Here is a 272122-nt window from a genome sequence, read left to right as displayed (position 1 = left end):
CCCTTTTCCCCATTCCCAGCCTTCACCTCCCACCACTTCTCCCTGGAAGGCCTGACCTGGGTCATGCTAGAAACAGCCTCAGGACTCCCTGCCTTCAAGGGGCAGTTCTGGAGGGCAAGCTGATCAAATGCGGCCCTGTGGGATGCTGTGGCCTTGAGTGTGTGTGCAGGAGGCTGGTGCTGGCTGAAGAGATGAGGGAATGGGATTTACTCCAGGCAGGGTAGGGGTCTGGGTGAGGGTTGGAGAGTAGGGAGGGACCTGTGGGGAGGGTTTATGAGTGATGAGGTAGGATTTGAGTTGTAGAAACTCAGGACTCCCTCCAAGATCAAGTAAATAGGTTTTAGAACACATAAGTTTATGCAGGAAGGAGCCTCTGAGGCTGGGGTGGAAGGATGCAGGGGAGTTAGGAGGCTGTCTGGTGGCGGGTGGAGGTCAGGATGAGAGCAGTGGCCCTGGGATGAAGGGCAGGGACAGTAGGAACACTGCAGATAGAAGCCCAGAGGCCTCCCCTCCCCCTTGTTCCCTTCTCTGTCCCCTGTCCCTGGAGGCAAGGACCTAGGCCTTTGGGGTCTGCTAGGCATTTTTCCTGAGCAGTGACTGCTGAAGGGGTCCATGGCAGACTTGGGGCAGTTTACTCCTCTGTCCGAGCCCAGCTTCTGGTTGGCTCTGGCAGACCCCACAGGACTGGAATTGCCCCCACCCATAGTGCTCCCTCCCACTTCAGTTTGCTCTGCACTCTCATAGCCAGCCCATTCCTGAGGATTCTCCCCATCCTTTTCTCCCCCAACACTCGGCATGCCCTGGGGGACCAAGGTCTCAGCAGGTACACGGGACCAGGAGTCTTTGGGAGTTTGGGGGACCCAGAAGAGCCCTGGGCAGCTGGGGCAGAGACCTGGGGCTGCTGCTACCATTTGTGGCGTTTGTGGTCCTGGGCAGACCCTCGCCTTTCCCGAGCCTCATTTCTCTCCTGTGTAAAAGGCAGGGCTGGACCTGGGCTTCTGTGGACCCTTTCCTGCACATCTTGTCTGTCCCAGTCTGTCTGTATTCCAGTGCACAGCCAAGCATCGGCAGCAGGATGGGGTTTTCACAGGCTCCTGCTCAGCAAGCTGGAGGCTGGTGGCAAAGCAAAGGATGGGAGTGAATTCCAGCCCCAAATGGTCTGAGCGGCGAGTGGACAAAGTGTGGGCTTAAGCCTTGGTCCCTCCTGGAGTGCTGCTGGTGGTCTCCACTGAGTTCTCTGTCCTCTCTGGGCCTCAGCAGCCTCCCTCTTTCCAGAGATGCTCTTGGTGCTCTGATGGGTACATGGCAGGGGATTTGAGTGATGGAACCCACTCCATTGTCTCTGTGGAGGCACCAGGAGAGGCTGGGCTGGGAGGGAAGCCGTGTGCATTAAGGCATGAAATGAGCCCGTGTAAATTCCATGTAAATGAGCTGGCAGGGAGGAGGCCAGCCAGGCACAAGCCTCCTGCCCTGTTTTCCCCAATGGACAAGCAGCACAGCAGGCCTCTGGCTGGCGGTGTGTGGGCAGGACGGTTAGGCTGGGCCCGGGTGGTAGGAGGATCTGCTCTAGCCATAACCACACGATATCCACAGTCCCAGCACTGGCTTCTTGAGGGCCAGGCCAGGGACAAGAGCCAGGCCAGGGGCAGGAGCCAGGCCCATCCTTCTCCCCTCTCTTGTGCATTCTCGTTGGGGAGGAGGAAGAGGGACGAGACTGAAAGCTCAGCTCTCCTGGGGAAGGCAGCAGGGAACTGCAGATTTCGTTCTGCCTCCCTCCCACTTTAGGAATGTAGAGTCATTACGGTTTATCCCCCATCCACATGTCCTGTCATCCTCTCTCCCCGAGGGAAGGCTGCTGTCCTCTTGTCTCTCTGCTACATCAAATCATACCCTTCCCATCTCTCCTCAGACTTCTACCTTCCTTTGCTGGAACCACTCTGCATTTGCTCCTGTGATTCCCTCCCCTGGAATGCCAGGAGGAGGATGCTCCCAGGCAAAGATTTCAGAATGACATAGAATTCTCCAGAGGAATCCTGGATCCCCCCTACACTAATGCCTCAGCCTGTTCACTCCTGATCTTTGGGAGGGTGCACCTGGAAGCAAGCTCTGGGGTCCCTGGGGGAGAAGGCACAGCCCCTGCCCTGGAGACACTTAAAGCCTGGTAGGGAAGGGCTGTGGGCTGGACAGTGACCATACGTGTGACGGTCCTAGGTGGGAGGTGGGAGCTCAGAGGAGGAACCTAACCCATTGAGCGGAGTGCTCAGGGAAGGCTTTGAGTAGGGCCTTAGAGTATGTGTAGAAGTTCCCCAGGAGGAGAGTGACTGAATGGAGAGGGAACAGCATTTACAAAGGCCTGGGAGTGTGAGAGGGCCTGGGGTGTTATGGGCTCACTGGAGTGAAGTGAGCTCTGTGAAGCCAGAAATCCTTGGCGGTTTTGTTCACAGCTGTATCTCTAGTACCTAGAACAGTGCCTGGCACATATTAGGTGCTCAAGACATTCTTATTGAATGAATGAATAAGATGAGAGAAGGGAGAGTATCTAGAGGTGAGACTGGATGACTCCAACAGTTCGCGATCCTGGGAACTAAAGCAAGATCTTTATCCTGCAGACACAAGGGAGCAATTGAAGGATTTTGAGCAGGGGTGGGGTAGATGATAATGATAATAATGGTGAGGATAATGGGAGCCTGAGATCTGTGTTTTCTTACACCCGATCTCTTACACCAAAGACCCACTCCTCACCATTTCCAGGTGTTTCTAGCTCCTTATATGGTCCAATTTTAGCCTTTTGCTTACTGGAAAAGAAAGTGCAGCCATCCTGGCTACAGTGCCAGACAGGAGGTCTGTAGGCGTGGGCCAGTGGAATGGGGCTGAAATGGCTAAATCTGGCTCAGAAAACACTTTTATGTCAATATTGGTTAACTCTGGGAGGAAGAGACCTTGGGAGAAAAACAAAAACAAAATCCACATTCTCAGGGTCACCAATGGCCATGAGTCAGCCCCCACCAAGGGAAGGAGCACAGAACCACACTCGGGAGGCGCTGGCCCTGTTAGTATGCTGGGGCGTTTCTGTAGGGTGGTGTTCACACCAGAACCGCTGCACTCGAACCAAGTCAAGGTCCCAGAACTCTGGCAGTTCTTTCAAAGTTGGGCAAAATAAATGAGCTCAGAAGGGCTTAGGTAGAGGTGAACACGTCCTTGGGGCTGAGCCTATATCATGGTGGGGAAACACATGGCTTGCAGCTTGATTCAGCTGTAGCCTATGCCTGGAGCAGGCATTGCTGATCAATTGTGGCATTCCTTTCCTGAGCTCAGATGAGTGATTTTCTTCAGAACTTGCATTCTCTGGGGGCTACTAGGCACTTGAAATAGGGCTCATCTGAATTGAGATGTGCTGTAAGTATAAAAGACACACTGAATTTTGAAAACATAATATGAAAAAAATGACCTTACATTTTTACATCGATTACATTTTGAAATGATAATATTAGAGGTTGGGCGTGGTGGCTCACACCTGTAATCCCAGAGCTTTGGGAGGCTGAGGCCAGTAGATCACCTGAGGTCAGGAGTTTGAGACCAGCCTGGCTAACACGGTGAAACCCTGTCTCTACTAAAAATACAAAAATTAGGTGGGCATGGTGGCGTGTACCTGTAATCCCAGTTATTTGGGAGGCTGAGGCAGGAGAATCGCTTGAACCTGGGAGGCAGAGGTTCCAGTGAGCTGAGATTGCTCCATTGTACTCCAGCCTGGGCAACAAGAATGAAACTCTGTCTCAAAAAAAAAAAAAAAAAAAGAAATGATAATATTTCAGATATGAGATATATTTGGCTAGATAACATACAAAAATTAATTCCACCTATTTCTTTAACTTTTTTTGTTGTTGTTGTTTTGTTTTTTAGATGGAGTATTTCTTTGTAGCACAGAATGAAGTGCAGTGGCAGGACCTTGGCTCACCACAACCTTCGCCTCCCAGGTTAAGCGATTCTCCTACCTCAGCATCCCGAGTAGCTGAGATTACAGGCGCCCGCCACCACGCCCGGCTAATGTTTGTATTTTCAGTAGAGACGGGGTTTCACCATGTTGGCCAGGCTGGTCTCGAACTCCTGACCTCAAATGATCTGCCCACTTCGGCCTCCCAAAATGCTGGGATTACAGGCGTGAGCCACCGCTCCTGGCCTTCTTTAACTTTTATCTAGTGTGGCTACTGGAACATTTTAAATTATGTGTGTGGCTCATATTGTATTTCTGTTGGACAACACTGTTACGGAATATCTGCTCTGCGGGGGCAGGGAATTTTGTCTTTTTTTGTTCACAGCTAAATTTCATAGCACCTAGAGTAGCACCTAGCCCACAGTAGGTGGTCAGTAAATTATTTGTGGAATGAATGAGTGGATCCTCACCAGCATTTCTCCTTAGGAGTCACCAGCAATTGATCAGATGGAACTTATTTGCTACCCCGAGCCTAGCGGATGCTACACCACAGTGCTAACAACCCCCGTTTGTGCTTTCTGACTTTAGAGCTTGTGTTGCTCTCCTGGGACTCTCCTGATACCCAGTGGGGCAGGTGAAAGTGGACTCTGGTGAATGCACTGCTCCGCTGAGGGTCTTCTGAAAGGGAACGTTTCCATTCCTTCTGATCAGGAAGCAGGGCAGTGTGCAAATGGTATGGAAATCACTTCTTGTGGGTGTTTGCCTATCTAGGGTGCTGGGGATACTTCCAGTCCACTTCCTGACCCCAGCCCTTGGTCCCTAGAGACAAAAGAGGAAGCTCTGGAGACTTTGAGCTCTGGGGGCAGATCGGGGGAACTGGGGCCCCCTTAGTCTTTCCCCAGTGAATGAGGGCTTGTAGCCCGGAGCATCCTCATCTCTCAATTCAGCAGGAGCCTAAAAATAGTCTGCAGTTTCAGCCTCCGCCACAGCCGCCCGCGCCAAGTGGGGCCCTGCGCCCGGCAGCTCCTCCACAATCCAGACTGTCTGCACAATCTGCCCCAGCCACCGACCCCCGTCTCCTCGGCGTCTGTCCCATCCTGGCCCCTGAGAACCCTGAGCTCAGCACTCCCTGCTGTCAGGCCTGCTGAGGGTCTGCCTCACACTCTGCCTTTCCTAACAGCCTGGGCCCTGACCCCTGGAATTCCAGACCCCATGTTTTGTCCACTCTCCATTCTGGAGGGGACGCTAGCCAGACACAAGTGGGGTGAAGGTGTTGCAGGTAATGAAACCAGCACATGCAAAGCATGGGGTGCGAGAGAGCACAACATGCCATGGAAAGGGTGAGCCAGAAGGGCTGGGTGCACAGGATGGAGTACGGGGGCCAGTCCCAAGCTGGAAGGCAGCACCGCAGGTCTGTTGGCTCCCACCCCACGCATGGATGCCCTGGAGTAGATGATGTCTTCGTCCAGCCCACGGTGGAGCAGGACTGCCCCTTGGATCTGGTAGCCTGCAGTAGCTCTGGTGCCACCCACACCTTGTGTAGAGCCCAGAAGGAACGCTTAGGTGCGAGAGCCTGTCTCCCTGTTTTGGGTCCTCCACATCTTGTGGGAAGCCCTGGTGCCTTCCGGCTCTGAGCTTCTGGGGTTCCTGCCTGCTTAGCAATACAGGAAGTCTCCTCAATGAGGTCCAGCAAGGGGAATTCCTCGAGGCAATCAGTACCTTGGTGGCAGAGCTGGAATGAAACCCTCCATATCCTGATGCCCACCTGGGACCCGTCCCTCCCATCAATGTCGGGCGACCACTGCTGAGGACACATCCTGGTCAGAACCTGAGATACGGGGCTTGGGGACCTGCCCTGCAGAAGGGTTTCCTGGTGGCAGGAGTGAGTGTGCAGGTGACACTGCTGGCCCATGACGGTTCCACATTCTGAGTGAGCAGGGTCCCAGCTGCAGGAAGTGGTGGCGGCAGAAGTCACAGTCACCTTCCTCTCCTGGGGGCCGGCTTTCGGGGAAGCCAGGGGAAATGCTGAGCTCATGGGCTGTTCTTCCCACAGCTGGTTTCCAAGGCCTTTTCTTGTCCCTGACATCTCTCCACAGCCTCACCACAACCCTCAGAGGCGGAGTGCCATCGTGGGCATTACTGTCCCATTAGGCAGAGCAGGTGCAAGGCCAGCCTCTTGCTCTGAGCTACCTGCCCCTTCAGAGCCTGGCCTAGAACCTGGACTCTTGCCTCTTCCCACCTCCACACAACACCCTCCCCCAAGGAAACAGGGGTGGGTGGAATCTAGAAGCTTCTCAGGTGAGGTGAAGGTGTTGGGAAGGCATTAGAACTTGAGGTTTTCTCACCTCCACCAGCCCCTCATTTCCCAGCAGATGTGAGACCTCCTTGGTGTGCATGTCAGCCCGTGATAGGTCAGTCTCAGGACGTTTCCCCCAGCATGGGGCCTGTCAGAGGTGCTCCCCCTCCCCAGCCACCACAAGAGCCCAGTCACTGGGAGCGCCCCTGCACCCTGGAAGGCATCCGAGGGATCCAAGCCCATTCCTCAGCTTGAGGAAACGGCAGCCCCTGCAGAGGGCCCTGACTGGCCCTGTGAGTGTGGAGGTGGGGGCGTCCTAGCCCTGATACATCCTTTCCTGAACTCCACCCCAATCATGGGTATAAACACAGGCAGAACATCAATGAAGTGAGAGGAGGGTTGTCTGCCTTGGCAGCCAGCACCAGGGAAGATGGAATTGTGGCTTGTCTACCTGTCTGGCCTTCTGTTGTTCTCTGTCTCAGTCTCATTCTGTTTCCCTGTTGGTCTCTGTTTCTATTCTCTCTCTCTCTGTCTCTCCTTGTTCCTATTTCTCCCTCTGGCTTGACCTTTTATGCTCACTTACACAAAACAAGCATGCATATATACAACAGGTGGGCACATGGGACCAGACGTATGACCTGCTCACCCGTACACACGTACAAACATGCACATCTGTGCACACATGCATCCACACAGAATCCTCCCTCCTCAGATCCTGTATGTGTATTCAGAGAAGGGGGTGGTGGTGAAGCTCTCTTTCCATGTGTCCACAGGCTCAGGGAGAACCCACAGTTAATTTCCAGGCTGTTTCTGCCTCCCTGTCACTGGCAACTGGGAGCTTGGAGGAATAGGCTGGGATCCCCACTGATATCTGGGACTCTGGTGGGGATCTCTGGGCCATCATAACCTGCCAGTGAAGAGCGTGAGAGGGGAGTGGGAGTCTCCGGAGGTGAGCAGAAGGGACGAGATAGGAAGATGAGATGTTGAGTTAGCAGTGCACTGGCCTGGAGGGCTCTCTGGCTCCTTCCCCTCCTGATGCTCTTCCTGGTGGTCCTGCTGAGATGCCCTATGACCCACCTGAGAGCTGGGGACCAGGGATGACTGGACCACAGGAGGCCCCAGAGGGAGGCGCCTGCAGGGAGGGAAGCCTCCTCAGTCATTTGCCCCACCCACAGAAAGCTGGAGGCTGGACGTCCCTAGGGTGGGTGGCCATGATGAGAGAGCCTTTATTCCTGTCCTTTCAGGACAATGGGCCAGATGAGGCCCCACCAGGTACTTGGGTTTCCTGGGTGGGTCGGGGCTTTCCTGGAATGCTCAACCTTCCTGGTGTCCCAGGGTTAAGGCAACTGCATGGGAAGAGGGCAGGCAGGAAGCCCTTACGGTCTGTAAGGACCTGTCCTGCCCTAGAGTCTGGGTTCAGGTGGTCATCAGAGCCTGCACGCCTCCACCACTCTGAGCATGTGGGCCTGCTCCCTGTTCAGAGCAACCCCCTTACTGAGCACCTGTGTGGTGCAGGCTGTGCTGGGAGGAGGCTTGTGAAGAGCAGGTGAGCTAGGACTGGGCACCAGAGAAGGAGGCGCCCCTTTCGCTGCTGGGGCAGGAGCTAGAGCCCCCACGGGCATGTTTTGGTGTGGGGACAGATTCAACAGGAGCCCAGGGGTCTTTCTGAAATGTGACACTTGCCTCCACCCTCCTTGCCAGAAAGGGACATTGCTCAGCCACCTGGCTCAGCTTCAATAAGCAAGTAGTAATAGCGGTGAACAAAAGCCAAATGCGTAAGTCACGCACCTGCCCGGAACTGTTCTGAAACTTTGTGTGAATTGTCTTGGTTAGTTTTCTCACCAGCCCTTTGAGGTTGATACTATTACTATTGTCTCCATTTCATAGTTCAAAGAACTGAGGCTGAGAAAGAGTAAGTAGTTTACCAAAATTTCACAACAAAAAGATGCATCTAATCTTTGTCCTCAAGAAACAGGGGTTCTACTTTTACTTTTTTTTTTTTTTTTTTTTTGAGACAGGATCTTGTTCTGTTGCCTAGGCTGGAGTGCGGTGGCACGATCTTGACTCACTGCAACCTCTGCCTCCCGAGTTCGAGTGATTCTCTTGCCTCAGCCTCTTAAGTAGCTGGGATTACACCACGCCTGGTTAATTTTTTTTTTTTTAAATTTTTAGTAGATACGGGGTTTCACCATGTTGACCAGGCTTGTCTCAAACTCCTGACCTCAAATCATCCACCTGTTTCAGCCTCCCAGAATGCTGGGATTACATGTGTGAGCCACTGTGCCCGGCCCAAGCTCCTGCTCTCTTTGCTGGGTTCGCGGTTAATACAAGTGATACACACAGCAGAGAGAAGCAGTCAGGTGGGCCACTCTGGCAAAATGGCAAAGATCAGGTCTGGGACAGAGTCTGCCCCACTGACCAGGGTTCCCTACACAGAGTCCATTAGCACCTGAGGCTTGGACCTCAGAGGAAGATGATGGGATCACTTGTTCCAAAACACCCTGAGGCTCTGAGACAGGGAGGTCACCTGTCAATCTGTCCTACTTGGGACCGAGGTGGGCTGAGAGGCCCTCTGCTTGGGCTGCAGGGCCCCTGCAGGGGTTGAGGATCAGCCTTCTCCTCTCATTGGTTCCTGCCAGAACCATCTTAGGGAGCAGCTGCTGTGGGGGCTGCTCTCCCACAGCAGGGAACCCACATCCTGCCCCATTACAGCAAAGTGAGCATCCGGTGGGGGAAGGACCCCCACGGGGGCCTGAAGCTGATGAAAGTTGAGTCAGGGTGACTCAGTGGAAGGCCTCTTCCCACTGCTGTCTCCAAGTGGAATACTGTGGTCAGACCAAAGGAAGAACTTCCCAACCTCTGGTCCCACATCTGGAATGCATGCCAAAAAGGGGTCTCTGAGAGGACATGGCAGTTTGGCAGTTCTCAGGCTCTGTCATGCTACATCCTGACCTCAGAAAGACCCTGGGAGGCAGATTGCAGATGGGGAAACTGAGGAAAGGGACAGGACCTGTACCAGAGCTGGGACTGTAGCTGGACTTTGAGTCTGCTCATCATGGGGGCACCTGCCCAAGGAGAGGGCAGCACCCCACTGCAATGCCCCCTAGGTTTCCCCAGAGCCCCTCTCCTCCCATCTGCTCCTCAGAGGCCTTGTCTCGAGGTAGGAGTGGAGTGAGGGGGTGGGGGTTTCCCTGAGCAAAGAATAGATCTCCTGTAGGATGCTGTTTTAAGAAACACACAAATAGACAAGCCACCCAGCCAGTCAGACAAGTTTGGCTTTCCAAACCTGTCCGTGGGGTGGCTGTTGTTGCCTTTTTATTTATTTATTTGTTTATTTATTTATTATTTATTTATTTATTGAGAAAAGGTTCATATAACACAAATTTTGCCATTTCAAAATGCACAATGCAGTGGTTTTGAGTATATTCATAATGCTCTATGACACCTACCTCTAGCTAACTCCGGAACATTCCATCACCCCCAAGAAACCTCGTGCCTGTTAGCAGTCACTTCCCCTTTCCTTGTCCCCCAACTAATGTACTTTCTGTCTCTATGCATTTGTCTCTTCTGGACATTTTTTAAAAAATTAAATTAAATAATTTATTCAGAGATGAGGTCGTGCTGTGTTTTCCAGGATGGATTCAAACTCCTGGGCTCAAGTAATCCTCCTGCCTGGGCCTCCCAAATAGTTGGGACTACAGGCGTGAGCCACTGCATCCAGCTTCTAGGCATTTCGTATAAATGGAATTGTACATGTCACCTTTTGTGTCTGACTTCTTTCACTTAGCATACTGTTTTCAGGGGTTATCATGTGGTAGCCTGAACCAGGACGCCCCATCTTCTCACTGCTGAATGAGAGCTCATTGTGTGGCTAGGCCATGTTGCTTATCTGTGCCTCAGTTGATGGACATGGACATTGTTCCCACTTTTCGGCTGTTATAATAATATCCAGAATAACGCTGTATGAATATTTGTGTACAAGTTTTTGTGTGATCAGATGTTTTCAACTCTTTGGAACATCTATTTACCTGGGAGTGGGACTGCAGAATCCCATGGTAACTCTGTGTTTAACGTTTTGGGCAACTGCCAAACTGCTTTCCACAGAGGTGATACCATTTTACATCCCCGCCATCAGAGTGTGAGGGCTCTAATCTTGCCACAGTCTCACCAACACTTGTTATTCTCTCTGCCTTTATTCTTTCAACACACACACACACACACACACACACACACACACACACACAGAGAGAGAGAGAGAGAGAGAGAGAGAGAGAGAGAGGCATTGAGACAAGGTCTTGCTCTGTCACCCAGGCTGGAATACAGTGGTGCAATTTTGGCTCACTGCAATCTCCGTCTCCTGGTCTCAAGCAATCCTCCCACATCAGCCTCCTGCGCAGCTGGGACCACAGGTGCATGCCACCACACCCAGATAATTTTGTGTATCTTTTGTGGAGATGGGGTTTCACCACATTACCCAGGCTGGTCTCGAACTCCTGAACTCAAGAGATCTGTCGGCCTTGGCCTCCCAAAATGCTGAGATTTCAGACATGAGTCACTGTGCCTGGCCTTCAACACATATTTTGTTGAGCCCCTGCTTGGTGTCAGGCCTGTGCTGGGGTAGGGGATGCAGGGGTCCAGGCTGCTCTTGCAGAGCCAAAGGGACATAGATGTGACCCAGTGGTGGCTGGTGCTGAGTGGAGGGAAGGAGGAGGTGAAGTGATGGGAGTGACCTGCATGGACAGGCAGGGCAGGCTTCAGGGAGGCAGCGTTTGTGCCCTGGGAAGGTCTTGGCTGTTACTGTCCAATCCCAGCCTCTGCCCCTTCCCAAGTCCCCAGGATGAGTGGTAGTCAAGGTGCTGGTTGCCTCAGTGTTATAATGTGAAAAGTCTCAGCCTGGCCTGAAACTCACCCATTAGAGCCCTCACCTGCAGATTCTATGCCCACAGCCCAGGCCAGATGAGAAAACTGTGGCTCAGAGAAGGGAATGACTTCCCAAAGGTAATCCCAAAAGGTAGTGGCAGAGGGAGACCAAATCCATGATCTACAGATGCCCAGCCTGGGGTCCTTTTAGCTCTGATGGGGTGAGGCCTGGGGCAGCATGAGGCTGGGAGCAGGGAAGGTCGGGGAGGGCAGGAGGCTGAGAGAGCCCAGGTGAGAGAGGGCCAAGCTTGAAAGGTTTTCCCAGGCTGGGGGAGAGGCCCTGGTCAGGATGTGTATGGGTAAGGGGTGAGATACAGAGGTCCCTGGGGCGGGCCCAGACCTGTTTCTCCTTTGCCCAGTTTCAGTTCTGTTTTGCTTGTCCCCTGAGACCCCAGCATTCAGAGTGGGTTGGGGTGGTGGTGGGGTGACTCTTAGCCCCCATCTTGATCCCCATGGTGGGGGATGAGGAGATGGGCTTAACTCCAGACACCACTTTCAGTCCCCCTTCCTACCCCCACCCAGGGTCCCCCAGTCTAAGGGCAGATGCGGGAGGCCTGGCTGGGTCCATCCTCACAAGGAGGGGTGAGCTGGGCAGAGCCTGGCTGGCCTCCCCTGCTGCCATACCTTGGAGCCCACAGCCTCCAGTGGGTAGTGACTGGCCCCAAATCTAGACATAGGTAATGTTTGCTTAGTGAGCTCATGTGCTATGGGACTAAGTTGAAATGCTCTGCCCCTTACTCATACACCCTTATTGACTCACAGGTCCCCAAAGTGAGTCACGCCCACATCAGGTATTGTGGGTGTATGAGACATACACCCACTGGAAACTGGGATGCAGTTTCCAGTCCCCCTGCCAGCATGCTTAGGGCACCAGGAAGGGCAGTGGGTGCTGATGGGCCCCAGATTTACCAAAGATGACTCCAGTTGGAGGCCTTGGACTGCTGTGGGCTTGTCAGGGGCCTTTGTGGCCCTGGGAGGAGGTGTCTGGGGCTGCTCCAATGTCTTTGGGGTCTCTCAGGTTGGGGTGGATCCTTTGGTAGTACTGGGCACTGGCAGAGACTCAAGCCGCAGGGAGGGGACTCGCTTTCCCTCTGGCTCCCTCAGGAGGCCTCAGCTGCAGTGCTGGGTGCTGGCTGTCCTCAAACCCATGTCCTCCAGCCCCCTGACGTCTTCTCATTTCCTCATCTCAGGTTTCAGCCCACTCAGGCTGACGTTGCCTTCTGATCTCGTTTTTCAGCACCCCCAGGCCCGTCTCCGTGGCTGCTGTGCAGAAACGCGAGTGGTTGGGGGAAGTCCACATGATGCTGGCCTTGAAGAGCCTCCTGCCAGCCAGGCCTCAGGAGGGCTCACTTCCCCATTGCGGAACTCCTGCGGGGACCCAGGGGCAATTTCTGGGTCTTTAGCACAGGGCCTCTGAGGGGCTGGCTTTTCCTAGGGGCTGCCCTGGTGCTGTGGCACCGTGGGGTGGGGGATTTCGGCAACGCCAGGGGCTCGACATGGCTGAAACTTCTTTGGACAGCTCAGCTACCCCAGGTAGAAGCCTCTGTCCCTCCCGGAGCCAGGCCTGTCCCAGCTGCGAAGTCAGACGTTGGGACGTGCTGTATGCCTTTGGGACGAGTAGCCCCGTGGGCTCAGAGCTCTGACAGTGAACCCAGATGGGGGTGCTGTGAGGGACCGGGCGGGTCTAAACAAACAAGGTGCTGTGTGAGTGCATAGGTGCAAACAGGCTGCTCCAAGGGACTCTTGAATTGTCTTTGTGGAAAAGTGGGAGTTAGCTGGAAAAGAAGGAGCTGCGTGGTCAGAGGCGTGGAGGCAGGCAGTGGAATAACCCATGTGGAGAACTGCAAGCATTTCCACATGACTGACTGGAGTGTGAGGGGGTGTAGGAGACCGGAGGGCAGGCGGTGGGCAGGGGGCTGGAGAAGGACCCTGAGGGCTCAGCCAAGGAGCAGGACTTTTCCTGAAGCAGCAGAGGCAGAGAGCCAGGCCCCTGCTGAGCCCTCTCACTTCTGTGCAGGGACGCCTCCCAGTGAAGTAGGCCTGGGCCTCAGAGGCACCCCGACCCTGGCTGCTGACTCAGCTCTGCCTCTGTGAGGGCCAGTGGGGGGCTGCCCACATGAGCCACGGAGCCATGGCATGGCCTGGGGCTGGCTCTCCTGGGCTGCCCTCCACCCAAGGTCTTGAGGTTCTGCCATTCCCTCTTCAAGGGGTCTGACCATCCAGCCCCAGGTGGGGACGGACCCTGTAGCCTACTCACTGGTGCCTGGGGTGCCACTGCCAGTCCTGCTCTGGCGCTGATGGGGAGGCAGAGGCAGCCGCCAGAGAGAAGAGCCCAGGTGGGGAGAATGTGGGCAAGAGGCCATGCTCCCTCCTGCAGCCTTCATGAAGGCTCAAAGTGTTCTGGAAGTGTTTGGGGGCTGGCCTCGCCTCCTCGGCTAACTCCAACGCCTCCCGGCTCGGCCCCCACATATCACGCTCAAGTGGATCAATCCTGACTGAGGCAGAAAGTAGAGCTGGCCCCTCATCATGGGCTCCAGCCCTACTGCTGAAGGAGGCAGCATGGCACAGAGGTGAGGGCGTGAATTCTGCATCACTCAGACTTGGGGCTAGATCCTGGGTCTGGTGGGGAGCACACTGGGCTGGCAAGGCCCGTCGTGCCTTACTAGCTACCTTTGACCCAGTAATCCCACTTCCAGGAGTCTGTCTTACAGAGATACCCGAACGAATATGACAGATGCACACACACCAAGCTGCATACTTGTGATGGCAGAAGATCAAAAACATTAATAGCCATCAGCTTGGGACTGATATATCCCAATTGTATGTCCCCATGATGGAATTCAAGACAGCTCTAAAAAGAATGTGAGACTGGGTGCGGTGGCTCACGCCTGTAATCCCAGCGCTTTGGAAGGCCGAGGTGGGCAGATTACTTGAGGTCAGGAGTTGAAGACCAGCCTGGCCAACATGGCAAAACCCTGTCTCTACTAAAAATACAAAAATTACCCAGGCGTGGTGGTGTGCACCAGGTACTCAGGAGGCTGAGGCACGAGAATTGCTTGAACCTGGGAGGTGGAGGTTGCAGTGAGCTGAGATCACACCACTGCACTCCAGCCTGGGCAACAAAGCGAGACCCTGTCTCGAAAAAAAAATCTGAAAGTTTTCTGTGTATGAAAGTGCAAAAAAGCTCTGGGATTTCTGTTAAGTAAGAAAGCAAGTAGAAGTCAGTGAAGAGTAGAGAAAACGCCCAATGCCCAGGCCGGGGCAGGAGGCAGCATGACGGGCTCAGGAGGCCCTGGGGAGTTTGGTGGGACTGGGAGCAAGAAGGGACAGACCAGGCAAGTGAGAAGGAGACCAGCTTGGGAGGGCCCCTGGGTGCAGAGAAGAAACTGAAAACTACCAGGAGCCAAGGGACAGTTTTCAGCAGATTCGGATCTCCTTTGTCTGGTAACAAGATCTGGCAAGTGTAAAGCAATAATCCACATTTATAATGTGCTTTGCATGCAGCATCTCATTTAAACCTCTCAGCACTCTAACCCCTATGAGAGAAGTGCTATTACCACAACATGTGGAACTGGAGCACAGGAAGGTTAAGGAACCAGTCCAAAGTCACACTGCTGGTAAACAGCAGAGCCAGAGAAAGGACCCTGAGCCCACGCCAGAATCACCTTGCTATCCTGCCTTTCACAGCGGTGTTGGACTGGAAGGGGATTGCTGGAGGCCGGGGACAGTCAGGGGCTGTTATGAGTTGGGGACCCAGACGAGAAACAGTGAGGGCCTGGGGAAGGCAGCGAGTTTGAGTTGGGGATTCAAGTGTAGATTGAAAAGCTCTGAAGGATGTGGGAACAAGACCTGGTGGTGAGTGGGGCCCCTAATCCATTCACTCATTCATGCAGCAAAAGTATAGAGTGCCTACTGGGTGCCAGGTACTGTCCTGGGAGCTGGGCTTACATCAGTCACCAAAACCAACAAATGCCCCTGCCCTCAAGGGGCTTTCCTTCTAGCTGATGGAAACAGACAATAGTAATAGACATAAGAAATATGTAATTAGGTAATCTGTTAGAACCGTGGAAAGCTAAAGTAAAGGTAAGGGGGATTGGCAGCCCGTGTCCAGGAGACATCTGAAGTTTTAAGTGAGGTGGTCAGGGAAAGCATCATCAAGAAGGTGACATTTGAACAAAGACTGAAAGAAGGTGAGGGGCGAGCTGTGCAGGTGTTTGGGGAAGGGCACTCCAGGCAGACGGAACAGCCAGGGCAAAGGCCCGGGGCTGGGGCGTGTCTGGCGCGTTCGAGGAACAGCAGCGGGGAGGCTGTCACCCCTGTCCATCAGTGCCTGTCTCTTCTTCTGGAAACAGGGAAGGGCTACACTTCTTCCATCTGGGGTTAGGCCCAGCTGTGTAATCTGCTTTGGCCAGTGAGATACGAGTGAAAGAGATGCGTGCCACTTCCGAGCTGAAGCATGCAGGAGTCAGTGAGTGATTCCACGTTCCCTTCACCCTGCCTGGAAGCAGGTGATGCTCCTGATGTCCCCGACATGGTCATGAGAGAGGACGATGCAGCGTAGCCCTCCCTGCTGACCCTCAGGACGTGAAGCCGGAATGAGAAATGCCCCTCTCTGTTTTAAGGCCCAGTGACTAGGGATGGTCACCACAGCACACCCCAGCCTGCCTCAACTGGTACCCCAGGGGAGGCCTCTGCAGTGCAGCCAGAGAGAGGAGGGTGCAGGGAGGAAGCAGGGGATGCAGGCAAGGAGGCCAGGGCACGCAGTAATTCCCCGGCTTTTCCTGAGAGCGACACAGGAGCCACTGGGAAGCGTCAACCGGAAAGGTGCGATCCAGTGACATATCTGAACAGGACGGCTCTGGCCACTGTGCTGGGAACACCTGGGGGCAGGAGTGAAAAGGTGGGAGCAGGGAGACCAATTAGGAAGCTCCTGCAATGATCCAGATGAGAAATGATGGGGGCCTGGCCCAGGGTGGGGGCGGCAGTCAGACTCTGGGTCTCCTTTGAGATTGGAGCAGCAGGGTTTGCCAGTGGATGGGAGAGGGAGAGGGTTTTGGGATGCCTCGAAGGCTTTTGGTCTGAGCATCAGGAAGGAGAAAGCTGCCAGCCGGGGGTGGGGAGAATGCGGTGGTGGGGGAAGTGGGTTGGGGTGCTGTGGGGAGCGGGAGCTGGAACGGCTGAGATGCTTGTTATACATCCAAGTGGAGTGTCATGTGGGCGGCTGAGGAGCGGCCTGGACGGGGGAGGGAGGACAGCCAGGCGTCTGTTTGGGTGTGGACAGTACAGACAGCATCTAACGGCTTGAGACTGGATGAAATCAGGAGGGGTGAAAGCTGGTGCCCCTTTCAGCATCTGGGCTGAGGACAAGGGAGAGAGAAGGGAGGGCATCTTGAGGGACATCCTGGAGGTGGTCTAGACCTCAATAGCCAGAGGGTGGGGGGCTTGAGGATGCAGGAGGAGGGGCAGGCTAGGGGTGGGAGAGGTCTGTCTCCCTGGGTGGAGGCGAGGGAGGGGAGAAAGGCCAAGGACAGACCCCTGGGTGGGGCTTCTTTGAGGGTGGCCCCAGGAGGAGGAAGTGGAACCTTGAAGGGGACAGTGATGGAGTGGGCAGGGAGGTGACAGGAAATCTGGGTGGGCGTTTCAGGAGCCAGGAGCGTGGGCACATGTTTTAAGAAGAGAAAGAAAAAAGGGTCTGTGCTTTGGAATGGTGTTGAGGAGTGGAGGCAGGGGTGGCAGTGAAGTGCCCCAGACATAACAGCAGAGAGGTGATCAGTGGCCTCGGTGGGATGTTGGGGCAGGGGTTAGATCCCAGGAATTAAGGGGATGGGGAGGAGGGGGTTAATGGAGGCAGTGGGTGGAGACCGTGCTTTCCAGAGCCGAGGGCAGAGGCTGGAGGTGTGGGGGTGCGGGGCTATTGAGAGAGGGGTCCTGTGGGATGGGAAAGACTCAAGCAGCTGGTTTGATGCCCAGAAGCAGCAGTAGGCAGTGGGGGAAGGCTGAGAAGCCAGGGAGGCCAGGCAGAATGTCGGCAGGTGCCCCATAGCCTCAGTGGCTCCTGAGTCCTGAGGAAGGAGGGGAGACAGGCTAGGGTGGTGATGGGAGGGGGAACACAGGCAGAGGCAAGGAGGGGCAGAGGCAGGAGTGGAGGGAGCGTCAGCCGCTTTGATAGATAACTGATGCGACCATGTGGTGAGAAACCCATAGAACACAGGGGAAGGCCTCCAGGTAGGGCAGGCCTGCAGGCACAGAGGTAGAAGCAGGAGTGTACGGGGGCAGGTGGGTGGCCTTGGCAAAGCCATGGAGGCAGGGAAGCCTGTGGGACTTTGGGGAGCAGGATGAGAGGGGCCCAGGAGAGAGGCTGGGGCCTGACCATGGAGACCAGCCTGCCAGGCATGGGCATCTGCGAGTCGCTCAGCAGCCTTTGGGTGCTACTGGAATCTTGGCCAAGCTCTGCCTGATGGAAGATGCCCACTGTCCCTGCGTCTACCTCCTGCTTGGGCTTGGGAGGGCCTCCAGGCATTCACATCCTCTCCAGGCCTGGCCTCGAGGTCCCAAGAGGGGACAGGTGTCCAGAGGCAGGGTTGGGCTGGATGAAAATTCAGGTGAGAGGACATGACTTTGGTAGCTTGCGCCTCCTGGGCACACCTGGAAGTCACCTACTGAATCATCAGAGCCACTTGCCTGGGGTGGAACTAAGGTTTCCTAAGAATCCACCCACTTCCTCTTTTCTAAAAGTCCCTTTCATCACTTCAGGGAAAAGGAACTCGTCTTCATTGACATCCCTGCATGCATGAGAGCAGGTCATGATTTACCTGGTGTGGTGCTCATGATGGCTTCATGGGGAGGGCGCTGTTGTTCTTCCCATCTGACAGGTGGGGAAGCTGAGGCCGTACAGGTACTGTGACCTACCCAAAGTCACATTGTGGAGTGAGTCTGTGGAGGTCACAGGCACGGTATGGAGCATGGGGGCCCTGGCCATGGTGTTATCCGTCTCCTGCAGGTGGCTGCCAAGAAGCCTCTATGACCTGGTAAATTCCTGATGTCTTCATCTATCTTGGGTACCGATTTGGTTTCGTTGAATGCTTGAGGTTCCTTTCACTCTCACGGACGTAAGACAGGGTTCTTCCATCTCCCGTCACAGGCACTTCATGCAGGGCCCCACGCTACCATCGTGGGCTTCCTCATTCTTGCTTTGAAGGTCATGACCTCCTGGAGGCCCAGGAAGGGACATGAACCCTAATCCCCCTGGCTGGACCATTGGCTCCCTGAAGGCAGGAACCAAGTCCCAAAGCTTCATTCCCCATTTCTTTTCAGAGCCGACTCAGTCCTGGTGCCTAGGGGTGGATGGTGGGGGTCATCCCAGGAGGCACAGGTCCTGTAAGAAAGGAAGTAGCACCTACTGAGCTTTTGTTTGTTTGTTTGTTTGTTTTTGTTTTTGAGGTAGAGTCTTACTCTGTCGCCCAGACTGGAGTGCAGCAGCGCGATCTCGGCTCACTGCAAACTCCACCTCCTGGGTTTAAGCTGTTCTCCTGCCTCAGCCTCCTGAGTAGCTGGGATTACAGGCGCACGCCACCACATCCAGCTAATTTTTTGTGTTTTTAGTAGAGACGGGGGTTTCGCCATGTTGGCCAGGCTGGTCTCGGACTCCTGACCTCAAGCAATCTGCCCACCTTGGCCTCCTAAAGTGCTGGGATTACAGGCGTGAGCCACCTTGCCTGGCGTTTGGATGAGCCAGGCTCTAGCACCATCTCCCCCACTCCTTTACAGGAACACTCTGAGGACGATGTTACTGTCAGCACCCCCATTTTACAGGTGAGGGAACGAAGGTGACATAGCTGGCTTCCAGCCCTCATCTCTGAGCCCAGAGCCTGTACGCTGTGCACTCGAGCAGGCAGAGAGTGCACAAGCAGAGAGCAGGCCTCTGTGGGTCACGATGGGGGAGCCACGTCAGCCCCGTCACGCATGGGCCCCCAGCACTGGCCGGCAGCCCCCCTCGGGGGCCAATCCCGAGTCCCCACTGGGACGTCCAGCAGCGAGTGCTCCATGGTGCCCTGGTGACGGGGTGGGGGGGCCTGTGAGGCAGGCCATGAGGCAAATGTCCCCACACAGCCTATCTCAGGCCACTCACAGAAAAGGAAAGAAAATATCTTGAGATCTTTTCTGGCCTTATCAGCCCCACACAGAGGCCCCACTGTGGTGTGGTAACAGGGTCTGTGAGTGTGTGTTCAGATAAGCGCCAGGCATTTCTGAGAACCTGCAAGGCACCATCCTGAGTTCCCCCTCTCTAGAACATTCTTCTTCCACATGCTGCACAACTGGTTCCCTTAGGTCCTCAGGGCATATTCTTAGAGAGGCCCTCCTTGACCAGCCTTCTCAACCCCTTGCCCTCCCCTCCTGCCTCCAGCTTCGTCTCCCTCCTGGACACTCCCCTGCTCTGGGAGCCTCCTGCGGGTTCCTGGCTGGTGTCTGTTTTCCCAGCATGAGGGAAGCTCCTGGAGGGCAAGAGGCACATCTGTCTGGGCCTCGGGTTCCTGGTGCTGCTCAGTAATGTCCATTGCCAGAGTGAGGCAGGGAAGGAGGTCTCAGCCCTAAGGTGTTCTTGGCATAAGGCCTGGCCTATGCGTGTATTTTATCTAATCCCTCTAACGACTTTACAAGGCAAAATTTATTATCTTCATTTCATAAATGAAGGAGCTCAGAATATAGAGCAGCTTGTGGGAGATCACAGAGAGTGTTAGTGGAAATTTGAACCAGGGGGGTCTGTGAGGCTCCAAAGAGGTGGGTGATGCCCCCTGAGCTGAAGGGGTGGGGCAGGAGACCCGTCCTAGCCTGGGCTCAGCCGCAGCCTCGCTCTGGGACTGTGGGCCGCAGCCTTCTCTTTGTATACCGGGGCTGGGGTCGCTCCCTGAGCTAAGATCCTGGCTCCAACGGAAGAAAGGTGATTTGCAGTGAGGGGGGTGAGGGGGCTTGGAGTCTCGGAGGAAGGGGTTGAAGCTGGGTAGGGAACGAGGGGCAGGATCCTCCTGAGGTGCCAGCATGGGAAACCGTGGGGGAAGGGCTTGGCCACAGGAATGAACTCAAAAAAGGGATCGAAGCACCCTGAGCTCCGAGCTAGATGCACAGGTGGGTGAGCCTTGGAGGCAAGAGGGACCTCCAGGGGGAGGGCACAGCAGCCCCATCCAGGCTGGGTGTCCCTGGGCCACATGCTCAGCCTCTCTGTGGCTTTCCCAGCTTCAAGCAGAAGCTCAACCCTGGGAGAAGTGCTCTCTGGGGTTCCCCTGCTCCTAGCCCCAAGGACCCAGCCTGCTAGGTCCCACCAGCCCTGAAGCTAGGTCCACAGGTGCATATGGGCTCCCTCGGCTGCTGGCTTCCTGCCCAGCCCTCCTTCGGCAGCGCTCACTGGCTGGAGAGCAGGGGTCTCCTGAGGGGTGGGTGGCTTGCCCTCTGATGCCACCCCTAACATTGCCTGGGCCCAGGGCAGGAGTAAAAATGGAGGCCCACATACTATATGTCTGGATATTTCAAAGTTATAAATCAAGCCAACAACCTCTAAATAGGATATGCTCTATCCTCCTACATTAGCAAATACACCTTCATAACACCCTGAGGACCAGGTTTGCACTTAGAATTCTTGGGCTCCTGGAATGCAGGACTGGAATGTGGCAGGCAGGGGCTGAGCCAACCCCAGCTCCCATCCCGGGCTCCCCCTTGGGCAGTGTGTGACCTTCCCAGGCCCATCCATATACGTAGCGGTGGCTGCCCCTTGGCCACTCCCGAGGCCTTGGGGTGTGCACACCCGCTGCAGGTCGGTTCTCAGGAAGGCAGGCCCAGCGGAAAGGTCCACGTGGGCTATGGAGTTAGATTTGGGGCCCTGTGGGCAGGGAATTCTGGGGTTCTGCATTTGGAGGGGGGATGTGGGGCTCGGGTGGACCCATTTCCTTGGCTCATGGACTTTATTTCCCTGTTGGAGGGGCAAGGCCAGTGGAAGGCTGCAGTGGAATCCTCTAGAATGCAGGTGCCAGGGCAGGGCTCCTTCTTGCTTGCATCTAAGGGTAATGCTGTCCCTGGGCAGTCCCAGAACCTGGCTATGGATAAAATGTCCCTACCCTGCTTACATCTCAGCATCTGAGGTACCCTGGAGCCACACTGGACTTGCCTACCTTGCCCCACCCACAGTCTATGGTGCTGGCATTCCCTCACCCTGGACGCTGGCACTCCTCTCTGGCACCAGCCCCTCCCTTCCTGCCCAGCATGCCCACTTTCCTCATGTGGCAGGGGAGGGGGGGCCTCCTGTTCCCCACCTCCCTGGGACCTTGGTCTCCGCTGGTCCATGTGCTCACTCTGCCTGGTCTGGCTCAGTGGACCTCTCGGTGCCGAGCCCTCCTGCCCTGACCGGGGGCCCTGCGGGCAGTGGGCAGCCCTCCCTCGCTTGTGTCTGGAAAGTGGGGCACCAACTCCACTTTAGCCAATGTTTCTCGCTCACTCAGCTGAAAAGCCACCACTTCCCCGAGGCTCCCAGCCCTCGCCCCACCGGTACTAGCAGCTCCTTCCCTGATGCTGTGTGACAGGCCCAATGTCAGGGCTCCCACACCTGGCCAGCTGCCCTGCTACTGGGTGCCTCCCCCACAACACCTGCCACAAGCCAATCAGGGCACTGCAGCCCCTGCTGTATGGGTGCTGTCTGCCTTTGGGCCCAGGATGGGCCCTTCTGGGCTCCCCTGTTCCTGTCCAGTCTCGCCTCCCACCCTGACGGGGATCGTGGCAAAAAAAGTGGGGGTGGCAAGCGGACCCTGCTGTCAGGGTTGAGAGGTGATTCAGAGGCCTTTTCTGTCACGAGTGAAGGGGGTTGGGCCCTGGGGGGAGGTGATGGGGATTTTTGGACTGAGCTGTGCCCCGAGGGCCTTGATCAGCTTTGCCCCCCGAGTATCTGATCAGGAGCATGCTGGCTGGAACACTCAGGGAGAGGCCGTCCTGTGCCTCCTCAGCCTACAGTCCACAGTGCTGGCCGCCACCTCAGGAACGACTCCTGCAGACGTGGCCCATTCCCATGTTTCTTTGTTCACAGCTGGCCTGGTTCTTGCTGTGTCAGCATCGGCACCATCCCCTGCCAGGCATGGCTGCAGTCCCACAACCAGCATGGCTTCCTAGGGAGGACAATGCCGGGTGGGAGGCTCCCGGCTGTGGGGACCAGGTCTGGGCCTAGGCAAGGAGAGTGCCCATCTCATCCTGCCAGATAATGGATAGAGGGAGAGGCACCCACTGCCCCCTATGCAGCTGTGGGTTTCCCTGGACAGGCTTGTGCCTGCCACCCTGGGGAGGCCCCTCCTTCTCCTCTCTCCTCATCAGGATGGCCTGGCCTGTCTCCCTCCTGCTACAACGCCCCTCCCTGCTGGCCCAGCAGGGTCCAGGAGCCTGAGCTATTGGGACATACCCAGCTTACAATGGACAATGAGCCCAGATCTTCCTCTGCAAGCCAGCCGGTGCCGGGAGGCGGGACAGGCCAGGTCGGTTACCTGAGGGAGATCCCTGAGCGCCTCCTCTGCTCTGCCCTTTGCACCTGCTGAGCCCATCTCAATGCCTTCCTCCCTCCTTGTTGCCCTTGAGCCTCCCCACAGCACCCTTCTCTGAGAAGCCTTCCTGACTGCAGAATTCCCCAGCGTGAGTCTGAGTGAAGGACCCATCCCTACAGGTCCCTGTCCTGGGAGTCAAGGCTCCTGGGAGCTGGCCCAGATATCCTTTTAGCCTTAGCCCAACCACCTCCTTGGCTCATGCTAGGCCCCTGGGCTCAGTAGAGACTTTCGCAAGAGGTGGGGGCTTGTGGTGGCCACAGCATGCTGGCCTATGGCTTGTGGCTCAGTTGCCCATCTGAGAAATAGGGGCGCTGTCGCTTCCTCTGCCAGCAATTGTCTCCATCCCTCCCCGCCTCTCCGGTTTCCTTTATGGAGCAGCTCAGCTGCTTCCCAGTTGGGAAGCACCCTGCTCCTCTGGGAAGGGCTCAGGAAGCAATTGAGGATCTGACCTCATGTTTGCGTCCATCCAGCCCTGTCGGGTGCTGCCAGATGTCTGAGGAGCTTCTGTGGGGGAGGGGGAAGGGGTAGGAGATGGGGCTGCAGGACTAGGGGCTGGATCTAACTCCAGCCCCTCTTGGGATGAGGCTGTTGTCGCTTTGGAGGGGGAACTGAGGTCCCAAGTTGAGGGGAGCTCAGGCTGCAAAGCTGGCTGCCCGTGCCTTCCTGCTCAGAGCTACCCCTGGCATGTGCTAAGGAATTTGCAGGGGAAAAAATACAACTGGATGCCAGGCCTTGAGGCCACCTGAGGCCCACAGGCTGTGAGAATGCAGGTTTGGGCTGGAGCTAGCACAGAAGCAAGGTCTGCCAGGGGCCAGGAAAGGCAAGAGGCTGACCTCAGCTTGGGGGATGGGGTGGGAGGGCCAAGAGGACGACAGGCGAGGGAGGCAGCCGCTGGTCTGAGTGCCCCGAGGAGCCTGCCCAGGTGGGAGGCTGCCAGCCAGGCCCTGGGAAGGGGACCTCTGGGGCACTGCACCCTCTCTGGGAGTACCACTGAGCAGGGCGGGCAGGAAGGCTGGGCTTATTGCGTTTCAGGACCAGTCACTTCCTCTTTCTGGACCACACCTTTCAGATGAGCTCACCACCTACTTCAGTGCCCAGCCCACCTTGATGTTGCAGGAGCAAATAAGGTGATGAAGACTCTGAAAAGCAGAAATGTGGTATTATTAGCAGACTTCATATTTGACTTGCTAATTCACTTCCTAAAAATAGCTACATTTATTATAGCATGGGGAGAACCCTATGCTAGAGTTGGCGCCCTGGATTCTTGGTGCGGCTCTGTGACAGCTATGCTGTGTGACCTTGGGCTGGGTCCTAACCATCTCTGGTCATCTGATTTCTAGATGGAGGCTGGATAGTCCCTGAGGGCCATAGGCCCTGAGATTGGAACAGCAGCTAGATGCAAAATCATCAAGGAGGATGTGGACTGGATGTGGGCTCTGGAGGACTGGCTTCCTCTGAGTCACGGGTCAGAGCAATTGGTGCCACTGAGGCTACCCCTGTAACCTGTTGGAGGGGTATTGAGTCTTGTGTCTTGCCTTGATCTTGAGGCCCCGGGGGCCGGTTGCCTGGTCCCCACCACAGAGCCCAACCATTAGGAGGCTCCAAGGACTGCAGATGAGAGGGTCACAGAGAGGAGCTACAGCCAGATGGGGTGGGGTGGGGGAAACCGTGGGACATCCAGCTGGTTGGGGAACCCACTCATTCACAGCACGTTTACTGAGGGCCTTCTATGTGCCTAGCACTGACTCTGCCACATGCTGCAGAGACAATGGAGGGTGAACTAGACCAGGCCCTGGTCCCTGCCCTCCTGGAGCTTCAGCTGTAGTACAGGAGGCAGGCACTCATCACTAACCACACAACTAAACTCTACAAAGGGCTCAGAGAGGGGTGCATGGTGCCAGGAGCACATGTAACGGGGAATTTGACTTAGGTGAGAGGTCAGAGAAAGCTCACTGGAGGAGGTGATATGGGTTGAAACCTGAAGGATGAGTAGGTACCTGCTAGGCAAAGCAGGGGTGGTAGGGGAATGCTAGGCAGAAGGAAGAGCAGAAACACTGGCCAGGTGGTGAGCAGGGGGTGCAGAGGGGCTAAGGGGAAGCCAGAGTGGCTTCAGTGGACACCGGGACACAGGAGTCCTGCCTTTACCATCAGCTTGGTGAAAAAGCCCCTGAAGAGGAGATTTTTGATCTAAAGCAGCTGCTATGTGGGCTTGACGGTGGTTGAACCAGAGTACGGGGGTTTAGATGGCCACGGGCCAGACTCAGACGTCAGCATGAGGCAACGGAAGGGATCAAGGTGGTTGTGTCTAGAGACGCTGATTCATAGAAACTCTGGCCTGGAAGTGCACATGTCTGAGGACACAGGTTACCTGGTGGGTGTTTCTTCCTCCTTCCCGCACTCTCCTGTCTGGTTTCAGCTCTTCTGTCAGCCCCGTGAGTCACCGGCTCCTCCAGGCGGTGTAGGCCCGGGACCTGCCAGGATGCTGTCCCCACCCCCTGAATGTGCCCCCATCTCCATTTTCCTTGCCCCTCTGTCCCTGGGTGCCTGCGGTGACTCCCCAAACCCCTGCCCACCCTGTCTGCTCTCTGTGTGGTGGAATCATCAGCTTGGGAGAACTGAAGAGTTAATTGTAGGACAACTGGCCCTGACAGGGGCTTTCCAGTAGACAGTGTGTGAACTTTGGTGTATGGTGGCATTGATGGGAAACCAAGGGGAGTGGTGCTGAAAGGGGCCCCTTGGTGACCATTTGTCCATGCTGCACAGGGCACAGTGGGCTTGGGGCTGAGGACCACCACGAAGCCTAGTAGCAGGGGATGGGAACCCCTAGCCCCCTGGTATTTTAAATCTTGGGAGAGGCAGGTGTGTGGGGCCTTTCTGACCTGGGGCCTCAAGATCCCCTGCCTACTAGATCTTGTATTGCCAGCTGCTGTGGGACTTTTGCCCCGAGAAGCTGGACTCCTGGGATTTTGAAGGGAGGACTTGGGGGCACTCATTATAGCAGGGGTTCCTGCTGGGACCAGATCCAGAAGTTTGGTTAGGAATACAAGCCCTTGCCATTGGGAAGGGTCCCAGGGCTGATGGGGGTGACACGGAGCCCCCTGCACCCTGGCCATCTCTCCTGGGGGCCAGAGTGGCTCATCTTCTTGACCCCTGCGGCCCTGCTCACTCCCCCATGCCCCTGGTCTTCTTTAGCCATCCTGGGGAAAATTCTCTCTTGTCCCACCTAAGGGGATCCTGAAACAGCAATAAGGACATCTAGCCCCTGTCTCCACACAGCACTGCAGTTGGCCACCCTTTCCCCACCTTCTCCTAGAGCATTATTTTGGGAAAGGGACACTCCCAGAATCGAGGGTGGATACTCAGTGTAGAGGCCTCTAGAAGTTTCTGCTTAGGTCTAGCCTCCTTTGCAGGACAACTTTCTGTGGAAGCCTGTGGCCTGGGAGACAGTCTCTTCTCCAGCCCCTTCCCCTCTCGAGAGAGCAGACTTTGGATGGAGCTGGGTGCGTTTCTAGAATGTTCTCTCAACTGGTGGAGGTGCAAGGAGAAAGGAAGGGCTTATTTCCTCCCTCGCTCAGGTTAGAAGGAGCTGGCATCAGAATGGGCCCGGGGAGTCCCATGCTCAGCTCTGTGTGCTGCTGTTCCCACCACAGAAACCCTGCCTCCCGCCTATGCCTTCTGTGTCCCCAGCCCTGGTTCTGCCCTGGGACCTTGGGATGGGCCGGAGGGCAGTGGCTGGGAGTCTGGGAGCTGTCACTCCTGGGGCAGTACCGCCCCCTGCTGGTCACCCAGAGAGGCCCAGAGGCTAGAAGTTTCATTCAGTGCCTGCTGGTCAGCCCAGTGCCAGCTGATTGGCCCCGTGGGGCTGGTTCCCGGGTTCTCCAGGAACAGCCTGGGTGCGCTCTGGCACAGATTCTGGCTTGGTCTCTGGCAGGCTGAGTGGTTTTAGACGAATTTCTCTTCCTGACTGGGTGGGCCTCAATTTCCTGATCTGTACAAAGAGTAGGGTGACTCAAGGAGGTTCCTCCCAGGTCTCAGATTTGGAGCCTGCTCCTAGCCTGCCTCTTCATTCCTGTTCCTGCTCTCCCTGCCCTCAAGGCCTCCCAGCCCCTTCTGGCCTCTCTCTCTACTTGGCAGGTCCCAGTGCCAGCAGCCCCCACCTGCCCTCCACTTCCCTGGGCCCCCCTCCCGCCGCCACAGGCTGCCTCCCCTCCCACTTGGCCCCTCACTCAGTGCTGGGCCTGGCTGGCTGAGGTGGGTGGAGGAGCACCCCCAATCCTCCTCCCACTCAGGTATGAACCGTTGTGACTGGGCTCCTAGCGATTAGGTAAGACATCATACATTATCCAGTTTGCCAACTGTAAAATGGGATAATAACACCCAACTCCCAGAGTTGTTATGAGGATTAAACAAAATAATGACACATTTGTGAAAGAGCTTTGTAGGTAGGTGAAGAGTCTGTGTCAGAGGAGGGGTCAAGAGTAACTTGGGCAGGCTGCCTGGATGGTCCCTGAGGCCAACAGCGGAAGGCTGGACGACCTAGACAAGCCCTCGCTGGACACCACCCACCCTCCTGGGGTTGGAAGTCAGGTCAGACCCCTGGGAGTCCAGTCCTGATCTCCTGTGGTGAGAGAGGCCTGGAGTCTGGCAAGAGAACTCTGCCGGGCATAGCTCCATGACTTACCAGTCCCAGCAGAGACATGGGGGCGGTGGGGGAGACAGAGACAGACCTCTCAGCACCCCTGGGACAGGAGGGGCTCTCAGTCTCTGCAGGAAAGAAAGCAAGACATTCCATAGGCACCATAGGCACTGAGACATTCCAAAGGCACAACATTGATCAGAGACTTAAGACTATCCTGAAGGCTCTCCACTCATCTCAGGAGAAATTTCCCAGGCCTTAGTTGAGCATTGAAGGTCTTAAGGACTTAAGGACCTGGCTCCTGTGCCCCTTTCTGCTTTGTTTTACCCCTCCCTTCCGTCCCCTATCGGCCACTCTGAATTCCTTGGCAACCAGACTATTCACAGGCAACTCTAGGAGAGAGGTACTATTAAGACAACGATGCACAGAGAGGTTGAGCAGCTTGCTTAAGGCCACACAGTCAGTGAGTGGAGGAGCAGGGGATGGAATGCACTGGAGCCCTGTCCCTAACCTCCACGCTATGCTGCTCTCAGGACACATGGGAGGGGGCAGGTTTAGGTGGGGAGAGCAGGGAGGGGCCTTTTCAGAATTTAGGGGACAGAGGATGGTGGCCTGATGGGCAGGGCTCAGGGTCTGGGAAGAGAGGGGTGGGGTTTGGAGACACTTGGAAGAAGGAGCAGGGGGAGCAGCAGTTTGACGCTTTGAAGACTGGATGAAAGGGGCCTGGGGTGAGGGGCAGGGGCAGAGGAAGCTGGTGGGGTTGGATTTGGGTGTGGCATGGGTGTGGGCCTGGGGGCCACCCAGATGGCCAAGTTGTGGGAGGTGGGATGCTGGGGCTCAGGAGTGGAGCCACTTGGGATTGCCAGCTCTGTGCCTAGGACTGAGTGTGGGCACCTGGCGGGAGGTGGTATGTACAGTGAGAAGTCCCAGGGAGCCTCCACATCAGGGCTGTCTCAGAAACTGGTGGGGCTAAGGAACCAGGCGAGGTTTAGGGGAGCCGGACACCTGCCCAGGAGAGGACCAGTAGGGGGGACAGTATCCATTGGCACACCTAGGGCAGAGGGAGCAGTAGCCCCAGAGACTTGAGATGGGACCTGTGGGTAGAAAAAAAAGAGGAGGTGGGGCGTGATGACTCACGCCTGTAATCTCAGCACTTTGGGAGGCCGAGGTGGGTGGATCATGAGGTCAGGAGTTCAAGACCAGCCTGGCCAACATGGTGAAACCTTGTCTCTACTAAAAATATAGGCTGGCTGTGGTGGCTCGCGCCTGTAATCCCAGCACTTTGGGAGGCCGAGGTGGGTGGATCATGAGGTCAGGAGTACAAGACCAGCCTGGCCAACATGGTGAAACCCCGTCTCTACTAAAAATATAGGCTGGGCGTGGTGGCTAGTGCCTGTAATCCCAGCACTTTGGGAGGCTGAGGTAGGTGGATCACTTGAAGTCAGGAGTTTGACACCAGCCTGGGCAACAGGGTGAAACCCCATCTCTACTAAAAAATACAAAATTTAGTTGGTCGTGGTGGTGGGCACCTCTAATCCCAGCTACTGGGGAGGTGAGGCAGGAGAATTGCTTGAACCTAGGAGGCGGAGGTTGCAGTGAACCAAGATTGTGCCACTGCACTCCAACCTGGGCAAAGAAGCGAGACTCCGTCTCAAAAAAAAAAAAAAAAAATTAGCCGGATGTGGTGGCGGGCACCTGTAATCCCAGCTACTTGGCAGGCTGAGGCAGAGAATTGCTTGAACCTGGGAGGCGGAGTTTACAGTGAGCCGAGATCGCACCACTGCACTCCAGCCTGGGCGACAGAGCAAGACTCCATCTCAAAAAAAAGAAAAAGAAAAAGAAAACGGAAAAAAATTGCACAGAGGAGGCTGGATGTGGTAGCTCATGCCTGTAATCCCAGAACTTTGGGAAGCTGAGGCGGGTGGATCACCTGAGGTCAGGAGTTCCAGACCAGCCTGGCCAACATGGCGAAACCCTGTCTCTACTAAAAACACAAAAATTAGCCAGGTGTGGTAGTGCGCGCCTGTAGTCCCAGCTACTCAGGAGGCTGAGGTGGGAGAAACTCTTGAACCCGGGAGCCAGAGGCTGCAGTTAGTCGAGATCGTGCCACTGCACTCCAGCCTGGGCAACAGAGTAAGACTCTGTTTCAAAAAAACAAAACAAAACAACAACAACAACAACAAAATCCCCAAACAACAACAAAAAAGAAATTACACAGAGGGAAGCTTATCTTGATGGAAGAAAAGCTTTCTCATTAATGGAGTACCCAAATGTCACAGAGGCTTGGGGTACTAACTCCCAGTCACAGGAGGCATCAGAGGCAGGGCTGGATGGCTGCTCTGCAGGGTGGGGGCTGTTGCTAAGGGATCTTCAGTGGTGGTGATGGACATGAGGCCAGGGAACCTGTATCTAGTGGAAGGACCATTGCTTTCTAAACTTAAACAGCCCCTTTCCTGGGGAACAAGCTCTAACTCATGCTGTGAAACCACGACCCGCCCCGGCATTCTAAGACTCACCTGCTGTGTAGATGGAGGCCTTCTGCATGACCAGAAAGAGTCCCTCTCCCCCTCCCCACGTCTCAAGCTCATCATCTTGAGGGACTTTCCCTGCCTCTCTTCATCCCACACCCACCCCAGGGCAGGCCTTTGAACCAAGGTTTCCTTCCTGGTCTGGCATGAAAGGAAGCCAGGAGGGAGACATCAGCAGCAGCCATGGGCACTCCCACTCCATTCCAGCTGGCCTGGGGGCTGCGGTTGACAGGCTGGCCCCAGGGAGGGGTTCCTGAGATGTTTCCTTACATGCATAACTGGAATTGCACAGCTTGGTAATTAGGAGAGGCAGCAAAGTGTTCTATAAATGACTGTAATTATGGCCAACATGGCGAAACCCGTCTCTACTAAAAAATACAAAAAAATTAGCCAGGCATGGCGGCAGGTCCCCCTGTAATCCCAGCTACTTAGGAGGCTGAGGCAGGAGAATCGCTTGAACCCAGGAGGTGGAGGTTGCAGTGAGCCAAGATCAAGTCACTGCACTCCAGCCTGGGCGATAAGAGTGAAACGCTGTCTCAAAAAAAAAAAAAAAAAAAAAAAAAAAAAGGCTGTAATTATAGTTACTTTCTGAAGCCAAACCAGGAATTTCCAGGATCACCTGGGGGAACTGGGTGAAGGGGAGAGGAGGAGGGAGGGGAAGATCTGGTTGTGAAGTGTCAGTTGTGGGCCAGACCTCCTCCATGAGCTATATACATGTTCACAAGGCCCCTCTGCAGACTTCTTGGGGGTCTAGATCACCAGTGGGCCTGGAACCCATCTGGTTCGGACCCCAATTTGACAGAGGCGAGAAGCCTAGAGAATGGAGTGGACTTGGTCCAAGTGACAGAGGCATCAACAGCAGAACCTGGGCTGGAACCCAGCCATCCCATCAGCCAGACTGAGACACACATTTTTAGTTTTTGGACCACGCCAAACACTTTGTTTTCTCCTGGTCTTTCCCCAGTGTCCTCTCTAGCCTGGCACTCTCTCCTTACCCTTTTCTGGGATATATTTACCTTCCCCTTTGTTCTCTATAATGCTGCCTCCTCCAAGAAGCCTTCCCTGAACCCCTGCACAGAGTGTCTCCTCTGGTTCTCCGTGGCCCCCATGCATCCCTCTGTCCCCCCACAGACCGGCCCACCCTGGGTAGACCTGTCTCCTTCAGAGAGCAGAGACCACACTCAATTCCCAGTGATGGGCCTGCAGCCAGCTGGTACCGGCTCATAGGTGCTGGTGGCCACATTTTCAGAATTTTGTGAACGAGTTGTTAAGCACAGTCATTGTCAGTACTTAAATTATATAACGTTAGAATTAAATGCATTTTGTTAAAAAAGGAAATACCCACTAGGAACTCATCATTTCCTAATTATTTTACTATATGTTACCATTATTCATGCTCGTAAGGTAATTTGTGTCTATTGCACCTGGTGGTGCACACACTTTGTGATGTTGTGAACCAGCTCCACGCTCAGTGACAAAATACTGCTGGCTTTATATCTGCCAGGGTAGGAATATTTGCACCACAGAAATAGGCAAAGACTACAAATCAGGGCCCCTCGCCCCAGTCCAGAGAGCTGGTTGTTAAACACTGTTCAATTCACCCCTGAATTTGCCTCTGACTTTCTGGCCGTGACAGCAGGCTTGGCAGATTTGGCAGGTGCTCAGTGAGGAAGGGCCACTGCGCAGGAGGAGAGAGGATGTAGGCTTAACCATGGGAGGAGGGACTGCCTGCTTCTGCCCCCAGTGCTGGCTCTGGCCTCTGCCCCATTTTCTGACCCCCACCCAGGGCTCTCACAGGGGTGTAGGTAAGCCCTGTGGCAGGGGCCTGCATCTTGGATTTGGGCGAAGCCTCTTTCCCAGGCCAGGACTGAGGGGCCCCAGAGAGTCAGGCAGGTGTAGGTGGCCTTGGCAGGGCTCACAGAGAGCTGGGCCTGGAGGGGTTCCTGGCTCTTCCTCTTCCAAATTGTACATGGCAGTGTGCCACCTTCCTGCACCCCTCCCAGCCTGGCCACAGCAGGTGGAGTGGGTGGCAAGGCCGTGGGACTGGGAGGCTTCAGAGAGGCATTTAGTGGGTTTCGGCATTTTGCAATGCACAGGTCAGATTTTGGGCTAAGGATGTTTGCAGAGATGTGTTGGGGTTAAAGGTCACAACACACCTATAAAAACTGGAAATGGTCAATTATTGTCAGTGTCAAGAAGAAAAATTGCCCCTTTGTTGCCCTTTCACTATAGCAGAGTGCTACTTCAAACAAACCAATACGCAAATGCCAGCCCACAGGTGTGTTCTGGGAGGGATCTATCTAAGAATGATCTGGCCCTAAGTATCAATAGTGCTGAGGCTGAGAAACCCTGCCCTGGAAAGATGTTCTCACACACACCCAATTTTAGGGGACCCTTCAGTCCCGAGTAAAGAACCCCTGGTCTCTGCAACCTTAGTTTACAGAAGAGAAACTAACCGAGAGCTGAGGTGGGGGTGGTAAAGAGTGTGCTCACGATCACCCAGCAAGTCCCCCTTGTGCACTCAGCAAGGTGCCTGCCCACAGTAGCGGCTCAGTAAATGTTAAATGGGGAAGAAAATCAGGAAAGGATTAGGCTCTGGCCTGAAACTCTTCTCAAGGTTGCCCTGGAAAGGATCCCACCAGCATCCCCTTGATCCTTGTTGGACTCCAGCTTCTTGGCAGCAGTTGCTGCTGCTGATTGGCATCTTCTTGACTGACATGAGGAGGCCCGATCCTGGCTGATGGTGGAGGCAGGCAAGGCTGCCTATAAGATAAGGAAGAGAGTGGGTCAAGGTCAATTTCACACATCTAAGCCAGAGAGGACACAGTGGTTACAAGGGTTCACCATGGTGGCAGACACCCAGGGTATTGGAGAGCTGGGCCACCCATGGTGATGGGTGGGCTAGGACAGGTTCCTGCAAGGTGTGTGGGGTTTATGTGCAGGTTGAGCTCAGATTTTCTGACCCTACCTGCCTGATGACCCAAGGTCCTTAATTAGCTAGATGCTCCTGTCTGGTGCCTGCTTCTGGAACTGGCCTTAAAGAGCCCACAAGGGTAATATCTGTGGGGGCCTCAGCTGCCACCTCTGCTCGCCATCCTTCCCTCCCTCTTCAATGGAAGCAAAATTGCATAGGTTTATGAATGTCAGATTTATAGCTCTACTTCAGGGTTCATATCCCAGATTTACTTCTTATTGGCTGTGTGAACTTAGGCAAGTTATTCAACTTGTTTTTTTCCTCAGCTGTAAAATGGGGTTAACACAATTGTGTCCACCTTGATAGGGTTAATGGCAGGATCAAATTAATTTTTTTTTGAGACCAAGTTTCGCTCTTGTTGCCCAAGCTGGAGTGTAGTGGTGCGATCTCGGCTCACTGCCACCCTCTTGGGTTCAAGCGATTCTCCTGCCTCAGTCTCTCAAGTAGCTGGGGTTACAGGCATGCACCACTATGGCCGGCTAATTTTGTATTTTTAGTAGAGTCAGGGTTTCACCATGTTGGCCAGGCTAGTCTTGAACTGCCGACCTCAGGTGGTCCACCCACCTCGGCCTCCCAAAGTGTTGGGATTACAGGCATGAGCCACCACGTCCGGCCCAAATTACTTAATTTTTTTTAACAGATCAGTCAGAGGGATGGCTGGCCTAGAGTAACCAGTCAACAAATATGAACTAATACCAGTACGGTTTTTATTGGGTTCCTCACACCCTCCACGGATGGTGAGAACTAACTTAAGGCTCCTTTTCTCCCGAGCATCTCCATCTTTCTGCTGCCCTCTAGTGGAGCCCGGCCGTATGTCCTGAGAGGGCACGAGATGAACTTGGTTGTGTCCGGAGAGGTAATTTCTTGCTTCAGATTTCAAAGAAAGTGTGCCATTTAAGGAAACCTGGTGATTGGTTCTCATACAGAGTCAAACAACTAGTTTCTCCCCCATCCTCCCAAGCGGAATGCACCTGTGATTGGCATTTGTGTGCTGGTTTGTTGGAAGCAGCACTCTACTACAGTGAAAGGGCAACAAGGGCAATTTTTCTTCTTGACATTGATGATAATTGGCCATTTTCACTTTTTACAGGTGCAGTAACCCCAACATATTTCTGTAAACTTCCTTACCTGAGCTTTTATAGCAACCAGGTGGGGCCACATGTTGTCCCAGCCTGGTCCCCTGCTCCCATGGACCTTGCGAGAGGCGAAAGGACAACCAACCACAGAGTGTGGGGGCTCTGTGCTGGGCACTGGGTGTGCAAAGCTGTATGTGATGTAACCGTGGACCCTGGAGAGAGGTTTCTTTAAGGGAAAGATGAGGATGGAGCGGGGCAGGGGGCAGGATAGGAAGGAGTCTGGATACCTACCTGGTTTGGCTGCTGGGAGGTCAGTGAGAGCGTGGGGAGGGGCAGGCCAGAGTACTGGATTGGAATGGTCCCCGGGCCCCCGGCTGGGGAAACTGAGTTCTGGGAGGGACAAAGCTGTGCCGCACACCTGGCTACCTGAGGGACCCTGGAGCTTGGTCTGTCGCAGCACGCCTGTGTCTGCGGGCAACACGGCCGATGGCCACTCCAGATGCTCGATCAATTCTGCAGCTTAGGCCAGTCTCAGAAGGCTCCGCAACACCTGCGCCAGGTCTCTGCGCCTTCCCCACGCGTTCCCGCTCCAGGTCCTGACGCCTCTCAGTCCTGGCCTTGGTCCCGCCCCCTCATGGCCAGCCAATCCGAGAACCCCAGCAACCCCCTCGTCCAATGCGGCGCCTCCAGGTCCGCGCCCGCCCCGCCCCCTCCACCACAGCCTCTGCAGGTGGATGCTTTCCGCTGCTCGGGTCTCCGGCGCCCGAAGCCAGCATCCCAGCTGCGGCCCCCCCCAGGAGGTGCTGGAGGGGACTGCGGCTCGGGCCCCGGAGCCAGTCGTAGGCTCCGGAGCTAAGCGTGTCCCCCGGCCTCGCTCCCAGGATCTCCCTTCTGGAAGCCGCACCTTCTTCTCGTGCGCCCTCCCCACGGGCAGGGGATACATCCCGGAAGCGGTGCAGGGGAAGGCGCTATGGACAGGGGCGCGGGCTCTGACTTCAGCCCTGTTCTGGCTCTCCTGGATCCTCCCCTCAGGCCCTCAGCCTCCTTATCTGACAAACGGGGATTTGCGGCTTTCGGGGTTGGCTCTGGGACCATTTAGCCTATAGTGCGAGTTCGGACGGAACGGACCATATAAATCAAATAAGTCCACTGTGGGCTATGGCTGGCTCTCCCACTCCTTTCCTGGCCCCCCGGTAGGGCCCAGACTCAGCCCAGGGCCCCCAGTCCCCTGCCTCGCGAGCCCACCTCCTTCCTGCACGCGGGCGGCTGGGTGTCCGAGCCCGGCGCTGTTGCTGTGGGCTTTGGCTCCACCTAGTGGCACGAGGTTTGATCTGAGAGGCGCCGGCTGAGGCTCTGGAGTGAAGGAAGCGGTATCTGAATGGCTGAGAGAGAGACTGGAGCAAGGACAAAGTGGCATTTCTCTGCCTCAGCTTCTGCCGCAGACCTGGCTGAGGGTGGCCTCAGTCCACTCCGCCCTCTGGTTCCGAGGGGAGGCTGGGGTACTGTGCACTTGCCTGTGCTACTGTGTTAGCTTTTTCATGTTCTCCTTGTGGGGTGCTGTCATTGTGCCACGTGAAAGCCTCTCATAGCCCGCTGGCCCCATGCACACCTGCCTGGAACACTGAGGCTATAGTCGTCGAATAAGTGTGGGCCACCGCTCTGTGGCCGACTATGTAAACCAGGCAGGTGGCCCTTCCTCTCCTGCCCCCACTACCTACTGTCCCCAGGAGGGAAGAGGTGCCCATGCCAACCTCCGTGGCTCACTGGTCTTGAATCTTAGTACCCTTAGCAGCCCCAGCCACTGGTTGCAGTAAGAAGCTTCTTGCTTACATGACATGGCATGGCATGGCTTCTGTGCCCTTGTCTGACTGGCCCCATCCTCTTCCTCCTCTGGAACTGGACTCTGTCTCCATGGTCCAGCCACGATGGGTGTTTTTCCTTATGTGCCTGTGTAAAGGGGTGCGAGGTGTGTCAGGGGGAGGACAGGGAAGAGCTGTTGGCCTGGTTACTTATGTACTGCCCGCTAGAGAAGCCCGCAGCGGGGGCCTCCCAAGGGCCCATGTGAATATTTCACAGCTGAAGAAAAAATGATTGGCTCTCAAATAAGAACACTGCAAAATTGAAATCAATAAATTCTTAATCAAGTGTCCAACTGTAACATTATATCAACCTCATTAATTGTTAAATTTAGTATTCATAAAAATTTCATTACATCTGAAAGAATGTGTGGGCTAGGTTTTTCTCATTTCACAAGAATTCCCAATTGTAATTTAAATCAGTTACTCCTAGCCAAATGGTTTCAAGAGCAAAATTATAAATATCCTTTCAAAAACTTTACAGCAAATTTTTAATATTTTAACATGTTTGCACTGAGGAAGTGAAGTGAAGCTGTAAAAATAAAAATGAAGCTGAACGCGGTGGCACGCGCCTGTATTCCCAGCTACTCAGGAGGCTGAGCCAGGAGAATTGCTTGAGCCCAGGAGTTCAAAGCCAGCCTGGGCAATGTATAGAGGGGGACAGGGAGCCACAGTGTGCACCCAGGCAGGGAGTGTGCACACCCCTTCAAGTTGGGGTGTGGGGGCTCCTCTGGACTTACAGGAGTGATGAGGACTTAGGGGAGCAGGGAGAGGCTGCCCTGGGTAGCTAAGATTAGGGCTCAGGTTCCAGTTCACCATGTGGAGTTAAGTTCTCATAGGAGGGCTGCAATGGGTGGGCCCCTAGGAACAGCCCTCAGAGATGCCCTTTGCAGAGGCCCCCAACCTGGCAACACTCCTTTGCTGGGGGCTCTGGGCCTTTGACTTCTGGGTCCTGTCTTCTCCCCTCCTTCACCCCAATTACTCCTGCCCCTAAAACTATGTCAACTCTGTCCCGTATTTCCCTTCATTTCACTCTTGTTGGACAGAAGGAATAGCCCAGGATCCATAAAAAGAAACAGTCCCCAAAGCAGGGACCCCTTTCCTCCAGGACACAGAACATTCAGTCTTCATAATCCCTGACTACATAAGCCCTGGCCTGGACAGGAACAATGTGTTTGATTCCTTCCTTGGGAATGTCTCTTTACCATATGGCCACATGACCCCTCCCAAGGCCAAACAAACAAACAAACAGGAAAAACCCCAAACAGCAAAAGGAATGTATTTAATAATAGTTTTAACAGCCACATCTGATACTTAAGCTGAGAAATGCCATAACCTTGAGTCCCATCTCTAGGGCTGATTTCTCTCCAAACATCTTAGGTCCTTGCCTCTCCCTCCTCCCTTTAAACTGTTAGAGTGGGGTGGCACCGAAACAGATGAAATGCCCTCAGAGGAAGAAATAGGGTGGAGTCGGGGGGACCATCTGACTTAGTGAAATACCCTGAGCTGTGCATGTGAAAACAAACAGGGAAAGAATCACCTAATTTTCATGTATGGTGTCCATACCCTAAGCTGAGCAAGAGGGTGGTGTTTAAGGCAATGATATTAGGTGGGCTATTTTGAGAACCTCTGAATCTTTTAAGTGCTTTTTTATCTTGCAACAGCTCTGAGAGGCAGGTCTGATTATCTCCATTTTAAATATGAAAAAATTAAGTCTCAAGTAGCTCAAGTGTCTTGCCCTATGCCACGCGACCACTCAGTGGTTGAACTAGGATTTGAACCTGAGTCCATGTGGCTCCAAAACCGTTGCTTGTTTCATGATACAAAACAGTATTATTATGTCTATGGTCTGGCCAGCACCTCTGCTAGTGGATGTATTGCCATCCAGAGCAAAACGACATTGTCCAGCCTCCCTGTACCTACCTCCCTGTACCTAGGTACAGTCACGTGGTTACTGAATGGAAGGTCTTGACTGAGTTGTCCAGGTTCTTGGCATGTTAAAGAATTGAACAAAACGCACAAACAAAGCAACAAAAGACAAAGCAACGAAAGAATGGAGTAATGAAGGCACAGATTTATTGAAGATGTGCAAGTACAATTCACAGAGCAAGAGTGGGCTCGAGCAAGTGGCTCAGGAGCCCCTTCAATTAGAGATTTTATTAAGCTAAAGAACATGAACACCCCCGGTGCCCTCCAGAGGCCTCCAATCAGTTACATCCAATGAAGGATTGATCCATGACCAATTAGAGGCTGAAGTGGAGACTTGGCCTATGGTTATCACAGAAGTGAAGATGTGGCCTGTATGTTGCCTAATCCTGCCTAGAATTGGCTGTACCTGCTGTTCCTTTTGCTTATGTGAACTGGCTGCACCTGCTCTTCTTTTGTTCCTACCTTAATCCTTGGTTGCCCTAATTCCCTATTCTCCTGCCTCAATGTGGTTAAGTTCCCACCAATCAGATGTGGTTGGACTCGTGTGGGACTTTGAGGAAGGGGCTTACATGAAGCTGGCTCTTCAGGGAGGGCCCCTTTTGGTCTTCTTGAGTTCTTCCGCCTTCTGGCCAGCAACAAGGTTAACATTCCAGCAGCAGCTTGGACCAGCGGGTGGCCTTAGAAATGCCAACCAAATGTCTTCGCGGTGAAGCAGGAAGATGGAGCCTGGCATTTTGCTGCGACTGACACACTCACCCTGGACTGCCCAGCCTTGGACATCCTTTATGGGAGAGAGAATACACTTCTATCTTCTTTAAGTCTGTGATTTGGATTTTCTGTTTATCCATCCAAGCTGCCTGCAATGAACAAAATCACGTTCCCCGTCCTAGGCAACGTTTAGATGGGTCTAAATGTGTACACCCTCTACTCTGAGAATGATAGGATAGTTACAGAATGTGGGAGGCAGGAGTGGGAGGAGAAAGCACTATAAGTATGGGCCTGTCTTGAGAGAGCCAAGAAGGACTTAGGCATAGTCGAGCACTAGGCTAACCTCACCTAGCAGAGGATTCACTTGCCCATCGTAAGGGGCTTGGTGAGGGTTGGACCCTAACTTCCCATCACTTTTGAGAGGGTGAAAATTTCAGTTTGGGCACTGGCAAGAACAGAGAGAGGGAGGGAAAAATTATGTAATATACACATGTATATGTGTAATATATATATTTTGAAATGTATATATCATTCATTAATCTTCTCAATAGTCCTGAAACAGCCACTGAAAAGTTTTGAAGCAGGGCCAGTTTAATCCACTGAGCCTGGAAGCTGATCCTACACCCTGGTCAAGCTTCAGGGATGGCAGCCGCTTGTGAGAAACCCTGAGCTTGAGCCACTCAGCCACCCAGCCACCCAGTCACCCAGCCACCCAGCCACCCAGTCACCCAGAAAAGCTGCTCCTGGGTGCTGCACCCTCAGAAGCTGTGAGATAATAAACATTTATTGTTTTAAGCCATTAAATTTTGGGATAATTTGTTAAGCAGCAGTGAACAGCTAATACATTCAGCCTTGTTTGGGGTGAGTGATGTGTTTCTGGAAGCTCTTTCAGAGAAGTGAGGGAGCTATTCTCCCAGAAGCCACAGCAAACCTTTCCTTGTGTTTCATTGGCCCAAACTGAATCACTGGCCTATGCTGTGATGTGACCGTGGCCATTGGAGAGGATGAGGCAATAACCTCCAGCTTGGGCCACTTCTGGGGAGGCGGTCAGTGCCCCACAACACTGGGGGAGGTGCGGAGGCCTGAACGGAAGTTGGGGTGGCTGCCAAGAGGACCACAAGTTCTTCCATGCCACATCGATTAGGGCTCCTTCTGAGGGAGGAATGTGGGGCTGCGTAGAACAATGGGATTGACTTTAAGTCAGAAAGTTATAAATGTCACCTCAGTGCTGAGACCCTTGGAGGAAAAACCAGTCCTTGGAAGACTGCTTTTCTTTGTGGAAGCTCATCACCCTGCTGCTGCTTGTGAGACACTGCCTTCCTTGGCTGATGTCATTCCAGGCTCAAGGTCATCAGTGAGACAAAACAGGCTTTCTCCATACTCTCTTTATCAGAAGGTTCGTGACTGATGAGGTAGTGGTCACTCCAGCGGGAAGAGCAACAACCACTCTTGATAAGTACTTTTTTTTTCTTCTAAAAACTGTTGCTCTAAATTTGTTGAAAGTGGTTCAACAGTATTGGAGTCTGGGGTCAAGTGGCTGTGTAAGGACAACTTTTGCCATCGTGGGTGATCTATGGGCTGACACATACAACAGAAGAGGCCAGGAGGATGTCACTCGTGTGTGTGTGTGTGTGTGTGTGTGTGTGTGTGTGTTTGGTAACAGCTCAATTGAGATATAATTCACACACCATACAATTCACCCATTTAAAGTACGCAATTCAATGGCTTTTAGTGTATTCAGAGAGTTGTTCAATAATTACCACAATATACTTTAGAATATTTTCATTTTCATCATCCTAAGAATCCCTACACACTTTATGTCCCATCCTCTAATCCCTCTATCCCCCTAGCTCTAAGCAACCACCAGTCTATTTTCTGTCTCTTAGATGTGTGTTTTAAATGTCTTATTTGCCAGAAAATAAGATTTTTGGGAAAAAAAGCAAGAAGTTGTACCTTCCAATGATAAGTATAAGGTATAGTGTAGATTGCTGTCATGAAATGCTCTACATGGCACATGTGTGTTTTCTGACCTACACATTTTTACCAAGTGGGTGTAATTTTGTTGAAATGACTTGAAAACTCTACAGGTGACTGACCCTTGTTGTTTGGAAAAGTGGGTAGGTGCAGGGTGATGGGGGGTGGGTGTGGGGGCTGACCTGGGCTGGAAGGATGGGTCTGGGGATATGATATAATGGGAGGGGGTATGGAAGCAGCTCTGAGGGGAAAGCAGCACAGATCAAGTGTGTGGACAGGGAAGAGTTGACATCCTGAGTTCCATGGCAACCAGATTTGCCAAGGTCTTCAGTGTGTCCAGAGTAGAGCCTGACCACAGACCTCAGCTCAAGGGACCCAGAGCCCCTCTGAGTCAGCTGTACTGAATTACAGCCCCAAATCTGGGTCAACTGGGGAGAGATGACGAGGATTAGGGTTCCAAGGTGAAATTGTGCCATTGCACTCCAGCCTGGGCAACAAGAGTGAAACTCTCTCAAAATAAAATAAAATAGCCTAAGGATGCATTTCTCAGAACTTATCCCTGTTGTTCAATGATGTGTGTCTATACAGTGGGGCCATAACTAAGACGTATGTTGCCCAAGCTGGCAAGATAGCTCTGACCTTCTCTTGGGCCCCTCATTTCCCCCAAACACAGGTTGTCTGCAGTCTTGACCAATGGCTGCCAGGGCATGGACTCCGCTGCAGGGGCCAGTGGGAGGCCCCAGCTCAGGCAAAGGCACAGGCAGATATTTCAGGAGTCTGCTAGGGCTGGCACTGAGGGCAGAGACAGAGGGGTCTCCCTGTCCTTTGGAGAACCTCACGCTGCAGAAATTCCAGACTGAATCTTCATACCGAGTAGGGGAGGAGCTGTCTGCGGGTTTGAGCCTGCAGCAGGAGGAAGGACGTGAACATTTTATCAGCTGCTGGTATGGCCTTGAGCTGGTAGTTATAATCTTGGCCCTGGTGGCCCAGGGCTACAGTCATCCTAGCAGTCCCTGCTGAAGTGGAGCAGGTACAGTCACAGCTGTGGGGACAGCATGCTGGCCAAGGGTCTTCCCCCATGCTCAGTCCTGGTCAAAGGCTGCCAGACCTTTCTGAGTGCCCCCAGGGAGGGGCTGGGGCATCTCAGGGTGCCCACTGGCAAGGGAGCTGGTATCTCCACCCGCAGTCCTCGCCCCTTCAATGAGATCCCCTCTCCTGGTGACAATGGCTGGCTAAACCTGTACCATTTCTGGAGGGAGACGGGCACACACAAAGTCCACCTTCACCATGTCCAGAATTTCCAGAAGTATGGCCCGATTTACAGGTAAGCCTGGCAGAGGGTGGGAGCCGAAGGGACAGGGAGGAGGAGGGGCCTGGGTATCCCTGCTGTGCTCCCCACTCCCCCAACAAGCTGTTCTCTGGTTCCAAACTCCTGTCTAACTTCTTTTTTTTTTTTTTTTTTGGTAATACAATACAGAAATATATCAGGGATATTTCAAAATTCAACATTTGAATCTGTGAATGTCTTAAGTACTCTAAACCAGACATCTACTTTTGAAACAATTGGTGGCAAGACCACCAGCCATCTGTAAGGAAGCTCTTTAATGGGTCCAAACCCAAGGTCTGGCCAGGCATGGTGGCTCACACCCATAATCCCAGCACTTTGGGAGGCCGAGGTGGGCGGATCACTTGAGATCAAGAGTTCGAGACCCTCCTGGCCAACATGATGAAACCCTGTCTCTACTAAAAATACAAAAATTAGCTGGGTGTGGTGGCAGGCACCTGTAATCCCAGCTACTCGGGAGGCTGAAGCAGGAGAATGGCTTGAACCAGGGAGGCAGAGGTTGCAGTGAGCCGAGATCGCACCATTGCAATCCAGCCTGGGCGACAGAGTGAGATTCTGTCTCAAACAAAACAAAACAACCTCCTCGGTCTGAGGAGGGGAGACTGGTGAGGCTAAGTTTTGAATTCCTGGCCCTGTAGCTGTCAGCCCAGCCAGCGAGTTTTAAAAATTGGGAGAAGGCCGGGTGCGGTGGCTCACGCTTGTAATCCCAGCACTTTGGGAAGCTGAGGCAGGCGGATCACTTGAGGACAGGAGTTCGAGATCAACCTGGCCAACATGGTGAAACCCTGTCTCTACTACAAAAATAAATAAATAAATAAATAAATAAATAAATAAATAATAAAAATAAAAAAAATTAGCCGGGCATGGTGGCGGGGGTCTATAATCCCAGCTACTCGGGAGGCTGAGGCAGGACAATCGCCCGAACCCAGGAGGTGGAGGTTGCAGTGAGCCGAGATCATGTCACTGCACTACCGCCCTGGGCAACAAAAGCGAAACTCCGTCTCAAAAAAAAAAAAAAAAAAAAAAAAAAAAAAAAAAATCGGGGGAGGGAGATTTGAAGTTCAGAGCACAGAGTGAAAAGGTCGCAGCGTGGTCAAGTTTGGCGCTAGCGACAGACCCAGCATTCCTCCCAGCGCACGCCGCCGCCCGGGCCGCGCTATTCCAAAATTGGGTCCGCCCTCGCGTGGCCCCCGGCCTGCTCCTGCGCTCTTCGCGGGTCGCTCACCTCCGCCTCCCCCCGACACAGCCCGAGCCCACCCGCCCCCCGGGTCGACCCACGTTTACCTCAGGGCGAGGTCCAGGCGCTCGGCCCCGCGGAGGCGGCGGCGGCCCCACCGCAGGTTCCTAGGTCCCAGTCACTCTGCCGCCAAGTTCCCCAACACGGACTCCGTGCGCTTTGAGGTGTTACGGGGGCGCTGGAGCACTGGCTTCGCTGGCCCTGCCAGGAGGCGGCGGCGAAGCAGGGAGCGACCCGGTATGCGTTTCTCTGCCCGGCCTGCGGCCCTGCAGCATCCACTCCTCGCCTCTGCTGGCCTCTGCCCTCGCTCGCTGCGTTCACCTGAGCTCACCCGAGCCCACCGGAGCCGACAGTGGCGCGCTAAGGTGACGTCCGCGCGGCCGGACCTCTCCTGTCCAACTTCTGATCTTCTTCCAGGCCTGGGATGGTGGTGGGTAAAAGGGAAAGTATTCCTAGTTCCCAGGCCTGAGGCCTCAACCTTCCCCAGATCCCACTCCCTTTGAAACTCTCGGAGAGAGGTGGTTAGAGAACAAGCCCTACTAAATGCCTCCCTACATCCGTTACCCTCCGCACACCTTGCAAGCGAAGTTTGTTGTCCCCATGGTCAGAGGAGGAGACTGAGGCTCAGAGAGGTCACCCAGCTAGATTCCTGTCCTGCTGGGGTGCTGGATCTCACCCCTTGGCCCTGAGGCTCTGAGTCTGTCCCTTCCCTTTCCCAAGAATCGGGCTTGCTCCCTGCTAGGAGGAAAGGCCTTTTTTTTTTTTTTTTTTTTTTTTGTCTTTGGGCCTCTGTGCCTCCAGGGCTTGTGGCTTTTTCCTGGGAAAACTGCTAAAGCTGTTTCCACGGTGGGCAGCCTTTCAGCCACACCTGGGTTCTTTGCTAAGAGTCCGGTTGAGAGGGAACGGAGGTGGCCTAGGGGTGGTTGGGGGCTGGGAGGGGAGACCAGGAGGGACAGTACGTTTCCCTTTAAGTGAAAGGTCTTTACAACTCAGAGCATTCCAATGGGTCAGTCACGAAGAGGGAAGGGTAAGATGTGTTGGCCGGCTTGATGACTGGGCTGGGGGTGGGTGGGAAGGCAGGCTAGTTTGTGTTGGGGCTTCAGCAGCTCCCTCCCTCTCTCACAACTCCTTTAAAGTCCAAACTGCCCCTTTTGATAGCTGGTTGGTGGCAGGGAGCTCCCCCTACCCCGCACCCCACCCTATTCAAGGTTGAGTGCTGGGCTTGGGAGGTTGCTCCCCGCTGGGTCTCTCCTTCCTCCCCCTGTCTCCTAGGCCTATTGGTGCTTCTGTCCCGTGCTCACTTCACATAGATCTCTAGTTATCCTTGCTTCCTCCTCTCTTCCCTTTTCACCACTTCCTAGACCCTCAGTAGCAACTCCTTATTTTATTAAGCCCCTTTGTTACCGGTGGAGGGTGTCCAGGTTCTTGGCGTCTTGAACAAAGAATTGGACAAAATGCACAGACAAAGTAAGGAAGGAATGAAGGGATTTATTGAAAATGAATGTACACACCACAGTGTGGGAGCAGGCGGAGCGTAGGGGCTCAAAGGTCCCGTTACAGAATTGTGGGGCATTTACCCCCAGAGGATTCCATTGGTTACTTCAGATACACCTTATGTAAATGGAGAGGGTGAAGTATTCAAGTTACATAGTCATACACCCTATGGAGAGGATATTTCCTGTAATAGCTGAAGTGTGAATCGATCTTATGTTCCCTGCCTCCAGACCCTATTTTCCTGCCTCATCTGCCCCTTCAAGAGATGTGATCCCCATAAATCTTTATGGGAGGCAGAGGGACCGATGGTCTTTTTTCTGTAACTGCTTCATGCCGGCTTGGGGCATAGTCCCTACCTATTGGGGATCACGGAACTCTCACCCTGCTCTATCTAGTGGAGGAAGGGTAGCTTCTTGATGTCCAGGGGTGGTGTCTTCACTTGGAACTGGCTGGAACCTTTGTTACATGATCATCTGAAGCTTGATGGTCACTAGGTGAGAGGAAATGAATTTGGTTAAAAGATTTAATGGAAACTTTAGGGGGTGGATACCTATACTGTCAGAAATGTTTGTTGTAGAGATTTGCAGAAGAAAAAACAAAACCTAGTCTTTTCTAGAATCTATGTGTTTCCTTAAAGTCTTGGCATGAGTGGCCCCATTTTGGTTTTGTTTGGTTTGTTGGGGCCTAGTGCATGAGATCAGTCCAAAACAACGGCCTCACAGAATTTTGTTGAAAAAAATTCCCTTTTTGATCAGGTTTTCACTTAGGTGAGAGTGTGACCAAAACCTAGGGCCTCAGTGCCACTCTCAGTTACCATCATTTTGGGTTTCTGGTCTCAGCATGTCATTTATAGGTTATGGTGTCCTCATGGTTGCATGTTTCTTTGAGCTCCTGTTATTCCAGTTGAAGAGAGACCATATGACATTCTAGAGATGGCTCATGCAAGCATTTAAAACCTTTGAGAGCATACAGCGCGTCAGGGAGACCATTATTATGGCTATTAGGAGGATAATACCAAGAATTTGGGAGTATACTCCTTACCCAAGGTCCCCATAAACCAAACCTCCTAAAATCAAATGGATCTAAGAATGAGCTATATACAGTTTACTCACGGCTGGGTGAGGTGGCTCACTTGAGGTCAGGAGTTCAAGATGAGCCTGGCCAACGTGGTGAAACCCCATCTCTACTAAAATACAAAAATTGGCTGGGTGTGGTCATGTGCACCTGTAATCCCAGCTACTTGGGAGGCCAAGGCAGGAGGATTGCTTGAACCTGGGAGTCGGAGGTTGCAGTGAGCCAAGATCACACCACTGCACTTCAGCCTGGGCGACAGAGCGAGACTTGACTAATCAATTTCTTCGTCAATCTCCTACCACTGAATTTCTATAGTCTTCATTTGATGTATTTCTGTATAGGCCACAAGTGCCAGCAGCTGCACAGATACTTCGCTGTTTAGCCAATTCTATTATAACTTTCACAAGAGAATTTAGAGTCTGTAGCCTTTAGAGTAGAATTTGCTATAGAACCTATCATGAGGGATAAATTTCTAATCATTGCTTCTTTTACTTTAAACCATGGAAAAAGGACCTAACAAATGATGCCCTTTCAGAAGAGTGAAGGACTTCTGGCAATGTTCTCTTTAACCCACGATGTGGGTTATGTGGAGTGAATCAATTTTTTGTTTTTGATTGATTATGAGCTAACACATCTACCATTAAAGTTTCTTACATACATTGGGCCTTTATCCATGTATAAGGCTGGCTGCAAACTCCTTCACAAATAAAAATGTTCCCCATAAGTGCACATAACAGACCCCTTTTCCACTTCTATTGTTCGTAGAAGGCATAAGCAAGAAAAAATATTCAAAAATAAGAGTTTCATGATAGTAGAAGTCTTAATCTGTGAACTTGGGAAAAGCTGTTCACATCAATGATGTCATCTTCTTCTTGGGAGAAATTTCCCTGGTTAGTTTTACCTTAAGCATTCCAGTGGGTGCACAGCTCCGAGAGCATGGAGGGGCCCTTCTCAGTTGTGAGATTATGAACCCAAAGTTCAAGGTCCTGAAGTTTTGTTATAGTGTAGATGGCAAGGACAGTCTTTCTCTGATGTTTCCAGCAGATTCAAACCATAAAAAGCTTTTTTTTTTTAATCTGGTGAAAATACACTGTAGCATAATAATCTACTGTTATAACATCAGCCCTCTTGCATGGGAAAGCTTTTCTACAACCAGAAAACATGCATGGAAAATAACAATGGAATGAAATCCCTTTATAAAATGTTTAAATGGCTGACCAGATGACCAAATGTACCTGAAGCTTTAATTGTTTTCCTAGGAATATGGGATCAAGCATTGGTTATAAACAATTTTTTGTTGTTATTTAGTTTTTATTTCATAATCATAAACTTTAACTTAACTTGGCAGTCCAGCTAGGCATGGAAGGGAACTGCAGCGAGAGCACAAAGATTCTAGGATACTGCGAGCAAATGGGGTGGAGGGTGCTGTCCTGAGCTACAGAAGGAACGGTCTGGTGGTTAAGATAAAACACAAGTCAAACTTATTAGAGTTGTCCACAGTCAGCAATGGTGATCTTCTTCCTGGTCTTGCCATTCCTGGACCCAAAGCGCTCCGTGGCCTCCACAATATTCATGCCTTCTTTCACCTTGCCAAAGACCACATGCTTGCCATCCACCACTCAGTCTTGGCAGTGCAGATGAAAAACCGGGAACCGTTTGTATTGGATCCAGCATTTGCCATGGACAAGATGCCAGGACCTGTATGCTTTAGGATGAAGTTCTCATCATCAAATTTCTCCCCATAGATGGACTTGCCACCAGTGCCATTATGGCATGTGAAGTCACCACCCTGACACATAAACTCTGATAATTCTGTGAAAGCAGGAACGCTTATTACCAAATCCTTTCTCTCCAGTGCTCAGAGCATGAAAGTTTTCTGCTGTTTTTGGAATCTTGTCTACAAACAGCTCAAAGGAGACGTGACCCAAGGGCTCGCCGTGACTGCGATGTCAAAGAACACGGTGGGGTTGACCATGGCTGATAGTACAGGGCTCCTGGTGGCAGTGATGGCATCTGCAAAGCGACAGGTTATAAACTATTTTAAACAATTTCAGTATTAGCTGGTTTAACATGAAAGTCTTTTCTTGATATGTAATTAATTTTTTTGTTGTTTTACGTGGGTTAGTAGCTTTATACAAGAAAATTTGGTCATTTTTGTGGTTTACAATAACTTAACATAATTATAATTGTGATTGGTAACATAGACATTAGAATTTTAGAAATCCCATACAATTTTGGAATATATTATTCACAAAAATATAACCTAAAGAAGATTTAACATCATTTTGGCAATCCCATGTACCTAAACATGTCAAATAATCCTGTTTACCTCTTTTCTGGATGTTTTCAGGGGCCCTCTGATTCATCTAGAAAGCCAGGCATTAGGAAAGACAATTTTGAAACTGAAGTTTGATTTTGGAATTCCAGATTACCGTAAACTATTTATTTTGCCAAAATGATGACTCAGAAATTTTAAAGAAGCAAAAACCTTTTGTAACCTTTCACACACACAAAAAAAAACCCCAACACTTTCTACTGTTCTTACACACCTTGCATGTAAAACTGTTCCTAGTAGTCTTAATTGCATGTTATAATGGCAAATTTGTTTTTTTTGAGACAAAGTTTCACTCTTGTTGCCCAGGCTGGAGTGCAATGGCATGATCTCGGCTCACTGCACCCTCTGCCTCCTGAGTTCAAATGATTCTCCTGCCTCAGCCTCTGCAGTAGCTGGGATTACAGGCATGCACCACCATGCCCAGCTAATTTTGTATTTTTACTAGAGATGGGGGTTTCACCATGTTGGTCAGGCTGGTCTTGAACTCCTGACCTTAGATGATCCACCTACCTCGGCCTCCCAAAATGCTGGGATTACAGGTGCGAGGCACTGTGACTGGCCTATAATGGCGAATTTTAACATAAAACCTGGTAAGTTAGGCCAGGCACGGTGGCTCACTCCTGTAATCCCAGCACTTTGGGAGGCCGAGGCAGGTGGATCATGAGGTCAGGAGTTCAAGACCAGCCTAGCCAAGATGGTAAAACCCCATCTCTACTAAAAATAATAATAAAAAATTAGCCAGGTGTGGTGGCGGGCGTCTGTAATTCCAGCTACTCAGGAGGCTAGGGCAGAGAATTGCTTGAATCTGGGAGATGGAGATTGTGGGTGAGCCGAGATTGCACCAATGCACTCCAGCCTGGGGGACAGAGTGAGACTCTGTCAAAACAAAAACAAAAACAAAAAAAACTGGTAAGTTCTGATAAAGTTTCTGATAAGGTTTGACTACTTCCAGCACAGCTATGGGCATGGCTAACTCCACATGTCCCCAGGCCTTACCTAGCTGGAAAGCAGGCAAGTTAAACAATTTTCAAAAGCCAAAGAAGCAGCTTATGATGTTAAAGGATTTAGCAAACCTAGTATTTGAACATAATGTACACCACATGTTTACATTTTGAAGACAACTGTATTTTTCCAATAATCTTGAAAACTGTCTTTATTTCCCAACTATTGCTAAAGTCACATGAACTAAAAGGCACTACACTTTCTACTTTTCCGAGAAAATATTTGACTTAAGCTCTTATTATTATTAAACCAATTAATTTAAAATTTTACAGAGGAGATATACAGTGACTTCTACTTTATATTTAACCAGTTTGCATAGAGGGAAAGAGCCCAGAGACTGACTCATAAGAAATTCTTATCCTTTCACCGGCATGCCAGATTTCTGGGTTCTCTCTTTCACGCGTGTCCCTGTGAAGAGACCACTGAACAGACTTTGTGTGAGCAATAAAGCTTTTTAATCACCTGGGTGCAGGTGGGCTAAGTTCGTAAAGAGAGTCAGCGAAGGAAGATAGGCGTGGGGCCGTTTTATAGGATTTGGGTAGGTCATGGAAAATTACAGTCAAAGGGGTTGTTCTTTGGCAGGCACGGGCGGGGGACACAAGGTGCTCAGTGGGGGAGCTTTTGAGCCAGGATGAGCCAGGAGAAGGAATTTCACAAGGTAATGTCATCAGTTAAGGCAGGAACAGGCTGTTTTCACTTCTTTTGTGATTCTTCAGTTACTTCAGGCCATCTGGATGCATACGTGCAGGTCACAGGGGACATGATGGCTTAGCTTGGGCTCAGAGGCCTGACATTCCTGTCTTCTTATATTAGTAAGAAAAATAACATAAAATAGTGTTGAAGTGTTGGGGCAGCAAAAATTTTGGGGGTGGTATGGAGAGATAATGGGCAGTGTTTCTCAGGGCTGCTTCAAGCAGGATTAAGGGCAGTGTGGGAACCTAGAGTGGGAGAGATTAAGCCGAAGGAAGATTTTGTGGTAAGGGGTGATATTGTGGGGTTGTTAAAAGGAGCATTTGTCACGTAGAATGATTGGTGATGGCCTGGATGCAGTTTTGTATGAACTGAAAAACTAAATGGAAGACACAAGGTCTGAATAAGAGAAGGAGAAAAACAGGTATTAAAGGACTAAGAATTGGGAGGACCCAGGACATCCAATTAGAGAGTGCCCAAGGGGATTCAGTGTAATTACTTGTTTGGTTGGTGAGTTTTTGGGCTCTATTCTTGACAGAGTCCTTTTTTTAAGTTGGAGGCTGAGTTTGGTGAGGTGTGTTTTTAAAAGACCATTAGTCCGTTTTACCTTTCCTGAAGATTGAGGACGGTAAGGGGTATGAAGGTTTCACTGAATACTAAGAGCCTGAGAAACTGCTTGGGTGATTTGACTAATAAAGGCTGGTCCGTTATCAGACTGTATAGAGGTAGGAAGGCCAAACCGAGGAATTATGTCTGACAGAAGGGAAGAAATGATCGTGGTGGCCTTTTCAGACCCTACAGGAAAGGTCTCTACCCAACCGGTGAACGTGTCTACCTAGACCAAGAGGTATTTTAGTTTCCTGACTTGGGGCGTGTGAGTAAAGTCAATTTGCCAGTCCTGGGCAGAGGCAAATCCCTGAGCTTGATGTGTAGGGAAGGGAGGGGTCCTGAGGAGTAGTAGAATAGCAGATGGAACCCTGAGAAGTGATTTCCTTGTGGATAGATTTCCATGATGGAAAGGAAATAAGAGGTTCTAAGAGGTGGGCTAGTGGCTTGTAACCTACATGGAAGAGGTTATGAAATGACGACAGAATAGAATGGGCCTGTGAAGCTGGAAGGAGATATTTTCCTTGGTCTAAGAACCATTTGCCTTGTGTGGGAAGAGATTGATAGGTGGAAGTTTTAGTAGAGGAGTAGGTGGGAGTGACCGATGAGAAGGAGAAAAACTGGCTGTGAAGGATAGAAGTTGGAATGCTAGCTGCTTTTTAGCTACCTTATCAGCATAAGCATTGCCCAGAGCAATGGGATCTGATGCCTTTTGATGGCCCTTGCAGTGAATGACTCCAGCTTCCTTTGGAAGTAAAGCGGTCTTGAGAAGAGTTTTTATTAAAGAGGCATTAAGATGGAGGACCCTTGTGTAGTGAGGAGACCTCTTTCAGCCCATGCAACAGCATGGTGGTGCAGGATATGGAAGGCATATTTAGAGTCAGTATAAATATTGACGTGTAATTCATTTGCAAGAGTTAGGGCTCGAGTTAAGGCAATGAGTTCGGCTTGCTGAGAGGTAGTGGAGGGGGGCAGAAAGTATATGCATCAGGTGTGAGGAAGAAAATAGATTTTGGAAGTTATGAGAACTGGAGAGAGTGAGTTGAGCACAGTTTGTGATTTTGAGGGCCTCTAAAAGTACTAAAGCAGCGACAGCTGCCGTACACAGACATGAGGGCTAGGCTAAAACAGTAAGGTCAAGTTGTTTGGACAGAAAGGCTGCCGGGCGCGGTCCCGGCTCTTGTGTAAGAATTCTGACTGCACAGCCCTGCACTTCAGCTGTGTGTAATGAAAAAGGGTTGGATGAGTTAGAGAGAGCTAGTGGGGGAGCAGCTTCTAGGGCTGTTTTTAAGGAACAGAAAGAGGAGTGGCAAAAGAATTTAGGATCTATGGGTCAGCTAAGTTTGCATTTTTAAGTTTATATAATGGTTTAGTCAGGATGGTAAAACTAGGTATCCAAAGGTGGAGTATCTAAGCATGCCTAGGAAGGAAAGGCATTGTTGCTTTGTAGAAGGGGTTAGGGTTTGCGAGATTAGCTGGACGTGATCAGCAGGGAGAGCATGTGTGTTTTCATGAAGAATTATGTTGAGATAGGTAATGGATGAGGAAGAAATTGGGGTTCACTGAAGTAATGGGGCCTGTCCATGAAGACTTGCAGCAGTACAGCCCAGGTAATTTGCTGAGCCTGATGGGTGTCAGGGTCAGTCCAAGTGAAAGTGAAGAGAGGCTGGGATGAAGGGTGCAAAGGAATAGTAGAGAAAGCATGTTTGAGATCCAGAACAGAATAATGGGTTGTGGAGGGAGGTATGGAGGATAGGAGCATATATGGGTTTGGCACCATGGGGTGGATAGGCAAAACAATTTGGTTGATAAGGCACAGATCCTGCACTAACCTGTAAGACCTGTCTGGTTTTTGAATAGGTAAAATGGGGGAATTGTAAGGAGAGATTATAGGCTTTAAAAGGCCATGCTGTAACAGGCAAGTGATAACAGGCTTTAATCTTTTTAAAGCATGCTGTGGGATGGGATATTAGTATTAAACAGGGTAAGGGTGATTAGGTTTTAATGGGATGGTAAGGGTTGCATGATCAGTCACCAAGGAGGGAGTAGACGTGTCCCATATGTGTGGATTAAGGTGGGGAGATACAAGGGGAGGATGTGAAGGAGGCTTTAAACTGGGGAAAAGGGTGGCAATAAGGTGTGGCTGTAGCCCAGGAATAGTCAGGGAAGCAGATAATTTAGTTAAAATGTCTTGACCTAATAAGGGAACTGGGCAGGTGGGGATAACTGAAAAGGAGTGCATAAAAGAATATTGTCCAAGTCGGCACCAGAGTTGGGAAGTTTTAAGAGGTTTAAAAGCCTGGCTGTCAATACCCACAATAGTTATGGAGGCAAAGGAAATAGGCCCTTGAAAAGAAGATAATGTGGAGTTGGTAGCCTCGATATTGATTAAGAAGGGGACGGACTTACCCTCCACTGTAAGAGTTACCTAAAGCACCTGTGATGATCCAGGAAGCTTCCGAGGCGATTGGGCAGCATCAGTCTTCAGCCGCTAAGCGGAGAAGATCTGGGAAGGAGTCAGTCAGATAGCCTTGGGCCAGAGTTCCAGGGGCTCTGGGAGTGGCTGCTGGGTGAGTTGGACAGTCCAATTTCCAGTGGGGTCCTGCACAGATGGGACATGGCTTAGGAGGAATCCCAGGCTGCGGGCAATACTTGGCCCAGTGGCCAGATTTCTAGCACTTGAAGCAAGATCCTGGGGCAGGCGGTCCTGGAGGAATGCCTGGCCACTGTGGTTCAGGCGTTTTGAAGTTCTTGTATGCTGGAGATGCAGCTGGGTTTTGTCTCACAGCAGAGTCAAGTAACTGTAACTCAGAAATGTGTTGCTGTCTGGCTGCCTCCTCTCTATTATTGTACACCTTGAAGGCAAGCTTGATTAATTCCCGTTGCGAGGTTTGAGGGCCGGATTCTAATTTTTGAAGCTTTTTTCTAATGTCAGGGGCTGACTGGGTGATAAAATGCATATTGAGAATTATACAGCCTTCTGACCCTTCAGGGTCTAGGGCTGTAAAGCGTCTCAGGGTTGCTGCCAAATGAGCCATGAACTGGGCTGGGTTTTTATATTTGAGGAAAAAGAGCCTAAACACTAACTGATTTGGGACAGTTCGGATAAAGAAAAAGGAGCATTAACCTTGACTATGCCTTTAGCTCCAGCCACCTTTTTAAGAGGAAATTACTGGGCAGATGGGGGAGGGCTAGTTGCAGAACGAAACTGTAAGCTGGACTGGGTTTGGGGATAGGAGGTGATAGAAGGATTATAGGGTGGAGGAGCAGAAACTGAGGAAGAATTGGAGCCTGATTCATCCTGGCTGGGGAGTGACCTGAGGAGCAGTCTGGGGACGAGGGGAGAGGTCAGATGGGTCAGTAGAAAAGGAAGATTGGAAAGACTCAACAACACTTGGGGTTGGGACTGAAGGGACAGGTGGGAGGGAAAAGAAGGTTTGGGACCAATTGCATTGGGAACAGACTAGGGAGGGAACAAAGAATGCCTGGATGTCAGGTACCTCAGACCATTTGCCCATTTTATGACAAGAATTATCTAGATCTTGTAGGATGGAGAAATCAAAAGTGCCGTTTTCTGGCTATTTGGAACCATTGTTGAGTTTGTATTGGGGTTAAGTGGCATTGCAGAAGAAAATAAGGTGTTTAGGTTTTAGGTCAGGTGTGAGTTGAAGAGGTTTTAAGTTCTTGAGAACACAGGCTAAGGGAGAACAGGGAGGAATGGAGGGTGGAAGTTTGCCCATAGTGAAGGAGGCAAGCCCAGAGAAAAGAGAGGATAGAGACATGGAGAGAAGGTGTGGGGGGTGCCTGCCCCCCAGGAAAGTGGAGAGAAAAGGGAGGGTAGAGACACAGAGAGAAGGGGGGTGCTTGCCCCCCAAATTAGTGGTGTTTGCCACTAAGGGTGAAGGATCAAGGCAGGTGTCCCCGTGGTGATCAAATGCCTCTGAAATGTGGGTGAATAATCAAGCAGGCATCCCCGCAGTGATTAAACACCAAGGGAAGACTGTCTTCCCAAGTCTGTGACCGGCGCCGGAGTTTTGGGTTCACGGATAAAACACGTCTCCTCTGTCTCTGCCAGAAAAGGAAAGGAACTGAAATTAAGGGAAGGGAGAGATTGAAAGATGGCACCAAGATTGAAAGGAGAAAGAGGTTGAGAGATAGTGAGAGAGGTTGGAGAAGAGAGTAAAAAGAGGCTGCTTACCGGGTTTAAAATTGGTGGGATGTTCCTTGGGCTGGTTGGTCTGAGGGCCTGAGGTCATAGGTGGATCTTTCTCACGGAGCAAAGAGCAGGAGGACAGGGGATTGATCTCCCAAGGGAGGTCCCCCCGATCCGAGTCATGGCACCAAATTTCACGCGTGTCCGTGTGAAGAGACCACCAAACAGGCTTTGTGTGAGCAATAAAGCTTTTTAATCACCTGGGTGCAGGCAGGCTAAATCCGAAAAGAGTCAGCAAAGGGAGATAGGGGTGGGGCTGTTTTATAGGATTTGGGTAGGTAATGGAAAATTACAGTCAAAAGGGGTTGTTTTTTGGCTGGCAGGGGTAGGGGTCACAAGGTGCTCAGTGGGGGAGCTTTTGAGCCAGAAGAGCCAGGAGAAGGAATTTCACAAGGTAATGTTATCAGTTAAGGCATGAACAGGCCATTTTCACTTCTTTGTGATTCTTCAGTTATTTCAGGTCATCTGGATGTATACATGCAGGTCACAGGGGATATGATGGCTTAGCTTGGGCTCAGAGGCCTGACATTCTCTCCCTGAGTGGCCCCAGGGACCCTGCTTGACTGTATGCAAACAAACACATTGCAATGAATTAAGAATATTCATAAATAGTTTACCAATTTTGGAGAAACTAGGCAGAGAGAGAGAAATATGACTAAAATTCTATTTGTGAGAGTATACTCAACACACTTAAAGTATCAGGAAGCCTAAAATCCAAAAAGCTAGTTTAAGGATAAAAAAGCTAGTATGCTCCATTAATTCCTGCAGGCCCAACAAAGGTAGCTTGGGAATTCCAGAAAAAAGGAATGAATGATGACTTGCTAGAAATGCACAGGAACACAGAACTAAATGAAAACCTTCCACTAGGAACTAAGAAAAATCATGGTTTTTATATACATGCATACACAAGCAAAGTCAGAGGAGAACAAATGGCAAACAAATGAAAACTAGAAGCAAAAACAAATAAGCAGGAAACCAACCCTAAATTTTCTTATTCAATTTACCCTGGAGGCTACAGTTTACACAGGGCCCCCAAAAACCCACATAATGAATATTTTATTCCTGATACACAATTCAGTATCCTTAAGTTCACTAATATTATCATACATCCTGTGCAATTAACAAATTCACTTTAGGCGTATGACCAATAAGTACTCCAGCACTATCCATGCGAAACAGTAAACATAGTATGAAGCAATGTAAGCATGTATGTGGAATTTGGTTCCACACTAAATCCAGCTTCATGCTTAACTATATTAAAAAAAAGAGTTGCCAAACTGCCAATGCATTTTTACAATACTTCTTACTTTAATCAAGACTAAGAGCTTTAACTATAAAAATGTTAATTAGCCAAATGTTTCCAATTCTTTATCAGGTTTTAAAGAATATTTTATTATTTAAACTGTTCCTCATCTTTCTCCCCTACTTAATGGTTCCTTACTACATTGTTTCATAAATAACCTTTTCAAAACTGTAACTTGAACTAACTTTTAGATAACTTCTGAATTAGACAAAATTATTCTTTCCTTTTTTTAGTAATAACCCTTTCAGGCACATTTTGTATACAGAATTACATGTTAACTAGAAACCTTATCCTTTGTAATGTAAAATTTTAGTGAAACCCTAAAAAGCAAGAAATCCTGAAATATCAGATATGGGCACTTATAGATAAGAACAATTCCACAATTTTAGAAACATATTTCCCCATATCACAACCCTTTCTTACTTGGAAATGACCCAGATATTAAATGAGTGCCAAAAATAACTTTAAGGTTTTAATTTACACAAAAAGTTTACCTAAAGCATTTATCCCATTTGCTGTACTCAATTTTTACTTTTAACAAGGGAGACATGAGACACTAATTAACATATGTAAAATGAACATTGGTTTGGTCCTGAAAGGTGGGACAACTCAAGGCAAGGAGTGGGCTTGGAGGCTTTCAGATCACAGGTGGGAGACAGATGTTTGCATTCTTTTGAGTTTCTGATTAGCCTTTCCAAAGGAACCAATCAGATATGCATTTATCTCAGTGAGACTTTGAATAGAAGGGGAGGCAGGCTCGCCCCAAACAGCTCCCAGGTTGAATATCTAGTGGTGGCTCATGCCTGTAATCCCAGTGCTTTGGGAGGCTGAGGCAGGCAGATCACAAGGTCAAGAGTTCGAGACCAGCCTGGCCAGCATGGTGAAACCTTGTCTCTATTAAAAAATTTAAAAATTAGCTGGGCGTGGTGGCGCGTGCCTGTGGTCCCAGCTTCTTAGGAGGCTGAGGCAGGAGAATTGCTTGAACCCAGAAGGCGGAGGTTGCAGTGAGCCGAGATCACACCACTGCACTCTAGCCTGGATGACAGAGTGAGACTCTGTCTCAAAAAAAAAAAAAAAAAAAAGATAGCAAAGACAAACATAAAATTCAAACAAAATGTATACTGATAATACTGAAGGCATTTCTATTTTTATTCCACCAATAATTTTAAAGCTAGCTTGTTTAGTAAAGTTATACTTTAAGTCACGTGAACTTGAAAATTGCTTAGACTTATTTACTTAATTTATGAGTGCTCTTTTACTTATAAGGCAATTTGGTAGACACAACATATAACAATGTGTACATACAAATAAACACATCTAGACATGTATACACACACATAAACGAAGATTCAATAGCTTGGAACCTTAGCCATGAGATAGCAATACAAGCTTGCCAGTTTTTGCCCCAACAGATAATCCAATGAAGGCTGTGAACCAAAATTTTGGCTAAAGCAGTCTCCATGGCAGTTTGATTTTTAAAGGCCAAACCTCCCAAGACTTCAAAGCAGGGTGTCACGTGTTAACCAGGCCCCCTGCTTAGAGCTGCAGCACAAAAGCCTGGATACATGCAACTCTATTCCACTTTCCAATTCAACAGTAAACTTCAGATTCCAAACAATGTTGGGGCCAAACAGCATTGCAACTGCGGAGAGAAAATTCTAAGGAGGGCTAGACCTCAGAACCTCTGCCAAGAGCATCCTCTTTGGAGTGGCTGGGGTCCGCAGGACCCACAGAGCATCCTCCTGTGGGGTCCAATCTTAGGGTCCCAGACGTCTCTGGCTTTAGGTGGGCATCACATGCAGGCTTTCCCCTCTGGAGCATACTATGAACTTTATAAGAGTAGCCATGAACTGTAATGTGAACTGGATGCTGCGTGGGCTTTTTTTGTCCTTAGCTAGTTGAGCACTATAAGGGAAGAATTTAGCATAAGAAAATAAGGTTTAAGCCCCCAGAAACATTTATGAGTTTGCTCCGAGCAGCACCGCATGTAGGGATCAGGAACCATAGACAAAAAAGATTTTTAAAAAAAGTCCCTCCCGCTTTGGGGCAGCGCAATTATTCCCTTTCATTCGTAGACCTTCAGGCAGTACTGGTGACCCCAGCCTCAATTTCCAAGGAGCTACTAGGAAACAGCCGCTGAAAGACTGAAATAGAAAGAGACAAAAAAAAAAGAAAAAAAACATAGAAAAGACCCAGGTCCCTTAAGCGAAACCGGCGGTGGCAGTCAGGCTGCTTCTCCACATGGAAACCCCTTAGTTTCACTGGCCACGGCCAGAAACCTGCAGTTGTCTCCGTGTTTAGGTGGGGCCCAGCAAGGGTCCCAAGTTGGAACAGAAAAGAGAAAGAGAGAGCTCCTGTATGGAGCAGAAAGGAAAGGGAGAAAAACGAATCCCAAACTTTGGGCTTACCTCTTCCTCCTGGCTGGCTGGCCAAAACATATGTTACCGGTGGAGGGTGTCCAGGTTCTTGGTGTCTTGAACAAAGAATTTGACAAAACGCGCAAACAAAGCAAGGAAGGGATGAAGGGATTTATTGAACATGAAAATGCACACCACGGTGTGGGAGGGGCCTGAGTGTAGGAGCTCAAGGGCCCCGTTAACAGAATTTTTGGGAGTTTAAATACCCCTTAGAGCATTCCATTGGTTAATTCCATACGCCTTATGTAAATGGAGAGGATGAAGTAAAGTTACAAAGTCATTTACAGCATACGCCCTATGGAGAGGATATTTCCTGTCACAGCTCAAGTGTGAATTGGCCTTATGTTCCCTGCCTCCAGACCCTAATTATCTTTCTGTTTTCTGAGTCACTTCCATCTGAATCCTGCAACATATCCTTGTAGTTGGTGTTATTATTTCCCCACTTTACAGATGGGGAAACTGAGGCCCAGTGAGAAGAAGGGTCTTGTCAATGTCACACAACTCATGAGAGCAAAGCCAGGGCAGGAACTGGAATTGTCTGACTTCCAGCTCTGTGTGTCATTATACTTGAACTTATAGCTAATAAACAATAAACTTCTGAATAAATGTGAGGAATTTAAAATACAACTTTTGTGGGTTTTTTTCCTAACACAAAGGCTGTTCTTGTTTTATACAGAGCAATTTAGAAAATACAGAGAAACACAAATGAAAAATTGAAGTCAGATACAATCAATTCCAATTGATTTAACATTTAAGTATCATGAGGTATGTGAATATACTATATATGCTGCTTATGTTGTCTCACAACAATATATCAAGGAATTCTTTCCTTTTTTCTCTCTCTAATATAAAATTATTTTATATTTTAAGAGAAAGTGCTGTTCAGTGGTCCTCAGACTTTTCTGGGGAAAGATCTCGTTTCATTTATTTATATTTTCTTCCTTTTTCTTGATCTATCTTATTAATATTTACTTTTTTTGAAACAGGGTCTTGCTCTGTCTCCCAGGGTGGAGTGCAGTGGTGCCATCATAGCTCACTGTAGCCTTGAATTCCTGGGCGCAAGTGATCCTCCCTCTCCCTCCTCAGCCTCCCAAAGTACTGGGATTACAGGTGTGAGCCACTGTGCCTGGCCTCTAATATAATTTTAAAAGGCAGCATAGTAGTTCACAGTATGGATTTTTTTTTTCGCCGGTTCTTTAAAGTGAACATACAACCTACTCTTGACTTTTTTGCTGTTAGACATGAGGCTGCAATGGACATCCTTATCCATCAAGCATCGTTGCTGATGTCAGATCATTGCCTTGGGCTAGATTCCCAGAAGTGGAATTGATCATGATAATAGCAGTTCAAGGGCTTGGCTGAACTTGGTTAGGGGTATGGAGCTAGTTAGTGCAAAGACACATGGTAGCTGGCAAAACACTGAGGGGATTTTCTGGGAGGCCACAGAACAAGTGAAGGCCTGAAACTCATCAAGGGAGGCCCAGGCTTTCTGGCTCAGTGGTTAAAGCAGCACTATGAGAGGAGAGAGAGAGAGAACATGCACACACATGAGCACACTTGGCTTGTATCTCCATGTTTTTATGATATTTTGCCTAAAAGTGTATCTTATTTTTCTTCGATAAAAGGCAGAGGCAAGCAAGAAGTGGAATTTTCTGTTGTTTTTTAGTAGTTGTATTTTTATTTCTTATTTTTTGCTTAAACAACAGAATTAATTTTCTGGCAGTTCTGGAAACTAGAAGTCAGAGATCAAGGTTTTGGCTGAGTTGCTTGCTTTCTTCTGAGGCCTCTCTCCTTGGAGTTAGATGCCATCTTTTCCCTGTGTGTTGACATGGTCTTTCCTCTTTGTGTATCTGTGTCCTCATCTCTTCATGTAAGAACACCAGTGATATGTAACAGTTGTATGTGGGTAGGCACATTGGCTCAAACCTGCCATCCCAGCACTTTGGGAGGCTGAGGTGGGAGGATCTCTTGAGCCCAGAAGTTTGAGACCAGCCTGGGCAACATGGCAAAACCTCATCTCTACAAAAACCACAAAAATTAAGCATGGTGGTGCCTGTAGTCCCAGGTACTTGGCCGGGCTGAGGTGAGAGGGTCGCTTGAGCCTGGGAGGTCAGGGCTGCAGTGAGCTGTGATCACACCACTGCACTCCAGCCTGGGTAACAGAGACCCTGTCTCAAAACAACAATAACAACAAAAACCCAGTTGTATTTAATACAGATTGTCTGCAAAGTGATTTGCAAGCCTGTCTCCCCTACCTGTATGTTGGGGCTCGATGTTTTACTGAAGTTTTATTTTAATAGAGACAAAGTTGGGTGGCCTCTGACTCCTAGGGTCAGGGTGGCCACTCTCAGAATTTCAGTTGTAGAGTCTGACAGGGATTTGGCCTGGAATATGGCCTACCTTGCAAGCTATAGTGAGTCACTCTAGCAGTGACATGAAAGTGTGCCATGGTTCTGAGCTCTGTGGACGGGTGAGAAGCTGGGGCTGCTGTAGGTGTGGACACAGGAAGAATGCGCGAGGAGTGGAGGACTTGCTGGTCCATGGAAGGCTCAGGGGTGGCTTTGGGCTGGCCCTGGGGATGTGCTGTGGGACAGCAGCAACAGTGATCATAAAGCTGTCACTTGTAGAATGTTTAACAAAGGTCACATCCATATACTTCCTATCATCTTGTCCTTCAGCAACGCTGCGAGACAGGTACTGTATTTATCTCCATTTTACAGAAGAGGAAACTGAGACTCAGAGGGGTTAAGGGCCTCGACTCAGGTCCCACAGTCAGCAAGTTGTGGAACTGTGAGGCAGCTGTGCTGAGCCTGTATCCATAGCTCTCCTCGGATCCTTCCATCAGCCCCTCTCCCCCACCCCTCCAGGGAGAAGCTCGGCAACGTGGAGTCGGTTTATGTCATCGACCCTGAAGATGTGGCCCTTCTCTTTAAGTCCGAGGGCCCCAACCCAGAACGATTCCTCATCCCGCCCTGGGTCGCCTATCACCAGTATTACCAGAGACCCATAGGAGTCCTGTTGAAGTGAGTCCTGGGCCATCTCCCAGGGACTGGAGGGAGGTGGTGGGGAGCTGTGGAGAGGGCAGAGGCTGGGGGTGAGGGGCTGAGGCCAGGCTTGCCCTGTGCCTCCTAGCAGGGCCTCTAGGTGAATCCCCGTCATTTTCCTGCCTCCCTAAAACAAATGATGGTGATGATGATGATGATGATGATGATGAATTGCTCTGCCAGCCTTCAGGGAAATGGCCATGCTGAAGATCCTAATGAATAATTAAAGATCTGGCAAAGTTCTCACTGATTGGTTTGCTCACTGAGTCCCACCTTACTGAGCATCCTTGATGAATCAGGACTTGTGCCAGGAACTGGAGATACAGTGACAAATAGAGCAGGGACCTGCCACCGTGAGTCCCATACAGGCTAAAGGGGGCAGTGAGACATTTGTCCTACATGGGGACAGATCAGTGTATTTAAGTGTAGTGGATACTGTTTTCTACGAAATTGTTCATAAATTTTTTTTTTATTTTGAGATGGGATCTCATTGTGTCATCCAGGCTGGAGTGCAGTGGTTTGATCATGGCTCACAGCAGCCTCTGCCCCCCGGCACAGGTGATCCTCCCACCTCAGCCTCCCAAGTAGCTGGGATTACAGGTGCGTGTCACCACACCCAGCCAATTTTTACATTTTTAGTATAGATGAGATTTTGCCATGTTGCCCAGGCTGGTCTCAAACCCCTGGGCTCAAGCAGTCTTCCCGCTTCAGCCTCCCAAAGTGCTAGGATTATAGGCATGAGCCACCATACCCACCCCATCAAAAATGTAAAATGCGGGTCAGGGCGCAGTGGCTCATGCCTGTAATCCCAGCACTTTGGGAGGCCAAGGCGGACAGATTGCTTGAGCTCAGGAGTTCAAGACCACTCTGGGCAACACAGTGAGACCCCATCTCTACAAAAAATAAAAAATAAAAAATAAAAAATTAGCCGATGTGGTGGCACATGCCTGTGTTCTCAGCTACTTGGCAGGCTGAGGCCAGAGAACTACTTGAGCCTAGGAAGCAGAGGTTGCTGTGACGAGAGATGGCACCACTGCACTCCAGGCTGGGTGACAGAGCCGGATCCTGTCTCAAAAAAAAAAAAAAAAAAAAAAGAAAAGAAAAGGTAAAATGTAACCATATCAAGTGTGGGTGAGGCTACAGAGCAACTGGGGCTCTCATCTATTACTGGTGGGAGTGTAAACTGGAGCCACTACTTTGGAAAATGGTTGGACATTTTCTCCTAAAATGGAATATTTGCATACCTGTGACATAGCAGTTTGATTTCAGGGATATACTCCAAAGAGTATCCCTGCTTTGGGGGATGTGTAGTAGAAGGTTTGCAGTGGTACCATTCATGATATTAACAACCAGAAAGCTACTGAAATGCCCAATAGGATTATAAGTGAGTGAATTGTGGTACACACCAGTCAAAATGAAGGGACTCAGTCTCCCACAGCAATACAGATGATACTTGGAATGGTACAACTAAGTGAAAAAAGCAAGTCTGGCAAAGCATGACAGCTTTTCTTTCTTTCTTTCTTTCTTTTTTTTTTTTTTTTGAGGCAGAGTCTTGCTCTGTCACCGAGGCTGGAGTGCAATGGCACGGTCTTGGCTCACTCCAACCTCCGCCTCCCGGGTTCAAGTGATTCTATTGCCTCAAGCTCCGGCATAGCTGGAATTATAGACACCCGCCACCATGCCCAGCTAATTTTTGTATTTTCAGTAGAGACGGGGTTTCACCATGTTGGCCAGGCTGGTCTCGAACTCCTGACCTCAGGTGATCCACCTGCCTCGGTCTCCCAAAATGCTGGGATTACAGGCGTGAGCCACTGTGTCTGACCGACAGCTTTTTAAAAGAAGTTAAACACAAGTATATATTTTGTAATAGTACCTTTTGGGAATAAATGGAGATCAGATAAAATTAGACACAAATGAGAGCAAGGGATTCTAGTGGGTGGTCTCCTTAGAAGGGAACAAAGGATGTGGAAGGACCAGGAGGGCAAGTGTAAGTTACTGTCAAGTTCCTAGTTTCTATGGTGGGTGGTAAGTTTGTGATAATATTCTTATCAACAAAAACACCCCCAAGTCACGAAGAGGACTTTGCATGGATTGATGAATTTCAAGAGTGTGCATGAATTAAGGTTTATTATGACCAACCCAGTTCGGGGCACCTGAGGTCCCCTGACAGAAGTGAGTAATGGGACGTGTTGGGGGTGCAGAGGAGGAGAGGCTGGTCAATTTTGTTTGTGCAAGAGTCAGAAAATGTTATATAGAGGGGCCCTGGAGTGTCAAAGGTGAGCATCGGCCAGGAGGAAGTGGGAGTGGCATGGAAGGCATGCCTGCAGCTGAGGCAAAGACTGGAGAGACTGAAAGTTACACAAAGGGTTCTAAGAATATCAGTTCCTGGTCCTCAGCAGAGGGAGTGGAGGGGAGTTGGAGTTTTGTTCCCCTTCACTCTCTTTTTTCCTTTCTCTTCTCCCAGCCAGGCAGAGCAGGGAGGAGGTGAGAGGCAGAGGGTGCTCGGAGAGGTGAGGGCAGAGGCCCTGGTGGGAGTGCTGGATGCTGTGAGCTGTGACTCAGCTTCCTGGGAAAACTGAGTCAGCCCCCTCTGTGTTCACCAGGCCTGGGGTCTGTGACCATGAGGGCTTGTGGGCCCATGTTTTCTCAGGAAGTCGGCAGCCTGGAAGAAAGACCGGGTGGCCCTGAACCAGGAGGTGATGGCTCCAGAGGCCACCAAGAACTTTTTGCCCCTGTTGGATGCAGTGTCTCGGGACTTCGTCAGTGTCCTGCACAGGCGCATCAAGAAGGCGGGCTCCGGAAATTACTCGGGGGACATCAGTGATGACCTGTTCCGCTTTGCCTTTGAGTGTAAGGGGGCTTGCACCTGGCTGGCAGTGGGCATGGGGGTGGGAGGACTCAGTGTTCACTCTCTTACCTTGAGGTTCAGTACAGACCCTGCAGAGGCATTGAGACTGACTTCTGGGATGAGCCGCTGATCATGTCCTCCACTGCCTGCTACTCAGAGGCAATTTAAGACCACCCTGGGCAACAGAGTGAGACCCCTTGCTCTGGGGTTCTCTCATCTGGCATTCTCTCTCATCTGGCATTTGTGCTGTAGGAGCAAGGGTCCCCAAAGTACAGGTCCCTATTGCCACCATCTGCCAAAGCCAGAGCTTGGCTTGGACCTTCATTCTGCAAGTCTCCACCTCCTGGGCCATAGACCTTTGGAGTCTGGTAGGGTAGAGGAGAGTTCAGTGGTTAATCTGAGGTAGGCATTGAAGAATCTGTAGGAGTTATCTAGATGGGGTAAGGAAGTCAGGCAGTATAGGTAGAGGGAACCGCACATACAAAGGCCCTGTGGCTTGATGAAGATTGTGTGGTCACAGCAAGAGATTTGGGGTGCCCACAGCTTTGTATGAAATCAGTATTCAAATTACTCACCTGGTAGGTGGGGAAAACTTGAGGCTGTTGTAACTTCTTAGGTCCAGCAAGACTAGGTCCTGGATGGTTAATTATCCAGGGATTTATGACCCTCAGTCTCCTTTCTGACCTGTTTCAGGAAGTATTTAGCCAATTCAGCCAATTACAGATGAGGAATCTCTCTTGGTGGAAGCCTGGGCAGAGCAGTTGCATCCTGGGCTAGGCCCTCTCTCAGCTCTGCTGGAGACCCTGCTTCCCACCTTTCAGGTCCTCCACATGCCCCTCTGCAGGACCTGTGTGGTTGCCAGAGGTCAGCTTTCTCAGCTTTGCATCTTAGCCCTTTGGGACTCAGGCCTCAATTTATTTACTGAAGGAGGCTGAGGGTAGGGGCAAGAGATCCTTTGTGCTGAGGGAGGTGAGGGTGGAGGAGTCCCTGGGAGTTGTGGCTCTCAGATGGCCCCGTCAGAAATGGCTCCTCAGCCTCTTCCTCTGCCTGCAGCCATCACTAACGTCATTTTTGGGGAGCGCCAGGGGATGCTGGAGGAGGTAGTGAACCCTGAGGCCCAGCGATTCATTGATGCCATCTACCAGATGTTCCACACCAGCGTCCCCATGCTCAACCTTCCCCCAGACCTGTTCCGTCTGTTCAGGACCAAGACCTGGAAGGACCATGTGGCTGCATGGGACGTGATTTTCAGTAAAGGTGAGGGCTTCTCTGGCTGTGCTCTCCTCCTCGGAGCCCCAGGCCTCAGCCAGCTCCTTTGTCCCACGCTATGTCAATGGGCGCTGACTTGACCTGTAGGAAACCCACACTGTGGCGGGCAGGCGTGGGTGTCAGGAAGGCCCTGGGACCCCTGGAAATGGCGGATGGAAGGCTGGCTGTTGGGGATTATTAGATTTTTCTGGAAAAAGAGGAACAAAGACATCTGTGATCTTCTTCAAAGGAGCTCATGCTCCCCAGAGGGCAAAGGGCCAGTGTCTGAGCCACGGCTGTGCTGGATGACAGGGACTTGGGTGGGAGAGATGGGGAAGGTTGGGTGGAGAAGGCTCGTCAGGGTATGGCAGAGTCAAATCCCACCTCTGCCCCTTACAGCCATGTGACCTTGGGCAAGTGACTATGTCTCTGCACCTCTGTTATCTGTAAAATGGGGATGATGTCACATACCCCAAGAATTCGATGAAAAAACAGATATGAAGGGCTTAGTACAGAGTACGTGCTCAGTAAAACGGCAGCCTAAGAAGCACAGGGCTCTGGAATCCCCAGGCCCTTGGTACCACCTTTCACCACAGACTGCCCTCCTTCCCACCCGCCTGCAGGGAACCTCACTCTTTTTTCTTTCCTCCTTCCCCACAGCTGACATATACACCCAGAACTTCTACTGGGAATTGAGACAGAAAGGAAGTGTTCACCACGATTACCGTGGCATCCTCTACAGACTCCTGGGAGACAGCAAGATGTCCTTCGAGGACATCAAGGCCAACGTCACGGAGATGCTGGCAGGAGGGGTGGACACGGTGAGGTGGCTGTAGGGGCGGCACCTTGTTGCCCCCTGTGCCCATGTGCCCCTTCCCCACCAGGCCCCTCGTTGTCTGAAACCCTGTTGTTCAAGGTGTTCCTACTCATGTAGGATATGTCTTCCTCCTTGCCTCCATTTCCAAAGCGATAATCTCCTAAGATGGTGGGGTCAAAGTCAAGTCACCCAGGGCATGATTTGAGGCTGATCAGCCATTTTTCTTTGCCTGTGAGAGAGGAGTGGCCGGGCATGGTGGTGAGGTCCAGGTTCCACGTGGAGTCTCCACAGGAGGAGGTCCCCTCTGGAGGCTTGCTCTATCAGAGCCCTGCTGATGGAGGACAATGCCCCCAGCTCCTGGTGGAGAACACACTCCCTCAAATCCAGGGAAGCAGGCAGGAGCCCGGAAACATTGGGAGGCCGAGCCATTTGCTGTGGGCTCTGCCGTCCATGGTCTTTTTCTTGTCCTTCCTCTTCCCCTTTCCAGACCTCAGTACCCTACGGTGCCCCCAACGTCCAGAGGCATCCCCAGTGCTCTTTCCATAGCAGCATGGCACCCTAGAAACTTCTTTCTTTGGATATTAAGAATAATCAGTCCTGGCCGGGCGCAGTGGCTCATGCCTGTAATCCCAGCACTTTGGGAGGCAGAGGTGGGCGGATCATGAGGTCAGAAGTTCAAGACCAGCCTGGCCAACATAGTGAAACCCCATCTCTACTAAAAATACAAAAAATTAGCTGGGCCTGGTGGTGGGCACCTGCAATCCCAGCTACTCAGGAGGCTGAGCAGGAGAATCGCTTGAACCTGTGAGGCAGAGATTGTGGTGAGCCGAGATCGCACCACTGCACTCCAGCCCAGGTGGTAGTGTGAGACTCCATCTCAAAAAGAATACAGTAGACCTCAAATGTCCTCACGTGGCTCAGAGGGGAGGGGTGTACTGGTTTGCTAGGGCCGCTGTAACAAAATGCCATTGACTGGGCGATTTAAACAACAAACATTGATTTTCTCACAGTTCCGGAGGCTGGAAGTTCAAGGTCAAGGTGTTGGCAGGGTTGGTGCATTCTAAGGCCTCTTTCCTTGGCTTGTAGATGGCCATCTTCTCCCTCTGTCTCACATGGGCTTCCCTCTGTGTCTGTGTCAGAATTGTCTCTCCTCATGAGGACACTAATCAGAACTGGATTAGGCTCCTCCTCAAGGACTTCATTTTACTTTAAAATCTTTAAAGGTTCTATCTCCAAATATAGTCACATTCTGAGGTTCTGAGGGTTAGGACTTCAGCAGATGAATTTTGGGAGGGGGTATACAGCTCAGCCTATAACAGGGAGGCAGCAATGTGAACGGAGGAATAGCACACTGCAGTGACAGAGGCAAGCACCCGCCACTGACAAAGCTGAGAGGTGGGGAGTGGCTAATGTGGCCGTGAAGGACACGGAGAAGGCTCCACAGAGGAGCTAAAATTCAACGTGCGTGTCTTGCAGGCTGTTGCCAGGAGGAGAGAGAAGGAATAGCATTTCAGGACTAGGGAGAAGCACATGTCAAGCCCCCTGGGTGAATCACTTTCATTCCCAGGTATTATATCTGTGTTACACTCTGACGAAGGAGTTTCCATCCCTGAGACAGGCTGCAAATGGAGCCTTTGAGCATACCTTAAACATAGTTCATTGTCTATTACGTAGAAGAGATCTTCAAAAATCACTCACCAGCACCAAAGAAACGATTACTGTGAGGTCACATTTATTAAGCACATACTATATGGCAGGCAGGGTCCTAAGCTGTTTACATATGTTACCTCATTTAATACTCACAAACAACCCTCTAAGGTATGTTACCATCATCCCCCTTTTTCAGATGAGGAAAGTAGAGCACAGAGAGGTTAAATAACTTGGTCAAGGTCACACAGCTAGTAACATAGTTAACCACCTTATTAAATCCCAAGTACATCTCTATGGCAGGCCTTGGCAGTACTGAGATGAATACACACATTTGATTAGAGTCTTGCAGAGGGAGCACATCCTTGCTTCTTAGGCGGGGAAGGGAATTCCAGGAAGAGGACCTAGCGTGGGGAAGACTTCTGGGCTTCAGGGGCTGTGTGCCACTCCATGTAGCTGGAGCATTAGGTGTGTGTTGGAGAGAGGTGGGGAGTGGGGGATTGGGGAGCAGCAGGCAGGTGTTGAGGGGCCCTGTGGCTCAGGCCTGAGCCTCTGTATTTCATCTGGAGGCTCTGGGGAGCCAGGCAAGGATTTTAAGCTGAGAAGGAGCTATGTGTTGTTTCAGTTTCTGCATCTGAAAAAGGGGGATGATGGTAACATACCTTAGAGGGTTGTTTGTGAGTATTAAACGAGGTAACATATGTAAACAGCTTAGGACCCTGCCTGCCATATAATATGCGCTTAATAAATGTTACCTCACAGCTTGTCATTGTTGCCCCTGCCAGGAGGAGGGAGGAGGGTGTCTAAGTCTGTTGGACAAAAATATGATCCTTGGTAAGATAATGTGTCAACAACCCATGTCCTAGTCCCCAGGAGGGAGGGCTGCTCCAGGCTGGAGTCCCAAACGGGCCTGGTTTGTCATCATTGAGGAATCTGGGACTGTGGGGTTTGATGAGGGTCACTCAGATCTCTGGTGAAGGGCTAGTGGTCACAGCCTCTGGCTTACGTTGAGATTAGCTGATTAATTTCAACACACACCACACCCTAATTGCAACACTGATAGGAAACATGCAGCTGGTCTGGTTTCAGCTTCTTTGAGCCTTACTTGAAGCCATGTTGCTATAGGTGAAGCCTAAGGTTTTAGGAAGTTCTACTGGAAAGAGGGGTGGTTGTTTAACAAGGCATTTCAAAAGGAATGGCAGTCATTCTGGAGTGCAATCATTACAGAAGGATTTGGCCTCTAAGGGCCTCTGGAATTCTTTGGAAGAAGGCACTGGCTGTGTAGCTGACACTCTACTCACTGTGGACATGGGTGGGTTTTTGGTGACATGAGGGATGAGGGCAGGGACAAGTGCTGCCCTGAATGTTCCTGCCTGGCTGGCAAGAAAGGCTTCTTGGACATTTGCCTTTTAGACAGTGGAATGTGTTTTGCTTTTGCAGAGGATGGTCTTGGAGACTGGGATGGGGGTCGGGGAGAAAGAGGTTCTTGGAAATGAAAATTTAGCATGGGGTCAAGGACCTCAAGGGGCCCCGGAGTGACAGGCCCTCCTGGTCTTCTGTATACCCTCCTCCCCACCAGACGTCCATGACCCTGCAGTGGCACTTGTACGAGATGGCACGCAACCTGAAGGTGCAGGATATGCTGCGGGCAGAGGTCTTGGCTGCGCGGCGCCAGGCCCAGGGAGACATGGCCACAATGCTACAGCTGGTCCCCCTCCTCAAAGCCAGCATCAAGGAGACACTAAGGCAAGCCCACAACCACCCATGCCGCCCCCAACTCCAATCCCTGGGCAGGGCCAGGGAAGTGCCCGGGGAAAGGGTTACGAGGATGGGCTGTGGAGGAGGTTGGAAGCAAGAAGTGAAAAGTCTGGAGGAGAAAGAAATAGAGCCAGGGCCCTACCCCCAGGTCCCCCCAGGCTGCTGCAGCTAGGGCTGAGATGCCACACAGGGTGTGGGGCTCCAGCGGCTGTGTCCAGCCTTTGGGGCCATCAGCTTCTGAGTGCCCTCCTCCCGCAGACTTCACCCCATCTCCGTGACCCTGCAGAGATATCTTGTAAATGACTTGGTTCTTCGAGATTACATGATTCCTGCCAAGGTAGGTGCAGCCAGCAGGCTGCAGGCTCTGCCAGTCAGAGAGGGCTGGGGCAGGCTGGAATTGCAGACAGAGGGTGGCACTGGGGCCCTGGTGGGGCCCTTGATGGCAGCAGTCTAAGTCTGAGTGAAGGGCAGAGGTGGTGGGCATGGTGGGCGGTGACCTCTAGGATGTTATTGGAACCCAGGTTTAGGAGGGAGACTTCATGATTTGCCTGGGTCTGAGGAAAGGGTGGGACAATCATCCTGGCCTTGGGTCTTCAGCCATCCCCATTTGGTGGGTAAGAATCACAGAGGGGCGGGGCCTTGTTCAAGGCTGCACAGTGGGCAGAATGTCCTGCCCTGGAGAGCCGGGCAGCCATGCTGGGGAGTGGGAGTGGTGAGAGGGCAGGGGACTAGGGAAGGGGGTTTTGTGCTCAGGGCTGTGGGGAAGTGGGGCTTACTCAGGCCTCTGATCACCTTGCCCCAGACACTGGTGCAAGTGGCCATCTATGCTCTGGGCCGAGAGCCCACCTTCTTCTTCGACCCGGAAAATTTTGACCCAACCCGATGGCTGAGCAAAGACAAGAACATCACCTACTTCCGGAACTTGGGCTTTGGCTGGGGTGTGCGGCAGTGTCTGGGACGGCGGATTGCTGAGCTAGAGATGACCATCTTCCTCATCAATGTGAGTCAAGCTGGGGACATCTAGGCACCCTGGGCTGGCCCTGGCCCTAATGAAGGCACCAACCTTCCTCCTCCTATCTCTGTCCAGAGCCCAAGGATGTCAGTGCTGGGGCGCATCTACCTCCAGTTACTTGCTCTCGCTCTCTCCCACAATTCTCTGCTGCCCCCTCTTTCGGGCTCAACCACTCATCACCCACTGATGCCCCTGGCCATCCATTCCCCATGGTGGTGATGGGATGGGATAGGACTGAGGTTTGTAGACGAGTTAAGATCTAGGCCTAAATCAAGGGAATGCAGCACTAAGGGTGCATTATCAGGCACTGTGCAGGGTTACACCAGGAGCTGGTGGTGAACTCCTTGGAACTCCTCAAATCACACTCCACAGGCACTGCCTATGGGTGAATTGGCCTGGCTAGGGAGACAGATCCTCCCCTGCCCTCCCCTAAACCTACCATCTGCCTTTCTCAGATGCTGGAGAACTTCAGAGTTGAAATCCAACACCTCAGCGATGTGGGCACCACATTCAACCTCATTCTGATGCCTGAAAAGCCCATCTCCTTCACCTTCTGGCCCTTTAACCAGGAAGCAACCCAGCAGTGATCAGAGAGGATGGCCTGCAGCCACATGGGAGGAAGGCCCAGGGGTGGGGCCCATGGGGTCTCTGCATCTTCAGTCGTCTGTCCCAAGTCCTGCTCCTTTCTGCCCAGCCTGCTGAGCAGGTAGAATGGGTTCTCAGTGGTCACCTTCCTCAGCTCAGCTGGGCCACTCCTCTTCACCCACCCCATGGAGACAATAAACAGCTGAACCATGTGGTGTCTTGCGTTCCGTCAGACTCATTGGGTGTTCATCACTCCCGTGGAGATGCTTCCTGTGTTAAAGCAGGATCTGGGCATGCTCAGGAGACCCCAGGCAGCCACACTTGAAGCCACCTCTGCTGGGACCCCCTCACCCATGGCAGTTCAGGAGCCAGCAGAATCAACTCCAGGCTCCCTGGGGCAAGGGGTGAGGCAGAGTGGGGCAGAGGAGGGGAGGCAACTGCTACTGTGCCAGGAGCTACAGAAGCATCAGGCAGAAGGACAAAGGAGAACTGGGGAGTTCTGTGGGTGGCCCCAAGAGGTGTGGGCCAGTCCTGCCTTTCTGAGTGGACCTGCCCCACAGGGGTAAGGCTCGCACAGGGCTCTGCTTGGGTGAACTCTGGGTGGGAGTTCCCTGTGGGGCATGAGGACTTCCTGCCAAGGCCCAGCCAGAGTCCTGGGCATGGCAAAGGCCGAGAACTGTGGGTGAGAACCCCTGCTACTGAAGGGCTGGTGTGAGGTGGCTGACTGGGGATGAGAGGCCAGCCTGCTTCCTTTACCATTCCCGGGCCTCCTCTGGGCTTGCTCCAGGCCTCGTGTTCTTGCTCTGGGGGCTTGCGCCCCCTTGTCCAAGGGTGGGAGGTGGGGAGACTATTCTGCAGCAGAGCCGCTGGTTTGTCATTTGGACTGAATGACACTGGTCTCGACTTCCGCCCCCTAATCCCTTGGGGTCTCACAACTCCTGACCTGATTCCTCTTGGCCCTCGGCTATCCAAGTCTAAGTCCTGCAGGCAGGTGGGGGAGCTAGTCCAGCTGAGGCCAGTGGTCCAGCTGGCCTGGCCTCTCCTGCCCGAAGCTGTGGGATCTGGATCCACTCTTGGAGCCCTTCTGCTTTCCCCACCACAAAATCCTCTTCCCTGTTGTCTTTGTCTTTCCTTCCTGTGTCCTTTTTCTTCTCTGGTCCTGAGTCAGCTTTGACTCAGAAATGTTATAGCTGGAAAGAGGCTTACAGCCAAAGAGGTCAAGCTCTACATGGAATAGATGGGGAAACTGAAGTCCAGAGAGGTTGCTTGGGTCCCTTGAGGTCACACAGCATGTTTGCCCCCAGAACCTGGGCCTCCTGACTCCCTGTAGGTGCCTCCTTCCCCCTGGCCCAATCTGCTCTCCTGCCCCTGGCTACATTTGGACACATCATTGCCAGCTCAGCCTAGTGGCTTAACGGAGTATTTCACAATGATACGTGACTGCCACAGGAAGCTTCAAGTCTCCAAGTCTTTCCCTTTCCAAGAGACAGACAAACCAAACTTGAAAGAAGGAATATCAGACATGATAGATGTTTTGGGGCAGATGAAAAGGACAAGCCTCCCTCGTATTTCCCAACAGAGCTGGTCTCTGGTGGCCTTGCTTCTTCTCCGGGTCTGGAAGGGGCCCGTCTCCCTGGCCCCTGCTTTGGAAGGCCTCTTCTCTCCACCCTCCTGGGTCCACTGTGGCCCTTGGCTTTCCAAAGATGCTGGCTCCTGGGGCAGATGGGAGGCTGTAAAGCTGCAGCAGAAGACCCAGGCCCAGGCCCAGAGTGAGGTCTAGGAGGAGGAAGCAGGGCCCCCAGGCTGCCCTGCTCCAGGAAAGAGGCAAATGCTCACAGAGCTACAACATTTAATAACGTCATTTTTAGGGGGCGGGGATGAGACTCCCCAGCACACAGGGAAGGAGGCCTGCTCCAGGGCTCAGGTCTGCTGAGAGTTAGCGGTCTCCTTCTGGGGGTTCGAGGGCTTGCTGAGCTTAGAGTCTGAGCTGGGCAGCAGGGGCTCCAGCTCTGAGGGCTGCTTGAGGTCCGTGGAGTGGGTGAGGGCACTCTGTGGTATGCAAAGCGGGGTGCATGAGTACCCCCCATTCCCAGGGGGTGACCTGCTCAAGGGCATATTGCCTGACAAACCAGGCCTCAGAGTATCCAGAACCCAGTGGGCCATGACCTCGCAAAGATTTCTAAACCCATTTTGCCACAGCAGGTGACACCTAATTTCTCCAAGAGTCCCCAGGGCTCAGGTGAGTGTGCAAAGGTTGCCTTTGTTCCTTGCCTGTTCCCTCATCCTTTCCAGGCCTTTCCCAGGAGCCGCTGCTGAGCTTCTGGCCACGGGCAAAGCACAGCTGGCTCAAGAGCAGGAGAAGTCAGGGTCTTTGCTTTGCGGGGCTGGGCGGTCCCAGGGTTGAACTTGAGGGGCAGTTGTGAGCAGGCCTGTTTGTTCTCGGGAAGTTGGCAAAGTGGAGCCTACATCGTGGCCATCTGAGAAGGGTGTGCTAATTTGAGAATCTTAGGCTCTATGGATTCAGGGGGGTGGGGCCACAAGCTACTCTGCCCATGAGCGCAGCCAGTCCTAAAGCACACTCAGTGTCAGGGCATCCTGGAGATGCCTGCATGGCCCCCTCATCCACAGTCATCTCCTTGAGTTTCACAGCACCCCGTGGGGGAAAGGGTAGTCTTGGCAGGGGTTTTCTGTTCCCCTTAGACAGGTGGGGGAATTAAGACCGAGCCTTCAGTTGGTAACGGAGCAGGAGTGGGAGCCTAGGACTCCTGACCCCCAGCCCTGGAGTTGGCTCCACAATGGCTTTTCTCAGGGCCCAGTGACTTTGGGGGTGCGGTGGCTTCCTGCTCCACCACCTGGACCCCTGGGAGCTACTCCAGGGGGGTCACTCACAGGCTGTTCTATGATGATGGAGTTCGAGGGGTGCCTGAAACCTTTTTCTTGCTCCTGCAGCCGTGTGGCCAGATCCTGCTTCTCTCGTCCCCAGCGTCGAGCTGAGTCCTCTAACTGCAGACACAGGGAGGGACAATTGGAGGACCATGGGCAGCAGGGCTAATCCCTGATGGCCAGGACAACCAGGGCCTGAGCCTGCTGTCCAGGCAGAAAGCAAAGCTCTGGGCCATGTGGGCTTGACACCTTCCCGAGACCTCAGGGGTGGCGGGGTGAGGGTGAGGGGGCCAAACAGTCAGGCAGCCTGACCAAGACACAGATGGACATTTCAACAACATACTGAGCTCTGATCCTGAGTCCACACTGATCCCTGATTCTGGTCATAGACAGAGCCTGACCCTGGTCACACAATGAACCCTGACACTGGTTGTACACTGAACCCTGACCCTGGTCACACACAGAACCCTAACCCTGGTCACACACAGAACCCTAACCTCGTTGTACACGGAACCCTGACCCTGGTTGCACACTGAACCCTGACTCTGGTTGCACACTGAACCCTGACTCTGGTCACACACTGAATCCTAACCCTGGCTGCACACTGAACCCTGACCCTGGTTGTACACTGAACCCTAACCCTGGCTGCACACTGAACCCTGACCCTGGTCACACACTGAACCCTAACCCTGGTCACACACTGAACCCTGACCCTGGATGTACACTGAACCCTGACCCTGGTCACACACTGAACCCTAACCCTGGTTGTACACTGAGCCCTGACCCTGGTTGTACACTGAGCCCTAACCCTGGTTGTACACTGAGCCCTGACCCTGATTGTACACTGAACCCTGACCCTGGATGTACACTGAACCCTGACCCTGGTCACACACTGAACCCTAACCCTGGTTGTACACTGAGCCCTGACCCTGGTTGTACACTGAGCCCTAACCCTGGTTGTACACTGAGCCCTGACCCTGATTGTACACTGAACCCTGACCCTGGTCACACACTGAACCCTAACCCTGGTTGTACACTGAGCCCTGACCCTGGTTGCACACTGAACCCCGACCCTGGCCACACACTAAGCCTTGATCCTGGTCATAGATTGAACCTAGACTCTGCTCACACACTGCGCCCTGGTTATAGGCTGTGTGGTGAGCCTGATCCAGCCTCATCAACTCCTGCATCTCACCCACCTGGCTTTCCAGGGACAGGATCCGGCTCTGAGCGTGTTCCAGCTTGGCCAGGAGGTTGAACTTGTCTGAAGTACCAGAGAGGAGATCCTGTGGGCAAAGCACAAACTCACATTTGGCCCCAGCTGGGGGCTGTGGCAGTGTGAGCTTGGGAAACCGTAAGGTATCGAGGAAGAAACCAGTCAGGCCTGAGTTCAGACTGAGCTCCCGAGGCAGAGCGTCAGACCTGGGCCGAACCCTCTTCTGGAAGTTCAGAACAGGGTCTGGCATGTGCTTTTTTCACAGCTGTTTCCCACACAGATTTTGAGAATACGAAGTTTTGACACAACATTTTTTTAAAATGTAAAATGCATTAGGGAGCCCCCTATAATTAATGCACTGGGAGTCTTTGAGTGAAGTGAAGAACCTGTGAGGTAGTTGACCTCATCCCTCACACTTTACCTGGATGTCCAGGAGTCAGGTGTGCTTTCAACAGAACTCACCTCCGGCGAGTCCTGGGATGGAGAGCAAACTCTCCTGTGCCCCTGCCCTGCCCAATATTCTGTGATTCCAGATGTTCTGCTTTGGGGTTTATATAAAGCAAGGGGCCCCTGAAGCATCTTCAGAGGTGGAGCAGGGCCTGGGCATTTCTGGGCCCTGGGCCACCCACCTGTGCGGGCAGGGTCTCTGTGCACTCTGAGTGGCCTGGGCCATGCGTCTCTCGCAGCCTCTCTGTCAAGTCTCCTCCTGCTCCCAACTCCCTGGGGTCCACCTGGGATGGAAAAGGGCTCTCCAAGGCTGCACCAAGACCAGCGAATGCTCCAGAAGGGAGTTTTGAGAGGCCTGTGTAGGGTCCAGGTGGAGGCCAGCCAGGTGAAAAAGGGGTCAGGGTTCAGGGACCAAGGGTCAACAAGGGGCTTGCTTTCTCCTGGGATGCTAGATGAGGTTAAAGGTGAAGTGTTCGGGGACACACATTGTGCAGGAGAAAAAGACCAAGGCCTGAGAGCTGATTCCAGGAGCCCCCAGGCAGACTGGAGACCCTGGGAAGCTTAGCTCCTGGTCTTTTCTTCAACTTGGGTTGTACCATGGGTGATTTCTGGGCACCCAGTGACTGGCACTGGCAGGCCCAGGTCAAGGGCCTCTTACCGGCAGGGCCTGTTGCTGCAGAATGATGGGGGCCTGCTGGTGGCGGTTCTTATCCAGCTCCGTCCGCAGCTTTGCGTTTTCTGCCAGCAGCACCGAGTAAAGTTCAACCGGCAGGTTCTCTCCCATAGAACCCAAGGGAAGGCCAGAGGCTGAGAGCACAGGGAAGCCTAGAGACACGGCCACAGATGTTGGTGAGATGGACTCTCCTGCTTCCCATGTCCCTGTCCTGATCTGCTCCAGCATTTTGCTTCAATCTGCCACCCCTCCCCTCTACTCCCAAGCCTTCAATGGCTCCCTACCACCAGTGGGATCAGGTGCACACAGGCTGTCCTTCTAGGCTCTTTAGAACCTGACCCCAACGTTCTCTCTAACTCCTCATTTGTCTTCAGTGTATTTCAGCTCCTCACCTCTCTCTCTTCCTCCCTTCTCTGATCCTGGAATTCTTCTCACTCCCTGGGCCTTTGATCTGGCTGTTTCCCCTCCCTAGGTTGCCTTCTCAGTCTCATCCAGACTCCTGGATGACCTCAGGCTTCCTGAAAGGCCAGCCCAGCTTTCATTGCATTCTAAAGGCTCCTAGAAACACCCTCCTGCCCCTGAGACCCTCAGTGGTGAAGGCTAAGCACAGGGCTGGGCACACAGGGGCCCTGGGTGAGGTTGCACAGGCAGGCTCAGGGAAATCCCTTGCTTTGGGCTGGCCCGATATGGTGTTACCTGGTCCTTTCTGCTTATCAGAGGCTGATTGGCAGTTTTAGGTGGCTTTTGGTTAATATCGATGGGGAAGAAAACCTCCAAATCATTTATTTATTTATTTATTTTGAGGCGGAGTCTCCCTCTGTCACCCAGGCCGGAGTACAGTGGCACAATCTTGGCTCACTGCAACCTCTGCCTCCTGGGCTCAAGTGATTCTCCTGCCTCAGCCTCCCAAGTAGCTGGGATTATAGGTGCCCGCCACCATGCCGAGCTAATCTTTGTATTTTTAGTAGAGATGGGGTTTCACCATCTTGGCCAGGCTGGTCTTGAACTCCTGACCTCAAGTGATCTGCCCGCCTTGGCCTCCCAAAGTGCTGGGATTACAGGCATGAACCATTGCGCCTGGCCCCAGATCACTGATTTAATCAAAGTATTTTTGTTTGTTTGCTTTGCAGAGGCAGAATCTTTGGCAGTATGGGGAAATAATTCGACAGATCCTGGGGTTAGGAGCTGGGAAGTGTTGCCCCAGGTGGCCCTTCTTCAGGGGAAGGCCCTCTCTGCTGTGCTAGTCTGCAGGGCCCTCCTCTGGAGGTCCACCCTCTTTCTAGCCTGGCTCACACTGCATCCCAATTGTGTCCTGAGGGGCTTCCAGGGAAGGAGGGAGCTCAGGGGATCTCTGGATGAGGCGCCTGAATGAGGAGGGGAGCAGGGCAATCCTGGGTATCCCAGGCCCACAGACATAACTGAGTGCAGGGGACCTCTTCCCAGGTTCTCCTGAAGCTGAGAGGCTCCAGGAAGGCAGGGCCTCCAGGGGTGGAGCAGAAGCTGGGGAGCTGATCACATCAGGGTGTGGACCCACCCGTGTAGGGCTTTCCCTGCTGCCTGTTCAGAGGAGGGGGCTTGCTCCTGTCCTGCAGTCTGTCCTCCAGCACCCGCTCCATCTTCTCGATCACCTGGAGAGCAGAGCAGAGGCTGGGCTGGCCCAGGGGCTCCCTACTCTGCCATCATCAGTTGGCCTCGGGGGCAGCGCCTCTGCCACCTGCCTTCTCTTGGTGCCGCACAGTCTCCTCCAGCGCCTTCATCTTCTGCAGCTTGCCCTGGTACTGCTTCAGCAGAGCGGCCTGTGGCTGCTGGGCCTGATACAGAAGGAGCAGCTCCTTCTCTCGATCATTCTTCTGTGAGATGGGGGAGGAGGGAAGGGGAGAGAATGGGTGCCTGGGAGTCCACCTTGGCCCTGGGGGTCCACCTCAGCCCCTCTGCTGAGTCCTCCACCAGGCTGGTCCCCCTTTCTTCCGTGCTTCCATTCCCTCTGTGCCTGTTCTCCCTTCTCCTCCCAGACTCTTCTCACCCCGATGCTCCCCCACCATAGCTCCCTCCCCTCTGCCCCGACAAGCCCCAGCTCACTCGAATCAGCTCATTCTGCAAATGCTGCACCCTGTCCCTCAGTTTCTTCATATCCAGCTCACTCAGCAGCAGTTTCTGCTTCATGGACACTGTTAGGTGGGTTGAGGAGCCGGCTCAGGGAGGAAGCCTCTCCCAGCTCAAATCAGCATGGTCAGTAGCAGGAAGGCAGATATCCCTTGGCCCCAGGGCTTGGGACGGGACTGGATTCTCTGTTTCCCATCCCTGAGAGGACCCAGCTGGGCAGGGACTGTGTGAGTGTCTGTGGGCGAGGGGCTCCTATTTGCCAGAGTCCAGCAGCATGCACATCTGGGAGAAGCTCCCAGCCACCCTGTTGCACAACCTGGAGCCTGGGCCCAGGCAGAAGCCCGGGTGCCCTTGGTGGCCTGCACATCCTCACCCGCGTTCTGGGCCTCACTGGCTTTGCCCTGCCCCTCTTCCTCCTCCTGCTGGGCCAGGCGGCTCCTCAGTATGCGGTTCTCTCCTTCCAGGATGCTGGCCTGTCTCCGCAGAGACAGGATGTCCTCTGCCATCTTCTGCATGGCCCGCCGGTAGTTGTTAATCTCCTGTGGATCCCAGAGCCCAGAGCTGAGCCCACTGCCCCATAGCAACCCTGGTCCCACATCCACATCTACACTTGAAAGTCAGTGGGTCCCCCACAAGGCCAGTGAGCACCAGGAGCCCCAAGCCATGGCCCTAAGTCTTAGCAGCTCCCTGGAAGGGTGGTTATGACTTGATCCTCACCCATCCTGGCCATGTGAGGGCAGCCACACTGATGTTCTCTCCCCGGGGCCACATCACGTCCTGTGATACCAACTCAGGGGGAAACCCCAGGTGTGGACACAGGGGAGGAGGCCTATGGGCAATGGAGACTTGAGAAGATCCAGGGCCAGGTTTGCAGGGTCTGGCTCAATCATAGCTATTTCTTCACCTTTTCCCTCCTCCTTCCCCGTCTTCTAACTTCTCTCATTCCTCACGTCACTGAGAACCCAAGGAAGAACCTCTCAGAAATCCCACTGGATGCCACTTGGAAGGTGACTGGGCATCAGCCCTCCAAACAGCTCAGTAGTCAGATGACCCAAGGTCACCCTGGGAGACCCAGGTTAGAACTTGGTGGAGGCTGGGATCCAGCTACAGGATGTGGGGTATGAGGTGGGGCTGGAGGCTGGAGTCAGCCATGAGGTCAGGAACAACAGCAATCCTAATGTCTGATGCTCATTGAGCATTCACTGTGTTCCAGGCCTTCTTCTAAGCTTTTTATGTGCCCCTCAGTCCTCTCATCAGACCTGCGTGGATAGGTACTATTATCTGCGTTATACCAATGCGGTAACCAAGGCCCAGAGAGGTGAGTAACTTGCTCAGTTACAAGACTGATTAGTGATAGAGCCAGGGTCTGAAATCCAGGCCTGCAGGGACTTGAGCCTGTGTTCTGAAGAGCCGTGCAATTCTGCCATGAGGCCTCCATATGTGGACACTTCACAATACGCTGAGAAGTGATAAAAGCAGGCTACAAAAAGGAATGATCAGTGCAATCCCCAATCGAGAGAAAAATTCATGCCTGCCCATGTGCATGTATATATATATATGAAAATTAATAGGCTATATTTATATGCATTTGTTTTATAAGCAGAAATTCCCTACTGTTATTTATAAAGTTTCACAAAGGGAGTTTCTTAAATCTGAACAGCACAAAATAGAAAAGGATCATGCAGTGGCACCATCATAGCTCACTGCAACCTCGATGTGAAGCCAGAGAGGTCTGGATGGAGGAACAGCAGGTGGGAGCTGGGATGGTGGAGGAAATGGGCATGGGGAAGTGAGTTTGCTCCTGAGTTTGCTGAGCCCCGGTGGCTGTGGGCTTCCTGAAGCTGTGGGAGGCTGTGTACATACGGGTGGGGACTCACACCTCCAGGAAGCAGAGCTTGGCCCCCAGCTCCCACCTGGGCCTCATGCTGACTGCGGATATGGCCTGCCTTCTCAGCCACTGCCTCCCACCTGCTGCATGGCAGGCCATGGCTTCGAGAGCAGGCATCTCCTGGCAGCAGGGGCCCACCAGACACCACTTGTCACCTGCCACTGTCTAGCCTTCTGGTTGGGCTCCCTCTAATTGCACCAGTGCCAGGTTCATCTCCCCAGCACTTCCCCCTGTTGAGTTCCAGGTCTTGGCTCCTCCAGATCTGCCCATCTGGTGTCCTCGGACAGCATTGTTAACGGAGAGACTCTGTCTAGAGACCACACACACACAGGGCTTTGCAGTCAGGCCCAGATCAGCAGGCCAGCTTGGCCACTCACATGCAGTATGAGTTCAGCCAGGCCTCTTCACCTTTCTGAGCCTCAGAGTCCTCACACAGAGATGCCTGGTGTTGCTGTCAGGCTCAAGAGTTGGTGCGTGAAGTCCCTGCCCAGGCAGGTATAATTTGGAGGCCGCTACTCTCCTCCACACCCATTTCTATTCTAATCACTGCTTTAATCAACAGGTCAGACCCCTTCCTCTTCCTCCTTGCTGCCCCCAGAGCTCCCAGGCCCCTCCTTTGCTGTGCTATAAATCTTCAGTTTATGGCAGCCCATTACTGATGCGGGACTGACCAAAGGAAGCACACGATATTTTGGCAAAGAAAATTTGGCCCCTTCTTTCTTTGCCCAGCCTGGTTCAAGCTCTTAGCATGTCTGCCCTGGACAATTACAGCAGCATCCAAATGGGTTTTCTTGGCTTCCAGCGAAACACGCACACACACATCCAGGAAAATGCATGCAGGGATGCTCACTGCAGCACAGCTTGTGGTCTTATATGAGGGCATGCTCAGTCTCTGGACCACAGGCTGTGGTCACAAAGGATGACCTAGATTTTATTATACTGACACACAGAGATGGCCACGCTCTATTGTGAAAGGAAAGTGCATGTGGCAAATTAATATGATCCTGTCCATAACCGGGTTGTGAGCGTGCTCATGGAGTGAGTCCTGGGGGAAGGGGCTGCCAGTTCCTCAGCCCACCCCATGTGTCTGATCACCCCCTCTTCTCATTCAGAGGGTCATCTTTTCTAAGACCCTCCTGTTCTCCAACTCAGCTGTTTTGGGGCATGAGCAGAGCTCTGTTATTTTTATTTTTGTTTTGTAACGGAGTCTCACTCCATCACCCAGGCTGGAGTGCAGTGGCACAATCTTGGCTCTCTGCAAACTCTGCCTCCCAGGTTCAAGCCATTCTCTGGCCTCAGCCTCCCAAGTAGCTGGGACTACAGGCGTGCACCACCACGCCCAGCTAATTTTTGTCTTTTTAGTAGAGATGGAGTTTCACCATGTTGGTCAGGCTAGTCTCGAACTCCTGACCTCAGGTAATCTGCCCGCCTCAGCCTCCCAAAGTGCTGGGATTAGAGGCATGAGCCACTGCACCTGGCCCAGAGCTCTGTTATTAACACCTCGCTTTGACAGACAAAGAAAGCTGGGGCCCAGAGCAAGGAAGGAGATGGAGGGAGAGCATGGCTTCTGGTGAGGCCGCGTCCCTGTCTCAGTCAGATGGTCCCTGCTGGACTCCACTCCTCGGAGACTAGTCCTGTAGGCCTCCACAGGTGCCTATCCCCCTCCCCCACCAAGCCTGGCTGCTCTCTGAGAGAGAGGGCTCCCCCAGGGCATGGAGAGGGATCTCGGCCCTGGCTTACCCCTCAGTCTGTATGCTCTCTTCCCTCTACATCTGTGGGAACCTGAAGGACCTGCTTTCCCTCCTCAGCTTCCCCCACCCGCACAGCAGTGACCTTGAGCAGCACAGCTGGTCTGGGAGGACACTGCCTGCAGATAAGCGGCCCTGACCACTCCCTACAGCCTGGAGCTGGGCTTCCCCAACCCCCAGGGCCATGCTCTGCGTCACAGCCCAGCCTTGAGAACAGGAAGGACACCATGGCCCAGATTCCTGTTGTGGTCCTGCTGACTCCCCTGCTCCAATCCCTCCCCTCCAGCCCCCTCCCCACTTTCCAGTCTGCTGGGGGAGGGCCAGGCACCAGCCACTTCCCTGTCTTGTCCCTAGGCTTAGCCTCCTCTAGAAGGACTGACTCCAAAGCCATTGTGCCTAATGCTAGTGCCCGCTGCATTCTCCTCACCCATTGACACTGCGCTTTCCCCATCCAAGACCCAGCTATCAGATCCTGCCCAGGTGAGAAATGGCAGGTGTCCTTGGGTTTGAATTGCCCCACTGCCACTGAGCGCTGGTGGCCTTTGCTGCACCGACACCTTCGCTTTGGCTCTGGAAGGGCGGCTGTTCTCTGAGCCTTAGCGTCCTCATCCGTGGAATGGGAAAATCACCCCACCCCAAGGGGGGTTGCTGTGGAGAGAGAGGGGCATGAACAGTGCCAGCCTAGGCTCTGGCACCCAGGGTGCCTGGCAACAGCATCTCCTTTTCCTCCACCACCTTCTGAGTGCTTTCTTGTTTTCCAAGATGGAGTCTCACTCTGTCACCCAGGCTAGAGTGCAGTGGCATGATCATAGCTCACTGCAACCTCGAACTTCTGGGCTCAAGTGGTCCTCCTGACTCAGCCTCCCAAGTAGCTGGGACTACAGGTGTGTGCCACCATGCCTGGCTAATTTTTAAATTTTCTGTAAAGATGGGGCCTTGCTATGTTGCCCAGGCTGGTCTTGAACTCCTAGCCTCAAGAGATCCTCCTACCTTGACCTCCCAAAGTGCTGGGATTATAGGCATGAGCCATTCTGCCTGCCGTTGCACTTTTAATGGTTCTTATTATAACCCTGGGCAGTGGGCACAGAAGATATGATGATGTGACTACTTTCATTGTATAGAAACTGAGGACCAGTTCCCACGAAGGAGGAGGAGTGGCGATTGTCTTTGTTTTTATGCTGGGAGTGGGGAGAAGGAGGAGCTGGGTTAGGGAGGGTGTGTTGGGGGTAAGGTACCTGCAGGGCCTTGGGTGCAGGAGGCCTAAAGAGGGTAATGCTTAACCCTTACCCACCCCCCGCAAAAAAAAATAAGAAGTGCTTCGGGCAGAATCTGAGGCACTGCATCCAATGACACCTGTGGCTACTTAGGGTCCTTATAAACTCATTGTAAAATGGGGAAGCTGAGATTGGAAGTAGTGTTCCCAAGGTCACAGAGACTCAGTGTAAAGGCTACACTGGAAGCAGCACAGTCACCAGCAGTTGCTGAAGGCCATGTCCACACTGGGGCCATGGAGCCCAGACCAGCCCAGACCGTCCCTGCTTGCGATGGTCTCCCATCTACACCAAGGAGATGGCAGTGACATCTGTGACAGAGGAGAGCTTACAGGAGGCTCTTTTCCTAGCCCCAGGTCTAGGAAGCCTTCCTGGAGGTGGTGATAACCTGAGCTCACTCTAGGAGGGTGAGCAGTTGTTACCCGGGGTAGGGGAGAGGGCTCTCGGGCAGAGGAGACACTGTGGCAAAGGCAGGGAGGAGACAGAGTATATGATCAGGAACAAAGCCGGTGACCTCCTGGAGGGCAGAGTGCTGGTTGGGGAGTAAGTAGGGGTGTGGCCAATCTCAGGAGCTTGGATTCCATCCTGCAGGCCACTGAAGGGCCTAAGCTGGAGGGGGGTTGTGGCAAGATGCCTCAGGCCACCAAGATGGACAGAGAAATGAATGGAGGCCCAGAGCAGGGAACCAGGGACCTTTGCTGGGTGGAGGCAGACCAAGGAGGACTCAGCATGACAGAGTGAAGTGAACAACGAAGAGGAGGGTTGGGGATGGCGGAGCGGGGGGTTGGCAGGGGGCTAGGGTCTTTGGGTGGAGGAGGTGCATGCCTGCAGTGTGGAGGAGGAGGAGGTGGGGGAGGAGTGGGAGGAGTCTGGGGTCTTTTGGTAGAGGTGCATGCCTGGAGTGGGAAGGAGGAAGAGGGGAGAAGGAGGAGGTGGGGGATGAGGAGAGGAGGAGCTGGGGTCTTTGGGTGGAGGAGGTGCAGGTCTGGAGTGGGAAGGAGGGGGAGCTGGGTTGGGGGAGGAGTGTGTTAGGGGTGAGGTACCTGCAGGGCCTCAGGTGCAGGAGGCCAGCAGTGGCTGATGGTGATCAAGCCTGGAGTGAATCCAGGTTGGGGACAGGTGGCAGGACAGCCCTGGTTCCATTGGAGCCTTGGGAAGGGAGCAGATTTTCAGCGTCTGGCAACTGTGGAGTGAGGAGGGGGTTCAAGGACAAGGGGTGGTAGGAGAGGAGCTCTCAGGACTAGGGCAATTGCCAGAGAGGTAGGAGGAAAAGCGGCGAGAGCAGGCTGGCAAGAGGGCTTCAAAAGGAGTACCTTCCGCTTGAGTCTTGCGGCTCGGATGATGGAGATGAACCCGCCGCTAGAGATGGTCTGAATGGGACACAAAGCAAAACTCACCTTCATAAAAACATTAAAGAACTGGCGGGTGAGTGAGGAATTATGGGGCAGAGATAGGGGCAGGTGGAGACCCATACAGCGGGATACTTCAGAGCAATAAGAAACCGTGATGTGGGTGAACCTCACATACATCAAGGTGAGCAAAAGAGCCGTGTGCAAAGCAATGCGTATGTCACGGTGCCCTCTCCATGAAGGTAAAAATAGAAAATTTAGGCCAGAGTGATTCGAGAGGCATGCTCAGGTAGCGACAGTATAAAGAAGCAAAGCAGGTCAGGCACAGTGGCTCACACTTTTTTTTTTTTTTTTTTTTGAGCTGGAGTCTCTTTCTATTGCCCAGGCTGGAGTGCAGTGGTGTGATCTTGGCTCACTGTAACCGCCTCCCGGGTTCAGGCAATTCTCCTGCCTCAGCCTCCTGAGTAGCTGGGATTACAGGCGCCTGCCACTATGCCGGGCTAATATTTTTTGTATTTTTAGTAGAGACGGGGTTTCACCATGTTGGTCAGGCTAGTCTCGAACTCCTGACCTCATGATCCGCCCACCTTGGCCTCCCAAAGTGCTGGGATTACAGGCATGAACCAACCGGCAGCCTAACCCTTTAATCCCAGCACTTTGGGAGGCTGAGGCGGGCAGGTCACTTGAGGTCAGAAGTTTGAGACCAGCCTGACTAACATGGTGAAACCCCATTTCTACACAAAAACCCAAAAATTAGCCGGGCGTGGTGGCGGGTGCCTGTAATCCCAGCTACTTGGCAGGCCGAGGCCTGAGAATCACTTGAACCCAGGAGGCGGAGGTTGCAGTGAGCTGAGATTATGCCACTGCACTTCAGCCTGGGTGATAGAGCAAGACTGTGTCCCAAAAATAAAAAAATAATTTAAAAAAAAAAAAAAAGAAGCAAAGCAAGGACAGAAAGCTGGCAGAGTGATTATATCCAGGAGAGGAGGGGTGTGGCTGGGAGGGGCATGAGGGGCGTGAGGATGCTGGTGATGCTGTTTCCTGACCTGGGTGGTGGTTTCATGGACATTTGCTATATAATAATTTATAATAATTATGTTCTATATGTTCAATGCAATTTTTCTTAAGTTGTGAAATGGGTTACATTTCACAATTTAAAAGAATTTTGGAAAAAGGAGAGAAGGCTTAGCAGTTTCTGGACCTGCAGAGGGAGCCTCTTGGTGTGGCCTGGAGGAAGTGACCTTGGCCAGTGCTCTGAATGCTGGGTGCTGTGGGTAAGGTCTGAGGGGACAGTGAGGTTGAGAAGGGTCAAAGGTAGCTAGGAAAACAGGGTCAAGGAGAGGCATAGCGGTGGAGAGAGAGGATTTCCTGGAGAATTAGAAGGTAAGAGGGAGGGATGCATAGGGGAGGTATGGGCTGGAGCAGGGGTAGGAGCGGGGAGGGGCTTCACTCTCCCAGGGAATGAGGCCTGAGACAGGTTGCTGGGTCTGAGGCAGTGTGGGTGGCAGTCTGGCTAGTGTTGAAGTGGGTACAGAGGGTGGGTTTGCTGGACCAGGCACACACCCTCTCCTTTGTCCCCTTCCTTGGGCGGCCACCCAATCTCAGGGTTCCCCAGATCCCCAGGATCCATCGCTGGCAGGCCCAGGCCATCTGCATGTGGTTTGCCTTTGCAGTCGGCAGAGGGCAGCCGCCTCCCACAGACACTCAGCTTCAGCCTGTGGTGGGATGAGGCCAACCTGAGTGGCCCGCAGCTCATATTTTGAGGAAGGTGTGTGCGGGGCTGTCTCTCTCCCCAGTTCCAGGAGCACATGTCCTTCCTCCAGGCGGTCCAGCCAGCCTTCCAAGACCTCTAGCCCTGGAACCCCCATCTCAGAAGTTCTGATATTGGGACCAGAGAGGTGCAGAGATTTGCCTGAAGTCACTCAGTGAATCTTGAACCTGGGGCCTCTATCCTGGGTTAGCTCCAGGGAAGATGTTGGGGCTGAGTGGTGAGGACAGGGGCTTGGGATGAGACCCATCTTGCAGTAACCCCAATTCTTCCCTGCTAGTTGCTAATTCCTTGCTGCCCTGAGACTGTGAGGAAGCCCAAACTAAGTGTATGGGAGAGAGTGAGGCCCACCCAGCCCCGGCTGCTCCCGCCCCTGCCCGTAGGTCGTCCCAGCTGAGGACTTAGACCTGCTGTGCCGTGGCTGAGTTCCTGACCCACAAAGCTATGAGATGTGATAATATAAGAAAAAATTATCATTTTAAATGATAACATTTTGGGGTAGTTTGTTATTGCAGTAGGTAACTGGAACATCCTCTCTGGCCTCCAGACCCCTCCAACGACTCCCACTGGCCCTCATGGTAAATTTCCAACTTTGAATTTCCACCTCTTCCAGCACAGCTAGACCCCCTTTCAGAATTTAGCCCTGGCCACTCCACCCATGGGCCCAGCCTTCTGGGCCCCTATCTTCAAAGCCTTCCCTACCTCTGCCCAGAAGCCGTTTCTCGCCCATACCAGCCTGGCACTCCCCATCTGCCAAGGGCCACGCACATGCTCCCCCTTCAGCTCCTGAAGACCTTGATGGCAGGGAAGGGCCTCCCTGCCTCCCTGACTTACTCAGGCAAATCCTTCGACCCAGACCCTGCTTCTGCCAGATTTGCCAAACAGAACTCCTGTAGGTGTCCTTTGAATGTCAGAGAGGTCTCTCTTGGCTAATCTAAATTTCCCAATACTTTTAAAGGGAATTAACCACATTTCTTGGCCCGGTGCGGTGGTTCACGCCTGTAATCCCAGCACTTTGGGAGCCGAGGGGGGCAGATCACTCACGGTCAGGAGTTCAAGACCAGCCTAGCCAACACAGTGAAATGCCCTCTCTACTAAAAATACAAAAAGTACACCGGGCACAGTGGCTCATGCCTGTAATCTCAGCACTTTGGGAGGCTAAGGGAGGTGGATCACCTGAGGTCAGGAGTTTGAGACCAGCCTGGCCAACATGGTGAAACCCCATCTCTACTAAAAATACAAAAATTAGCCAGGCATGGTGGTGGATGCCTGTAATCCCAGCTACTTGGGAGGATGAGGTGGGAGAATCGCTTGAACCGGGGGCGGGCGGGGGTGGGGCGGAGGTTGCACTGAGCTGAGATCGTGCCTCTGAACTCCAGCCTGGGCAACAGAGCAAGACTCCATCTCAAAAATAAATAAATAAATAAAATAAGATAAAATAAAATAAAGCGAATTAACCACATTTCTTTAAAATACAATGGAAAATTCAGCTTGCAAATTGATGCTGGCCTCCTCCAGTTCCAGAGACCAGGGAGCAAAAGCCCAGTTCTGAGGGGCCGTCTCAGGGACAAGTCGGGGAGGTTGGAGGTTGTGCCTGAAAATTTGCTGAAAGGGACTAGTGTTTTCCCAGGGGTCGGGGCTCACCATGGCTAAGAAGTCCCCTTACTCCCAGAAACACACCGGCCAATGCCACTGGGACCCTGGCCTCTCAGTTCTTTGCCACTGCCCACCCAGCCAAGCTCCCTTCCCAGCCACTGAAGGACAATAGAACCCACTGGCCATGAGGACAAGCTTCTTTCTTTCCCTCCATTCACTTTGGAACCTCATCACCACCAGAGGGCAGGCGAGGGAGGACTGAGAGCCTCATTGGCTGGGTGGGATATCGAAGCGGCAAGGGCATAGCCCAGTGGGAGAGGCTGCACTCCTGAGAAACAGAGGGCACGGTTAGGGAGGTGAGGGCAGGGTGGTCTGTGCGATGGGGCATTGCCCTGGGGGTGGGAGCCTGGAGGAGGCAATGGCACTGGTGGGTCCCCTTCTCCACCTGTCACCACCCCAGGGTGGCCCCAGCTTCCCAAACCCCATTTTGGACTCTGTTTGGCATATATCTCCCTTCCACCTGCTCCCCAGCAGGGCCTGGCAGCTGCTGTTTGTACCCCTAAGCTCAGCTCTGTTGGGGGTGGGGAGACCCCTGCATTCAGAGAGTTCCCAGTGGGAGGGAGGCCTTGTGTGGGACATGGCTCACACCCTAGGAGTGCAAGTCAAGGCCAGGGTTAGGGTTGGGGAGGGGATCCTGCAGGGGAGGAGTGGAGCTGGGCCTTTGAGGTGCAGGTGAGATTTGACTGGATTGGGTGGGACTTGAGAGGTGGGGAACACTGAGGGAAGGTGTGGAGGCCCATTTGGGCTGGGTTCTTTGGAAGCAGCAAAGTACACAGGTCTGTCTGGCTAGAGAGCTGGAGCAGGCCCACCTGTTTGCACCAGCCAGGCCCGGAAGCTCTGCTTCTGAACAGAGCGCAGTGGGGAGTCACAGGAGTTTCTAGAACCAGGGCCCTGCTCACCCCAGGTCTCTGCTCCTGGTTCCCCTCGAATGTCATCTGGGCCTCCCAACCACAACAAATCTGTGCAAATTGCTGTTTAAAACAGACTTCCTGCTCCACAGAAGCTGCCCTCCCAGGGAGGGGAGGCAGTTGCTTCTTTGTTCAGCCCAAGGTTATGGCAAAGAAACAAAAGGAGTGAATTTTCCCTTTCTTCTGTGCTTTCTTTCCCTTCCTGCTGCAGCAGAGATGATGCCTAGAAAGCTTTTGTGCTTGGCTTGGTGAAGCTTGGAGGGGTGGCAGGGCCTTGGCCGGCAGCTGACCTCAGCCCCTGTCTAATTGGCCCCTGCAGGAGCCAGGTGCTAATTGGGCCTGGCTGGGACAATGGAGACCGGCTGGGCTGGGGTGGGGGCGGGGCTTCCTGGAAGATGCTGGCTTCCCATTCCTACTTCCCCTCCTAGGCTTTTCTGAAAGCTGCCTGACCCTCAAGGCTCCATTCTGGGCCCTCCTCCTCCAGGAATATCCCCGGGCTATCCCAAGACAGGCCATCAGTCACTACTCCTTGGGTATTGGGCCAGAGTCCAGCCTCTGCTGACAGCAGATTGGGGCCAGCCCTTGCTCTCAGCCCAGATGAGTACAGGGCTGGGCATTCAGCAGGTGGTGAGGGGCAGACCCCAGTCCTGGTCTCACAGGCCCTGTTCACTCTTCCACAAAGAACCCTTCCCCACTGGTCACCTCCTGCCAGAATCCTCCCTGGTTAGAGCTTTGCTGCCTCAGGAATGCCCCACATTGGGTGGGGGAAGAGCCCTGGCTGGAACCCAGAACCTTGGGTTCTGATCCAGCCTCTGCCCACAGCTGTTGAACGACCTGAAGCGAGGCCCTTGCCCACTCTGTGCCTGCTCATCTGCACCCTGTGGGGAATGACCCTTGTTGGGGTTATCCTCTGGGATTCTTGCCAAAGGGAAAGAAGAAATGCTTTGGCAACTGGGGCCCAAACCAGAAAGGTTAGCACTTACTGGGGCGGCCCCAGCCCCTGGTCTGAGCTGCTGCTTCCACTGGATGCCCCATCTGCCACACCCACTCCTCCTCACAGCTCGGCACCACACATGCACTACCAGCAAGCCTTCCCAGGCTAGCCCAGGCTCAGCCACTTTCTAGGATCCAAGGCTGGACCTCCAAGACACCAGAGGTAGGGCCCAGACTAGCAGGAGGCAATGATCACTTTAAGGGATTTTCCCAGAAGCCCTTCTGTCCTCCCTCTCTGGGTTACTGTGTGGGCTCAGGTGGCCTAGGCTGGAGCCGGGGGCCCTGCAAAAGATTCCTGTGACCACGGGCATCTAAGGGCCAAAGCCCTGGTCCTCTCCACCCTGCCTCCCACTTAAGAGGCTCTGGGAACACCTCTACTGGTTGCTGGGCAACACACCCCAACACACCTGCTGCTAGGCGAGCCAACCCATCTTCCCAGAACCAGTGGGTGAGGGGGCGACTTACAGAGAAGCTGTCAATGAGGCCTGGGGCAGCCTTGGGGGCTGGAGGGGATGGGGGCCCTGGCTCCCCCATCTTTACTGCTAGCAGTCCTGTTCCCCAGGATGGGTCCCCAGGGACTGTTGCTACAACAAGTGCCTGCCTGGTGACCAAGCCCAGCCCTGAGCTGGAAGCAGGCAGGCCCATGGGGCCACTTCCCCTTTGTTCCAGGGTGGGGGGGTGTCTGGGTGGGGTGGCTGAAATCATGCAAGGTTCACTCCTTGGCCATAGAATTGTATGGAGACGGCAGGGCCGGGGAGGGCTGTGGGGCCCTTCAGGGCTCCGGCCTTCTGACTCCCCTGGCCCAGGCTCAGAATCCCTCCTCCCTCACCTGCCCTTGGCTACACGTTGGTTCCTGCCTCCCCCTCAACTCCCTCCTCTCTTCTCCACTTTCTCTGCCTCCTGGTTACCCCCATACCCTGTCTCCCCTTTCTCTCCCACTGAGCCTCACCCTCTGTCCCTGAGTCTCCTCCTCCCCCTCCCCCTTAGTCTCTCTGCTCCCTGATTCCCCCTTGTCCCCTCAGGAGTCCTCCCCACCCCGCAGCAGCACAAGCTGGGCTCACTCTCCTCCCTGCAGCTGCAGTGTGGCTTAGGGCCCCACGCCTGGTCCCTGGGGACTTCCTCTGTCTGCTTTCCTGATGCTCTGGACAAATTCCTTTCTCTTTAGTTCAGCGGAGACATGGGTGGATGTTTTTGAAAGAAACTCACTGGGAAGCAAAAAAAAAAACAAACCCAAACAAGCCAGCCCGCCACCTAGAAACGGCCCTGGTCACGAAGGCAGAACGTCTGATATAACTGGCTTCAGCCTGGGTTGCGGAGACCCCCTCCTGGGGCATGGAGGGGCCTGCCTGCCTTTCCCCAGCTGAACTGGGTTCAGCCTGTCTGTCCCAGACAAGCTTGGTCCCAAAGGCTTTCATGATAGGGCCCTCCACCTGGACCTAGCAAGATGCTGACCAGCACTGGGACTTCATAAATATTTGTTTACTTGTTTAATGAATGAATGGATGACTTACAGTGTTCTTTGGGGCCTCAGTGGTGGCACAATAATAATCCCTGACTGGACAAGCCAAGACAGTCACCTCTACCCGTTTCAAAATCTCCACCCCTGCTGCTGGGTGCCCAGCTCAGCACTCTGCACAGGGTTGGGGGGCCTCTGGCTTCTGCCGGTGTTGCGGAGGGCCCTTCCTTTTCTCATTTGCGGGCCTCATGTTTCACTTACTCTTTTTCTTTTTTCCTTTTTTTTTTTTTTTTTGAGATGGAGTCTGGCTCTGTCTCTTGCTCTGTCTCCCAGGCTGGAGTACAGCGGCGCGATCTGGGCTCACTGCAAGCTCTGCCTCCCAGGTTCATGCCATTCTCCTGCCTCAGCCTCCCGAGTAGCTGGGACTACAGGCGCCTGCCATCATGCCCGGCTAATTTCTTGTATTTTTTTAGTAGATAGTGGGTTTCACCGTGTTAGCCAGGATGCTCTCGATCTCCTGACCTCGTGATCCACCTGCCTCAGCCTCCCAAAATGCTGGGATTACAGGCATGAGCCACTGCACCTGGCCCACTCCACTTTTTCTTAATGGGGACACTTCCTCTGAACAATAGGGACAAGTAGGGGAGTGGCACAAGACAATCCCCATACTCCTATTAGTTCTTATTTGAGTGGGCCTGGTGAAGTGGAAAGATAGTGGGCTCTGTTACTAAGCAGCTGTGTGACTTTGGACAGGTCACTTAACCTCTCTAAGCCTGTTTTCTCCTCTGTAAAATGGAGTGCATCACTGTGCCCATCTCATAACGCTGTTGGGGATTAAATGAGGCTGCGAGTGTACACCTCCGAGCAGCGTCTGGCATATAAGAGTGGCTCCAGAAATATTACTCCCTCCTCTGTGCAACTCTCATGAGGGGCTCTGGAGGGTCTGGGGAATGAAAGGGAGGCCCGTGGTGGAGTCGGCCATCCTCCCTGGATGGCACCAGTCACTGGCTGGCACTGAGATGTGGGCCTTGGATCTTCCTGCTCCTGCCCCTCAGCCTCCCCACCAGGGAAATGGGTGTGTGCCCCCTGCTATCCCCAAGATCCTGGGGCAAGAAGCCTCCCAGACCAGGCTTCACCACCCCTCCCTGCAAGTGGCCCTGTCCTCCCCTGCCTGCTGTGCGCCAATCGATTGAGTCTGCTCCCATCCTCGGGCGTGCCATGAATTTTTCATCAAAAGCCTGTAGACTTTGGGAAACGCACAATTAGAAGCCCCATCAATAATGCACTACGCAGAGGCATGCACTGAGCTCAGCCGGGCCCCAGACATGGCAGTCTTCCAGCCCTGCTCTGGCGGGAGGCTGGAGGGGCGCCCGAGCGGACCCTCAGGGACCCATCACCGGACATAGAACAAGTGTGGGCTGCTGAGAGGGAGGGAAGCCGCACCCTTGAGGGACTTGAGCCTGCCCCATGAAGCCAGGGAGGCCCCAGGGTCTCCCGCCTGGTCTCAGGCATTTCATCTATAGATGCCCCCTGCCCCTTGCCCACCCCTTATCACTGGGTGAGACACACAAGACAATTACTATGTGAAGACTAGGGCGGGGCTCTTTGTGGAGCTAAGGGATGTCCTCCTTCAGGGGGTCCCAGGAAACAGGGCAGGTGCCTGGCTGGGGTGGGGAGGGAGAGGAGGGCAGTACAGAGATGCCTGGTGGCATTGGGGCTTTATTCACACTTCCTTCCCCCAGCTTGGCGGTCAAGGTCCCTGTGGTCCTGCTCCTGTCCCCCTCCCCCTCCACACTTAATAGTGCAGCTCCCCTTGGACCAGCCACTCCCGCGCCAGCCACTTCCTGTGGCCTCAGAACCTCTGGGGGGACAAACAGGTTCAGTGCATCCGGCCTCTGTGCCTTTGCTCACACAGTTCCCCCACCTACAGGATGGAGTCGCCTTCCCCCATCTCTGCAGATCCATTCTGCAAAGCCCACCTCCTAACAAAAGACTTTCCTACTCTTCTTGGCTTCCTTTCTGAATTTCTAGAGCCTGCACCAGGCAGGTAACAAGAGCTCACCATAGGCTGGGCACTGTTCTAACTACCTTAAATAGATCGGCCTAACTTCACCACCAGTCACCTGATGAAGTAGCCTTCTCCATGTCCATTCCACAGAGGAGGAGAGTGAGACATGAGGAGGCTAGGGAAGTTGTTGGAGTGGGTGAGCTGGTTCCAGAGTCTTCACCACTACTCCGGACCCTGGGGCTGGCTCTCCTGTCCTCAACTGGCCTTGGCCTTGGAGTCCGTAAGGGCAGGGCTCATGCTTCATCACTCATCAGGGCTGGGATCTCCCTATTGCAGGGCCAGAGGCTCAGCTGAACTCAGGGTGGGGCACGCAGGATGTTGATAGCCATGCTTAGCTGCTGGCAGGAGAGGCCTCCCCGCAACTCGAGCTTGAAGCTGGCCTAGCCAGAAGGTTCAGACGCCTCCCTGGTCCCCTGCAACGGCCTCCACTGAGCCCACATCCCATCTCCTGGAGTCGCACAGTTGCTCTGCTCCCCCTACCCCTGCTGGCTCCAGGTCTGGCTCATACATTCTGAGGCTGTCATGAATGCCCTCACTGCCCGCAATAAAACCACCGCATCAGACACACAGGGGTGGGGGATGGGAGGCTCCTGGGGCTGAGGTGGTTTTTGCTGTTGCTTTTGGCAGGCTGTCAGACTTCTCTGGGCCCTGCCTGGCTGTGGGCTTCTGCTGCAGCCTAGGAGGGGGCTCGTTGGCACCTGGGGTTCTGTGCCCCTGCACATGGGCCATGTGAGAGCAGAGATGCCAGCTCCCGGAGGCGGGACATGTGCTGAGGGAACACAGCCCTCCATTTCCATTTCTAAAACTCTCTCCTGGCAGGAATGCTGCTGGGCCTGAAATACAAATGGAACTGTACCCCTTCCTAACCCCCAAATCCCCACCCCAGGTGCTCCACCACAGCTTGGAGCTGTCTGCAGGAAAGGGCTCGTCATGATGCCAGTGATGTTCACAGAGGGGCCCTGGGATGGGTCCAGACTAGGGGGCTGGCAGGGGGAGGGTGGGCAGGGAGCTTGGTTAAAGCCCCCTGCTCTGTGCCCCCCACCCCTGAAATGTGTGTTTGCATTTTGCCCTAACTGAATCCACTGTCTGCCTTGAGGTCGCCATGACCCTATAAGTGGGCAGCCAGGGTGGCAAGAGTGTGTCTCCTTCCATCTCTAGGGGAGGGGTGAGCACTGCCTTTCCCCCACCCAGGCCAAGGACTGAGGTCCTCCCAGTTCAGGATATACTCTTTGGCAGGCCCACTTGGCCAGGCCCTGTGGTGGGCCCTGGAGACACAGATGTGGCCAAGGCTTGGGGTCCCTGTCCCCAAGGAGCTTGTATTCTAGTCGATGTGACAGCAGGCAGTGTGGCATAGTAAATCAGTATGGCAAATGCCGTAGCGGGGGAGCCCCCCAGCCAGCCCCCTCCTCACCCTGGGGTGCAGGCAAGGGTGTATTGGAGGGCATGTCAGAGCGGGAGATGGGTTTTGAAGGATGAGTAGGAGTTTGTCAGGTGATACAGGCATAAGGAGGGGACACAGTCCTAGCACAGGGAACAGCAGGAGCACAGGTGTGGAGGTGAGCAGCAGCCTGGAACACTGTGGGAGTGCAGACAGGACACGCGGCGAGGAGGGGCTGGTAGGAGATGAGACTGGAGCGGCTGCAGGGTTCAGTCATGGGACCTTGGATGTAAGTCCAAGGCCCAGCTGTCAAGCCTGTTATAGGCAGGCAAAGTGGACTGGGCTGGGCCTGGATGCTGGCACCAAGCATGCTTGTAACCCTCCCAGAATAAGGTCTGGTTGCATTCTAAACAAATCCAATGTGCTATGCAGGACCCAGAGCCCAGACAGGGTAAGAAGTTGCCTCGCACTTCTGTGGCAGGGCCAGCTCAGCATTCATAACCCTCCAGGGTTAGAAATCTGTGCTGGGCAAATCACCTGAGGTCAGGAGTTCGAGACCATCCTGGCCAATATAGCGAAACCCCGTCTCTACTAAAAACATAAAAATTAGCGGAGCATCGCGGCCGGCACCTGTAATCCCAGATACTTGGGAGGCTGAGGCAGGAGAATCGCTTGAACCCGGGCAGGCGGAGGTTGCAGTGAGCTGAGATCGCGCCACTGTACTCCAGCCTGGATGACAGAGCGAGACTCCGTCTCAAAAAAAAAAAAAGAAAGAAAGAAAGAAAGAAATCTGTGCTGGGGTTGGAAGGGACTGAGAGGCCTTCTGGAAGACAGAATGACCCAGAGAAGAGTAGGCTGGGATGTTGGCTGCCCAAAACCTCGGGATGGGGAGAGAGCCAAGGGAAAGCATCCTTGAGGTGCTGCCTTTTCTCAGTTATCTGGGTGGGCCACCTGCCCTGGCATCCTGGAGCCACCAGGCCATGACCCACCCCACTCTAGGAGCCGTCCAAGCCTTGGCCCCTGTACCACCCTTAACCAATGCTGCTCAAGGGAAACAGAGACTTCCAAGTGGCTTCTTAGCCCCTTCCCACCCCTGTGACTCAAAGATGTCACTGTTCGCGTAACAAGAACCTGCCAAAGCTCAGGCTATGGGAGCCAGAGTGGGGATCAGAACAAACACCCTACCTCCCAGCACCCAGAGGCAGCCAGCCTTCCAGGGCATTGTTTGGTTTGGGGTCTGGGGGCTTCCTCTGGAGGGCTGAGGCCCTGCCTGGTGGGGTCAGACTCAGAAGGTTTTGCTAGGGTCCAGGCCAAGCTTGGCTCAGCAGAGAGAGGCTGTGGGTGTTGAGGGGGAGGTGAAGGAAGATGAAGACTTGGCCTTGCCTTCAGGGGTCCTAGACTGAGGGGGGAGACAGTGTCCCATCCTGAAGAGCCCAGTCTGAGAGGGGAGATGTGAGCCTGTCCAGGAAGCCCCTATATGTATGAGGAGGGTTGCACTGTCACATCTGAGCAGGAGGCAGGACGCACACACTCCTGATAAGGACACATGAAAAGAACAGATGGCGCCAACAAGTGCAAATTAATTGAGCGAAGCCTGTGTACATAGGCGCTGTGAACAGGCAGGCTGATGGCTCAGGAGGGGTGGTGCGGGGGCAGGGCAGGGAGCAGGGAGAAGCTGTAACGAGCACTTATCGATGTCTCGCTGGATCTGCAGCCGGTAGCACAATTATTGACAAAGCCTGTCTATAAATCTCCCAGCCATGTCTTCAGAAACCTTAATTACGGGGCCTCATTACCCTTCACACCTCTAGGCACGGGGGACCCTCCTGGGCTGGAGCGGCTGCTGACACTGCGGCTGGCCTGCCATGGACAGGCTGAACCCTTTCAGGAAGATGTGCCTAGCGGGGGTGTCCAAGGGACACAATTCAGGACCACGTGGCTCTGAGGAACGAGCAGAGGCTCAGCCTCTAGGCAAGGGCAAGGGGGTGAAAGGGACTTTGGAACCAAGGAGAACATAAGCTGGGTTTACATTCTAGTTTTGCCAGTCCTTCTGGACTCTGATGGGCACCTTCCCTCTCTGAACCTCAGTTTCCTCATCTGTACAATGAGGAGAGGGCTGTGGTGAAGATTACGTGAGCAAGGTCTGTCTAGTGTTGAGCACAGTGCCTGGCATGTGCTGTGTGAGTAACATCTGTCCCTTTCATCTCTTCTCGGTCACTGTCTGAAGCTACCAAGAAAGAAAAGCGGCCCCTGGTGGCCAGGAGCTGGCGGCCACAGCTGGACCCTGGTGTCATTCACAACACCACTCTCTGACCACTCTGTAAAGTGTGTGAACACAGATAAAACATAGTCATTGTCCAAACCACAAAAATGACCAAACTCCCTTTCCTGGCTAATATGAGTGACTGCTGCTTCTTTATTAGTGACCATCATTCCTGCCTTCTAGATGAGAACTCCTACGATACTGACTCTTAGAATGCTGATTCTAAGCCAGCCTCCTGCTGTCATCTAACCCAGAGCAAAGCCTGTTTCTTCAAACCCTTCCCCAAATCCCCTAACACCAGCTTGAATCTGTGAAGTCCTTTCCCACACACTCTTTCCGGGATGCCCCGCAACTCCCATGGTTGCATCCCCCTTACTACAACGAGTCAATAAACCCAGAATAACTCCAACTTTGTTAAACTGCATGTGTGTTCCTGGTCGTTTTCAGCTGGAGGGGTTGAGATCCTGCTATTAGAGCCTCGTCTGTTTAGATGACTGTGCTCTCCAGGCCTGAATCCTAGGCTCTCATTTTCACATTCTTCCCTCTCATTATTTTTGCGAAGCATGTGCCCACTGTGTCCCATTTGTTGTCCTCACCCAGGCCAGGAGAGAACACACTGGGGTAGGGGGTGTGGAGGGGAGAGATACTGGGGGCACCTGCCACGTCTCTGCCTGGGGGAAGGAGGCCTGTCTGGACATTTGGGGCTCTTGGGGGATCCAAGGAGGCCTAGACCATCTTTAGCCTTGGGAGGGACCATGGGTAGGGGAAGGGACCAGGGTGATGGGAGCTCAGTGTCACAGGAGAGCAGAGGTGGGGTAAGACCACCCGTCCTGCCTCCAGGCCTGTGCTACAGGCCCCGTGAGCCCCGTCCAGGCAGATCACGGTCCTGCCTCCAGCCTAGGCCACAAGCCTCCTCCCCAGCCCTGTGCTGCGGAAAACCACCTCACTGCTGCCAGGCTCCAGGCCACCCCAGAGCTTCACAAAGTGCTTCAGCCATCAAAACCCCAGTAATCCCTGTGTTCAGCTTTGCCTCTTGAGGCTTGAGCCTCAAAGCAGTTGGTCCTTTCAGAGCCCCCCACCTCCCCTGCCTGTCACCCAGCCTCTTTTGGCCTCGGTTCCTCTCACACCTCACTCTCCCCATCCCTGAGAGTTCCCCATGGGAACCTTCTCTACAGCCTGCTCAGCCTTGCCCACTGCTCAGGTAATGGAAATCCAGGGCCCAGACCTCACAGATGCAGGTGGCAATGAAGGGAGGGGGCTTCCTGGGGGCAGCACTCCCGCTGTTGGCGGGTACCCTCCCTGCTGGCTCTCTCAGGATGCCCCCTGACCACCTCAGGCCCCTCAGAGTCAGTCTCAAAATTCAAATTCCTTTTTTTTGAGATGGAGTCTCCTCTGTTGCCCAGGCTAGAGTGCAGTGGCTTGATCTTGGCTCACTGCAACCTCTGTCTCCTGGGTTCAAGCTATTTTCCTGCTTCAGCCTCTCAAGTAGCTGGGATTACAGGCATGCACCATCACGCTCAGCTGATTTTTGTATTTTTAGTAGAAACGGGGTTTCACCATGTTGTTCAGGATGGTCTCAATCTCTTGACCTCGTGATCTGCCCGCCTCGGCCTTCCAAAGTGCTGGGATTACAGGCATGAGCCATTGTGCCCGGCCTCAGAATTCAAATTCTGATTAGCCAGACCTTCTGCACCAAGCACATCTCCAGTCCTGCCTCCTAACCATCTTCCCAGAGTTGTTTTTGTTTTTATTTTGTTTGAGTCAGGTTCTCACTCTGTCATCTGGGCTGGAGTGCAGTGGTGGGCACATGGCTCACTGCCCGCAGCCTCAACCTCTTAGGCTCAAGCAATTCTCCCACCTCAGTCTCCCAAGTAGCTAGTATTACAGGCACGTGTCACCATGCTTGGTTAATTTTTAAAAAAAATTTTGTGGAGGCGGCATCTCGCTATGTTACCTAGGCTGGTCTCAAGCTCCTGGTCTCAAGTGATCCTCCTGCCTCAGCCTCCCAAAGTGCTGGGATTACAGGTGTGAGCCACTGTGCTAGCTTCTCCCAGAGTTTTTAAGTTCCCCTCATACTTAAAGTCCAGGCTGTTCTGTTGAGATGGCTGGTGGAGGACTTGGGGGGTCTGGAACGGGTGGGGCACAGATCCATTTGTGGTGGATAAATAGATTCCCTGAAGGAGTGGCCAATAGTGGTGTAACATGCGGGTCTTGGAGGGACCGAGAGAGATGGAAGCTTGTTTCCAGACCCTCTGCACTCTCCTACACTGTCCTCTTCACTCCCCACTGTAGAAAAAAAAAGGCGCCAGAAGCTCTTCATGGCTCACAGAGCCGCTCCAGGCGCTGTGAGGTTTTCACAGCCAGCCTAGCACTGTCCCCCTTTCCCAGCTAAAGAGACTGAGGTTCCTGTAGGTGCTGGCTGGGAGCTGAGTAGGAGGTAAACACCTCTGTGATCCAGACCACCCCTGGTCCACCAAGCTGCTCAGGAAGGGCATTCTGTGCATTCAGTGAGCACACACTTACTGAGCACCCACTGCACGCCAGGCACCTGGGGTGGAGGTGGGCGAGGGGTACAAGGTGGAGTGAGCCGGGAACACAGGCCTGGAGCTGGGAGGAGGCACCACTGCCATTGAGTGTGGGTAGAATATTCTGGGTTCAGGTAAAGGCTTGAGGCAGGGGCTTCAGAAGCCCCAGGGCCCATCAGGCTGAGGGCCTCCTGTTGCAGGCAAGGGAACTATGCATGGGTTCAGGGCGGGGGGTAGCATGTCTAGATTTGGGCTTGGGACAGGTCACCTGGTGGCTGTGTCCTAGGAGGAGGGAGGCTGAGGAGGGCAGGAGGGCCCCATCTGGACAGTCAGCTCCCAGATCCTGAGCCAGCTTTCTGAGTGAGCCCACTGGCCGTCCACAGGAGTCCCCCACCCACATACAGAAGAAGGCAGGAGGGTGAGGTCTTCATCTTGGCCTCCACAGGACCCTCCCTACCAGCGTGGCAGCTCCCTACTGAATGGCTCCCTACCCAGCCTGAGGAGGAAGAGTGAGATGCCTCCAGTCCCAAACTGGTCCTCTTGAGAGGGTCCAGCTGTCATTGCTCTTCCTGGCCCTTCCAAATCCCCGAGCCCCTCTGCAGCCCAACCCCAGGGTCCACCCTGTGGAGGTGGATTTGCATATCTGAGAGTGAAAAAAATTCTGCTGCAGAGGCTTAGCACCACCAGAGATGCTGAGCCCCCTTTTGTCTGTTTGAGTAAGAGCTGGCTAAAGGCTGAAGGATAATTAGTCCCCCGTGGGCAACGCTGTCCCCCCTCCTTGAAGATTTAAAGGCGCAGCCCACATGCTCAAGCCACTCGGGTCTCAGCCCCTTCCCCCACAGGCCCTCCCCGCCCCCTCGACTCCGCCCTAAGGAGGGGACGGCAGCTCTGGCAGGAGCCGATGAATGAGCATTTTATCTGATTAAACTGGGAGTGAACTGGCTGGTCTCTATTATCTGCGGACTTGATTGGATATTTAGCACCAAATGTGTGTGTGTGTGTGTGTGTGTGTGTGTGTGTGTCTGCATACATGGACTGGGCTTTTCTAGTCCGTGTGTCAGGAGGAAATTGGATTGTACTGAAAAACATTTAATCTGAACTCAGGAGTGCACCCTGATAGAGTCACCAAGCTAGTGGTGAGGGTTGGGGGAGGGACAGTTCTGCCTTTAGCCCTGGACAAGAGGAGCTCCAGCCCTGGGCCCTGTGGGTTGAAAGGTCCTGCTTTGGCCCTCTTCGGGGTACAACCCTTCCCATGGGGTGAGGAGTTGGTGGTCCCAAGGGGGACGTGCCCACCTAGAGCCTGTGCCCGCTTTAGACCTCACCCTGGGTAACTGGGATCCTGGCACTCCCCTGCTTCCAGGACCTGTCCTCCTGAAGGTGGCAGTATACCCTTACGCACTCGAGAGAGCCCACAAAGTCTCATAGGTGTGGGACTGAAATTGAGCCGTGTGAGGAGAAAAGGGGGCGGGTGGGGTTGAGGGGTGGGGGCCTGGGAGTGGCTGTCCCCACGCTGCCAGGGGCCAGTGTGGAAGCTGAGAATTCCTTGAGGTTGTTCATAAGGTGTATTTATTGAGGTAGAGGATTGGAACATAGTTAGGAGTTTGCTAGCTTCTGCTTGATTTATATTTTGATTACCTGGGGTTTGGACATATGGTATGTAGGCCTTGCTTATACTCTCAAATGTTCCAGGTGGAACTCGGCGGGGGTGGCCTGCGGCCACAGAGCTTGTCTTGGTGTTTACTAGGAAACTGAGGCAGCTCTTCCTCCCAGATAGGCTGGGAAGATGGTGAGTTAAGCTCACCAGGCTCCTGACTTCTGAGTCACCAGGCTCGGCCAAGGCTCAGGTGCTAGGCTGGAGACCCCCGATATGTGTTGGACAAAGACTCCCCCTCGGTCTTGTCTGGTGGCCCTGGGAGGGTTATTGTGCTATCAGCAGGTTCCTCTCCTATAAAGTGGGGATGATAATTGTATGTTCTTTTTCAGTCTGGAGCGAGGATTACATGAGATTATGACCAAAGTTCTGGGTGCAGAGTACGAGCTCAGTAAATCTTGATGGGAACACTTAGTGTTATTAAAACGAGTACTAAGGTTGGGCTGGTGCTTGCAGAGTGCAGAAGGGACAAGCCCCATTTCCCAGGTTAGCAACTCTTTCTCCCAGTCACTCCTGGTTCTATAGTCCACCTCACCCTCACCAATCAATGACTCAAGCCCTCAGCAATTTATGGCCTCATCATCTTGGCTTTAGTTACCGAGAGTGCTCCACTCCTGCCTCGCCCACCCACCATTTAATTAAGGATGGACAGCAAGACCTGGCAGCACCGGCCATCTCACTAAGGAGCAGCGCCAGGAGGCTGTCCCGCCTCTGCCTGCCTTGTTTGCTGGGATGAAAGAGGAAATTGTCAAGACCAGGCTCCTCACTCCATAGGAGGGGAGACGGAGGCCCAGGAAGGGAGGGGTCAGTCAGGCTGACTCCTCAAGTCAGAACTGACTCCATGTCTCCTGATGCTCCTCTTGCCCAACCCTCTCTCGGCAGTAAATTTTCTCTCTCTCTGGGTGGCCTCTGCCCGGAGTGACCTTGTTCTCATCTCCTCTGAGCCTGATCTTCTGGGTACTTAGGGCAGGCCTGACTTGACCAGTCCACTACTCCACCTATCCCATCCATTCTTTCCTCCACACCGCCAAGACTTTCTCATCCCTCACTGGAAGGAGGCATTCACTCCATTAATACAGATAGAGAAACTGAGGTCCAGACAGGGAAGGGACTAGCCCTGGGGCCCCACAGTGCCTTTTGGTGAGACCCCAGGCCAGGCCTGGAGAGAGACAGGCACACACACACTAACTAGTAATTCCCACTCAATAGATCAACAGATTCCTCTTGCAGGAACAAGAGGAATTTCGTTTCCCTTCCACCAACAAATCAAAGATCTGTTATGGTTTCATGCTAACCGCTACTGATGCTTGGTTGGCTTTTCTCTCTTGCTTATCACAGTGACATCTGCAGACTACCCTGGAATTCTGTAGAAAGTGTGCGCTGCCTGGGGTGGGAGTTGATGGGGGTTAGGATTAGGTAGACCCCCTCTGTGCTCCCACAATCCCCTGAGGACCCTGAGCCCCAGTCCTGACCACATCCTCCTCCAGCCACTCTTGATGTGTCTCCCTGCTGAATTGGGACTTCTTGAGGACAGGGACCCTTGTACGGAATTATCTTTATGTGACTGTCACATATCTTGGAGGTGAACTTCTGGAGAGAGGGTCAGAGGGAGAGGCCTGGGTGAGTTGTGCTGCCTTCCGTCATCCCCCTCAGTCTCGAGGGATCCCATGAACACAATGACTATTAATAAGCCTCCTGCAAAGTGCCAAAGTGGACGGCCCTTTACAGTTTCCAGTGCATTGCCATCCACTCTCCTGTTAGTCCTCTGAAAAGCCTCAAGAGGCGGGGAGAGTATTTCCTCTTCTTAACAATGAAGAGACAGGATCAGAGAGGTTGAGTGATTTTTTCAAGGCCACACAGCTCTTGGGTGGTGGAAATGGAACTCATACCTGCTGGGGCTGCACAAATGAGTGGAGGAATCTGTGGGGCGAGATAACCAGACTTGGCACAGAGTAGATGCTCAAAACCCTGGTCGAACAAATGAATGAATGCATGAATGAATGAGTAGGTGCATGTACCAGAAATGAATGAATGAGTAGGTGCATGTGCCAGAATAAAAAGTCAACAGGGAAAGGAGAGACAGCTGGGGGTCTGAGGAGGTTGGGGGCACCAGACACTTTTGCTCCCTGTGCTCATGTGGTCCCTTCTTGGCTCCTGAAGCACTGCTCATCCTTGGGGTTTGAGTACTTCCCCCTTAGCCCCTGGGTGATGCTCCTTTTCATGCTGCCTCACTTTCCTTGGCCTTTGCAGACTTCTCCCCAGTTAGGCTGGGGGGCTTTCTCTATGGAAGCCTCCCCTATCCAGGCCCACCCCTAATATCTGTAGTACCCAGTACAAGAACAGAAATGGAGGCTTCCAGCATGTGCCCTCTGCAAACAGCCGTCGCTTCTTGGGTCTCAGGGTGCACCCCTACAAAAGTATTCAACCCTTAGAAGTGTAGATTTAAGCTTGCATAGTCCTCAGAAGCAGGTTTAGGCCAGGCGTGGTGGCTCACGCCTGTAATCCCAGCACTTTGGGAGGGCGAGGCGGGTGGATCACTTGAGGTCAGGAGTTTGAGACCAGCCTCGCCAACCTGGTGAAACCTTGTCTCTACTAAAAATACAAAAGTTAGCTGGGCATGGTGGCAGGTGTCTGTAATCCCAGCTACTTGGGAGGCTGAAACAAGAATCACTTGAACCTGGGAGGCGGAGGTTGCAGTGAGTTGAGATCACGCCATTGCACTACTCCCTCCTGGGTGACAGAGCAAGACTCTGTCCAAAAAAAAAAAAAAAAAGAAGAAGAAGAAGAATAAGCAGAAGCAGGTTCAGGCCCATTCGGGGGTCTTGGGTACTGACAGAGTGTTCTAGAAGCACGGAGCTTGGGATCTGGGGCACATTTACCTAGCCAGGTGGGGAGGGACAAGACTGGAGGAGTGCAAGTGGTCCCTCTAAATCAGCTTAGGTACCTGGCCAAGTCGGTCAGGAAGACAGGCCCACCCGACTGGCCCACAGCTTTGCCTGGCAGAGCAGCACCAGGCTCCCCACCAGCTCCAGGGCTGGGGGCTGGGGGTGGGAGGCGAGGTGCCCACACACATGTGCAGGGCGTGTGGAGTGGGGGAGGGGACTGGCCTGCAGGGGGCCTTGCTCAGCCGCTTGCACACACCAAGAGACAATAAATCGACAAACACTTAATCTCTCTGCAAATTGAAACAGAGCCGTAAATATCTGCTGCATCCCAGCAGCTGAGTTATGAGTCTCGTTTATTAATCTCTTTAGTCTCAGGTGATGGATGGAGGAGGAGAATGGCCCGCTGAGACTCGGAGGGATGGGGGAAGGAGGGAGGAGAAGTGGGTCAGGGGTCTGGGAACAGCCCTGCCGGAGAAAGGGTCAGAGGGAGAGGCCTGGGGGATCTTTGCTTCCTTTTTATCCTCCGCCTTGATCGCAGGGCCCCAGGAACACAGTGACTATTAAGTCTCCTGCAAAGTGGACAGCCCTTTACAGTTTCCAACACATTGCCCCTCGTTCTCTTATTAATCCTCCCCATAGTCTCAAGAGGTGGACAGGGTGACAGTGTTCCCTCCACTTAACAATGAGGAGACAGGAGCAGAGAGGTGGAGTGATTTATCCAAGGTCACACAGCCTCGGAGTGGTGGAGATGGAACACAAACCTGCAAGAGCTATGCAGGTGAGAGGAGGGGTCTGCAGAGGGAAGTAACAGACACATGTGGGATGTGATCCTTATTTCTTCCTTTCTACCCTTCTCCTCTCCCTCCCTCCCTCCCTTGCTAAAATGCTTGGTAAGCACTGTGTGTGATTGTGTTTAGGAATTGGAGAGAAAAAGGTCAGAGTTGGGGGAGGGACAGGAAAGGGAAAAGAGCTGGCGAGTGTTCTGAGCCACGGCTTAGGTCGGTTGCCTTGTCTGAAGTATTTATTTGCAGGACCCCTCCAGCCCCTGTCAGCCTGCGGTGCTCCCAGCTCAGGGCCTGCAGGAGTGCAGGGGAGGAGCTGAGGAGGGCTGGGGCCCTGAGAAGCCTTCCTGCCTGTGGGGAGCTGGGCCCGGGCGGGAGCTCGTGAGTGTGTGCTGAACAGAACAGGGATGCTTGGAGAGGTGACTGGGAGAGAGGACAAACCCAGCAAATGGGGCAGTCATGCTGGGCAGTAGAGTCAGGGGCTACGGAGACTGAGGGGGGACAGCAGGAAGGCTGGGGTGGCCAGTGTTTTGGGAACGTGTCTTGTGGCTGGTGTGGGATGGCCTGAAGGGGACACTGAGTCAAGGGCATCTGTTTGGAGGCCGTTGGGTGGGCCCTGGTTGGCTCTGCTCTCTTTGTCTCTGTCTCACTCCCTGTTTCTCTTGTAGTTCCTCAGCCTGTCTTGGTTCCAAAGGACCTGGGGTCTGGGTCCTCTCGTACTCCCAGGCCCTGGGTGACCATGCTCCCAGGCTGGGCTTGGTGCCTGAACTAGTGGCCCTGGGGGGGCTGCTTATTCCTGCTCCTGGGGGCCAATCCCAGGCTCCCGGGGCTTTGCAATGTCACCACCCTAGGCTGACGTTCCTGCTGCTTGTTGCCACCAACGTGGGTAGTGTGCAGGGGTGCTCCAAGTCCCTTCCCTGGTGACTGCTGCTGGCAGCCTCAAAGACTCCTGCTCAGAGTTAATCACCTGCCACCAGGTGGTGCTGAGGAGTGGAGGCTGGGTCTGACTGCTCTGCTGTCGGCCTCACCAGGCTGCAGACCCCATCCCGGGTGTGGGTCTGGGGGCAGGACCAAGGCTCCAGCCACAGTGCAGGAGCCTCAGGGCACTCAGGAACATCTGCTCCAACCTCCTGTGCTGTCAGAGGCAGGAACTGGGGCCCAGAGAAGGGAAGGAAGTTCAAGGTCACTTGCAGGAGCAGTGGGAGCACTATGAGTGCATGGACAGCACGGAGCCGGGCCAGACTGGGCAGGGGGAGTGTGCCCTGTGGATGAGGGAGGCTGACAGGGCAGAGAGTGTGGCAACCTCCAGTGGGGCAGACCTGGGACAGGGAGGTTTCTGTGCCATGTAGGGTGGCCCCCATCCAGGTTTGCCTAGGACTGTCTTGGTTTAAGCACTGAACACCTCATAGTCTGGAAACCCCTCAGTCCTGGACAGACAGGGATGGGTGGTCACCCCCGGGCCATGCCAGCCAGACAGAAAGGACTAGGCTCAGGGTGTCTCTGCTACACGGCCAGCCGCCCTTTCTGGGGGGACTCACCTCTCCCATCTGATCCTGAGGGGCAGGTAGGGTAGGGTAAGCAGCATGCTAAGATGGAGAAACCAAGGCACATGGTCACCCAGCGTCCCCAGAGCACCCCTCCGCCTGCCTGCGAGGAAAGGGGTCCCTGTGCTGGGAGGCTTGCCTTTCTGAGGACCGAGCCCACCTCTGGCACACTGGGACTTGGGAGAGGCCACAGCTTCCCTGGTCCTCCTTCCTCTCTGCACTCATGATCTGGGGCTGTCTCCGCTGAAGTCAACCTACACCTCCGGAGCACGGTAAGTGGGGTGGGGACAGCTGGGGAAAGGGATTTAGAGAAACCGAGGGATTAAGGCTGAATCATTCTAGGGTCCAGCAGACTCAAGAAAGGAAGAGAAACAAAAGCGGTATGCTCAGGGGGGCGGGGATGTGGAGGAGACAGGTGGAGGGAGGGGGAAAGGCTTTCAAAGACAGAATGAAAGAAATGAGTTATTCCAGTGTAAGGAGGTTGGAAAAACTCCACTGAATCTTTTAACAACCCTTGTCAATTATTCATCTCCTGGTATGAGGGCCCTCTGGTCTGCCACAAATCTCCTCTGAGCAAGGCAGAAGGAGGGAGAGAAACAGAGGAGGCAGAGAGAGAGAGAAGGAGAGAGAGGTGGAGAGAGAGAGGGGGGAGGGAGAAAAAGAGAGAGAGAGACAGAGCAGGAGAGACAGGGAGAGAGACAGGAAGAGGAGGGAAGCAACCCTGTGCTTGAATTTCTGTGCTGGAAACAACACTGAATACACAATTCTTCCATAGTAAATGAGCACATCTGCCTTTTTTTATCCAAAGCATAGTCTGCCTCCTCCAGGAAGACTTCCTTGCCTGCCTCTCTCCCTATCCACCACCTCCCCAGCTCTCTCTCCTTCACTAAGGGCTCACTAGGTGTGTCCAGGAGTGCTGGGTAAGTGTGGCAGTTAAAAAGCTACATTGTCCCAACCATGCCCCTCCTTTGCCTGTTCATCCACCACCAAATATTTACTGTGTGCCTACTCTGTGCCACTAATCGTCTCCCTGGGTATGGCTTGCTCCTGTCCACTGGGGAATTCTCAGAGCTGAGGTCCTTGGCCTCTTTGTCCCCATGTCCCTGCCCCAGCTGGACACAGGGCTGGGCACATGGCAGGGTGGAGAGTTCTGGTTTTCTGACAGGCTGGAGGAATGGGGAGTCCAGGCACATGGCAGGTGTTTCAAAAGCCCTTTGTGGAGGAAGTCGGTCCATCTAGAGGTGGCATAGAGCCCCCTCGCCTTACCTGCTCCCCTCCTGGCATCAGGAGACATGGCCTGGCTCCGTGTGAGATGGGCTCAGGGTGCCCAGAGAGTGGAGGGCAGATGCTTGCAGGTTGTTGACTATTTGGAGAGTTGCCATGCTCAGGGTGAACCTTAACACCTCACTCTTCACACTCACTTAAAGGCTCACCTCTTCCCAATGGCTTCCTGAGCTGCTCAGATGGGAGATAAGGCTTCCTCTACCTCTGCCTGAGGCCCTACACTTGACCCAAGACCATACCCATGGGACCTTGACCTTGATGGGCCCACCCAGGACCAGAGTTTTGCACCATGTTGACCAAATGGAACTTGAAAGGCCTGAATCAAAACGAAGTGTTCCAAGGTGAGAAGAAATGGTTGGGTTGCAGTCTGGGAATGAGGTAGATCAAGGGCACATCCAGGGGCAGGGAGCCACAGTGGGCTTAGTGAGCCATGGGGATGGGACAGGCAGGGCCAGGGGCAGCAGGCAGCGTCACACAGAGAGGCATAGACCTCCTCTTCTCCACTCTCATCTATTCCCAGGGTGCTTTTCTCTCCAGAAAATGTTCAATTTCCTATTAAGCTGAAGTAGGATCTGAAGGGAATCAGATAAAATTGTTTTTTGGGCTCCGGGGAATGCTTGATGAGACTGGATATAGACAAACACACTCTGGAAATCAGGGGAGGCCAAGAGGCTCAGCCGGAGACAACGGCCCAGCGTGAGGGAGGCGGTTCTTCATTTGACTACAACTCAACCACTGCCATGTCGCTGGCGCCTGCTGCTCCAGCCCTGGGACCTGCTGCCGGCCACCGCTCCCTGGCCGCATGTCCAGGAGCCACACACACTGTGACCGTGCCATTGCTACTCAGTTGTGTCCCAGTGCTACTACTCTGTATGTCTGCCCACGTCTTCCACACTGTGCTCCGTACTCATTCCTATGATTGTGCCCTCCTGCAGTGCAGGGCTGTGTGACATGATTCTACGGCTTGGGTCTATTGTTATGCAACGACACTCCACTGCTCCACGGCCACGTTCGATTGCTTGTCACTGTGCCTCATGGTCGCTTGAGTTCATCCATTGCTATGTAATTTTGTTTGGTTGCTATGGAAGAGTGACCCATTGCTACACAGCTAGGCTACCTGTGCTTGTCATGGAGCCGTACATTGTTGCTACTCACCCACGTTCTACTGCCTGTAACTGGGATCTACTGGCCACGTGAACATGTGTGTCTGGGTCCTGCCATGATCCTTCTGGGCATTGGCCAGTGGGTAGGAGCTGGGGCTGGGGGCTGGGTCTCTAGGCCCCAACTAGGGCAAAGTGTCAGAGGTAGAAATAGCCAGCCTGGTAAATCTGAGGAGAGCGAGAGAGTGAGAGCGAGAAGGTGAGTGAGAGAGAGAAAAATGATGAGTTGGGGGACCGAACCAGAGGTGAGAGGATAAACAAGGACGTAGCCAAGAGTCAGGAACAAGGAGGGACGGCGTGCCTGGAACAGAGTGGGATGGGTAAGGGAGAGGGGCATACCCGCTGCCCTGGATACTCTATGAGTCTCTGGGGGACCCGATGGCACCAGGTTGACTGAGCATACAGGCCTCTGTAGTGTCCAGTATTTCCTTGGCTGGATGCAAGGTGGCATGAGATTGCCATGTCAGGAAGCTTTGGGCAGGCCCATTCCTGCCCAACCCTGGGCCACCTCATTGCCACCCTTTGTAAAACGAGAGGATCAGTCTAGATACTTTCTAAGGTTCTTTCTGATTCTCTTGCTGTCCAGCCAGGGGTTCTCTATTCCATTGCCCAACAAACATTTACCAACATCTGTCTTGGACCAGGCCTGGGCACGGCTCTGGAGCCCAGAGGCGAGTAAGTCAGTGTGTTCTTTAGTTCAAGGGCTGGATGGTGGTGGCTGAGTGGCCCTAACCTGATAGCAAACCAGGGCTAGCAGCCAGTCCTTAAGGCCTCACCAGGTGTCCAGCAAGAGGGAGGGTAGAGGGACCAGGAACACTCTCTCCGGGTGAATGAGCCACTGATGGGAGTGCTGGGGGTGATGCCCAGGGTGGGCATGCTTGAGTGAGTTCTCCTTCAGACCCAGCTCACAACACCTCTGCAGTCTGTGGGTATGGGGTATCACTCAGAGCCTCCTAGAATCCCGGCCTAGCATGCTCAGGCTGCTTCTTTCTCTGCCTACTCCTCTGTCACTCACAATGGTTACTGTTGCTCAAAAACACCTCCTCCTGGCTGGGTGTGGTGGCTCAGGTCTGTAATCTCAGCACTTTGGGAGGCTGAGGCAGGTGGATCACCTGAGGTTGGGAGTTCAAGACCAGCCTGACCAATATGGAGAAGCCCCGTCTCTACTGAAAATACAGGGCGGGTGCGGTGGCTCATGCCTGTAATCCCAGCACTCTGGGAGGCTGAGGCGGGCAGATCACAAGGTTAAGAGCTTGGGACCATCCTGGCCAACGTGGTGAAACCCCGTCTCTACTAAAAATACAAAAATTAGCCGGGCGTGGTGGCGCCCGCCTGTAATCCCAGCTACTCAAGAGGCTGAGGAAGGAGAATTGCTTGAACCCGGGAGGCGGAGGTTGCAATGAGCTGAGATGGTACCACTGCACTCCAGGCTGGTGACAGAGTGAGACTCAGTCTCAAAAAAAAAAAAAAAAAGCAAAATTAGCCAGGGTGTCGAATGCCTGTAATCCCAGCTACTCGAGAGACTGAGGCAGGAGAATCTCTTGAACCCGGGAGGCAGATGTTGTGGTGAGCTGAGATCGCACCATTGCACTCCAGCCTGGACAACAAGAGCGAAACTCCATCTCAAAAACAAACAAACAAACAAAAAACCAAAAAACACTTCCTCCTAATGGCTAACCTTGACTTCTCAAGCTGCAATCTGGTCCCATCTCTTTTGGTTTAATTCTTAAGAGAAAATCAAGACTGGCCCTCTACCCATGTTATTCTAATATTCTTTCAGATGTTGAAAACATTGTTTATATTGCCTACCTCTCAGATCCGTTCTATATTTAAAGGCCATTTCTTCCTCCACTCTAGTTTTTCCTCTCTGCTCCTCCTCCACCATCATCATCACCATCATCACCACCACCACCACCATCATCATCATCAAGTTTTATGAGTACAGTGCAGACTCCAACCCAACCCACCCCAGCAATTTGTGTCTCACTTCCCACAGACAAATCCATGGTATTAAGACATCTGTATCTGGTTTCTCTCAAAGACTCTCAGACCTAACGACCTCAGTTCAGACCTTGGATGCTTTACCCAGCAGACTCCAAACGAAGGACTGCCTGCCATGCCCAGTACTAGGAGTGGGGCTGGGTACTTCCCCCTCCTCGGTTGTGCTATGTCAGTGCCCGGGTGGCTGATGTGAGAGGCTTGTCCAGCCAGGAGGTGCTTGAGGTTCCTGCTCCTAGAGGTGGTGTGAGTCAGGGGCTGAGGTCTGCATCCTTGGGGGAAGGTGGAGGCTTAGCTTGGGGAGGGCAGAGGGTTGGCTGGTTGACCCCTCCGGGGCAGCTGAGCAGGAGAGGTTGCTCTGAGCCCTCCACAGGGCTGAGACCAGGGAGGGATGCCTTCTTTCTCCTCCCTTCCCATGTGCCTTTCCCCGTGATGGCACCTTCCCTTTTCTTTCTTTCCTGGCCCGTTTTTTCTTTTATTTTGTTTTTCTCTTGAGACAGGGTGTTGCTCTGTCACCCAAGCTGGAGTACAGTGGCACGATCATAGCTCATTGCAACCTTGACCTCCCAGGCTCAAGTGATCCTCCTGCCTCAGGTTCCTGAGTAGCTGAGACTACAGACATGCACCAACAAGTCCAGCTAATTTTTTGAATTTTTTGTAGAGATAGGATCTCATTATGTTGCCAGGGCTGGTCTCAAACTTCTGGGCTCAAGCGATCCTCCCACCTCGGCCTGCCCAAGTAGTGAGATTACAGATGCAGGCCATGCACCTGGCCTCTCTTTCCTTTACTACCTCTGCTTAGAGGCACAAGAAGGGGGAAACCACGAGGCCAGGATGTGGAGAGGGCAGGAGCAAGTGGTTTATTCATGCTGCCCCAAATCTCCAAAGACAGGGTTTCTTTATTTTCAATGCAGTTTATGACTGAGCTGGATGTTAATCCCAAGGGCTGTTTCCCCAAGGGCCAGAGGTGACGGGAGAAAATTGTAAAGATGGCCCATGAGTGCTGTGGTGCCTGAGCAGGATGGCCCTGCTCCAGGGTGGGCGGGGGTGCTCATGTGGAAGAACCCTGGGCATGCCCAGCAGACAGCCAGCCTTCCTATTCATCCGATGGGACATGTTCCAGAAAGGTGCAGAAGTGCCAGGGGAAGATGAGGAGGCTGTTGGTGGAGGAGGTCAGGTCCTGGGAGGAGGATGGCTTGGACTTCCCTGTGGACAGGTGGCCTTGTCTGGGGCCTTTTCTCAAGATCTTCCAGAGCAGCGTTCCCCATGGGACCCGCTGTGGAAGAAGGGAGGAAGCCACCCAATAATTCGCCATGGTTACTGGGTAGCACCTCCCTGGACTGTCTCTTTGGTAGCCCATTCTTTAGCTCTCTGCATCGAGGGCTGAAACCCAGCACTGACTCCTCAGCAAATTAGGATGTCACTTTGGCCACCTCCACCAGCCCTTCCTGAGCATCTGCTCAACCGGCAACAGGAAGACACAGCAGCTCCCATGATCAAGGACACAGACTATGTCACCAGAATTGGTGTCCTCTTTTATTATTATTATTTTTTTTTGAGATGGAGTTTCACTCTTGTTGCCCAGGCTGGAGTGCAATGGCACAATCTTGGCTCACCGCAACCTCCACCTCCCAGGTTCAAGTGATTCTCCCGCCTCAGCCTCCCGAACAGCTGGAATTACAGCCATGCACCACCACGTCCGGCTAATTTTGTATTTTTTTAGTAGAGATGGGGTTTTTCCATGTAGGTCAGGCTGGTCTCGAATTCCCGACCTCGGGTGATCTGCCAGCCTTGGCCTCCCAAAGTACTGAGATTACAGGTGTGAGCCACCGTGCCCAGCTGGTGTCCTCTTTTTTTGAGCCCCAGTTTCTCCTGTTATAAGCTAAAATGAATCTCTTAAAGGTGCTTCCCACTACCCAGTGGCCATGCACCTCAGGAAGTTCTGAGTTGATGCCTACACAGGTAAATGGAACCCTGGCTTGCAAGTGTTGCATGGGTTTGTTTTGAAAGAAATTACACGGGAGTTCCACTCGAAAGGTGAAGAGACCCTGCAAATGAAGAAGCCACAGCGCCCAGCAGTTTGACTTTGGGGTAACTCACATGCAGAGTGTGCCTAAGGGGAGGGAGGTCTACTGGCCACCTGAGACATGAAGCAGTCCTGCAGATGGCAGTCAAGTCCCCTTCCCATGGCCTCATCACTGCCCCGGCCCTTCCCACCTGGGGAGAGACACTCACTGTGTCACGGGACATCTCAGGCACCAGAGGTTCCTCCTCTGCTTCTCGTGGAGTGGACGTGCTCAAGTCCATTGTGGAGCTCACTGTGTCCTTGGACCAGGACTCTTGGATGGTTCTCAGCTTCTCATCCAGGATCTTGGGGTCCAAGGTAGGAAGAGCCTTGCTGTTGTTTGGTGTCAAGAAGTTTTCTGGTCTCTGAGAAGAGAAGGTGCAGAGAAACTTCAGGACAGGCCCCTTCTCTGTGCCCATCTACCATAAGCACACCATCTACACCCCAAGCCACTCCTCCTCATGGCTCAGGAGGCCCTGCATGGCTGGCCCGTGCACACCTCCTACCATCTGCCCCTTGCTCACCGGGCCCCAAATACATGGCCCTTGCTGTTCCTCCAACAAGCCAAGCTCGCTCTTGCCTCAGGGCCTTGGCATTTGCTGTTCTCTTCCTGGAGGTCCTCAGGGATCCTTACGCAGCTGTCTCCTTCTTATCATTCAAGTCTCAGCCCAGATGTGATCTGCTCAGAGGGTCCCTACCCTTTGAGATAGAGGCCCACTCTATCTAAAGTAATCCCACTTCCAATATACTCTCTATTCATTTATCCCATTTTACTGTGTTCATAGCACCTACTCTACCAGAAAATTTAAAAATGCATTTACTTCTTAACTGCCTCCCTTCTGCAAATGCCCATGCTAGGATGTGAGTCCCATGTCAGCAAGGAACCTTGTCTATCCCTAGTGTCTGGCTCATTGTAGGCACTCAATACATTTTTGGTGCAAGAATAAATGAATTATGCCATCTCTGGCACCCACACTTGGTGCAGTAACAACAGCTTCTAAAATCCTACACTCTTTTGACACTCTTTGCTATGTAGACCTATTTTCCATTTCATCTCCTCGATCATCCTTCAATCTTACCACCCATTAAGCAGACAGTCTCTTCTCTCTGTATATTCTGATGAGCCTTCGTCTCCCTCCATGTTCTTTTCCTGTTCTCCTCCTTCTCCCTTGGCAGGATTATCACTCTCATATGTCTAAAGTCTGATGCCACTCAAATACCAGCACCCCCACCGCCCAAGGATGCCTTGATGTCTCAGCTCACACTGACTTGTAGGTTTTCTGGGTTCTTCTGGTCTAGCAGTTGGCTGTCTGTGCTTTCATGTTGCTAATTCCAGACTTGCCTGCTATTTTTTTTTCTTTTTCTTTTTTGAGACAGAGTCTTGCTCTCTTGCCCGGGCTGGAGTGCAGTGCCATGATATCGGCTCACTGCAACCTCCACCTCCCGGGTTCAAGTAATTCTCCTGCCTTAGCCTCCTGAGTAGCTGGGACTACAGGTATCCGCCACCACAGCTGGTTAATTTTGTGTATTTTTAGTAGAGACGGGGTTTCACCATATTGGCCAGGCTGGTCTCGAACTCTTGACCTTGTGATCTGCCCACCTCGGCCTCCCAAAGTGCTGGGATTACAGGCGTGAGCCACTGTGCCTGGCTGCTTTTTTTGTTTTTTTAAATAAAATTTTAAGTTCCTTGGGCTCAGGGACATGTCTGTGCTCCCTTTGGGGAAGGGTTACTTTAAAGCCCTGTTGGAAATTCATGGTTATCTCTAAAACATACTCATTGTTCAAAGAATCACGCAGTCCTAGGGTTTTCAGGGACCTCAAAAGTGAGCCAGTTCCACCCTGCACCAGCTGTTGGAATCCTCTCTTGCTTGCATAGCAGACAAATTATTCCACTGTCTGGAGTCTTGTGCTAGAAATAAATAGAGCAATGGGCACACTGCCAACCAGTACAGATGCGCTCAGAGTTAGAGGTGCCCAGGTGTTTGACCCTGAACAACCAGAGAGGGAATGGGTGCAGGTGGGCCTCTTTTTAAGCGGTTCTTCTATAGGAAAGTCCATGCATACTAATTCAATGAATTGAGACAAGGACCCTTCACTTTACCACTGAAATTCTTTAAGTAATTATTCTTTTATGCCCCTTTCAAATAAAATTTGCTGTGCAGAAATTCATTAATGCGAAGATGTTTCTGGCCATGTCTATAGAGTAAGGGACAATCACATAAGTACATAGAGGCATTTGGCTAAGTCTGGGTTCTATATCCCCCAAACTCCCCATCAAATGGGTGCAAAAGAGACAACTCCAAAGAGAAAGCAGCTATAATAAGACTCTTGGAATGGGAAGAGTGGGACACTGGGGGACCCCGAGGCTGACTTTGGCAGGCCACCTACTGCACTTCATGACCAAGACTCCTGGGCCTGTTTTGTCTGTGGGCATCAGGCCTGGCTCTCTCTCCCACCTGGTCCTCTCAGTAGCTATGGCTCACAGAGGGCAGGCTTCACTTGGAGGCTCCCCACTGACGTGAAGACACCCAGGGTAGCATCTGAGTCAGATGGGTTTAGGGTTTTCTGGCCATGTGTTTTAGATAGGAAAAAGTACCACATCTGTCTCTTTCTCAGAACAGCTGAACACTAGATTGACTGCAGAGGAAAAGCTACAAAATGCATATTGGATGGATGGATGAATGAGTGGGTGGATGAATGGATGGATGGATGCAGGAGAGAATGAAGGAAAGCATAAATATAGGGCAAAGACCACCTTCCCATTGACCAGGTGGCCCCTGGGGCTGTGGTGAGATGCTGATTCAGGACCTATAATGACATTTCTGCTCATTTCCAGGCAGAAAGCCAATCTCCATGCCCTGGATTTCATAGACTGCCATCTAATCCAGTTAGGAGAGGAAGTAAAAGTAATGAAATCAAGGGAGAGGTCTCCAGAGGTGCCCCCATCAGTACTGAAAGCAGGGACAATTGCAAGGGAGTTCCCTCCCCCACAGCCTGTCTCCCTGACATCCACTCAGTGTGGCCCCAGCACCAGATGGGTCAATGCAATAACCCAGAGCTGACATTTACTGAGCCCCTGGTCAGAGCTGGGCACTCACCAGGTACTTGTATGTGGATTCTGAAATTTACCATGTATAATCCATTTAATTTCATCGCAAAGCTAAAATAAAGGTGGGAACAACCCCTCAGTCCAGACCAGTGCCTTTACCCCATCAGTCTCTTATGGGGTGAGGTAGGGGTGGGCTCTGGGAAGGAGGGCAGGCAAGGCAGAGTACCTATGGACTTTAAGTCTATCCTGCCCATTCCTGCTCCAGCCACCCTTCCTGTAGTGCCTGCCAGACTCAATGATTCTGTCCTGCCCTACCCTGGGGCTGGCCCTGGCCAGGATCTGCTCCCATGGCTGCTCCATGCCTGTACCTCCCCACCCTGCAGGTCTCTGCCCACCTTCCCATTCCCCTGTCCCATTCAACTTTGCCAGGATCCATCCTGGCCTGGGATTTGGAGGCAAGGTGGAAAGGTAACTTTTATAGTGAAATCTTTAGACCTCCAAACAGCACAGATCCCACAGGGCACATCAGAGGGAGTTGCTTTTGTCATGTGAGGTGACAGGCACCAAGAGATCCATCATGTCTAAATTCTCCCTAATAGTTCTCCTTCTTTAGGGTCAGCATTGCCTCTCCAGACTCCACAGCTTCAATCAGCTCACATTTGGGGAAGGAAATTATGCCCTCAGCCCCTTGCTTCTCAAGGAAGGGAGCTTGCCTGAGACCATAGAGAGGGCCAGGCTGCTCGAGACCATAGAAAGAGCCAGCCCATAGGAGATGGTGAGTCAGGGTGGAGGATGGGAAGAGCCTTGGAGACTAACTCCTCCCAAGACTAACTCCTCCTAATCAAGCCCAGCCTTGCCTCGCTCTCCTTTCCTCCAGGTAAGGTGGGGGCTGCTGGCCCACCCCACAAGCCTACTTATTTGCTTCTGTATTTGACAAGCCTTGCCCTGCCTGCTGGGGCAGCTTGGGGCTGACAAGTGGCCCCTGTCCCCATGGCTTCGTGGCTGCAGCACATCCTTGTTCATTAAGACTATAATTGGAGATTGACTTTGAAAGCTCAAAGAGATGCATGGCCACGCACTAGCTCAGACCCAGCATTCAGCTCACTGCTCCCTGTGTTGTTGCAGCTGCCCACACCACATGTGAGTGCCATGGTTGGGGAGAAGACATCCCTTCCTCACTCCTCCCAGCACTCACTGTTGTTAGCAGAGTTGGGTCTGTTGAGACAGACCAGGCCAATGGCATCACAGGCTTGAGGCTTCTTAGGTCACCTGTCTCCCTCCTCCCCACAACATCCTCTGCCTTCCTCCTACCCATTCCATCCCCTAGATCCCCAATCATGCAAAATGCAACAGTTCCAGCCTGCCCCGCAATTACAGACTAGCCAGGCTGCAGCTGCTGTCCTTGGTGCTGAAAGTGCCCGCCTTCCGGCCTGCCTGCCTCTCGCCCCGCCCTGAGCCTTCTTGCTGGAACGCACATGCTCTTAATTCAATTAGCTGGCCCTGAACCCTCCCCAGGGGGCCTGAAGCGGAAACTGACAAATTCTGTTTAACAAAGACATTTGTCCCTCGCCCCGCTGGCTTTGGGCTCTGCCCGCCTGTATCCCGCTCATTAGGTATCTAACAAAGTGAGTCCCAAGAAATCTGCTTCCAATCGCTAGTAATTCAGGAGGCCTGATGCAATTTTCTCCCTGATAAGGGTGTCTCGCCCACTGGCAAGCGCCGTAATGAGCCCTGTGCAGCAGTTCCCCGATCAGTCACTGCTTTGTCATTTCCTGTGGCTGCAGTTGTAGGTTCTTATCTCTTCAGCTGTAGGCGAAGCTCAGACAACAGGCCCCTCCAAGAGGGCTTGCTGCCTCCCCTGCATATAGCGAGCCTCATTTATGGCATCCTGCGTGCTCTTGCAGCTGCAGTGGGGTTTGAAGCTCCGGGTCTGTCTCCCAGCCAAGAAGGGCCCCAGTGTTAATCCTTGGTGGGGCCATGATTCATTTGCCAGAAAGTGGTGTTAGAGGGTTAATCCCAAAGCAAGTTGTGAGGCCAGAGGAGGGGCGCCACTGATAAGAATTTTTAAAAATTCTGTTGGGGATTTTAGTATGAAAGTCCTGCCTGTGGCTCAGTGGTTTGACTGTGGGCTCAGTCTTGTTACCCTGAAACCTGGCTTTCTGAATTTATTTTTTTCCCTTGGGTTTCCCCTATTCTCACGCAGAGAGACCTTTCCAACACAGATGAAATCACATCCTACTGCTGCTCCAAGACCTTTGTTAGTTTCCTACCACTTTATGATAAAGCCCTCACCCTGCACCCTAGCACCCAGGTCCTGTCCTCACCCAGGTCCTCTACAATCTAGACTTCATCTAGCTTTCTAGTCTCACTGCCCATTACAGTTCTCATATGTCATGTGCTCCAGACACTGTCATGCCTCCATGCCTTTGCACATGGGGGTCCCTTTGCCTGAAGCACCCTTGCTTTGCCAATTTCCAACCCACTATTTGGAACAGAGCTCAGACCATGCCTTTCTGTGATGCTTTCCCTGACCTCTGTATATTCAATGCACCAATCTCAACCAGGACCCTTAGTAAGATGGGTGGTAGTGATCTGTTGGGGTGCTTTACTGCTTGGCACAGGTTAGAAATCTAATAAATGGCTTTGGGAGGCCAAGGCAGGTGGATCGTGAGGTCAGGAGTTTGAGACCAGCCTGGCCAACATGGTGAAACCCCATCTCTACTAAAAATACAACAATTAGCTGGGCGTGGTGGCGGTCACCTGTAATCCCAGCTACTGGGGAGACTAAGGCAGGAGAATCGTTTGAACCCAGGAGGTGGAGGTTGAAGTGAGCCGAGATCATGCTATTGTGCTCCAGCCTGGGCAACAGGTCAGGACTCCGTCTCAAAAAAGAAAAAAAAAAAAAAAGAAAAGAAAAGAAACCTAACAAATGGTTAATGAATGAATGACCTTGGCTGGGCCAGAGATACATCTTGGCTGAAGGCACTGAAGGGAGGTCTATGCTAAAGTGGTTGGGTTTTCAGAAGGGGGGAATCCCAAGACCAACTCCCATTTTCTGAGTTTTGTCTAGAAGCTTCTGCCATGTCTCTCTCTATTCCTTCCCTCCCCCTTCTTCAATCTACCAATTATGCACTGGGCTCACAGGGAGAGCAGAGTAAGGGAAGGGAGTGTTCAATGTCCAGTTTTCTCAGTCATCTCTGCATTCTGACTTAATACACACCATCTGCAGCCAGGAGTTGTAGGCTCACATTCTCAAGGCAACACTAGGTTCTGTGGTTGGTGAGGTATTTAAAAAAATAAATAAATTGACACAGGGTCTCACTCTGTTGCCCAGGCTGGGGTGTAGTGGCACCACCTCAGCTCACTGTAGCCTCAACCTCCCAAGTTCAAGCAATCCTCCTGCCCCAGCACCCCCAAGTGGCACCATCTCAGCTCATTGCAGCCTCAACCTCCCAGGTTCAAGCAATCCTCCTGCCTCAGCGCCCCCAAGTAGCTAGGACTACAGGTGCACAACACCATGCCTGGCTAATTTTTGCATTTTTAGTAGAGATGGGGTTTTGCCATGTTGCCCGGGCTGGTCTCGAACTCCTGAGCTCAAGTGATCTGCCCACCTTGGCCTCCCAAAGTGTTGGGATTATGGGCATGAGCCACTATGCCCAGCCTGGTGAGACATTTGAGATGAGCTAAAGCAGGTCTTCTGAATGACTAGCAATTGGAAGCAGTATGCCTCTCCATCCAGCCCTTCCCATTCTGGCCTATTGTGGAGCTCCTAGGCTCCACAGCCCCCAACTCAGGGCAGGGTACATTGAGGACTTCAGCAAGTCTGGCTTCTGGAGAGATGGTTGTCTGTCTCTTCCCCCACTTCATTCTCAGAAAATTGCAGCGAGACCAAATGTGGTGCTGGCGATGTTTATCTTCAGCACCTGACAAGGCCTCCTGATGTCCTTATGGAAGGGAAGCTGGTGGAGCAGCTGTCATGAGGGGCGGGCACCGAGTGATGGGTTCGCAGGGCTCCACCAACTCCCCTCCCCCAGGAGCCCTGTCCTCATCCCTGATGAGTTCAGCATGTTTGTCAGAAACCTGGGTGAAAGACACTAAGAGATCCCTTTACCGAGCATCTGCAGGACACTGTGCTAGGTACCTGCACATGCTTCCTCATTCAATCTTCACTATGTTCCTGGCTGGTAGAGATTACAATCCCCTTTTATGGATGAGAACAGTGAAACTCAGGATGGCTAAGATCAAATGGAAGATCCAGATTCAAGCCCAGGTCTACAGGCTTACAAGGTGGACACTGCAGCACTTCAAGTGTCTTGGCCACCTCCACAGATGACCTGGAGCTTGGGGTTGGGGGTACAGATGGGGCTGTGAGTGTGTTGCATGATAAAATCAGGGTCCAGAATGATCTCAAGCTTAGAAGATGGGCTGAGATGAAAAAGGTGAAATACCACAGGGGAGAGAAACCCTGTCTAAGTTCAGTATAGAACAGCAGGGAGGCAAGATGCAGACATGCTGCTTACTGATGTGCCAGAGTCGGACTCTGGCTCTAAACAGACCCTCACTGCTTTGATAAATACTAAAATAGAACCAAAGCTAGGCTTCAGCTGCACCAAAGGGGAGAATGTATTCAGAGAGAGGGAGTGATGTTCCTACTCTACCTCTAATGCTGATTGGGCCCCACAGTTTTGGGGGATACTTTAACAGGAATGTTGTCAAGAGGAGACAACCAGCAGGACGAGAATCAGAAACCAAGTGCACAAAGAGGAAGAGGAACGAGAGTGGGTTCAGGCTGGAGATGCCATAAATAGTTTGCAAATGTCAGTAGGGCTGACATGGTTATAGGCCCTGACTTTTCTGGAGTTGGCCTATGGGAGGAAAAGGCAGGGCCAGGGGGAGGAAATTGAAGAGAGACAGAAGGAAGTTTAGAAGGGAGCTAGTAGAGGATGGAGAGGGCATCCTGGGTGGTAATGAGCTCTCTGTCATGGGAAGTGACCAAGTAGAGTCTGTCAAACTCTGTGTGTGTTCTGGAGGGACTGTTCAGTTCCTTCTCTCTGAAGTGGGCAGCATGGGAGTTGCATGATCACCAAGGGAGGCCAATATTGTTCCCTGAATCTATAGGGGGATTCAGGCATTGTGGAAAGCCTGTAGGAGCCTCCGTCATGGCAGCGCAGGAGGAGAGGTGGGATGGCCAGCCCTGCTCCCACACAGATTCTGTGACCTGGGGGCCAGGTTGGCCTTGTGAAAGCACAGACTCTCATGTCTCTCCTGCCCCATCCTAAGCTTCCTTTGATTTGTTTGTTTGTTTTCTGTTTTTTGAGACAGCCTTGCTCTGTCGCCCAGGCTGGAGTGCAGTGGTGTGATCTCGGCTCACTGCAACCTCCGCCTCCCAGTAGCTGGGATTACAGGCTCCTGCCACCAAGCCCAGCTAATTTTTGTATTTTTAGTAAAGACGGGGTTTCTCCATGTTGGCCAGGCTGGTCTCAAACTCCTGACCTCAGGTGATCCGCCCACCTCGGCCTCCCAAAGTGCTGGGATTACAGGTGTACAGATTTTAATCTCTCCAGAGCCACCAGGCCCAGCTCTAAGTTTTCTTTGGATGGGATGGGAAGAGCTCTACACTGGACCTAGAACCTGAGCAGGTGAGGGAAAGGGCACCTGTGGGTGAGGGGTGGATCTGTCTCCTCTGCCTCCTGCCAAATGACCTGAGGCAATGAGAAGATAGGAGGGCAGAGGCTTTGGGTGTGGGAGGGAGGGCAGTGAGGGATGGTGTGAGATGGTGGCAGGGAAAGGGTCTCTCTCTCTGGATCCATCCTTATGGTAGTGTTTTCAGAGATGGAGTCTTGGGGGTGGGAACAGAGCCTTCAGAGGGCAGAACCAGTGGAGGAGACTGCTGTGCTGCCCTGGGCACTGGCCCATTCAGGCCGCTGTGCTTGGGGAAGAAATGGAGGGAGGTTTGTGTTGCGGTTTCTCTAAGGACCAGCCCAGGGGTGTCAGGTGTGGCTTACAAAAAATCTATAAAAATTCTTCAAAAGCCAGCATGATGCTGCCTGTCCCCTGCCCTTTCCTCTATATTTGCTAAATGGCCACTTGTCCTCACTCTGGGCTGGTCTCCAGAGAGATCTTTGTAACTAGTCTGAAAAGAAGCCACCAGAGTAGCATCAAAGGCTTGCCCCACTCCCTCCCTATGAGGGGAAGAGGGAGGGGGAAGGTCAGATGGGACCATGGCAGCTGCCCCTTCCCTCAGTGGTGGCAGCAGGTGCCACTGCCACCTCTCCTCAAATGCACCCTCTCTATACTCCCAGGAAGCCAGGGGGTTTCACGTCATCCCAGCATCTCTGTGGGCTGTGGGCTGAGGAGGGTGTGGCCACCCATCTGAGAGGCCTTACTTCTGCTTGGTGCCCTATCTGGGCAAGGTGATGGATCCCAAATCTTAAATGCAAGAGGAGAAATGTTGCTGTATACCCAGATGACGGCATGAACTTGTCCCACCTCATGGGGAGGTGCATTTCCAGGCAGAGAGGCAGGAACTGATGCAGTGAGCACCTACTGTGTGCATGCCAGGCTCCAATCCATAAGGTCAGCCCAGGAAACCTGGGCAGTGTGGGCCTCACTTCAAAGAGGCTGGCTGCAAGCTGGAGGGTACCCAGGATGCTGTGGGATCTCGAAACCAGTTCATTAAGAAAGCCAAGCTGCTTTGCCTGGGGAAGTGTAGACTCCCCAGGGACCACATCACACTCTTCAAAGAGAAGAGACTGAGATCAGAGGAGGAATGGAGGAGACCAAAGGTTTCTGTGTGTGTGTATGTGGAGTAGCCATAGGCTCATGGAGTTTTTTTGTTTGTTTTTGTTTTTGAGACACAGTCTTGCTCTGTTGTCCAGGCTGGAGTGCAGTGGCATGATCTTGGCTCACTGCAACCTCTACGTCCCAGGTTCAAGTTATTCTCCTGCCTCAGCCTCCCAAGTAGCTGGGATTACAGGCACCCACCACCATACCCAACTAATTTTTGTATTTTTAGTAGAGACAGGGTTTCACCATGTTGGCCAGGCTGGTCTTGAATTCCTGACCTCATGATCCGCCCGCCTCAGACTCCTAAAGTCTTGGGATTACAGGCGTGAGCCACCGCACCCAGCCAGACTCATGGATTTTTAGAGCCTAATGGACCTCAAAGGCCAGTCCCCACTGAATGTGCAATAAAGGGAAGTTTTCTGTGTATGTGTTTTTGTATATGAGTGTACATGTTTTTCTAGTTTTTGTGTGATCTGTGTGTGTTCATATACGTACTCACCTACACACACAAGCCATCTTAATGCAGATCACTTTAAGCAGCAAATGACTAGAGAAGTCCTACCAGAGGGTAAAAAACAAACCCATCACCAACCAACCACCTTCAAGTGCAATATTCCAAACCAGAGACCACCACCTCTTGCCATTCACTGAGACTGCAGGCTTTGTTATCTAGTCTGCCCTCAAAAGTGTCGGCTGACTATGTGATCTATGTAGGAGGCTTGCTGGGGTCGCCCTGCAGCCTCGGGGGCAAAGCCAGGAGCTTGGGGCAGAGGGAGGTCCCCAGGAGGCAGGTTGAGCTCAATGTGGGGTGGCCATTTCTATCACTCAGCCATGGGAAGGCCTGCTTCTGGAGGTAGTGAGCTGTCTGTCATGTCAGCACAGGAGGAGAGACTGGGATGACCACGTGCTGCCAGGGAGATTGCTGTCCAGGGTTGGCTGTTGAGAGAGACCACTGCTGTCTCTGCCTATTTGCAAATTTCACCATGCTGGTTCTGAAAGCTCTGAGAATGGGTTATGTGGTAGTGGCGGGTGTGGGGAAGCTGTGTTCACCAAAATGTCCAATTACCCAGGACAGCCTGTGCCCAAAACTCCTGGACATGGAGGCTCATGGGAAAGAGCCTATGTCCTCAGACTGGGGCTGGGACCAAATAGGGCACGCACATTCATTTCTCCTGAAGCATTTCCGCTCTGTGACAGCACTGACCATGTCTGACCACATGCAAAGAGCTACCCCTAGGATGGAGTTGTTGACCATGTGAACGAGGGGCCTGAGAGGCCCAATATCACAAGTCTTGGCAGCTGGAGTGTCCACAGGACTCTAAGACCTCCAGGTGTCAGTTGGTGGCTTCTGGACCCATTATGCAATATTTGATTTAAAGGGTGGAAGAGTTGATGGCCCCAGCCCTGCTGCTGCCTTCCCAAAGTCTAGGATGCAGAGATGAATACCAGGTACCTTCCATGATGAAGTTGCAGGCAACACCTTAGGCGCAACAATAAGGGGGCAGGAACCTGATCTCTTTGTTATAGCAGCTTAGCTCATCACCGTACTCAGCTACCATGAGGAGTCCAAATAGCCCCTTCAAGGACTCCGTATCATGTCACCTTGTTTGAGTTTCCTCAGACCCTTTATCATTAGCTGATATGAATTATTTGTTTATTGTCTGTTCCATACTCCCTGCTAAGAATGCAAGCTTTACAAAGACAGGGCCTGATTGTTTTTTTTTCTTCTTCTTCAATGTAATATTCCTAAAATCCAGAACAGCAATTGCTCATGTGGGTGCTTCATAAATGTTTGCAGTTGTGTAGAGAACAATGATGGTATTGCAGTGAAGGTGGTGATGAGGGTTGGAGAAGGGGATGGGCCCCTTTAGACTTAGCTGTAATGCCATCTGACCTGTTCATGAATTCTCAACACTTTCCTGCCATCCCTTAGGGAGAAGGATGCCAAAAGGGCTCAGACACTAGAGAGCCATGTCCAAGCCCAATGAAGATGTGAGCTCAAATCAAAATGAGGTCCATGGCTGCCAACCCCTCCTCCTCCCCATTTCAATCCACAATGGCAGCCAAAATTCTCCTTCTTGCCTTGCATGGTACCTGACATGCAGTGACTCCTCATCAAATATACATGGAATAAAAGAATAAATGAATGGGTGCTGCAGCTGCAAGGACTTCATGGTGAATTTAACCACATTAGCACTTTACACTTAGGCTCCTAAATTGGTCTTCAAGATTCTAGAATCAAAGGGAGTCAGTTATTGGCCAATTCTCAGATAGTTTACCAAGAAATAGTTCCACTACAAAGAGATTTAGCTTCCGTGTGTGCCACTGCAGGTGTGAAAACGTCTGTGTGTCAGTTTGCATATATGTGAGAGCGTGTACATATGCGTTAAGAGTGTGCATCCTTCTTGCCAAGGTATGTGCGCACACATCTGTGTGTCTGTGACCATGTGTAGATATTCACACGTGATTAATGAGAGTGTATATGTAGAGGGTGTGTGTATGTGTGTGTGTGTGTGTGTGAATTCTTGGCTGCAGAATCTGAATTTCTGCTAGTACTATTTTCTTGGTACACACCCAATCCTGATCCCCTTTCTTTTCCTTTCTTCTCAGAAATCCATTACTAAAAGGTTTTTTACCCGCCTCCAGGGGGAGGGGGTTGGGGGAAGGAGACGCTAAAATCACAAGGCCCAGATCAAAACACTCAGCAGCTAAATGAATTCGGCAGCATTTTCCCGCATGACTTGGAGGGATAATTTAGTGAGGCCGCCAGCTGGAAGGAAAGGGATTAATTCTGCACTTAGCACAGCTCCAGTGAATAATTCATTACTGGAGACCTTTGTGCCCAGCCCCTGGGCAATGGGGAAACTGTTCTGCCCACCTGCCTGTTGCCTGCCTGGGCCCACTAGTCAGTCCCCTGACCAGGGGCACCTGACGCTCCTTTTAGTCCCAGGATACACATGCCCAGTGGAAGGGGCAGGAGACAGGGGGAGGTGGGGAGGGGCTGGCAGTGGCCAGTGGCCACAGGCAGACTCTATACCTTGGGAAGAGGCCCCGGAGGGTTGGGCTCCAAACTGGGAAGTTTGCGACCTTTTTCTCCAAGATTCTGGTTCCTCTTTCTTGGGGTTTGTTGCTTCTACCCTTGAGAGGGCAATCCTGAACACCTATAGCAGGGAGTGCTAATGGGGTCTCAGGCCCTCTCCAGAGGCCTTGTAAAGGCACTTTCAGGCTGGTACCAACCCAGATATACTCCTCATACCCTACACCATAGGATTCCCTGTGTTCTTCCTGAGTGAGGTCGCAGAGCCAAGTGCCACCCCAGAGCTGGTGGATATTTTTCCTGCGTGGGAAGAAGGCAGGAGTGGGTTGGCGCGGACATTAGTCCCTGCAAACACTTTCTGGGTTCATGGTCCTAAACTACCCACATCCCAGCACCACTGAGAGGAAAGAGGGAAAGTCCAGCGGGTGCCTGGCATGTGCACTGCAGCCAAATGAGCAGGGTCTAAGCTGGGCTGAGACCAGGTGTAGCTAGCTAGAGGGATCGAGGCTCATCCAGCAGGCAGGGCTTAGCCCTGGGTGTCTTCACATTTGGACCAACCCAGCTGTGGTAGACAGAATTCCAAAAACGGGCCTCCAAGATTTTACACCCTCATTCTTGGAACCTGTGAATATGATGACTGATCACTCCTGGGATTATGTTTGTTACATGGCACTGTTGACTTTAAGATACGAAGATGATTAGAAGGGCCTGACCTTACCACACCAGCCCCTCTAAAATCCCTCTAAAAGCACCTCTAAAAGTTTTCTGTGGCTGCTGACAGAAGAGGAAGTCAGAGTTTTGAGGTGTGACAGGGACTGGACATGCCTGCTGGCTGAAGATGAACGGGGCCATTGTGAGGGGGCATGTGGGCGTCCTTCAGGAGCTGAGAGCAGCCCCGGCTGACAGCCTGCAAGGAGACCGGGAAGTGAGTCTGGCACTGCAGGGAACTGGATTGTGGCAGCTACCTGAATGAATTTGGAAGCAGATTCCTCCCCATAACCCCCAGAAAGGAATGCGACCCTGCCAACATCTTGATTCCAGCCACCCTGTGTCATGGGACCTACATATAGAAGTGTCAGCTAATAAATGGGCATTGTTTTAAGCTGCTAATTTGGTTATAAAGCAATAGAAAACTGATATCCTAGCTCACCCTTGCAGAACCTCCATCCCAGTGAGCCAGACTTGGCTTGGGCTTGGTCAGAGGCTGACTCCAAGGTCTGGGTGGCCCTCTGCTCACAACTCTCCTCTTCCTAATCCCAGCTCTCTCTACGTTTTTCTGGAGTCTCAAATCACCCTTAGACGTTTCTATCCAAAGTAGTAGTCCCATCCTCCCAGAAGTCCCTGAACAAAGCCAGCAATTGTGAAGGAAGTTGGATCTCACTGACATGTGCCTGCTGGCCCTGACCTTCCCCTGGCCCACAGCCTTACCTCAGAGGAAAGCAGCTGGAAGGAGAGATCCACTGTGGGGGCCTCATCATTGATAGTTTTCAGGCTGGTGTCCTGGGGAGGAAAAGGGAGCACTCAGACCATGCTGGCCAGGGCAGCTTCCGCCTCTGCCCCACCTACTGTTCTGGATTTCTCTGGAAGGTGTCACCTGCGGGCTGCACCCAGGAGGGTGGGAGGGAGGTGGGAGCTGGCCTCCTGCTTCTGCCCTCGCAAACTGCCTCCACACCACCCCTTCTAAACCCCTCTAGAGACCTGTCTGGCACTACCAGGCTCATCTGACAGAGAGATTCTCATTCATTGAGGTCTATTATGTCAGGATGGCCAGAAGTATTTTAGCGGAAATGGTGGCATAGGAATAGAGAATGATGGTAACGATATTATTCATTCTTGTTGAGAACGTACTCTAAGTGCTTTCCATGGGTTTTCTCATGAAATCTCACAGCAACCCTATGAAAAAAGTGCTATTGCCATGTACCCATTTTATAGGCAAGGAAACTGAGGCATTGACACTTTCAGTAGTTTTCCCATGGTCATGTTAGCTGGTATGTGGTGGAACCAGAATTTGGACCCAGACAGTCTGGCTCTAGAGCCTGAGCTCTGAACTCTCTTGTTATACACAGAGATTGTGTACTCGGCATGCTTCTCCTGTGTTACAGACGAGGACTCTCGTGGTTCAGTAATGTGCCTGAATTTCCACAGTGAGGATTTGAACTGTGGTTCAAATCAGGGTCTGGCTGGCTGAAAGCCTGAACTCTTGCACTGTCTCACAGGGTCACCCTGTACTTGTCTCCCAAGTTGCTCAGGGGCAATTTCTCTGGCTTGGTTCGTCATAGTCCCAGAGGCAAGACTGGCTTCTGGGGTTCCAGGGAGCTCCTCACTTCTAGACTGGGTGGCTTCCCTGGTGGGTGCCTTGACAGAAGCTTCTGGAGAAGCCAAATTCTCCTATGGAGGTGTGGTGAGGTGGGGCAGGGTGAGGCAGGGTGGGGCCAGGTGGGCATGCTAGGGGCCCAGTTCAGGGCAGGGGGCTCACCATGATGGGGAGCCGCTCCACGTGAAGCCCGTCCAAGCCTTTCCCTGTCAGCATCTTCTGGTACAAACGGCTCTTTAGTGGCAACACAGAGATGCCCAGGGGCTGGTTGAGGGTCCACGGCTGGCTGCCTTTCACTGTGGGGGGAAGGATCAACTAGGGCTCCTGCCAAAGTCCCCACCTTGGCCCCATCCTTTAATACCTGACATCCAGTCCTCCTGTCTCCCGCCGCCTGCTTTCCTGCCTCCTGGCCTTTCCCTGCACATACCTCCTCTTCTCATCTTCAGGGCTTTGTGAACTCAAAGCCAACTCTAAACATACTCTGTGTGCCTGGGAATTTATATACATCAGCCTCGTCTCTACCCTTTGGGGGCTTCAATCCCACAGTGCAGAAAACTGTGGATCAGCTGGTCTCTGAAGCCCATCTCCCTCACCCCTCTCTGTGAGTTCCGAGGGCTCTAGCCCTCCCCCATCACTGATGGGTGCAATAAAACAAAGCTTGGGGCCAAGACCTAGTATGGGACAGGCCCACGTGTCCTGGCCTGTGGACAAGGAACGCAGCCAGCTCTCCTCTGCCTGCATTAGGAAGCCGCCTGGACACCTGGGAACCATCCATCCCTGTGGGAGGCAGAGGTGGGATGGTCTGAACACCCTTTCATAATACAAATCTCCTGAGGCATGGCTGCCCTGGCGAGGCACCAGGGGTCACGTACTTGAAGTTGAGGAGTAGTACTCCAGCACCAGGGCTGTGTCTTCTGAGAAGTTGGTAGCTCCATCTCGGCCTTGGAAGAGGAAGGACTGATTCCACAGGGGCTGCTCTGGGGGTCCCCCAGGCTTGGACAGCTGGAGGGAGAGAGTAGGAGCAGGTGGTGGGGGCCACAGCTTCTCCCAAATCAAGGCATACTCAGATATTTGGTTTTGTGTATCTAGATTTGTCACAAATGTTTCTCCCAACTATAAAAGCAAGCTGGCTGGGCACAGTGGCTCATGCCTGTAATCCCAGCATTTTGGGAGGCCAAGGCAAGTGGATCACTTGAGGTCAGGAGTTCAAGACCAGCCTGGCCAACATGGCAAAACCCTGTCTCTACTAAAAATACAAAAATTAGCTAGGTGTGGTGGGGGACTCCTGTAATCCCAGCTACCCAGGAGGCTGAGGCAGGAGAACTGCTTGAACCCGGGGGGGCAGAGGTTGCAGTGAGATGAGATCGCGCCACTGCACTCCAGCCTGGGTGACAGAGCGAAACTCCGTCTCTAAATAAATAAATAAATAAATAAATAAGTAAATGCAGCACACATGTAATAAATACATTTAGGAAAATGCAAAAAAAAAAATAGGAAGAAGAAAAACACCTCCTGTGTTCCTATGATAAACACAATAATTCATAAAACTGTGCTTCTTCCTAGTTTTTTTCTGTGTATATTTTGTGTATAATCACCATTCTAGCATCCTGCATTTTTCATTTGCCAGTAAAACCTAAGCAGATCCAAAATCACAGAAAGCTCATTACCCATGACTTGAGTAACTTCAGGATATGAAGTTCATGTCCAAGTGCCCTGATTTCTTCCTTCCCATTTTTCCCTATAATAACACTGCATTGAACATTCTTTGCTACATATCTTCATGTCACAAATTACTTCCTTAGTACAACTACCTAAAATGGAATTGCTGGGTTATAGGACATGTGTATTTTAGGACACCTCATTCACTACTGGTAAACTGTTTTCCTAAAGTGTTGTATCCGTGTTCACACCCATGGCTGGTGGTGTCACAGATGCCAAGTTAGACATGACCTCTGTCTGTGTCACCAGCCCCTCTCTTTCCCACACAGTTTCCCCAGCCCCTTGCAGAGGCCAAGACATCTCTGCAGACTACAGAGCCTCCGTGTGCCCGCAGTGTGGGCCAGTGGGCACTTGGGGGACTTGATGGCACCCTAGGTCAGCAGTTAGGGCACACATGGGTATGATTTAAACAATGAAACAAGACAGTATTAACTGTAGCACTGCCCAATAAGAGAGCTATAGGAAATATTCCCATGGGTGGTCAGAAAAGCCTCCTTAAAGGAAGCAGAACCAGAGAAAGGCTCTGAAGGAAGGTCTGGCTGGGTGAAGAGAGGGATAAAGGTCTTCAGGATGGGAAAACAGCACAAGCAAAAATGTGGAGTGGCACTGAGCACACCCTGTGCAGAGGACGCCTGAAATGAGGAGAGACTCCAGGGGGAGGCCCAGCATCTGCCAAGGCCAGAAGGTGGGGGATGGGAGATGGCCATCGGCCCTTAACTCCCAGCAGGCAGCCCTGCAGTGTCCCAGCACAGGGCGGGGCTGCGGGTCGTTGCTACAGACCCACCAAGTGGCTGCCTTGCCTCTGTTCCCCAGCCAGGGGCTGTCAGCAACAGTAGCAGCCGCTCCCACCTCCTGCTCCCCCACAGGAATCAGTCATTGCTCGAAAAGGTCAGCACAAATGCACTGCGGCTCCAGGAGTTATTGATGCAGGATCATGAAATATCAGTGTAGGTCCACTTCCCCACAGTGGCAGGGTGCTGATGACGGTCACACTAATGGGCCTGGTTTGTCCAGGCCCAGCCCAAGGCTCAGCTGTGTCTGCCCCTGCCCCTGAGGAGATGGGTTGCAGTCACTGCAGGGCTAGGGTGCCCTGGACACCTGAACAGAGACTGCAATGATGGGAGCTTCCCACTTCTTATGGGAGTTTGGCCAACAGGTCCGGTGAGAGAAAGAAGTGGGTTCTGAGTTCTGTGGGGCTTGGGAGTGATCTTTCAGGATTGATCCCCAAAGCATGTCCCTCCCAGAGTCACCCCATTCTCCTGGGTTCAGGAGGGTCGACATGGCTGGGACTGTCTGCCAGGCATTGGGGCACCTGTGACTCAGTCCCCTGCTGTCCATACCTTGCTCCTACCCTGGAAGAGGGTTATTTAGTAGACGCTAGCTGCCCTTTCTGGGACCTATTCATGTGTCTAAATGGAGCCTATGAAGCCAGAGGTGGTGAGTGGCTGCCTGCCCAATAAGGAACAGCCCTTTCCCTGAGTAGTTTCCCAGGGCAAGTCACCTAGGAAAGATCACTTCAGACCTAGGACTGGGGAGGGAGGGTCAGCCTGTCTTGTGCATGTGCAGGCAGGAGTGGTGGGAACTCAAAGTTAGAAGACATGCAGTCTGATGCCAGAGCCCTGGTGAGGGTGCCGTGGCTGATGTGTGTGCAGGATGGGGGCGGGGAGAGGCAGGCATCGCCTGCAGATGCTAATGGGAAGGGCCACAGCGGTAGTGGAATTACGGAATGTCATTAACCCTCAGCTGTGATCTTCAGAAAAGCCATTAACCCCCAGCCATGGAGGCAGACCTGCTTCCCCTGGGGACAGAGCCTTCATTCCATGGCCCCTCCATGCCCGCCGCCTCATTTCCCCTGGGCCCACCCACATCCACCTCTGCCTGCTCTGCCCAGGCATAGTGGCCGCCATCTGGAGGAGTAGCTGCTGGGAGCAGATGCTGGGCTGGGGTCTCTAGGGAGCTAGGACCCCTTGGTTCTGGGCCTGGGTCTGCCTCAACCTTGCCGTGTGGCCTTCAAGTCCCTTCTCTTTGGGACCTACTTTTCCCATCATCCCATGGGGATATGCCTCAAACTCCTCACTTTGAAAGCCTGTTGTAAGGTTAAAGGAGACAATGGATGTTTTGCTATTAAGATGTAAGTTCAACTTCACTGAACTCAGCAAATGTTGACTCTGGGGGGCTTCTCCATGCCAGATGCCTGCGGGGTGCTGCTAGAGCCAGAATCTGCCCCCGACCCTGTAGCCCACCATCATCCAGGAGGATAGGGGACAGACAGACAGACAGACAGACACACACAAACATGTAGAGTCCTAAGCAAGCTGTGGTTGTGGGAGCTGGGGTGTGCGAGGAGAAAGCCATGACTTCTGACCCCATTCCTCAGGGAGGACCTGAAGGACAAGGGCAGTAGGTAAGGAAGAGGAAGGCCATTCCAGACTGCGAGTGCAGCAGAGGCGGAGGCTGGAGGTGGGAATGGGCAGCGTGGGTGTGGAGAACAGCAAGCCGTCCAGTGGGGCTGCAGAATGCCTGTATGAGCTGGAGCCATAAGCCAGGAGGATGGAGGGCACAGGGCCTGTGGACCTGGCTGAGAGTGGGACTTTGCCTTGTCGTGATAGTGACAGGGGGCCCAGGGGAAGGGCTAGGCAGGGGATGCCCTGGCTGCTCCTCAGAGAATGGATGGCAGGGGCCTGAGGGGAGGCCAGCACTAGGGCAGGGTCTGTGGGGATGGAAGGGGCCCCAGGAGAGCTTGGGGACAGGCCAGCTGTGGGGCTGAGAGAGGAGGGGATGGTGGTGGGCACACATGGCTTCCCGGAGCTCCACTCCAGCTCTGTAGGAGACCAGGACAACAGGAGCAGCCTGTTGGGCAATGGGCCCCTTCCAAGGTGCTGGGGTAGGAGTAACTTACACGGCCCACCCTATGTTGGTTCCAGCAGGCTGGACCAGGTGAAGTCCGACAGGCCATCTACCCCTTAACTCACCAGTTTAGCCTTTGCCATCATCACCAGGCTCCACTGAGGGCCACCTAGCCCACCACCATGCCCCTCCTTGCCTCATCACCAGCAGATGGCCCTTGGGTTCGGGTGGCTCCGCCTCCATAACCTTCCACATTTATACCAGCAAGGCAGAGCCACACCCCTGCTTAGTGATTGGCTCAGGGAAGTGCATGTAACCCAATCCTCGCTAATCAGACAGGAAGGAGGTCTGCTGAGGGATGGCTGGGTAAGGCTGGTTTCCAGTTGCTCTTTAAAACCACTTACAAGAAGAGAGGGTGCGGCTGGGTGCGGTGCCTCAGGCCTGTAATTCCAGCACTTTGGGAGGCCAAGGTGGGCGTATCGCCAGAGGTCGGGAGTTCAAGATCAGCCTGGTTAACATGGTTAAACCCTATCTCTACTAAATATACAAAATTAGCTGGGCGTGGTGGCGCTCGCCTGTAATCCCAGATACTCGGGAGGCTGAGGCAGGAGAATTACTTGAACCCAGGAGGGAGAGGTTGCAGTGTGAGCCAGGATTGTGCCACTGCACTCCAGCCTGGGGGACAGAGACTTGGTCGCAAAAAAAAAAAAGAGAGGCTGCCTCTTATCTGCTGGTCTTTCATTCTATTTGGGTGAAGTGCCCCCATGAGCCGTTAGCCAGCTGAAGATGGTAATTCGGGGTGTTGGAAAGATCCTGAGACCTCGAGGATGCTTCTGAGCCTGAGCATCCACCAATTCTGGCAGCATTCTATGTCGTGAGTTGATGTGGTGTGTGACAATAAATATCCTTAGTATTTAAGCCAATCCAAGTTGGGGTTTCTGTTACTTGGAGCCAGATGTGAAAAGGGCAGTGGTGAGGCTGGCCTCAGAGGGGACACTGGCACTAGGGGAGGTACAGCTCTGTTAAGAGTGGAACCCATTTACCTTGGACCCTGGGCCTGGACACTTTGCAAAGATTATCCTTTGAGTTCTCCTAACAGATTGGAATCAATGAGTCTGGAGAAAGGAGCAGCTTACCAAAGGTCATGCAGCCAGTAAGTCACAGAGCTGGGGTCAAACCCAGGTCAAACAGTGCTTTTGCACGGTGACAGTTGGTGAGAAATCACAGCCCCCCAAGATGTCAGAGAGGGCAGGCCCTAAAATTATCAAGTCCAATCCCACCCCCTCAACTGTAGAGATGAGGGGACTGATGCTCAAAGGGAACAGGGCAGGGGTCTGTGTGAAGACTGAGCTCAGGCTGCTGACTGGTGCCCCTCCAGGTACGGCTCTGCCCGGGCAATCCCCACCCCTCCTTACCACAGCAGCCTGCTCCTGTTCTCTCACTGCTGCACCTGGGCACCTCTGTGCCAGCTGCCAGCAAATTCCCAACCTGGCCCAGCTGCCATGGGGTTGGGTGATGTTCAACAGGTGTCCTGCCATTGCTGGACTGGGTCCCACACATGCAAAAAGCATTGGGAACAAGTCTCTGTAGTGAGTGGCACCTCTCCCACCCAGACTAGTTAGGCAGCAAAGGCAGCCAGAGAAAGCCTGGGGGTGGGAGCGGGCACACTCATTAAAGCAGGCAGTGCCTCTTGCCCCTTGGGACAGCCTGCTGATTGGTTCTTAATTTTCTGGGCAAATGCAGGGCCATGTGTGAGGTAACTCTAGGGAAATCAGGCAAACGATTGGTTTGGGTTTGAAGCCTCTGTCCCCAGGGTCCCCCTTTGTCCCACTCCTCCCCACCACCATCACTCTACCCCATGTCTGAGCCTTCTTCAAATGTCTTTGCCTTTAAACGAAGCCTGGGCTCCAAAGGGGTGTCTTGTTCTATTTTTGCTATGCCAGACATAAGCACTGGTGGGCAGACAATAGGAGGGACCTCCAAAAATCCCTCTGTCCCCCAAGGCCCCTAGGAATGTTGGGACCATCGTGTAGGGCAAGCTGGCAGTGAAGCGCAGATCATGAGAAGAGACCAATCTGGCTATTCCCCTCAACCCAGCCATGGTCTGTGCGTGCACCCGCCCCCAACCTCATACTCAAACACACGGCCCTCCTGTCTGCCCTGACATGCGTCATAGCCTGCCTGTCTCCACCTCACACTTGTGCTATTGCTGTGCCCAACCTGTACCAACCCTTCCTCTGTTAAAAATTCAAGACTGCCGGCCGAGTGCAGTGGCTCATGCCTGTAATTCCAGCACTTTGGGAGGCCGAGGTGGACAGGTCACAAGGTCAGGAGTTTGAGACCAGCCTGGCCAACATGGTGAAACTCCATCTCTACTAAAAATACAAAAATTAGCTGGGCATGGTGGCGGGTGCCAGTAATCCCAGCTACTTGGGAGGCTGAGGCAGGAGAATCGCTTGAACCTGGGAGGCGGAGGTTGCTAGTGAGCCAAGATGGTGCCACTGCACTCCAGCCTGGGCGACAAGAGCAAGACTCTGTCTCAAAAAAAAAAAAAAAAAAAAAAAAATTCAAGACTGCCTTCCCTAATCCAGGCTTTACATCCCTCTCCTCTGATTAAAAAAATTGTTTTCGCTGGGCGCAGTGACTCATGCCTGTAATCCCAGCCTTTTGGGAGGCCAAAGCGGGTGGATCACCTGAGGTCAGGAGTTCGAGACCAGCCTGGCCGACATGGTGAAACCCTGTCTCTACTAAAAGGATAAAAATTAGCCAGGCATGGTGGCATGTGCCTATAAGCCCAGCTACTTGAGAGGCTGAGGCAGGAGAATTGCTTGAACCTGGGAGGCAGAGGTTGCAGTGAGCCAAGACTGCGCCACTGCACTCCAGCCTGGGAGACAACAGCGAGGCTCTGTCTCAAAAAAAATTTTTTTACTGGGTTAAAATATACGTAACACAACATTCACCATTGTAGCCATTTTTAATGTACAGTTCAGTGATATTAAATGCATTCATTTGTTCGTATTGTTGTGTAACCATCACCACTATCTATTTCCAGGACTTTTCATCACTTGAAACAGAAACTAGGTACTTATGACCTGTAACTCCCCATTCTTTCCTTTCCCCAGCCCCTGTAGCCACTGTTCTACATTCTGACTCTGAATTTTCCTATTCTAGGTATCCCATATAAGTGGAATCATACATTTGTCCTTTTGTATCTTCTCCTCTGATGTGATAGCCCTGACAGGCCCTCCCAGTTTGTTATTAGATTATACATTATCTTGCATTGATGTTCAACTTTTTCACCCACGTGACTCCCATCTTCACCAGACCAAGAGTTCCTGGAGGGCAGTTTCTCTGCCACACAGGCGAGCACAGCACTGGGTATGCCGTGGGATTCAGTCAACTCTTACTCAATAGTCAAGGGAACTGCTGACTGACTCACTGAGTGAGGGAACAGTGAATGTGTGGGGTAGTTACAGGAAGCTGGAACCACTGGGGAGGAGACATACCTGAGGGCATCCGTTCTGGCTGACGCGAGGCACGTCAAAGTTCATCACGGACGGGATAGGGAAAGACAGTGGGGTGATGGGCAGCCCCACAGAGGCCAGGTCCCTGTTGGCCTGGCTGACCCTGGGGAGGCAGGGAGACAGGGTCAGTGCTCTGGGCGCTGCACCTGAGCCTGGCAGCCCAGGGCCCCCCGCTTTGACTCTGGGTTGATGCAAGAGAAGGGAGTTGCAGGGACCCCACCGAGTTCAGGCCTGGACCTCAAGACAAGTGGGGACCACTGGGCTGGGCGTGCATCAGTCATCTTCCTTCCTCCAACAAGCAAGGGGTCTTCATAAGTCATAAAAACTCAACAGGAGATACAGAGAAGTAGGGGAGTCATCCTGGGCCATCAGGGCCAGTTGGAAGTGACTGAGACAGACCCTGACTCCCAGGAGTCGGTGCTGTGGCAGAAAGCACACGTTCATAGGGGAATTTCCCACTGTGTGGCAAAGTATGAATCTCCTCCTGAGGACTGTGACTCCAACAGACTCAAAAGGAGGTCTAGGGGAGGAGGGGATGAGTTGTGGCTGGGGCCAGGGAGACCTCCAGGATGAGGAGGGAGGAGACTCCGCCCAGCAGGGCTAAAGGCTGTGAAGTTCCAAGATGGCCTTTGGGGCCAACCACTGGCTGGAGCCTGTGGCCCTGAGCTAGAGTGGGAGGGGGGAGTGGGGAGGTGGTGGGTGTGAGGCAGGGAGGCAGGTTGGAGGGGCTGAGGTTCCCTGAGCAGGGAATGAGGACCCCTCTTGTTGTCCTCCCCACACTCTCTAGCTGTTAGGCCTGGTATCGGCACTCATCCCCACCACCTGCCCTCCAGCTTGCTCTCAGGAGAGGACTGAGCTGCCCCTTTCCAGGGGCCTGGGCTCTCCCTGGGGAAAGAAAGGCATGGTCTGCTGCAGGAAGCTTACTGGGACCTCAGACCCAGTGGAGAGGCTTGAAGGACCTTAGGGGAAGAGGGGTTGCTGGAGGTCCTGGAATCAGCCCATGGCAGCAGTGACAGCCTCACCCCCTCCTCTGCCCTCTGCTCTGCCCTCCTCACCCAGGTCCACCTGGGCCCCACTCACTTAAATTCCTTGTAGTTGGGAACCACCCGGGCAATCACCACTATGGGGTTGGGGTTGTTGGCCAGGGGCTCGTTGACTCCCCGGAGAAAGATCTGGAGAGGAGAGGAGAGGAGGCAGGTGAACACCATGTGGCCTTGGGACCTTCCAGAGACAGCCAGCCAGACTGCCTACCCTCTTTTTCCCCATCCGTGAGCTCATGGCTGCCTCCACACTTGACACCTGCTTCTCCCTGTTCCCTGCCTTACTCGGTCCTTGCTTTGCACCAGGCTGCCCTCCCTCAGGAAGCCTTCTCTGCCGAGCTGAGGCAACTGCTCCTGCTTTCTGTCCTGGGATTTACCAATGGATCTCTTACACTAGTTTCTTTGGGGAGAAAGGGTACGATGAGAGTTGGGTCCTGGGAAGGGAGGTTGTGTTCTAACCTCGGCCCCTCCACTGGCTCCTGGGGAGGGGTTGGGCTAGAGGTAGGGCTAGGTGTTCCAGCTCCTTCGTTTCTGTCAGTCAAATGAGACTCCTCCCAGGGCTGTGAGGGGTCTCTGATTAGATTGTTTGTGAGAGAGCACTTTATAAACTGAAGACAGGAAGCCCAGGTCTGGTTTCTCCGACCATGCTGAACTTCCTGAGATCAGCGGCCACAGCCAGGCTCCCCTTGCCTCCCTGGTGCCCATCACCCTGGTGCCTGCTCCAGTGCTCACCCTGGTGCCTGCTCTCCTGCCTTGCTGGTTTCCCCAGGAAGTACTGGTTTGGAACAGGATCATAGCATCCGCATCTCTGGGCTCCTCTTTCTTCATCAGATCCCGGTTGTCACTCCCCTGACCGCCCTTAGTTGTTCCCTCCTCAGTCCTCTGTCACCCCCTAAGGGCTTCCCTGCCTCCCAGTCCTGACTGCCCTCTCCTCTCCTCCAGGCTTCTATTGGCGCAGCTTTCAGAGAGCAGAGCGGGGTCCCAGCAGGAGGTTACAAAGCAGGAGTGGACAGCGTCACCTTGCTCCAACCCTCACTGACCCCCTTCTCAGCCTGGGCCTGGGGGACACTGGAAGGCAGACAGGGGAGACAGGGAGTCTGTCCCCATGTGCCTCTGCTGCCAGCCTAAGAGGCCCTGATCTCCCGGACCCTGACCCTCACCCTGTATCACCAATGGCTCCCACTCTCCCTCAGCCCTCACCCATCTCCCACTCGGCTCTCATTCCTCTTGCTCCTTCGATTCCTCTGCCTCCTCACTAGCCTCTCCACTTCTGTTCCTTTCCCTAATCCATCCTCTTTCCCAGGCAACTTGACACAGGATGGCAAAAGTGCTCTTGTTAAAAATGAACTGGGTCACGTTATTCCCTGCCCGACACCCCACAAGCCCCTCTGCCGTGTCTCCCGACAGGCCCCCAGTCCCTGTCTTCTTGCTCCAGACTCTTTTACTCCTGCCACATACCCCTCTTATTTCTGCCACAGGGTCTTTGCACATGCTGATTCCTCTACTCAGACTCCCTGCAGCTCCCACCAACCCATCGTGGCTGGCTCCTTCTCATCCTGTAGCTTAAAGATCACCACCTCTGAGAAACCTCCCGTGACCATTCTTAATAAAGTAGCCCACCCTGTCCTCCTGATCTCAGTTGTTGGATTCCCTTTGCCGTAGCACTCATCATAGCTTATGTTTATTCTAATTTATTTCTTGTTTATTTTCTGTCTATTTGTCTAGATCCCAAGCTCCATACGAGCAGGGACCATGTCTGTCTCATTCACGGTTGTCATCCTAGGTTTTAACAAAAGTGCCTGGCATAGAAAAGAGCTCGATATCTGTTTGTGGATAAATGAGGATCATATGGGCCGGGCGCGATGGGTCATGCCTGTAATCCCAGCACTTTGGGAGGCCGAGGCTGGTGGATCACAAGGTCAGCAGTTCGAGACCAGCCTGGCCAATATGGTGAAACCCTGTCTGTACTAACAATACAAAAAAATTAGCTGGGCGTGGTGACACACGCCTGTAGTCCCAGCTACTCGGGAGGCTGAGGCAGGAGAATTACTTGAACCTGGGAGGTGGAGGTTGCAGTGAGCTGAGGTCACGCCACTGCACTCTAGCCTGGGTGACAGAGCAAGACTCCATCTCAAAAAAAAAATGAGGATCATATGAATGAAGGAGAAAAGAGGGGAACAGTGGAGGAAAAGATTTACCCTTCTTGTGTTTGTGAGCATGAAAGAAGAAGAGATAGAGAAACAGAAAGACCCAAGAGGAAGAAGGGGAGAAGGCAGGCAGTGGTTTGGGTGAGGGTCTTGGGGGATGTGTGGGATCCTAGTTCCACGGTGCTGATGGGAAGAGAAGCAGGAAGAAGAAGGGGCTCTGGACACAGCTGACGGACTCTGCCCCAGGTACAGCTTGGGATAGGAAGAGGTCCTCACTGGTCTATTCCAGCTCAGCCATTCACTCCAGCTGGGTCACATTGGCCAGTTCCTGCTCCACTCTGGGCCTGTTTCCCCACTTGTGCATGGAAGAATTGAACTACAATCTCCCCTGAGTTTCTAGCTCTGACTTTCAATGGGAGGAGAGGGCCCAGGAGTGAGGCTTGTTCTGGATCATTCTCCCTTTTCTCCCTCCGCACCCTCCTTTCAGGCTCCTCTTTCAATACCCATCTCAGCTGGTTGTCCCACCTCTAACCCCACACAGATGTGGGCTGATGGGCACGTACAATAGTCCTTAGGGCCTCGCAGCTCTCACTGAGGGCTCTGGAGACTGAATCCCTTCATCACATTCAAAGGATTGAATCTCTGATGGTACATTTCACACTTTGGATGGGTCTGGGGTCTGGGGCTGAGGGATTTCACTGGAGGCTGGCAGGCCCTATTGCTCACAGGCTCCCCAGCAGGTGTAAGACTAAAAAGGGGGTGGTGGCAGCTAATTTGCACCTGTTCTGTGTGGACTCTGATCAGGTGTGAATGAGACAGCTGCCCAAGTACACCTGCTCATGACAGCCTGGGAAGTAGCAGAAGTTCCTGCTCCTGCCTTGCGCTCACCATCAGGAGCAGGCAGCTGCTCTGTGGCCATACCTGTCACACGGAAGGAGAGGGCATCTGTGCTGGGGCAGGAGAGTGGGCAGGGTGCTGTGAGCCAGAGAAGGCCCCTACTCTACCGCTCTACCAGGCAAGTCAGAGGGCTGGGTGGGGTGGGGCAGCTCCACAGCAGCCCTAAAGTTCTGCCTGTGTCTTGGGGATGTGGCCTCCTCCCTGTGGGATGTGGCCTCCTCCCTGTGGGGTGCGGCCTGGGGACAGCAAGGCCAGGCTGTTGCCCCTCTTCCTTGTTCTGTGTGTGTGTAAATTGCTGGCTGTCCTCAGGAAAGGGCGTGATAGAAGGTGGCGGGGAGCAGAGGGCGCCTGTAGGTCTGATATGCTGGCATCAGAGGGGTGGCTGTGGGGGAGTAGAAATGTGGGTTAGGAGTTTTGGCTCCCATACCATACTCCCCTTGGGTCTCAGTGTCCCTGGCTGTGAAAGAAGGCAAAAGAATGCTTCCTTCCCTGCCAGGCCCACGGTGCTGGTGGGAAGTAGGGGGGTGGGAAGGATAGGAACAGATCAGCCATGTTTGGGTAGGTGGAAGCTCAGAGCTTGGGTCCTGTGGCTCCCACCCTGATCATACTCAGGCCATAGCTGAATTTGAATCTGTCACCCATGGGCAGTTCGAAAGTTGGGGGGAATGGGAGAGGGGCCAGGTCCCTGCATCATGTCTGCTTTGAGCATCAAGAGTTCCTCCCAAAGCTGCTAATTGGCCTAGGGGGTGGATGGTGATGGGTCAAGGGGCAGTGGCCAGGCCCAAGGTGGGCCCAGCCCTGTCCTGGCTAATGGAAGAGGCTCTGTAAACAGTTGCTGGATGAATAAATGAATGAATAAACTAAATACCTAATCGCCAGACCAGTCAAACCTCTTTAGACACAGTGCAGAAGGAAAGCTCAAGGAGTCCCTAAACTTTTGCTTGGGGGCCAAGGCACTATCCCAGAAGGGGAAGAATAGAGCAGGAAACTGCTGGGCTGTGGGCTAAGGGGGAGCACGGGGCTTCTCCCCTGCCCCTGGCATAAGATTCGGGGAGACAGGCTCTGGGAGGCTCTGGTCCCCACTGCAGCACAGAGACAGTACACCAGGAGCAGCAGTGTGGCTGAGCCCCTGCCCCCCACCTCCAAGGCAGAGAGGGAAGGAGAAGAGGCTTGAGCATCTTCATCCTTGTCATCCCTGCCAAAGGGCTTGTCTTCACAACTCCTTTTGCTATTTTGGAAAGCCCTGGTTTCTTTTTCCATCCTTGACATCTCTGCTCCACACCCTCAGGTCAGCCAGAGGGGGCTAAGGGCAAGGCGGGGGGCCTGCTCAAAGCTTGGCCCTTTCCCACCCCACCCACCACCCTAGAGGGCCCCAGCCCTGGTACCTCCAGAGCCATGTGGTTGCAGCCGATGTAGTGGGGGATGAAGCTGCTCTTCCGAACGACTGTTGCGTACAACTGGGTCTTGGCAGTGGCTTCATCGGCTTTCCCAGACTCAGTGGGCTGGAGACAGGGTTGGGGCAGAAGACAAGAGGAAGGAGAGTGTCTAAGGGGCAGATCCTGGCCATAAATCCAGCCCTCTGCAGACAATCACTTGGCATTGCTCCGCTGGGGCTCCGAGCTGATAATTAAAGCTCATGGTCCCTGTGAGCCCTTCCAAGGAGATCAATATAATAAATCTTCCCTTTTCCATTTGAATATTTCATCACCCTCACAAGGACCACTGCCTGTCTGCTTTCCAGTAAAGATGTGATAACAAGGCCTGGGTTGTAAGTGAACAGACAGCCAGGGGGCCTGGGTGATGCCCCCAGAATTACAGCTCAAGTGCTGAGTCTCCCAGGGTGAGTAGCACATCTCTCTTTTACTTCCCTGCATGGCCCATCCTGAAGCCCTGGGATTGGGGTTCCTCATGGGGCCTAAGAGAAGGTAAAGCCCCCTGGTGCCATGATTGAAGAATTGCTTAGAAGAAAGTTCAGTGCTGGCCCTGAGGAGGGATGGGGGAGGGTAACTGACCAAACTGAGCACCTACTGTGTGCCAGGAACCTTGCCTATCATTGCTCGGGATCCTCAAAATGACTGTGCCAGCTTTGCCAGTGAGGATGGAGGCCTGGGGGCCAAGTGGCTTCCATGGGTATCCAGCTAGGAGGCAACAAACTTGGTCTAGGACCCCCGACAGTCTGGCTTCACATTGTTCTTTACTCTCAACCACTTTCAGGGTCTGGAATGCACAGTGGGGAGGGGAATGTGATGCTTCTGCTCATCTCTGGCTCACTACCTGGCACAGAGTAGGTGCTTCATAAGTCCTTGAGCAATGAGAGAGTGAATTCTACCCCTTACCCCTCAGCACTAGGAGGGAGGACAGGCAGGGGTCTGGCCTGGGAGGCCCAACCTTGGAGTGAGGAGCCTCAGGCCCCTCAGTCCATGGCTTGGACCCAGTTGCTCACTCCAGGGGTGCATTCCAGGGAATGCTTTATTCCATGTACCCCCCAACTCTCCTGGGCCTTCTGGCCAAGGCAGCATGTGGAGGCAGCTCAGAAGGAACTGGCTTGGGAGACAGCATGACTTGGGCTCACCCTCAACTCTGCCGCTCACTTGCTCTGTGACCCAGGAGGAGGAGATTTTTCTCCCCAGGTCCCAGTCCCGTGTCTGCAAAATGTAATTTACCTTGAGGATTAGAGAGGGGGTGTGAAATGTCTAGCACAGGGCCTGCAAGCAGTGGGTACTCTGTAAATATTGTGTTTCTTTGATTTTTAGATCCGCTCTTTTAACATTTTTGTAATCAAAATCTATCTTTAATTGGTATATTCATTTAATGTGGCAGTTGTCCTATAATAATCAGCTGTTTTACAGAGATGAATTTGGAGAATTCCAAATTCTTGTAGACATCATTCCTGTGTATGTACCAGGAGCCATGTTTCCTGAGCCCCACATGGTCCTAGACTTGTCATGCTGTGGGTGGGTGTGGGATGCTCAGGGCTGCTCCGAGGGAATAGCTGGGGACATTCAAGGTGGTTCCCACCTGCTCTGCCTGCACTTCCCCAGGCCTCGGACTCACCTTCACCAGCTCAAAGTGGTAGGGGTGGAAGACACGCAGGTACTTGATGGGGATTTTGTAGGACAACAACTCCTGTTTCTTTCTGTTGTCCACCACCTTGAGGATCACATCTGGAAAGAGAAAAAATGAGCCCAGGTTTATTTTTAAATGGATCCCTTTCTCTCCCGGTAAGGAGAGACAGTGAGAGGTGAGAGACATTGCCGAGAGTAGGGAGCAGGGGCCACACTGAGGAATCAACATGCACACACATGTGTGGATCATCCCTGTGCACACAAACCCACAAGCACAGTCTGAGCCCCTGCACAGGGCAAAGCTCCATGCCGGCAGCTGTTAGGACCCCAACATGCAATTTTCTCCCATGGTCTAGAAACTCCCAGGTCAGAGATAGACACACACGGAACTGAGTCCAGTCCCCTGTGGCAACAGACACACATGTGCACACACTGAGATACACAGGCAAGCAGGCATAGCACCTCTTTCCAGGAATAAGACTCTTTCCCTTGGTCACAAACACTTATGCCAGCTCTTGAGGCAGGATGGGGAGAGATTATCTCACACATGTTGCAGGTGGGGAAACTGAATTTCAGTAAGAAAAAGTGATCTGCTCAAGGAAATCCTTTAATACAGCTATCAATAAAAGTCTACTACAAGTAAGGGAAAACTAGTCTAAATACTAAGAATAATGCACCACTTAGTAAACACCCTCCAAAGAGACTATATTTTCTCATAAAATGGCATGAATATTGGTATAAACTTTTTCTTTTGAGACAGCGTCTCACTTTGTCACCCAGGCTGGAGTGTGGTGGCATGATCTCAGCTCACTACAACCTCTGCCTTCCAGGTTCAAGAGAGTCTCCTGCCTCAGCCTCCCAAGTAGCTGGGATTACAGGTGCCCGCCACCACACCCAGCCAAGTTTTGTATTTTTAGTAGAGACAAGGTTTTGCCATGTCTGCCAGGCTGGCCTCAAACTCCTGACTTCAAGTGATCCACCTCAAGTGATCCACCCGCCTCAGACTCCCAAAGTGCTGGGATTACAGGCATGAGCCACCACACCCGGCCGGTATAAACTTTAAGAAGAACACCAATGTCCTATAAATAATCATGACAGTCCTGTTTAGTGAGTGGGACTGTCATGATTATTTAGTGAGTATCTACTATGTGCCAGGCATGGGGATGGGCATGTCTCAGCCATGATTCCAACAAATTCTCACCACAACCCCCCAGGTAGGTATCATCATATCTGTTCTTAAAATATGAACAATGGAGCTCAGAGGGTTATATAACTTGATCAACATAACACGTCTAGAAAGTAGATGATGGGAAGGGTTGAATTTGGTGATACTTGAGGCATCTTTATATTCTGGAAATCTATGATTTGAGGAGGAAGAGGAGATGGGGAGGGAGAAAAGGAGGAGAAGGATAGAGGAGGGATGGAGAAAGAATGAGAGAGATGAGGTAAGAAAGGATACAAAACAGAGAACAGGAAAGGGAGGATGGGGCAGAGGGGTGTGCCTGAGAGAAACACTTGGGGAGACCCTTGCCCTCTGCTTCTCTTGAGACAAGGGGTTTCAGCACCAGGGACAGCAGCTGGCCCTTGAGGGCTCAGCAGGTTCAGCGGGCTCAGCCGCTGGGTCATTTGGAACTGGATGGGTCATTTGGATGTGGGGGTGGAGAAGGAAGCTGAGGGCTTTATTAAGTATTCTTCTTTCTCTGTCTTCCCCACAGCGACCCTGAACACTTGCCAAGGTATCTCAAGAGCTTGTCATATGGGATCCATGCTCAAAGGAAAGAAGGGGGAGAGGGCACTGAAGGTGTTGAGGTTGGCTTGAAGAAGGGAGATTGAGGCAAGGGATATGAAGTCAGCAGACCTGGGTTCTAGTACCAGAATATTAACTTGCTCTGTGACTGTTAGCAAGTAATTTAACCTCTCTGAACTTCATGTTTCTGCTCTTCAAAATGTCAACACTTTAATAAAAAGCCTTGTCTCTCCCCTTGGGTTGTTGTAGGGAGAAGAGTGTGTTTTCAAGCTGTAACATTCTGTGCAAATGCTCCTCGTGGTTGTCACTATTTTCCTTCTCTTTAAGCATCTGCAGCTCTCCAAACACAAACCCTGCTGTAGGCAGACCTGAGGAAACTCAACTGGGAGATTTCAGTGCTCCCAGCCAAAGCACCACGAGGAGCTGTGCAGGCTGAAGACCCTTATGCCAACTCGCCATGGACCAAGAGTCCCCAGATCCAGTTGGGATTTGCCAAGGTTGAACGAGAGGTGAGTGCCGTACATTTTCCCCACCCGCTATTCCTGGAGCTCTGTGTGGGCAGCCAGCAGATGAGCTGGAATTGGGGGTAATGGACAGCCACTCCTCCCTGCTCCTGTCTCCATGCTACAAACACGCTTCATCAGCTTCCTCTCTGGGCATTGTGCCCTTCCGGCCTCCCACCACTCCCTTTGTGTGGCCAACAAGCTATTTCTGCCACCCGCCTGCTTTGGCCCTGACACAGGGTCTGAAACTCCCCTTTGCTTTTCATTAACACATCCTTGAGCTACCTCCCACCCTTCCCCCGCCTCTTGGCCTGGCCTCCATCTCCCCCACCCCCACCGTAGACATCACCACAGCAACCGGTTCCAACAAGCATCCAGCTACTTCAATCTGCAATGAGATGCCTGCCAATATTCCCTGCCTGCCCATGAGGCCTCCCCACTCTCTTGTCCCTCCTGCAGTTAGTCCTGCCCCTCTCTCTGCCGCACAGATGGGCCCTGGGGTCACTGACCTTATTACATTTTTTCCTCTGTTACCCCAAGTATGTAGAGCCCAGGGCAGGATCCCAGCTCAGGTCCACTCACCATAACCTCTAACTTCCCACCAGCCACATAAATACATGCATGCATACACACAGAGCCACACACAGAAACTACACATACTCGTGCACTGCAAGGCACACACCACCATCCAGATTCATCCAGACACACATACACCACATTATTGCAGCTAGACACACCCATGCGCACACACACATAAGACACACAGACATGCATGCCTACAAGTACAGACACAGCACACGCCACATTCACACATGCACATGAACCAGCATGCAGGCATTCACAAAGACATGCACACACAGGCACGCATGTGCCTCTGCATGAAATCCTAGGTCAATTTTTCCTCCTCTTTTGCATCTTCTTAAAGCATCCCAACAGCTCCACCTATCCCTTTACAGGCAGAAAAGAAAAATTATCTGGCTTGACCTAGAACTAGCTCCTTCCCCTTTTACGGAGGCTCCCCTTCCCGTTTCCTTTCTCCTCTCCCATAGTCTTCAGCTGGCTTTCTGCTCTGTGTGAGGAGAACAAGGAGTTCTGTCTAGGCCCTGGCAAGATTTCAAGCGGGAGAGGCAAAGCCTGTCCTCTCAGGGAGAGACCACCTGCAAGAAGCAAGTCTGAGGTCCTGACTAGATAAGATCAGAGACATCGCCAGGCACCTCCGGTCTGTGCTGGCAGTGCCCGATGCGATGCCCCCCTATCCGGGCATCAGCCAATCAGTATTCCCTTGTGTCCAGCCTGAGCTCCCCCAGGAGAATGGAAATCCAACAGACCCACAGTGTGAAAGTAAATGTAAGTGTGCACATGCATGTGTGGACGTGGGCACCTGGTGGCTCAGGCTGACACCTGGGGAGGACTAGGCAGGAATGGGGATCCATTCTAGGGACATTTCAAATATTTTTTAAAAAATCAAATGGAAGCAGCGGGAACCCTGGAGCTGCAGTAAGAACATGCAATGCTGAGTCCTTGGTCCTTGGTCTTGAGCTTAAGCCAGTTAAATTCCCTGAACCTCGATGTTCTCTTAAGCAATGGGAGCAGCATTGCTCTTCCTGGGAGGTGGTGACTCCAATGAGTGATGTGTGGGGACGTGCCAGGAAGCTGTAATGTCCTGTTTCAGTGGGAGACGGCGGTAATAACAGCCATGAAAATAATAACAACAGTCATAAAAAAGATAAGCTTGCATTGTCTGGAAAATTCATTTATGTGGAACAACTCATTTTTCGAGCAGGATCGGGAGATGAGGCGTGACAGTATTATGATTTTTTCTAAGTGCTTTTAACTGAGCCCAAGGAGGTGTTCAGGTGGCTACCAGCTGCAGTGAGAGGGAGCCTGCTTCTTGCTCTAAGTCCTTGGCTGTGTTCACACCCTGCCTGCACATGCCGGCCCTGCCCAGCCCCTGCTTACCTTCTTGCCCTGCATCCTCAGCTTGGATCTCCACATTCACCGTGTCCCCCCAGATAGGGGCTCTGGTGGGCTCTGAGGTCACAGATGTGACTGCCTTGGAGCTCTGATTGTTCTTTTCCTCAGATGTGCTTTTCCTGGGGAGAGCAGGGGCAGGGTGAGTCAAAGGGAGGGGTTCTGTCTGCTGCTTGTCCCCATCCCAGGCTCCACTGTCCATAAATCTGAGTGAAAGGCGGACAGAATATGGAGAGCTCTGTCCCATGCATAGACACTTGTGTCATCCCAGGCCTCTCCCCCAGCTCTCCTGCCAGCCCAGGTGACCACACTGTCTCGCTGGCCACTACTGAGGCCTTCACTTAGTCACAAGCCTCTCACTTAGAAAGGCTCAGGGCAGGGGTAGGGATGGGGGTAGAGGGTAGATGCCTTGCCCACCTGACTTCCTAGCCCTTGCCAGGGAGGGCTCTCTAGCAGGAGCCCGTGTGCATGGCCTCCCTCTTCTCTAGGTTCTGTTCAGTGGGAGGAATCCTCTGGGCAGAGTGGCTGTGCGATGCCCCGCCTGGCTGTCCTCTCTTCTTCACCTTATTTCCCTAAACTTCTGGCCCAGATTTCCAGGCTCCACCCGGCAATCCCATTTCTAAATGCTTGCAATGAAGCACGCACATGCTGCTGCCTTCTGAGATGCCTGCTGTGTGCAGGGTCTTGGGCTGGGCCCCTGGAGCTGGGCACCTGGAGCTGGGTCCAGGCCTGGGGGCAGGGGGCGGTGGAAAGGGCTTTCCAGCCCTCAAGCACTCAGATTGTTCAGGACCAGGCTGTCTAAGGTGAGAGGTAAGCTTGGGCCCTCTGCATCCCAGTGCACCCCACAGATATCGGAGATCCAGAGCCATCAAACGGCTCAGGGAGAGAATGAATACTTCTTCTGTAGAAGAGGTTACTAGGCCAGGGCCATCCCCAGCGCTGCTCCATTAACTGCAGCAGTCATGGGCTGAGGAATCATCCCAGAGATCCTGTAGCAGGGGGAGCCACACCACACACCTTGCGGAGGGAGGCAAGGCGCACAAATGGTACCCCAGGATGGGAACAAAGACGTCATCCCCACCAGCCCTTGTTTCACCCTCAAGGACCCCAAAGGGAGTGTGGGGCAGGCCAGTTGGCTCAGATCCCACCTGCTCTGTGCATTAGCAATACCAACATGGTTCCTCCCAGCCCAGCTTGTTCCTCTCCTCCAAGAAGCCCTCTGGAGCCCCCCGGCCCTCACTGTTCCCTCCGCCCTTTAGACTTAAGTGAAGCTGTGACCTGGCTCCTTGCTCCCACTCATCACAGCCCTGCTCCTGTGGGTAACCATGCTTGCAGGAGCCCTGCTTCTGTGGGTGACCATGCTTGCAGGAGTTCCATCTCCAAGTTCCAGGGGTCAACTGAGGACTCCTGCTGTGCTTTGACTGAGGCAGTATGACACAGTGATTGTAAGAAGGACCCTGCAGCTGGGCATTTTGGGTTCCAAATCCCAGCTCTACCCCCTGCCAGCTCTGTGATGTTAGGCATGGTACAGAACCTGTGGTGCCTTATTTTCTTCATCTATAAAACAGAGATGGTAACGGTACCCAGCCTGCAGGGCGGTTGTGGGAAGGAAACGAATGAATATGTGTAGTGCCTGGCACATTGCTAAGTACCAAGAAAGTGTTAATAATTCTTAGTACCTTAAATTATTAAAATATAAATATAATTCCTGTTATTAAGCACCAGAGAGCTTAGCCTTATTGACCCTCCTGTGACCAGCTCCTTTGCCGTGGCGTGATTTTTCCCCATCATGCCCCCAATTCTGGGTCTACAATTGGGGATGTCTGGCTGCTCTGGCCAAGGTGTGGAATCCTGGAAAGAGCACAGTCTTGGGAATGATTCAGAGCTGGGTTTGGAGCCCGCGTTTATCCTGGCGAGATCATCTCCCCTCTGCACCTACTAAGTTCCTCCTTTTTCAATAGTACCCCCCTGAGAGAGTGTTATAAGGACTGGAAAGAAAGCATGTTCAGCTCCTGGCACCCAGAAAGCCCCAGTTCATGTTATTCCCTCATTTGTGATACAAAACAGCTTGGGTGTTTTTGCAAGAGGACCTGCCTGAGGGCAGCATGAAGGGGAAGGAGCACTGAGTACAAGCTGGGGTGAGAAGGGGCATCTCCCAGAGAGCCGGAGTCCTTCTCAGATGAGCGTCCATCCAGACACACCCCTGCAGGCTCTGCAGAATGGACTCCTCACACCCGCAAAGGGGTGTGTGGGAGGCTGCCAGGCTAGAGAGGGAAGGCAGAAGCCTGGCAGGAACGTGGCGCTCAGCTTGCTCCCTCCACCCTCGGGTCCCTTTTTCCCTCCGGCTCTGTGACCATGCTTGACCAAGGGGTGCAATCTAAGTACCTCCCATGACACTCTGTGCCTAGGCTCCCGCTCCTGACAGCTGCCCCAGCAAAGTCAGAGACCTCAGGCTCTCAGCAGCCTCCCTGTGCTACCCAGCCACCCGATCTGCTACTTATAGATATATAGTTAGTGCACAATAAGGCCTCACAGCCTCCCTCCTCAGGGACCTGCACAGAAACAGCAGAAAAGCAGAAGCGCCGAGGGTGTGTCAGGAAGAAGTCAGTCCTTCTGCACCCAGATGTCAACCCCAGAGCTGGGCACAAAACTGCACCTGCATGGACACATTCCTGGGGGATTCCCAGGGATCTTCATGTGGCTCTGTGTGCACAGAGAAGACACAAATGAAGGTGTGAAGTCACAGGCAGCATAGTGACAGGATTCAGATTGAACCCCATGCCAGCCTGTCTTCTACTGTCCTCGTATCCTCCCAACCCTCCTGGGAGGGTGGCAGGAGGAATTCCCAGGTGCAAGGAGGTGGGGAAAGGTGATGGGGCAAGGCAAGGGAGCAGGTGCTGACTTTCCTCCAGCATAGAAAGAGTTAAGCAACTATTTTCCCCACCTCCCTGCCCCATCTAATATGAAGGTCATCAGGGCTAGGTGAGTGCAGATAAAGCAACTGGGTGGGAGGGGGAGGCCCCAGGGGAAGGGGGAGGCTTTTAGCAGGTGGAGGGAGGCTGTCAGGGTAATGGCTTTTCCTGGCACAGCTGACTCCTCCGGGCCTTGATGCTATTCTAGAATCTGGAGAGCAAGAAGGGCCTCTGATTCTTCACAGAATAGGAGCAGGGGATGAGCTCACTCCCTGCTCCCAGCCCCATTCTGCACCCCGCAGATGGGCACGTGGCTGAGTTCCAGGTCCCCAGGCTCCCTCGGGGCTCCCAATGCAGTCTTAGAACCCAGGGGACCTCGCCAAGACCTGCTTCCCTAGGCCTCTCCACAGGCTGTCTGCAAGGAGAGACCTCCCTCCCTGTCCCCCTCAAAGACCTGCCCTGTTGACTTGGACCTGTTGGCTCCAGGCATCCAGGGCCAGGAAGAGCTAGTGGGTGGTGCCTGCTGTCTCGGGGCCAGATTTAATCCAGCCACAGCATGGGCAGCCATGCCAGGATAGGACTGGAGTTGGGTTTAGAGTGCAGCAGCCCTGAGACCAAGCTGCAGGAAAATGTAAACCCCCCTCAACCTGGCCTACCCTCCAGGCTGCTGGAAGGGTGTGTGTGTCTTTGACAAACTCCAGTCCCTAGCTAGGCATTCCTGGGGCCCCCACCCCAGCAGGGTCTGAGGGGGCCAGGCTCAAGCACAGCTGTGAGTGGGAGGGAACAAGGACTTTGCTTTCCTTCTGCAAGGTCATGACTAAGGGAAAATGTGTCATCTGGTTCCCGGGGGCTGCAGCTGTGAGTGGAAGAAGTGAGCATCGGAAAAGCATGGGATTTGATGGACAGAAAGCAAGAGTGCTCATGAGCCGCTTTCCCCCTCACTCCAGGAGACACACACATCCACACATACATACACACACATGCACACACATGCACACAAATGCAAGCACACACACATACATGCACACATGCACGTGCACAAAGGCTGCCCAGAGAGGTGTGAGTACCATACTGTACCCACTTGTTACCCAGTCCTCAAGCTGCCTCTGGGGTCTTCTATTCACACCTGAGCCCACCTCCCCCACCTATCCTGCCTGTCCTGTTGGCCTCTGGCTCCCCTCAAAGCCTCAAAGCATGAACAACAGTCAAGACCTGGCCGCCTCCTGGGCAGAGCTTTAGAAGCTGGGGCACAGGCGGCCTGGCTTGTTTTGAGTGCCAATCCCAGGACAGCCACCAAGAGAGCAAAGGAAAGGGGAGGGCCCTGACTCAGATCTGCTGTGGCTGCTGGGGTCTTGGCTGGGCAGGCTTGTAAATCCTGAGAGACTAGAGGGATGTTCCCAGAAGCCCCTGGCACTGGGGAAGTCAGGCAGGCACTGGGAATAGTGGATAAGGAGCAGACCTTTAAGTGGATGGATGGTGGAATAGGAGGTATTGGGCGCCTTTGACCTGGCCCATCACAACCCATTGCTGGCTCACCTGGGAAACTAAGAGGGAGGTGAGGGAAGTGGCAGTCCTGCAGGCCAGTGTCGAGGTGCAATGGTTGGGTCTCAAACTTTCCTGAGAAGGTAGGGCAATTCCCCTCGACCTGCTTCCTCCATGCCAACTTCTGAGCCAGGGAGGCCTGCCTCCCCCATCCTCCAGAAGTCCAAGAGGCTGCCAGACTCCCAGGCCATAGGCTAGGCCTGCCTCCACCCCTCGAAGGCTCTGAAAAACCCAGTGACCTCCCAATCCAGGAGCCCAGTCTTATGCAACAGGAGGTGGGGAGTTGGCTTCTGCAGAGACAGTCATCTGAATGGGGTGGCCAAAGTCTGGGTTCCTGTGTTTCTGACCCTAAACCTGGAGAAGGCAGGGCTTGAACAGATAGATTGGAGGATCTTTCCACTTGGAGGAGAGAAGGTGAGGCTTGAGAGGGGCTGTCTGGCTGATGCAGGTGCTGACTTGGGAGCATGGGTTGGGGGAGTCAGGAGAGGGAGGCTGTGGTTCTCCCCTGAGTCCCTCTCAAGGCCCCTTTTTGCCGTGGCCACAATCAGTGTCCTCTGAAGCCAGGCAGGCAGGGGGGCAGAGCCCCAGCCCTCACACCTCTGGCCTTAGCCAAGCTCCCCTGGGATTGCTGGGCAGGGAGTTGTGCCCAGGGACTCCTCAAAGAGGAGCTGAGATCTGAGGCAGGGAGTCAGTGCTGAAGCTCCCTTCTCTCCTCACCCCCGCTTCACCAGACAACAGCCTTGACAAGACCCCAAGTCCATGCTGCTGCCTCCCCCAGCCCCATGCTGAAGGCAAGGCAGCTGGTCCTTGTGGGTTTTGAGCCCCAGGAGGCTGCCACTTAAGGCATGAGCGGGGTTGTTATTCTCAGCAACGCGAGGGACTCTCATCCTGGGTTTCATTTATTAATTGGACTCTAATGAAGCATCACTAATTGCTGATGGTGCTACAACACTGCAGGTGGGCCTCAGTTTACAGAATAACTGACTCTGGAGTAAGGAGGGCACCAACTGGAGGCCAGCAGCTCCCAGTCCATGAGGGCCCGGCTCTTCCCCTGCCCTTGCCTGCAGGGCGTGGGGGCTGCTCTGGGAAAAAGAAAGGGCACCTTCCGAGAAACTCTGAGAAGCACTCTAGCAAAGGCAAAGATCTTCCTGTCAAACAAGGATGCTGCTCCTCCACCCCACCACTACTCACACTTCATCCAAAAGTGTGGGTACCCCTCCTTTCCACCCACGGCAGACAAGGAGAAAGCCACAGCCCACAGAGCTTTGTGATGGCCCAAAGTCAGCCTCAAGTGCCGGTGTTCTGGGCATTGTTGCACCTTCTACTCTCTTCTGGGAAGGGGATTTCCTTGTTTTCCAGAGATACTTTTTTGCTCTTTTTGAGGCTGGAGGTGATGCAGGGTCAGGAAGGGCTGCTGTCTGCACCATCTGTCAGCCTTTGGAGTGTCATGCCGTGTCCTGTCCTGTGGCATAGCTGGTGAGGGGCCCTGGGAGCCACCTTCTTAGGCTGCAATGGGTGGACCTGTCAGTCAACACCACAGTCCTATGGGGAGGCAATGACAGTCCCCTTGGAAGGTGTGGGCCTGGATGAGACAACCCAGCAGGACTTGCCAGGACGTGGAATCCTCTCAATGGTTCAGTCACTCTGAACAGCCACTCTTTTGAGTACCCTCTTTCTCACGTATGCAGCCTTAGGGCAGGAGGAACGTGGGCCAGACATAAAGTCGAACTTCCTGACCTCACAGAAATCACCGGACTCTTCTGATTCCTGTCATTCTGATTCTCATTCCCTGCTTAACTCGTGTGGTGTTCAGTCCACGTTTTGAGGTCTGGGGCCACTCCCTGGCTCAGACACAGAGCCCAGCCTCCTGAGGGGCTCCGATACCCTAGTGCTGGCGACTGGAGCCTGGATGGCCGCCTTCCTGGGAGACTGTGGGCAAAGGATGAGTGAGTGGGGACAGCATTATGATTCCTGGCGCCTCCCCACCCTCACCACCGCTACTAGACTGTTCACCCCTCAAGGGCAGGGACCTGTCTTGTCGCTGCTGGAGCTCAGTTCCCACTGCCTGGGCAAAGTGGGGCCCAGCAGGTGTTTGCTGAAAGAAAGAAGAAGGGACAGACCACTGGAAAATCAGGTGGGACAGTGGCAGCCCCTCCTTTCCAACTCTGCCAGGCCAACTCACTGGCCCAGGCTGCTGAGTCAGTGGCAGCTCCTCAGGACTGTCCTGGAAATAGCTTTTGGCTGGGAGGAGGGTTCAGATCCCAAGTCCTGTCCCGAGTGTGCCCCCAAAGTGGGGAAGCAGAACCCAGCTGTGGGGGGAAAGTGGGGGAACTGGGCTGCCTCCAGGCCCAGGGGGCACTGAGCGCCTCGGTCCAGCCTGGCCCCTGGTCTCTCTGTCCCATTCCAGGGTGCTGTGGAGGGATCGAGGTCTGGTTTCGTTAGCCACACTGACCATCCTGGGAGTCCCTGCCACAGTCTCTGGCTAGTCCCTAGGCCCCACTCCTCCAACGCCACAGGGCACCGCAGGAGCACACTGCTGGGAAGTCGACAGGAGAGGGAGGGGGCCATGCCCACTAGCTCCTCTCCTCACTCAGGGCCAGTCGCTCCTCTGTCCCCACCTTTGTATGGGAACAGGGAAGGGGTAGGCCACAGCCTGCCCTCCCAGGGATAAAACCCCAGGGCCTCCTGAGCATTCCCAGGCCAGGCTTGCTGAAGACCAGAGAGACAGCTTTGTGTTCAGGCTCACCAGTCGTGGGCTTGAGTCCTGGCTCCTGGCTCACCGCTGCTGACTGTGTGGCACATCCCCTAAGCATCTCTGAGCTCAGCTCCTCCCTGATAACAGCGCTCAGTATCTCACAGGTTTCGAGAAGGAGGGAGGATGAGGAGATCAATGAGGAAGGCTGAGTCTGAGTGGAGACGTATATTGGCAGGTGGGTCTATGGAACTGGAGCTCAGGAGAGAGGCTGGATCCAGGGATTCTGGGGCTTTCAGGATGGGGGGAAAGCAGGATGCCTAGGTGAGGGGGGATCTCTTAAAAAGTGTAGAGGCCAGGCATGGTGGCTCACACCTGTAATTCCAGCATTTTGGGAGGCCGAGGCAGGTGGATCACCTGCAATCAGGAGTTCGAGACCAGCTTGGCCAACATGGCAAAACACCGTCTCTACTAAAAATACAATAATTAGCCGGGTGTGTTGGCACAGGCCTGTAATCCCAGCTACTCAGGAGGCTGAGGCAGGAGAATTGCTTGAACCCCAGAGGTGGAGGTTGCAGTGAGCTGAGATCACATCATTGCACTCCAGCCTGGGTGACAAGAGTGAAACTCCGTCTCAAAAAAAAAAAAAAAAAAAAAAAGAAGGAGGGTAGAGATGCAGAGGAGAGGCCAAGGACTAAACCAGGAGCATTGACATTCGCAGGGTACTGGGACAAAAAGTATCCCACAGTGGAGTGGACAGAGACAGGGGAGAAAATCAGGAGAGGGGGTTGTCCTGGAGGCGAGGAAAGAAGGGGCTTCAAGAAAGGAGAATGCCTACTTATACATGTGTGGAGGATGCACAGCCATTGGGAGGTCACTCCCCTGGCAGAGGGAGACCAGTCAGCAAAGCTGGAGGCACCAGTGGTGACCGAGTTGGGTTGAGGGTTCAGGAGAGGAACAATGAGGGGCCCAGAGATCCTCACTGACCAGAGGTGTTTGGGCTGAAAGTAAAACTTGGCTGATTTTACACAAACATTTGGATTTCTGGTTTCTCTTTAAAAATTGAGAGAGGTGTCCGGGCGCAGTGGCTCACGCCTGTAATCCCAGCACTTTGGGAGGCTGAGGCGCGCAGATCATGAAGTCAGGAGTTCGAGACCAGCCTGACAAACATGTTGAAACTCCATCTCTACTAAAAATACAAAAATTAGCTGGGAGTGGTGGCGCGCGCCTGTAATCCCAGCTACTCAAGAGGTTGAGGCAGGAGAGTCTCTTGAACCTGGGAGGCAGAGGTTGCAGTGAGCTGAGATTGCACCACTGCACTCCAGCCCAGGCGACAGAGTGAGACTCCATCTCAAAAAATAAAATAAATAAATAAATAAAATTGAGAGAGGCTGGCCGGGGTGGCTCACACCTGTGATGTCAGCACTTTATGAGGCCAAGGTGGGAGGATCACTTGAGGCTGGGAGTTTGAACCAGCCTGGGCAACACAGTGAAACCCCATCTCTACACATAAAAAAAACCTAATAATGAAACATAAACAAAAATGAAGAGGGTTGACCACCCATGCCCTCGTTCTTCCATGTAGAGATCAGTGGGAGGGGCAGGGGCTACTCCTCTGAATGAACCAGGTGCTCTCTGGTTTGCCACAGTTGCTTCCTCTCTCTATTGCATCACATGCCAGGAACTACAGGATTTGCATAAGTAGCTTGGCCCTGAAGACATTGACTTTAAATTCTGGCTCCTGGCTGCACTGCTGCTGACTGTGTGGCACATCCCTTAAGCATCTCTGAGCTCAGCTTCTCCCTGACAATGGTGTTCAGTATCTCACAGTTTTCTGGATGGATAGGGGGAGCCTCAGAGAAGGAGGGGGGAACGAGGAGATCAACGGGATTCCAGGGCAGCTCCTTCTGCTGGAAACTTAAGTGTGTGCATGGAAGGATGACAGAATCAGGGAACACACAGAGGTAGGAGGAGCCTAATCGGTGCCCAGAGCCCCAGCCCCTGCTCAATGGCCTCCCTCACTCCACTACAAGCTAGACCCTGTGGCATTTGACCCTGGGACCCACGGGGGCCAGGCTAGGGAGAGGGAAGCTGCATAAAGCCTGGAGGGATCACCAAGCCTCCTGGCTGCTCATGATGACCAGGGAGGGAGGAGGAGGCTGTCAGCCACTCTGCCCATGCTCAGGAGTAAGCAGAGGAGACAGCCCATGCAGGATGCAATGAGGACACCAGGAAGGCCCCCTCTGGCCTGCCTCATGGCCCCAAATCTCCCCCATGAATGCCCTCTGAGGCTGTTATGCAGGATTCCAGAAGAAGCCCGTGGGGGAGAACTCATGCTTCTTGAGTCTGAATGGGGATTTCAGGCATGAGAACACCTTAGGGGCCCCAGGTGGCAGAGATGGGAGAACATCTGGAAAGAATCCTTATGGCTTCAGTCTGGCTGGGGATGGGTCTCAGGCCAACCATCCTTCAACCACTGACACCAGCTGTGTTTATAACCCTGGGACAAAGGGAAGTTCTCACTGAACAAAAATTCTGAGGTTCTGAGTCTCCGGGAACTGATGTCATGGCGGGCAGGTGTGGGTGGAAAATCAAACCATGGTGTGGGGGCCCTGCAGGGTAGATGAAGACCCTGGTTCCCAGGCCTCACCCCAGGCCTGCTCCCCACCCTTGTCTTTTTTCCCATGGGGATCCTGCTGGAAGAGAAGGAGCCTTGGCCTCTGTAGGAGCCAGCGGCCAGATGGGAATAGTCATCTTCATCTGCCCCACTCCCACTGGCCAGCCATGTGACCTCAGACACATCCACATTCTCCCCTGGGCCTTGGCCTCCTCCACTATCACATGGGAATAACGCAGCCTGCTTCCAGGACTGCACCGTTAGAACCAGAGGGTGTAAATAGCCGAGCTCGCAGTGAGCTTCGAGTGGAACATCATCAGCAAGTGAGGGCTGCCTTATTCCTGGGACTATCCCATGATCACTGTCACTGTGTTATTGTTATTTTTGCTGAGCCCAACCCTCTGGCTGCTGAGACAAGCCCATGGGTCACCTGTGAGTCATTCTGAGCCTCCACCCACTCTGCCCAGATCCCTGCCTTCAGGGGTCCTTGACTGAAGGCCCCCAGCCAGACAGGGAGGAAGGAGAACTCCAGATCCCAGGATGGGTCTCCACACTAGTCACTGCATCTTCTCTGGAAGTCTAGGTTAGCATCCTGTCCCAACAACCCCCCTTCCAAGAGGGGTAACCACGGCATGAAAGATCAAGGCAGAGAATGAGGTGGAGGGAGCTTTTAGATTTTGAAATCCTGGATCCTGCATCCTCCCTTGGGTACTAACTAGTTCTGTGACCTTGGGCAAGTCATGGAAATGCTTTGAGCCTCAGGAACCTCATCTGTAAAATGAGGTTTAATGATAATATTATACCTCAATTATAGGACTGGGTGGCGATTAAACTGTATGAAACACACAATACACTCCTAGCTTATTTCTCAGGGGTATGGTGGGTATTTGATAACTGTAACCTTCTTTAACCCCCCTCTTGCCAGGATTTCAAACAATTGTCCTACTTTTAACATCTTCTTCAATTAATCACCAGAGTCAGAGCTCATCCTGTGACGAAGGCCAGCCTCAGTGTGTGACCAGGGTCAGGGCTGAGCTCAGTCTACGATCAAGGTCAAGCTCAGTGTAGGGCCAGGGTCAGGGCTCTCAGGCTTATCTAAGAAAACCAAGGATCCTTTGAGTATGACTCTAGCTGGCCCTGATCTGTGCCACCTCCCCTGTGCCATCCCAAGCCTGCCCCACATGCACAGAGGAAGCAGCGCCTTCCCCTTCAAGTCCTGGCTCTGTCCCCACTCATTAGCTCTGGGCAGCAGGCAGCCGAAGAAGCAGCTGCCAATGCTGGCAGCCCTGACTTGCAGCCTTTGGCCAAGGGTCAGAACCCCACAGGCCATCTCCTGGCTAGCCCCTTTTCCATATCTCATCCTGTCCACTGGGGCACCCCGTGCCTGTCAGTGCCACTGTCTTCCTGGTCCCTGCTGTGCTCTGACTGGCAGGTCTCTCTGTGCCAGGCTGGGTGACAGGTGCTGGGTACTGTTCAAGCCCCAGGGCACTGAGCCAGGCCTAGACCAGTCATGGGACACCCTGGGCCTGGAGACTGGCCCAGTAGACCTGGGCACAGAATCTGTCTCGGGTGGCAGAGCTGGGGTTCTTGTTGTCTCTAAAGAACTGAGAGTGTTTCCCAGGCCAGAACACAAGCCAGCCAGGCAGGCCTGCAGCAGCATGCAGGCCAAAGCTTACATCCTGGCCATGGGAAGACTGAGGCTCAGAGAAGGCAAGGACTGGCCTGAGTTCACACAGGGAGTCAGGGGCAGTGGGCCAGATGCTAGGTCTTCCTGTACCCAGCCTGGCTTCTTTCCACTGTCCTGTGGCTTTCTTCTGATAGGTCTCAGTGCCCACTGTGAGCCTGCTCAGGACTCCCCCTTCCCCCTGTAGAGCTTTAGACCTGCAGCATCTCACACTGTCTAGCACCACCATCTCTATAGCCCTTTGAGACAGGTTCCCAGGTGAGGTTTTCAGGCATTGAAAGACAAAGTAACTTTCCCACAGTCATACAGCAAGCTAGAAACAGGGCCAGATTCATTCGACGATTATTTAGTGACAGCTTCCTATGTTCCAGATACTGTGTTTCATGATAGGAATATAATGGTGAGCAAAGCAGACCTGGTGGTTGTCCATGGAACTGGCGGGGCACAGTGGAGGCGGGATGGGGAGGCACTGGCAAAGAGTACGCACATAATCACATAAAGTGCATAAGCACATATCCTGGTACAGAGTCGCATGAAAACATGTAATGAGGGAGGATTTGGCCTCATCTGGGAGATCAGTGAGGACAGCTGAGATGGGAAAAGGGGAAGGGAGAATGTTTCTGGGAATGTTTCTCAGAATGTTTCTGAGAATGCCTAGGGTGGGAGGGAACAGGGTTTGCTCAGAGAACTGAGAGATGTCCAGTGTGGCTGGAGCAAAGAGAGGGAGGTGGAGGTCGTGTTGCTGGGGAGCTGGAGGGGCCGGCAAAGACCCAATCGTGCTGAGCCTGGAATCCTCTTTACTTTGGGAACAATGGGAAGCCACTGAGTTCCTTCGGTACTATGGCACCACAGTACCCAATGGTAACCTGCCTTTGAAGGGATCTTCAGGGAGCAAGAGTAGAGGAACCAAGAGCAGTTGGAGAAATAGTGCGGTGGCCTAAGTCGGTGGTGGAGCTGGTGGAGAGAAGCAGCTCAATCCGAGAGACGGGGAGACACGCACATGACTTGGTGATGGATTGGATGAGGGAAGAATGTGATTCCTGACACCAGGATGGGGTAGGATCACATGGAGAAAGAGTACAGGCTAGAGAAAGAAGAGCCACACAGGGAGGAAACCTGAGACAGGCTAACATTTAAGGTCAGGTAGAAGAGATCAAGAGATGTGGCCATAGGGGAAGGTGGGAGAGCGGGGTAACTTGGAGGGGGAGAAAGGGCTTCAAAGGGACTGAGTTGTCATGAGGGGCTGCTGCCTCTGTGTAATAAACAAATTCACCCATCCAAACCCAAAGAATGGACTCAGAGACCCAGGGAACAGCGAAATTGAGACTTTTAACGTGGGTCTTGCAAGATTGGGTGTCTGATAGGCAGGCACACCCAGCACAGTTTCAATAAGCAATTTACCCCTAGTGCACGGGTCTCTCCCCTGGTTCCTCATAGGGTGAATACTGCAGGGTCACAGTTTTCCCAGATGTCACCTATTGATTGTTAGCTTTAAGTTTGTTTTTTTTTTTGGGGGGTTGTCTTATTGCATTTTTTGCAGCCCACAATGCACTGCAATCCTAGTTAGCTCAGGGGCTATTCAAGTTGTTTTTATTTTTTTATTTTTTTTTTAGGCGAAGCCTCGCTCTGTCACCCAGGCTGGAGTGCAGTGGCGTGATCTCAGCTCACTGCAAGCTCCACTTCCTGGATTTACGCCATTCTCCTGCCTCAGCCTCCCGAGTAGCTGGGACTACAGGCACCTGCCACCACACCCGGCTAATTTTTTTTGTATTTTTAGTAGAGACGGGGTTTCACTGCGTTAGCTAGGATGATCTCGGTCTCCTGACCTCATGATCCATCCGCCTCGGCCTCCCAAAGTGCTGGGATTACAGGTGTGAGCCACCGCGCCCAGCCTCAAGTATTTGGCTTATGACCTAAGCAGCTGGGCGGGCTGATAAAAACAGACAAAACGAGCTATTTTGCAGACTGCAGACTAATAAACTTTCATTTTAGACTAAACTTCTTGTTCTGGTGAGGGCAACTAAGCAGGGAGGGTGGGGGGCTGCCGACAAGCAGGCGTTGGCTATCCAAGCAGGGGCCTAGTATATCCGGTTTCTTCTGTAGTTTGCTGATCTAAGCTGATTTAAGGCACTTTGTCTTGGCAATGGACCACTGTATACATTATTTCCTTTACCTGAGAGATCGCAAAAGATGAGATGCCCGTTGGATGCAGGGTCAGAGATGGTGGTCACTGGTGACTACAGAGAAGCTATATTGGTGGAGAAGTGGGGTCAGATTGGAAGCCAACCAGTGGCTTAGATGAAGACAGGCTGACCCCCAAGATGAGCCAAGTGCCTGCTGGTCTGGAATAGTTTTGGCTGGAGGATGTGCCTATTACTATATGGGCTCAAGCCTGGTGCCTCCTTAAGGGGTGAAGTGGCCATGCCCCAAACAAGAGAAGCACCATCTTTGGGCCTGAACCCTCTTCAGCTCCCCACTAAGGGGATGAATGAATGAACAGTTCTGGGGCACTCTCAGGTCTGTGCTTCACTACTCCCCCTGCCCCGATCCCTGCAACTGTGGTCCTGCCTGCTAGGGATGCAGCAAACCCAGAGAGAAGGACAGAATCCAGGCTGAGACAGGGATTCCCAGGATCTCCATCCCCAACCTCAGGTGAGAGAAGATGGGATGGCAGAGGGCAGGAAACCAAGCCAGGAGACTAAGCTCAGGGTACCAAAAAACAGGGGCAGCAAAAAGATGAGAAAAAATGCTTGGAAAGAATGTAAAATTATATATAATATATATACATATTTTCACTGTTTTATAGAGGCATAATTGACAAATAAAAATAAAATTTAGATGTATTTAAAATGTACACAGTGATGATTTGATACACATATACTTTCCGCAGTGATCATCATGATCAAGTTAGTTAACACATCTGTCACCTCACAGTTACCTTTCGTGTATGTGGTGAAAACACTTAAAATCTACTGTTAGCACATTTCAAATACATAATATAGTATCTTTTTTTTTTCAGACGGAGTCTCACTCTGTCGCCCAGGCTGGAGTGCACTGGCACAGTCTCGGCTCAGCGCAACCTCCGCCTCCCAGGTTCAAGTGATTCTCCTGCCTCAGCCTCCCAAGTAGCTGGGATTACATGTGCCCACCACCATGCCAAGCTAATTTTTGTATTTTTAGTAGAAATGGGGTTTCGCCATGTTGGCCAGGCTGGTCTCAAACTCCTGACCTCAGGTGATCCACCTGTCTTGGCCTCCCAAAATGCTGGGATTACAGGCATGAGCCACTGTGCCCAGCCACAATATAGTATCATTAACTAGAGTCACCTGCTGCGTGTGAGATCCCCAGAATTACTCATCCCAAAACTGAGAGTTTGTATCCTTTGGCCAACATTTCCTCATTTCCCTCATCCCCAGCCCCTGACAGCCACCATTCTATTCTCTGCATCTATGAGTTTATCTTAGATTCCATTAAGTGGGATTATGCAGTATTTGTCTTTCTGTGTCTAGCTTATTTCATCTAACATAACGTCCTCCAGGCTCATCTGCATTGTCGCAAATGACAGAACGTCCTCCCTTTTATGGCTGAATAATATTCCATTGTGTATATGTTGTCTATATGTGGATATATATGTATACAATATATAATTGTGTGTGTATATATGACATAAGTATATACAAATATATGTATATGACGTGTGTGTGTGTGTGTGTATATATATATATATATATATATATGACATTTTCTTTATCCATTCATTCATCAACAAACACTTAGGTTGATCCTATATCTTGGCTATTGTGAATAATTCTGCAATGAATATAGGGGTACTCTTGACCTCAGATGATCCACCTGCCTCAGCCTCCAAAGTTCTGGGATTACAGGCATGAGCCACTGCACCAGGCCCAGATATCTTTTCTTTTCTTTTTCTTTTACCTTTTTTTTTTTTTTTTGAGATGGGAGTCTCGCTCTGTTGCCCAGGCTGGAGTGCAGTGGTGCAGTCTTGGCTCACTGCAACCTCTGCCTCCCAGGTTCAAGAAATTCTCCTGCCTCAGCCTTCCTAGTAGCTAGGATTACAGGTGCCTGCCACCACGCCCGGCTAATTTTTGTACTTTTAGTAGAGATGGGGTTTCACCATATTGGCCAGGGTGGTCTTGAACTCCTGACCTTGTGATCCGCCCACCTCGGCCCCGCGAAGTGCTGGGATTACAGGCGTGAGCCACTGCGCCTGGCCAGATATCTTTTCAAAATACTGATTTTGTTTCCTTTGGATATATACCCAGTAGTGAGATTGCGGGATCATACGGTAGTTTTATTTTCAATTTTTTGAGGAACCTCCATGCTGTGCTCCATAATGGCTGCACCATTTTACTGCGTATTCCCACCAACAGTGTACAAGGGTTCTCTTTTATCCACACCCGCACCAACACTTATCTCTTGTGTTTTTGAGAACAGCCATCCTAACAGGTGTGAGGTGCTATCTCCTCGTGGCTTTGATTTGCACTTCCCTGATGATTAGTGATGTGCACCTTTTCATGTGCCTGTTGGCCATTTGTATTTCTTTGTTGGAAAAATGTCTATTCGGGTCTTTTTCTCATTTTTTAAATTGGGTTACTTGTCTTTTTGCTATTGAGTTGTATGAGTTACTCATATATTTTGGATATTAACTCCTTATCAGATACATGTTTTGCAAATATTTTCTCCCATACCATAGGCTGCCTTTTTGTTTTGTGGATTATTCCCTTTGCTGCGCAGAAGCTTTTCAGTTTGATGCAGTCTCACTTATTTTTGATTCTGTTGCCTGTACTTCCGGTGTCATATCCGAAGATTAATTGCCAAGACCAATGTAAAGGAGCCTTTCCCCTGTGTTTTCTTCTGGGGGTGTTACAGTTGCAGGTCTTACATTGAAGTCTTCACAAATACATATTTTTAAAAAGCATTGAAATATTAATCATGAACAAAACGAAAACTTTCATGAACTTTCTTATGCCTATTGTGTGCTTTGTTACTGTTTATTTGTAATCAGATGTGCAGGGATATAAATTCTTTCCAGGTTCTATTGCCTCTGAGGGTCTGGATCCTCCCTCTGGGGTTCCTGCCTGGGGTTGGGGGTGAGCACTGAAAGCCCCCTTCAGGTCCTGACAGCTCGGCCTTCATTCTCAGAAGCCCTTCCTTCTCCCTTCATTTGCATCTCATTAGCACCACCTCGAGCTGGTGGCAGCTTCGCCTGTCTGGAGCCCTGGGACGCAGGCTGCATCCTGGCCCGGGCGCTGCTCCCAGCTGGAGAGGGGTGCAGCGAAGTGCTTTCCCCTCCCCCCTCCCCGCGTTCTCTGTCCCCACCCTCTCTCCCGCCCCACGTGCCGCAGCCACAGGGAGGGTGCAGGAGGACTCGGGGTGTGCCCGGCTCTCCGAACCCCCACCCAGGCTCGTGTCGCCTAGGCTCCTGCCGCGCGTTCCCATGGCAACCGGGTGATGGCGCGGGTCGCGGTGCCTGCCTAGGAGCCACACAGCCACCCAGCTCCCCGCCCCGCCGCCCAGGCCGGATTGGTGACAGTCAGGGCCTCAATCTCCCGAGATGATCGGCGATAATTGGTTTATGGAAATAGCTGAGCGGAGAAGGCGAGCTCCCTGCTAGAAACCAGCCTCCCTGCCAAGCCTGCTCCCACCACCTGTCCTTCCCTCACCACGGAAATGGAGTTGGGGGAGGGATGGCCGAGGAGCTGGGCTGGCACAAATGGGGCTTTTGAGGCAAGTGTTTCACCTGTTGCTCTCGGCACAGCTTCTACCCCCCTTTCACAGGGGGGGCCCTTGGGGGGCAGGGACTTGTCATAGTAACCAGGTGTTGGCCTCAGTCACTCCTTGGCTCCTAAGTTTGGGCTCAGGCCTATGTTGGATGCATTGTTGAGGGAAATGGAGGAGGAGATCCATCCTCAGGGAGCCCCAGAGGAGTGCATAAACCATGTTGATATAAAGTACTTCAGACCAGGGTCACCACTGCTGTGGAGCTCCAGAAGAGGGAGAGCTCAACTCTGGTGGCTGCCTGGAGGAGGAGGCTTTGAAGGCAGGATTTCAGCAGGCATTGGTGAGTGGGCTGGGGCAGGCACTCCCCAAAAGGGAATGTGGGCAACAGACTCTTGGCAGGAACTGAATGGTGCCAGTATTGGTGGGAGAGGGGAAGTATAGGGTGGCTTGGTGGGAGGCCGCCAAGGCTCCCGCCGTCTGTCTATAGAAGGTCTAGGGGTGACATGCTCCTTGGAGGGTGCTTTATAATAAAGATTGAGCAAATATTCAGTGTCCCCAGCGAAGGTTGGCTGGATGGAGATTGTGTTGCCCCTTGGCGCCTTTCTGGAAGAAGTGAGACCCGTGAGGTGGGCGTAGATGTGGCGTGGCAGGCCTTGGTGCCAGGCTGGGGAAGTGTGTACCCTGACAGCAGCTGGCTGGAGGGGGTGTATGGGGTGCATTAAAGGCCCAGAACTAGGGGAGTCCCCATAATAGAAGTGACTGGAGAAGGAGGGGAGGAGGGGAGGGTGGTTATGAGGACCCTACCCCAGGGCTGGGTATGGTGGGGTGGGGCACCCAGAAGTCAGGAGAGGCAGGTCCCAAATCTTCCCCTTCCCCAATCTGACCATCATGCCCATGAGCCCAGCCCAGACTTCTGCATACAAGGGCCCTGCCCCACTGGAGCTGAGCTGTGACCAATCCTGCCCCACTGGTGTGGGGTGGGGAGGGGTGACTCTCTGGATCCGTTGGCACCCTGTCTTCCCCAGCCCTGGTGAGCAGCTTCCCATGCAGCAGCGGAGATGCCAGGCAGTGCCCACAGCAGCTCTTCCCCTCTGGGTATGACAGTCCCAGTCCTGGGCCTTTGGGTGCTAGTATTCCAAATAGCTGTCCCCTGGTTTCTGCTCACAGCCCAACCCATCCCCTGCCCCCACTCTCACGCAGCTACTTACACCACCACATAGGGCCACGGCTCGGAGCCATCCTTGCAGGCAGGCAGGTTGGTAGCCCCATGGAGGGTGACCATGATGGTCTCCTTCCTAGAGGGAGACAGGTGACAGATCTCAGGTTCCGTGCTCTGGGAGGCGATCAGGGGCTCCTCTGGGTCTTCAGTGTTCTGTGGGGAGAGCCGGGGCTGAGTGGTTTTTTTTTTTTTTTTTTTTTTTTGAGACAGAGTCTTGCTCTGTTGCCCAGGCTGGAGTGCAGTGGTGCCATCTTGGCTCACTGCAGCCTCTACCTCCCAGGTTCAAGCAATTCTCCTGCCTCAGCCTCCACAGGAGCTGGGATTACAGGCATGTGCCACCACATCCAACTAATTTTTGTTTTTTTAGTAGAGACGGGATTTCCCCATGGTCTCAAACTCCTGACCTCAGGTGATCTGCCTGCCTCGGCCTCCCAGAGTGCTGGGATTATAGGCATGAGTTACTGCACCTGGCCCTGAGTGGCCTCCTCTGCTGCGGCACCTCCCTTCACTGCCACCCTCTAGCATCTAGCCACTCACAGCTTCTGTCAAGTGCCTGCCTCCCTCTGTCACCCTTCCGCCCACTCTGCAAGGCAGTCGCCTTGGCCCCATTTTCTCCCTACTTCTGTCTCCATCCCACGTCTCTCTCAGTGCCTCTCAGCCTCTCCCCTAGTCCTGGATCCTACCCTTCCTGCAGGATGAGACAGGCCACCTCACCTTTCAAGTCTGGTCCCACTTCTAAGCCTTAGCTTTCGCAGGTGTCCTCGTCTGTAATTCCTAAATCCCACCTGCTTTTGCAGTCCTAACAATGGGCCACCTTCTTCAGTCTATCTTGTAACCTCACCTCAGCTCACCCATCACCTCAGGTCCCTCCTGTGCACAGCACTTTACAGCTGACAAAGCTTCTCCACGTTCACGGGGGCATTCAGTGCATTACATGGAGGTGAATGCATGTGTCTGTCCCAGATGCCCCACCTGTCTTCTACCCAGGAACCTTGCGGACTAGGGAGGAAGAGGTGCCTGCCCATGCAGGGGGCTTCCTACACCAGTTGCCCCAAGCAGGGACTCAGCAGCTTAGTAACTCGTGGATTCGTGGCCCAAAGGACCATCTTAACGAGAGTTGCTGAGAGAAGACAAAGGCCTGGCTGGCTGAGGCGGTCAGGGAAGACAGCAGGGAGGAGGAGGCCTTAAAGGGTTGGGAGAAGGTGCAGGAGTGGAGTCAGGGAGGACAGGCCAGGAGCAGAACACTGGAGCGAAGGCAGCAAGCGGGAAGCGGCAGAGCTTTCCAAGGCCCAGAGGTGGCTCAGTTTGACTGGGGAGGCAGTGGGGACTCAGAGAAGACGGCAGAGCTGGGCATATAAACGCGGTGGGGTGGGGAGGGGTGTGGCCATGAGGCTGCTGTGGCTCAGGGGTGTCCTTGTCCTCCCTGGCCCTGGTCCTCCACAGGCCGGCTGGCTGACTCACCACTTCCAGTTAATCTGACCCAGATTAACCCTTGATAGGCCTCCCATGGTAGGAGGTCTTGCCTACCCTTTGTCCCTCCAGCTGATATGAGGGGCCATAGAGGGGCACTCCTGGCTCTGGGAGAGGAGCAATGGACCTCCTCAGGGTGGAGGCAGGGCCCTGAGGGGCCACTGGCAGGCTGTTCCTCATCTCTGGAAAGCTCAGCCTGTCAGACCCTGCATTCCAGGGCAGGCCCTGGTTGGGTGGGGTTGAGAACAATGTCCTATTACATAGAGAGGAAATTGAGGCCCAGACAGGAGCAAGGACCTGGGCCCTGGACGGGCTCTGGTTTTGGTGGCAGCCTCGGCAGGCTGGGTCCTTGGCTCAGAATGGCCGGCTCCTGAGGAGCCCTGAGTGTCAGGAGAGGTAGGTTTAAACCAGCTCTGCCTCTCACCACGCTGGGCCCCAAAGCCAGCCATGTTCTGAGAGTCAGTTTCCCCAGTGGGGAGATGAGGACTTGGACCGACCTATCTGGAACCTGCTCTGCTCCTACCTTGAGCCTTGGCTCCCGGAAGCCTCAGGCAGAGGGAAAGAAAAGGGCACAGTGCCTGAGGCTCTGCTCTGCCCCGAGGAGTTTTAGGAACGTTATTTCATCCATTTCTCACGATAGCGTGGGGTGCCCACCAATGGGAGCCACACACCCCCTCAACAGCTCCCCTTGGGGGTCTACTGGCCTCTCAAAGCTAACGAGCTCTGGACTCCCCTTCAAACCCCTCCTCCTGCTGTCTGCCCCAACTCGTTAATGAGTTAATGGCGATGATGTTGTTCTAGTTGTTCAAGCCCCACATCTTGGAGTCCTTCCTGATTCTTCCCTCTCTCCCTCTACATCCCTTATCCAGTTCTTCAGCAGATCTGTCTGCTCCACCTTCAAACTATATCTGGACTCTGACCCTTCTCGGCATCCTCAGGTCAGCACTCAGGTCCCAGACACCTGTATGTCCCGACTCGCCTCTGATGGAGTTCTGTTTCCTCTCCGGCTCTCCGTCCACCCCATCCAATCGCCAGAGTGAGCCTTTACAGATTGGACCCAGACCCTCTCTCTCCTCTGCTCAGAACCCTGAAGTAGCTTGCTGCTTCTCTCAGAGCCTTGCAATGGCCCGTGGGGCCCTCCAGGAGCTGGCCCAGAAAACTGACCTCATCTTGTCCCACGGGCCCTGTGGGTCACTCTGCTCCAGCCACACTGGCCTCCTGGCTGTTTCTCACACCCACCAAGCTCCCTCCTGCCTCCCCGCCTCTGCCCTAGCTGTTTCCTCTGCTCCACCCTGGGTGTCACTCCAGAACTGTCATCCCTGTGCCTTGCTCCCCTACTTCCCTTGGCTTGCCTGGTGCAGGCTGTGGTCCTTGCCTAGCAAGATGGCTAATTAGGAGGTGAGAATACATGCCCCCCAGATCAGAAGTGCCAGTCCTGCAAAGAGGGCCCCCTCTCCTTCCTCTGACTGAGGAGGCCACCCCCACCCTCTTCCAGGACCCAGCAGTGCCTGTCACCATCTGCAGAGGTGTTGATGAGGGTTGCCCCTCCTTCTCTCCCCCATGCTCCTGTCAGGGGAGAATGAGGGGAGGGGAAGATGCCCCTGCCTGGAGGTGAGGGAGGAGGAGCAGCCAGAGTGCTGTTCCCTGCCCTCCTGGGTAGGCAGCTTCCTCCCATATCCACCCTCATGCAGGCCACCATGACCCCCCACTCCCCAGCAGCCTTGCTTTCCTGGTTTAGTGGCACAGGAGTAAGGCTGGCAGCCTTGGGGCAAAAAGACCGAGGTTTCAACTTGGCCGGGTGTGGTGGCTCACGCCTGTAATCCCAGCACTTTGGGAGGCCGAGGCGGGCAAATCACTGGAGGGTGGGAGATCGAGACCAGCCGGGCCAACATGGTGAAACCCCATCTCTACTAAAAATACAAAAATCAGCCGGCTGTGGTGGCACGAGGCTGTAATCCCAGCTATTCGGGAGGCTGAGGCAGGAGAATTGCTTGAACCTAGGAGGCGGAGGTTGCAGTGAGCCAAGATGGTACTCCAGCCTGGGTGATAGAGTGAGACTCCAACAACAAAAAAAAAAAAAAAAAAAAAAGACCTAGGTTTCAGCTCAGCTCTGGCCCTACCTCTCTGTACCACCTCCCTGAGCCTTGATTTTCCCACCTGGCCAATGGGAATGTCTGGAATAGTTTGTGATTCAGCCTTTCCAGTGGTTACTGTGCCTGAAGTTCCTGCAGTGAGGCTGGGAGGGGTGATTCATGTTCCTAGATGGATTCACCTTGCTGTGAGGGCACAGGGCCTCTCATGAGCTCCCTAGGGCCATGCAAGGGAGGGCCCAGGAGCAAGACCATTGTCCAGGGGCTCTCATTGGCTCCCTGGCAGCCCCAGAGCCCAACTAGGCATCTGCAGACCCGGCCAGGAGTCACACCGGCTCCTCCTCTATCTCCCCTGCGCCTCCCCTCGGGGACAGCCTTCCCTTCTGGGAATAAAGCTTGCAGGAAGTTTGGCGAGAACTGTTGTGCTTCAGTTCTGGGCATGAGGCCAACTGCCAGGCTGGCGCCTCCTGGTGAGGCCTGCAGGCATGTGCCCACTGGGCAGGCTGGGCCCAGGGCCAGGGAGGCTTGGGGCCAAGGGTAAGGCCAGAAGGGGGATGGTGGGCCAGGGCTGCTAACCTCCTGCTATCCCTTTTTTATTCCCATGTCTGGATGGGAATCTGCAGGCTTCCCTCAGAGATGTCCTGCATCAGAACCAATGTCCTCGATCCATCTATTACCCCTGGCCTGCACTAGAGGATTGATGAGGGAACAGAAAATGCACATACTGAGTTACACGAGTGATAGTGAACTGGGGGTGATGGGGCACCCCCCCGTAACTCTCAGGTTGCACAAACCCATCTGTAGGGGTGTGGTGAGCCCTGGGGAGGGAATTCATGCCTCCTCTTGGCTGGGAGCAAAGCTGGATGCTCACCATCAGCTTCTCAGGCTCCCTCTCACTTAACCCACCCAACACTGCTAGGGTGCAGAGATCAGCAGGCAGCTTTTCCAGGCAGGGGTTTGGCCAGTTTACCTGCCCAAGGCCACACAGCCAGTGGATGAGAGGCTGGGCTGTGAGCACCGAAGCAAGCCTGATTCCAAAGCTCAGCACTCTCAGCTACTCCACTGGGCCTGGCAAGATTGGAAGCTGCTAACTCCAGTGCCCTTATCCAAACAGACAGGCAGCCTTGCCCTCAATAGGCCAGGATTAGCCAGCAGATGTTGCAGGGGAACTAGGACTGCCCATCACTTAGGGCATTTTTGGATCCATGTGCTGGGGGGAAGGGCTGGGGTGAGAGGAGGAGGTAGGAACAACAGGGAGTTAATGGTCCTTGAATTCAGCTCCCGCGGGTGGGTTGGGGGGTGCTTAACTTGGTTCTGGTGGGGAGAGAGATGGAAGGAGACAAACTCTTCCACCCACTCCTCCCTCTCCTCCAGCAGCCTGGGAGGCCTGAGGAGCTGAGCCCAGTTCTGCCCTCTAGAAGGGCCGTGTGTCTGAAAAGTCACACCAGCTGGAGTGGGGCTGGGCTGGGAGGCAGGGTGCCTGGCTGCCCGGATCTGTCATTTGGGCAAGTTACTTGACTGCAGTGGGGCTATTTCCCAGCAGTTTCACAAGGACTTTCAGTTAAAAATGGTCCCCCATGTTCCTTCTAGTTTCAACATCTAAACTTGCCTGAGAGTTATGGCGGCCAGGGGAAAGCTCTTTCACAGGTGAGGAAGCACACTCAGAGAAAGTAAACCTCTTGTATGAAAGCACACAGCTTAGCTAGTGAGGCCAGGGCTGGAACTGGAAGCAGGGTCTGTCTGACCCCACACTCTTGCTGTCTCTGCTGTGCTCTAACCATGCTTCCTTGGATGTGGATCCCTTCTCTGCTCCACAGTGGATGCCCCCTTGAACTCATAACCTGAGTATCCACTGGTGGCAGCAAGAGGAATTGTGTTCTTTGGAGCAGAGAAGCATTCCAAAAGATGACACAAAAGTCAGAAATCATTAAAAAAGGATAGGTTTGATTACATTTTAAAAATCTATACTAACTTCTATAATGGTCCAAAATGCCCTGCAATACAAAGAAAAGAAAAAAAGGAGAAAATGTTTGCTACATATTTAAAAAAGGATTAATATCACTAGTATACAAAGAGCACTGAAACCTATAAACATTATCCAATTTAAAAAACATGAACGGGGGATTCACAAAAGAAGAAACACACAAATATGTATTATATATCCATGATGAGCATCCTTTTTTTTTTTTTTTTTTTTTTTTTTGAGATGGAGTTTCGCTCTTTGTTGCCCAGGCTGGAGTGCTGTGGTGCTATCTCGGCTCACTGCAACCTCTGCCTCCCGGGTTCAAGCGATTCTCCTGCCTCAGCCTCCCGAGTAGCTGGGATTACAGGTGCCCACTACCACGCCCGGTTAATTTTTGTATTTTTAGTAGAGACGGGGTTTCACCATGTTGGCCAGGCTGGTCTCGAACTCCTGCCTTGGCCTCCCAAAGTGCTGGGATTACAGGAGTGAGACACCGCGCCTGGCCAACGTCCTTTTATTTTTGAGGCAGAATCTCACACTGTTGCCCAGGCTGGAGTGCAGTGGCGTGATCTCGGCTCACCGCAACATCTGCCTCCCAGGTTCAAGCGATTCTCCTGCCTCAGCCTCCTGAGTAACTGGGATTACAGATGTGCACCACCACACCCAGCTAATTTTTGTATTTTTGGTAGAGATGGGGTTTCACCATGTCGGCCAGGCTGGTCTCAAACTCCTGCCTCGGCCTCGCCAAGTGCTGGGATTACAGGTGTGAGCCACCACCCCTGGCCATGATAAGCATCCTTATAGGCGATTCTACCCAGCTATCAAAAGTGCTTCTCAAAGCTACCAATCAAAGCAACCTTGGCTCCTCCTCAGGACTCCCATGCACACTCCCCAGATCCCCAAATCCAGCTCTATGGGGCAGGTGGGGACCAGCTGGCAGCTTAGGGTGCCAGGTCAACCTGGTGCCTGGTCCTGAGTGTGTGGCATTACAGAAAGAGGCTTAATGGAGAGGGTGGAGTCTGCAGGGGGTAGGGGGGCAGCTGTGGGCAGAGAACATCAGGAACCAGAGACATCAAAATCAAGAGTAATAAAGTGGAAATCACACTAGGGCCTGGGCACCCCCAGCTATTTGGCTTATTCAACCTGAGTGTAACTACAAAGAGGGTATCCCCCATTTGCAAGTACCTGTGTGCCTTTGATCTCAGCTCCTTCTGCTATCCCTGTGGGTAACACCATCTAGGGCAGGGGCTGAGCCTTGCTAGTGAGAGGAAGGTAAGGGGTCCCTTACATTGAACTGTTTACAACTCATCACACTGAGATTCTAGTCCCTTCCTGACAGAGCCCTGCTGCTGGGCCACAGCTTTTTATTAAGCACCCACTATGTGCCAGGCACTGTTCTGAATGCTGGGGATACAGCGATCAACAAAACACACAAAAATCCCTTCTCTTCAGAGACCCAAGCATCTGTGTTCCAGGACAGGGGCCTAGGCCCCAGAAAATCAGGGCCAGGGATTGGAGAGCATGGGGGCAATGGGGGCATCAGGGTTGCCAAGCCAGCAGCCTGGGAATCTCCTGGGAGATCTTGGACAGGGGTAATGAACCACCTCAGTGGGCTCTCAGACTGTGTGACCCCAGCAACAAGAGTGCAGAAACAACCAGGTAAGGGTGGTCAGCATTGACAACACCTGCAAGTAGACTGCATTCCAGTTCCCGTGTGGCCCAAGAGTATAGGGCAGCTAACCCGGGAGAGCCACAGAGACCACCTCACTCCCCATTTCACAGCTGTGAAAACTGAGACCCAGGAAAGGGAAGCTTTTGTCATGATTAAGGAGCAAACAAAACTTTGAAGGAAGGACTTTGAAGGAGGGACAGATTCATGCAGGTGTGTGGCCCCTGCCCCTGGCCTTACCTTTTTGTTTTTCAGTCCCATCCTCTTGAGGCCAGGAGTGTCTGGCCTTGTTTAACAATCTTGGAGATGAGCACTTGGTATTAGTGGGTGATCAGGCATCAGTCCTGCCCAGACAGCTGGCCTGGGAGTCTTGGAGTCCTTATGGGTAGTAGACAGTATGGAGGTCAATGTGGTCTCAGGGGTGCCACACACCAGCCCTGGGGCCTGGATGTGGGGGGAGGGGGAGGGTGGCCAGGTGGGAGCAGGTCCTGGATCTCTCAGCAGTGAGATGGTCTGTGGGTGGAAGGGCCTTGGGGGTTGAGGGCCATGGCCAGCTGGACAGGGTCAGCAATGAGGCAGTTGACTCTTGGCACCCCTGGGACGGTGGAGAGATGGGGCAGGGGGGCCCTGTCTCTGCCCAGGCCTGGAAAACAGTGAGCTCTTCCACCTAGCTGGGTCACCTGGGCAACATTGTGTGATGTCACAGGGCAGGGCCGAAGTCACACAGGCACCTGTCCAGGTGCAGTGAGCTAGAATGCAAAGCCCTTTTCCCTGTTCCTGGAGCTGTGTTCCACCTGCCGCCTGGCACTCAGGCCTCACCCTTCCTGCTCTTGGTGCCTCAAGTAGTCTCCACCAACCCTGTGGTGTGGCCAGCCCCATGCTGCTCAAGCTGCAGCAAAAGAGGAAGCCAGACACTGCTCTCAAGAGTGTTGCAGCTTGATCGGTAAAACAGCTACTTCTGTTGAAGAATCTACCAGCCATCGTGCCTCTTTGGGTACCTATAGTCTTCCATTTATTTGATAATAATAAACACAAACTTCAAGAGGATGGTTTCTTCTTGGAGGGTGGGTGGGAAGATCGGGGAGAGAAGAGGGTAAGAGCATACATTCTAAACTTTTGGGTTTTTAGATTGCATGGTCAGTTAACGGAAGTTCGTTACATTATTGAAAATAAATTATAATTAAACAATTAAAGAAAGCCATGATGGGTCAGTGATGGCACTAGAGTATGAACCAAAGATTATGGTTCAGTTCTGAGCACTGCAAGAAATTATTACAAAGACAAAGTATGTCTTTTAATGGAGCATTTGCTGCACGCCAGGCAGGGTCCTAAGTGCTTTTGGTGAGGTGAGATGGCAGAATGAAGAGAGACTAGTCCTTGGCCTGGGGTGGAGGGTTGCTCTATAGAGAGGTGAGGTCTGAACTGGGCTTCGAAGAATGATCAGAAATCCTGGGCTAGAAGAGGAGGGATTTGGGGTACTGGGCAGTGTTCAGAAGTGTTTGGGGGGCCCCTGTGGCCTGCCTCATTTCTACCTATTTTGGGCCCCATGTTGGAGATTCTTTTAATCTGGCCGAAGAGCAGGACCAGCCCGGCAGCCAGGAGGCAGGAGACTCCTGCTTTGCAGAGGCCTCCCAGCCTCCCTCTCTACCCCCACTCCAGAGAGAGCAGCAGCAAGGATGTGGTTCTCCCCAGTTTAGAGACAGAAAAACTGAGGCTTTGCTTTTGATTAGAACTGAAAGGACCAGCCAAGGTCACCCAGACACTGGTGGGGGATGGTAGTCAGGAACCCCACTCCTAATTTTCTCCCCGTCTGGGCCTGCCAAGAGTGGTACTCCTGGGGCTCTGGGGCTGGGGGCCTGACCAGGAATGGCCTGGCTGTGAGCACTGTGCTTTATCTCCCTTGTGGGCCAACATGTCCCAGCACAGGGTGTATGTGTGGAAAGGTCTCAGTGGCTGCTCCCCCAGTCTCTCTAGAGCGCATCTCCCCCAACCTCTCAGGCCTGCTTAGTCTAGGAGGCTAGGACAGCAGGTTCAGGGGGTGGGGAGCCATTGCTCCTTCTCTAGCAGCAGGACTGAAGATGCAAGCCAGGTGCCTAGGAAGCAAACTTTAAGGAAGCGCTCACTCTCAGGGCTGTGTGAGTGCTCCGCTCCCGACACAGAGCCTCACATTTTGCGCCCTGGCCACCTTGCCTGCCTCACTGTGGTCCTTGCCCTGCCCTGCAGCTCTGCCTCAGTCCCCGGGGCTCTGGGCTGTCACCCAGCTACCCTCCTTGGCATCTGAGCTTTCTGCCTCTGCAGCCACGCCCCTGCCATCTTCCTGCCTGGGAAGATAATGCGATTGGGCACTGGTTCCAGGCCGTCTGGCTCCAGGGTGCAAGCGGGCCCTGTGCACTCAGCAGCCACCAGGAGGGCCCTTCTACCCCCTGACTTGCTGGTTGTTCACCTCCCCAGACCAAGGACCCCTGAGACACCAGCTCCTGTGCCTACCCTAACCTCCCCCGAGAGCTGCTTCCTCCTCACCTGTGAGAAGGCCTTAACGGTAGCATGAGCCCAGCTGCTCTACCTTCTCCTCCCCTTCCTCCAGCAAGGTGAGCTCTATATCCCCAGCCCAGAGAAGTGGGCTTGCTCCTCAAATGTCCAGGGGCCAGCCCCAAGCTGTGATGATTCAGGGAGATTCCAGGGTGAGGGAGAGCAGGGAATGATTAATCTCACAGCTAATAGATAACTGTGCCCACCCCCTACCCCCAGGAGACAGCACTTGGAGCTGTATCACTAGGAGGGGCCAGGGGTTAAATGTGGCCACTAGGGAGCCCATAGTTCTGGGAGGGGCAAGCCCCTGAGGCTGGATCTGGGGCTGGCTCTTGGGGAAGGAGGGATCTTGCTGGCCGGACAGCAAGAAGAATCTGGGTAGACAGATGTGGCTCATAGTCAGCCCTGCTTCCTCATGCCATGTCTGGGGTCTGGAGTCTGAGGAAGCAGCCTGTGAGGACAAACTACCCATGCAATGAGACTCAGGGGAGTGTGTCTGTCTTCCAGAGACGCCCCCCCTCCTGACTTGGCCTTTCCTTCCCTGTGAGTCCTGTCCCACCCCCACATTTGGGCAGCTGAGTTGGATGAGGTGGGAAATGTAGGCAGTGTGATTTTGTAGCAAATGGCAGCTCAAAGCTGTGTGATCTTGGGCAAAATGTTAACCCTTTCTGAGCTTTGGTTCCCATCCTTATTCAGTGAGGGAATCAGGGCTGCTCTGTGGGCTGAATGAGACCACGCAGGTAAAGCTCTTAACACGGATAGTTATGAGCTCCAGGCATGCTCGCTTTTCCCTGCTAACCAACCTTGGGCTTGGCAAGTTCTCTCTAGTGCAGCTCTGGGTGGCAGTGACTTCAGTTTAAACCCAGTTCAGCACCTTAAGGGGTGGGGTGTGAACTGGCCTCAAGGGGCCCAGTTAGAGCCCTTGTGGAAGCACAGGGCAAAGCCAGCCCTCCAATCTCTCTGCAGAAACTCCTGAGGCTGAGCCTCATAACTTATATGAGTTCAGAGCAGCCCTCGAAGGTCCTGGCCAGCAGCCGGTGGATTCAGAGTGGGGGACCCTCTCAGAGTTTTCCATCCTTCAGCCAACAAGTCAGGACCTGCTGTCTACACCACTGGGGCTGAGGGTGCGTGGCAGTGGGAGCATAGAGACCCTCTAAAGGAAATGCTTCAGTAGACAACAGTCAAAATAATCAAAGGAGGGGCAGGGACTTGCCCTGGTCCCACACCCCTGCCTCATGTTTCTTACATACCAGGAGTGAACTTGCAGCTCCAGAAGCAGCACACACACAGGAGGTGTTGCTGTGGACCAGGAGGACTGAACACGTTCAGAGCAGGAGATAGAGGGGTCGAGGAAGGCCTCCAGGATGAAGGGCCTTGAGCAGGACCCTGAGAACACATTGGATTTAGGTAGGAAAGGGGACATTTCTGTTGAAGGGCTACCTGAGAAAGGTGCGGCCATGGGCGTGGGCCTGGAAGCCGGGAACAGAGAGGGGATAGACAAGAGGGCAAGTGGGCCTGGGATGATATCTGGTCTGGGTGGGTGTGAAGGCTCAAGCGCTGGTGGAGACATGCAGACTTCACCCCATGGCCATTTCTCACTTCTCTGGCCCATTCCAGTGGGGGAGAACTCACCAAGTCCAAAGTTGGTTAGCAGGGAAAAAAGCAAGCACGTCTGGGGGACTTCACTGTCCGCGTTAAGAGCTTTACCTTCATGGTCTCATTCGGCCCTCAGAGCAGTCCTGATTCTCCCACTGGATAAGGACGAGAACCAAAGCTCAGAGAGGGTTAACATTTTGCCCAAGATCACACAGCTATGAGCTGCCATTTGCTATAAAATCACACTGCCTACATTTCCCACCTCATCCAACTCAGCTGCCCAAAAGCAATGGAGAAAGAGTGATAGGGAGATACGGGGGAAGGGGCAAGAGTCAGGAAAAGAGAAGGCCAAGTGTGGGGGCTCTGGGAGAGAGGCACACTTTCCTGGACTCTGCCTGGCAGCCAACTCTCCATACAAGTGCCTTTCCAAGTTATGGTCATTGTTCCCTCTTGTCTCTTCAAACCTAGGAGTCAGGGAAGGCTTCTCACAGGTTCCAGCCCCCAGGGCGCTGTAGTCTCCCTCTTGTTTTTCCTAAACCCCACCCTCAGTATTATTAATAGTCCCTTTATTAAACTCCCCTCAAGCTCCTGAATTTGAATGCCTTCTTTTTCCTAGCAGGACCCTGGCTGATATACCTGCTGTGTGAGCCCCTCTCCATGGCCCAATCTCTCGCCCCGCCTGATGTCCTGGTATCACTGCTGTCATCGTCACCACCAGCCCCTTCACACCCCCAACTTTTAGTGAGCACTTACTGTGTGCCAGGTCTCATGCCAAGAGTTGACCTGCGCCATGTCATTTCATCCTCACGTTTACACTCCCGGGAGTTATTGCTGTGAGTCTTTTCTTTTTCTTTTTGAGACAGGGTCTCATTCTGTCTCCCAGGCTGGAGTGCAGTGGCATAATCTCAGCTAACTGCAACCTCCGCCTCCTGGGTTCAAGTGATTCTCCTGCCTCAGCCTCCCCAATAGCTGGGATTATAGGCATGCCACCACGCCCGGCTAATTTTTTGTATTTTCAGTAGAGACAAGGTTTCCCATGTTGATCAGGCTGGTCTCAAACTCCTGACCTCAAGTGATCCACCCGCCTCAGCCTCCCAAATTGCTGGGATTACAGGCGTGAACCACCGCACCTGGCCAGAGTCCATTTTTAAGGTGAGGACACAAATGCTCTGAGGGAATGGACTTGCCCAAGGTCACACGGCTTTGAGGCAGCACAGCTGGGATTTGACTCCAGGCCTGCTGGCTCCAAAGTCCGAGATCATAACCACCAAACCACGCTGCCTTTTCCTTTCACTCTGGAAAAGGAGTCGCAGCTCTCCTTTCCTCTCTCCAGAAACTGGGGCAACATGAAAAATTCAAGACCAGAGATGAAAACACCTGGCCTTTTGAATGAGGCCAGACCAATGGCTCTGTGGCAGTGCAGCCTGCAGACACTGGTGTCAAAGGAGATTGAGGTGGTGTGCCCCAGAGGCTCAGCTGGGCATGGCTGGCCGGCCCCCATAAGCAAGGGCAGAGCCAGGGGGCCTGGAGGACATCACTTCTATCCAGCACAGAGGGGCTGCAGGGCTGTTTGACTATGAGGACTGGTGGGGTCATAACACCCCAGACTGTGACTCTATCACTAATGTAGCTCACTCCCATTTCCAGCTAAGCCTGTCAGATGCAGGCTGCCGTCTTTAGGGTCTGCTTGCTGAGTGGGCCAGGGTGGGATCCTGGAGGCTCTGGGGGCTTGCCCTTCTGACCTTCCCCTGGTTGCTTGCTGTGCAGAGGTGACTTTTATCAGCTCAGTAAACGGCTACTGGGCTAAACCCTTGTGTATCTGTGTTTTGTCTCAGAGCAGACTTTGTGATAGTCCTGACCCTGTCTTGCTGCACCTGGTTCTCGTGAGCTCTGGTCACCACCAAATAGGCAAAAAGATGTGGCAGCAAAGAAAAAAAGCATGATGACTTGGAATCTGTCAGGCCTGGTTCTAACCCTGGTTCTAACCCTGGTTCTGCCAGGCACCGTAGTGAGGGTTTGGGCAAACGTCCTGATCCCTCAGAGCCTCCCATTCCTCATCTGCAGAGCAGGTCTACCAGCAGGCTCTGTGCAGGGTGGTGGCGAGGATTAGATAAGAGAATGGATGCCTTCACATGGTAGGCAGCCCCACAGTGAGCTTTCCCTCACACTTACACCAATGTATGCCAAGACGGAGCACCTCTGGCCCAAGCTTTGGCAACAGGAGACTTGGGGGTGACGAGTAGAGTGTGATGTTCTCGTTGTTGGACAACGAGGCTTCCATTTGCTTAGCAGGCATGTTTATGGATTGCCATGTTGAAGGATTCCTCTTGGCATTTGGCAACCAAAGCTCTCGTTTGGGGCAGCCCAGCTCCCTCCATCATGTCATAAATCACTTTGCTAAAGATGCAACGTTGCTTTTGGGCATTTTTCTTTTGAAAAATCAATAACTCATTTAACAAGGGACTGAATAAAGGAGGGAGCAATGAAGCTGCCTGCCATTTCCTTCCATCAGGAGGGGCAGAAGCAGTGCTCTGCCAAGGTTGGGTGGGGGGTCTACTCAGAGGGCCGAGAGGCCTTGGGGTGGGGACAATAGGTTCAACCTGTTTCCAGCAAACCTGTGTCCCCTCACCCCAACTCTTCCAACCTCCAAATCTGACCAAGGCCCTCCTCTGCTTCAAAAAACACCTTAGTAGGACCCCATCACTGCAGGGCACCCCTGCCAGCCTCCTGGTCTGCTCACCCCTGGCCCTCACACCCACACTCCAGCCTCATGACATGCCTGTGGTCCCTGTGAAGGAGCAGTGGTCTCTCCAGCCTTCAGGCCTTCACCTTTACTGTTTCATGTGCCTGGGCCGTCCCTCTTCCCCAGCCAGCCTGAATAATTCAAGACACAATTGAATTGTGCACAACCTGCACAAAGATTCGCTGCAACCTTCCCCCACCCCACCTCAGGGACATCAGATCCACAGCCCATGGGCCTCCCCTGCCCTGGCTCATGATCCACTGTGGGCTTCTCTGGGACAGGGTCTATCTTCCCCAAGGGCGGGGACCATGTCCCCAGGGCCCAGCATGTTGCCTGGTGCAGAATTGGCACCAGATGGGTGCTTGATGTATGAGTGAGGGATGACATTTGTGTCAAGTATCTTCCTCCTTCCTGCTACTTCAGCCTGGGACAGTGATGCCTGCTCCCCCAAACCCTCCCTCTCCACAGTCCAAGCCCCCAGTGCCTTCTCCCCTTGCTAGGGCATGCACGGGTGTGTATAGGAACCTCATAATAATAGCTAACAGTGAGCACTATTCTGTGTGTTTTACACACGTTAACTCAGTCCTCACAATGACATATGAGGTAGGTGATACTATTGTCCCCACTTTATTTTATTTTTATTTCTATTTTTTGAGACGGTGTCTCAATTGTCACCCAGGCTGGAGTGCAGTGGTGGGATCTTGGCTCACTGCAACCTCCGCTTCCCAAGTTCAAGCGATTCCCCTGCCTTGGCCTCCCAAGTAGCTGGGATTACAGGCACCTGCCATTACGCCTGGCTAATTTTTGTATTTTTAGTAGAGACTGGGTTTCACCATGTTGGCCAGGCTGGTCTCGAACTCCTGACCTCAAGTGTTCTGCCTGCCTCGGCCTCCCAAAGTGCTGGGATTACAGACGTGAGCCACTTCCCCCAGCTTGTTCTCCCGATTTTAAAGATAAGAAAATGGAGGCAAGCTTCAGACTTAGGCCACCTAGCTGCAGAGACTGTGGCCTTAATCACAGCACTCTCCTTATTGAGGTGCTTGTGGGGAGCCTGGGGGTGGGGGTGACAGCCTTGGGTACCTCGCCCACTGGACAGGGCCTCAGGGTTGGCTCTGCAGCCGGGATGCGCCAGCAAGTCCGAGGGGCTCCAATTACAGGAAACTGCTCACTCAGGCCAAGTCAGCCCGGGCTCCCTCCCTCTCAGATTCCCCGCTCAGCGCCCGCCACCCTTCGCTCACACCACCCGTCATCTCTACCAGAGAGCAGAGCCTCTGGCCCTAATCTCATTTGAGGCCATGAAATCGCATTTGCAGCGTATTAATGCAGCGTGGAGCTGGCCCGGCCCCTGCCTGTCTCCTGGAAGAGAGGAGCCTGGAAAGCAATCCCACGGGGAGGCGTCTCCAGGAACACCCGCCGACAAAAAGCAATTATGCTTTAAGAGGAAGATTAAAATAATGTCTACAACCTCCCCGCTCCCATGCCCATCCGTGAGCTCCACTGGCCCAGTAGTGACTCAAGACCAGGCTTCCGGGTGGGGTAAGGAGTGGGGGCCCCATGGCCCAGCCCCTCAACTGCTCCCACAACCACTGGCTCCCCAGAGAGCTTCCAAGTTCCCCAAAGAAGCCACAGTCTCTCCAGCCCCTGGGTCTTTATTCAAGCTTTTCTGTCCAACCCTTGCCTACCTGGCAAGCTGCCATTCACCCAGCGTCACGAGAATGGCCAGCGTTTTGTGAGCATTGGCTATAGTCTTTAAATTTACTACACATTGAATTCAACAGTCCTCCTGGCGAGTGTTGTTATCATCCTCATTTTACAGATGAGGAAAGGAGGTGCAGAGAGGTGAAGTCCCACAGCTGGAGGGGGCAGAGCAGGATTGAAACCAGAGCCCATCACTACTCTCCTCTCTGCCTTTCTGCCCTGATCAAATACTTTCCACCCCTCCACTGCGCCTTCAGCCTCCATAAGGTGGGTCCAGCTGCTTCCCCTTCTATACCCAGGGACTGCAGTGCTCTCCCCGTGGTGCTCCTGTCTTTCCAAGAGCTCTGAGAGGCCAGGCCTGGCATTGAATCAGGGTTCAACAAATGCTTCCTGCATGGAGGAATCAGTAACGCCTCTCTGCAGAGGTAATGGGGTGGAGATGGGTGGCCCATCCCCCCACCCCCGCCTCCAAGGCTGTGAATCAGGGTGGCTTCCAGGCTGCCTGTGTTCTGGAAGTCTTTGGAACCCCCTCTCCTCCGAGACCTCTTGGACTGCACTGAGGCTAGAATGTTATTTAATTGTCACAACCACATTGCCAAGTAGGCATATTATCCCCCTTTTACAGATGAGAAAATAGTCAGAGAAGTAAAATGACTTGCTCAGGAACACCTATTGCAAGGCAGACCAGGAACCTGAACTCAAGCCTGAGTCCAAAGTTTGTCTACTGAACCTTCTTGACTGTAACTCACTGTCACTTCTCAGACAGGGTGGAAAGGCCTTAATTATGGGCCAGGGCTACTTATGCAACACTTTTTTCTAAGTGTCATTAGCCAACAGCAGTGGTTCAGGGAGTTTGCTCTGGGACTCTGAGCCACTGACAGCCCCAACTCCATCCCCAGCCTTGCTCCCAAACCATTCAGTGCAATAAATGAGCACTCATTGTTGGGGCCAGTGTAATACCAAGTAACCTGTCTTGGCAGGACTTGGTGTGATTTGGGGCCACCAGTAAGAAATCTCCTCCCTCAAAGTGCTTCCCCGTGATCTTGTCACGTGCCCAGAAAGCCCAGCATTAGTGCTGCATGGGCTGAGGAACAGCTTGCAAATGGGCTAAGGAACAGCTTGCAAAGTGTGAGTCTCCCTGGGAAAGGATGCTGTTAGTCATTCCCACCTGTGTGCTGACTACTGGCTCAGAAAGACCAAAATATATGGTGGAGATCTGGATTCCAGCTTGACCTTGCTAGTGACTGCCTTGGGCAAGCTGTCTATCTCCTCTAGGGGCTCAGTTTCTTGCTTCAGAAAATGGGCTCTATCAAGGTTACCGTGCCTACCTCTCAAGACCAGTATGATGCTCCAATGGGCTCTGCAGGCTGCCAAATGTGATATGAGTTCCACCTCTGCCAGCCTGGCCCAGAGCAGCCTCTGGTACAGAGGGGATAGTACAGAGCTCGAAGTACTCAGAGATGGCGCCTCCTGTGCATTCCATTGGCATCCCCTGCAACTCCCTACCACCTCCATCCTACGAACCAGCTCTCTCCACCTCCTGTTTCCCCCCTACTTGCTTGTCCCTCGAATACCTCCACGCCTTTGCTCACACTGTCCTCCACCTTTTTTTTTTTTTTTTTTTGAGATAGAGTCTCGCTCTATTGCCCAGGCTAGAGTGCAGTGGTGTGATCTTGGCTCACCGCAACCTCTACCTCCCAGGTTCAAGCAATTCTCCTGTCTCAGCCTCCCGAGTAGCTGGGACTACAGGCACATGCCACCACGACGGGCTAATTTTTGTATTTTTTAGTAGAGACGGGGTTTCACCATGTTGGTCAGGCTGGTCTGGAACTCTTGACCTTGTGATCTGCCTGCCTTGGCCTCCCAAAGTGCTGGGATTACAGGCGAGAGCCACCGTGCCTGGCTCACCCTTGAAAACCATTCTCCCCACTCTCTGCTGGAATCCCACCCCACCATAGAGGCAGGGTGCAACTGTCTCCCTGACATTTGTGGGATGGGTTGTTAGCACCATGCAATTTCCCAATCTCTTCCTCACTTGAGCAATAACTTCCTTGTTAGTAGGTAGGACTCTGTCCATCGTACAGATGAGGAATTTGAGGCCCAGGGAGGTAAGGGACCTGCTCCAAGTCATAACTGCTCATATGCAACTGGGAAATGAGGTTCTAAACAAAGTCTTCTGACTGCCAGCAGAACTGTCTTCCTCCAACAGACTGAGTCCTTGACGACCACCCAGCTCATGCCCACCACTTCCTCCACAATCGGCTTGCAAAGTGATTGTTCCTCAACTCCTCCTATTTCCTCTCCCTGCCCAGCCTGGCAGCTCCCTGAAGGCTGGACATACAGCAACCCAGTTTACTGCTTGGGAAAGTGAATGAATGAATGAATGAATGAATGATCATCACCTCAGGCTGAGGGAGGTTGGACCTTTGGAGCCCAGGGCAGGCTGTCAGGTCCAGGTGGAAGAGGGACGTCCCACACGCATTCTCCATCTTCCCTGGGAAGGGGCCTGGTACCTGCTGGCCTCAGCTGCTCCTGACCCCAGGACTCTGCAGAACTAGCCCAGGACCCAGGCTGGGGGTGGCTGGGCTGGCCTAACAGCCCCACCCCTCACCAGGGCCAGGGTGGGCTCACTGGGTGCTGTCAGCCTTCCTACCCTGCTGCTCCCCACCCTAATCCGCTGTCAGAGGTATATTAAAGATGGGTTTCACGCAGGGTTTTAATCTCACCTCATATATCACATATGCCATGTCCCCAAGTCCCTTTCTCACCTGGTGCTGCACTTGGGGTTGTTGTACAGAGATGGAACCAGGGAGACGCAGGAGATCCAGGGAGGTGCGAGTCTGTGTGTGGGAGGATGTGTGCTTCCCAGGCATGCCCATTGGTGTCTCGGGGTGAATCTATCATTGGGATGGAGGTGGAGGGTGGGGGGGTCTCTGCATGTTGAGGATGCTGGAGGTCTGTGTATATTCACGTATGTGTGCGTGCGTATGTGTCCTTGTGTGTCGCAGCATCCATGAGGGTGGATGGAGTTGGGGGTGGGTGGAGGGTGTTCAGGAGTTGGGGGCACATCCACTTTCCATGGGTGTAAGGTTAAGAAAAGGCCATTGTCACTGGGCCTTCCTGCACATTATGCCCGCTTCCTTCACTGTGAAGATAATTTCTGGAGATGAGAAGGCCACCACATTTCCCTTCCATGAAGCCCATCAGCTGCTCACTGGGGCTGGGGCTGGTCTGGTTGGGAAGACATCAGAGGCAGGCAACCCCTTCCTCTCCATCTCCCCCCACATCATTCTCTCTCTCTCTCACACACACACACACAGACACAGACACACACAGACACACACACACACACACACACACACGCCTCCAGGAGGTGTGAGTCAGCGTCAGCCCCTGGCTGGGGTGAGGAAAGGCAGAGATGAAGGAGGACAGCAGGGCCATCTGGTGTGTTCGGTTACAACAATCTGCTAATGGAGGCTCTTCCCAGACTAGCACCCAGGCTGGGCTGGCCTTCTCCACCCTGCAACCTGGAATCTGGGCCCAGACACAGTGAGACTCACAAGCTCCTAACACCCCTCCCTTGGGATACTGGCTGAGCAAGAAGGAGCAATCCTATTTTCTAGGTGCAGAAACCGAGGCCCAGACACATCCTCTTTGCCCAATACAGACATCCCAAGTCATTACTAGAACAGCAGGAATTTATTAACCACTTACTGCAGGGCAAGGCTAACTGTACACTAGCTAATTTCATCTTGCCAGCAATAAAGGGCACAGGAATTGCTCTCTCCCATTTTACAGACGTGGAAGTGGAGGCTGAGGGAAGTTATATAACCTGCACCAGGTCAAACGCTGCTAAATCAATGCCAGAGCCCAATCAGCATCCAGGTCCTCCTGACTTCCATGCACCTGCCTCTCACCCTAAGCTGGTTGAATCCCAAATCTCTCCCATCCTCTACTCTGCTGAGTTCTAGGCACAGACCCTGTTAGGACCCCAAAAGCATATATAGATGACATGGAAATCTGGAAGCACAGGGGTGGACGGACAGGCTTGGGCAAGGACACAAATATGGGACTCCCCCAAACTGTGCAATTTTGAGTCTCGTCCATGCTGCCCAGGACCTCTGGGCTCTCCTTCAGGGACCCCATGAATGGAGAGTGTTTCAATGCACCCAGAGGAGGAAGGGGAGCCAGCAGGCTGCCTGCAGGGTGATCACGATGTATTTAGCCCCTGGCCTCTCTCTCTGACAGGGTGGGAGGTGCAGGGGTGAAGTGGGGGCTGGAAGTGCCCCCCACCCCAGCCTCCCCAGGGCCAGCACCTGCCTGCCCCACCTCTCTCCGCCATGGTGCCGGTCTGCACCCCTCCCTGCGTGGGTGACAGCATTCTCTGAGAACGCCGTGACACTGCCTTTGTTCCCCTGAAATAAAAGAAAATCGAGCTACAAAGGGAAACCTCAGGTAGCTTTTAACGGGGCTCAGCTGCCTGGGGCAGAGTGTGTTTAAGCTGGAGGCAGTTGTCAAAGGAGGAGAAGGGGGAGCTGCCTGCAGTCCCCTTCCCACCCCCTACTCAAGGGGGAGCCCCCATGATCGTGTTTACTCAAGGAAAAGGCTCTTCCAAATAGTGGCAGAGGAGAAAATCAATGTAAATTGATGGAGAAATGTAAAGCAGCTGTCTGCTGTCTGCTCTGTGTGTGTGTGTGTGTGTGTGTGTGTGTGTGTGTGTGTGTGTGTGTGTGTATGCTGGCGGTGGGCACAGCCTCAGCAGAAGCATGCTGCCTGGACGGGGCTGACCTGCTCGGGCCTGAGGCCCAGAGGGTGGGGGCTGGGAGTCAATCTCTGGCACGTGCCTGTAGAGGGGCACTGGTGGCTGGGGGAGGGGCGGCAGCAGAGTCTCTAACTCGAGTTAAGAGAGAGATTAATATATTCAATCCGCTCCAGGGTAATTGAGGGAACAATTGGAGTGTTTTTCTAAAGCCCATAAAACTGCCTCATTTGCAAGGAGGAGCTGACTGGCCTCCAGTCCTCTATGTTTGGTGAAGCGCAGGAAAGGAGGAGGAGGGGGAACCCCAGTGCCCAAGGGCTGGGACATCAGCCTGGGAGGGGCTGGCAGTCCTGATCTAACCTGTTCTCACCTTCCCCACCTCCCACCACTTTGTTGGTAGCAGCCCAAGCATTGCTTTCTAGAGCCTCTCTTTCCCCACCTGTGAAATGGGCCAGCGACAATTCCCCTCACCAGGAGAGCAGAGGGAGTGGCAGAAGGGGAGGCTTCAGAAGATGAGGGAAACCAGCTAACCCAAGGGTCCAGCACTGAGGGGACGGGGCATGAACGAAGAGGTGCCCAGTTCCCCAGCCACGCCAGCCCCCACTCACACCCCCGTGCCGCACCCCTGAGATTAAATGGGCAGTAAAGAGTAAAGTTAATGAAATCCACATCGTGTGCCTCTCCCTGCTTGAACCATTCCAGTCTCCAGGGCAATAGAAATAGTGTATGCAATTGCGAGCAATAAAAGGCATAATGAATTTAAAAGCAGGCCACGGGGGCGGGGGGAGTGAGGACGGAGTGCTTGGGCCTTAAAGGCAAGAGGATGCCTGGGGCTGGGAGAGCGCCGGCCTGGAGCTCCAACTAGAACTGGGACCAGAGACATGCAGGCGGCAGGGGTGGGGGGAGTGGGGTGGGATGGGGGTAGGGGTGGCCGAGGGGACGCTAGGAAAGCCGTTCACAACAGCTCCGTGGCCGCTCTCCTTTCCCCTCCACTTCTCCTTAATGAAAGCCCCCTAGCCAGTGGGTGCCAAATTCACAATCAGAATCCACAGGCTTAGAGCCAGGTGCTTGGCGTTTGGTGATTGCTTTATTAGCTTTTCTTCTCCTTTTTTCCCCTTGGGGGGAAAAAAGGTGTTTTAAACGGAAGGAATTAAAAAAAAAAGAAAAGAAAAAGAAAAAAAAAAACAACCTTGAAAGTGTCATTTAAAAGGCTCCTGGGAAACGAAATCGTTTCTATGAAACAAAACTGTGATTGTTGGGAAGAGGTAAATGCTGGGGGAGGGAGCCCAGTGCACCCCTCCTTCTCCTTCCAGAGCTCAGAGCTGTGTGGGAGGGAGTTCCCGGCCTTCTAGCGAGGGAGCCCCCAGGATGGCTCCCAGAGCTACAAACAAGGAACCTTAAAATTTGCGTTTCCAGAAATTTCATCCCTGGGAATTTCCAGTTTCCCTCTTGAACAGCTATGCCAGTGGGAGATCGTCAGTAGACTTTCAGGGATCTCTTGGAGAGGGCAGTGAGGTACCAGAAGCGTTGTGGCCTCTGAGAGCCCAGCCCCAGGCCCACAGCTGTTGTGGTCTCCCCCGCCCTTCCCAGCCCTCCAAGAGTCATCATTTTCCCGTAAAAATGTCCAGCAGAGTCACATCTGATGGTCTTTTTGCCGGCTTTGGGTTGCACCTTGCTGCTTTCCTCACCCCGGGGTGCTCTGTCCAGCACTGAACAGGCCACCCTCATCTGGTCTGATGAACTCCCCCTTACCCCGGGGAAGGAGAGGCTCTGGGAGCTGGAGTGGCATAGCTCTATGGTCTCAAACCTGCCAAGAGGCGACAGGAGGCAGCGCTGAGGGGGTGGGACGAGTCTAGTGGAGCTCTACCCAGAAAGGAAGCACGCTGAGCCTCTGGGAAGGGCTGCTGCTCTGGCTGGCAGGAACCTGGAAATAGTTAGCCCTCCAGGTGGGTAAATTCCCTCTGCAGCCCCTGCCTGCATGCTCCCAGCATCCCCATCCTTGGGTCAAGGGCTCAGGGAGTGACCTCTATCTTGGAGCCTGTGATTGTGCATGCTGGAAATATTCATGGAGGACAGTCCCTCCCACCATCACCTCCCCACCCACACAGAGCAGGAAGCTTGGGGACTGGAGAAGGGAAGGTGTTCATTGTCCATAATTTTATTGCTCAGGGGAATTGATTGTTTTAGTTCCCGAGTCTCCAGGACTAGGGAATGCTGTGACCAGCATTGGCAGGGCCATTTAAGGCTGTGTAACCCATGGGCCGTGGCTGAGAAGCAAAATGATTCTGATTCAAAGCCAGTCGTGGAAGTTTGCTGAGCCCCGACCCTGGTCTCACACTGAGCCTTGTCTTCTGCTTCCTTCTCATTCTGGATCATCTTGATTATTGCATTCCTGCTCATCCTGCTCTCCTGCCCCTGCTCCACTGCCCCCCATGACCATCATCAGTTCTGGTGAAAAAAAAAAAAAAAAAACCAGTGCCACACACTACACAAACTGGAGAACAACTTGTGAGCCTACAACCAAGTTCTGAACTGAATAGATTCGATTGTTGAAATGCCTGATCACAGTCAGGACTGAGGATAACTTGGGAGGGATAAAATCAATGCTGGGAAGGCTTCCTGGAAGAGGTGACCTTGAGCCTAGACATTTGCATCTGGAGCCAGAAATCCATCCGTAGCTTTGATCTAAATATTGCTCGCTGACAGCCCGCTCTTGCTGCTGTCCTTCCAGCTGTGCCTTTGAGCCTCCAAGTAGCAGCACCAGAAAGGTGCCTGCCTTCCTTAGCCTGAACTGCTAGAGCGAGTTATCTGGGGCTGAAACAGCCCCTGTATTCTCTGAAGGACCTGTCTTCATTGTCTGCTCCCTTGTGCTTCCTGGCCCTGTCGTCAGGGTTATGATTGCTGACTCTCCCCCCACTCTCTCCCAGGGAAGCGATTTTCCTCTCCCTTCAAAGCTATTTTCTTGTCTTGGCAGAAGCAGACATCTGACACTTTAAGAGGGAGCATGGCGGGGAGATGATGGCTTTAAATAACAGAAATTAGAGCTGCCGAGTTCGACTCAGCCATCTCGCCAGTCCCCTTTCCCCTCCCTCGCACACATTCATAACTGCAGCCTGAAGAGCATCGTCCACGTGGCCTGTGGCTCAGGTGGCCAGGGCACTCTGGGACCTGGAGAGCAGGGGACAGCTTCTCCCGAGTTCACAGCTTTTGTGTGCCTAGTCCTGTGACAAACTGTAGGACACCAGGCCCTGAAGTCAGGGAGCTTGCAGTCCAAGGGAACAGAATGTCACCTAGGAATGCAGGTGACATGCATTTCATTTTACAAGCTCAGCACTCAGCACAGAGCTGGGTGTGCAGGAAGTGGTCAAAAGTATGTGTTGATTGACTGATGAATGAATTAATGGACAGAGGCCATAGTGGGCCATGTCAACAGGCTGAGTGACTGGGCAAGAGAAGCTGGTCCCTGGGTCCCTGCATCCTTGGTCATCCTCGTAGTTATCCTGGTACATGCTGCCCTATCACTTGGCCTAAACCACAGCCCAGATCTGGTCTTTCTCCCGCACAAACCCTGCACAAACCCCTCTGGTGTTCCCCACTGCCTCCCGAAATGAACATCCACCTCTGCTCTTCCTGGTGCCCTTGACTCCCTCCACTTTCTCCCATCCCCAGGCCCTCTCCCAGCCTGACAGTCCACCACCTGGGATCCACTTCAGCACCAGACCAATGCACTGCAGGGAGAGAAGCACCGCAGATGGGCCAAGAGGCTTTGGTTGTCAACTTCTGGCTCCAACTTCAGCTCATCTTCTACTGCCAGCGGAACCTCTCCCTTCTTCTTAGCCAGTGTATCGTGGTCCCTCCTCCTGGAATACCCTCCCCAAAGCCCAGGATTGCTATCCCTAAGTCTTACCCACCTGGCATGCAGTCGGCAGAGTTAGCATTTAACAAATGTCTGATGGATGAATGAATGGATAAAAGGGTAAATGAAGGAATGAATGGGAAGATTCACCTCAGATAAACCCTCTTCCAAGAAGCCGTTCCTAGGCACCAAAATCTGACATGCACACTCCCTCACCAGAACTCTCCTGCCAGGCATGCCCTACAGGACCATGGATGATACCCTCACTATACCCAACTGTCTTCAAGCCAGGCGACACCCTGAGCTTAGGTGCTGTCACTTTTGGATTCTGTGCACTATTATACACTAAGGTTTCCAGGAAATGTTGTTGACATTAAATGGCATCAAGCATACCTTGGGCCTGTTTCTCCACCTGTCAAATGGGCTACTACTTGCTCTACCAGCTTCTATCTGTGCTGGCGTGAGGCCTACTAGACATGCTGTCTGGTCACAGAACATGGCCATAGGGGAGAAGCCTCCTATATTTCGGATAAGGACTAGACTCTCTCACCTGGGTCCTGGGTTGGGGTTGAGCCCCTCCTGGTCAGGGTGGATGCTGGATGGGCTTGAGGGTGGGCACACAGAGGAGGCTTCTGTCCCCTGGTCACTCGGGGCCTCCCACAAAATCTGGTGAGAACGAGGTTGGGAACTGAAGGGTCTCAGGGGACACTAACCCACAGTGCAAAAGAAACCCCACTCGGTTGGCTCCCTGCTCTGTGTGGCCTTTGCCCCATTTTCTGTCTGCCCGTTCTAACTGGGACTCCCATGTCCATCCTCAGACTGCACGTTCCTCAGACTGAACATGGCAGCCTTGGGAGCTCTGCTGCTCTGCTCAGCTCAGCTCAGGACAGGGGGTAGCCTGGCTTATCAGGGAGGCTGGGTCATGTACCCGGTGAGCCCAGAACCTGAACTGGGACCAGGGAAGCACCCACCTGCAGTATGGGGAGCTGGGGCTCTGGGCATGGTGACATCAGTTCTGGCTGGCCAGCCCCGGGAGGGCTGTCTGAGACTGGAGGCTGAGAGCCCCGGTGGACATGGAAGGCCACACTGTAGGCCAGGCTCCCACAGTGTCGGGCTGTGGGGTCCGTGCTAGCCCGGAGCAGAGCCAGGTTGCCACAGTAGCGGTACAGGTCCTCGTGATCCTGAGCCTTTGGGTTCATGCGGGGTTGGTCCGGCCTCGGGTAGATGGGGAAGATGGCCTCACCCACCCGCTGGGCTGCCCGTCCCAAGGGTTCGTCCAGCCTCAGTGCCTCCACATGCAGCTGAGCATCATGCTGCCCGTCATTCTTGCAGAAACCTGGATGAGGGAACATGGGGCTCAGAGATGGTCTCAGGTTTCTCTGCATCTGCCAGGTGACTAGGAGGACAGGCAGGGCCCTGGGGAAACCTGGGCTGCCCAGACTTTGAGTCAAAGCCAAGCAGTCTTGGCTAAGATTTCCCTTGTAGGCGACTCCCTCCTAGGCCCTACCCATGGCTCCCTCCCTTTGCTGATGCCCAATCCAAGCCCACCGGGCAGGGGTGAGGAAGGGAGGGCTTAGCCTGTGGGATGATCCTAGGTCCTGCCACCACCATAGACTACTAGACTGGGGAAGAGTTCAGCCTGCCCCTGATTTATAGCCATTTAAAGTCTGGGACTTGGTTTCCCTGTTCCCTCACATCCCTCCTCCTCCAGGCAGCCTGCCAGGGTGGCCTTAGTCTAGGCATGGATTTCCTTCTCATTCCAGCTCACTTTACTTTTCTCTGCTTGGAGTTCCTTCCTCTCCACCTGCTCTGGAAGTTCCAGAAGGCAGGGCCCAGGTCCTCTCATTTCTGTCCACCCCAACATACCCACAATCTAGTGGGGCTCAGGGACAGGCACACAGGGCTGAGTATAATATTACTCAGTGTAATGTCCACTGCTCAGGACTGGCCCCCAAACCCACTGTGTGCTCAGCACTTTTACATTTACAAAGCCATCTCTCATCTGCCCTTCTATTTCCTTCTCACCTGACCTTGTGTGACAGGCACCAGTGTCCCCATGCCACACTGAAGGAGGCACGGGTTACAAAGGCCCAGAATTTGCCCAAGGTCACACCGGCAGAGCTTTGGGATGCAGTCTGGAGCTCTGACCCCGCCCTCCCAGGTCTCCTGAGGCTCTCTGGGGTCCCAGAAAGGGACTCAGGCAGGAGTTCCAGGGTCTTTCTCTCCCCCAAACCCCACCCCTACTTCATACCTTTGGGCAAAGTAAAGATAAACTTGCTCCTGGTGAGGGTGAGGCTCTGGCCAGGCTCCTGCTGCTCAATGACATCAGTGATAGCAGAGCAGGCAGGGAAGGGGTCCCCATCATTCACTTGCAACTGCACCCCAGCCCCAGAGCCCACCTGCAGGGGGTTCTCTGCTGACAGTCTCAGGGCGTATCTACCCGCCTCATTAAACCCCACGCTCAAAACTTCAAACTCCAGATCCAGCGTCTTCTCCTCGGCCTTCAGCCTCTGGCTCAGCAGGGATGCAGAGACCCAGGGTTCAGGCCCCCTGAATGCCATGGCCACTGAGAGACCAACTGCCAGGCTGAGCACTGCACCCTCTCACCCACAGCCCAGCCTGGACCCAGTCTGAAAGCCTGCAGGCTGGGTGCTCAGGGACACTCCCCACCCACCTCTGTTTGTTTGAAGAGAAACCAGGTAACAAGGCAGGAAGCTGGGCCTGACCCGGGGAAGTTTTGTTCCATCGATCCCTTCCTTTTAGCGTTTGTTCCTTCAACAAATATTTCTTGAACACCTACTGTGTGCCAGATACTATTTTAGGCATTTGGAATCCAGCAGTGAACCAAACAATAACTCCAGCCCTCTGAAGCTTATCTTCTAGTGGGGGAGGTGGGTAGAGACAGACAAAAATAAACACTAAATATGGAAAATAAGTAAATTATAATGTATGCTAGAAGATGTTAAGTTCTATGGAAAAAATTAGAGCAGGGACAAGGATAAAGATTCTGGTGTGGGGAGCTCATGGGTATGTGGTATCCAGAACTTCCCATTCTGGGAGAGCCTGTTCATATGCCTATTCTTTCTCAAGAGTTCTTGACTTGGGGTGTAGGGGAGTCTCAAGGGAAGGGAGACAGTGTCTATTCTCAGGGAGCAAGCCCTTAGTTTACCTATTTTTTTTTTTGAGATGGAGTCTTACTTTGTCACTCAGGCTGGAGTACAGTGGCAGGATCTTGGCTCACTGCAACCTCTGCCTCCCGGGTTCAAGCCATTCTCCTGCATCAGCCTCCTAAGTACCTGGGACTACAGGCATGCGCCACCATGCCCAGCTAATTTTTGTATGTTTAGTGGAGGCAGGGTTTCACCATGTTGGGCAGGCTGGTCTCGAACTCCTGACCTCAAGTGATCCACTTGCCTTGGCCTCCCAAAGCGTTAGGATTACAGGCGTGAGCCACCGCACCCGGCCTAGTTTACCTTCTTAATCAAGACTCACAATGTGAGGCACAGCTTCACTTTGCAGACAGCCCAGAGCCTCTTACACCAAAGAGTTATCAAGCTGGAATCCATTCTCCCTGACTCTGGGTCTTGGTGTTACCCAATGGGAGATGGGAGATTCAGGACTCCCCTCAGTAAGAACTATCTCTACCATCACCACCACCACCATCACCATCATCACTACTGTCACCACCACCATAGTCACCACCACCATCACCATCATCACCACCATCATCACCACCACCACCATCATCACCACCACCACCACAGTCACCACCACCATCACCATCATCACCACCACCACCACTACAGTCACCACCACCATCACCATCATCACCATCATCACCACCATCATCACCACCACCACCAGTCACCACCACCATCACCACCATCACTGTCATCACCACCACCACCATCATCACCACCACCACCACATTCACCATCATCACCACCACCTCCATCACCACCATCACCACAGCCACCACCACCATCACCATCATCACCACCACCTCTATCACCACCACTACCACCATCATCACCACCACCACCACCACTGTCACCACCACCATCACCATCATCACCACCACCATCACTGTCATCACCACTATCACCACCACCACCATCACGATCACCATCACTACTACTGTCACCACCACCACCAGCATCACCACCATCACCATCATCACCACCACCTCTATCACCACCACCACAGTCACCACCACCATCACCATCATCACCACCATCACCATCATCACCACCACCTTCACTGTCATCACCATTATCACCACCACCACCATCACGATCATCACCACCACTGTCACCACCACCACCACCACCAGCACAGTCATCACCACCATCATCACTATCATCACCATCACCTCTATCACCACCACCACCACCACCATCATCACCACCACCACCACCAGCACAGTCATCACCATCATCACCACCACCTCTATCACCACCACCACCACCACCATCATCACCACCACCACCACATTCACCATCATCACCACCACCGCCATCACCACCATCACCACAGCCACCACCACCATCACCATCACCACCATCACTGTCATCACCATTATCACCACCACCACTATCATGATCACCTCCACCACTACTGTCACCACCACCACCAGCACAGTCATCACCACCATCATCACCACCATCACCATCACCACCACTACTGTCACCACCACCATCACTATAACCACCATCATCACAGTCACCACCCCCACCATCGCCAGCAGCAGCAGCATCACCAACATCACCATCATTACCTACATCACCATCGTTATTACCCCCATCACCATCATCATTACCCAATATCATCATCATCAGCCTCAACTCTTTGTTGAGCAGCCACTGGATACCAGGCACTCTACATGGCTCTGTGAGTAGATATAATTATTCCCTCTTTTACAAATGAAGAATCCAAGGCTGAGAGAATGTCAGGAAATTCATCCAAGATCACATGGCTAGTGAGTAGCTGTTGAGATCTGAACCTCAGAATTCTATCTACACTTACCCTACTAAACATGTCCTGGGACTGGCTCAAAGATTTAAATGTATTATATTAGAGAACAGGGAATTCTGAACCCTAAAACTGTAGTACAGTTCTGAGTCTAAAGAGAACATTTATAGACAGCATTGATTTCATTCAAAAAAAAGCTCACTTGAAGTTACATTGACTGAAATGCATCACTTTCATAAAGTAAAATATACCAAGTCTAAAAGTGGTATTGGCCAGGCGTGGTGGCTCACATCTGTAATCCCAGCACTTTGGGAGGCCGAGGTGGATGGATCATCTGAGGTCAGGAGTTCAAGACCAGCCTGACCAACATGGTGAAACCCCATCTCTACTAAATACAAAAAGTTAGCCAGGCGTGGTGGCACATGCCTGTAATCCCAGCTACTTGGGAGGCTGAGGCAGGAGAATCACTTGAACCCGGGAGGCAGAGGTTGCAGTGAGCCAAGACTGCACCATTGCACTCCAGCCTGGCAACAAGAGCGAAACTCCATCTCAAAAAAAAAAAAAAGTGGTATTGGCCAGCCCAGCTACAGGTCCCAATGTATACAGCAGGCTTCCTCTGCAATGATTAAAATTCAGTTTCTTCAGATCCCCCAGGGAGAAGCTGAGGCAAAGAGTTCTAGTCGCCTGACTTGTAAGTGAAATTCAGGAGATCCCTTCTGTTTGGGTGTCAGTGTGCCCATCTGTATGATTGGGGTAGTGGGGCAGACAAGTCATCTCTCAGCTCTGATAGTCTGAAATTCTATAATTCATGTCGGGAAAGACCACAGTATGGCCATTTTGGGGAGAGGGTAGGTGGCAGAGACTACCTGGAAACCTTTGCCTCAGCGGCTGGGCATGGCCAACCAGTGTGGGTCTGGAGGCGGTGGTGTGCCTCTGCCAGGTCTGAGGTCTTGGAGCTTAGTGACTCAGTAATAGCAGCTCTCTTCCCTTGCATATTTGAAGTGACCCGCAGAAATGTTACAAGGTAGGAGTCCAGTTGCTTCTGCCCTAGGGCCAACCTTTGTGCACGTATCCTGGCCCCATCCCCTGCAAGCAGGGCCCACACTCAGAATCCCGCCGGTTTATCCCGAGTCCCTTCAATACTTCCCTCATACCCCTCGTTCTCCCTTCTTTCCCTCCCTCCAACTTTTTTTCTTTCTTTCTTTCTTTTTTTTTTTTTTTGTTGAGACCGAGTTTTGCTCTTGTTGCCCAGGCTGGAGTGCAGTGGCGAGATCTTGGCTCACTGCAACCTCTGCCTCCCGGGTTCAAGTGATTCTCCTGCCTCAGCCTTCTTGAGTAGCTGGGATTACAGGCATGCGCCACCACGCCCGGCTAACCTCCCTCCAACTTTCTACACAGAATCTGAGGTGGCTCTGTTGGCCTTAGCAAGGTTTTAGGATCCTCCGCCACCTAATGTCCACACCCACTCCTATTTCTTGCCTCCCCTCCCCCATTATCTCCAGGGAAGGTACTTTTTTTTGGTGTGTGTGTGTACGGTTACTTTTTTAAAAAAGCTGTAGTCAAATACACATAACATAAAATGTACCATCCTAACCACTTTGAAATGTGCAGCTCAGTGGTGTTAAATAAATTTACATTGTTGTGCAACCAATCTCCAGAATTCTTTTCATCTTGCAAAACTGAAACTCTACACCCATTAAACAACAACTTCTTCCACCTCCCCCCAGCTCCTGGCAACCACCATTCTACTTTCCGTCTCTGTGAATTTGAATACTCAGTGCTTCATAGAATTGGAATCTTACAGTATTTGTCTTTTCACAAATGGCTTATTTCCCTTAACATAATGTCCTGGGGAAGGTTCCCTTTTGCTCCAGGCCAGGTCTGCCCTTTCTCACCTCCCTACCCTTGCTGGTGTGATTTCCACTACCCAAACTGCCCAGCTCCACCCGACAGCAGCCCTACTCATCCTGCAGACTGGCTAAAAGCCTCCTCCCCTGTGACCCGGGTTAGTGACTCCCTTCTCCATCCCATTTTGCATTTTCCTCTCCTGTCTCAAATGATGACTTGCCCACACAAGTCATCATTCATTGCCCTGAATGTTGTTTCAGGAATCATGTTTGTGTGCCCACGCTGGGCGAGGGATAGGTGCCTGGGAAATGGTTAAAGCATTATGGATGAATAAATGAATGAATGCATGAATGAATGAAGTGATGAAGAAATTCAACCCAGCTTCTACTTATGCAGAAAGGAATAAGAGTTCTTTTGGCTATTTCATTTGGATTCCATCTGTGACAAGCAAAGACCATTTGGGCTTTTGAGTCAAATTTAGACTCAGAGATGCAACCTGGTGCCTCAGTGGGCAAGCAGGTGGTGAGGAGGGAGGGTACCAGTGTTGGAGGGCAGTAAGCAGGACAGGAGGCAGAAACCCTGATGCTCAGGCATCTCTGGGTCTGGCCTCAGTTCTATGTAGAAATCCGGAAACGTCAGTGAATTTCAGCAAGTCAGGGCTGGACGGCACGCCCATTTTACAGATGAAGAAACTGAGCCCAGGGCCGCAGGGCAGCACCAGATCCCTCCTCCCTTCCCAGGGTTCTCTCTACTCCTGGCTGCCTCCCTGACTCAGCCTCCCACGGTTTTCAAAAAGTTTAAACTCCAGGCGAGACTGTCTCTGGGGGGCAGGGCCTGGTTCCCCAGAGGGGGTCAAGAAGGGGTAAGGGATGTGGGCTGGGGTGAGTGGAGGGAGGCAGGAAGGGAGCAGCCTTGGAAGGCGAACTTCCAAGCCACCTTCCAAAGTCCCAGCGTGAAAGACCTTAATGGGGCCCTCCAGTCTTCTTTCTTCCCCCAAAGAATGGCCACTCAGAGGCCGCTGGCTTTGTTTGGAAGAGCCAGGGCCTATAATTAGCCCACCCCAGAGGGCCCCCTTCCTGCTTCCCACAATGGCTCCTTTCAACCTCCCCCGCTGACACACCCACATGGCCCCTGAGGGCTCTGAGACCCCATCTTCAACTATCCACCTCCATCTCCCTCCCCACCCTCACTTTACTTCCTTCCTCTAGGCAGAGCTGAATCCTGGCAAGCAGGGAGCCCATGAATTCTCTGGAGCCAAGGATCTGGGGCTGGGACTCATCTCCTTCCACAGGCGCAGAATCCGAGGTGCAGAGAGAGCACGTGGCTAGTGAAGGGATAGACCTCTGATCTCCTGACTCCTGGGCCACTGTGATTATGCAATCATGCGATCATCACTGCTCCACCCTGGGCCTTCAGCACCCAGCCCCCCGCAGCAGCCTCCCTTCCGCCGCAGGGGTATGTCACCCCAGGCCCACCTCCCACTCCCTTCCCTTCAAGTCCACAGTGCCAGAGGCCCACAGGGCGACAGGATCACAGGCTCAGACCAGCAAAGGGAAGGATGGCAGCCAGTCTCCCTCCGTCGCACAAATGGGAAAACTGAAACCCCGAACACGGAGGGACCTGCAGCGGCCAGGGGAAAGCTTCCCCACCGCCCTCTGAAGGTTGGCTAGAAATCACCAACAAGAGGCAGGTGAATAGGAGGAAAGGTGTACACCTTATTAACATGTACACAGGAGCCTTCAGAACGAGGACCCAGAGATACAGGGAAAATTGTCCACTTTTATGCTGAGTTACAAGGACACATGGACAACTGTGTAGCGATATGACTGGACAAAAAGGGCAATGATCGAATGTGAATAGACCGAGTGGGGACACCCAGCAAGGCCTGTCTGTCTGGATTTCTTCCTGGCCCCTCTGAGCATGCATTTCTTCCTTCTGGGTGTGGGTATGTATGGGGCAGGACTTTCTGGAATGGAGGTCTGACCTACAATCAAACAAGGTAGGCCTGAGAATTTTTTTTGTTTTTTTTTTTTAGAGACAGAGTCTCACTCTCTCGCCCAGACTGGTGTGCAGTGGAGCGTTCTTGGCTCACTGTAACCTCTGTCTTCCAGGTTGAAGCGATTCTCCTGCCTCAGCCTCCCAAGTAGCTGGGATTACAAGTGTGCACCACTACCGCCTGGCTAATTTTTGTATTTTTAATAGAGACGGGGTTTCATCATGTCGGCCATGCTGGTCTTGAACTCCTGACCTCAAATGATACACCCGACTCGGCCTCCCAAAGTGCTGGGATTATAGGTGTGAGCCACCATGCCCCACCTAGGCCTGAGAATTTATTTGTGGCCAGTTTTTACACAGAAATTGGGGAAAGTTAGAGTTTGTAGGCTTTATGGCTAGCTTTGGGGAAAAGGGGTTTTGATTTCTATAACCCGCCTTGAGGAGGAGGGATTCTCTTTTCTACGTCCGTCCTTGGGGGAGAACGGGCCTGAGACACAGGAGGGCAGGAGAAGGCTAGAAGGTCACTTTTGCTTCAGAGGCTTTCATTTTGGGGTGTTATTTTCTGAGTTCCAACAGGCTGCATTTGTTGTCACTCAGCTAGTAAGTAGTAAAGACAAAATTAGAAGCCTCGTCTCTTCCTTCCACCGAGGGGCCTGGCTACTTTGAAGCTTTCTGCCATGAGTAGTAACTGTGATCCTGTCTGCCACGCCAGTGCCATCGGATGGCACTCCTTTCCTCTCTTGGCCTCCTGCTCCGGGCTCCAGCACCAAGCACTGTCAGGAAAGTCTTGGGTCATCCCTCAAGTCCTTTTGCTCTGACCTCCAGCTGAGCAGGAGCTGGAGGAGGGGAGCTAGGGCAGCATCAGTGATCCCTGGGCTTGCCCTGACAGCCCCCCTCTGCCAGACTTGCCTTGGAGGGGCTAAAGTTCCTGGTCTGGCGGGAGGGAGACGGTAGCCTTACTGCTCAGCAGCACTGACCTTTGCCTTCATGTGCCCAGTTGCTTGGCTGCTCCACCAGGCTCTGAAGGCACAAACCCCTGAGACGGTGTCCAAGCCCAGGGCCCTGTAGACTCTGCGGATCCCAAGACCAGCACCACTCATCCTGCAGCACTGGGGACAGACAGAGCAGGTAAGGCGGGAAAGAGAGCAGGAGATGGCAGGGGCAGCACCGAGTCAGCACAAGACAAGGCCCAAGATCAGGGATTTAGGCATGGCCCAGGCTAGCTTAGAAAAGGTACTACCTAAAACCTTTAGGAGGAGAGACACAAACTTCACAGCCAGACTGGGGAGTGGGGAGCAAAACAAAGAGCAGGAGAGAGAAACAAAAAGGAAACAACAGAGAGAGTGATAGAGAGAAAACACAGAGTTAGACAGAGAAAGAAGGAGGAGGAAAGACAGAAGGAAAGTAGAGAGAGACAGAAGGAAAGGAGGGAGACTGAGTCAGACACAGAGAGGGTGAAACAGAGAGTGGCATACCAGGGACAGGCAGAGAGACTGATGGACAGGGGCAGAAAGGCAGACAGGAGGACAACCAGATAGAAAGAGAGAAAGGGGCCGAGCACCGTGGCTCATACCTGTAATCCCAGCACTTTGGGAGGCCGAGGTGGGCAGATCACCTGAGGTTAGGAGTTCGAGACCAGCCTGACCAACATGGAGAAACCTCATCTCTACTAAAAATACAAAAAAATTCAGCCGGGCATGGTGGTGCATGCCTGTAATCCGAGCTACTCGGGAGGCTGAAGCAGGAGAATCGCTTGAACCCAGGAGGCGGAGGTTGCAGTGGACCGAGATAGCGCCATTGCACTCCAGCCTGAGCCAAACTCCATCTCAAAAAAAAAAAAAAAAAAAAAGCCAGGGGCAGATATTGACGGACAGACCCAGCAGTAGGCAGGGGTTCTGCTGTGTTATCAGACAGAGTATTGAGAGGTGTGTCCCAATCCTGCAATTTGGCTTAATCAACACTTGGGGCCTTCCCTCAATCCCAGAAGGAGTCTCCCAGCCATAGAATGAAACGGAGTCCAAGCTCTAGGAAGGAATGTTCTTGGGGGGAAAAGCAGTGAGGTGTGTGTGTGTGTGTGTGTGCATGCATGCGTGTGTGTGTGAGTAGTGGTGGTGGGGAATCTCTGGCAAAACTTCCCCTAGGTCAGTCACTGACCCTGGCACATCATGTGGCCTCTCTGGGCTTAAGTTTCTTTTGGATGTGTTGGAGTCTGGGGTACAGCAGGAGTCTCCTTCAGCCTTATAATCTGGCCTTAGCTAAGGCTCTGTCTTTGCTACTAACTTACTGCTCTATTCTACTTAACTCATGACTTCTATCTCATAGTCCAAGATGGCTGCCTGAGATCCAGCTATCACAACTGTTTTTCACCCAGCTAGAAGGAGGAGGGGGTAAAGAGAACACCTCTCTTTTTAAGAACACAACCTGGGAATTGTGCTCAGCACTCTTTTTCCAAGTCACTGGCCAATACCTAGTCTAAGGGCTACATCTAGCTTCAAGGGAGACTGGGAAGTGTGCAATATTGGGCTGGGGACGGAATCAATTTCACACAGCTCAGTGATGCCTTCACAGCTCCTTACTCACAGCAGGCTTATTTAAAAAGAATTACACATGCAGTATTTTAAAATATGCATTTCAAACAAGTGAAAAATCCTCCTTCATTCTCCAAAATTCACCCCTCCCCCAAGTGTGACCACTGTGAACAGTTTGCTGTGTGTCTGCCAGATTCACTTTTTATGTATACACACATACATACACATATGTCTACCTAGTTAAAGAAGCATAAAATGAGATCACGATTTATGTATTGTTCAGCAACTTGCTTTCTTGGTTACTGTTACTTGGCAATATGTCTTGGAGGTTCTGCCACGTCAGTCCACAGAGAATTACCTCATTCTTTTTATCAGCAAAATAGTACTTCAGCGTGTCAACTTATCAGCATTGATGGATGGATATTGGGGTTGTTGCCAATTATTTTTGCCATTACAAACGGCCTTGGGAATTTTGTCTCCATATATATGCACGCAGGCATTCCTTGGGAATGGATTCCTAAAAGTGTGCCAAAGGTTAATTTTCTCTTTATGTGGGTTTAACCCTTTGGAACTAAAAATCCTCTTCTCCACGGACAAGATGGTGATCAGATCCAAGCTGGCTGGCTGCTTCCCTTTCTCGGCTTGAGCTGCTCTCTCTCTCCCTCTCTCCCTGCCTCTCCTGGGCAGGCCTGGCTCTGGCATTGTCCTTCTCTCTTCCAGGGTCTTTTACTATCATTGGAAGCCAATCTCACATACAAAAGCCTGTGGTCCCACCTTTTTATAGATGGCACTCCCTTTCTCCTTCAAGGAAGAGACTGCCTCTCCAGGGCCCTTCTCCTGAGAATTTAGGGCCCCGCTTCTTGGCCCGGCCTTTATCTACTCTCTCCCTGCCCTGCTTGCCACAGCACCTAGTCGGAGCACCCTCTGAGCACCATTTCCTTCCCCAGTCTCGTCTGCATCCCTGCAGGATAGCCCCTCTAGGAAGGGGAGGGAGGGGCAGGGAGAGCCTGTGCTCAGGTGAGGGGGGATGCAGCTGACTGTCCTGCAGCGTTGGAGGTTGCAGGCATGTACTTGGGGTGAAGAGCAGGACTCCAGAACCCCAGCCTGTCTGTGAGAAGTGAGAAATAGAAGAGAAAGCTCCGAGGGGGCCTTTTTCACTTCCCCCGGGAATAGATCATACCTGGAATTCCAGCCCTGAAGCCCTGTGATGACTCCCCTTAGCTGTGGTCAGGGCCCTCAGCCCAGCTGGGCAGCAGCAGGATGCAGATCCGGTTATTAAAAGCCGAGCTGGTGGTTCCCCTCTGGCAATTCATCAGGCAGTGGCCCCCTGGGAGTGATGGATGGGGACAAATGGAGGTAAGTAGGGGGTTCCTCAGCTTCTCTAAGGCCACATCTGGGGAAACTCAGCCATCAAAGCCCTGTGCAGGCTTCTCCACTGAGGTGACTCTGAGGGCCAAGGAGATCAAGTTTCGAGCAAATGGTTTGGGGGTGTGGAGAGGCTCTACCGCTGGAGACAAGCCGCCCTGTGTGTTGTGTGGGGCCCCAGCCCCTGCTCTGTGCCTGAGATGGAGATGGGGGTGGGGTGGGTTCCTCTGATCCCGGAATCAAGGGCGGGAGGTCTGTGAGGGCAGGAGGAGGGGCAGAGCCAGACTGGAGAAGGGGGGAGCTGCCTTCCGGGAGGAGCAGATCAAACACCTTTTAAAGCAGGTGCTGGGGACACTGCTCAGGGCCAACTGCCGAGACCACACAACCAGCCACCCCTCTAGGATCCCAGCCCAGCTGGTGCTGGGCTCAGAGGAGAAGGCCCCGTGTTGGGAGCACCCTGCTTGCCTGGAGGGACAAGTTTCCGGGAGTGATCAATAAAGGAAAGGAAAGAGACAAGGAAGGGGGAGGTCAGGAGAGCGCTTGATTGGAGGTAGGCTGGAGCCAAGTCTGGGAGGCCAGGTGGGATTGGAACAGGTCGGGGAACAGCGAGAAGGCACATGGGGTGAGCGGTGGGAAGTGAGCAGGAGTCAGAGCCTAGGGGCAGGAAGTGAGCAGAGTGATGGGCTGGAGCAATTGTGATGAGTAAGTTTGGAGACCTGGGGAGGGCTGCCCTCAGGGGACACTGGGGGGCTAGCAGGAGCTCCAAAAGGCAGGAGACATTCGCAGAGTCCTGTCTGAGTTGGATCTGACTGGCTGTGGGCAAAAGGTTGGTGGAGAGCCCTGTCCTGTGGTCAGCAAGGGAACAAGGAGAGAGAAGTCAGGGGATCTGCCCAGCAGTCAACGTCTTCAGTGAGGAAGGAGGGCAGCACAAAGCCTACATCTCAAGGCCACACCACGGTGACCAGCCCAGGGAGGAACGTGCTGGGAACGGAGAACGTGGGGCTCTTATAGCTGGGGAATCTTCATGGCCTTGTGTCTAGTCCTCTGAACGCAGGAAGCCCTCTGTTGCATCTTGATGTTAACAGCCTCTTCTTGATTGCCTCCCTTGATGGGGGCCTCACTACTCTAGAAGGCTACCTTTGTTCTGAGCTGAAATCTGCCTCCCTCCTCCAGGTCAGTACTAGCCTAGCCCTCTGGGAGGGAAAGAACATGCTGCTCCCCTGGAACAGCCGGCTACCCTCCTCCTCCTCACCAGTGTCCACCCTCATACCAGAGCAGCCTGGCCTAAATCCTTTATGTTATGATGATGCTGTTGGTGAGGGGGGCATGAGAATTGCAGGAAGGGCACATCAGATGGTGCTTCTGACCCTCCCACATGGCAGGGGAGGTAGGAGGTAGAGAGACAGGAGGTGGAGAGTCACCCATACTCTTCCTGCCGTGAGCACGGCAGCCAACGACACTGCCTTCCAGCCCACTGTGTGGAGTCAGACTTGGTCTGGTGCCAGAATTAAGCACGTGCATGTGCGAAGGGCAGTAGGATGTGTGTGTGAGTGTGCTGTGCCACTGAGGGCACACCCCAAGTTCACAGGCCCGCATGAGGTTGACTCTCTTGGCTGCTTATTCATGGACTCTCAAGGGGACTGGGCTGCACAGGTGGGCACAGTGGCCATCCCCCCACTCCTGGAACGCCTCTCTTGCGTGTTCTCTTCCGTGCTATGGAAGTTGGGGGTGTACCTGAGGTTTGAGTGTTGTAAACTATTGGGTTTGCTGCTGGACTCAGAGTCAAGGGCTGAGATGGGAGGGTGGAGAGCAACGGGGGTCTCCGGCCTTTCTGCAAATGGTCACAGGCTTTTGAACATCTTGTTCCAATCTGTGGTTGATTTGCCAGAGTTTGAGTGTCCTGAGGTGTTGCAGTGGTTCTGATGTGTTACTGAAGGTCTGGGGGTTCTTGGGGGCAATACTGAGGTTGCAGGGGTTCTTATGGCACTACTGAAACTCAGAAATGTTGCTGAGATTCTGGAGGTTCTCTGGGAGATCTGGGAGTCCTTGAGGGGATGTTTCTGAGGTTCTGGGGATGCTGCTGGCCTTCCCCATTCCTTCTGGCCTGCTGTTAGCTTCTTCTAAGCTTAGCACTTTGCCCTTTGAGGATTTGATAATCACAGGCTCCCGCAGAAATGCACGTGGGCCTCTGTTCCTGGATGCAAAAATTCCTCAGGTTTAATCAACTTGAACAAAAACATGAGAGGAAGGAAGCCCTGTCCCAAGGCCTTCATGGGCCAGCTCCAACCCGAGGGGCATAGCAGCTCTGTGCCAAGCCCAAATGGCAGATGGCCTTCATTGGCTCAGAGTCCAGAAGCTTTTTAGAACCTCCTCCCATAGCGAGCAGGGCTTAGCCACCCGCCAATCTGTGCCCAGTTGGGAGTCCTGCTGGTTTGAGCTGCTCCTTGGATACTGGCATCAGCCTCATCTGAGTGCCCACGTGGGTTCATGCTGGCCACAGCAAGGCAGCCCTGCCCTGACCCCTACGCTACTCTCTCCTTGTCTCTCAGACTTCCCTTCTTGGCACTCCTGAGACACGTGTCAATTCGTTCTTGTTACCATTCCAGATCTTCCATGGCTTCAGGGCCCTGCTCCAGGCCCCCTCCTCCAGGGAGCCTGCAAGACTGCCCAAGCCATCTCCTCCTTTCCCTCCCCGCTCCTCAGGCTTTGGCAGTTCTGTCTTTTGAGCACTTTTGCTCTCCTGAGGGCAGGGCTGGGCCTTCCTGGGTATCAGTGCCCCTTTAAAGCCAGCTCCAGAGGGCAGGCCCTTGACTGCTGCCCAGGCCTTTGGAGAAATTCTTCAGGGGCACGTCATTACCATCCTTCTCTTCCTAACACTTCTTGCCTCCTGCTGTCTGCCCAGGTAGCATCTTTCTTAACAGCTCAGAACCAAGCCTCCCATTTTGCAGATGGGAGCTCCAAGCGATTCTAGCCCCAAGCTGAGGAGGTACCTTGGGCTCAAGAAGTGGGCTCATCTTGCAGCTTGAGCCACGCGGCCACCCGCTATCCGTGGATCTTCAACCCAGCCTGCCCACCCTGCCCGCACCAGACTGGGCAGGGCAGCTGGGGGCCAGGAAGGGGCAGGTGGGAGGCAATGGGGGCACCTAGGAAGTCACAACCACTCTCTGTGACCTTCCTGTTACAACTGGTTACTGGTGTGCAGGGAGGGGGGCCTTGCGGGGAGAGTTCACAACTGGAGAATCTCCAGGCCGGATTTGAGAGAGAACAGTGAGACCCATAGAGGGGAAAAGACTCACTCAAGGCCACATAGCCAGTCCCAGGGTTCAAATCCGGCTAGGTGGCCTCCCCAACCAGGCGTTCTCCACTGCCATGCAGAAACCTGGCCCTTACCTCTGGACCTTCCAGCTATGCCCTGGCCAAAGTACCAGGCACAAGGCTGCCCTCTGCTTGCTAGGCCCACACCAGGGGAAAAGGACGAAGCTCACCATTTCCTCCCCTCTGCTTAGGGCCTCCCTTGGTGGCCTCTGTGTCTCCCCATGAGGAGGGAGGTGGTATTGTTGGCACTGGGCTCTCCGTGGGGGGTGGGGAAGGGACTGTGCCTGGGCTCGGCTGGGATCCCTTTCTGCCAGCCTGGCTGCAGCCCCTGGGCAGATGGAGGCTCCTTCAGGCAACCTGATTGCCTTTCCTCAGTGCCCGATATGGTTTGGATGTGTGTGCCCTCCAAATCTCATGTTGAAATGTGACCCCCAGTGTTGGAAGTGAGGCCTGGTGTGTGGTGTTTGGGTCATTGCGGGGTATCCCTCCTGAATGGCTTGGTGCCCTCCCCGTGGTAATGAGTGAGTTCTCGCTCTATCAGTTCATGTGAGAGCTGGCTATTTGTAAGCGCCTGGCATCTCTCCTGCTCCCTCTCTTGCCAAGTGTCCTGCCTGACCCCCCTTCACCTTCCATCACGATTGTGGGTTTCCTGAGGCCCTCCCCAGAAGCTGATGCTGGTGCCGTGCTGCTTCCTGCACAGCCTGCAGAACTGTGAGCCACATAAACCCCCTTTCCTTCTAAGTTACCCAGAGTCAGGTTTTCCTTTACAGCAATGCGAAACAGATGAACACAGTGCCCAACTGGTACCTCCCTCTCTCCCCTCAGGTATCAGCGACATACCACCTTCTCAGTGAGGCCTTCCCTGACCACCTTGTCTCAAACGGCCAACTCCTGTCTCTCTTCTCTTCCCCTACTTCACTTCCCCTCTGGTGTTGTCTCCCCTAAGCCCTACCATACATCAGGTTCCATTTGGTGCAGGCCTTGACTCATCTTGCTCGCTGCCAAACCAGCCTGGGGAAGGCAGAGTTAGGCTTCCTCCAAGGAAGAGGATGGTTTCTTTCCTTTCTTTCTTTCTTTCTTTCTTTTTTTTTGAGACGGAGTTTGCCTCTTTTGTCCAGGCTGGAGTGCAGGGGCACGATCTTGGCTCACTGCAACCTCTGCCCCCTGGGTTCAAGCGATTCTCCTGCCTCAGCCTCCCTAGTAGCTGGGATTACAGGTGTGCACCACCACGTCCGGCTAATTTTTTGTATTTTTAGTAGAGATGGGATTTCGCCTTGTTGGCCAGGCTGGGTCTCTAACTCCTGACCTCAGGTGATCCACCTGCCTCGGCCTCCCAAAGTGCTAGGATTACAAGTGTAAGCCACCACACCTGGCCAAAGGGCATGGTTTCTGATAGGCAAGGATGTCTAACCCCTGATACCGCTGGCTTGTAGAGGGAGTGGGCTCCCTGTCTGGAACTAGACTCCAATGGTTGGAAGTGGATTTAAAATCAGATGGGAGTTGGCTGCTCCCTAAGGTAACAGTCTGAGACCCCTGAGCAGGGAAGGGCTTGCTGGGCTCTGGTGTGGGCACGGGGACTCTGGGAAGCCCAGCTGGTGAACCTCAGGGCACAGCAGCCGCCTGTATAGGACAGGCCCACAAATGAATACTGGCCGCCAGAACAAGCAATGGCTTTGCCAAGCTCAATTTCTAAAGTCCCTCTTACCCAAGGGCCAGGCGCTGAGCATCAGGGGAAGGCAGGAGGAGGGGTGGGAGGGATAGAGTCCCGCCCTCCGGGAGCTCACACTCGCGCCTGGAAGGCAAGTTTCCCGCATCCCTGGGATCAGAAGGGCCAGTGTGGGCTCCTCATTACATCAAATAAAGCTTGGGTTCAGCTCTGAGTCAGCAGACGCTGATATCTGTGGGATGGTGGAGAGCAACAGAGCCCTCTTCCTGCGAGAAGGGCCATTTGGGAAGAAGGGGGAGGAACTCAGGCTAGCAGGGTGCTCAGCCCCTAATCCTGCCCTGTAGGCTTGGGAATTTGAATGAGAGCCTCCAGGATTTCAAGCCCTGTCTACTCTGAGACTTCACCCTTGCTGTTTCCTCTGTGGGGAACACACTTTCCCCCACCCCCATCCCCATCCTGAGCCTGCCCCTCTGCTCAGCGGACTTTCCCCTGCCCTTCAGATCACCACGGAAAGGTTATTTTCTTCAGGAATCTCCCCCATCCCCAAATACTCTTGGACTAAATTTGGTTTCCCACGGTTCAGACCAGCTCAACCTGTGCTTCCCTTTGTAACCCTCAGACTTTGGAGGGGATTTAGTTATCTGGCCGTGTCCCCGCTGAACTGTAATCTCTCCTGCCTCAGGGCTCAGAACAGTGCTGGCACATAGTGTGTGTTCAATAAATTTAAGTTAAGACTAAATGAATAATGTCTTCTTAAATAAGCTGTTGAATGACTGCCTTAGCTGACAGGGTCAAAGCCGAAGCCCCTTGTAGGGTATTGGAAGGACAGAGACCCTCACAGTTTCAGGGGCCTAAACCTCCACCAGGGACAGTGGCCTGAGAACTGCTTTCTACCTTCTTCTGCCTCTCGCCCCTTCCTTCAGGCTGGGGCAGGGTCCTGCTCCTGGGGAGGGAGAATGCGGAGGAGCCCTCCTCCCTGGCCCAGACCTTCCCTTGCTCACCCTCAACCTCACTCCAGGAGGAGCAGGAGGCAGGCGGGGCTCCTCTTGCCTACCCGTGGGTCTGGTTTGTGTTTAAAGAGCTAATTTCCGCCTTGTGGGGGTGAGTTATCTCCTTGTGAAATCAACTTGTAGGAACAAAAAGGGTTTACCAATGAGACACATGTTGCTTCCTTCATGGAAACCCTAGGAGAAGAAACGAACAGATTCCCCTTCCCTGCTTCCGCCCCAGCCCAGCCCCAGCGGTCTGTCTCACTCGGTTGTTGCTGTAATGCTGGTCTCCTGTCTGTGTGCGGCACTGCAGATGTGGCGGGCAGGGGCGTGGGAGCTCTGGGGCGGGCGCTGAAGGCAGGTATGTGTGTGAAGTCAGGTGCGGGGGTGGGGGTGGCTCCTGGCCACACCCTTGCAGGGCTCAGGCCGCCAATGGTGCTGGGGCCTCCTCCCCCAGGAGGGGGGCTTTGTCAAGGATTATGGTGTATTTCCATCACCGAGGCCCAAAGGGGCCAGAAAGGGGCAGGCTGAGGCTGGGGGAGGGGCTCAAGGGAGCCCAGCTGGGAGGGCCCAGGCAGGCAGTGCGGAGCTGGCCGTGGGCTGCCTACCCTTTCATCTCTGCAACTTCTTCCTCCCTGGGCCTCCCTTCTGGTGTGTCTGTGGGTCTGTCTAGGTGGGCTTGGGAAAGGGGAAGGAAGGGGCGTCTCTTTAGGCAGCTCAGACTGGACAAGCCTTCTTTGAAAATGGTCCTTTGAACAAACGCCTGCTGGTGGTTGGTCAGACAGATGCGCCAGCGGGAGCCCCGGGGCCCCAAGGGGACAGCTATCTCTGCAGGACCGGTGCGATGGGCGGGAAGGGAGGAGGAGGGGACACGAGAGGCCCTGTCCTCTTCCCGTGCCAGCTTGCTCAGGCCCTCAGTCCCAGACGGGCTTTTCCCAGAGAGCTAAAAGTAAGAAAGTAACCTTCAGGATTAAAGAGAAATGTTTCTTTGTTTGGGTTTTCCGTCTTTCTTTCTTTTTTTTCTCTTTTAAGCCTCTTTTCACATCTGTAGTGGCTTTTTTTTCTCTCGCCTGGGGTCAAAGGAGAAGGGCCAGAGAATGTCGTCCCAGCCAGCAGGGAACCAGACCTCCCCCGGGGCCACAGAGGACTACTCCTATGGCAGCTGGTACATCGATGAGCCCCAGGGGGGCGAGGAGCTCCAGCCAGAGGGGTAAGTGTGGAACCCCCCCCACCTCACTCTGTCGGCCATCAGAATGGGGTGATGGCAGAGGTTGCAATTGGCCAGGGAGCAGCTCCTGGGCAGGGGCTGCTAGGTCTGGCTCTGCCACTCATTTGCTGTGCGACCTTGGGCAAGTCACAGCCTCTCTGGGGTTCATTCAGTCTCTGCCTCTGTTACATGAGAACAACACCCCTCACCCTGCTGTTAAGACACCTAAGCCTGGTCACCTTAGGTATGATGTGTGATGTGTTAAAAATACAGATGATTCAGATCTGCAGGGATGGCTTCCTGGGTGATTCTGGCCCGTGGCCAGGATGGAGAAGGGGCTGAGAGCAGTTGAGGCAAGCAGACCTCCCTTCAAGGGGTTATTGGTCTCTGTGGTGAGCATTTGGGTGTGGTGTTTCCAAGTGTCAAGTTCTCTGGGCAGGCTGGGGGATTCGGGGAAGGCAGAGAACCAAAGGGAGAAAGCCTGGTGAGAAGTCACTGAGGAAACAAGCACCCTTGTTGTCTTTGGATGGTCTCAGAGGATGAGGAGAGCCTATTCCCTTTAGCAGAAGTGCTCAGGCCAGCCCAGGTGAGGGTGGGAGCAGGAAGGCAGCCCGCCCCAGGGTGGCCTAAGAACCCAGCCACAGCTGCTTTGCCTGGGTCCATTCTACCGGGGTTTAGTCTGGGCACCCTGGTGGAGGAGCTGGGCCCCTTCTGTGTCCCCCACCTCCTGCCAGGATGTCTTGCCTGTGTAGGACCCAGAGCCAGTTCTCCCCTGTTGTTCCCAGGCCTGGCCCCATCCCTTATCTCCCTGCTCTGTCTGACGGTTTGGAGAAGTAGAAAGGTGAGGCTGGGGGTTGCCGAGCCAGATGTGTGCACATCTGTTCTCCATCAAAACCTGAAACTTGAGAAGGAAAAAATCCTTGCGTGCCTCCCCAGGGGCTGGGGCTGCGGCCTGGCTGGGCTTGGGTCATCCAGCAGGGACAGAGGCTCCACCCAGGCCTCGGGGAAGGAGCTGATGTTTGGAGGACTCAGGGTTCTGACCACCTGGAAAATAGCCTGCAGTCAGCAAGGGCGTGCTCCCCACTGATCTTGCCTGACTGACCGAGAGCCTGTGGGCTCCACATATCCTGCTGTGTATGTGTGGCCTGCGAGGGACCAGACTGAGGACAGGCCCAGGAACCCATGAGGATGGTTTCTGACCTAGGTGAAGGCTCTAATCTGAAGCTGTGTCCTTAGGAGCCTCAGGGCCTGGGCACTGGCTGGGGGCCAGGTGCCTGTAAATGTAGCTGTGGTCTATAGCTGTTGTCTCAGAATAAAGTTGTGTGCATGTCAGGCACTGGGTGATGGGGAGTCCAGTCCCTCATGTGGGTGACATCCAGAAGATTCAGCTCCTTTCTCCCACTGCAGGGCATGACATCCATAAGAATAAAGAGATTTGTTTGAATCTACTTAATTAGCCAAACCAATTGAGCTGCCTGCCATCCCCCTGCCCCCAAAGTGGGAGCAGAAAATTGGGAGCTCAGGGGAATCCCAAGGAAATGAACTTGGGTTCACCTCTGTCTGTGTGAGTCAGACACCCTGGGGACATGTTGCATCAGAGCTTTGAAGAACTCCGGAGTACCCAGTGCCCCAGCACTCTCAGGCTGGAGTTGGGGTGGATGAACATTGATGGCAGTGGAGTCAGCCACAGAAATGTCCTAAAATCCAGAACATTCAATGGCTCAAACACCCTCAGTGGCTTCCTGGGGCCTCCCATGCTTGCTGTAACCTCATCTCACCTGACCTCTGGGGTGCAATCAAACTGGAAGGCCTGCCCAGCCCCAGCCACGCTGCCTGTCGCCTGCCCCTCTGCTTCCTCATGCACTTCCCTCCACCTGGAGCTGCCTCTCCCCTTCTTTGCCTAAAGAGATGCTAACCAACTTTTATTTATTTATCTTTTGAGATGGAGTCTCGCTCTTGTTGCCCGGGTTGGAGTGCAGTGGTGCGATCTTGGCTCACTGCAACCTCCGCTTCCCCAGTTCAAGCGATTCTCCTGCCTCAGCCTCCCGAGTAGCTGGGATTACAGGTGCGTGCCACCACGCCCCGCTAATTTTTTTGTATTTTTAGTGGAGACAGGGTTTCATCATGTTGGCCAGGCTGGTCTCAAACTCTTGACCTTGGTTGAGCTGCCTGCCTCAGTCTCCCAAAGTGCTGGGATTATAGGCATGAGCCACTGCTCCCAGCCACTAACCATTTTTTAAACTCCAATCAGATACCACCTCCTTTTGCCCAAAGTTCTCCCTCCTCTGCATCCTTCAGCACCTGCTGTGCCTGTCCCAGGATCAAGCTCACCACCCTCTCCAAGGTCTTTATGTCTGTGCCATCCTGCCTGTCCCATGGCACAAAACATGGGGCCACAAGCCACTAGCCAAATATTTGCTCATTTCTATGCCACCTGAGATCCCCATCTGACCCCTCACACTGAGCTGAGAGGTCAGATGGGGACCTCAGGTGATACAGAAAGGGCCAGAGGCTCCCCCAGGCAGGGCCCTGGAGGACATTTCTGGGGGTGGGAGTGGTTTGGGGTAAGGTCCATAGGAAAATGGTCAAACTACTCCAGGGACAGTTTTCCAAGTCCCTGCCGGGCCCAGGTGTACAGGTGGAGCGGGACCTAGTCATGCGGGGAGATGCCGGCTGAGAGGGAGGGCTGCCCTACACACCGGAGTGGGAGGGCTGCCCTACACACCGGAGTGAGAGGCCTTGGAGCTGGAGGTGGGGAGCTGACACTGGAGTGCCAATGGTGGGAACCTGCTCCCTGCGTGGCAGCTACTCACGAGCCCAGTTCTACTTTGGGAAGAGGCTGGTCTCCTGGCCAAGAAGCTGCCCAGAGCTGACTTACTCTGCCTCTCCACCAAGTGACTGGTTTCTTTCCCACCGCTCACCCGCTGGGATTTCCTGAGAGAAAGCGAGCAGGACAGACCGAGCTGACCCAGCAGAGCATCCCAGGGCTCTGCACTCCCCTGGATAATGCAGCCTTGATGCCTCTCTTCATACAGTGGAGGGTGTTTTGGTGGGCGGCTGAGCCCTCTGGGCAGGCAGGGACTGGCGGCAGCCCAGGCTCCATCTCAGGCCCTCGCCCACCAGACCCCACTGGCCTCACCCATGCTGCCATCCTCCCTCTGGCTCTCCCAGGCCCAAGCTGGGAAAACCCAGAGCTCTACTGCTCACCAGGGACCCAGTCCTGCCTACTGTCCCAGGGCCAGGGCCAGGGCCAGCCCTGAGCTCAGGACTCCTGCCTCACTCCCTTTCTCCGCCACGTGATTCTGCTGGGGAAGCGGAGGGTTTCATTGTCCTCAGTGACCCCTGTCTCCACTGTGGGTCTACCTCTGTGCTCAGCCAGGGTGAGTGCAGGACCATTGCCAGGCCATAGGGAGCCTCTGTGGAATTAGAGAAAGGGATCCCCAGTTAGGTGCATTCAGCTCAGCAGGTGCTGGGTTTGGTGAGCAGGGTGGCCTGCTTATTCCCTTGGCTGAGCATCTTTGTGCAGTGGGCAACCTGCATGGCTGTCCATGGAGGCTCTCAATGAGAGGGAAGCAGGAAAAGAGAGGGACCGGGGAGATCATTTTAGTCACAGACCAACCTCAGATGGCAGTGAGTAGAGGGCGAATCATAGGGCCAAACCCTTGACTGCTTGACCCAGGTAGTGTGCTCAACTGCAGTTCTGAGAAGAGGTCTGTGAGACCAGGAGCAGTCAGAGGGGCTTCCTGGAGAGGGGAGGCCTTGAAGGACAGGAAGCATCTGGGTGAGCAAGAATAGGTGCTCAGCCGGGCACAGTGGCTCACACCTGTAATCCCAGCACTTTGGGAGGCTGAGGCATGAGGATTGCTTGAGCTCAGAAATCCAAGACCAGCCTGGGCGACATGGTGAGGCCCTGTCTCTACTAAAAATACAGAAAAAAAAATGCCAGGCATGGTGGTGCACACCTGTGGTCCCAGCTACTCATGAGGCTGAGGTGGGAGGATCGTTTGAGCCCAGGAGGCTGAGGCTGCAGTAAGCCGAGATCGAGCCACTGCACTCCAGCCTAGGTGACAGAGCAAGACCCTGTCCCTCCAGAAAAAAAAAAAAAAAGAGAATAAGTGATCAGGCCAAGCCGGTCCACTCTGCTTCCCCTGGGAGCTTCCCATGTCCTTTAGTCTTATAACCCCAGAGCTTGGCATGGGGCTGGCACATCACAGGGACACGAGGGCCCCAGAATGACCCTGAGAAGGTGGGACTGGAAAGGCTTGTGTAAGAGGGATCAGAGGGTTGAGGGAGGTAGTGGGTAAAGCCTCAGTGTGAACAGTCTTGAACCCCAGACCCGTCTGCACACCCAGGGGGGCCTGATGCAGGCCTGAGCCAGCCTTCATTTGCTCTGCAGGGAAGTGCCCTCCTGCCACACCAGTGTACCACCCGGCCTGTACCACGCCTGCCTGGCCTCGCTGTCAGTGAGTCCAACCCAAGTTGAACCTGGCTTGCAAGCTGCTGCCAGCCTGGGCAGTGGGACCTGTGTTCCCCACTGGGGCTGGTGAGGGGGGGCCCTGGAAGATCCTGGGTGGGGGGAGCTATCTGGGAGTTCTCCCAGCTTGGAGGCCCAAACCAGGATGCAAGTCCAACCTTCCAGATGTCTGTCACCCCTTGACCAGTCCCCAAGATGCCACATGAGTGTGCACTGGGCAGGTAGGGGATATCCTGGGGCCTGAGTCCAAGCCCTCAAACTCAGACCCTCAGGGGAGGCCTGGGCACCCCAAGCCCTCCTCTGCACTCTCCTTTCAGATCCTTGTGCTGCTGCTCCTGGCAGTGCTGGTGAGGCGCCGCCAGCTCTGGCCTGACTGTGTGCGTGGCAGGCCCGGCCTGCCCAGGTTTGTACCATGGCCTGGGCACCCCCACTCAGGGGACACAGCTGACAGGGTCACTCTGGGAGGGTGGGTGATTTGTTAGGTACCTAAAAGGCAGCTCTGGCTTTAATGACTTCCCTATCGCCCTCAGCCTGGGGCTTTCCTCACCCCCACCTAGGTCTCCAGGTTTAGTCAGGACCCCCAGAGGAAGGGGGAGGGACTCGCTCAAGCCCGTCTGGGAGAAAGGACTCCAACCCAGACCCTAGGGAAACAAGCCTGACAGGACCCAGCTTCAGAGTGTACCTTCTCAGGCAGCCCTCCATATGTGGATTGACATGACCATCCTAATGCCATCTTGACCGTCATCTTCCCTGAGGGTATCACCTGGATCCTAATGCTTGAAGGCAGATTTATGGGGACTGACATCTAGCCCCTATAGCTGGAGCTTTCTTCTCCTATCTCCTTCAGCCCTGTGACCCCAGAGCCTGGACAGGCATGATCCTGAGGAGATGGGGCTGGGCAAGCTAGTGTGCGAGAGACCAAAGGGGTGGGGCAGGTGATGGGTGGCTCCCTGGTGTAGACAGCTTCACATCCCAGACCCAGACTGTGCACCAAGGTAGGTCTTGGTGTGCTGGTTTGTGGGGAACCAGCCTGGGGTCTCCGGTTGGCCGCAGAAAGAGCTTGCCCGGGCTGGGGCAGTGTTTGAGGGAGAATGAACCTCTCAGAGCATGAATGCAAGCTGCAGTGCAGAAGCTGAAGGTCTGAGTGGCTTGCCCTGAGCCCAGAGGGGTGATGCCTGGGACAGCTATGCCCGCTGTCTGCCCTCTGCCCCAGGTCCACACCCAGCCCAGGGCGGCGGCTGTTGTACAAGGATGTTGTGACTCGCTGAGTTCTCTGAAGGTTTGCCAGCTCAGACAGACCAATTAGTGTGGAGGTGGCTGCTTCCTGGAGCTTCCAGGGTGGGCGGAGGGAGCAGTCTTAGGGCTTCTTCCCACTGTATGTGTGTCCCAAGTCCCTTTGGCACAGGGCCCAGAGCTTGGTAGATAAGAGGCACTCCACAAATATCTATGGAATGAATGAATGAAGGGGCCTTATTCCCCCATCTAGAAAGTGGGACTGACTCCACCTCCTTGATTTATGGAATACAGCTGGGAGGTAATGGGGGTGCAGGGGCTGAGCAACTCCCTCCTGCCCTGTCCTTGCCTCTGTGCTAGCCCTGTGGATTTCTTGGCTGGGGACAGGCCCCGGGCAGTGCCTGCTGCTGTTTTCATGGTCCTCTTCAGCTCCCTGTGTTTGCTGCTCCCCGACGAGGACCCATTGCCCTTCCTGACTCTCGCCTCAGCACCCAGCCAAGGTACCCACTGACCCCCAGGCCCTGGGGTTGGCGTGATGGGATGGGGATAGGGTGGGGTCTTGGAGTTTTAAGCTTGGCTCAAGGAGATGAGAGTAACAGGAACAGCTGTCAATGAGATGGGCTGCTATCCTGAGACATGACCTTTTTAGACCATCCAGTCTTTACAGCGATGCTACAAAGTATGCATATTAGCCCCATTTTGCGATGGAGGAACTGAGAGCCAGGGAAGTAGTATCTTAAATTGAGTATTTGCTCAGGCACCATGCTAAGCATTATATATACACCTTCTCATTTTGCCCTTGCTAATATACTGTGATTATTTCCATTTTACAGATGGGAAAACTGAGGCTCCAAGAGGTAACTTGCCCAAGATCACAGAGTTGAGACTAGTCAGAGCCTGGATTTGAACCTAGTGTTCTTGCCCACTGAACGTGCTGAAGGGCTTGGAAGCTGGAGACCGGAGAGAGGCCTGGGTGGGCTCACTGCAGGCCCCATGTCTGCCCCTCCAGCATGGGTCTCTCTGCTTGTTTCACCTTCCAGGGGCCTGGAAGATACTGGGACTGTTCTATTATGCTGCCCTCTACTACCCTCTGGCTGCCTGTGCCACGGCTGGCCACACAGCTGCACACCTGCTCGGCAGCACGCTGTCCTGGGCCCACCTTGGGGTCCAGGTCTGGCAGAGGGCAGAGTGTCCCCAGGTGCCCAAGGTAACCGCTGATCACAATGGCCTAGGGCAGAGGGGCGCACAGAGCAACCTACTCAAACCACAGTGCCTCCTTTGAGCTCTGATTCTATGATGGGCCGCCCTGCAGCCTTCCATTGTGCATGGAATTCCATGCCTTCAAACACGTGCCCCTTCCAAGCTTGGCTGCTCTGCAGGAGAGGCAGGGAACAAGGTGGCTGGGCCCAGCCCTCAGGAACTTTAAGTCTAGGAGGTGGCAGAGAAGGGGAAGTGGGCAGAGTAGGGGGAAGAGAAAGCCTGAAATGGCCGCCACCCGCAATGCCTGTGTTAGTGATCCCCCAGCTTCCCTTTGGTCAGGCTGGAGAGGGAATGGGAGTGAAGCTTGATGGAGGCCAGCAAGTGCGAAGTCAGGGATGGTCTAAGAGGGCTGAGAGGAGAATTCCGGAACCTCAGGACCTTGCTCACTGGCTGCTGGCTGGGACTGTGAAGCTGTCCAGTCTAGAACTCAAAGAGTGATGGTACAGGCTTTAGAGCCAGACAACCTGAGTGTGAATCCAGCTTCACCACTTCATTCATTCACTCACCCATTCATTCAACAACATATTTGAAGCACATACTTTGTACCAGGGACATTTCCAGGCACTGGACTACAGCTGTGAACAAGACAAACACAGTTCCTAGCCTCCCAAGAGCCGTCACTTCAGAAGGGGAGACATGACACACAAACAAAATGATGCCAGGTGGTACCAAGTGCCTTGGGGAAACAGTGCCACCTTTCTGAGACCGTTTCTCCATCTGTCCATGGAGCTGATAACACCAGTCCCTCAGGGTGGAGGTGAAGACTAAGAGGTTGCTTTGAGAGGGGGAACTTGGTGGCTTTTTTTCACCACCTAGAACCTGGCACATACTAAGCTCTCAATAAAAGTATATTGAACCAACAAATAAATGAGTGAGTATACAAAAAGCCCACCCCCAGGAAGTCCTCAGCCCTGGGGAGTAGGGCATAGACTTTCCTGATGCTCAGGTTGAAAACTATATGTAGGCAAAGGCAGGCTTTCGTGTGATTTTCAGAACTGTTCCTAATGCTCCGGGAACACAGAAACAGAAAGAGGTGTCCTTTCCAGTGGGGGGCAGGAGGGAATCAAGTGATCTCCTCCTCTTGGCTCCTCTCAGGCCTGTGGGGGTCCAGGAGCCTGGGGGAGGGGTGAGCATCTCTGCAGGGCTCAAGAAGGGGAAGTGGGCAGGTTTGCGCTGGGTGGCAGGTTGGGAACCATAGAGCTGAAGCCTTCCCATGGCCCCCCAGACCACCCTCAGGGCCCAGTGTGAGGTGGGAAGGGCAACGGATTCTGGTTCTTGGCTGGGGGAAGAAGGTGGAAAGTAGTCTGTCTGGGTGTTTGTCTGTCCAGATCTACAAGTACTACTCCCTGCTGGCCTCCCTGCCTCTCCTGCTGGGCCTCGGATTCTTGAGCCTTTGGTACTCTGTGCAGCTGGTGAGAAGCTTCAGCCGTAGGACAGGAGCAGGCTCCAAGGTAAAGGGGCAGGCCTGGGATGAGCTCTTCCTCAGCACCCAAGACAGCCCTACTCCCCCATATCTGTGGTCCCAGATACATGGCCGTGCTTGGTGTAGGGCCCAGCACAGAATAGATGCTCAGAAAATGTTTGCTGAGTGACTGCTTAGTCCTTCCTCCCTAGGCAAAGGCTGGACTGGGCCCTTGACTGGCACCCAGGATACCCGCGGCACTGGGCTGTGTGAATAGTAGGGACTTAACAAAGCAGAACTGAGTCAGAAGCCAGGAGAGTCATATCTCTGTCTGTGAAACACTGAGATCTGGCTGGAGAGACAGCCTGGAGCCTTGTGCCTAATCCGAGTTCTGCACATAATGAGATGATTCAGGAAGCACCCAGGGCAGAACTCCATTATGAATCAACTTTAGGTTGGATGTGGTTGAATAATTTCAGATAAAGGGGAGGGCTGAGAGGGCTTCCTAGAGGAGGTAGACTCTACAAGGGCCTGAAGGACAGGGAGATCTAGAGTGATGAGAGAATAAGGAGCAGGCATTGTAGGCACAGGAAAGAGCATGAGTAAAGGGGAAGAGATAGTTTTGTGTCTGTTTTGTTCATTATATTTGCAGCACTGTGTGGGTCTTGGCCCTTAATAGATACTCAGCAAATATTTTTGAATTTTTGAATAGATGGATGAATGGATGGATGGATCGAAGGAAAGATGTATGGAAGGAAGGATGGATGGATGAATGCATCATGGTAAAAGAGAATTCTTAGAAGATACTTCAATCTTACTAAAAAGCCTTCTAAGCACCTACCATATGTCAGGCCCCGGGCTCAGTGCTGTGGACTTGGAGCTGATGGACTTGTGTCTGATCTCCAGGAGCTCCCAGTGTGGTGGGGGAGACAGATGCAGCACAAAACACCTGCAGTGCAATGTGAAACCTGCACCGGGTGTTGGGACTGTGGTGCAGGGGGCGGGGTCCACTACTTCTTTCTGGTGAGAGAGGAGGAAGAAGAAAGCTCTGCAGAGACCCTCAAAGGGGAAAGAAGAACAGACTCAGGAGAAAGGCTTAAGACATAGAGGCCAAAGGGCGTGGCTTCTCTTCAGACAGGGCAGGGGAAGGAAAGGCTTGATGCTTGCAGCTTGATGCTGCACCTGGCCAGCCAGCAGGTAGGTGGTGGTGCCAGCTGCTGGCCCAGGGAAGGTGGAGGGAGGAGCAGGTGATCCTGGGATGATGCTTGGTCCTAAGGGTGTGCTGCTCAAAGTCTGGAGCTCAGCAGAGGGGCTGGGACTGGGTGTTAACTCGGCAAGGTCAGACTGAATCCAGAGAATGAGGGAGATCCCTAGGCAGGATGGAGAGCCTCGGGTCCCTTTTGGGCTACTCTGGTCCGAGAAGGCCCACGGACTCCAGACTCGGCTCCCACGTGGCAGGCAGGGAGTTCTGAGCACTTGTAGCTCCTGCCTGCTGAGGCCAGCACCCCTCGAGGAAGCCCGTGTCCCCTCCTGTTTACAGCTGGCTCTGGAAAGGGAGCGGCCCCCCAGGACGACACAGTGCCTGAGGCATGCCCCTTTACCTTCTCTTCCAGGGTTTCCACCAACCCATCTCTCTCTCCATTGCCAGCCTTTCCTCCCAGGCTTGAGAGGTGTAAAATCCTCTTTGGACTTTGGTCAAAGAGGTTTAAGTCTCAAAGGACCCCCATCAAGCTTTGAGCTGACCCACTCCTGCCCTGGATCCCAGGGTTGTCACGGCAACAAGTGACAACTGCCTGTGTTCTCCCAGTGATTCCGGGCAGGGGCTCACCCCATCTTCCCATGGGCCTCTGCTACTTCACAGGCAGCTTAAGGCCTGGAATGTGGCTTAGACAAATCTGGTCACCCTTGTGATCTCCCTTGCGCAGTAGCAGGAGGAGAAGCCTGAGGGGGTCTGACCTGGAATGACCCTCTTCTGTGTCCTGGTCTAGGATGTGCCCGTGGGACACAAGCTTCCCTTTGCCCCAGTTTCAGCTAGCAGAGGCCAGAGGGCTATGGGTGGGAAGAAACGGTGATGAGATGTGACTGAGTAAAGCAGGTGAGAGTTGGAGACATCTTAGGAAGAACTTCCTGGCATTGATGGTTCTTTGATAGGAGACTGGCCTTGTATTTGTGAGAGAGAAAAGGGAAGCTTTGGAGGGCACGGACCTCATCCCCACAGGTCAGCCCCATCCACACTCACCACCACCGCCATGGCCAACAGGTTTTTATGGAGCACCTGCTTGGTGAACACTCTAGTTCCCTGAGCCAGGGACCCACGAATGGGTCGAGGCAGGTCTCATCTGCTTGTTCAATTGTCTGTCTCCACAGGGGCTGCAGAGCAGCTACTCTGAGGAATATCTGAGGAACCTCCTTTGCAGGAAGAAGCTGGGAAGCAGGTGGGGTCTCTGACACACCCTTTGTGGGCCAGTGGATTGGGCTGGTTAGCAGCCGTGCTTGGGAAACTGGCACTGGGCAGCATGGCAGGGGCAGAGGGGCAGAATGACCAGCCTCTGGGGCTGGCCCTCAGGGAATGGGCTTCCCCTGAGGACCCCGCACCTGCCTGGGTCTTTCTGCAGCTACCACACCTCCAAGCATGGCTTCCTGTCCTGGGCCTGGGTCTGCTTGAGACACTGCATCTACACTCCACAGCCAGGTATGGGGTTGGGAGCTGAGGCCGAGCGTGACAGGGGACGTTACCCTCCCTTGCACAGAATGGCTGCAGTGGAGGACTGGCTCCTGCTTCCCGGAATCCTTGTCATCAAGAGGGACAGCTACCAGCTTGGGACAGCGGGAAGACCCTGGCCTGGCCTTGGTCATTCAGGGTCCTGCTGGCCCTTTTCCTGGGCCCCTTGGGAGGGAGGAGGGCTCCTGGGCCTGAGTGGTGCTGTTCACCACACTCCTTCCTTTGAGGACTACAGGATTCCGTCTCCCGCTGAAGCTGGTGCTGTCAGCTACACTGACAGGGACGGCCATTTACCAGGTATGTCCCTCACCCTGTACTGCCATCTGCCTCTGGAGCCCTGCCCTCAACCCCCAAGCCTGGAGCAGTTCCGGCCCAACCCAGCTCTCCAGGTGCCCCATCCAGAACCCTGACCAGGTGCTGCAGGCCATCTTGGGAGTTCTGGCCTACCCAGAAGGGCAGGGGTGTTCACTCTTGGACTCACGAAGTGACTCGGAGCATTAATTTTGGAGGCCACATAAACACGAATTTAAATCCTAGCTCCACTATTTACCTCCTGTGTGGCCTTGGGCAAGTTATTTAACCTCTCTGAACCTGTTAGCTCATCTGTAAAAAGGAGAAAATAGAATAATTTTCCTCTTTGAGTAATTGGGAAGATTTAGCAAGATAACATGTTTGATAAACTCTGCCTCACCACCTCCAAAAAAAAAAAAAACCCGAAAAAAACAACAGCAACAATTAAAATCCTGGGAGATGGGTATGATTATTCTCCACTTTACAGATGGGGAGAATGGAAGCTTGGAGAGGTGAATTTGACTTGGCCAAGTTTCTGCACAGCTAATATCTCAGTGTAGCCTAAGTTTGAATCCAAGTCTGTCCAGCTTTAATTCCTGTGCTCATTTACTTTCACAACATAGAAAAACCAGAAATTTTACATTCCAAAGTTTAGATAGATAGATGATGGGTAAATAGATAGAGGTGCAGACACAGTCATCCCTCAGTATCTGAGGTGGATTGGTTCCAGGAACACCCCTCCATACCAAAATCCAAAGGCTCAAATTTCTGATATACGATGGTGTAGTATTTGCATATAGCTTACACACATTCTCCAGTATACCTCGTTATCTCTAGAGTACTTATAATATTGAACATAAGTGCTATGTAAATAGTTGTCCTACGTCTGGGTGTGGTGGCTCACACCTGTAATCCCAGCACTTTGGGAGGCTGAGGCGGGCGGATCATGAGGTCAAGAGATAGAGACCATCCCAGCCAATGTAGTGAAACCCTGTCTCTACTAAAAATACAAAAATGAGCTGGATGTGGTGGCGCAGGCCTGTAGTCCCAGCTACTCAGGAGGCTGAGGCAGGAGAATCGCTTGAACCCGGGAGGTGGAGGTTGCAGTGAGCCGAGATTGCGCCACTGCACTCCAGCCTGGCCACAGAGCAAGACTCCATCTCAAAAAAAAAAAAAAAGAAGTTGTCCTACTGTATTATTTTTTATTTGTATTATTTGTATTGAATTGTTATTTTTTATTGAGGGTTTTTCCCCAGATATTTTTGATCTGCACTTGATTGAATTGGTTGGTTGTGGATGTGGAACCCACAGATACGCAGGGCTGACCATATGAAGTTATGGTGCTCGAAGGCATGCCTTTGGCCTATTAGGCTGTAATTGCACCTGTCTGTAACATCCTCATTTAGAGGCGTGAGATCCCTGCTCTACGGGGCAGATAAGAACACTGATGGGCAACGGGCATGCGGCTGGAGCCTGTGTGCTGCCAGTTTCTTCCCCAGCGTCTCCCCTGTTAGCACAGAAAACCCTTTCCTGGGATGGGGCCCTCACTGTGGGGCTCTTCCAGGTGGCCCTGCTGCTGCTGGTGGGCGTGGTACCCACCATCCAGAAGGTGAGGGCAGGGGTCACCACGGATGTCTCCTACCTGCTGGCCGGCTTTGGAATCGTGCTCTCCGAGGACAAGCAGGAGGTGGTGGAGCTGGTGAAGCACCATCTGTGGGCTCTGGAAGGTGAGGCCTCCAGGGAGCCCCTGAGGGCTGCAGTGGGGAATGAAAGCGGGGAGACCCAAGGTCTATGCCCTAGTCAGCCATGGACACACTGGGGGCCCTTGGACACATTCCTTCCTCTCTCTGGGTCTCGATTGCCTCATTTCCAAATTGTGGCAGTTGGCGCTTCCAGTTCTGAGCTTCCATGAAACCTGAAGGGACATCTCAGCAGCTCCTGTCCCTTGCCTGCTTCTGTGGCATCTTCCCCCACCACCCCCAGTGTCTCTGACCAACTATCCAGGCATGGAGATGAGGAAGGCCATGGGATGGGGGAGCTGAGGGTGGGGAAGGAGGGAGGAGACGGCGATGGGAGATGGTGAGGATTTCCGAGTGAATCCTCGTGGCAGGGGTCTGGCATTGGGCAGGGCGCAGGCTTTCTCTTCCCCACTCCCTGTCTTTTGGGGCTGTCTCCTTTCTCCTTCCCTCCTCTGACAATGAGCTCCTGAACCAGGGAACCATCTTGGCTTCCCCTTCTGTGGTCTGATGCCTCCTGCAGCCACCTACTTACTCTGCCTCCTGGGCGCTCCCAACAGCCCTGTGGAGGGGACTGAGATGTGTCCCCACTTGACACATGGGGAAGGATTTGCCTGAGGCCATGCAGCAGGGCAGAGTGCAGCCAAGAGAACACAGGGCTCCTGAAGCCTAGGCGGGGGCTCTCTCCATCACCTTGGGACAAAGCCCGGTGCTGAGGACTCAGGAGGCATGCGCCTTCTGCTGACTTGGGGACCCCACGCTGGGACGGATGGTCCCCCGGCTTCTGAGGAGTAACATGTGGTCAGAGCGTGGGCTGCCAGCGTTGCAGGTGGAGGTGTAGCTGCTCCGCAGCTGTACCTGACCATTAACATCATCCTTATCCTACAGACCTGGGCATGCTGGTCATGGCGGGGCAGGGAGTGGGGGGTGGGCAGAGGTGCACGGAGTGACCACTTCCTTCCCTGACCACCTCCACCATCTCCGTGAGCACCTCAGTTCCCGTACTAGAGGCTGCCCTGGAACTGCTGCTGAGGCCAACAAACTGGACAGGTGACAAGTTCCGGGTGAGCTGAAAATGTCCTCTCCCAGGAGATTTTCTGAGCTGGTTGCAATCTGGTTCATAGGCAGGTGCAGACATGGTCCAGGTCAGCCCACAACCAACCTCAGACCCTTGCTCACAGTGACCCTGTAGGACAGCATCATTGATCCCAGCTCACAGGGCAGGACATTGAGGCTCAAAGACAAAATGAGACACATCCAGGGCAAAGGACTCTGCTTCCACTCATCATGTCTTATATTTTTAATTGCATGTTGCAGTTTCCAAGCTCAAAGGCTCCCACTTTGAATCTTCTTGGGCCAAACAGAGCAACAGTTACTCTTTAAATTTGCAGATGAGGAATACTGAGGCCCAGGAGGATTAGAGATACGGCCAAAGCCATCCCGCAACCTGGGATCCAGTGTCCCTTGGTCTGTCCTTCGCCTAAGGAGCTAATGTCTTCTGAGCTCAGAGCTTCTGTTAGGACTGCCACCCAGCACTTGGACCATAAGCCTGGCATCACTCACAGAGAGCTCAGACTGAGTCAGGCAAACTAGATTAGAATCTCTGTTCCATCACTTACAAGCTGAGTGACCTTGGGCAAAGTGCATTACCTCTCCTGACCTCAATTTCCCCAACTGCAAAATGAGTGCTGGAGTGAAAAAGGAACACTTGCCCTTGAGGCCCTCAATCACATGAGGGAAGACAGATCTATCCCCCAAAGCAGGGCGCAGAAGAAGGCAGGCACAGGATCCCAGAGGTGGCAAAGAGCAGGAAGATTGTGTGAGTGCTGGGGTTTGGGGGTGCCCAAGTTGGGAACCATTGGAGGGAGAGAGAGGTAGGAGGTAGATGGATGGAGATCAAAGGCCAGGCCTGTGGCCAAGGGGGCTGCTAACCCTTCACCCCTGTGTTAGCCTGTACACTCACCAGGCCAGGCTCAGCAGGCGGGCTGTTCACCTCCTGGCAGCAAATGGTCCAGAATGTGCCCTCGCTGCAGCCCAGCTGGCTCCAGAAGGGGGACCACAGAGGCTGGAGCTATGCATGCACAGTGCTTTCTCCCAACCTTGCTTCTGAGAAAAGTGTCCCTGTGAGGGCCCTGGAGGAGGGAGCTAGGGACCAGCAGAAGGGCCTAGGTTTCTGTAGCATCATTTTTAGCCCTGGCTGAATCTGGGAAGCACCTGGTGACTTTAACATTCCCGATGCTCAAGCCCTGTGCCAGACCTACTGAATCAGAAACTCTCAGAGTGGGGCCCAGCCTCTATGAGTGAACAGCCCTCCCAGTGCTTTTTTTTTTCTTTTGAGATGGAGTTGTGCTCCGTCGCCCGGGCTGGAGTGCAGTGGTGCAATCTCGGCTCACTGCAACCTCCACCTCCTGAGTTCAAGCAATTCTCCCATTTCAGCCTCCCGAGTAGCTGGGATTACAGGCACATACCACCAGGCCCGGCTAATTTTGTTTTGTTTTGTTTTGTTTTGAGATGGAGTCTCATTCTGTCTCCCAGGCTGGAGTGCCGTGGCACAATCTCGGCTCACTGCAACCTCCGTCTCTCAGGTTCAAGTGATTCTCCCATCTCAGCCTCCCGAGTAGCTGGGATTACAGGGGCCCGCCACCAGGCCTGGCTAATTTTTGTATTTTTAGTAGAGACGGAGTTTCACCATATTGGTCAGGCTGGTCTTGAACTCCTGACCCCAGGTGATCCACCGCCTCAGCCTTCCAAAGTGCTGGGATCACAGTCCCAGTGATTCTCATGCAAGCAAAGTTTGATCGCCACTGTAGTAGGCACCCAATAAATATTGGTTGGTTGGTTGATTTCAATTCATTTCTGATGGAAATAAATCATGAAGGCTCTGCCTTTGGAAAGCCCCCAGAGCAGTGGCTGTCAGTCCTGACTGCACACTGAATCACCAGTGTTGCTTTCACAGGCTAAGGCTGGGTCCCACCCACAGAAATTCTGATTTAACTGTTTTGGGTGCAGGCTGGGCTATGGGCGAGTTTTAGCAGCTCCAGGTGATCCTAAAGGCGCTATCAGTGCTGAGATCCACCACTCTAATCCCTGTGGCTATGTGGACTAGCACTTACCTTTTCTGTGTTTGCTCTCCCCGTGCTTGAGATTCTGGTGGTGACACGGGCACCAGGAACACTTCCCTGGGCTGACTGATGAGATCAGGGTGCAGGCATCTCAGGCTCATTCTGGATCTGCTTGGAAATGGTTGCACACGTCACTCTATCATTCCTAGCAGCATGGCTGTCTGGGCGAAGCCCTCTCTCTGAGCCTCAGCTTCCTCTTCAGCCCAGTGGGAACAGTTCTGTCTAACCTTGCGGGGTTGCTGTTACAGTCCAGAGCAAGGCTGGATGTGGATGTAAGGTGGGAGAGTTGCAGCCTGCACCCCTGAAATTCTTAAACACCCAGGCTTGTTCATGACACACCATCATGCACACACTCATTGTGTGCATGGCCAGGGAGGAGGTGAGGGAGCTGGGTGACAGCGGCTGCCTCCCTATTCTGATGGACTCAGGCCACACCGATGTGGACTCACACCCTCTATGCCCTGAACAAAGACCATTAGTGCAGATGTGGATGGGGCCTTATGGCTCACATTATCCTGAGAGCTGGGCAGCATAACAGCGTGCGGTATGTTCACGAGCAAATGGGGGCCTGGGGAGAAGGAGTGCCCTCCTGAAGGCCACATGGCCAAGAAGCAGTGAAGCTGGAGGCAGATGCCAGGTTGGATGGAGGTCCCACAGCAATAGAAGCAGCAACAGCAGGGTGAGGACTAGGTCTGCAGACTCAGAGCTGGTTTCATCTCTTGGCCACTGTATGTCACTGGGAAGAATGGGGTGGCCGAAGTCATTGGCTTACACTGCATCTGAGAACTGGGGGTGGGGCCGAGAGGCCTCCACACAGAGTTCAGTTTGGGGCAGGGGGAACTCCCCACAAGGCACCACCCTGGCAGGGGTTCTGAGGCCTCCAGGAGACTCTCCAGGCCCTGACCTCTCACTTTGCTCCTTCTCTGCCCACCAGTGTGCTACATCTCAGCCTTGGTCTTGTCCTGCTTACTCACCTTCCTGGTCCTGATGCGCTCACTGGTGACACACAGGTGAGTGACAGACTCTGGCTCACCCAGCGCCGAGGTGGGGAAGGAGTGGGAGTCCTGTGGGCCTGTGGGGAGGCCCTGGGCCTGGAGGGAGGGAAGGGCTCTGCCGGCCCAGGCTGTCATGGAGCCCACCTGTGCGTGGCTGCGCTGCAGTGGGAGAAGGTGGGGCTGGGTCCTGCCCTTGGGCCTTCCTGTCTGGTTGGGGAAACATCTGTGAGTGTGAGGGACATAGGGCACCACCAACTCAGGGCAGCTAGTGGAGCTTGCCCCCTGAGTAGGGGCCACCGGGTGGGCTGGATGAGAGGGAAGGTGGCCTGGGGAAGCTGCACCTGCCGGGGAATGGAAGGAGATAGGAGGTGAGGACTGTGTGGACGAGAACAGAGGCTGGGGTGGCCCTGCCATGTAAGAGTGTAGGTGAGGGGTAGCCTGGTGGCATAGCACACTGGAGAGGTGGTACGGGTCTCGCCATGCCACCTCGCTTGCCCTGCAGCGGTGAGTGGTGAGGAGCACTGAAGGCCCAGGGCAGGTGGAAGGGGCAGCCCGAGCACTTACCGATGTCAGAGAACTGGCCCACGTCTCCTGCGCACTTGCCAGGCCTCAGAGCTCTTCCCAGGGATCTTTTTCCACAGGTCACCCCTCCTTCTTCTGGCATTCAAGGCTCCTCAGCCTGTGCTTGCCTTGCCTCTTTACCTGGTGACTGTGCTGTGTGTCACTTCCATTCTCACTGTTGTTTCTCACTTTTCTGACTTGGCTCAGGTTGAGCCTCCTGCCTTGTTTTGTATTCCTCGTTCACTGTTTAAGACTACTCAGATATCACCTCTTCCAGATATCTTGGGTTAGTGGCCTCCTCCTGGCTCCCACAGTTCTGGGCTTCCCTGCTGATGGCTGTGGGTTGAAATTCTATTGGGAGTTTGGCCAGTTGCTGGCCCAGAGGAGGATTTAGGAAGAGCGTGTTGCTCCCTGAGGTCTCTGCCTCCCTGGCTCCCACCCCAGGACCAACCTTCGAGCTCTGCACCGAGGAGCTGCCCTGGACTTGAGTCCCTTGCATCGGAGTCCCCATCCCTCCCGCCAAGCCATATTCTGTTGGATGAGCTTCAGTGCCTACCAGACAGCCTTTATCTGCCTTGGTGAGCCTCCCTTGCCCACCACACCCAGCCTTGGCCTGGGCCTCCCCTCAGATACTGGCCTCAGTTGGGGAGAAGAGTGCTCAGCAAGTACTGCCCTCAGAGTTTGTCTGGGAATGCTCTGGGGCAACAGCAAGAAGGAGGGACCCCCCTGCCTTCCCTGCCCTCAAGAAGCTTACTCAGGATGGGGGTACAGGAGCCCTCGGGAAATTGAGCGTGTACCCTCCACATGGAGATGAACCCTGGGTGCCACCAGGTATTCACATGGGGGTGGACCCAGGTCTGGAGGTGTCAAATTCAAAATGGTACATTCCTGGCTGGGCTCAGTGGCTCACACCTGTAATCCCAGCACTTTGGGAGGCTGAGGCAGGTGGATCACGAGGTCAGGAGATGAAGACCAGCCTGGCCAACATGGTGAGACCCCGTCTCTACTAAAAATACAAAAATTAGCCGGGTATGGTGGTGTGCACCTGCAGTTCCAGCTATTTGGGAGGATGAGGCAGGAGAATCGCTTGAACCCAGGAGGCGGAGGTTGCAGTGAGCTGAGATTGCACCACTGCACTCCAGCTTAAGAAAGGGCTGTGTCACATTTGGCTACCTACAAAGGTAATGAGATCCCTGTCACTGGGGGTATGCAAGCAGAGTTCCATGGATATTATTGTCGCAGTCTGCAAAGGGGGTCCTGCCCTGAGAGAATTGGACCAGATAACCTTCCAGGACCCCTACCAGCCCCAAGTTTCTGACTCTCCCCTTGGGTACTGCAGTGAGAAAAGCACTCTGAATGGTGAGGGGCTGTGGCCTGGGTTGCACATCCAAGGGCCTTGTATCTCTCCCTCCAGTTCCTTCCATTCTCACCTCCTTGCGGGAGGAGAAGGATGGTAAAGGAGTGGAGGAATTACTAGGACAAAAGTCATAGCGTCTCTTCTTGGTAGCCCTTATGCCTCCAGGCCCTTTTGTAGGCATCATTCTCTAATCAGTTGGGCAGATTATTTCAATAGACAGTCCTTGGGCACCTACCATATGCCAGGCTCTGGCTTGAAGGAATGCAAACATCAGTTTAATATGTAGCCTTATCCCCCAGTAACTCAAACTCAGGAGAAACTGGAGGGAAATAACATTTGCAAAGTATTTTGTGATTTTAAGAGTTTCCACAGACATTATCTCATTGGATCCTTACAACAGCCTCTGAGGTAGGGACTATTCCCATTTTACAGAGGAAGAAACTGAGGCTCAATGAAGTAAAGTGATTTGTTCAAGGCAGCATAGCTAGGCAGTGGCAGAGCAGAGATCTAAAACCAGGCCTGCCCAATCCCAAAGCCCTTGGTTCTGGGGGCGGCGGGGATGGCCAGTTTTCATAGAACCTGTTTTCTGTCCCCCTGCCACTCCCGCCCCTGGCAGGGCTCCTGGTGCAGCAGATCATCTTCTTCCTGGGAACCACGGCCCTGGCCTTCCTGGTGCTCATGCCTGTGCTCCATGGCAGGAACCTCCTGCTCTTCCGTTCCCTGGAGTCCTCATGGTGAGTGAAACAAGACATGGAGGGCTCAGGGACTCCTTAGAGGTCCGCTAACAGCGACCACCTCCCCACCCCACTGGCAGGCCCTTCTGGCTGACTTTGGCCCTGGCTGTGATCCTGCAGAACATGGCAGCCCATTGGGTCTTCCTGGAGACTCATGATGGACACCCACAGCTGACCAACCGGTGAGGTGGCATCTGGGCTTGTGGCTCCCTCAGGCCCTCAGCCTCTTCTTCGGTGTCTCTCTCTTTTTGTGTCCTCCCTCCACTGCCATCTATCCCTTCTCTCTATCAAGGAACCCAGATGATAGTAGAAAGAGCTTGCCTTACCCATAGAGAAAAGGGACAATGGCTCAGCCCACTCCAAAGTACCTCTCTACATACCCGGCATGGGGCTGGAAGTACCCCCGTGAACCTTTCTTGCTTTGGGAATCGGTACTGCTCTCCCCTGGATCCTCTGTTTCCTTAAAACCATGCCCCTCCCCACTTTGTAGCAAGGGAGTTCCCTGTCAGATGACAAGTCTGTGGGAGAACCTTGGCTCCCAGGGGAACTTGGAATTAGCAGACAGGGGACCCAGAAAAGGGAAGTGGGAGGCATCAGGGTTATAGAAAGACTCAGATGGACCTAGAGTTAAAGCCCAGCTCTGCCACTGAATAGCTGACAGCCTTGGCTAAGTCGCCCAATCTCTCTGGGCCTCAGTTTCCCATCTCCCAGCATGGTGGGTTGAAAGAGAGAAGGCCTTGCCCAGGGTGGGGTGCACAGAACACATGGCAATAAATGGTAGGCACTCAGTAAATACACAGCAGTTCTGGGCATCCAGGTCTGACACTGACCCTGGGGAGGGGGCTCTGGGGAACGGCCTGCCTCAGCTTTCTTCTCCCATCCTAGGCGAGTGCTCTATGCAGCCACCTTTCTTCTCTTCCCCCTCAATGTGCTGGTGGGTGCCATGGTGGCCACCTGGCGAGTGCTCCTCTCTGCCCTCTACAACGCCATCCACCTTGGCCAGATGGACCTCAGCCTGCTGCCACCGAGAGCCGCCACTCTCGACCCCGGTAAGGTCACTGGGCCAGGCTGGAGGATTGCTCAGGCTACCCAAGCAGTGAGGAAGGCATCTGCCCTGCCCCAGGCCCGTGCCAGCTAATCAATTCACACCGATGCCTGTAGCTGCATGTGCCACCTGTGTGCCCCTGCGCTGTGCCTCCTGTGGCCCTGCAGCACGTGCAGTGGATGTGGGGTGTTCTAGCAGGTCCACATGTGCCCATGCAGCCGATGTGCCATGTGCCTGGTGTGTCGACATGCTTGGATGCAGGGAGTGCATGTGCACTCCCTGTGTGTGTGTTAGGGGATGTCTGGATGCCTCCAGTCTGGCCCCTGCTCCCCGAGCACTGCCATCCGCCACCCCACCCCAGGCTACTACACGTACCGAAACTTCTTGAAGATTGAAGTCAGCCAGTCGCATCCAGCCATGACAGCCTTCTGCTCCCTGCTCCTGCAAGCGCAGAGCCTCCTACCCAGGACGATGGCAGCCCCCCAGGACAGCCTCAGACCAGGGGAGGAAGACGAAGGTGCGCCTTCCCACTGGGAATGGGGGAATAGAGCCTACCCAGCTTCTTCCAGGAAGGATGTGTGCCCCTCCCCAGCACACAGAGTGAGCGCCAGGAAAATTCTCACTTCCTCTCTTCCTTGGCTGCCTTTGGTCACCCCTCCTGGTCTGATCTCAGGGTAATTTTTTCCATGATATGAACACACACATACACACACCATATGTGTGCACACAGAGAGAATGAAACAGCTGCCTTCCTAAGAGGCTCCGTCACTGCCCCCACTTCTCCCTTGGGGCAGGGAGTATGACCTCCTCCTTTCCTTCTGCCCAGAAGTGTGTGTAGGGAGGGGACACTAAGCCAGCTCCAGACCCTTGTCCCACCCAGCTTCCAGTCCATCCACAGACCTCACCCCCTACTTCCATGTGCTGCCTGCAGGGGACATCCTAAGCCTCACGACCTGCACTACGCCTGGGATTTTCAGGCTCTCTGATCAGGTCTGAGGGCCAGGGAGGGTTGGCTGGGTGTTTGTTGAGTGACTCACAGAAAGTCCGTCTCTCTCAGGAATGCAGCTGCTACAGACAAAGGACTCTACGGCCAAGGGAGCAAGGCCCAGGGCCAGCCGCAGCAGGGCTCGCTGGGGTCTGGCCTACACGCTGCTGCACAACCCAACCCTGCAGGTCTTCCGCAAGACGGCCCTGTTGGGTGCCAATGGTGCCCAGCCCTGAGGGCAGGGAAGGTCAACCCACCTGCCCATCTGTGCTGAGGCATGTTCCTGCCTACCATCCTCCTCCCTCCCCGGCTCTCCTCCCAGCATCACGCCAGCCATGCAGCCAGCAGGTCCTCCAGATCACCGTGGTTGGGTGGAGGTCTGTCTGCACTGGGAGCCTCAGGAGGGCTCTGCTCCACCCACTTGGCTATGGGAGAGCCAGCAGGGGTTCTGAAGAAAGAAACTGGTGGGTTAGGGCCTTGGTCCAGGAGCCAGTCGAGCCAGGGCAGCCACATCCAGGCGTCTCCCTACCCTGGCTCTGCCATCAGCCTTGAAGGGCCTCGATGAAGCCTTCTCTGGAACCACTCCAGCCCAGCTCCACCTCAGCCTTGGCCTTCATGCTGTGGAAGCAGCCAAGGCACTTCCTCACCCCCTCAGCACCACAGACGTCTCTGGGGAGTGGCTGGAAAGCTCCCGGGCCTCTGGCCTGCAGGGCAGCCCAAGTCATGACTCAGACCAGGTCCCACACTGAGCTGCCCACACTCAAGAGCCAGATATTTTTGTAGTTTTTATGCCTTTGGCTATTATGAAAGAGGTTAGTGTGTTCCCTGCAATAAACTTGTTCCTGAGAAACTGTCCTCATAGCGGGAGGGGTATGCAGGGAAAACCCCGCCTACACTGTCAGGAACACTGTGCATTGATGGGGATGGGGCTTGGGGTGTTCTGGTCACATGCTGGGCCAGACACAGGGTGGAAGGCAGAACCCATAGCTGCATCCTTTTGGGTGGCAAAGAGACTGGGGACCCTATGATGCCACCACCCCTGAGCCATGTGGATGCTGGCTTTGGAAGTGGGACTTATTCTGGGTGTTGAAGAAGGGGCAGGATCTGGGGAGGAGAAGCGACGTCAGGAATGCTGGGGAAGCAGTGTGACTCCAGGTGTGGAGGTAGGAAGGGGCGTGTCACATGGGGGGACAGAGCATAGGCTGTCCTGATGGGAGGAGAATGAGAATACGGAGGGGAAAGGAGGGTGGAGACAGACTGGGGTCTTTTCCCTGCTGGGGGCTTGGTGGAGGTGGAGGGCGGGGTATATGAATAAAGAACATGCCCTGGGTCCACTGAGGGGCTGGGGGCTACAGAGGGTAGGAAGATGTGGCCACCCTACAGATCTAGGTCAGCAGGGCCTTGAGAAATGCCTGCACAGTTAGTGGAGATCAACAGTCCCCTGCCCCAAGCTCAGATTCCTGCTACAGCCTCAAATACCTATAAAGCCAGGGGTGGGGTCAGGGACCTAAAACCCACTTTCAAGGCTGCCCCGAGGAGGCCAAAGAGGGCACACTGTGATCCCACTGCAGCCCGTTGAAAAAGGCTTCCTGGCCTTGTTTCAGCAGCTAACAGGGTCTCAGGGGAGGAGAATCCAGGTTCCCAGAGAAGGGGGCCCTGTTCACATTGGGGATGGGGGAACATCCAGGAAGGCTTTCTGGAGGTGGTGATGCCAGAGCCCACTCTCAAAGACTGACTTAGCCAAATGAAGAACAGGGAAAGGGTGCCTGGGCTGAGGGAACAGTATAAGCAAAGGTGCAGAGGATGGCACACCATGGAACAATAAGGGAACAATTAAATAGCTGTTCCAAGAAGAGGAAGGAAGGGTGCGCTTGTTGGAGGAGCAGGTCAGAGAGGCTCTAAGTGGGGAATTCAGGCTTTACCTGGAGGGCAGTGGGGACCACAGAAGACCTTAAAGCGGGGGAGCAGCTAGTCCACTCAAGGCACAGCCATTCCCTGTGTTAAGTCTTAGGTCCAGGTCCTACTCCAAGAAGCCAAGCCACTCAGCTGGGAATGGAGCCAGGGATGTCCAAGTCAGGCTGGGAATATCAAGCCTTAGGCAATCAGAGTCTATTGGACCATGAAGCAGCACCCAGTCCTACCATGTCATTTGGTTTTTGAGGCAACTGAAGCCCAGACGTGGGCAATGACTTACCCAAGGTGGCCTAGCGCATGGAATTTGGCTCCATCCTGCTGTTTTCCACCAGACGTGAGTCATTTTTTTCAACTTTTATTTTAGATTAGGAGTCATTCTTGATACATGCTGCTGGTGACATCAGCTCAGCAGGAGCTGCAAGTTGATGAGGGGAGAGTGGGCAGGGGGAGGTGCTGTATGTGGACCAGGAGGGAGAGAATGGGGCTGGCCAGCAGCCAAGGCTCACAGCTGCTACCCCAGACTCCTTAGCCTCCTGCCTCCACTTTGCTGAGCTCAGCAGTTCTGGGAGCTCTGGAGAAAGGCCACAGAGCCTCTCCCCCAGGCCATTGTCTCTGCATGCAGCATCCTCGATCTTGAAAGGGATGGGATAGAGGCAGTAGGAAGACATATATCCTACCTGGCACAGATAGGAGGTTGTGCAGAGTCTCCAGGTTAGGACCTCATCCTTATGCTCCTCATCTGGAGAGGCTGAAGGTTGCTGTACACACACACACACACACACGCACGGCTCAGGTTGCTGTACACACACACACACACACACACGGCCCAGGCCAGTTACTGATCCACCTGCTCTGTGGGGAAAGATTCCTACAGGGAATCTGCAGTCCTCATTTGGACTTTCCTCTTGGAATACCATTTCTTCTTTGGGAGAAAGATAAGTACGATTTGTTCCCCCCCTGGTTTCTCCCTCAAATGTGTAAATATGTTCTCTTATTCCCAGTCTCTCTGGGGCTTTCTCCTCCTCTGTCCTGTGTCCCCTTCTCCTCATCTGTCTCCTCCATCTTGCCCCGCCTGTCCCCTCTTTCCTCTTCATTCCTAACATCTCTTCCAGGAGCAGGACAGGGAAGAGGAGCTACCATCCAGGCACTTCCATTTCCTTGCGCCTTTCCAAAATGCCTCTCTTGAAGCCACTGCTGACATCAGGCGCTGCTCAGGGTTGCCAGCCACCCCAGGCTCCTGCCCCCACCTGTCCTGTGGGATGGTTTGGAGGAAGGCAACGTCTGCAGCTCAGCTCACCGCAAGGCCCAGCCCCTGACACAGCATCGGGCCAGCCCTCCTGTGCCTCCACAGTCTGTTGGAGTCTCAGAGGCCCCTGCCACTGTGGGCAGGCAGGCTGGCTGCCCTGACTCTTCAGCTCCTGATCCTATCTCCCAGCAGGGGCTCCTAGATCCAGACAAAATTCCAGGCAGACACAGAGGGGCATCAGAAATGCTGTTTATTTCTCTGCTGCTCCCAAGCTGGCTGGCCTTTGCAGAGGAGCAGACAACAGATGCATAGTTGGGGAGAAAGGGAGGACAGGTTCCAGGATAGAGGGTGCAGGCTGAGGGAGGAAGGGTAAGAGGAAGGAAGGCCATCCTGGATCCCCACATTTCAGTCTCAGATGAGGACAAAGGGACTCCCAAGCCCCCAAGTCATCAGAAAACACCAAGGAGCAGGAGGAGCTTGAGCAGGCCCCAGGGAGCCTCAGAGCCATACCAGCCCCTGTCTACGTCCCATCCTCCTCTCCCATTCCCTGTCTGCTTCAGACCACCTCCCAGCTAAGCCCCAGCTCCATTCCCCCAATCCTGGCCCTTGCCAGCCTGACAGTCACAGTGCCTGGAATTCCACCACTGAGGCTTCTCCCAGTTGGATTAGGACATCGCCCTGTTAGCATGCTGCCTCTGAGAGGAGAGCACGGGCAATGCTGTTAGCAGCAATGAGCACCGCAGACAGTGAGTTAGGGGATCAAATTCTATCCTAGTCACTAGTTTGGAGCAGGTCTAGAAGTTGGGGATAGCAGGTGCTCTAGAAGAGATTAGAAGGAGAGGTAGGAAAATGTGAAGTCACCCATGCAGGCCTCAGGAGTTGCCAACCCCAGACCCCTGCAGCACTTAAAGGGGCATTGGTAGGGGCAAGGGGAGGAGTTAGGGAAGCCCTGGGTGGGGCTAGAAGGAGGTGAGGAAGAAGAGGAGGAGGAGGCTTTGGCCCAGCAGGAGCAGGCCTGGGGGCCGCTGCCCAGGGACCCCTTCTGCGACTGCAGCCTCAGGGTTCCCAGCACGGCTGAGGTAGATGATGACCACATTGTCCTCCGGCCCTGATGGCTGCACCTCGTTGTCAACCGTATAGCAGCCCTTTCCCTCAACCGCTTTGCCATGGAACCTGCGCCCCAGTGTGTCCTCACCACCCTCACCGGGCGTGGCCAGTGCCACGTCCACTGAGCTCTCAGCACTGCCCAGCTCATTGGTGGCCAGGCAGCTGTAGGTGCCTTCCTCCAGCTTGCCAAAGTCGGGGATAAGCAGGCTGCCATTGGCAAAGGCCTGGAAGCGCGGCTGGGAGCTGGCCACAGGGGTGCCAGGCAGGGCACGCCCATCAGTGCCCACGTTGGGGCTGGTGATCTCCACAATGCCACTGGGTATCTGGATGTGCCAGTGAAGCCGAGGGGCCGGCTGCCCGTCCACATCACAGTGCAGTGCCAGCACAAAGCCAGGCCGCAGCTCGGCACCATCCTGGCTGGGTTGGTAGCTGAGCTGCACTGAGGGCGCCGAGCATGGCAGTGGCGGCAGGCGGCTCAGCGGCGTACCCTTGAGCACATGGGGTGAGGTGCAGGCGATGTTGTCCTGCTCCGGGATGGATACGGCCGTGGTCAGGGCCCATGTCTTGAGCCACACGATGCCACAGGTGCAGTCGAAGGGGTTGTCGTTGATCTGCAGGTGGGACAGCGCGGTGAGCGGGGTGAAGGTGCCCTCGGCCAATGTGTGCAAGCGGTTGTGGTTGAGTTGCAGCGAGCGCAGAGCACGGAGGCTGCGGAAGGCGTCGCGGGGGATGAAGGTCAGCTCGTTGCTGTCCATCTTGAGCAATTGGAGGGCACTGAGGTTGTGCAGGTCGCTCCAGGCAAAGTCAGAGATGAGATTGTGGCTGAGATCCAGGCTCTTGAGATGGCTCAGAGAGGCCAGGGCTCCGGCGGCCACCGTGCGGATCTCATTGTGTGCCAGCCACAGCGACTGCAGCAGGGGCACCTCCCTGAAGGCACCCTCCGGCAAGCCTGGCAGCCGGTTGGCTGACAGGCTCAGTGTAGTCACATTGGCCGGGAAGCCAGGCGGCACGGACTCTAGGTCGCGGTAGGCACAGTCGGCGATCTGGAAGCCATACTTTTCCCCACAGTCGCAGGGCTCAGGGCAGGCCTGCGCCAGGCCCAGGAGAAGCGCCCACCAGAGCAGATGCAGCTCCTGCATGGTGCCTCCTGCAGAGAAAGGCATGTCACCCAGGGGATCCCGAGAACCTGCCAAAGGGACTCATTCCTCCCACAAGCCCAGCCAGAGCTCTTTCCCATCAGGAGGCCCTGTCCCACATAACCCAGCTAAAGCCCAACACCACCTAGCCCACCGCCCCCATCCTACGGAAGGAGAAACTGAGGCCAAGAGAAGGGCGGAGACTTGCCCGAGGTCACGCAGCCAGGCGGGATGAAGACAGGATAGAAGAGGACCCCAGCTCCTCCTCCAAGTGGAGAGTTCTCCCTGCCTCGGCCTGTTCCTAGCTGACTTTATAACTTGAAATCTGTTTTCCAGCCACCCCCCTCCCCCAGCACTTTGCAGAACCTCCCCCGGCCCTCCCACATTCTGGCCGCAGTCCCTCCCACCGGAGCCCCCCATAGGTATGCTTTGCCCTGGCCCAGACAAGGCCCCTTGTGCAGTGCACACCACCCCCATCCACTCCACCCGCCCTCTCCCGCTCCTCCGGCCATGACCGCAGCAGACACCAGGCCTTTTCTGTGGAATCACACCCGTGGCCTGTTCTTTTCAAACTTATTAGGCAGCTGCCTAAATAAACCCCCGCCAGGACCTCTCAGCTGACTTGGGTGAGGCCAGAGGCTCGGCCCAAACGCAGCTGAGATTTCTGGGGCCTCAGTTGTGGGTTGTGGAAGAAGCAGATGCCCCCTGGACGGCTCCAAGCTAGGGATTGTCCCACGCACCTCAGACCAGCAGGGATGGACCAAGAGGGAACCAGCCCCTATGTCCAACAGGCCTCCCGCTCCCGCCGCTGGCCCTGGAGCCCTCCTCCCCACTGGCTTACCTTCAAGCTACTCTTAGTCAAGCGGAGCCTCTTCTAAGGTAGAACCAAAAAGCAACAGAGGACCTTAGCCCTGAGAGTCTGCAGGGCCACGGCGCCCAAGGGAGGACTTGGATGCTGAGGTGAGGGGCAGCCTGGTCCCAACCCACCTTCGATGTGCAGGCCTGTGCCCTCCCTGCCCCAGACAGGGTGCCTGGAACCATCCACGAGAGGAGGCGGCAGGGAGGAGCCCGGGGCAGCCCGCACACTCCCTCCTTCCAGCAAAACAACTGCTTCTCTGCAGCAACAAGGACCTGTGTTTCATAAGTGACACCAGAAACTTGAGGGGGGAAGAGATGCCAAATTTTTTTGGGTTGTGTTTTTTCTCTCTCTCTCACTCACTTTTAGCAGCTTCAACTTCCTTAAAGACACAGCACTGTCTGGAAAGGACCCAAGAAATGATGGGGCCAGGAGGATTTTAGCGGGGGAAGGGCGAGAAATTGAATCTCATGGAAGGTAGGAGATTTCCGCTTCAAACAAGAAAAAACGGGAAGCTTTTGTCCAAGCCAGGGTTGTATGTGTGTTGGTGTGTATACGTGTGTGTGTGTGTACAAGTTTGTGGGTGTGAGGGTGTGTATTTCTGTGTGTGCCTGGATTTGTATGTGGGTTTGCGTGGATGTGGGTATGAAACCATGTACATGAGTTTGTGAGTGTGTGTGTGTGTTTGTATGAGTGTGTCTGTCTTGGTGTGGGTTTGTGTGTGGAAGTGAGTGTGCATCCATGTGTGTGTGTTTCAGTGAAAAGCCAAGAAGGCCAAAGTGTACAAAGCAGATACCAACCCTTCAGTGAAAGCCAAGATGTTAGGCATTTTTTTTTTTTTTTAAGAAAACATATCCTGCTGGCTCTGAGACTGAGCTGCGCTAAATGCATGTTGTTGTCCAGGGAGCTCCCAAGACTCCAGGCCCCGCCCCTCACTGCGCTCCCCACTGGCTGGGGAGGAAACAGGGAGGCCTGGCTCAGAAAACTCAGGGCGGGAGCCTGTTGACCTTCAGTGCTCCTGGCTGGGATTCTGAGCCACCCAGGCCCACTGCCCACTGGGCACCCAGAGGGGAGGCCAAGGGGCCGCACTCCCGGAGAGTTCTCTCTGTGTCCCCCACAGGGCCCAAAATCCCACTGTTGGTGCTGGACATCTACGCGGTCAGCATCGGCCTCTCTGAGCTCCACTGTTCCAATACCAACTGTGTGGAAGGGGCAGACACTTCCAGGGTGAGGATATGTGACCCCTTTTCCAAACGGGAAGGCCCAGGGGAGGGGAATGGGGAAACAAAAGAGGCCCAAAACGAGGGAGCTGGAAGAGAAACCGAAAGATGAAGGAGCCCAGAAAAGAACTTTGTAGACTGAAGAATTTTGCTCTCCACAGACAAGCCTACCGTATCCCCTCAGTAGCCCTCCCCAAGCTTCCTTGGCCTTCCATCTGATAACTGGCTGAATTCTGCTCATGACTCAACTTACCCTCTCAGCAGGGCCAAGGGCAGACAGGGCTCATCTTTGGCTGAAAGCATCCCCAGGAAGCCTGCCCCAGCTCATCACACCCCATTCTCTGTCACCAAGCAAGTCCACAGAAGTCCCCAGCATGCTGCCTGCAAAACACCCGAGTCTGATGCTGAGGATATTATTATGGTCCAATGGAGAGCCCCCTCTCTTTCCCCTGCAGAGGAAGCCCTCTCTTGCATCATCCTGACTGTGCTGGAGAATTTCTCGGAAAGTCCTGAATTTGGTGGGTCAACCAGAGGCTGCAAGAAACACATCCAGGGTTCAGTAAACCAGAGGGGAGACTCAGTGACCTCAGTGTCAGTCAGGGAGGGCTTCCTGGTGGAGGGGGCTTCACTATGTTCTGCACAGCCCATACACACACCCTCACCTGCACAAAGTCTGTGCCACCAGCTTTACCTCCAGGGTGCTCTAAGGAGCTCATAGTTCCCACCCCACCTCCCTCCTTGCAAGCCCATCAGGGTCAGAGTGCAAGCACCTCCTCAGCCCTCAGTTCCCAGTGACTGTTCTCTCAGACATTCCTGACTTTTCTTCATAGCTCTTCCTATAAGCTGTGATTATTTATTCATGCGTGCTTAATGTGCGACCTCTTACTAGAGAGGAAGCCCACTGAGGGCAGAGGCCTTACCTTCCCAGGTGCTATTGATCTCCAGCACAGGGAAGACACTCAGTAAGCGCCCCCTTCATGGCATGATGGACAAGTTGGGTGGTCATCAGAAGGAAGCATTTTAGAGCTCACCCACTTCGTCTCCTCATCAACTTACAGATAGGGCCTTTGGGCCCAGGCTAGGGAAGGGGCATGCCCAAGACATTTTAGAGAATATTTCATACAGTGTAGGAGACCCATGCTCTGTTGGGTGGGTGAGTATGTCAGCAGCCTTCTGGGGGCAGGGAGTCTGTCCCCTCATTCCCTACCTAAGACCTTAATGACAGCCAAACATTAAGCTCAGACTCCCACCTCAAAACAGATGTGGGGGGCTGAGGGCGGGAAAACTGGGAGGGACCAGCCCACCTGGGCAGAAATGAGACTGTGCGTGCTGGTCACTGATGTATCTTCCTGGTCTGCTCAGGTCCTGCCACTGCCTGCAAGGTGTGGCCATACCCGCTTCCACCAGGAAGGACAATAGGGCCGCCAGGATCTCAGCCAAGGACCATTGACTCTCCAAGGTGTCTCACAGTGGGACAGGTGGGCCCGGCCCTCAGCAGAGCCCAGAAGCAGTTGTGCAGGCCTCTGAGGATGGGGCGTATGACCTCCTGGGTTGCCCCTCTGCTCTTCTCTTGCTGTCAGAGCTCAAGTTCTTTCTGTAAAGCCCAACTCACAGGAGATCATGCCAGCAGGCAGGGAGACAAGCCAGAAGTTGGGCTCCCTGATCTTTTCAGCCTGGGAACTTCCTGTGGGCTGTCTGAGCTGCCAACTCCCCTCTCCTGGCCTCCTCTAAATTGGGCTCAGGCCTGAGATGGGGACCCTTGGTGAGTATGTGCGGCCCTGACTGTCCCCAGAACTAGGAGGCCAAGCTTGGGAGCCCCTCCTGTGAGTCCTGGCCCTGTCTCCTGTGGGTCCCTGGCAGCTTGTAGGGTGACCAGCCAACAGTCCTGGTTCACCTGGAACTGATAGGTTTTCTGGGATGTGGGACTTTCCATGCTAAAATCGAGACAGTCTCAGCAAACCAGTACAGTTGGTCACCCTAGCAGGGGAGGGGGGCTCACTTCCTCCCACAGTTTTTCTTTCCCCCTGCTCCCCTTCCTGCCTGCAGAGGTCCAGCCCTCTCTCCTCCCATTCCGCTGCCTCTCGCTCCGCTGCTGCTCCTGCTGCCCCCAGCCAGGGCGCCAGCCGTACCCCAGCTGTGGCTGCTCGACCAGGACTCCCCCACCCCAGAAGGCCTCACTCCCACTGACCAGGGGCGCCACGTCAGCTTTTCCTGGAAGGCAAAAAAAAGATCCTGATGAGAAGATGGAGCGAGAGGGACAAGCCCAGCAGAGACAGAGAACTGGAGAGAAACAGAGAAATGAGAGAGACACCAGGAAAAAGAGAGGGAAAAACAGAGAATCACAGCCTCCTTTCCGGAGGTAGAGAAAGGAAGCAAGGGAGAAAGACCCAGAAAGAGAGATGGAGGAAGAAGATCTGAACCCGGAAACAGGCTCTGAGAGGAGAGAGGCAGTCGGGGGCTGCTGTGGTCAGCTGTGGTTGTGGGCTGTAGCCATCCCACCAAGAGGGGCAGAGTCTGTCTTGGTCCCGACACTGTATTCCCCCCAGCAGCCTGCTGGAATAGCTGGGAGGAAACTCGGCGCACTCCTGGTGGGACTTGGTTAAGCCTGTGGGTGTCCTGGGAGAGAGAGGCTGTTGAGAAGATAGGGTTATGGAAGGAGCTTCGGACAGCTGGTGGGACTGCATGCGTGCGTGTGTGTGTGTGTGTGTGTGTGTGTGTTTGCGCGCGCACAACACGCACATGCATGGGGGGACATAGAGTGATCTGCCTAGGTCACCAAATTATGAGGCTTCCTTTTTCTAGGCCTTAGTGCCTCTGTCATACGTGAGAGTTGGTCTAAAGTCCTTTGGCCCCTATATTCTGCCTGTTTAGAATTCTCAAAAATATCTACACTGACACAAGGGGTCCGTGTGCATGTGTGTGTTCACGCACAATTTCTGTGTGCATGCATGTGAAAGGTGAGCCTGTGACTATTCTCCGTGTGTGTGTTGTTCATGCAGGAGTGTGGGGATGTGAGGTGGAGTGAGCAGGAGCTCGTGGCATGTCCACCCAGGGCTGTGGATGGGGGAGAGGCACTGCAGGCCCTATCTTCTCTTCTGGCGTCACCCTAGCCCGGAGGTTGCAGCTGACCTTACCTGGGATGGCCTCACTCCCATTTCCTCCCCATTCTCCTCCACCCCTTCCCACCACTTGGGCATGAGGGCCTCTCCCCTCTTCTCAGGATCTCTGACCTAGGAACCCAGGTGAGCCTTGGTGGGCAACCTGGCCGCTTTCTCTGGCCTCACCCCCTTTGTTCCGGCCCTGCTCACTGTGTGCAGCCCCACATGTGCCCTGCTCCCACCTTGGGGCTGCTGCTCCTACTATTTCCTCTAACTGGACAAAGTCCGTCCATACCTGCAGGGCTCCCTTCCTCTTGTCTTTTGAGGTTTGTTCAAATGCCAGCTCCCCAGAAAGGCCTTCCCAGGCCACTCTATATAAACAGTCTTTGTCCCTTGCTGTCTCCTCACCTTGCCTTACTTGTCCTTCTTCCCTCCCCTCCCGACATCTCTGTTAGTGTGTTTCCTGTCTATCTCCGCAATCTGAATGTGAGCTCCACACAGGTGGGTACTTGGTTCTGTCCACTGCTGTCCCCCCAGTGCCCAGCAAAGGGCCTGCCGCTTAGTAGGTGCTCAACAAATAGTTGCTGAACGAAGGAATGAATGAACAATAACCTTGGCCTTCCAGCCGGAGCCTTTGCCCCCCTCTCTCCTCCCTCCTCCGTCTGCCCAGGGCCTCCTAAACCCTCCCTGCTGACTGTCACTGCCCTTCCACTCAGGGCCATCTCCAGCCACTTTTCTGGTCCCCTCTCCTGGCACCATTCCCACTGCTCTCTCCTGACCTTCATGTTCATCCTCAGGAACTATTTTCAGCAGTAGCACCAACTGAAGCATACTTCATAGGAATTATTTTTGTTTTTCCCCAAGCCAGTCCCAGTTTCCAGGAATGCAGAACTTGGCCGCACCCCCAGGATACATCACAGACCTCGAGTTTTCAGCCCCAGCCCTTCCCAAAGGGTAGGGGTGGGACTGGGGAGTGTTATGAATGACAGTGAGTGTTCAGATTAAGGTTCTAGATTGGAACCAGTGCTATAGGGTCAGGATCACGACCCTTTGTTAGCTGTGGGGCACTAGGAATGGGCCAAGGGCCATTTGTTAGGGGTCAGCATGAAGGGTCTGGATTAGACGTGGGTGCAGGTTGAGTGGGTGGGGCAGGGTTAGTTTAACCCTGAGGATGAAGCAGGATCTGGGGTCTGGAATGGGGGAGTCACAATAATCCCTCTGCTCCAGGGGAAGATGGAATTGAGGGTAAAGGGCTTGGAGGGTAATGCAGAGAGAGAGAAAAGGAGAAACAGGGGGACCCAGCAGAAAGCAAGGGGGGGGGAGGGGAGGGAGGGAGACTGAGACATAAAGAAAACAGTGGTGGCAAAGGCCTGGGACAGTCAGGGGAAGGTGGAGCCTCTCACTGACAGCAGAAACCCATTTGGCTTGGCAGACACCTGCTTCTCACGAAGAGGTGAGGCTGCAGCGCTGTTCCATGCAACACCTCCCCACCCACCCCCAGCCACCAGACAGAGACTGTGGGCAGAGCTTGGCCTTCTCCCAACCCTGAGGGGCTACCAGGAGGTACAGGTGGGAGCACCAGGCTAGAGATGGAGGGAGGAGAGAAGCTCCGGCAGAGAATGCTGACCAAGAGGAGGCAGGGCAAGCAGGCTGTGCTGACCTCAGCCCAGGGAACCTCTCGGGGGAGACAAGAAGACAGGTGGCCAGTGGGCCTGGGGAGGTGGTATTGTCTTCAGGGGCCTCTGGGAGAGCAGGCCAGGCAGGACAGAAGGTGGCACAGCCGCTGAGGGTTGTAGAAGCTGAGAGAAGAGAGGTGAGAGCTGGGGATCAGGAAGACTCAAGGGAGGAGGTGAGAACTTGGATAATTTTTGTAAGTTTTATTGAAGTGAAGCATGCAAATGGCAAAACAGAGCATCACATTGACAGAGAGGCCTCTAACAAAACACTACGATCCTCCTCCCCCCCTCGCCTTCTCCTATGCACTCTCCAGAGCAACAACTGATGGTTTCTGGTTCTTCTTCTGCTGTGGTTACACATGTCAGGCCTGCCCATAACATTTGCAGGGCCTGTGACAAAAGAATAATTGGAGGCCCATATACCATATGTGTAAATATTTTATTTATTTATTTATTTATTTTTGAGATGGAGTTTCACTCTTCTTGCCCAGGCTGGAGCGCAATGGTGCGATCTCGGCTCACCGCAACCTCTGCCTCCCAGGTTCAGGTGATTCTCCTTCCTCAGCCTCCTGAGCAGCTGGGATTACAGGCACGCACCACCATGCCCAGCTATTTTTGTATTTTTAGTAGAAACAGGGTTTCTCCATGTTGGTCAGGCTGGCCTCGAACTCCTGACCTCATGTGATCCACCCGCCTTGGCCTCCCAAAGTGCTGGGATTACAGGTGTGAGCCACTTCGCCTGGCCTATTTTCTTTTCTTTTCTTTCTTTCTTTTTTTTTTTTTTTTTTTGAGACAGAGTCTCACTCTTGTCTTGCTATAACAAAATACCTGAGATTGGGTCTGTCGCCCAGGCTGGAGTGCAGTGGCATGATCTTGGCTCATTGCAACCTCCGCCTCCTGGGTTCAAGTGATTCTCTTGCCTCAGCCTCCCAAGTAGCTGGCATTACAGGCGCCCATCACCACGCCTGGTTAATTTTTGTATTTTTGTAGAGATGGGGTTTGGCCATGTTGGCCAGGCTGGCCTTGAACTCCTGATCTCAGGTGATCCGTCTGCCTTGGCCTCCCAAATTGCTGGGATTACAGTCATGAGACACCACATCTGGCCATATGTGTAAATATTTTAAAGTTATAAATTCGACAAAAGATTTAATATGTTCTGTTCTCCAATCCATGACAAATGTGTCTTAATAACTACGTGGAAGGCCAAATTCAAAATTTAGAATTCTTGGTGTCCTCATAAAGAGGAGAAATTTGGATTCAGAAGGAAGACAAGGTGAAGACACAGGGAGAACATAAAATGGAGATGAAAGCAGCTGGTGGAGCCGTGCATCTGCAAGCACCAGAGATCGCCAGCAAGCAACAGATCCTAGTGGAGAGGCCTGGAACAGATCCTCCCCTGCAGAAACCAACCCTGCTGACATCTTGATTTCAACCTCAGCCTCCAGAACTGTGAGATGATAAATTTTTGTTGTTTGAGTCACACTGTTTTTTATTTTTATTTATTTATTTATTTATTTATTTATTTTTAATGAAGTCTTGCTCTGTCACCCAGGCTGGAATACAGTGGTGCGATTTGGCTCACCACAACCTCCACATCCCAAGTTCAAGCAATTCTCCTGCCTCAGCCTCCTGAGTAGTTGGGATTACAGGCTCCTGCCACCAAGCCTGGCTAATTTTTGTATTTTTAGTGGGGACAGGGTTTCACTACATTGACCAGGCTGGTCTTGAACTCCTGATCTCAGATGATTTGCCTGCCTTGGCCTCCCAAAATGCTGGGATTGCAGGTGTGAGCCACCACGCCCGGCCGAGTCACACTATTTTTGATACTTTGTTATGGCAGTCCTAGGAAACTCATTCACTCTGCTGGGAAAAACAAGGTTTTAGTTCATACGCATGGCTCCCTTTCATCACTCTTCATTCCTCCTGGTTTTTGGGAGTTAAAATATTCTTGGTTCTTCCACTGGTTACCTTTGAGCTCTAAGTAATAGACCTACTTCCTACTCCATAGAGTGAAGATACAATTGAATGACTTCCCACTATGTAAAATAAGAAACCGACTTCTATCTCTCCTCTATCTCTCAAGTCTTTAATAGTCTTACTTTTACATTTTAAATGATGATAACATTTAGATACTATTCTGAAGTCATTATTATAACAGCTGCATTTTGTCCATAAATTGACTCTAAAAAAACAATAAACCAATATTACATTCTCATGCCTGTGTGAGTACAGTTCACTGTCACCGCTGAGCCAAGGAATATCCAAGAATTACATTTCTTTCCTTTCTGATCCAATGTCATGATGCCCAGGCTGCTCAGAAAGGGTTCTTAGCATCAAGGTCAAATGTATTCAATTTTCTTATGCTCCATCAGCTGCTCAAAGACATGCCACATTTCATTTGCTTTATATTTGGGCTACAAATTTTTCTGCACAGCTTTTCATTTTCCTGGAGTTTCTAATTGCTTTCTTTATTCTAATTGTCAAAAGAATAATGTGCCTTCACCCAATACTAAAAATAACCCACCTTTGTATACATATTCTTATGCTGACATTACCTGGTATTAAAAGCACCTACTTTCTTAATGACTTGCCTTATTGACATATGAGCTTCTTCTTTTTATTTTTGCTTTTCAAGCAACTGGAAGCCCTTTTAACCCTAAAGCCTCTTCAGTTGCAGAACCCAGAATGAAGCTGGGCTTTAGAGAGCATCTAATCAGAGCCCATTTGAAGCTTCACTCTCTTCCCTGATATGTGATCATAATGTTCCCTCTAGAATCTCATTGATGTTGGGGAGCTTTCTACTCCAAGGAGACCCATTTGCTTTGGAAAGGTTTTAAGTGTCTTCTTCTTGGAGCAACTCTGTCTTAGTTCATTTTTGTTGCTATAACAAAATACCTGAGATTGGGTCATTTATAAAAAAGAGAAATTAATTTTCTCGCAGTTCTGGAGGCTGGAAAGTCCAAGAGCAAGGCACCAGCAGGTTTGGTTATGTCTGCTGAGGGCTGTTCCCTGCTTCCAAGATGGCACCTTGTTGCTGCATCCTCCAGAGGGGAGGAATGCCATGGTCTCAAGTAGCAGAAGGGATGGAAGGGCAGTAAAAGAGTGAACTCCATCTGTCAAGTCTTTTTTTTTTTTTTTTTTTTTTTTGAGATGGTGTTTCACTCTTGTTGCCCAGGCTGGAGTGCAGTGGCATGATCTCTGCTCACTGCAACCTCTGCCTCCCGGGTTCAAGTGATTCTCCTGCCTCAGCCTCCCAAGTAGCCGGAATTACAGGCATTTGCCACCATGCCCGGCTAATTTTTGTATTTTTAGTAAAGACGGTTTCACCATGTTGGCCAGGCTGGTCTCAAACTCCTGACCTCAGGTGATCCACCTGCCCCGGCCTCCCAAAGTGCTGGGATTACAGGCGTGAGCCACCACACCTGGCCTGTCAAGTCTTTTTATAAGAGCCCTAACCCCCTAACCCTATCCGTTTATGAGTATGGAGCCCTCGTGACTCAATCATGACCTCAAGACCACACTTCTTAATACTGTTGCACGGGGGATTCTGTTTCAACATGAATTTCAGAGGAGACACTATTATACAAACCATAGCAATCTCCAATCATCATCAGGCTCATGCCTCTCCCTCAGGGAGCACCCAGTTAGTAGGACCACTTTCTGTTTGTCTTTGTCTTCCTCCTTCATGATGTTCACACATGAAATGACCCCATATGTCTGTGGGAAAGGATGAAAAAGTTCTCCCTCACTGGCTATTTTCTCTGTTGTGTCCTGTTGTTGTTTGGTTGGTCTTTTAACCCATGAGGCCTCTATCCCAAGGTAGAGAGGAGCTGGAGGAAGCATTGTGACTGACCAGCTTCTCTTTAGGGCATGTGACCCATTAGGCTGGGGGCAGCAGCACCCACACTTAATCTCTACCCAGGTAATTCCCTCCCTAGGGAAGCAACCTCCAGTGTTACGGCTGGGAAAGAATTAGAAAACAATTAATTAATTATACCCTTATTTTTAGCCTTTTTTTCTTTAGGCAGGAATTACCAAAAATCATATCTACTATGTTTTAAATTCCTACATTGTTAGTATATGCCAGGCCCCCTTTATACATACCATCTCCTTACACAAACCCAGGGTAGGTACTTTTTTGTTTTGTTTTGTTTTAGAGATGAGGTCTCCCTTTGTCACTCAGGTTGGAGCATAGTGGCGCTTCATAGCTCACTGCAGCCTCAACTTCCTGGACCCAAAGGATCCTCCTGTCTTAGCCTCCCAAGTAAAGGTAGGTACTTTTTATTGCCCATTCTAGAGAAAAGAGCACTGAGACTCAGGTTAAGGAATTTTTCAATGTCCCCTTGGTTAGGAAATAGGTGACTAGAGTTTGAACCCACGTCTCTCTGATCCCGAAGCCCTGGTTCTTTCGTTCTTTTGAGAGGCCATGCAGACAGGATAGGTTCGGTTTCAGCAGGAAAGGGCAGTTTTAAAAACATGAAGGCAGCTGGGCGCAGTGGCTCATGCCTGTAATCCCAGCACTTTGGGAGGCCGAGACGGGCGGATCATGAGGTCAGGAGTTCAAGACCAGCCTGGCCAACATGGTGAAACCCCGTCTCTACTAAAGATACAAAAAGTTATCAGGGTGTGGTTACACCTGTAATCCTAGCTACACAGGAGGCTGAGGCAGAAGAATCGCTTGAACCTGGGAGGTGGAGGTTGCTGTGAGCCAAGATCGTGCCATTGCAATCCAGCCTGGGCATCTGGGCGAGATTCTGTCTCAAAAAACAAACAAACAAACAAACAAAAAACAACAACAAACATGCAGGTAGACTTTGACCAAAATCAAGAACCCTCCAGAGGGCCAGTGGGAGCTGGGATATAGGAAGGGAGCTGGGGCCAGTTTCCTGTTGGCTCTTCTTTTGTGGATATCAAGAGCCAGTACAGGGGCTTTGATGTGACAGGTCAGGATAAGAGCAAGGCTTATGAATCCAACATCTGGCAAAGATAAGACAGATTAGAAACTGGGGGACAGAAGAGGACTGGGGGAGGCTGTGAGAGTTGTAAGGAGGCTATGTCAACAGCCCAGAGAAGAAGCAGTGATGAGGGAAGGGGTAGTAAAGTGAACAGGTGTGAGAGGTGGTGAAGAAATGACAAGATGGGCCATAAACTGGGCCTAGGGCAAGCAAAGGGGGCTTTCACTAGACTGGCAGAAAGAGTGCAGTCACTGTTCTGTGTGACGTTCACTAAAGCAGCTTCAGCGGTCTAGAAATATTCATTATTCCATCCACTCCATAAGTACCTCCTGGGCTCCAACCATGAAACAGGCAGTGAGCCAGGTGTGGGAACAGAGCAGGGGACAAGAGTGACGATGGGTTGCCTTCATGGAGCTCACAGTATGGTGACGTGGACACTGCCCATCAAAAATAAGCTTTCTGGGTCAGGTGTGGTGGCTCACACCTGTAATCCCAGTACTTTGGGAGGCTGAGGCAGGAGGATTGCTCGAGCCTAGGAGTTCAAGATTGGTCTAGGCAACATGGCAAAAGCCCATCTCTACAAAAAATAAAAAATTTGCTGGGCGTGGTGGCACATGCCTGTAGTCCCAGCTACTTAGGAGGCTGAGGTGGGAGGATCGATTGAGCCAGGGAGTTTCAGGCTGCAGTGAGCCATGATCATGTCTCTCTCTGCACTCCAGCCTGGGCAACAGAGCAAGACCCTGTCTCAAATAAATAAATAAATAATAAATAATAAAGGGCAGAACTCTTTCTGCCCTTCCCCCACCCCAACTCCTTCTTTCCTCTTGAGACACGAAGACCTGAGGACTCTCAGAGCCCTGGATCTGAGCTCTGGGAGAGGGGGCAGTCTGGTTGACATAACCCCCACCTCCCTGGGGCACTTTTTCTCAGCCAAAGCTGATTTTTTACCCAGAATATGCTCAATGTCACACCCATTCCTGGGACCCTTTCCGCACCTGTTCCCATTCTTCTGCTCCACAGGCAGAATTTTCTTTCTTTATGTTTTCTTTTTGTCTTGGTTCCCTCTGAGGCAGTTGTGAATGCCAATCAAAATGACTGCTATAAAATTTTAAAATAAGAAAATACCACTACACATCTATTAGAATAGCTGAAAATTTTTAAAAATGAAACTGAAATTATCAAGTGCTAACTAGCATGCAAAGCAGCTCATACACTGCTGGTGGGAATGCAAAAATGGTTCAGCCACTTGGGAAGATAATTGGGAGTTCCTCACATAGTAAAACATACATTCATAATATAACCCATGAATTCTGCACTTAGGCAGTTACTCAAGAAAAATAAAAATGTGCACACAAGAACCTTTATGCACATGTTTATAATCACCAAGAACTGGAAACAACCCAAATATCCATCAGCTAGTGAATGGATAAAAACACCACCACCACCACCACCAGGGGCTCATTGTATCCATACAATGGAACACCACTCAGCAGTCTAAAGGATTGAGCTACTGATATGCACGACAGCCACGTGGACGGAACCATAGATACATGATGCCAGGCCAGGCGTGGTGGCTCACACCTGTAATCCCAGCACTTTGGAAGGCCGAGGTGGGTGGATCACCTGAGGTCAGGAGTTTGAGACCAGCCTGGCCAATATGACAAAACCCTGTCTCTACTAAAAATACAAAAATTAGCCAGGAATAGTGGGGGATGTTTGTAATCCCAGCTACTTGGGAGGCTGAGGCAGGAGAATTGCTTAAACCTCGGAGGCGGAGGTTGCAGTGAGCCGAGATTGCGCCATTGCACTCCAACCTGGGCTCAGAGAGAGACTCCATCTCAAAAATAAAAGAAGAAGAAGATGAAGAAAAAAGAAACATGATGCAAGTGACAGACAGGATCACCAATATTTTAGAAAGACAACCCAGGACACAGCCATGCCATGCCATGCCAGACCAATACAAAAGCCATAATACCATATATAATAAATAATTATACACGGATGTGCCATTGCTTTTAAAATATTACCATAAAATATGGAAGACAGGTGCTTATTTGAAATTATATATTCTGATTTATTTACCTTTCTGTTATATAAATGTTATTTAAACCAGACAATAGGACTACTTAATAACAAGTAGTGACAATTAATAGTAAGACCAATTAAATATGTGTGAAAAAATAAAACAATATTTTTACACTGTTTTTATCCTCGTATATGGCAATTTGTTTTTAACTTTTTAAAAGTCCTTATTGAATATTCAAGGTTTATAGGCTATTTATTTTATATTATTAAGATATATAAACATAAGACTTCTAAAAAGGAAAACGTAACTATTCACAATAGCAAAGACATGGAATCAACCTAAATACCCATCAATGATAGACTGGATAAAGAAAATGTGGCACATATAGACCATGGAATACTATGCAGCCATAAAAAGGAACGAGATCATGTCCTTTGCAGGGTCATGGATGGTACTGGAAGCCATTATCCTCAGCAAACTAACACAGGAGCAGAAAACCAAACACTGCATGTTCTCACTTATAAGTGGGAGCTGAATGATGGGAACACATGGAAACTGGGGGAACAACACACAATGGGGCCTGTCAGAGGGTAGGGGGTGGGAGAAAGGAGAACATCAGGAAGAATAGCTAATAGATGCTGGGCTGGCTTAATACTGAGATGATGGGATGATCAGTGCAGCAAACCACCATGACAAATGTTTACCTGTGTAACAAACCTGAACATCCTGCACATGAACCCCTGAACTTAAAAGTTGGAAAAGAATAAAAAAAAGGAAGGCAAAAAATTAAAAAGGAAAATGAAAATAGAATAGGAATGATGAAACAGGTATTTCATATATTTGATTTTTTAAAAATGTCAGTTTCCTCCTGTCCCATGCTAAAGTAAGATGCCTTAATGTCAGTTTCCTTCTGTCCCATGCTACAGTAAGATGCCTTTTATTCTTTCAGCTTCCTGTCCTAATAATAGTTCTCTGAATTGCCTGTGGCATTTAGGACACCCATCCTTTCTTTTATGCAATGATAAAACTGAATGGAGATAAGTATAACATTCACTTTGGCCTGCGGCTCTGCTCTTCTCAAGTCCACATTACACTGATTTCTAGTGTCAGTCTGATGTGGTAACACAAGGCTAAATAGCTTCTCAATAATACTGTGTGAGGGCATGGAGTACCTAGGCTTTTATTTACTAGCAACAGCAGGTTTTTAGACTTGTAGGAGTTAATTTCCACCTCTCCATAAATGTCCATCCCCTGTATCTATGGGCTTGTTTTGGTAGGCCAGCTGTTCGTCAATCAGTTCTTTTGCTGCAATAAATTAATCACACAGGCTATCGATGTCTAAAATGTCTGTCATTCTAAAACACTTCAAAGCACATTGGATGTCATCATAAGGTAAGCCTCTTTTCTCTGGAAAAAATGGTTTCAAAGCAGAGAGGTACTTCGAACTTGTGACATTGAAGCTGGAGTCCAAATAAGTTACAGTTTTAGTAAAGAAATTGAGAAAATCCTGTTTAACTTGGCTGTCCTTTCCTAGTGATAATTTTTTAAGTTTCAAAGCAGTCTTATTTCCAAGAAATGAGTCATTTGTTCACTAGATGAGTTTTTGTCACAACCTACACCTAAATGGAACGAGTTAGATGCACTTAGTTCATCCTTTTCTGTAGCTTTTTTAAAGATTATGAAACAGTCTTGGAGAAATGGCATATAAATTTCCATTTTACAGTAATCCTTTTCTCTGTTCTCATCCTCAATGCATTTCCAAAGTAGTGAAGGACATTCTTCTCATCCTACACTTTGAAAATATGATTTTATAGTAGGCCAACATGCTAACATGTTTTCTGCAAGACATCTTGTAGGCATGTCTAAGAAGGCTATCTCCTTCCATTTCCATAAAAATCAAAAATCTCATAAAGCGCCTCTGCATGCTTGGAGGAAACTGAAAAGTAACCAAAAATGTCATTATGAAACTGTCAATGTCACAGGTGGGCAAATCATATCTCTTTTTAGCAGTGTTATGTAAAAGGTACAGAGGGGTCAGGACGTTTAGCAGGAAATTTTTAAAATTTCCTTTGGTCAGTTTATAGACTGAATGGAATTTTCCAATATTTACATTTGCACCATTTGCCAAATATGCAGATAGATGAGCAGTCTAGTTTGCATTTGAACACAATATCAACAATCTTTTGTTTTATACTGCAATTTCATCACAATCCTCATAGAAGTCAGGAAAACAACTTGAAACTCCATTTTCCAAATAAAAAATACTTAAGAGCGAGGGAGAACATGTTTTTGTTGCCGTGATTCCACACATTGCTTGGTAGAGCTTAGAATGCATGCTTGTTGGAGTAGTTCTCAGAATCAGCTCTATACCATAAAGGGTCAACCCATCTGTTATCAAAATTTCCCCTTTTGTTCCCACTTGGGCCATTTCAGTTGCAACTTCTGAATCAGGAAATGTGACTTCACTCAGTTTCATACAGCATCAAGGAAAAAATATGATAACGAGAGTTTGTTTGTGTGATAAGCCCAGGTGAATTGAGTGGCTACCACTTTCAACTGGGCATTAGTGTCTTTTTGGAAGATGAGAAAACTTGAAAGATTGATTGACTGATTGATTGATTGATTGATTGATTGATTGACTTAGAAGTACCTGTCCCCTCCTAGACTGGTGAGATTCAGATCTATATTAGTGAACAGCACTCCCCTACCTCAGGCAGGGCTGCTGCACACAGCCCAGGAGGTACTACTCCCTGCACTGCAAGGACAACAGAAGAACATCTCTGGGGACAAACCAAGAGCATGTCACCTCCCCAAACTAGAGCCAGTTTTCAGGGTGACTTTTCTAGACTAATGCACAGCTGTTCAACTGTGTAGATGGAAAGGTGGGAGGTGATGTTGTAATGATTGTAACTGCTTCTGGGCCTGACACATGATGGAGAGAAGTTGGGGAGTGTTCTGCCCTGTGAGTGATCTGAGGATTTCACTAACATAACATCCTCAGTTCTCTGCCCTGGGCAGGGAGGCAGGTAGAGTGAGCAGGCGCAGATCATCGGGTGCAACCAGCATTCATGGAAGAGGGAGCACGTTGCGTGTGCAGGTTAGATGCATCTTTGTCATCAGTTATCCAGGAGAAGGACAGTGCTCCATTCGGCACCCTAGGAACAAACAGGTGCTCTGTCAAACTAAGAAGGACCAGGCAGAGGTCAGCTGGTTGGAAGAGATTCCCAGGAACGACAGAGGGCTAGGCTACTGGGTCACGGGTTAGCCAGCAATAAGGCCAGTGGGAGGAGATAAGTGACCCTCGGCCTGCAGCATGAGCATCAAAGAGCACACAAAATGGAGGGAAAATGTCTTTTATTGTTGGATAATTACCTTGTTTCTAGCTCGTTGCTATTACAAACAGAAAAAAAGGAATAATCAGCTGAAAATGGATTCAAATGATATTTTTAGGTAAAGAAAAAAGAAAAATCCATCAAAATTAAGAAAATCAGATCATTAAAATGCTTAAAGATGCATAAATGTTTGCAAAACCTCTCTATGGGGAAAAAATTAATCAGATGGGGGAAACCAGTGATTGGGGATGTTCAGTGCTGGGGACATTCGTGTGTGCCCAGATTGCTTTGGATGAGTCTATTTTTGCCACAGTGAGATGCCGGTTCTGTTGGGCAGTGTCGTTTTCCCATGCCTCTCAGAGTGACAGATTCCAGAAAGCTGGCAGAGAGGCAGGGTTTGTCAGAGGACAGACATGAGATCCAGAAATAGGCCAGAGCCAGTCAAGAGTGATGAAAAGATAAACAAGGCCCAGCGAAGCTGCCGGGGATGGGGACCGGCCTCAGCAGCAGTGTCAGGGAAAGGGTGAACAGATTTTAGTAGACTCAGCTTCCTCAAGAGCAGCTGCAACCCACAGATCAACTTCCTGCCTCAGTCAATAGGGTGGGCCAGGCTGCTGCAGAGACACGTCTGTATATCCAGTTGCAAGCTGGAGAAAGTAAATATGGAGAGAGCAAGGCAAGGGCTAGCAGAGAGCTCAAGCAACTAGCAATCATTTGTGCGTTTCCAACCCATTATTTGAGCTTCATGTGACACTGTCATAGTTAACCATGTGAACACAATTACTGCCACTCAGTCACCAACTCCTGCAGGAGCAAGGACTTTTAGAGATCTGCTTCTAAATGATGTAACTCTCTCAGAAAAGTAACTTAACTGTTCCCACTCTGTGACTGCATTCATTTCCATGGCAGCAGGATGTGTTTCCAGAATCCCTGGCAGCTATAGCTGTGAACGGGGAGAACATAGCTCCTGGAGCAAGCAGAGGCCAGACACCAGCTCTCCCAGCTTCCTTCTCTGTCTCCTGAGTTCAGCATCTGTTCGTTCATTCATTCATTCATTCATTCATAAAACACATAAAGAAGTACCCACTATGCCTCAAGCACAGTCTAAGTTCTAGGGAAGAAAGGTGAATGAGCTCTATTCCTGACTGCAGTCAGGTTTCTGATATTGACTAAGTTTTCATCCCCAGAAAATGGTGACTATATTTTGTCAAATAAAAACAAATCCAGAATTAGAGAGGGAGGGAGAGGCTTTAATTAGAAAGACGATTGCAATATGGAGAACTCTCCCATCTCAGAAATCTGTGAGTGTCTCAAAATCAAACAGAAATAACTTTTTCTTTCACAGGGTAAAGAGAGGACAAGCAGAGGTAAGCAAACGTTTGGAAGGGGAGCTGGGCACACAAGGGGTGGGGTCTGGCGGGAATGTGCCTAGGAAAGGCAGGGTCAGCCGATTCCCAGGAGGAGCTGATAAGGGGTCACAATCCACTTTCTGTTACGCTTGCTCAGGCTTGGAGGAAAGCAGACCTCAGAAGCCTGGAGGAAAGAGAGAAGCTGCCTAAACCTTGGCCAAGCCAAAGCAGAGGGTAAGAAACAGGCCACTGCGGACACCTGGTCAATCTCCAGCAACCGATGCTTTTGATGAGTGTCAGATGGGTGGCTGATGAGCACCGAGCCTCAGCTGATGAGCTGCATTCCTCAACCATTTTCTAATAACCATCCGCTCACACGTCCACACACAGACAGACCCACAGGGCTCCTTTCCTGTGGTGATTTTGATTGCCTTACTCTATATTTTATCGTTTTCTAGGCCACAAACAGTAGCTTCCTTCTGATGGGTAAAATTCAACCTAATTAAACCCGAAGCACACCCAATCGCCAAAGAAAGATGAAGAAACAGATATATTCCTTTGCTTCTTGAATAGAAAAGCCCGAAGAATGGAAATAGGATTTATAACTTCCTGACTGTAAGAGGAAAAATACCATAAATAAAACCTGACCTATCTAACAAAGGGCACAAATGGGGGTGGGAAGCAAAAAAGCATGGCCGATAGAAAACTCAGAGTGTCAGGAATCAACCCAAACATATCATTAAGTATAAGAAATTATGAATAAGTTGTTATAAATTAAAGGAAAGACATTCAAATTGGGTTTTTGAAAATCCAGTTAGATGATTTACAAGTGTTCAGTTATCTATTGCTACATGACAAACCACTCTAAAACTTAATGGTTTAAGATGAAAATGATTGATCATTTTTCATAGTCCTGTAGGCTGGTATCTGTGTGGTTCTTCTGCTGATCTTGCTGGGAGCACTCATGTGGTTGCTGTCAGCTGACAGCTCAGCCAGAGCTGGAGACTCCAGGATGTCCCCCGTGCATGTCTGGGGGTCGGTAATTGTCTTGACTGGGGCGCCTCAGTTCTCTTCCATGTGGTAGTTGTCCTGTTGTAAAAATGACCATTTAGGAATACTCCTGCTGTCCACTGGGCTGACTCACAGGCATTGTGACATGAAAGGTCAGGGTCAAATGTATCACAATATGAACTTGGGCTGGCATGGTGGCTCACATCTATAATCCCAGCACTTTGGGAGGCCAAGGTGGGAGGATCACTTGAGGCCAGGCGTTAAGAAACCAGCTTGGACAACATAGTAAGACCTCATCTCTACAAAAAATACAAAAATTAGGTAGGTGTGGTGGCGTGCACCTGTAGTCCTAGCTACTTGGAAGGCTGAGGCAGGAGGATTGCTTGAGACTGGGAGGTCGAGGCTGCAGTCAGCTGTGTTCATGTCACTGTACTCCAGCCAGGACAACAGAGCAAGACCTTGTCTCAAAAACAAAACAAAACAAAAATGAACTTGTTCTAAGGCATTTGGCAATGAAGCAGCTGGGTAGTAGAGAAAAAACAAATTTTGAGATGTACAGAGCCAAAAAGCTTGGCTAGGGAAAACCCTTCCCATTAGATACAGAAATTTGTGAGGAGAGTACTCAGTTCTCATTCAAGTTTAGTCAAAGCCAGCAGTCTCTCCTGTCAATAATATATTCAGCATTGCAACATAGACCAACACCTTCAACATTCTAAGGGAAAATAGTTTCAAACCTAGAATTCTATGTCCAGCAAAACTATTAATTGTCAGGGCACATTTTTTTTATTTTATTTTTGAGTGAGAATCACATGAAATCGAATTTATCAGAATCCCTATGTCTGTGGGACACAAAACTGCAATAGTATTATAACTTCAAGATCACCAATAATAAAAAACAAATTTTGATCAAACATGCTGAAGAAAATACTGAATTGTCTTTTTATTTTTCTTTCTGGAAATTATTACAAACCATTACCATTAAGAAGAAGCACAGTGGCTTTGTACTATGTTAACTTGGCTAGGCTGAACTGTTTTTTTCAGAATTGCCTTTCTGGAATGTTTACAAGTAGGGTGGCCACACGATATTTCTTTTTTTTTTTTTGGGATGGAGTCCCATTTTGTGGCTCAGGCTGGAGTGCAGGGCTTGATCTTGGCTCACTGCAACCTCCGCCTCCCAGGTTCGAGCAATTCTCGTGCCTCAGCCTCCTGAGTAGCTGGGACTACAGGTGTGCATCACCATGCCTGGCTGATTTTTGTATTTTTAGCAGAGACAGGGTTTCGCCATGTTGGCCAGGCTGGTCTCAAACTCCTGACCTCAAGCAATCCGCCCTCCTCGGCCTCCCAAGGTGCTGGGATTACAAGCGTGAGCCACCGCGCCCAGCCACAGAGACATTTTTGAAGGTGATTTGGAGGGTGGAAGACAGGCAGCAGCCATTTGGTTGCTTACCTGCTGGCTGACCTCTTGGGCATGGGGCAGCAGCTGGGCTTGTACCTCCTCCAACTTCTCCTGATCCTCTTTCAGTTTCTCTGACTCCTGGCCCAGGTGTGTGTTAAGCTCTGTGAGGCAGGGCACCAGCTTCTCCCACAAGACACCCACATCATCAAGGTTGGAGACAGTTCTGCTCTGTCCTTATAGGTTCCACCTCATGTTCTTGGACTCTAGCTTGTTCTTGCTCTCCCTGGAGTTTTATTTCCCTCTTCCTTTCCACCCTGCCTGCCCTGCAGACTTCAAACTCCAGCATCAGATGCAAGGTAACAGCCTTACAAAGCATGCTTAGTCAGCTTCCACAGTTGTGTAATGTTGAAGCCCTATAGCAAATCCATTTAAAGAGAGGGAGAGAGAGAGACAGAGAGAGAGAGAGAGAGAGACAGAGAGAGAGAAACATATCCTTCTAGCAGGATCTGCTTCTGCTTTTGATTGAAGGTCAGCTGATACAAAGGTCTTCAGAGATACAACTAAAAGTTCAGGAGAAAATCATTATAAAGCAATGTCATGTAGTTTAATGTTCGACTACTTTCCTGGATTTTGTGGTTTGTGGTAATTGTCACCATTTTCAAAAACTGCAGTTTGTTGTGATTTCTTTTCCCACATTTCTTTGATGTCTAATTTTCCATTTGTGATTCTGTATAATTGCATAATTTTAGGCCTCACAAGATCAAGATCCTCTCTTGCTTCTCTAGAGAATGTGCTCCATCAAAAAGAGAGAATAAACCAAGAAGAGGAAGACAGAGGATCCGGAAACAGGGATGATGGTGCACGGAAGTCCCAGGATGACAGCTGTGCATCAGGCCTTCAGCAGCCAGGATGGGAGCAGAAGGATGGGGGGCTCTGGGAGTGTCTCCAACAAAGAAAAAGAAACTGATCAAATATCTAACTTTTAAAACATATTGAGGGGAAATTTATACTTCTGCAATAAATTTTAGGATATCAATAGAAACTAAGAAAATAACAAATAAAAAAACAAAAAAACAAAAAACAAGGTAATTATCAACCGCAGGAGAACAAAGGTTGTATGAGAAAGGAAATAAAAACAGAATTCAGTACATGGATCAGCTGTGAACTGTGTTTGCATAATTATTATAATGTAAACATTGGAACAATCATTTCAGCAAAAGTTGCAATTTAATCATATCGGAAGGATGAAAGGAAAGTTGAGTGTTTATGTGTCTTTGTGAAAGAACGAATTTATTCAACCTCCATAGGAAGTCAATAGGTAATACATAAAATTGAAAAAATAACAGTAAAGCATGTTATTTTTTAATATGGTAGGAAACAGCAGAAAAAACTGAAAAAGCTGAAAGTGGAAGGGAAAGCACTAGGAACTGGAATCAGAGATAAAGTATGGGACTGTTTTCTCATTATAAACCTTAGAGAATTATTAATTAAAAATGAATTCTAACACTAGAAAAAGATATATTAGGAATATATTTTTAAAAAGAAAGTGGGAGTGAGAATATTAATATTAGAAAAATAAATTCAGGACCGGGTGTGGTGGCTTAGGCCTGTAATCCCAGCACTTTGGGAGACTGAGGCGGGAGGATCACTTGAGTCTGGGAGTTCAAGACCAGCCTGGACAACATGGTGAAACCTCATCTCTACAAAAAGCACAACAAAATTTAGCCAGGCATGGTGGTGCATGTCTGTACTTCTAACTACTTGAGAGGTTGAGGCAGGAGGATCAAATGAGCCTGGGAGGCAGAGGTTGTACTGAGCTGAGATTGTGCCACTATACTCCAGCCTGGGTGACACAGTGAGACCCTGTCTCAAAAAAAAAGAAAAAAGAGAAAGAAAGGAATGAAAAAAGAGAAAGTCAAGGCAAAACACAATAAAAAGAACAAGAACAAGGAGGCTACTCATATTAAAAGATAGGATAGTTCACCAAGAAGGTATAATAGGCACAAACATTCATGCATCTACTAATATAGCTTTGACAGAAATATAAAGAGAAAACAAATCTCAAATCAAATTAGGAGATTTCTAATACACCTCTCAGAAGTCCACAGGCCAGATAGAAAATAAGTAAGGATATGAATGGTTTGATAAAAATTAAGGAACTTGATCTTAAAAGTAATCTAAAATATCTTACCCAATAATTGGAAAATACATATTCTCTTCAAGCACACACAAAATTTTCAAAAAAAATTAAACATGTACTAGCTTACAAAAGAAATCAATAAAACTCAAAAAACAGAAGTCATACATGACACCTTCACAAATCACATGTAATAAAATTAGGGCTAAAAAAAGAATAGGCCAGGTGCAGTGGCTCACGCCTGTAATCCCAGCACTTTGGGAGGCCGAGGTGGGTGGATCACGAGGTCAGGGGTTCGAGATCAGCCTGGCCAACAGAGTGAAACCCCGACTCTACTAGAAATACAAAAATTAGCTGGGCATGGTGGCACGCTCCTGTACTTCCAGCTACTTAGGAGGCTGAGGCAGGAGAATTGCTTGAACCCAGGAGGCGGAGGTTGCAGTGAGCCAAAATCACACCACTGCACTCCAGCCTGAGCAGCAGAGCGAGACTCCGTCAAAAACAACAACAACAACAAAAACAAAACAAAACAAAAAAAAGAATAGTCAAATAAAACAAGAGCAACAGCAACAGCAACCACAAAATGATCCTGAAAAGTTTTAAATATGTATATAAATATTATTGGGTTAAAGAGATAACTCAAACAAGAATTACAAACTTTTCATTGTGGTAAAATATACCTAACATAACATTTTCACCACTTTTAAGTGTACAGTTCAGTGGCATTACATTCATTCATATTGTAGTGTAATCATCCATCCATCCATCTCCAGAACTTTTTCATCATCATACTGAGATGCAAACTTTTACAAGAACACTTAAAACATTACATAGTAAAACTTGCAGTATTCATCCAAAACAATATGCAGGGGATCTATAACCAATGGATTCACCCAAAAGCAATAAATGTTTAAAAAATTAACTAAGGTCTCAACTCAAAAAGCTAGAAAAAAGAAAAATAAATAAATCCAAAGAAAGTAGAAATAAAAATACTGGTAAAGATAAAAATCAGAGATTAACGAACTAAGATGGATGCAGTGGCTCACACCCATAATCCCAGCACTTTGGGAGGCTGAGGCGATTGGATCAATTGAGGTCAGGAGTTCAAGACCAGCCTGGCCAACAGGGTGAAAGCCCAACTCTACTAAAAATACAAAAATTAGCTGGATGTAGAGGTGCACACCTGTAATCCTAGGTACTTGGGAGGCCAAATGAGGCAGGAGAATCGCTTGAACCTGGAAGGTGGAGGTTGCAGTGAGCTATGATTGCGCCACTGCACTCCAGCCTGGGTGACCAAGCAAGACTAGTCTCAAAAAAAAAAAAAAAAAAAAAAAAAAAAAATTAATGAACTAGACAGAAAAAGATGTAGAGTTGATTAATAAAAATAAAAGCTAGGTGTTTTTTGAAAAGACCACAGCTTGGGAATCTTAACAGAAAAAAAGAGAGGAGACATAAAAAACAACATTAGGAGTGATAATGAAGACATGATCATGTGAATAAATAAAAATAAGGATTGGTTATAAAAATAACATTTAAAACATCTAGCTTGGTGTGGTGCCTCTCACTTGTAATCCCAGCACTTTGGGAGGCCAAAGTGGGAGGATAACTTGAGCCCAGGAGTTCGAGACCAGCCTGGTTTCAACATAGTGAGACCCTGTGTCTAATAAAATAAAATAAAATAAAATAAAATAATTCACCTAGAGAATCCCAAGGAAAATACTAAAAATTCTTAAAACCAATAGTTAGTTCAGCAAGGTTGCAGATATAAGATCAACACAAGGCCGGGCGTGGTGGCTCACGCCTGTAATCCCAGCACTTTCGGAGGCCGAGGCGGGTGGATCACGAGGTCAGGTGGTCGAGACCATCCTGGCTAACAAGGTGAAACCCCATCTCTACCAAAAACACACACAAAAAATTAGCCGGGTGTGGTAGTGGGCGTCTGTAGTCCCAGCTACTAGGGAGGCTGAGGCAGGAGAATGGCCTGAACCCGGGAGGCGGAGCTTGCAGTGAGCCAAGACAGCGCCACTGCAGTCCAGCCTGGGCGAAAGAGCGAAACTCCGTCTCAAAAAAAAAAAAAAAAAATCAACACAAAAATCATCACTTTTTATATACTAATAATGAACACCCCCAAAGAAATTGGGACATAACAATTTTTTTTTTTTTTTTGAGACAGAGTGTCGCTCTGTCTCCCAGGCTGGAGTGCAGTGGCACAATCTCGGCTCACTGCGAGCTCTGCCTCCCGGGTTCATGCCATTCTCCTGCCTCAGCCTCCTGAGTAGCTGGGACTAAAGGCACCCGCCACCACGCCCGGATTTTTTTTTTTTTTTTTTTGTATTTTTAGTAGAGATGGGGTTTCACCGTGTTAGCCAGGATGGTCTCGATCTCCTGACCTCGTGATCCGCCCGCCTCGGCCTCCCAAAGTGCTGGGATTACAGGTGTGAGTCACCGCGCCTGGCCAAACATAATAAAATTCATACAGGATCTGCAAGCTGAAAATTACAAAATGCTGATTAAAAAAGTCAAAGACAACCTAAAGAAGTAGAGAGACAATATCATGTGTTCACGGATTAAAAGGTTCAACATTGTAAAAATGTTTATGGGTTTAATGCAATGTCTTTGTCTTTCTTTTGTAAACATAGATTTGCTTATTCTAAAATTTATATGGAAAGACATAGCCCCTAGAATAATTAAAACAATCTTACAAAAAAAAAAAAAAAAGTAGGCGGAACCACTCTACCTGATATTAAGTCCTACTATGCGGTTACAATAATCAACACAGTGTGTTACTGGTGGAGGCACAGATACAAAAATCAATGGAATTGAATAGAAAACCCAGAAATAGACCCACCCAAACACGCCCAACTGATTTTTTAACAAAGGTGCAATAGCAATTCAACAAAGGAAGGATAGTCTTAACAAATGGTGCTGGAAACATTGGACATCTACAGACAATGGGTTCATCTAAACCTCACACCTTATACAAAGATTAACTGAAAAAGTATAACTTGCAACTATAAAACTATATATGTGCAACTATAAAACATATAACTATGTTTTCAGACAAAAACATACGGGAAAATCTTCAGGATCTAGGACTAGGCAAAGAGTTCTTAGATGACATCAAATGTATGATCCATAAAAGGAAAATTTGATAAATTTGACCTCATCAAAAAGTTTTTAAAAGTCTTCCTCTGTGAAAGACCCTGATGAGGATGAAAATACAGGTTACAGAATAGAAGAAAATATTTGCAAATCACATATCCAGCAAAGGACTAGTATCTAGAATGTATAAAGAACTCTCGGCCAGGCACAGTGACTCATGCCTGTAATCCAGCACTCTGTGGGGGCTGAAGCGGGCAGATCACCTGAGGTCAGAAGTTTGAGATCAGCCCGACCAATATGGTGAAACCCCAACTCTACTAAAAATACAAAATTAGGCAGGCGTGGTGGCGTGCACCTGTAATCCCAGCTACTCGGGAGGCTGAGGCAGAATTCCTTGAACCTGGGAGGTGGAGGTTGCAGTGAGCTGAGATCATGCCATTGCACTCCAGCCTGGGCAACAAGAGTGAAAAAAAAGAAAAGAAGAATATATAAAGAACTCTCTAGTATCTAGAATACATAAAGAACTCTCAAAAATCAATGGTAAAAAAATCCCCCAAACCTGAGAATATGTTAGGTTACATGGCAAAAGAGAATTCAGGCTTCAGACAGAATTAAAGTTGTTATTCAGCTGGCTTTAAAATGGGGAAATTATCCTGGCTTATCTGGGTGGACTCAATGTGATCACTAGGATCCTTAAAAGTGGAAGAGAGACACAGCAAAGAGAGTCAGACAAAGAGATGTGATGACAGAAGCCGAGTCCGGACTGCAAGGTGAAAAACAATGCATACATATACGGTCACCTCACTGATGACAAAGGTGCTAAGGTCTTACTTACAGTGGGGGAAAAGATAATCTTTTCAATAAAAGGTGTTAGGTCAACTGGATATTCACATGGGAAAAAAATGAATCTTGGCCTCACCTCACTCCTTATACAAAAGTAACTTCCACATGCATTGTAGATCGAAATAAAAAAGGTAAAATCATAATGTTTTTCACAAGAAATCATAGGAGAATATTTTCATCATCTTAGGGTGGGCAAAGATTTCTTAAATATGGTCCTAAAGAGTTCTAACCATAAAGAAAAAATTGATAAATTGGAGCACATTATAACTAAAAACAGCTCTTCATAAAACGACACTACAAAAAGTGTGAAAAGAGAAGCTGAAGAGAGAGGGAAGACATTCTGTACAGAAAGCTCATACCCAGAATATATGAAGAATTTCTACAAATCAATAAGAAAAAGACAACCCAATGAAAAAGAGAGAAAGACAGTTTACATAAGAGGATTTTCAAATGGACAGGAAACAACAGTATTCAACTTAATTAATTGTCAGGGTAATGCCAATTAAAAACACAATGCAATACCACTACACACCCAACAGAATGTCTAAAACCAAAAACAGATAATACTGAGTTTGATGAGGACTCTCACGGCTGGTGCAAGTGTAAATTGGTACATGTTGAAAAACTGTTTGGCAGTATCTACCAAAGCTGAGCATATGACAAGACTTCAAACCATTTGTGGAAAAATGGAATTAAAAGATAAAAATAAGAAATATAAACTTTATTTCTCAACATAAGCACCACGAAGTTCTAGACACTTTTGTAACTGATGATACCAGCTATTTAGTCCACCTCTAAAGAACAGAGGGTCCTGGGAATTTAACCATGTCGATGCCATCTTTTAAATATTGTTAACTAAAGAAAAATGGGTGTTTTAAAATATTTTTCTTAAGGTTAGGAAACAAAAAGAAGTCAGAAGGAGCCAAATCAGAACTGTAAGATGGATGGCTAATGATTTCCCATTGAAACTCTTGCAAATTGCCCACTTTGATGAGGGGAATGAGCAGGAGCATTGTGGTGGAGAAGGACTCTCTGGTGAGGTTTTCCTGGGCATTTTTCTGCCAAAGCTTTGACCAACTTTCTCAAAACACTCTCATAATAAGCAGATGTTATTATTCTTTGGCCCTCCAGAAAGTCAACAAGCAAAATGCCTTGAGCATCCCAAAAATCTGTTGTCATTGTCTGGACCACTTCCACATCTTGGTAGCCATTGCTTTGATTGTGCTTTGTCTTCAGGATGGTACTGGTAAAGCCATGTTTCATCTCCTGTTGCAATTCTTTGAAGAATGCAACAGGGATCTTAATCCCATTTGTTTAAAATTTCCATTGAAAGCTCTGCTTTTGTCTGTAGCTGATCTAGGAGCAATGGTTTCAGCACCCATTGAGTGGAAAGTTTGCTCAACTTTAATTTTTCAGTAAGAAGTGTATAAGCTGAACCAATTGATATGTCTACGGCATTGGATATTTTTTGTGCTATTGTCAGTCCTCTTCAATTAGGGAACAAACAAGATTAATTTTTGGCCAGCACAGTGACTCATGCCTGTAATCCTAGCATCTTGGGAGGCTGATGCAGATGGATCGCTTGAGCCCAGGAAGTTGAGACCAGCCTGCGCAACATGGTGAAATCCTACCTCTACTAAAAATACAAAAAATTAGCCAGGCCTGGTGGCACGCACCTGCAGTTCCAGCTACTTGCTTGGAGGCTGAGATGGGAGGATCACCTGAGCTTGGGAAGTCAAGGGAGCAGTGAGCTGAGATCACATCATTGCACTCCAGCCTGGACAACAGGAGTGAGACCATGTCTCAAAAAAAAAAAAACAAAAAAAGATTTTTTTCTTCAAAAATTGACATGGATGGTCAGCTGCTGTGGGCTTCATCCTCAATATATTCTTATTCCTTCTTAAGAAAAGTTATCCATTTGTAAACTGCTGATTTCTTTGGGGCATTGTCTCCATAAGCTTTTCCTAAGGTATCAATGATTTCATAATTCTTCCACCCAAGCTTCACCATAAATTTGATTTTCATTCTTGCTTTGATTTTAGCAGAACTCATGTTGCTGTAATGAAGGTTCTTTTCAAACTCATATCTTATCCTTCTTAGAGCCTCAAACTAGATCCTGTTCAGACATGTTATAACAAGTTAGTACAAGTTAGTGAAAACATTTTGAAATCATGGTTAGTTTTTTCATAATATGTATTTTTCGTGTACATTTTGAAGACTCCTGGAATATATGAGGTTCCAATACAGGCAAAACTAATCTATGATATTAGAAGTCAGGAGAGTGGGGATGGAGGAGTGACTCCGAGGGAGCATGAAGATGCTGCAGGAGTGCTGGTAATTTTCTTTTCTTGATATAGGTACTGGTCATAAGAGGTATTTTCTCTTTATGAAAGTACTTTCCTGAATGTGTGTTAGACTTCAACAAAAATTTAACCAAAAAGGTATACACCTTATGACATGGCCTCAAAAATATACAATGCAATATGAGCAGAATGACAAGAAATAATTGACAAGTCTAAAATCATAAGAGATTTTTAACATGCCTCTCTCAGAAATTAATAAAACAAGCAAACAAAAAATTAAGTGAGGAAATAGAGAATATGTAATCAATAAAATTAACAAGCCTGATCTAATTAAAATATAAAAATCATAACCCAATAATTCAAGAATAAATATTCTTTTCAAACTTATATAAACATTTACAAAAAATTGACTACATCCTATTCCTCCAAGCAAGTTTTAATAATTACCAAATAATCAGCATCACCCAGTCTGTATTCTGACAACGAGGTAATGCAAGTGGTATCAAAAACAAAAGTGTCAGAAAAAAAACACATACATTTGAAAATGTAACAGCCCATGTCTAAATAATTCATGAGTCAAGGAACAAATCTCACAGAAATAAAATATTTAAAACTAAATGGCAATGTAAACACTACCTATTAAAACTTGAGGAATACTGTTAAAACAGTACTTAGGAGGACATTAATAGCTGTAAATGCATACATTAAAATGAAGAAAGTTTAAAAATTCATGAATTCAGAATTGAACTCAAAAGGTAAACACTGAGAGGTGCATTGGTCTGAGTCAGACGGAGCCTGTGCCTTATACCAGAGAGAAAATGATGATGTTGGTACCAAGGGGATCTGGGGCAGCTTCACAAAAGGGTTCCATGCTCCAGTGTGGCGTTCATGAAAGCAGCAAAGGACCTCTGCGAGAGGACCCAGAGGGAGCTGAGTCATGCCTGCAGACCTCCTAGACTCTACCCTAGGAAGCACCACCTTCAGGCTGGAGAGCTGCACCACAGGCTAACTCTTCATACAGACAGTGTGGAGTGATGGCTCCCCTGGATTTACAGTTACACCTTGCCCTAGGAACACCCAACAGGAGTGGCATTGCCAGTTCTGCAGTGTGACTGTACCTAGTGACCATCTGACTTGCCCCATGTGACGTCCCCTCTCACAATATCCCAGGACCACAGCAGCTCGAGATGAATAGGAAGAGAGCCCTAGACACTGGGTGGGATGTGGATGATGGGGATAACACCCTTCCTGTGCACTTCGGGAGACTGAACTGAACCAGGTGGAAGCTCCTTGAGTCAGGGTGATGTTAATGGCTCTGTTGTATATTTCCATATACAGACATCATGTTTATAAGTACCTGCGAAAATGGTCTGAAAAGATACATGGTACCAGGCAGGGCGTGGTGGCTCACATCTGTAACCCCAGCACTTTGGGAGGCCGAGGCAAGTGCATCATCTGAGGTTGGGAGTTCGAGACCAGCTGATCAACATGGAGAAAATCCGTCTCTACTAAAAATACAAAAAAATTAGCTGGGCTTGGTGGCGCATGCCTGTAATCCCAGCTACTCAGGAGGCTGAGGCAGGAGGATCGCTTGAACCCAGGAGGCAGAGGTTGCAGTGGGCCGAGATAGCGCCATTGCACTCCAGCCTGGGCGAGAGAGCGAAATTCCATCTCAAAAAAAATAAAAAGGTACATAGTACCCTAGTAAGAGTGGTTACCACTGGAGAGAGCTCTAGGATTGCAGGCAATGGTCAAAGAGAGTTTCAGTTTATCAATATTTAATTATCTTAGGACAAGAATGCATTCATATGTTACTCTTGTAATTTAATAAAATTTATTTTAGAAAGAAATTAGAAGTTAACATAAAATGTTACTACGTTATTTTTTGGATGAGGGAATTATAAATAATAAATTGTTTTTTAATACACTTCTATATTTTTCAATTTCCTATAACAACACTAGCAATAGAACTTTCCATTAGGATGGAAATTTTCTATAGCTCTGCTGTCCAAATAAACAATTGCTGTTAGCAATGTGTCAAGTACTTAAAATGTGGCTAGTGGGATTGAGGAACGAGTTTTAAAATTTATTTCACCTTAATTAAAATTAAAATGTAAATAACCACATGTGGCTAGTGGCTAGTATTGGACAGTGCTGTTCAATAAGGAGCACATATTACTTTGGTGCCTGATTTCCAAGGGTTATTTTTCCATTTTTAAAAATTGAGGTATAATAAGGGCTGGGCACGGTGGCTCATGCCTGTAATCTCAGCACTTTGGTAGGCCGAGGCAGGCAGATCACCTGAGGTCAGGAGTTTGAGACCAGCCTGGCTAACATGGCGAAAGCTCATCTCTACTAAACATACAAAAATTAGCTGGGTGTGGTGGCAGGTGCCTGTAATCCCAGCTACTCAGGAGGCTGACGCAAGAGAATCACTTGAACCAGGGAGCTGGAGGTTGCAGTAAGCCGAAGTCACGCCATTGCACTCCAGCCTGGGCGACAAGAGTGAAACTCCATCACACACACACACAAATTGACGTATAACAAATTCAATAAAGTATACAACTCAAGTGTGTAGCCGATGGATTTCTACATATGCATACACCCATGTAGCCACCATCCTGATCAAGGTATAGAACATTTCTAGCATCTCAGAAGTCTCCCTTGAGCCCTCTCCTAATCCCAGTTACTATCTTCCAACTTTTCCACCTAAAATTAGTCTTGCCTGTATGTGAACTTCCTTTAAATTAAATCACTCATTCCATAATCTTTTGTGTCTTTCTTCTTTCACTCACCGTGATGACATCCATGTTGTGTGTAGCTGCAGTTTGTTCTTCATTGCTCTGTGGTATTCCAGGGTATGGATATACTACAGGTTACTTCCTCCATTCTACTGTTGGATAGTTAGGTTGTTTCCAATTTGGGGCTATTACAAATAAAACTGCTATGAACATCGTTGCACTTGCATCCACCAAAGGACTCTTCTGTCTTTTGATGGATGTAAACATTCATTTCTATTGAGTATATACCCAAGAGTGAGATTACTGAGTCAGACGTATGTGTATCTTTAATGTTCCTAGATTGCCAAATATTTCTCCAAAGTGGCTATGCCCATTTATATTCCCAATGGCAACCAAAGACAATTCTAGTTGAAGCATGCATTACTTTTATTTTTATTTTTGTTTCTTTTCTTTCTTTCTTTTCTTTTTTTCTTTTTCTTTTTTCTTTTTTTTTGTTTTTTGAGACAGAGTCTTGTTCTGTTGCCCAGGTTGGAACGCAGTGACCTGATCTCCGCTTACTGCAACCTCCAACTCCCGGGTTCAAGCAATTCTCCTGCCTCAACCTCCGGAGTAGCTGGGATTACAGGCGCACACCACCACACCTGCCTAATTTCTTTGTATTTTTAGTAGAGACATGAAATAGTAGTTTGAGACCACCATGTTGGCCAAGCTGGTCTCAAACTCCTGATCACAAGTGACCTGCCCACCTTGGCCTCCCAAAGTGCTGGGATTATAGGCATGAGCCACTGCGCCCGGCCTGCACTACTTTTATAATCAGAAAAAAAAATGCTATTTTGAGAAATAAGAGAAACAGCAAGAGAAATCCTTTTTCTAGACAAATCTGTAATTAGCCGCAAATTTAACCATATAGAAAATATGTTATTCTACACTTCACTGGTTTGTAGAGGCTTCAGGAGGAGGTTTGACTTGGTGACTAAGAGCTCTGGCATTGGAGTCAGATAACAAAAGGACAAACTTCAACCCTGCAAATTGCCAGCTGTGTGATCTTCAACAAACTACTAACCCTCTGTGCTCTTTGGTTTCTTTGCCTGTAAATTAGAATAATAATATTACCTCACAGGATCACTATAAGGAAAGACAAAATAATGCTTGTAAGATCCATAGTATGTGCCTGAAATATAGTAAGAGTTCAAAAATGTTAGCCACTATTGGTATTATTAGTATTTATACTAATATTAGGTGGTGACTATTAGCATTCTTAGTCTAGATGTGTGACAAGCCTCTATTATTAAGACGCATTTGATAATTAATTCTCCATTCCTATTCTCTCCCCATTGCGACAATGATCAATTCTCATGAAGTTCCTCGGTAATTTATATAATCATAGAAATTTTTCTCTCAAATGGCTGGATGCCTTGAATGGCTTTTAGATTCAATTTAAGAAACAGTTTGAGAATGTTGCTGGGAGAAAATGCATTTAATTTGTCAAAACCAAATTAACTCCTAATACACAAGGGAATACATGTAAGCAGTAAACAGTTGATAAAAATACAAACACTTTTTCTCTCCTTGTCCTATGTGGACTTAAACTTAATTATTAGACTTACATTCACATGTCCAAACAAAGCACACACAATTAGCACAATTTTCAAAGTCGTCCTGTCTTTAAATCCCATAAATTACTTATTCAACAATGGAATGATACAAAGTCTTTCCAACTAATTTAACCCAACAAGTTGGTTTTGTTTTTGTGCCCATCATGGGGCCTTTGGATGGCTTTTTAAAAAATCCATATCAAGTCTCATTAGGAACACTGGTCATATTTTGAACAAAATGCTAATATTGCAAAACATTTAAAAATTTAATCTCTTCTATATGCCAGTCACAGCAGATCTTTCATTGTCAATATAATGTTATTCTCTATTGAGTCCTAAGGCAAAATCTTATCATTGAACAGATAGGTGTGAGTGGCTACATTTCAAATGGAATCAATGAATTGACACATTACAACTGAAATGGCTCCACTTGCTTCCTCCGAACTGCCCAGCAGAATTTCTCTTATCTATACCTTTATGTTGGAAATGTATAAGGTAAAGGTATTTGTTAGGTCAGACTTGGCAATTTATAGCCTCAACAAGGGGCCTTTCTTATGTCCTGGTACTAGGGCTTGGCTTTCTGCAGAATACAGGCTTGGATTTCTGCAGAGAAAGGAGATCCCCCAGTTTTCCTTGCTCTGTGCTTACATAGTCATGGTCCTTTCTTTGCAGGCGACACCTCCTGTTGTGCAGACAGCAGGTCCCTTTTTCCCTATGGAGTCTCTCATAACCGGGGCTCTGTTAACAAATGTGGGGCAGGGTAGTCATAGCAAGATGCCACTCCTTTCCCTCTACCTACCAAAATGCGTTTCCCTG

At 52.1% G+C, this 272122-nt stretch overlaps 4 protein-coding genes, 3 long non-coding RNA genes and 1 pseudogene across 23 annotated transcripts; 4 read left to right on the top strand and 4 right to left on the bottom strand.

The window, feature by feature from the left end:
- Positions 1-41270: 41270 nt before the first annotated feature.
- Positions 41271-71285, top strand: CYP11A1 (cytochrome P450 family 11 subfamily A member 1). Of its 3 annotated transcripts, none has more exons than XM_004056502.4 (9): positions 41271-41722; positions 60982-61137; positions 63809-64008; positions 65060-65263; positions 65915-66075; positions 69298-69464; positions 69735-69813; positions 70279-70476; positions 70944-71285. In XM_004056502.4, exons 1-9 carry the CDS (start codon positions 41454-41456, stop codon positions 71073-71075), a joined length of 1566 nt encoding a protein of 521 aa, XP_004056550.3. In that variant the 5' UTR covers positions 41271-41453; the 3' UTR covers positions 71076-71285. The 3 variants fall into 3 exon arrangements, with proteins under 3 accessions (XP_004056550.3, XP_055219727.1, XP_004056551.1); XM_055363752.2 differs by lacking the exon at positions 41271-41722 and adding an exon at positions 42814-43410; XM_004056503.5 differs by lacking the exon at positions 41271-41722 and adding an exon at positions 43261-43345.
- Positions 44459-54653, bottom strand: LOC129527143 (peptidyl-prolyl cis-trans isomerase A-like; annotated as a pseudogene).
- A 1289-nt stretch (positions 71286-72574) lies between the features above and the next one.
- CCDC33 (coiled-coil domain containing 33) lies at positions 72575-173934 on the bottom strand. 6 transcript variants are annotated; one of them, XM_055363745.2, is made up of 20 exons: positions 173522-173927; positions 166079-166242; positions 147670-147803; positions 143450-143559; positions 141781-141897; positions 137392-137483; positions 136294-136414; positions 129094-129223; positions 128384-128517; positions 127336-127407; positions 113206-113400; positions 78769-78934; positions 78372-78460; positions 78011-78142; positions 77827-77920; positions 76278-76444; positions 75802-75903; positions 75156-75242; positions 73963-74076; positions 72575-72811 (listed from the first exon to the last, which is right to left on the bottom strand). In XM_055363745.2, the coding sequence occupies exons 1-20, from the start codon at positions 173540-173542 to the stop codon at positions 72590-72592; spliced, it is 2463 nt and encodes an 820-aa protein (XP_055219720.1). In that variant the 5' UTR covers positions 173543-173927; the 3' UTR covers positions 72575-72589. The 6 variants fall into 6 exon arrangements, with proteins under 6 accessions (XP_055219720.1, XP_063554765.1, XP_063554766.1 ...); XM_055363746.2 differs by lacking the exon at positions 72575-72811 and adding an exon at positions 72906-73122; XM_063698695.1 differs by lacking the exon at positions 75802-75903.
- Positions 173935-174050: 116 nt separating this feature from the next.
- Positions 174051-179631, top strand: LOC129527142 (uncharacterized). 2 transcript variants are annotated; one of them, XR_008672089.2, is made up of 4 exons: positions 174051-174275; positions 175733-175869; positions 178026-178239; positions 178426-179631. It is a non-coding gene; the product is annotated as an uncharacterized lncRNA (long non-coding RNA). The 2 variants fall into 2 exon arrangements; XR_008672090.2 differs by lacking the exons at positions 174051-174275; positions 175733-175869 and adding an exon at positions 177073-177217 and having other exon boundaries at positions 178023-178239.
- An 8046-nt stretch (positions 179632-187677) lies between these two features.
- LOC129526891 (uncharacterized) lies at positions 187678-209590 on the bottom strand. Of its 2 annotated transcripts, XR_010131032.1 has the most exons (5): positions 209405-209590; positions 202985-203131; positions 191434-191798; positions 191013-191128; positions 187678-189054 (listed from the first exon to the last, which is right to left on the bottom strand). It is a non-coding gene; the product is annotated as an uncharacterized lncRNA (long non-coding RNA). The 2 variants fall into 2 exon arrangements; XR_010131031.1 differs by lacking the exons at positions 191013-191128; positions 209405-209590 and having other exon boundaries at positions 188761-189054; positions 202985-203399.
- On the top strand, positions 203065-233113 carry STRA6 (signaling receptor and transporter of retinol STRA6). Of its 6 annotated transcripts, none has more exons than XM_055363751.2 (19): positions 203065-203160; positions 210222-210349; positions 214743-214809; positions 215138-215223; positions 216414-216553; positions 216887-216910; positions 217094-217260; positions 218642-218764; positions 221083-221150; positions 221331-221407; positions 221673-221734; positions 223293-223455; positions 227521-227596; positions 228587-228720; positions 230116-230233; positions 230314-230415; positions 231119-231282; positions 231640-231795; positions 232336-233113. In XM_055363751.2, exons 1-19 carry the CDS (start codon positions 203065-203067, stop codon positions 232497-232499), a joined length of 2115 nt encoding a protein of 704 aa, XP_055219726.1. In that variant the 3' UTR covers positions 232500-233113. The 6 variants fall into 6 exon arrangements, with proteins under 6 accessions (XP_055219726.1, XP_063554767.1, XP_004056541.1 ...); XM_063698697.1 differs by lacking the exon at positions 203065-203160 and adding an exon at positions 203530-203719 and having other exon boundaries at positions 232344-233113; XM_004056493.5 differs by lacking the exon at positions 203065-203160 and adding an exon at positions 209686-209790.
- A 2543-nt stretch (positions 233114-235656) lies between these two features.
- On the bottom strand, positions 235657-239217 carry ISLR (immunoglobulin superfamily containing leucine rich repeat). 3 transcript variants are annotated; one of them, XM_004056484.4, is made up of 2 exons: positions 238508-239217; positions 235657-237677 (listed from the first exon to the last, which is right to left on the bottom strand). In XM_004056484.4, the coding sequence occupies exon 2, from the start codon at positions 237667-237669 to the stop codon at positions 236383-236385; it is 1287 nt and encodes a 428-aa protein (XP_004056532.4). In that variant the 5' UTR covers positions 237670-237677; positions 238508-239217; the 3' UTR covers positions 235657-236382. The 3 variants fall into 3 exon arrangements, with proteins under 3 accessions (XP_004056532.4, XP_018866401.4, XP_055219719.2); XM_019010856.4 differs by having other exon boundaries at positions 238654-238920; XM_055363744.2 differs by lacking the exon at positions 238508-239217 and adding an exon at positions 237875-238156.
- An 18152-nt stretch (positions 239218-257369) lies between these two features.
- LOC109023411 (uncharacterized) lies at positions 257370-259737 on the top strand. Its single transcript, XR_002002796.3, has 2 exons — positions 257370-257510; positions 259335-259737. It is a non-coding gene; the product is annotated as an uncharacterized lncRNA (long non-coding RNA).
- The last annotated feature ends 12385 nt before the right edge of the window (positions 259738-272122 follow it).

This window comes from Gorilla gorilla, chromosome 16 (assembly GCF_029281585.2).
Source record: "Gorilla gorilla gorilla isolate KB3781 chromosome 16, NHGRI_mGorGor1-v2.1_pri, whole genome shotgun sequence".
NCBI lineage: Eukaryota > Metazoa > Chordata > Mammalia > Primates > Hominidae > Gorilla > Gorilla gorilla.
Note: the sequence above shows the minus strand (reverse complement) of the source record. Positions and strands in the feature narration are given on the sequence as shown.

What these genes read in the sequence shown, in the direction of transcription:
- CYP11A1 (XM_004056502.4), top strand. Translation starts at nt 41,454, where the DNA reads ATGCTGGCCAAGGGTCTTCCCCCATGCTCAGTCCTGGTCAAAGGCTGC. An exon ending in ATTACATGATTCCTGCCAAG is followed by an intron (nt 69,814 to 70,278) that starts GTAGGTGCAGCC and finishes ACCTTGCCCCAG; the next exon opens with ACACTGGTGCAAGTGGCCAT. An exon ending in TGACCATCTTCCTCATCAAT is followed by an intron (nt 70,477 to 70,943) that starts GTGAGTCAAGCT and finishes TGCCTTTCTCAG; the next exon opens with ATGCTGGAGAACTTCAGAGT.
- CCDC33 (XM_055363745.2), bottom strand. Translation starts at nt 173,542, where the DNA reads ATGGGACTGAAAAACAAAAAG. An exon ending in CCCAACTACAAGGAATTTAA is followed by an intron (nt 136,415 to 137,391) that starts GTGAGTGGGGCC and finishes CTGCCTCCCCAG; the next exon opens with GGTCAGCCAGGCCAACAGGG. An exon ending in TGCAGAATGAGCTGATTCGA is followed by an intron (nt 78,143 to 78,371) that starts GTGAGCTGGGGC and finishes CCCATCTCACAG; the next exon opens with AAGAATGATCGAGAGAAGGA.
- STRA6 (XM_055363748.2), top strand. Translation starts at nt 209,984, where the DNA reads ATGGGCGGGAAGGGAGGAGGAGGGGACACGAGAGGCCCTGTCCTCTTC. An exon ending in CGTTCCCTGGAGTCCTCATG is followed by an intron (nt 230,234 to 230,313) that starts GTGAGTGAAACA and finishes CCCCACTGGCAG; the next exon opens with GCCCTTCTGGCTGACTTTGG. An exon ending in AGCCGCCACTCTCGACCCCG is followed by an intron (nt 231,283 to 231,639) that starts GTAAGGTCACTG and finishes ACCCCACCCCAG; the next exon opens with GCTACTACACGTACCGAAAC.
- ISLR (XM_004056484.4), bottom strand. Translation starts at nt 237,669, where the DNA reads ATGCAGGAGCTGCATCTGCTCTGGTGGGCGCTTCTCCTGGGCCTGGCG.